The sequence below is a fragment of the Oncorhynchus keta genome, chromosome 10, assembly GCF_023373465.1.
Source record: "Oncorhynchus keta strain PuntledgeMale-10-30-2019 chromosome 10, Oket_V2, whole genome shotgun sequence".
Classification (NCBI taxonomy): domain Eukaryota; kingdom Metazoa; phylum Chordata; class Actinopteri; order Salmoniformes; family Salmonidae; genus Oncorhynchus; species Oncorhynchus keta.
The window spans coordinates 20,583,683-20,872,040 of NC_068430.1; the positions used below are offsets into that span (position 1 = coordinate 20,583,683).

A 288,358-nucleotide genomic window follows, 5' to 3' on the forward strand; every position below is an offset into this window, starting at 1 on the left:
CATGGGAACCGTGCCTGAATGAATATATAAACGACAAACCGCTGTAAATAGGCTACCCGTTGCTGCTTGAATGGAATAGATTAAGAAATGTTTTACACGATAATATTGAAGGAATCCGATTAGGCTATCTATGTATTTATTGCATTTATTTGTTGGGTATGTAGGTTATTGACGCTTAGAGGTGAAGGCTATTTGCACAAACCTTAAGTTACTGATGTCCAAATAAACGGGATGCAACTGAGAAGAGAGGCTTGCATGTCAATGAGGTGAGCCCTATACTTCACATTATTTATTTTGCATGAACAAAGTCAGAATATGTTAAACTGAAGCTGCTTCTTCTGTAGCCTGCTATATCCCCTTTCGAGGTATTGTACAGTGGTATGAGAACAGGTGGATGTGAATGTTATGGAAGCAGGAACTCTGTTGCCGGACACTTACCTCCACAATAAGGTTGTGGCCAGGGGGTCATAGCTAGTAATGCTATCAATTTTTCTGGAAATGTATCATTTTCCCTAACAAAATGATATGTGTTTGCCAACAACCTACCGTTACTGCATCTCTGCAAGGGCTTTCTGTGCATGGGTTGGAGGGACACAAGTGCAATAAGGTGAATGCACCAATTTGTAAGTCGCTCTGGATAAGAGCGTCTGCTAAATGACTTAAATGTAAATGTAAAATTATACGAAGGAATAACTAATAGGCAATCGGTTTCTATAATAATGTCATATTATAGGCTATCTATATAATTAATCAGGAGTAGCCCTACGACTATATTTATATTTATTATTGTGATTTGGCTATATCCCGATCAGAAATATTACATTTTCAATCTCAATGCGTCAAATAACATGCTCGGAAACAAACTTTGATCATCCTGCGGCACCGCTTACCGCTGCAACGTTGCAAAAATGTGCTTTGCATATACATGTGAATGCATGTCGGCAAATGTCTCGATTCTTCCATTATCGGCAGAATAAATCGAACAGGAGACAGGTCTTCAAGAAAAAAAAGTCAAGAGAACGGGGTTGTAAAGGGGGGCAGGGAGTGGGGTAGCCTATTGTCATTTTAAGAAACGCCTCTGCCGTTTTGCAGCTGTTGCTCCTGTGTAATAGCTAAGGTTAACTCAAACTGTTGTCTCACAAGCTTCTTATTCACCCTTTGAATGTCCACCAGTGTTAACAACACTAAGGCTAGCCTATGGTAGTGAAACAGTATCTTTGAATGTCCACCAGTGTTAACAACACTAAGGCTAGCCTATGGTAGTGAAACAGTATCTTTGAATGTCCACCAGTGTTAACAACACTAAGGCTAGCCTATGGTAGTGAAACAGTATGAATGTCCACCAGTGTTAACAACACTAAGGCTAGCCTATGGTAGTGAAACAGTATGAATGTCCAACAGTGTTAACAACACTAAGGCTAGCCTATGGTAGTGAAACAGTATGAATGTCCAACAGTGTTAACAACACTAAGGCTAGCCTATGGTAGTGAAACAGTATGAATGTCCAACAGTGTTAACAACACTAAGGCTAGCCTATGGTAGTGAAACAGTATGAATGTCCAACAGTGTTAACAACACTAAGGCTAGCCTATGGTAGTGAAACAGTATGAATGTCCAACAGTGTTAACAACACTAAGGCTAGCCTATGGTAGTGAAACAGTATGAATGTCCACCAGTGTTAACAACACTAAGGCTAGCCTATGGTAGTGAAACAGTATGAATGTCCAACAGTGTTAACAACACTAAGGCTAGCCTATGGTAGTGAAACAGTATGAATGTCCAACAGTGTTAACAACACTAAGGCTAGCCTATGGTAGTGAAACAGTATGAATGTCCAACAGTGTTAACAACACTAAGGCTAGCCTATGGTAGTGAAACAGTATGAATGTCCACCAGTGTTAACAACACTAAGGCTAGCCTATGGTAGTGAAACAGTATGAATGTCCACCAGTGTTAACAACACTAAGGCTAGCCTATGGTAGTGAAACAGTATGAATGTCCAACAGTGTTAACAACACTAAGGCTAGCCTATGGTAGTGAAACAGTATATGCATGTCCAACAGTGTTAACAACACTAAGGCTAGCCTATGGTAGTGAAACAGTATGAATGTCCAACAGTGTTAACAACACTAAGGCTAGCCTATGGTAGTGAAACAGTATGAATGTCCAACAGTGTTAACAACACTAAGGCTAGCCTATGGTAGTGAAACAGTATGAATGTCCAACAGTGTTAACAACACTAAGGCTAGCCTATGGTAGTGAAACAGTATGAATGTCCAACAGTGTTAACAACACTAAGGCTAGCCTATGGTAGTGAAACAGTATGTATGTCCATCAGTGTTAACAACACTAAGGCTAGCCTATGGTAGTGAAACAGTATGAATGTCCAACAGTGTTAACAACACTAAGGCTAGCCTATGGTAGTGAAACAGTATGAATGTCCAACAGTGTTAACAACACTAAGGCTAGCCTATGGTAGTGAAACAGTATGAATGTCCACCAGTGTTAACAACACTAAGGCCACCAGTAGTGAAACAGTATGAATGTCCAACAGTGTTAACAACACTAAGGCTAGCCTATGGTAGTGAAACAGTATCTTTGAATGTCCAACAGTGTTAACAACACTAAGGCTAGCCTATGGTAGTGAAACAGTATGAATGTCCACCAGTGAAACAGGCTAGCCTATGGTAGTGAAACAGTATGAATGTCCACCAGTGTTAACAACACTAAGGCTAGCCTATGGTAGTGAAACAGTATGAATGTCCAACAGTGTTAACAACACTAAGGCTAGCCTATGGTAGTGAAACAGTATGAATGTCCAACAGTGTTAACAACACTAAGGCTAGCCTATGGTAGTGAAACAGTATGAATGTCCACCAGTGTTAACAACACTAAGGCTAGCCTATGGTAGTGAAACAGTATGAATGTCCACCAGTGTTAACAACACTAAGGCTAGCCTATGGTAGGAAACAGTATGAATGCCTATGGTAGTGAAACAGTATGAATGTCCAACAGTGTTAACAACACTAAGGCTAGCCTATGGTAGTGAAACAGTATGAATGTCCAACAGTGTTAACAACACTAAGGCTAGCCTATGGTAGTGAAACAGTATGAATGTCCACCAGTGTTAACAACACTAAGGCTAGCCTATGGTAGTGAAACAGTATGAATGTCCAACAGTGTTAACAACACTAAGGCTAGCCTATGGTAGTGAAACAGTATGTATGTCCAACAGTGTTAACAACACTAAGGCTAGCCTATGGTAGTGAAACAGTATGAATGTCCAACAGTGTTAACAACACTAAGGCTAGCCTATGGTAGTGAAACAGTATGAATGTCCAACAGTGTTAACAACACTAAGGCTAGCCTATGGTAGTGAAACAGTATGAATGTCCACCAGTGTTAACAACACTAAGGCTAGCCTATGGTAGTGAAACAGTATGAATGTCCACCAGTGTTAACAACACTAAGGCTAGCCTATGGTAGTGAAACAGTATGAATGTCCAACAGTGTTAACAACACTAAGGCTAGCCTATGGTAGTGAAACAGTATGTATGTCCATCAGTGTTAACAACACTAAGGCTAGCCTATGGTAGTGAAACAGTATCTCTGGTACTGTTTTAACCCTCTTGTTGTGTTCGTTTCATGTTTAATTCATTCTGTGTTCCCGGTCCAAAATGACCGCCCCAATTATAGCTGATTATAAATCCATAATAATACATATATTATCACCTAAGGTTATGTTAGATCTTTTTACCAACTTAAGTTCTTGTGAACATTACAAGTTTTGAACTTCTATTTTCTATTCATGGCCTGTAGGCCTCATTGACCTGGGCTCATATAACTTGTTTTTTAGTTTAAAAAAGCATAATACATGGATTCTTTTTTTACTATAACAAATACTCAGATGAAACATATTGTGCTATTTATAAGAGACTACTTTGTGTCAACGTTTACAAGGACTCTCTCCTCCTAACCAGTGTCATGATCAAATATATTACAGTATGTTTCAGGATTCTCACATACAGTAAATCGTTTGGATCACTGTGCTGCCACAGAATGAACTGTGAGCAAGGCCTCAAAAAAGCTTCATAAACCAGAGCTGCAAGAAAAGTTCTATATATTATTGAAACAATGTTGCCATTGTTTGTGAGAATGCCAACAGGTGTGGTTCCTGTGGGGAGAATATTCTATTGGGGAAATGTTCCCGTGGGGGTTGCCATGGAAGCCAAGAAGGGGAGTGAGGTGTGTGCGTGTGTGTGTGTGTATGCTCAAATACACATGCATGCGGGGGTCTGGGAGAGGAAGTGTGAATGGGCATGTGCCTGAACTAAATTTTATACACTAATTGTAGTCTCACCCAATCATTTCTAATGACCGGTCATATTTGACCAGGAAGTTAAATAAAACACCCAAAATTGAATGAAAATCATCAACATGTATTTTGTGTATTCGGATGCTCTGTGTGGACAAAGTCATGGAACTTTATGACAATCAGATTAAATTAACTACATTTTTCAGAGAGAAAACTTGTAAATTGGTCCAATTCGACCGGAACACAGCAGGAGTGTTAAGGAGTTCAGTTGTGTTATCAGTCAGTCTGTTAAAGTTGTAATTCGTTAGTATCACTTAGATACAGAGTTCCATTGTTTTATACCCTGTCATTAATTGGTTGCTATGGTATCAAATTGCCTGTGCTAGAAGTACCAAATCATCACTTTGCCCACTGAGCCTCAATCAGTGTTGGCAATATGACATAGACACTGAAAAAAGAAGAAGGTTTTGGCTTTTTTTTCTTTCGGTAAGCCCTGTGGGCATAACTCCCCCTCCAACAAGCACACACACACACAAAGGCCTGATAATAGGGTGTGTGTGTCTGTCCACCAGGCAGGGTTATTAGGAGACATTGAGAATACTACAATGTCCTCCACCATGGAGAAGAGAGTTCCCTTGGGGCTGGGGAGAGGGGGGGCTGAGAATGGAAAGGGAGGGGAGGGGGGAGTGGAGGGTGTTGAAGCTCATGCTTCTCCCATTATTCTTGTAAAAAGGGTCAACACATTAGTATCTCAGAGGTAAGGCATGGTGCAGGCTAGGCAGCTGTTAAACTAATTATGTTCTCATAATCTGCTGAAGGAATCATTCTGTGCAGAGTGTAACTTTTACAGTGGGCTTATGGGCCCAAACCCCCCAGGCTTAGTAGTTGGACATTGCTGTTGTATTTTGTATTTTTCAGTGCGAAGGGCACAGGCTACAAATACAAGCATACATTTCAGGTAACACTTCCCTTTACAGTGTTCTTATTACTGGAAAGACTCAACACTCCTGTCTCACAGATTATTACCTCTGCAGAGGTGTCAAATGAGGAGTTATCAGTCCTTGGTTTGATGTAGGTGAATTTATCATATTCTAATCTAGACTACAATCAATATGCAGCTTGTCGTGTTAATGCAATGGACATGAAGCAGCTGAACCCTTTTATGCAGGACATAACTTCAGTCTTCAGCCAGCCAGCTGTATCTGCTTGTATTATACTATATTCTGAAACAACACACGTTTTCCCCCTTAACCCTCCTGTATGTAGTAACCTATTACCCCTCTACCACACTTTTAGGGGAATATAGTTATTTGAAGCCTTTCTGAGTTTTTTTTAATCTTCTCTGTGGTAGTTACCAATTATCTTTGTCAATCCCAGCCCACCAGACTGTTTGCCTCTTAAAGTGGTGTAAATGTTCAAGGGCTTTTAGGAATCAGCATGACAGATTCAGCGTTTTTTTAAATCTTGGACTTTATGTTTGCACTACTCAAATGAACCAAAAGAGTGTGTGGAAAATCTCATTTCTAATTTTATATTGCTCCTTGTCACTTAATCATAAAGTCACCATAGGAAGATTTTCTTTGAGTGTGAGTGTCCGTTTAGAAGAGCCATTTGTGATGGTGGAGAATTGACTTATTCAATTTATTTGGTTTTCCCTAAAGGAAGCCTTATCTTGTTTATGTTTATTATGTCAGAATTATGTGATCGGATTGTTTGTCTTCTATTGCTCACATCTCTGGAAGGATTACGCCCTGTGAACACAGGATTGGAAAAGTAAACACCTTTCTCCTGGGGAAAAAAAGGATTTCTCTCCTCAGCACATATCAAAGACCTGGTGTCTGACAGCCAGGGTACAAAGCAAATCATTAACCATCAGCATTCAAAAATAATCCTGTAACTCAAATCTTTATCAATTGTCAGTTTGTATTCATGTATTCTTTGCATAATTCTATTTGATCTGACAACTAGAGGTACTGAAGTGAAGTGAACTATTAGATGTTGCAGGACATTCTCTTCTGTTTGATTATGCAGGTTTTATTGTAATGTATAACTATATAACAAGAGTATAGCTAACAATTTATTCCAAAAAACTCTATGCTGTTAGTATAGTATATGTAGTCTGAGACAGTGTACCAGATATTTATTGTGCTCTTGTCCCCTTAGGGTTTGGTTGAAATACTGTGTATGAATGGATCATTTTTCCTTACATACCTTCCTTTGTTTAGTTTAGCTGAATGTGAATAGACTCACACAATACTGCATCATTAAGGTAAATATGCAGTGACTTCAACCTCACTTCTATTAGACCTATAGTAAACTGAGTACAGTCCTTAAGGAAACCAAAGAGAGCACAATTATTGTCATTACCATCTATTCAAAATGATTACATCGAATGAAAGCCAACATGGAAACTTTTAAATGAAATAGAAAATCATTCTGTAACATTGACCGCAATAGCTTTTTTATTGGTGTTGAAAACACATTTTGTTCGAGACTGTTTTGCAAAAGAAATATGGCCCTCCATGGGACCCATAAGTGGTGGAAGTGGACTTTGTGTTCTTGACAAAGAACAGACAATTTTCTGGATAGAAAAGGTGTCTCACTCAGAATGAATACATTTCATGGTTTTTACATGCCATTTTTGTTGTCACAGCAGGCAAGCTATGACTACTGTACATACCAGGAACCATAGATCCCCAAGAATCATGTCCACCAGGGAGTTTTGCAGTTATATGTCCTGTGCTAAAGTAGCATTGAACCCATATGAATTCATACACATACTCCATCTCAATAGTACTACAGACACCTGTGATCTTCAAATCACTTACCCATAGGATCACATAGTTTACTGTGACTACTGTAAGGTTAAGTAGGTTAAGTACCCAATTGGAAGATACAAAGGCAGTCCTGATTCAAGCTAAAGAGTTTTCTGTTTCCTTCCATGTTGTGTTGTTTTCTTCCCCCTGATGTGTGGATGTGGAGGCCAGTTTTCAAGGCTGGTTTCCTCTGCATGCTGGGTTTCCTCTGGCTCTGTGCCCTCTGTGGGCTCAGAGGGCTCAAGGCTGTGTCAGGGTAGTCTCAACGCAGCTTTACAGCTGTTTATTAATACAGCATCTGCAAAGTTCACAAGCTCTCTTCAACTGTATTGTCATGGTTCCAGACACTAATTGTCACGTTCTGACCATAGTTCTTTTGTGTTTTCTTTGTTTTAGTGTTGGTCAGGACGTGAGCTGAGTGGGCATTCTATGTTTTGTGTTTCTATGTTGGGTTTGTTGTTTGGCCTGATATGGTTCTCAATCAGAGCCAGGTGTTTGTCATTGTCTCTGATTGGGAACTATATTTAGGTAGCCTGTTTTGTGTTGGGTGTTTGTGGGTGGTTGTCTTCTGTCTTTGTGTCTATGCACCAGAAAGGACTTTTTTGGTTTTTCACATTTGTTGTTTGGTATTTTGTAGTGTTCACGTTTATTGTCCTTATTAAACATGTTGAACACTAACCACGCTGCATTTTGGCCCCCCTCTCCTTCAACGGAAGAAAACCGTTACACTAATGAGACTCCCACCCCACTTAGACTTTCATATACTTTTGTTAAATGTCACCCCCCTTGTAAAACTGAAATGTTTCCAAAATAACTATTTTGATACTTGTGATAAATGTCGCTGTTATCTCTGTCCGACATTTCAAAATGGAAACACCAACATTGGTTTTGTGTACACTGGTTTGGATTGTTGTCAAGGGAACCTATGAGAGCATGAAATAAACAAAAATATGGTGGTTGAGTCAATATTGGATTTATGTTATGCAATCTCAAAAGTCCCCATTATTCTATGGGTTTAACCTTTGGCTTAGGCCTTCATTTGAAGCTTAATGACAATATTTAAACTAAAGCCTTTGTTTGGAATACAAAGTCTTAAATTAAATGATGCGCTCGTAAATGTAATCTCTCACACTGAAATGGTCCCTCTAATGTGGTTTGGAGTCATGGACAGAATCTCAGACTAACCTCACTAACCCATAGATATCAGATTTAAACCAATGGTATCACCGGGAATCCTTTATCCAAAGTTTATTAAACATTTTAGGGTCCAGTGAGCATATTTTTAATACTCTAAAACAGAGTTCCCCCAACTGGCGGCCCACGCATGTTTTTGGAACCAAGTATTCCGAGCCAAAAATGAATACATGCTGAAGTTGTCCAGCATTTATGAAGTTGTTTATTTATTTTTTCTTCATTGTTGATATGAAATACTGCAAAAACACCAGGAAATCAGCTCCAAGTTATTTACATTTTTGGAACTCTGTTCCACACACAATAGGAATTGTATACAAATGTAAGCGAGGTTTTAAATTATTATGTTTTAGTCAAATATTATATCTCAACCTAGTTGATGATCCTTGCCCTAAAACCTCAGGATTTAGCAACTTGATTTATTTTACTGCAATTTCCTTTTGGAAGCAAGACATCCTTGCAAGACATTGTCGGTTTGCTGTATTTTTGATGCACTGTTGACTACATCTAAGCCTATTTAAGCTTATCAGTAATGGCTGTTTATAAACAGTGAATAAACATGATGAGGTAGGTTACAGCCATTTGTAGTTAAAGAACACAGTGATCTCTATCTCTCCTGAGGGTTACATTTCCTCAGACTGATTTCTGACTCCGCTAATCCTGATGGGTCAAGTCAATCTTAACCACTCACTCTGCCTTAGCATAAGAAACATGTCTGTATTACAAGTATTTCACCCCTTATTTCACCCTGTCCCAGAAGAAAAATCCCCTGTGCAGGAGGAGCTTGAACTTGTTTCATGTCACCCATGCTCTGTTGCCAGACAGTTTTGCACTCCGATGAATACGCAGCTCTCTTCTTTCAAAGCCTCTTAGCAATATCTTCTTAAGTGAGTGTTGATCACAGATGTTGTTTGGTTGTAAGGCCTATGGCACTGTAGTACTAATGTATGTCTCTTCCATGGAAAGGGATACGCTCTTCAGTAAAATCACCTAATTAGGTTAGGGAATTTCTTAAGTGTTGCTCAGATTATAATGCCATACAGGACTCCGCCACGTTAGAACCAGCTAGCCTGGATATGGTGGCAGACCTTTCTGATTCCCACCTCCGCATTATATACGTTTACTACATATACAGGAAAGGTTGGTACTCATAGCAAAGCACTCATGTAAACCCTCTTCTCAGTTCAAATGGTCCTAATGCTTCAGTAGTTTCAGGGAGGAATCAGTACTTATTGATTTCCACATGCCACTTTCAGAACTCAATTACAGAGCCTTGTAGTTGCTCAAGTGTGCATATGTGCCAGCCTCTCCTCTGGAAAATCACTAACACTCTTTAGTGACGGTAGAAAAAGCTTAGAAACCAACTCAATAGTCAGTGAAATCATTATTCTGAAGAACATTACCACAATAAAAGTATATTTTAATTGATATAACATTCACTTTAGGTTTAAAGGTATTGTGGCCCATTTGTTAGAGTCGGAACTGTAGTGCTATATGGGATGGCAGATGCCTGGTGCTCCTGTTATGAGCTGCTCTTCTCCAGACTAGACCGTCCAGACTAGTCCTTCTCCTAAAATCTCTGTCCTTGGATAAAAATCATTCTGGATTATCACAATTTATTTGAATAAGTGACTGTTGAGGCTGAAGAGAAGTGTGAGGTATGTTCAACAAAATGCTGTGCTTGCAATGCTCACTGAAGGCTTCTCTCAGAAACACCCTAAATATGTTCAAAGAAATCCATCATATTTCTGTACCAAAACTAGGACACAGTGGATCCTTCATTAATAATCTAGGAACTTTTTATTTTTTTATACTTACGTATCTCAGAGTATTTAATGATGTGTGAAGAAGCTAATGATCTATTCCTGATGATGGGCCTATTGGATAGATGAGAGCACTCAATGGAATTTGATCTTTGTCCAAATATACAAGTTCTGATGGGTGTTTTTTGAACTATTGTACATGCATTAAAACGAGCTGATTTCACATTTTTCCTCATAACTGATGATGTTGCATAATTCATATTAACAATCTCTCAGATGAAGATGTAAACAGAAGACATGCTCTCAACATCATCAGGAGCTGTGTAACAATCATGTTTTATTTAACATGACTGACATGTAACTTTCGGTAATATTATGTGACTGGATGTATGATACAGTGTACCCTTACATATACCCCTGACAATAGTTTTCATCAACTCCCTTTGTCTCATACATATAATTTTGTTATGCTATTTGTGCTCCTTTGTGTCCTTGTGTTAAACTGAACTATAGTGACTCAGTCTTTTTTTGTCTTTGTTTTACAGACTCACCTTGCAGTCCTGAGGTATTGATGAAAGAACAACTCTGAACAGTGGGAGACTCACTGTAACACTGTAACTGTTTCATTGGAACCCCCTGGGCATATTTTTCCATCTGGATCATTTTAGAGGGATACACCTACAGGTCAACACCCCCTCTGGTTAATGACAATCACACAGCTCCCTCCAAGTTCATCTACCCCTTCTGGTGTCCAACCCTGTGGGTTTAGACAGGTGAACGCAGACAGACAGCATGGCTAGAGGGAGGTTTATCTACTGTTTACTAGGCCAGTTGTTCACTGGCCTGATTCTGTTTTCCGTTGGACTATCCTCAATCCAGAGAGATAATGATTGTCCCCAGCAGTGTGTATGTGAGATCCGACCCTGGTTCACCCCTCAGTCCACCTACAGAGAAGCCACGACGGTGGACTGCAACGATCTCCGTCTCACACACATCCCAGGCAACCTGTCCAGTGACACGCAGGTGCTCCTCCTGCAGAGCAACTACATCGCCAGGACCAGTGAGGAACTGGAGCAGCTATACAACCTGACAGAGTTGGACCTGTCTCAGAACAACTTCAGCAGCATCCGTGACGTGGGCCTCAGCAACATGTCCCAGCTCACCACCCTGCACCTGGAGGAGAACCAGATCACTGAGATGCCTGACTACTGCCTGCAGGACCTCAGCAACCTGCAAGAGCTCTACATCAACCATAACCAGATCAACATTATCTCCCCCAATGCCCTCTCTGGTCTGCACAACCTGCTCAGGCTCCATCTAAACTCTAACAGGCTCAAGGCCATCAACAGCCGCTGGTTTGAGTCTACTCCCAATCTGGAGATCCTCATGATCGGGGAAAACCCTATAGATGGCATTCTGGAGTTTAACTTCAAGCCTCTTGTAAACCTGAGAAGCTTGGTTCTGGCTGGAATGGATTTAACAGACATTCCTGGAAATGCCTTTGTGGGACTAGATAACCTAGAGAGTCTCTCCTTCTACGACAATAAGCTAGTCAGAGTTCCTCAAAACGCTCTTCAGAAACTACCTAACCTCAAGTTCTTGGACTTGAACAAAAACCCTGTGCACAAAATTCAAGAGGGGGACTTGAAGAACATGCTGAGGCTGAAAGAGCTGGGCATTAACAACATGGGGGAGCTGGCCTGCATTGACCGCTTTGCCCTCGATAACCTCCCTGAGCTCACCAAGCTGGAAGCCACTAACAACCCCAAGTTCTCCTACGTGAACCGCCAGGCCTTCCGTGACCTCCCCGCCTTGGAGAGTCTCATGTTGAACAACAACGCCCTTAACGCCCTCTACCAGTCCACTGTGGACTTCCTGCCCAACCTGCGTGAGATCAGTATCCACAGCAACCCCATGCGATGCGACTGCGTCATCCAGTGGATGAGCTCCAACAAGACCAACATCCGCTTCATGGAGCCCCTCTCCATGCTCTGTGCCATGCCAGCCAAGGTCAGAGGGCAGCATGTGAGGGAGGTGCTCCAGCAGGACTCAGCAGAGCAGTGCCTGCCGATGATCTCCCACGACACATTTCCCAACCACCTGAACCTGGACATCGGCATGACTGTGGATCTGGACTGCCGAGCCATGTCCCAGCCCGAACCGGAGATCTACTGGGTCACGCCCATGGGGAACAAGGTGATGATAGACACCATGTCTGAGAAGTACAGCCTCAGTAGTGAAGGAACGCTGCGCATCTCTCACATCCAGGTAGAGGACTCTGGCAGGTACACCTGTGTGGCACAAAATGTTGAGGGGGCAGACACCCGGGTGACTGCTGTTAGGGTGAATGGTACTCTCTTAGACAGCTCCCAGCTGATGAAGATCTATGTGAAGCAGACTGAGTCCCACTCTATCCTAGTCTCCTGGAAGGTCAACTCCAATGTCATGACCTCCAACCTCAAGTGGTCATCTGCCACCATGAAGATAGACAACCCCCACATCACCTACACAGCCAGGGTCCCGGTGGATGTCCATGAGTATAACCTCACACACCTACAGCCTGCCACCAAGTATGAGGTGTGTCTCACCGTCTCCAACATCCACCAGCAGACGCAGAAGTCCTGTGTCAACGTCACAACGAAGCATGCAGCCTTTGCTGTGGAGATATCCGACCAAGGCACTAACACTGCTCTCGCAGCTGTCATGGGAACCATATTCGGCATCATCAGCCTGGCCTCTATGGCTGTGTACATAGCCAAGCGGTGGAAGAGGAAAAACTACAATCACTCCCTGAAAAAGTACATGCAGAAAACATCCTCCATCCCCCTCAATGAACTCTACCCTCCCCTCATCAACCTGTGGGAGGTAGACAGTGAGAAGGACAAAGAGGTGTCCTCCTCCTCAGAGACCAAACCCAGCCAAGTGGACACTACACAGAGCTACTATATGTGGTGATAGCTACTGGGTCGTTCCACCAATTCGGTGCCTTTTGAGAAGTATAACTTGGTAAAAAACAAATGTTTGATTTCACCTAATATTATCATTCTGTCATAAAGAGCACATGTTGAACTTCATTAAAAACACATTTTCTCATCTCAAAAGGTTAAATACAAAATTACTATGGTAAGTGTCTATTAAGTGCCAAATAAAGTAGCAGGGTTGACGGTAACAGGGTTGACGATTTCATCTAATATCAGCTATAAATCCCCTTGTGACAGGGGGAATGGAAGTGTGTTGTGTACAACAGGGAATGCAAGCTTCACAACAAAATTGAAGTTCTTAAAATATTTCTAGCCTGTCTATTGGTAACATGCTCAGTTTTCAACCCACTCAGTTTTCCACCAGCTCAGTTGTCCACCCCAAAACACCAGAGAATGGCCAAAAAGAGTAGAAACAGCTCACCTGCTTTTACACTTTTTATATATATATATATATAAAAGGAGAGTTCAGTTTACGTTTTAAGGTTAACCTTAAAAATAAGGGACAGATGAAAATGAATCACTAATCACATTAAATAAATAATAATCTTTTGAAATGTCAAAGTAACAATAGCCAAAAAAAAGTATAACTTTACAATGATGGTGAAAACTTGGAGAAATGTTGGAGTGAAGTGGGTTCAAATCTTGCTAGAAGTCAGGTCACCGAGGGGGCACAGAGGGTCATGTAGAAATGCTGAATTTTTTTACCAAGTCTTTATTCATATGGAAAATCAGATTAATTTAATTCTCCATGTGGTCTATATTAATAAAGGGCACTTCATTTAATAAACAGAATTTCAAAATTAAATATTGTTCCACAATTTCTACTTAAAATATTAAAGGGATGCAAAAGGCACTCAATTTGTGGAATGACCCTACTATATGGCGAAAGACACTACATGTGGGGTAAATCAGAAATACTTTTCTTATAGGAGCACAAGGACATTTCTTTCGCTTCTTTGTGTGACAGTAATATGACTTTTTTTCCTTCTGTTTTCTGCTTTGCTCATATGAGGTGAAGGACTGACTAGTATTTCAGACTTTTTAGCATAGCACATTGCCTTTCTTCTCATGCTCCCTTTTTGACACTCAATATGACAACTTTGTTTAGCTCCCAGGACTTGGTAGTCACTGTGCTTTATTTTTAGTACTTGTTTTGATAGCACAGCATGGGTATTGTAAAGGATTCCGTCTGGATCAGCTTGCAGGAGCTGGAATTGGATCCATTTAGATTTCTTTCTCTGGCATTATTCTTAGAGAATGCAATGTTTTTTTTTCTCGTAAAACAGTTTAACTGTTAACTGTTGTGCACTGAAATATATTAACCAATTTGTCTATGGACTCCAATATAAGCTGACAAAGTACGTTTAGACTTGATATACTGTCTATTGAATAACGTTAGCAATCGTTCTGTAATGTTGTATCAACTATAATTTGAACAACTTTTTTGACATTAGTAAACATTATTTTTTTATTTAGAACTTAAGTTTGCAGAGAAAACACTGTAAACCAGCAATATAAATATGAATGTTTATTAACTTGGTAAGTAGACATATGGCTTTTTAAATTCTCAGAATATTTTCTTTCATATTGCTAGAATCTGTCAACGATCACTGATTTTGTTGTGATTTACACACGCAAATATGTTGTATATTGAGGAACAAGCAAAAATAAAATGTATTTTCCTCATATTTTTTATACGATCTCCAGGCCATGTGTCATTATTTGCAGGCTATGCTACGTCAGATATTTAAAACAGGAAAAAATCTACTTTAGAAAATGTATTTATTAGTATGCACTAATTTACCATAATTCCATATGACTATCAAACTTGAATAAAAATGTAAACATCCTCTGCAGGGAGATAAAAATGTGTTTTACAGGATGACATCATGTCAATCAGTTTGAGAGTAGGTGTAGGCACAGTGTAGATTGTGTTAAAGAGAGTGAAGAGATATAACGACAGAGATTGAAATGCTGCTAAAAGCAATTATCAGAGCATAATTCATATCTCCCCGTTTAGTCTCCAAATACTGTTGTAAAAAGCCTACGAGGAGCAAACAACCCTCCGAAGCCACAGAGGAAAAGTCTGAAAACCAGGATGAAGACATGGGGATAAATGTCAAGACAAGCCTCCCAAGCTGATTGACTCCTAGACTTCACTGGACACAGATGACAGATCTTCAGGGTTTACATGCTGCCCACTGCCATTAATGACATGTAGGGCAACAGTGTCCTCCCTTGTCTTGTCCAGTCACCAGGATGAGACGAGATGGGTGTGGGGAGCAGGGAGAGGAGAATATGAAGTGGCCGAGCATAGATCAAAGGAGGAAGTGATTATGGATAATGGGCACAATTAAGCAGCACAGATTGCTGCATTTCTAACAGTCAGCAGCCCTGCCTTAATCAGACAGATGCTAGCAGCTTCCAATTCTCTGCATTCCTAATACAGTATGAGATGGAATTTCACAGGGGTCTAGAGGTGCATAACTGAGCCTTCTGAAGGATTTTGTGTTTATGTGTTAGTTCTCCATTTGGTTTTTACATTAATGTAGATTTCCATGGTAGAGATGGAATCAAACATCAGTCTGTTTCTCATCCACCATAACTGCTCTTTCACCAATAAGCTCACTGGGAGGTGAAGAGGAGGAGGGAAAATGAAGGTTAATGTTGAATGTTAATGATGAATCCTCTGCCACTTCAATGCAGTGACTTTTTCATAGCAGGTTAGGAGAACTTACACAGCAGGCTAGTATAATTAACGTAGCAGGTTAGGAGACTGAGGTTAAGGTTAGGAAAAGGGTTTTAGGGTTAGTGAAAATGTTCTCGTAAGTTGCTACGAAAAGTCACTTCCGGTCGTAGCTGTATCGAAGTGGTGTGAAAAGAGTGTGTGTCCCCTGTCACTCAACAGCTTTCTCACTGAAAATCAAAAAACCCACCTCAGTTCATATCACAATTTCATTGGCTCTGTCTCTAGGAAGTTCTGGGCCTATTGGGAGTTGATCGTGCAGGAAGGCTATGTTGGTGTTTGATGTTGATTGACAGCTCAGAGCTTTGTAGAGCAATCAGACCATCTCAGTCGGTGTTCCCCTGATAATATACATATTCATCCCTCTGTTCTCTCAGTTTCTCTAACTGTCCCTCCCTATCTGTATCATCAGAGACCATCTCATCTAACTCTAAAGTACTACTTCACTGCAGAAAAATAAATAAGCAGGGCAGTAGAAGTAGTATATCTGCTACAGAATCTTTATGAATGTAATGGATGTGAGATTATGTCAATGTGTTTTTTTTGAGAACAAGTATTGGTGTTTTCTATGGGAAGATACAAGTAAAATAACCTTGCCTTGCAAGCACCACCAGGACATATTCATAACAACACTTGATTGTTTCCTGTCAAACCTTTTGAATCCATTTAGGAAATGTTGTTACTCATGTTACATTTTTATTTGTCATTGAATTGCTGCAACAAAACTGGCTAACATTTTTTTTTTCCATGTCATTAAGCCTCTGCACTCTCTCTCTCTCTCTCTCTCTCTCTCTCTCTCTCTCTCTCTCTCTCTCTCTCTCTCTCTCTCTCTCTCTCTCTCTCTCTCTCTCTCTCTCTCTCTCTCTCTCTCTCTCTCTCTCTCTCTCTCTCTCTCTCTCTCTCTCTCTCTCTCTCTCTCTCTCTCTCTCTCTCTCTCTCTCTCTCTCTCTCTCTCTCTCTCTCTCTCTCTCTCTCTCTCTCTCTCTCTCTCTCTCTCTCTCTCTCTCTCTCTCTCTCTCTCTCTCTCTCTCTCTCTCTCTCTCTCCTCTCTGTTTCTCTCTCTCTCTCTTCCCCTATGTTTCTCTGACCCTATGTTTCTCTGACGAGTGAGATGCCAGGAGAAGTTGTGAGGAAATGTCATTAAATGTCACAGACCCTTTGGGGAGACTTATGTCCTGTGTTGTGTTGGGGCTGACAGAGCACAAGGCAAGGCTGTGTTTATGGGCATCTGACGATCGGAATGGAACTGTGATGCCAATCAATGAGTTCTTTTGAAAATGTGTGTGGTAGTCTGCGCCATGTCCCATCCGAAAGGCCTGTTTCCATGACCCCCTCGAACTGAGTACACCTTTTGAAGGAGGGGACCACAAAAACACCATGTACACTTTCACAGGTGTGTAGAGAGAAAAAAAACAGTTGCCTTGGCATTAGAGGGCCTGTATACGTACACTTAAGGCTAGGCATGCTGACCCAATGTGTTAATAACCCATGCTTTTGAAGGAGCGTTGAAAGAACTACATGGATCAAAGTCAAGACAATAATTTACTGAGAGTAGCTGTGATTTCATTGCGTTGGATTATTCTTACAATTCCTGGTGCAACAGATAAATGCCAATGCACAGGTTGGCTGTGTCTGTGTTTCTGCCAATATTGCCTAAATCTTTTTCATTTGTCAAATCTGACAGAATGGGGACACCCCTAAATCTATGGCGACAAATGGAGATCGAATTTAAAGAGATATATTTGGCGAGGCTCTGGAGCAATAACTGAAACCAGATTAAGCGCTCCCTAATGACTGAAATATAAGCCTAATACTGTCTGTTGGCATAGTGTGTGAGAATACAGCTGGAGATTTGTCATATTCATGTTTCAGCCCAGAGCATGTTCTAGGTGGCTGGTGAGTCAGTGCTGGTGTCTGAGTTCTCTTTGCTGCTCTACTGGACTGTGGAGCTGGCAGCAGTGCAGCAGTCCAAAGCTGAGGTGACCTTCTGTCTCTGCCTCGACTCACAGCCCAGCTATCAGCTCTTCCCCAACAGGCCCATGGCCGCCGGCGCTCACTGAGAGAAATTAATCAAAATGTAATCTTTCTGCTCAGCGTGAGGAGGAAGCCGAGGCCTGCGCCAGGACCTGACACTTTCTATTAGACCGGCCCATTTAACAGAGATAGTAGCTCCTTTAAGAGTCAGGAAGTAACTTCCTGTAGGCACATATTTGTTCAGCAGCGTTCAGTAGATATTAAAGGGAAACTGGATATACAGTAGAGCCTAGGTACACCTATATAAATGCTGACTTTGTCCAATTGATGATTATCTGCAAGGGGATAAGGTTCCTTTTTTTCAAAGAAGAGGTTTTCAACTTATGAGAGGTGTCTATAGTGTAAATAATAAGAAGAAAGTTTATCAAATGAAGATCGCAATAGCTGGGTAGAGGAAGTCACAGTGAGCATGAGAAATCACTGAGCAGCAACTGCTGTGGCTTAACTTTCTCTAAAATTGCTTTTCAGCCAACACAAAAGGTTATGCAATTCAAATATAACATTGTATGATTGACAGGAAAGCATTTTCATAAAACACATTTTATGAAACTCTTGGTAACTCGATTTGTTTTCAGAATGCCTCCATAAAGTTACAGATACAAGTGTCAGCTGGAATGAGGGCTGTGCTTTGCCTTAAATGGAATGGTTGTGCCTTATGCTACAACAGATTGACCTTCATGGAATCATGAGTGAAAGAGCAATTACTCATTCATATCTGAAGGCTTTTATGCCTAACAGATATGAATCATGATTTCTGTCATAATCTAAATAATGACAATGATTGTAGGCAAATAACTCGGGACTGTGAATTAATCTTCCTCCAAATCCATTGGAGAAGTGATTTGACATGTTTATTAGCATCCCTGCATTGCTCACTCTGATTAAATTAATGACAGCACATTACAAATTCCTAGACACATAATGTCACTTTTAACAGTGAAGCTGGTAACATTTTCCTCCCTTTAATCGAAAGTTTCTCTTTCTCAAGTGACCTGCCTGTCACCACCAGCACAAGGTGTGGGTGTGGGGGAGTTGTTACCATGGCAACATTGATTTCTTTGTCTCCCCCTGGGATTTGATTTAATAATTATTGTTTAGATAACGAATACAATTACCTTGTTCATATAAAGAGTTTGTGAATGGGCTTTGATTTAATGCTCATCAGATTCATGTCCATGAACATAACCCCATTTTAGACGAGGGATAATTATGGAGTATCATGTATCAGGCCATTAAAATAAGGATTTGGAAGCTTATACTGTTTTGCTGGCAGATTTGTTTCCGATATTTTGGACATTAATAGACTATGTGTATGTGGAGGCTGCTGAGGGGAGGACGGCTCATAATAATGGCTGGAATGGAGTCAATGGAATGGTAGTAACCACATGGAAACTACTTCTTTGATACCATTCCATTTAAGAGTGGCTGACCCAGTGCTTCAGTGGTCTTGAGAGATGTGGAGGTTTAGAACCTTTAGTTGGCTCTCCCTATTTGATTTCTAGAAAAACAATCCTTTATCTGATCTTCCCTGTTGTTGTTTTGCTCCATTATTTTGGTTTGCTTCCTTAACGTCTTAAAGTTTGGTGTGGGTTTTTCTTTTGTTTGCCTCTTAGTGGGCATATTTATTGGGTGCTCATGGGGGGCGTCTTTTAGGTTCTAGTTGTTGTTGCTATGCAACTATCAGTGGACACCTCATGATTGCCTTTTAGAACCCCTCCTAAAACCCCACCTGTTTTGGGTTTTCTTGCTGGGGAACGTAACAAAATGGGGGCTCGTATCTTGTTTCCCATGAGTATGGTAGTCGCTCTAATCACCTACTCTGACGCTTTGCTTTGCCCAGATAGTTGAGTGTTCAAAATACACATTTTGTGGTTGAGTTTCTGTGACTGACATCCACCCCGAGGGGTTATAAGATTGATTGAAACATTTTGAAAGTTGCATAACACAGGCTAATTTTTAAAAAGCTATGGACTTTAACTTGGAAGAATTTCTGGAAACCCTACATGGGAGATACTAGATAAATGTATGAAGGCAAATCTGCTCCTCATTACAAAGCATTATGACATCAGGGTGACATCTGGTGATCCAAAAGCAGTAGTCAAAGAGTTGATCTGTACTGTTTTGGTGGAGGAAGAAATCCTTCTGGAGAGGAAGGATGATGAAAAGGGTCCTACGGGTGGTAGAGTACACCCCATATACGTGCAACTGAGAGAGGTAGAACTAAAGCCAAAATGGGAGCAACAGAAATTAGAGTTGAAGCACAGGAAAAGACAAGATAAGTGTGCAGCCCCCCCAAAAAAAAAAAAAGAAATGTGAACAGCCAGACTAGAACAAGAGCGAGAAGAATGTGTGCATGGCATTTGATCAAAAGAGTTGGAGCTGGAAATAAGACAAAGGGAGATAGATCTGGAAGTACTCAAGTCAGGCCATCCTGCACCCTCAACAGTTTGGTTTTGGTCGGAGCAGTCGGCTTGTACTGCATTTCAACGAAAAGGAGGTGGATGTATATTTTACTTGAGTGGATTGCCACATCCCTAAAATGGCCGCGTGATATTTGGTCACTGCTCCTCCAAAGTGTCCTTGTGGGAAAAGCTCCGAAAGTGTACGGCGCTTTATCTCTTGACCATAGTTCAGATTAAGGCACTGTTAAAGCTGCTATCTTTCGGGCTTACGAGTTGATCCCAGAGGCATTCTGTCTTGTTGAGTTCGCAAGGGAACAAGCTTGTCTTTTTGATCTGTGTTGTGGTTCTCAAGAGGTCAAGGACTTGGAGGATTTAAAGAAAATCATACTTCTCGAGCAGTTCCAGAATTGCCTTCACGAAAGGGTTGCTACCTACATTTATGAGTTGCAGATGAGTTTGTGTTGACACATAAAACTACCTTCGCAAACAAAGCACCCAGTAGTTATCCCTACGCAAAAAGCAATCCAGAGAAGTGACCTCCTACTGTGAGGTTACAATCCTTTTCTACAGCACCCAAAGATAAAAATGGGACAGCTAAATTGACCTTCAAATTGCTATGATATATGAAAACACTCCGGAGTTCTCATGGAAGCATTTAGTGGCCCAAAGTCTGCCTGTGTCTACAGCTGGACATGTAGTGGGCTACTATAATACCTATGTGAGAATGCTGTTCATCGACTACAGCTCGGCATTCAACACCATAGTACCCTCCAAGCTCGTCATCAAGCTCGAGACCCTGGGTCTACCCCGCCCTGTGCAACTGGGTACTGGACTTCCTGACGGGCCACCCCCAGGTGGTGAGGGTAGGCAACAACATCTCCTCCCCGCTGATCCTCAACACGGGGGCCCCACAAGGGTGCGTTCTGAGCCCTCTCCTGTACTCCCTGTTCACCCGCGACTGCGTGGCCACGCACGCCTCCAACTCAATCATCAAGTTTGCGGACGACACAACAGTGGTAGGCTTGATTACCAACAACGACGAGACGGCCTACAGGGAGGAGGTGAGGGCCCTCGGAGTGTGGTGTCAGGAAAATAACCTCACACTCAACGTCAACAAAACTAAGGAGATGATTGTGGACTTCAGGAAACAGCAGAGGGAACACCCCCCTATCCACATCGATGGAACAGTAGTGGAGAGGGTAGCAAGTTTTAAGTTCCTCGGCATACACATCACAGACAAACTGAATTGGTCCACTCACACTGACAGCGTCGTGAAGAAGGCGCAGCAGCGCCTCTTCAACCTCAGGAGGCTGAAGAAATTCGGCACTCACAAACTTCTACAGATGCACAATCGAGAGCATCCTGGCGGGCTGAATCACCGCCTGGTACGGCAACTGCTCCGCCCTCAACCGTAAGGCTCTCCAGAGGGTAGTGAGGTCTGCACAACGCATCACCGGGGGCAAACTACCTGCCCTCCAGGACACCTACACCACCCGATGTTACAGGAAGGCCATAAAGATCATCAAGGACATCAACCACCCGAACCATTGCCTGTTCACCCCGCTATCATCCAGAAGGCGAGGTCAGTACAGGTGCATCAAAGCTGGGACCGAGAGACTGAAAAACAGCTTCTATCTCAAGGCCATCAGACTGTTAAACAGCCACCACTAACATTGAGTGGCTGCTGCCAACACACTGTCATTGACACTGACCCAACTCCAGCCACTTTAATAATGGGAATAGATGGGAAATGATGTAAATATATCACTAGCCACTTTAAACAATGCTACCTTATATAATGTTATTTACCCTACATTATTCATCTCATATGCATACGTATATACTGTACTCTACATCATCGACTGCATCCTTATGTAATACATGTATCACTAGCCACTTTAACTATGCCACTTTGTTTACTTTGTCTACATACTCATCTCATATGTATATACTGTACTCGATACCATCTACTGTATGCTGCTCTGTACCATCACTCATTCATATATCCTTATGTACATATTCTTTATCCCCTTACACTGTGTATAAGAGAGTAGTTTTGGAATTGTTAGTTAGATTACTTGTTGGTTATCACTGCATTGTCGGAACTAGAAGCACAAGCATTTCGCTACACTCGCATTAACATCTGCTAACCATGTGTATGTGACAAATAAAATTTGATTTGATTTATAACAGAGGTGGTTCCAGACTAAAACTGGATTTGCTTGTTTACTTAATTTGTATGTAGGGTTGCACATTTTGGGGAATATTCAGAGGTGGAAACTTTCCGTGCAAATTAACGGGAATATATCTGCAACCCTATTTGTATGACATGATTTCTCCCCCGACACAATCTCCAATCTCTCTCCTCAATCTCTCTCTCTTTTACTCTCTCTCTGTCTCTGTCTCTTTATACTTTGTAATAGATAAAGGAGATAGAAAGTTTTATTTTTTAATTCGATCAGCTAAAACATTAATATAAATGACTACTTTGTTCTATGTTCTCATGGTTGTGTCTGTTGACTGATGTTGTTGTAGTTCTGCCCACAGATTGGTCTCTGTGGTGATGCACTCTTTGTTGTGTTTGGAAGAGTTAATTGGGGGTGAACTAGCTGTACTAGCTCAGTGAAACTACCAAATGTACTTTATTTCAGAATCGTTCATCCTCTGTTAAATTCATAATGAATCGGGTGTACTGATTTTACTGTTGTATTGTATTCTCCCAAGGCCCCATTAAAATAATCAGTTGGCTTGTGGTGCAGTGTGTGCATTGCTGCGGGAAGATGTTTTGGGGTGGGGCTGCTGTAGAGGGGGGAGTGGATATTTTCCTCCACTCATACAGGAGTAATAAAGACCTAGTGCACTAATTTGGTAGGATTTGTTTTTGGTGTGGATATATATACTGTGTATGTTTATAAATATATGTATATCTATTTGTATTTATTTATTTATCAGGGGGTGCTGCAGCTATGGCTATGAGTGTGTATAAATGTCACTGTTTGAGGACCTTTCAATTCATCAACTTTTCATCTGTACACAGTCCTATTGCAAGTTTGGTTGCAACTAATTCCACTCAAAAGAAGTGTGGTGCGGTGCAACTAAACACGTTTAATATGCAACAGTTGAATAAATGTTTTTGTATCAATGGAATAATATAGTAATAAACACCGGAGATGTCCAATAAAACAAAACAGGAGCCTTAAATCCCTGGATGGTCACTGGAATCAATGAGAGTGACTGGGCATCTGTGTTAATACAGGTCTGTCTGTAAAACGGCCACTTCTCAGAGGGAAAAGCTATCAATCCACATCCATACTCTGAACTCCCTCTTCATAGGCTGTCTTCCTCTCCTGCTGCTCCTGCCATATTTATGTGCCCGAGGATACGATGGTTCCACTCCATCACCCTTCTGATGGCCTAATTACTGATAGAAAGGAAACCTATTTATCAGCTCATCAGTGTGTGAGAGTGTGTGCATGCATGTGCATTTGTGTGTGTGTGTGTGTGTGTGTGTGTGTGTGTGTGTGTGTGTGTGTGTGTGTGTGTGTGTGTGTGTGTGTGTGTGTGTGTGTGTACTTACAGGCCCTAGTTTTTGCAACCTCAGCTAATATCCTTACTACAGTCAGCATCTTTTTGACAGTTCTTATGTCACTTCTAAGTTTTCACCTCACTCACTGACCTCGGCAATTAAAAAGCAGGTCACAAAACATCTGCTATAATTTCTAATCCATTCATTTGTATGTAAACCTCCCTATGCAATTAAACTGTTAGATAAAATAAGGCACTTTCTATCTAGAATTATAGCCCAACGCACAACAATTAGGTAATTCAAGAGTGAAGATATACCTGACGGCCAAGAAAAGTATCCACAGACACAAGGCTGCAGTATACGGGCCAGGAAACATGTTGAAGGTTGTGACTCTCTCCCAGAGATATTATTTAATCATATGTGAATCATGTCACCTGTGAGGCTGTGCAGTTTCTCTTTTGTTTCTCTTAAAAAAATAACAGTTCAGCTTAATTACAGATTTGAGCCAAGGGGCCATGATCATTATGTTTTCAATTTGAATATGGAACAAATGTTATTTGCATTGCTTGTGATAAACAGGTCTGAAGTGTTTCTCATTTTACACAAAATGTACTAGAGCTGTACAGTACTGATGTGATGACATTGAGAATGTTCCCCAATGTTTTGATATTGTCTGCTGTAGCAATCATTCTCCTTTTGTAATTGGTGTAAATTGACTTCTCCCAGACAGCCCATTTCATGCCTGTGTGGTTTGTGTGGGCAGTTGACAGGCTGGTGGGAGAAATATGGAGCCACAATGATTGCAAAATCATAATTGAAGAATGAGCAATGCTCAGCATAGACTACAAAATTGTATATCATCACTCATTGCTTAATTTCTACACTTAACAAGTACTATACTGGTACAAAAAGATGAATAATGGAATATGATATCAAACATGGGTTTCTTAACCTCTGTAAGTGCTGGTAGTCCCCTCTGTGGACTGGGGTTAGATATTGATTCAGCTGACAGCGTCTGTGAGTGCTCTTCTTAAGCCAATTGGCTAAGACAGAGCAGTTTTGTGAAATATGTATTATCAGCAGGTCATGACTTGTACAATACAGGGTACAGCAGGGTTGTTTCCCTTTCGACCAAGAGAACTGCTTATAGAATCTTCACCAATATGGTCGCGGAACAATTCCTTTTCTGTTGTATTCAGGAACAAGCATGCAACTCAAGTGATCATCTGTCAATTATCCAACACTTACTGTTGATTGCTCACTGATCTGACAGTCTTTTGTGAATGCCCATTTCTCTACTGAGGGATTCGGCACCAAGCTACAAAATGTGGGAGGGAGAAAGTGAAAGGAAGAGAGACTCTCTCTCTCTCTGTGTTTTCTCTGCAGAGCTCTGAAAGTGGTAAATTACTAAGTAATTGCTGTGCTCAAATAGCAGAGCCCTCTACCAGAGCAGTGATGTGTACCTATTTTGGTGACCGGTTGGAACGTAATATTCCAAAAGCACTGAAAGACACTTTTTATGCCATAAGGCTTTTCAGTACATATACAATGTTGCCATACCAACACAATCATCATTATTAGTGCATGGCTAAATATCTGTTTTTCCTGGTGTTTCAACTCCCAACACAGTAGTAGACTCTCATCACTGAGCTCCTCTGAGCAGGTATCAGTGGAAAAGTAAAAGGCCTCAACAGGACGGGGGGGAAGCAGCTATTGACCCAGTGAGGCTTCTGTGCCATGAAAGTACTTACCAGAAGAAAATCAATCTCCTGAACATCGAAAGGATGTTTTGATAGGAAATCAACACTTCTTCATCTTTACTGCAATATCTGTACATTTATTAATGAGATCACCTTGTTGGAATTAGATCAATCTGACATAAGTGATACAGTACATACATTTTGCCCACACTCAAGGAGAATCTTTAACAATTCTATAAAGCCATCACTTTAGGGGTTGGCTATTCTTAATGTGGGAGATTTTTTTTTTTAAACGGACTTCTTTAGGCAAGGCACTCATGGGGGAGGTTTACTGTAATTCTCCCTAGGTTGAAGATACACAGATGTATATTTTTGATCTAGCTCCCCAGGAGGTGAAGCGTGATAGGTTCAGTAAAATGTTAAATCTGCCTTATACACATTATGTTGTACTACATAGCTGGCCTCTGCCTAGTTATGTCTATCCATGTGGAAAATAGAAACTATTATACACTGATAAATCATAAAGTTCTAGTGTATGAATAGCATTTTGTGAACAGTACAGTATATGGAAGTAATTGCCAAACTGCTTGCTTCTCTCTATCATTAGTCATTTGTTCTAGTTCAGGGTGTCAGGCAACAGCTCTCAGCAACAAATATACCTAACCATGTTTTCTAAAAGAACCTGAAAACATGCTTCCTCTAACTCTTGCCTCCAGTGGTAATGCATTGCCCCATTCCTTGTGCTTTCAATTTTATGTGCATCATATAAACGTTACCTGCAGAAAAAATTAAAAGATCAGTCTGGCTCTGTTTAACTTTGTAAATTACACTTCTCAAAAGGCTTATTTGTTATAGGGAACACCGGTTGTGTTTTTGTTTATATCTTTGTGAAATTGCTGTCAAAATATGTTAAAATCGACATGAATAAATATCAACCCATTATGTTATCCATATTTCTGGGGAAACTGGCTACTATTTTTAGGGTCTCACTCTCTCTCTCTGTCTGTCTCTCTGTCTCTGTCTATCTCTCTCTCTCTCTGTCTCTCTCACCCCCACCTCTCTCTCTCTGTCTGTCTCTCTCTCTCTGTCTCTTCCTATCTCTCTCTCTCTCTCTCTCTCTCTGTCTCTCTCACCCCCACCTCTCTCTCTCTGTCTCTCTCTCTCTGTCTCTTCCTATCTCTCTCTCTCCCTCTCTCTCTGTCTCTCTCACCCCCACCTCTCTCTCTCTGTCTGTCTCTCTGTCTATCTCTCTCTCTCTCTGTCTCTCTCACCCCCACCTCTCTCCCTCTGTCAATTCTCTCTCAGTTTAATTCAATTCAATGTAAGGGCTTTATTGGGAAACACATGTTGACAAAGCAAGTGAACTAGAGAATACACTAAAGTGAAATAAACAATAAAAATGTATTTTATATGCAAATATACACATGTTATATGCAAATAGTTCAAGTACAGAAGGGAAAATAAATAAACATTAATATAAGATTGTATTTACAATGGTGTTTGTTCTTCACTGGTTGCCCTTTTCTTGTGGCAACAGGTCACAAATCTTGCTGCTGTGATTGCACATTGTGGTATTTCATCCACAAGATATGGGAGTTGTATTTGTTTTTGAGTTCTTTGTTGGTCTGTGTAATCTGAGGGAAATATGTGTCCCTAATATGGTCATACATTTGTCAGGAGGTTAGGAAGTGCAGCTCAGTTTCCATCTCATTTTGTGGGCAGTGTGCCCCATTGCCTGTATTCTCTTGTGTGCCAGGTCTGTCTTCGGCAGCCTTTCTCAATAGCAAGGCTATGATCACTGAGTCTGTATATAGTCAAAGATTTCCTTAAGTTTGGGTAAGTCACAGTGGTCAGGCATTCTGCCACAATCTACTCTTTGTTTTTGGCCAAATAGCATTCTAGTTTGCTCTGTTTTTTTGGAAGTTCTTTCCAATGTGTCAAGTAATTATCTTTTTGTTTTCTCATGATTTGGTTGGGTCTAATTGTGTTGTCAGTACAGGTGCATCAAAGCTGGGACCGAGAGACTGAAAAACAGCTTCTATCTCAAGGCCATCAGACTGTTAAACAGCCACCACTAACATTGAGTGGCTGCTGCCAACACACTGTCATTGACACTGACCCAACTCCAGCCACTTTAATAATGGGAATAGATGGGAAATGATGTAAATATATCACTAGCCACTTTAAACAATGCTACCTTATATAATGTTATTTACCCTACATTATTCATCTCATATGCATACGTATATACTGTACTCTACATCATCGACTGCATCCTTGTGTAGTACATGTATCACTAGCCACTAACTATGCCACTTTGTTTACTTTGTCTACATACTCATCTCATATGTATATACTGTACTCGATACCATCTACTGTATACTGAGCGATGGCTCATTCATATATCCTTATGTACATATTCTTTATCCCCTTACACTGTGTATAGGACAGTGGTTTTGGAATTGTTAGTTAGATTACTGTTGGTTATCGCTGCATTGTCGGAACTGGAAGCACAAGCATTTCGCTACACTCGCATTAACATCTGCTAACCATGTGTATGTGACAAATAAAATTGGATTTGATTTGATTTGATCCTCGTCAGGCTAGGTGGGCCATGTTCTTTACCTAATTTAGATTTACGATCTCTTATAGACCAGGTTCCCTCAACACTAAGGCGCTGTCCCGTCTCCATGACACTGAGGACCTGTCCATCGATCCTACAGCCATCTTTCCAGCGGATTCCTTTTTTCTGAACAGTTTCGTCCTGTATGTTGGACTGGGTCTTTATGCGCCCTTGTGTGTGTGGCGTGACCGTCTCTCTGTTTTTTGGAAATAAAAGATCCACATCTTTGAACTACCCTGCTCTCTGCGCCTGACTCCTCCACACACTACCTCTAGAAGCCGTTACAGTTTGTCCCATTTTGTGAATTCTTGGTTGGTGAGCAGACCGCAGACCTCACAACCATAAAGGGCAATGGGTTCTATAACTGATTCAAGTATTTTTAGCTAGATCCTAATTGGTATGTCTAATTTTATGTTCCATTTGATGGCATTGCCTTGTCTCTCAGATCATTCACAGCTTTGTGGAAGTTACCTGTAGCGCTGATGTTTAGGTCGAAGTATGTATAGTTTTTTTGTGTGCTCCACAAGTCTCAAACAAATAAAAAACATTTAAAAAAAGTCGCAGCACAGAATGAAGAATTAAAATAGTACTAAAATGTGTATTGGTTAGTTTCAGCACTGTTGTTAGGTGTCTAGATGGAATTTGTGTTTGTGGTCCCGGCAACTGGACCTTTTTTGGATCACCATTATTTTTGTCTTACTGAGATTTATTGTCAGGGCTCAGTTCCGACAGTATCTGTGCAGAAGATCTAGGTGCTGCTGTAGGCCCTCCTTGGTTGGGGTCAGAAGTACAAGATTATCAGCAAACAGGAAACATTTGACTTCAGATTCTAGTAGGGTGAGGCCGGGTGCTGCAGACTGTTCTAGTGCCCTCGCTAATTCGTTGATATATATGTTGAAGAGGGTGGGGCTTAACCTGCATCCCTGTCTCACCCCCCGGCCCTGTGGAAAGAAATGTGTGTGTCATACCCTTATCTGTTGCCAGTTCGTCTTGTCTTCTCAGGTCTTACCAGCGTGTTTTCCCGTCTCCCTGCTTTCTCAAGTTCTGTTTTCTAGTTTCCCCGGTTCTGACCATTCTGCCTGCCCTGACCCCGAGCCTGTCTGTACCTTCCTGACTCTGACCCCTTTACGAACCTCTGCCTGTCTTGACCCCAAGCCTGCCTGCTGTTCTGTACCTTATTAACTCTGCCTTGGGTTATGTACCTTTGCCTGCCTTTGACCTGTCATTTACCTGCCCCCTGATTGGGTCAGTATACATCTGTGACTCTAGCTGTTCTGATAGTATGTGTTTTTTGGCAATTTTAACCACACACTGTCATGTTTTTCCCCCAACACCACTTTCCTTCAATTTGTATAGCAGGCCCTCGTGCCAAATCGAGTCGAAAGCTTTTCTGAAATCAACAAAGCATGAGAAGAATTTGCCTTTGTTTTGGTTTGTTTGTTTGTCAATTCGTGTGTGCAGGGTGAATACTTGATCTGTCGTTCAGTAATTTGGCTAAAATCCAATTTGACATTTGCTCAGTACATTGTTTTCACTGAGGAAATGTATGATTCTTTTGTTAATGATAATGCAGAAGATTGCCGTTGACGCATGTCCCATGGTAGTTATTGGGGTCAAATTTGTCTGAACTTTTGTGGATTGGGGTGATCAGTCCTTGCTTCCAAATATTGGGGAATATGCCAGAGCTGAGGAGGATGTTAAAGAGTTTAAGCCAATTGGAATTTGTGGTCTGTATATTTTATCATGTCATTTAGGATACTGTAAGGGTTCCGTAACGACAGACGCTGGGAGATGGGAAGCAAGTACAGGGTGAGGATTTAGCAATGAATAGACAGGAAACTAAACAAGAACAGCGTCTGGACAAGAGAAACAAAACAACAGCAATGCAGACACAGGGATGAAACTGAGGAAGTGACAGATATAGGGGAGGCAATCAATGACGTTATGGAGTCCAGGTGAGTCTGATGACTGGTGCACGTAAAGATGGTGACGTGTGTGTAATGATGAGCAGCCAGGCAGCCTCGAGTACAAGAGAGAGGGAGCGGGAGCAGATGTGACAGGATACCATCAACCCCACAGGCCTTTTTGGGTTGGAGGGTTTGTATTTTGTCCTGTAGTTTCTTCAATGTAATTGGAGAATCCAGTAGGTTCTGGTAGTCTTTAATAGTTGATTCTAAGATTTGTATTTGATCATGTATATGTTTTTGCTGTTTGTTCTTTGTCATAGAGCCAAAAAGATTGGAGAAGTGGTTAATCCATACGTCTCCGTTTTGGATAGATAACTCTTTGTGTTGTTGTTTGTTTAGAGTTTTCCAATTTACCAGAAGTGGTAAGATTTTATTGATTCTTCAGTTACATTGAGCTGATTTCTGATGTGACGTTCCTTCTTTTTCCGTAGTGTATTTCTATATTGTTTTAGTAATTCACCATAATGAAGGCGTAGGCTCAGGTTTTCTGGATGTCTATGTGTTTGGTTGGATAGGTTTCTCAATTTCTTTCTTAGGTTTTTGCGTTCTTCATCAAACCATTTGTCATTGTTGTTAATTAGATTTGATAGGGAAGCTGAGAGGTCAAATATACTGTTGAGGTTTTCCACTGCTAAGTAAATTTCCAGGAAATTGTCTAGAAGGGATTGAATATGTCGTAGCCTAATTGTTTTATGGTAGATTTCCATTTATAGCTTTTGTTAATATTATTCAATTCCTTTGGCTTTTATGCCTCATGATTAAGCAAAGCTCTGTTCGAGTAGTGTGTGTGTAACGAATCTCCTCTTCGTCTGAGGAAGAGTAAGAAGGATCGGACTAATATGCAGCGTGGTAAGTGTCCTTCATAATTTATAAACTGAACGCACAAAACAAAATAACAAAGTGAAATGGACAAAATGAAACAGCTCTCTAAGGTGACATACACTAAACAGAAAACAACCACCCACAAACAAGAGTGGGAAAACAGGCTGGTTCTCAATCAGAGACAACGATTGACAGCTGCCTCTGATTGGGACCCATACCAGGTCAAACACATAGAAATACCAAACATAGAACAAAAACATTGAATGCCCACCCCAACTCACGCCCTGACCAACCTAAAATAGAAACATACAAAAGGATGTAACATACAAAAGGTCAGGACGTGACAGTGTGGTTTTGCTGTGATCTGATAGAGAGTTAGTCAGTCCACTGACAACACTAAGAGACTCTGGGTTGAGGTCAGTGTTAAAGTAGTTTACAGTATTACTGCCAAGATATGAGCTATAGGTGTACCTACCACAGGAGTCCCCTCAAAGCCTACCATTGACTATGTATATACCTAGCGTCCGACAGAGCTGCAGGAGTTGACCCGTTTTTGTTGGTTATGTTGTCGTAGTTGTGTCCAGGGGTGCATATAGGGGAGGGAATGCTGTCACCTCCAGGTAGGTGTTTGTCCCCCTGTGTGCTGAGGATGTTGAGTTCTTGTCCAGTTCTGGCATTTAGGTCGCCACAGACTATTACATGTCTCTGAGCCTGGAAATGGTTGGGGATTCTATAGGGGGATATAGGTAGCACACATGAGGATGTTTTTCTCTTTTCAGATAATTTCCTTATTAATTTCTAGCCAGATGTAAAATGTTCCTGTTTTTACTAATTTAATAGAGTGGGTTAGGTCTGCTCTATACCAAATAAGCATACCCCCTGAGTCTCTTCCCTGTTTCACACCTGCTTTTTTGGTGGATGGGACTACCAGCTCTGTGTAACCTAGAGGGCAAACAGTCTCCTTTTTACCATGTTTCTTGCAGGATGACAATGTCTGTTTTTCCAGTTTCTTTGATGAACTCTGGGTTCCTGCAGATTGCAGATTACCTCAGACCTTGTGTATTCCAGGATGAGATAGTAAAAGTTTTGTGTTCCATAGTGTTTAGTGTTGTTTTTGTGTGATTTAGACCTGGACCATCACAGTAGGTGTGAGCAGAGCATGTTGAGCATCTGATACATACCTCTTAGGTCGCAGGATAGGGCTTGGGCGGGTGTAATAGTGGGGGTTGGGCCTGTTGCTCTGCTCATGGCCTGGGCATAATATGTCCTGCTGTCATGTTGAGGTCCTTGCCACATGGGTGGGGGGCATGGGGTGGGCAGAAGGAGCATAGGTATGATATGGGGAGGCCTATATATGGTGTGGCCAGGGTTTGCTTGGGGTGGTCTTAGCTGGTTGGGGTGTGGCTGGTGATGCTGTGGTCTCTCTATCTCTCTCATTTCAATTTCAATGTCAATTTATTGCCATGAAAAACATATGTTTACATTGCCAAAGCAAGTGAAATAGGTAATAAACCCAAAAAATTAACAGGAAACATTACAATCACTGGATCGCGTTGTCCAGAATATGGACCGCTGGGAGAGACAGGGAGTTCTTCCAGTGCCTCCACCAGCCCAACCGGGGTATATCCTGGGCGCTCCTTTACCACCTGAGCCCAGTGGGATCCGTCTACCCATGCCACGGGGGTACGACGGAAGTCCTTCCACCTGCCAGGGTTTCCTCCTCCAATTAAACCTTTATCTGGCCACTGTCCAACCATCTCCATCGGACCATGAGAAGGTTTTCGCCCTCATCTCGTGCCTCACCGGGAAAGCACTGGAGTGGGCCAGCGCCGTGTGTGAAGATGCGGCGTTGGACCATTTTGAGGAGTTCACCCGCCTTTTCCGGGCAGCGTTCGACCACCCACCTGAGGGCAGAGCGGCGGATGAGCGTCTCTATCATCTGAGGCAGGAGACGAGGAGCGCGCAGGAGTTTGCTCTGGAGTTTAGGACCCTGGCTGCTGGCGCGGGATGGAACAACAGGGCCCTGATTGACCATTACCACTGCAGTCTACACGAGGACATCCGTCAGGAGCTGGCCTGCAGAGACACCACCCTCACCTTCCACCAGCTGGTGGACCTGTCCATCCGGCTGGACAACATGCTGGCTACTCGCGGACGTCCAGATTAGGGTCTAGTGGTTCCATCCTCCCGCACCCCCTCTCCGATACCCATGGAGCTGGGAGGGAGGTGCAGGGTTGGTTCCTCTGGGAATCGAGGCAGCAGGCAGGGCGCTCTTGCGTCACCCCAGGTGAGTTGGCACCATTCTCACCCAGAGCCCTTTGTCGCACATATATTTGTTTATGTCACTTTTCCTGATTTCTTTTCCCCTTGTTCCCAGCATAAGGCTCTGGTAGATTCAGGCGCGTCTGGGAATTTATGCCAATTTTACTCTCGCCTTCTGCAAAAAGAAGGTGACTCAATTACCACCTCAATTACCACCTCATCGAGGGATTGTGCGATAGATCTCCTGGTAGACGTTGCACTTCCCAGGAGTCACGTGTATCCCCTGTCACAATTAGAGACGGTGGCTATGGAGACATACAATATGTCTCCAAATCCCTGCGTCAGGGGTACATTCGGGCCTCCACTTCACCCGTCTCCTCGATGGAGGTCTGCACCCGTGCATTGATTATAGAGGTCTAAATCAAATCACGGTGAGGTACAGTTACCCGCTACCTCTTATTGCCACGGCGATTGAGACAATGCACGTGGCACGCTTCTTCACTAAACTGGATCTCAGGAGTGAGTACAACCTGGTGCGTATCCCAGAGGGAGAAGAGTGGAAGACGGCATTTAGTACCACCTCAAGGCATTATGAGAACCTCGTCATGCCGTACGGGTTGATGAATGCTCCATCAGTCTTCCAATCCTTTGTAGACAAGATTTTCAGGGATCTGCACGGGCAGGGTGTAGTGGTGTATATTGATGACATTCTGATATACTCCGCTACACGCGCCGAGCATGTGTCCCTGGTACGCAAGGTGCTTGGTCGCCTGTTGGAGCATGACCTGTATGACAAGGCTGAGAAATGCTTGTTCTTTCAACAGTCCGTCTCCTTCCTAGGGTATCGCATTTCCATGTCAAGAGTGGAGATGGAGAGTGACCGCATTGCAGCCGTGCATGACTGGCCGACTCCCACCACAGTGAAGGAAGTGCAGGGATTCTTAGGGTTTGCCAACTACTACCGGAGGTTTATCTGGGGTTTTGGTCAGGTGGCTGCTCCCATTAACTCAATGCTGAAGGGGAGCCTGGTGCGCTTGCAATGGTCAGTTGGGGCGGACGGGGCTTTTTTTGGCACTTGAAGGCTGTGTTTACCTTGGCTCCTGTGTTGGCTCATCCGGATCCCTCTTTGGTCTTCATAGTGGAGGTGGACGCCTCCGAGGCTGGGATAGGAGCTGTGCTCTCTCAGTGCTCGGGTACACCACTGAAACTCCGCCCCTGTGATTTCTTCTCTAAGAAGCTCAGCCCGGTGGAGTGAAACTATGATGTGGGGGACCTGGAGCTGTTGGCTGTCGTTAAAGCTTTGAAGGTGTGGAGACATTGGCTTGAGGGGGCTAAAAACCCCTTTCTCATCTGTACTAACCACCGCAATCTGGAGTACATCCGGGCAGCGAGGAGACTGAATCCTCGTCAGGCAAGGTGGGCCATGTTTGTCACCCGTTTTGTGTTTACCCTCTCTTACAGACCAGGCTCCCAGAACGTCAAGGCAGACGCACTGTCCCAGCTGTATGACACAGAGGAGCGGTCCATGGATCCCACCCCCATACTCCCAGTCTCTTGCTTCATGGCGTCGGTAGTGTGGGAGCTGGACGCGGACATTGAGCGGGCGCCACGTGCAGAGCCCACTCCCCCTAAGTGTCCAGCTGGGCGTCTGTACGTTCCGTCTGCTGTCTGCGATCGGCTGATCTATTGGGCTCACATGTCATCCTGGGGTCGGTCGGACGGTGCGCTGTCTTGGTGGGAAGTACTGGTGGCCCACTTTAGAAAGAGATGTAAGGGTTTATGTTTCCTCCTGCTCAGTGTGCGCCCAGTGCAAGGTTCCTAGACACCTGCCCAGAGGTAAGTTACAACCCTTACCCGTTCCACAACTGCCGTGGCCGCACCTGTCAGTGGATTTTATTACCGATCTTCCACCTTCACAGGGTAAGACCACGATCCTGGTCGTTGTGGATCGTTTTTCTAAGTCCTGTCGTCTCCTCCCTTTGCCCAGTCTCCCTACAGCCCTACAGATTGCTGAGGCCCTGTTTACACACGTCTTCCGGCACTACGGGGTACCTGAGGATATAGTGTCTAATCGGGGTCCCCAATTTACGTCAGGGGTTTGGACGGCGTTCTTGGAACGTCTGGGGGTCTCGGCAGGCCTTACCTCAGGTTTTCACCCCAAAAGTAACGGGCAGGTAGAGTGAGTTAGAGTGAACCAGGATGGTAGAGCATGGCGCTTGTAACGCCAGGGTAGTGGGTTCGAATCCCGGGACCACCCATACGTAGAATGTATGCACACATGACTGTAAGTCGCTTTGGATAAAAGCGTCTGCTAAATGGCATATATTATTATTATATTATTATTATTATTATATATATTAACCAGGATGTGGGTAGGTTTCTGAGGTTTTATTGCCAGGACCGGCCGGGGGAGTGGGCGGCGTTCGTGCCCTGGCAGAGATGGCCCAGAACTCGCTCCACCACTCCTCCACTAACCTTTCTCCATTTCAGTGTGTATTGGGGTATCAGCCGGTCCTGGCTTCATGTCATCCGAGTCAGACAGAGGCTCCTGCGGTGGATGACTGGTTCCAGCGCGCGGAGGAAACATGGGACGCCGCCCACGTCCACCTTCAGCGCGCTGTTCTACGCCAGAAAGTTGGTGCAGTGAGCACCGGGGGACAGGGTCTGGCTCTCGACCCGAAACCTGCCCCTCCGCCTGCCCTGCCGGAAGCTGGGTCCGCAGTTTGTGGGGCCATTTAAAGTCCTCAGGAGGGTGAACAAGGTATGTTTTAGGTTACAGCTTCCCAACAATTACCGTATTAACCCCTCGTTCCATGTGTCTCTCCTCAGGCCGGTGGTGGCTGGCCCGCTCCAGGAGGCTGAGGTGCGGGAGGTTCCTCTGCCCCCTCTGGATATTGAGGGGGTCCCAGCGGACTCCGTTCGAGCCATCCTGGATTCGAGACGTCGGGCGAGGGACCTTCAGTACCTTGTGGACTGGGAGGGGTACGGTCCGGAGGAGGGGTTCCTGTGGAGGACGTGTTAGATCCTTCCCTGCTACGAGAGTTCCACCGTCTCCATCCGGATCGCCAAGCGCCTCGTCCTCCGGGTCGTCCCCGAGGCCGGTGTCGACGCGTGGCTCCAGCCACGCGTCGGGAGGGGGGTACTGTCACGACTTCTGCCGAAGTCAATGCCTCTCCTTGTTCGGGCGGTGCTCGGCTGTCGACTTCACCGGTCTTCTAGCCATCATTGATCTATGTTTCATTTTCCATTGGTTTTGTCTGGTCTTCTTACACACCTGGTTCCAATCCCATTCATTAAGTGTTGTGTATTTAACCTTCTGTTTCCCCTCATGTCCTTGTCAGAGATTGTTTATTGTTGTGTTTTATGGATTGGTGTGCGGCGGGTTCTTGTACCCACATTTATTTTATTATGGACTTTGGTTTTGGAGTTTGTTTTAAGTTGTTAAAATACTCCAATTATACCAAGTTTAATTCTCCTGTGCTTAATTCTTCCCTGCCACCTACATACACGATGTGACAATCACAAAATGTCCAAAATAATAAAGACATTATGTCTATATACAGCGTTGTAATGATGTGCAAATAGTACAAAAGGGAAAATAAATAAACATAAATATAGGTTGTACATACAATGGTGTTTTATCTTCACTGGTTGCCCTTTTCTTGTGGCAACAGGTCACAAAATATTGCTGCTCTATCTGGTCAATAAAGACATTTCAAATGACATTATGTCTATATACAGTGTTTCTCCCTCTTTTCTCTCTCTCCCTCCCTCCCTTTCCCACTCTCTCACCCCCCTTCCCATCCACCTGTTTACATTACCAAAGCAAATGGAATAGACAATAAACAAACGGGAAATAAACAAGGGAAATAAACCATCAGAAATGAACAGTAAACATTACACTCACAAAAGTTTTATAAGAATATAGACATTTCAACTGTTATGTTATTGGCTATTTACACTGTTGTAACAATGTGCAAGTAGTTGAACTATGAAAGGAAAAATAAATACACTGATAAATATAGGTTGTATTTACAATGTTTGTGCTCCACTAGTTGCTCTACTACTCTCTTCCTCTCTTTCACTCTCTCTCTCCCCATCCCCCTCCCTCCCTCTCCCTCTTCCTCTCTTTCACTCTCTCTCCCCATCCCCCTCCCTCCCTATCCCTCTTCCACTCTCTCTCCCCATCCCCCTCCCTCCCTCTCCCTCTTCCTCTCTTTCACTCTCTCTCTCCCCATCCCCCTCCCTCCCTCTCCCTCTCCCTCTTCCTCTCTTTCACTCTCTCTCTCCCCATCCCCCTCCCCCTCTTCCTCTCTCTCTCCCCATCCCCCCTCCCTCTCCCTCTTCCTCTCTTTCACTCTCTCTCTCTCCCCATCCCCCCCCTCCTCTCCCCTCACTCTCTCTCTCTCCCCATCCCCCTCCCTCTCTCTCTCTCTCTCTCCCCATCCCCCTCTCTCTCTCTCTCTCTCTCCCCATCCCCCTCCCTCTCTCTCTCTCTCTTTCTCTCATGGACACAGAGGTTAAAAAACAATCAGTAAATCAAATGTACATATCTTTAAAGCCCTTTTTACATCACCAGTTGTCACAAAGTTCTTATACAGAAACCGAGCCTAAAACCCCAAAAGCACAAAAAATGCAGATGTAGAAGTACTGTGGTTAGGAAAAAATCCCTAGAAAGGCAGGAACCTAGGAAGAAACCTATAGAGGAACCAGGCTCTGTGGGGTGGCCATTCCTCTTCTAGCTGTGCCAGGCAGATATTATAAGAGTACAGGGCCATTAAGGCCAGATTGTTCTTCAAGCTTCCAAAGGGTCTGAGGTCAGTTAAATTTGCTCCTGGGTCTGTGATTTATTACCAGGGGCTCTCCTTGACATCATCACTGCTCTGTCACCGAGAAATACCTCAGATGACAAATATCACCATTTGTCAGCTACACTTTACATGACTTATTTTGTCAGTGCATCGATCTCGCTTTAAAATATGTCTGGAGCACATCTAAACATCATAATAGCACTCACAGTTATCTTTTCAACTGCCAGTGATTTAGAGATATCAATGTTACTGTAAACAGAAATAAAACTATGGTGAGCAAAACAGTTTCTGTAGGACTCCATGATGGGGGAAACCATAGAATCTCTCCAGGGTATCTAACATCATGTTCAGTTGATAATGATGCTATAGATTACTTTACTCTGAGGATTGACTCCTTTGACATCCCACTGAGCATAGTCCAATATGTCTTTAAAACAATGTTAAGTTCAAACCCCGACAAATGAGCCAATATATTTTTTTGTCTCTCCACAACTTAACAAGGTTTACTATATCCCATCTGTAACATGTATTTTGATCCATAGCAGGGTAAGTGGAAGTTGAAAATGAATCGATTGGATTTAAGGAGTTTCAGGGAGTGGAGACTCTTGAGCTTGGCTGGGCACGCTGCTCGCGAATTGCTCAAGGTCATAGGACGGGAAAATAATTATACTTATTTAGTTTGATATAATAAAAAACTATTCAAGATGTATTTTAGCATGTATTTAATGTGCATTCTCTATCCTCTTCATAGGATAACTGAATGTATATATTATATTGTATTTATATGTTCTATTGATTGTTTATTTTTTGTTATTGTCTGAGCTGTAACGTCAATGCCTGTGCTTCTATTTTCTGCACTCATCCAGACCTATCTTCATCCTTCTAGCCTGAAACGCTGCCACGGCAGCGTAGCCTAGTGGTTAGAGCATCGGACTAGTAACCGGAAGGTTACTAGCAGAATGTGCTCTATTATGACCTCAACCATCCCTCTCCATTACTTCAATTCCAGCCAGATTAAGGATTCAAATAAGCAGAATGTGCTCTATTATGACCTCAACCTTTCTTCTCCATCTTTGTGAGAGACACATCTGTGGAATGGCTCTCTCCTCTCCTCCTTCCCCTGGGCCTCCTCCTCCTGGGCAGGCAGCAGTAACCTGCAGTCAGAAGAGAAGAGAGAAAGAGAAGAGAGGACAAGGGAGCTGAGTAATGGGTGAGACGTCACTTTTGGGTTTTTCTGTGAAGAAATATCATCATGACACCTTCAGAGAGTCTCTCACCAGTGGCTTGTTCAGACTTGCAACACCAGGCATGTGATTCCCTTGGTTCCCCCTGCGTTAACATGAAAGACTCTTGTGTCCTCTATTCCACTACTATATGAACATCTAGTCAGCTGTTTTTTGCTGTTGTAATGTTCATCATCAGTTGTATTTAGCTGGGTAACAATTTAGTCATCAGACTTCACACGACTGTAATAGACAGTTGAGTTTGTGCTCCAACAGTGATGGTTTAAAAACACTGCAAACCTTGGGGGTGACCATGCCTGACTCTACCTAATTGCTTTGTGAAATGTTGTCATGTGAGTAAATCATGCTGCTGTTGCTGTTGCCTAGCAGCAGAGGAAGTCTTCTGACAAGTCTCTGAGGATGCCTGCTCCAGGGCGTGAAAATTCAAGCTGAAGCCATTCTACACACAGACCTACATACAACCTTCATGTCACTTCACTGGAGAGGGAGGAAAAGTTTGTCAACATGTGTCAATGTACATTACCTCCATGTGTGTTAATGTGTTTAATTATTCTATATTTGTTTCTATGTTTTCTTTCTTTCTTACCTTTCACCAATCCTCCTTGTTTGGCAACCTCTGTTGTTTCCAGAAGCTGTGCTCCTCTTTGTTTCATTGTCAGTGGGTTCGTGACCTTTTATGCACTGGGAGAACCGTGATGGGAGGCTCCTTTGAGAAGCACAGGGAAATGGCACAGGAGAGTCCTAGTAATCAAGCCCATTCAGGCTAACAAAGGGAAACGGGGGTAGCCTTTGAAATGTTTTTTTTTCTTTCTCCAAAGTCAAACAAGACAGTGACCAGCATGCCACAGTAACTTTCCCCACAAGCTGAGAGCAGCATCACTGGCAATTTGAAGCCAAGTCAATCAACAGAGAAGCAGAGGACATGGTCTATCATGGTTTTGATTCACTGGCTGTCCAACCACATGTATTATGCCCTTCAAAGTCCAGGTCTTCTGTGATGTTGTATTCTCATTAAACACAAAATAGTTAATTAAAGATCCCCAAAAAGCTGTCAACAGGAGAACAGAAGGTAAGGGATGTACTTCATCCTATTGTCAAGCACTATTGTGAGAGCCAGACAATGTAAAGTCATTTTAATTACATAGAGACCTTAATTAAGAAAAACAAGCTGGTACTTCTGGTACTTTAGCACCATTTTTCAAATGGGAAGTCCACTCAAAACACATTCCCTCTTTCTCAGTGCACATTACCTGCCTCTATTTTATTGGATAGCAAACTCCCATTGGTAAATGTAATGTATTTGTGTGGACTGAGTTTGCAGCACTCGGGGAATCCAGAGAGGTAAACTTCAAGCTGTGCGGGTAGAATGTTATACAGTCTAGCTAAATACTATTTCAACCTGTACTGTTTGCTTATTTTTCAGCAGACAGGGAGGCAGGAGCACACAGTAAGAGGACATACGTGCTGATGGGAGTTTGAAAAAGTTAATATTTTATAGAGATTGGAGGACATAAGAAAAAATATATATACCGCATTTGCTGACTGTACAGACCTGGGCTCATCGATCAGTTAATCATCATGACAGCCATCAATAATCTTAAACGCTCTGTCCATATCTAAAGTCAGTTTCCCTAAAAAGTTAACTACTGTCCTCTTCAATGCCCTAACGGCATTCATTTGGTTTACATTGTATTTCATTCCCAGGAGAAATTCAGTAAAACTCAAAATCACGAATTGAGTTTTTTCACAAGGATATTGTAAATAAGAGAGGATAGCGGGAGTATTCTCAGAGCAAGAGGACAAATGGTCAGTTGTGTGTGCAGCTGAGATGCCAGCCAGCAATGTTGCAATGTGACCTCTCTCCATCTGCTTCCTTCAGCCACTTGAGGCCAAACCTATGCATTTATTATGTATGACAACATGAAAACAACATCATGCCATGGTACGGATATAGCTGAAATCTGCCAAAATGACTCCACCGAAAATAAATAAAAATGTTCTGCATCCTGTCCAACATCTATGCCTTTGTACAAAAAGCGAACTTAAAGGAAATCCTGATGACCGCATTGTTTGTTTTAAGGCCAGACAGTATCTCTCCCAGCAATATCACACCATATTGGACAGGATAGTGACTGAGGAAGAAGGTAAACAGAAGCCTGGAATCACGACTTTCCTTCTTAATTTCCTATCCCCTCCCCATGGGTCTGAGGAACAGATGGAGTGCGGTGCTTCCAAACCCAATCATTACAGGATGGATGATGTCACTCACTGGCAGGACGGCAGGGTTGCTTCCAATGTTGTTCATTTGGTGTGTCATTATCTCCAAGGTAACACTGGTCAACCTGTTGCATCCTGACTGGTTGCATCACTGCCTGGTATGGCAACTGCTCGGCATCCGACCGTAAGGCGCTACAGAGGGTAGTGTGTATGGTCCAGTACATCACTGGAGCCAAGCTTCCTGACATCCAGGACCTATATACTAGGTGGTGTCAGAGGAAGGTCACAAAAATGGTCAAAGAATCCAGTCACCCAAGTCATAGAGTGTTCTCTCTGCTTCCGCACGTCAAGCGGTACCGGAGTGTAAAGTCTAGGTCCAAAAGGCTCCTTAACAGCTTCTACCCCCAAGCCATAAGACTGCTGAACAATTAGTCAAATGGCCACCCGGACTATTTGCATTGACCCCCACTGCTTTGTTTAGTTTTTCTTGCTGTTTATTATCTATGCAGCGGCACTTTTTTTTAACTTAGTTTTTTTAAACTTTACTTTATTTTTAACTTTACTTTATTTAGTAAATATTTTTTTAACTCTATTTTCTCAAAACTGCATTGTTGGTTAAATGCTTGTATGTAAGCATTTCACGGTAATGTATTTGGCTCATGTGACACATAAAATTGATTTGATTTGAGAGGTCCTTGCTCCTCATTCACACATGCGTCAGGTTGTCCCCCTCATTCTCCAGCTGGGTTCAAACTAATTTGTTTGTGCTCATATGATGTGGTAACCACAGTACACTTTTCCCTCCTATGGCCATGTTTTATTAGCTCGATAACAATGGCCTACCGTGATTCATTGCGCGATGACTGTACCTGGGTCTCTTTGTCAAGTCTCACAGCGCCACATACCGAAAAAAATGCATAAATGCATAGTGAGATTGTGCTCCAAGGCCGCTAGGTGGCGACATTGTAAAACATTCACACTAGACTTTCCGGAAGCGTCTCTTTGAGTGTTGTAGTGCCTTTTCTCGGTTGACATGTTTCTCCAGCTTGCTAAATTTGAGAGCTGAACATTTAGCGAGAAAATATGAGTATAATAAAGGTTTTTGATCAGTATTTGTGCAAGGGTCTCGAAAATGTTCCAGTTTTACGAGAGGGTAATGTCAGCAAAGAAGAATATTCTGAATTTCAGGTAAAATGCTTTATTGTAGCTAGTCGTAGCTGACTGGTTAGCCCATGCCAATTACAACGAGCCAGCAATCGAATTTAGAAATTGTTAGGCACCATTATTCCACGTGTGTAATTGTTTATATGGACAAACCATAGTTACTTGGCCTATGCTACACTGTGATAATGAAACTATTGCATCTTCTTGCATTGGTGCTTGTAAACAATGCTCTGATGAGAACCATGTTGAAGTCAATGAAGTAGCAGTTTTCTTTATATTCGGGGGGAAATAAAAGGTACAACAACCTAATTTCTTTGCAATATGAACATTTAGAAATGTTTTCTTAGAATTAGCAACATGTCTGGTCGAGGACCTAAAATCGGTTGCGGTCAGTGCCGTTTAAGATGAGGGAGGACGATTTTTTTTTAATGAGCATGGTCTTCTTTCTATTATAGCATAAGGATGACTGTCATTCATCTTCCATTCACCCAGTTCAATGTAACAGCGATAGGTTTAGGCTACTACATGATACTAACTTTTTCCCTATACCCATCATGAGGTTGCTACAACCTAGCCTATGAAAGTTTATAACATAGGTGACACCCTGACGGTGACATTCAATACCTACCGCCTTGCACACTCTTGCCTGCATGTAGCTGATATAGGGTGTAATCATTAGTCCAAAAGTTGCACACGAGTTTCTATTGGACAAATGTTTATCCCCATTGTGTTCTATTTGCTTCTGTTTAAGAAACATTTTTCAACAGAATCAGCGGAATGAATACACTCCATATCACACGCAAACACAGTTCACGGTATAGTATTACTTCTCGCATGCGCTCTCCTCCTCTCACCTCTTCGCTTCCCTTGTGGACTTCAATACACAACACATCAGCTGTATGTGACCAGGCAAAAACAAAAACATTCCAAGCCAAACCGCTACATACAGCCAACATCGTTGTCACCATATTTGCTAAAGTAACGTCATAGTCAGCATAGCTAATATAATTAACTTGTTACTATACCCGCTACAATCATGCAGTAATGTTAGTGTACAGTCACAGTAAGCAGTTACACCGGTGGGCCCCGGTGGCAATACATTTGTAAAACCAGAAGCTTACCTTGACTTGGAAGAGTTCCAGTGTTGTGTTTGATGTCATAGCCAGCTAGCTAACATAGCATCCCTCTGTTTGAGCAGGGTGTTTCAGTAGGCTGAACTAGCTAGCTGCATCTGCTAGTTAAGTCAATGAAACTGAAAGTGAGAAAAAAAATCTCTATTTCTCTCTTGCTTCTCCTTCATTTTGGAATAAATACATTTTTTCAAAACTGTTAAACTATTGTCTTTATCTCATTGAGAGGCAACTACTCACCACATGTTATGTATGCACTGTAGTGCTAGCTAGCAGTAGCTTATGCTTTCAGTACTAGATTAATTCTCTGATCCTTTTGATTGAGTGGACAACATGTCAGTTCATGCTGCAAGAGCTCTGATAGGTTGGAGGACATCCTCCAGAAGTTCATAATTACTGTGAAAGTCTATGGAAAGGGGTGAGATCCACAAGCCTCCTAAGTTTTGTATTAAAGTCAATGTACAGAGAGGAGGACAGAAGCTAGCTGCACTGGCTACACCATGGTGCTACAGAGTGCTGTGGAGGCTACTGTAGACATTCTTTGCAAAATAGTGTGTTTTAATCAATTATTTGGTGACGTGATTATATAGTATAGTTTCATCTAAAAAGGATCACTTTTTTCATGTTTATTTTATTTGAATGAAATTCACTGAGGAGGATGGTCCTCCACTCCCTCTTCTGAGGATCCTCCACTGTTTAAAATCAATAAAACCCATTGGAAACTGTGTGGTAATGATAATGAGCCTACAATTATACAGTTACTTGACTGTGTCCAGCTCACTAATAATCACCTAAATTGAAATTAGACAGTCAGAGTATTGCAAATTCCAAATACAATGGCTAGAGGACAATCTTTTTCAAATTCTAATGGCAAGGAAATCATTTATAACCAATTTTCAGTGCGGCCCTCCGGACCTCATTGAAGACCAAATGCGGTCCCCAGGGCAAAATTAGTTTGACACCCCTGCTGTAGACACAGGTATAAAGAACGGCTGTAGATCTTCATTCAGGCTGTCTAAACTGTTTTCTGCCAGCGGGTGGCAGCACAATATCATCCCTGGCCACCACTTGGACTGTCTGGGTGAAATAGAGAGAATCTGAAATAGGCTATTGTAACTACTGAACCTTCGGAACTGCATCACTTTACAATCTCCTTACATGTCTTTCTCTTTGAGATTTTCACCACAGCTTGCTTAAAGGAACATAGCTATGCAGGATTGGATGATATTACAGGGAAGAAAAAACATAGCTTCTATTGTCACGGTTTTCATATGGTGAAGGAGAGTCGGACAAAACTGCAGCGTGTATATTGCGATCCATGCTTAATCAAACAACATAAACACTGCAAAACAAAAACCGAAAACAGCCTATACTTGTGTCAACTAACACAGCACAAAGACATCAAGACACTCAGGACAATCACCCACAATACAACCAAAGAATATGGCTGCCTAAATATGGTTCCCAATCAGAGACAACGATAAACACCTGCCTCTGATTGAGAACCACTTCAGACAGCCATAGACTCTCCTAGAACACCCCACTAAGCTACAATCCCACGAAGCTACACACCACATACAAAAACCCATGTCACACCCTGGCCTGACCAAATACATGAAGAAAAACACAAAATACTTCGACCAGGGCGTGACATCTATGTGTGATTGAATAAGCTTTTTCTCTGTAACTATGTCCTCTAAACAAGTGAAATCCCCCAGAGCCTAATATCTGCCTTTGTATCTGATAAAAAAACTTCAGTCCCCTCTCCTCCATCTGTCTCCTTGGTTTCAGTATTCTCCAGAGAACATCCAGGGGCCGGGATGTGACATAGACCCCAGTGAGGTGACTCTTCCTGGATGCTCCTGCAACGCCCACTCCTGCCTTAGAGAGAGCTGCTCCTGCCTGCAGACTTACGGACAGACATGCAGACAAACGTACGACAGCCACGGCCGACTCCAAGACCAGGGGGATACGGAGACTGGTTACTGCAGGCCTGTGTTTGAGTGTAACGCCTTGTGTGGCTGTAGTGAGGCCTGCTGTAACCGGGTGGTCCAGAGAGGCCTGGGGCTCAAGTTGTGTGTCTACCCCACAGAGGACAGAGGCTGGGGCTTGCGAGCGCTGGAGCCCATCCCCTGTGGAACCTTTGTGTGTGAGTATGCCGGAGAGGTGATCGGCTTTGAGGAGGCCAGACGCAGACAGCTTGCTCAGGGGCTTGAGGACAACAACTACATAATAGCAGTGCGGGAGTATGCTGGCCAGGGCCCGGTCAGTGAGACCTTTGTGGACCCAACTGTGGTTGGGAATGTGGGGCGTTTTCTGAACCACTCCTGCCAACCCAACCTGTTCATGGTGCCTGTCCGGGTGCACTCCCTGGTGCCCAGGCTGGCCCTGTTTGCTGGCAGGGACATCACCCCTCAGGAGGAGCTCACATTTGACTACTCAGGGGGCTATAGCAATACACCCTCTGTGGAGAGGTTGGTCCAGAGTGACCCTGGGACAGAGGCCAGTGAGACAGGTACCCTCCAGAGGAAACCATGCCACTGTGGTGCCCAGAACTGTTCCCAATTTCTGCCACTGGATTTATCTGTTCTCAACAATTAGATTAGAGGGATGCATTTATTTGGTAAATGTTTATACATTGATGTTTTGTTTATTTTGAAGTGATCATGTTGTACTGGAAAGTAGAGACACTTTGCACTGAACCCTTTTTTTGTTGTTTCTGTTGAATACAACTCTGTTGAATCACTAACACAGGCTTCTGGGGTATTCATCCTATGCTTACCAGTGTGGCATCCATCTGGCTTAAAGATTAAATCTGGGATTGGTGCCTCCATCTAGAATAAAGGGGAAATCTGGGATCGGTGCATCCATTTTGAATTCATACTGTCATTGATTATAAAGGGCTCATGAGCTTAGTTCAACTGTCTTAACCCATCAGAACCCAAACTATAAGCCTGTTTGTAATTCTAAACAAACTGTAATTCTAAACAAACACGGTATAGTTTCAAAACATGGTTAAAATGTAATTGATGGTCAGTAGCTCTCTATCAATTTTAGAGTGGATACATCCCCAACTCTCAGCTGTTTATCATAACAAGTGCCAGAGTGCCATTTATGATGACCCACTTTTCTGTCACGACTGCCCACTATCTCACTGTCCCCACCCTCTTTCTGTTGGATGGCATCGCTGATCTGATATAAAGATACAGCATTTCTATCACAAAGTATAAACTTCATCTGTGTTGTGCAGACCAGCTAAAAGCTCTCTCTGTCAGAGAGTACTTGTGCTATGTGGGGCATGTCCCACCAGACCAAGCTATCAAAACACTTCAGTCCACAAGTGGCCTATATATAAGCCCTCGCCCCATATCTCACTGACAGGAGATTCATCTAGCAGGTCTTTATATTAACTATGCACTGACTGATATTGACTACAGCAAAAGAGGGGCCTGGCTTTGTAGGGTTTTGTATACGTATAAGCATCATATGTGCTCATCTGCTCATAGATTGGCACAACAATGTTGTATGCAAAGACATTTCTCTCTCAAAAGACATCCATTTAACCTTAAAAGATATATAGCATACACATTGGTGGTATCTTGTCTCCATCCCTCAACGTTACAAATATCTCTGTGGTCTTTAAACACAGTGTCCTCCTGAAGGTATCTTCAGCTCTTCTTTGGAGCCAAGAATCTCCAGAGGTGTGAGCAATTAAGAAGGGCCGGAGGGTATTTTAATATAGTAACGGGTCTTATTCCCCTGCCACGGGAGGGGCCAAGATGTCCTGCTTTACTGTGACCATTCTTAAATCAAGCCCCTCCTTTCAAACTGCCCCACTTTCAGTCTAGACCCGCTTTCATCCCAGCTGCTTATTAATATCCACATCTAGGTTAATTAGCACAGAGACCGTGGTGTGTTCCATCCAGAAATAAGACCAGCACTCCAGTCACGTTGGGGAACGTAGGAGAGCAGCGTGGCTCAACCACTGGGTGGACTCATTTTACTTCACCCAGGACAAAGGGTTGGCGGAATTGGCACATTTTAGACCGTCCTATTGGTCCTGAAGTAAATCTTTGCCCAGCCGAAGCACCATACGAGCTGAAATGAATGCACCCATCCTCTCTACCATGGTTTGGAGATGGAAGGCCTAAGCCAATCAGAGTTAACCACCAGGTGGATTTGTTTTTCTTTGTTAGAGAGAGAGATGAACTTTAATGCATCAACCTAGATTTTTTTCTCAGCTAACGTATGAGGGTTCCCTTTGCTCTATTTGTTTAGTTATGTTTGGTTATGGTCCAAATGTTCCATGACAACCCTTCTGCTGTCATTGCACAGTATATCACAGAAACACCTTTGACCAGTGACATTTTGCTTTAATCAAGGTAGAGGTCTGGTTGGTATGTGTTAGCAGGTGACAGCTATTTTGGACAGGTGATTGGACACCAATGATTATTTATTTATTATGTTTATTTGAGATGGACAATGTACAACAAAACATACGTCTCAGTGTATGAGAAGTGATGTGTTGCACCAGATTGAGCTGACAGCTAATTTACATCTGCAGTCACCGGTTGTAGGCATGGTGCAGGCAGGCAGTGTTCCACACAAACTGTTCAGGACTGGAGCTGGAACTCAGTGCCTCATTCCCAGTCATCTAGCAACCAGCAGTTAACCACATGATATGAACTTCCTCCTGGTGATTAAAGTGGTCAGCTGCTACAGCACAGCCCTGGTGACAGTCACACTAGTCACAACACTTAAGAGGGACAGACATTTATTGTAGACTACAGTGAGGTTATACCCAGCTAGCACATTTGATTCCTTGGAAGTTGTGGGAATGTATGTTTTTGTTTTCCCATTTGTTCTGGTTACGAAGCCATACGTTTCCTGACCTTTAAACTGAACGTTTTCTAAACGTCGCCTGTTCTGGGAATGTTAATTGTTAGGTTGCAGGGAGGTTCTGTGAACGTTTTTCTATGAACGTTTTCCCAGAAAGTTTTCCTGGGAGGCTTTGTTAACGTTCTGAGATCGGAAATTATATTTTATTTGAAGCTAAAAAAATTACGTTATTTGAAATTGTTTCAATAAGAATTTTATTAACACTGCTAGCTTAGGTTAACTGTTTTGAACTCCAAGCACAGAGAAGACACATGGGAATTCATTGGTTTAGTCATTAATCATGCAAACAGATCAAATGTTTTATGACATCAGTGAGATTCAAACCTATGGTCTTCTCCTCTCGATCCAGGGAATTAGTCCACTGCGCCACCAGGATGGAGCTAGTGTACTATGTTTTTTTTAACTCATACAAAACTGTTCATTTTAGTCTATTTAAACAGACTCGATTTCAAAGGAAACAAGCACTCATTAAGATGACACCTGAACACAGAGGATAGAGATAGTTTTGTTGATGCTGAGAACGGAATGTATATGTTTTTAAATAAAAATTTTATAATTTTCTTTGAACATTACTAATGTTTTCTTGTGTTTTTTTTATGGAAAGTTTCCTTAATGTTCTTAGCACATAACTTTAAATAGAACCATGCGGAAACGTGCATAAAACGTTACTCTGAAGTACTGTTTCCACAGAAGAATGTTGTTTTTTAGCGTTCTCTGAATGATCTTGAGAATATGACTTTAAATAGAACCATGCGGAAACCTGCAGAAAACGTTACTCTGAAGTACTGTTTCCACAGAAGAATGTTGTTTTTTAGCGTTCTCTGAATGATCTTGAGAATATGACTTTAAATAGAACCATGCGGAAACCTGCAGAAAACGTTACTCTGAAGTACTGTTTCCACAGAAGAATGTTGTTTTTTAGCATTCTCTGAATGATCTTGAGAATATGACTTTAAATAGAAACATGAGGAAACCTGCAGAAATGTTATGCTGAAATACTGAAATTACTACAGAAGAAAGTTGTTTCTTAATGTTCTCTGAACAATCTGAGAACATTACTTTACATAGAACCATGAGGAAACCTGTAGGAAACATTATGGGCAGGTTGTATGCTAAATAACCATAGGACAACCACACTCTCACCAAGCTCTAAGAAACATATGGTTCTCAGAACATTTGGGGCGGCAGGGTAGCCTAGTGGTTGGAGCGTTGGACTAGTAACCGGAAAGTTGCGAGTTCAAACCCCTGAGCTGACAAGGTACAAATCTGTCGTTCTGCCCCTGAACAGGCAGTTAACCCACTGTTCCCAGGCTGTCATTGAAAATAAGAATGTGTTCTTAACTGACTTGCCTGGTTAAATAAAGGTAAAAAAAATAAAAATACATTAAAAAAAATGGGTACTGTCCTTCTGTCTACAATATACAGTAGGTCATACCTGTACCATTTTAACTTTCTTTGACCTCAAGAAAAATGTATAGTGACCAATGTTTTGCTCAATTCTTCATCTAAAATGAGCATAGCCTAGTAAGAAAATGTATATGTTCAGGGAGAATGTGTTATTGTCCTAGATGCATAGTACTGGTTGATCTAGTAGTTTGTCTTGAAAATAAAAACTTGACTTGCCATAGTGAGCTCCATACATATAATCAGCGCAATATTGAAGCCATTGTTGTGGTGGTACACTTTCTGGACACTTTCTTTTGTGTGAGTGTCCAATGACACAATCTTTCCACATTTTACAGCTCTTAACTGGCCATTGCAGTGCCTTGTTTTCCACTGATGCTAGGTACATAAAGGGCTGCTAATATGACTTTAACGTGATAGAGACAACAAGAAGCGAGTGTAGAGTCTATTTCAGGATGAATCACCAGTGTAGTAATAAGGCCTGGCAGCCTGTCATTTCTGAAGTGGAGCACCTCTTTAATGAGGGAACAGATGTCATTGCCACCAAACTTGGGGCCAATTTTTTTTTTATCGAGTCAACACAGATAAAAATAGATCTGTTGGAGCCACAGCTGGGAGAATAAAAAAATCTAATTTCAAGACAATAGTTAGTAGTGTTTCAGGGCTTTGGAGTTGTTTTGTAGATATTTGTATAGAGAAATTTGACAAAATCGTGTATCATCGAATCATTTGTGTTTTCTCTCTAAGATGTAACAATCCTATTACCAGTGTTCTCTCTCTCACCACAGTCTGTGACAATCTCTGATAATACAACACATTTGGTGTTTGACTGGAACATCTTTGTGTGATGTTTTCACACATTCCTGTGCCTTGAATTGTCCCTGTTTTGGTAGATGGATTGTCTACTGTATATTCATGGAAACATATGTACATTGGGACAGTACAACAGATACTGAACATGTTAGTATGTATAAGCATGACAGTGAAAGCTTGTCAGTGAGGCTGCTCTGTCTGGTTAGTCGGCTGACTGGGTCTAAAGGAATTACCTGCTGTTAAAGGGGGATCTGGTTCTATGGGTTAAATAGGTGAGTTGATCATCACCCCTGCATTGTTTTCTAGATGTTCACCTTGTTCAAAGGAGGGGCTCGTTGATGCAGTCATCACGCTCTTGAAATGTGGAGAATCACACTCTTCCATTTTTAGGTCCACTAATTTAAATGCTGACAATCTGAGGCAAACACCACCTGGTAGACAATATGTTCTAGTTCATCTCTATTATGCTGAAATCAAGAGCATGGGGTGAAGAGACATTAGTATTTTGGTCTACAAAATGCGTATGAGTGGATGGTATGACAATATACTGTACATATGAGCAGAATGAATGTCCCATGATATCAAGCATTTATTCTGTCATCCTTGAAGTGATGGGCTGTGTATTTCCTTTTACCAAAGATGCAAGTCAATTCTAAATGCCTGCAAAGAATAATGTGTAGGAAAATCCATTATGTGAAAATCATTTTTCACACTTTGAGAGCAGCAACAGAAATAATAGCACAAACCAGTAGGCCTAATTAGAATGTCTCTGTAGCTGGTTTAATAAGCATGTTTCCGTAGGGGATAGCGAAGCCATTATACCGGCATAATTGTATTTTATTTTTAGTGAGGATAAACTCTACCCTGTAGGGCACAGCATCAGTTCCTGTTCTTTTGACAACAAGACCCAAGTGAAACTGAACCCTAGACCTGTACTCTGAAGAGAGGAGAGGGCAGTGAAATTCACGAGAACGTGCTGTGTCACTAGACATTTGAAAAGCAACCGCATCTTGAATCTGTTGGGCATAAAAAATATATGTATCCTAAATTGTCATCTGGTCTCAACTCCAATTACAAGGGTTCTTTTTTTCTCCCAACATCCTCATAGCAACTTTTGTCCTGTTTCTGTCACTTGCATCTTCATGCAACCAAACCCAGAACACTGTCTGTCCGCAGGCTGCTGTCCTACGACACATTCTAGCCAATAGCATTTGAAACATCCGATGTTATCAATGGGGGTATTCTACTTAATCTGGCATTTATTTTTACATTTCCGGCTTGGTTGACTTCATGGGATGCAAATGAAGGGAGGACAGGGAGGAAAGGAAGTTGCTTTCAGAGAGCTCAGTACTTATAGTGTAATGTAGAGGGGGGGAGCACTTCTGAGACAGATAAACCAACCAGCCATGTTCTGTCCTCTGTCTCACTGGGATCTGAACCACATGGTTCATAACAGAGGTGTAAGGGCCTGGCTGCTCCAGTCTGGTAAACTCCATTAGCTTTGAACATGCAGCGGCTCCTCTGAAGAAAGAGCTGATTCATAGTCTGCACACCACACGTCATAGATGGAACGAGCTGCATGGGGAAAGCAGCATAGAGACTGTTGACAGTTATGTGTCTCGCCTGTCAGGGGAGCAAAATCAAAGTGGTTCTCTGGTAGAGTGTTAGGGTCAAAAGTACAACACCCTGATGGAATGAATATTTCTGTGTTTGAAGAGCCTTTCCTGGGTCTAACCTGATCTGCTCTGTTACATTCACTGTGTAGTGTAAGCTTCACATCGTCACAAAAACTAACTCATGCCAAGAAGCCCCATCAGTAGAGCAGAACATGGAGAAGACAGGATATAGTGGGTTACTGACCTTGAAACCTGGCACATTCTGAAAAACAGAAGGTTTGACCCAGCGTGCATACACAGAAGCTAGAGAAAGGTAGTGCAATGCTAAATCTGAGGAATGGAGGAGAGAGGAACTGTCTCTGGAGTCATTGCTCCCAGCAGTGTCATGGTTCACTGTACCAGATACAGGAGACGGTGAGAAGCTAACACATCCTTGTGTTAGTGCAGTGCTCCCTCTTCATATCCATTACCATGTCTTTCCATATAGTTGTTTTGTATTTCTCCTATCAAATGCACATCACTTATGGTGTGCTGGCCTCGGCCAAAAAAATATTGTAATCAGAAAGTAGTGCCCATCTAGTTACATGAGAAAACTCAAGAGGGCTTACAGTCGGTCATCCACTACAAATGGAGACAGAATTCACCAGATAATGATACAAAACAAAGGCAGTACGTCTTTATTATGGAATATATCAGAGAGGAAGCTCAAAATGATTTCCTAATAATGAAAGCAATAGCTGCACATAATACCAGAGTTTCTTTGTTGCTTTGATTGTAATTGAGTTTGGCCTCGCTATCATCATTTTGATCAAAACAAGGATTCGATTAGAGACAGGGCCCACACAGAAATAACAACCTTGAGACTCAGACAAGGCTTGTGAATCAAGACAACCATCTATAGGTAACTGCTAAAATAAAGGAAACACCAACATAAAGTGTCTTAATAAGGTGTTGGGCCACCACGAGCCAGAACAGCTTCAATGCACCGTGGCATAGATTCTACAAGTGTTTGGAACCCTATTGGAGGGATGTGACACCTACTTCCACAAGAAATTCCATCATTCTGTGTTTTGTTGATGGTGGTGGAAAACGCAGTCTCATGCGCCGCTCCAGAATCTCCCTTGCTATTCGGGATCCCTACCCCATTGAAGTTGAAATGTAAAATGTTTAATGTTATGGTTAGGGTAAGGATTAGGTTTAAGGTTAGGGTTAGGGTTAGGGTTTAGGGTAGGTATCCCAGATAGCACTAACCCTCCAGAGTCTGCCATAAGTGTTCAATTGGGTTGAGTTCTGGTGACTGAGATGGCCATGGCATATGGTTGACATTATTTTCATGCTCATCAAATCATTCAGTGACCACTCATACAAAGCCATGGTAGCCAAAATAATTGCCTGCCCAGAATTTTTATACATTAACCTAAGGATGTTAATTACTTAATTAACTCAGGAATCACACCTGCGTGTGGAAGCACCTGCTTTCAATACACTTTGTACATTATCCTTCAATTACTTACATTTCTAGTGTTTCCATTATTTTGGCATTTACCTGTACATTTACACCCACACACAACGTTGGCAGAGGAATGGCGTCAGGCAGGATCAGTCAGACACAGTGGTTCTAAAACTGAAAACACTCACACACAAGCATTCGCGTACACACATACTGCACATTCCCTCAAATCTCACATACACCCACACACATGGGGAATGCATTTAGTCATCCCACTCTCTGTTTAACATTCTGTGCATTAAGTAGTTGTTGCAGTCTTTTCTGTGTGAGAACAGAAAGGAACAGAAAATCCTATCAGAAACAGACACATGTCCCAGAGTACTAAAGGCCATATCCACCATAAGCCAGACTGTCAGTGTTTCTGGCTTTGTCATTGTCGCTAAGCTCCCTGTCTATGACCGTTTACTGATAAAATAATCTATCTCGATGTCTGAGCAGTTTGTTGTTTTAGTTTAGCTGTGGGAAGAATAACTCTTTGGATAAAGCAAACACTACCAAATATCCCTATTCCTTTGTATGCTTTTGACCAAATGATTCTTATTAGAAACAGGGCTGACTGCTCTCTTGATAAAAGGCCTTATTTAAGCAATAAGCCTCGAGGGGGTGTGGTATGTGGTCAATATACCACGGCTAAGGGCTGTTCTTAACCACAACGCAACGCGGAGTGCCCCGTAGCCGTGGTATGTTGGCCATGTACCACAAACCCCAGAGGTGCCTTATTGCTGTTATAAACTGCTTACCAACCTAATAGAAGGGTAAAAATACATCTTTAGCCATACCTGTTGTATACTGTCTGATATACCATGGCTTTCAGCCAATCAGCATTCAGGGCTCCCTCATCCAATTTACAATTAACATTATACAACGGGTGGGTCTAATCCTGAATGCTGATTGGTTAAAGCCGCATTCTAGCCGTTGTCTAATCCACAAGTCACCACTGGCTAAATATACAGTATGATGTTAAAATGCCGATTTACTCTATTCCACCTGACTGTGCAATCCACTGTCTCATCAGCCCAGCCAAACAATTTATAAACTTGATCTCTACTATAAAAAGCATCTAGACATTATCTCACATTTCTTTTCGACTAACATTTAGTTTTCAACAGTGGAGATTTGTATACACCTTGCAGTCTGGGTCTTTTTCTCCGACATTTGTGACATCCGACATTGTTTCAATATTCAAATTCGATCTCCAGCTGTCCCATAGTAATGAACGTGTCGGGATGAGAGGGATTGACAGGGAGGCAGCGTTTCTCAACCAGTCGAAATCATGAATCAGCTGGCATAATTTTTATGGATATATACAAAGAAATGTCAATTGAAAAAAGGTAAACCAAAATTAAGTTTGCAGTCTTTCCAGCTAGTTTGCAGTCTTTCCAGCTTCAGTTTGGAGTGTGAGCTGTGTTGTTAGCTAGCTCCTCTGAACAACAGTGTACTGACTAGTGAGCTCATTTTCTATGCCAGGCGAAATCACTCCTCAATAGCTCATTGTTATGGATGTATCCAAATGAAATGTGGAAAACAACTTAAAACAAATGCAAATGCAGCTACTTGGCTGTTATTCTGGCTTCACTTTATGACGTCACTGTCAGTTACCCATAGTTGGCTAGCTAGCAAGCAAGGGATAAGAACGATGATAGCCAGTATGGCAATTGAACATTTAGAATGAACGAATGGGTTGCTTCCACAGATACAGAACAAAAAGACTGAACGGCTGGGTCGCGTCTCTAGCGAACCAATAGAACGAACAACCAGCCGGCTTGAGTACCAACCCTAGATTTGTGTCGGGACTATATCTTGTGGAAGGATGAAATTGTATGAATAAATTAATGAAAATAATGTTTTAAATTAAAATATGTCAATCATTATTTGAATATTTTGGTAACCCGTTGTATAAAAGTGATAATGCCCTCGAAGCTGGTGTTTGGAGGATATATTGACACGGTTTGCCAGCCCTCGCGTTCTTACATTTACATTACATTTAAGTCATTTAGCAGACGCTCTTATCCAGAGCGACTTACAAATTGGTGCATTCACCTTATGACATCCAGTAGAACAGTCACTTTACAATAGTGCATCTAAATCTTTTAAGGGGGGGGGGGGTGAGAAGGATTGCTTTATCCTATCCTAGGTATTCCTTAAAGAGGTGGGGTTTCAGGTGTCTCCGGAAGGTGGTGATTGACTCCGCTGTCCTGGCGTCGTGAGGTAGTTTGTTCCACCATTGGGGAGCCAGAGCAGCGAACAGTTTTGACTGGGCTGAGCGGGAACTGTACTTCCTCAGTGGTAGGAAGGCGAGCAGGCCAGAGGTGGATGAACGCAGTGCCCTTGTTTGGGTGTAGGGCCTGATCAGAGCCTGGAGGTACTGAGGTGCCGTTCCCCTCACAGCTCCGTAGGCAAGCACCATGGTCTTGTAGCGGATGCGAGCTTCAACTGGAAGCCAGTGGAGAGAGCGGAGGAGCGGGGTGACGTGAGAGAACTTGGGAAGGTTGAACACCAGACGGGCTGCGGCGTTCTGGATGAGTTGTAGGGGTTTAATGGCACAGGCAGGGAGCCCAGCCAACAGCGAGTTGCAGTAATCCAGACGGGAGATGACAAGTGCCTGGATTAGGACCTGCGCCGCTTCCTGTGTGAGGCAGGGTCGTACTCTGTGGATGTTGTAGAGCATGAACCTACAGGAACGGGCCACCGCCTTGATGTTAGTTGAGAACGACAGTGTGTTGTCCAGGATCACGCCAAGGTTCTTAGCGCTCTGGGAGGAGGACACAATGGAGTTGTCAACCGTGATGGCGAGATCATGGAACGGGCAGTCCTTCCCCGGGAGGAAGAGCAGCTCCGTCTTGCCGAGGTTCAGCTTGAGGTGGTGATCCGTCATCCACACTGATATGTCTGCCAGACATGCAGAGATGCGATTCGCCACCTGGTCATCAGAAGGGGGAAAGGAGAAGATTAATTGTGTGTCGTCTGCATAGCAATGATAGGAGAGACCATGTGAGGTTATGACAGAGCCAAGTGACTTGGTGTATAACGAGAATAGGAGAGGGCCTAGAACAGAGCCCTGGGGGACACCAGTGGTGAGAGCGCGTGGTGAGGAGACAGATTCTCGCCACTCCACCTGGTAGGAGCGACCTGTCAGGTAGGACGCAATCCAAGCGTGGGCCGCGCCGGAGATGCCCAACTCGGAGAGGGTGGAGAGGAGGATCTGATGGTTCACAGTATCGAAGGCAGCCGATAGGTCTAGAAGGATGAGAGCAGAGGAGAGAGAGTTAGCTTTAGTGGTGCGGAGCGCCTCCGTGATACAGAGAAGAGCAGTCTCAGTTGAATGACTAGTCTTGAAACCTGCCTGATTTGGATCAAGAAGGTCATTCTGAGAGAGATAGCGGGAGAGCTGGCCAAGGACGGCACGTTCAAGAGTTTTGGAGAGAAAAGAAAGAAGGGATACTGGTCTGTAGTTGTTGACATCGGAGGGATCGAGTGTAGGTTTTTTCAGAAGGGGTGCAACTCTCGCTCTCTTGAAGACGGAAGGGACGTAGCCAGCGGTCAGGGATGAGTTGATGAGCGAGGTGAGGTAAGGGAGAAGGTCTCCGGAAATGGTCTGGAGAAGAGAGGAGGGGATAGGGTCAAGCGGGCAGGTTGTTGGGCGGCCGGCCGTCACAAGACGCCAGATTTCATCTGGAGAGAGAGGGGAGAAAGAGGTCAGAGCACAGGGTAGGGCAGTGTGAGCAGAACCAGCGGTGCCGTTTGACTTAGCAAACGAGGATCGGATGTCGTCGACCTTCTTTTCAAAATTGTTGACGAAGTCATCTGCAGAGAGGGAGGAGGGGGGGGAGGGGGAGGAGGATTCAGGAGGGAGGAGAAGGTGGCAAAGAGCTTCCTAGGGTTAGAGGCAGATGCTTGGAATTTAGAGTGGTAGAAAATGGCTTTAGCAGCGGAGACAGAGGAGGAAAATGTAGAGAGGAGGGAGTGAAAGGATGCCAGGTCCGCAGGGAGGCGAGTTTTCCTCCATTGCCGCTCGGCTGCCCGGAGCCCTGTTCTGTGAGCTCGCAATGAGTCGTCGAGCCACGGGGCGGGAGGATAGGGGACATAGAGAGTCAAAGGATGCAGAAAGGGAGGAGAGGAGGGTTGAGGAGGCAGAATCAGGAGATAGGTTGGAGAAGGTTTGAGCAGAGGGAAGAGATGATAGGATGGAAGAGGAGAGAGTAGCGGGGGAGAGAGAGCGAAGGTTGGGACGGCGCGATACCATCCGAGTAGGGGCAGTGTGGGAGGTGTTAGATGAGAGCGAGAGGGAAAAGGATACAAGGTAGTGGTCGGAGACTTGGAGGGGAGTTGCAATGAGGTTAGTGGAAGAACAGCATCTAGTAAAGATGAGGTCGAGCGTATTGCCTGCCTTGTGAGTAGGGGGGTGAAGGTGAGAGGGTGAGGTCAAAAGAGGAGAGGAGTGGAAAGAAGGAGGCAGAGAGGAATGAGTCAAAGGTAGACGTGGGGAGGTTAAAGTCGCCCAGCACTGTGAGAGGTGAGCCGTCCTCAGGAAAGGAGCTTATCAAGGTATCAAGCTCATTGATGAACTCTCCGAGGGAACCTGGAGGGCGATAAATGATAAGGATGTTAAGCTTGAAAGGGCTGGTAACTTTGACAGCATGGAATTCAAAGGAGGCGATAGACAGATGGGTAAAGGGAGAAAGAGAGAATGACCACTTGGGAGAGATGAGGATCCCGGTGCCACCACCCCGCTGACCAGAAGCTCTCGGGGTGTGCGAGAACACGTGGGCGGATGAAGAGAGAGCAGTAGGAGTAGCAGTGTTGTCTGTGGTGATCCATGTTTCCGTCAGTGCCAAGAAGTCGAGGGACTGGAGGGAGGCATAGGCTGAGATGAACTCTGCCTTGTTGGCCGCAGATCGGCAGTTCCAGAGGCTACCTGGAACTCCACGTGGGTCGTGCACGCTGGGACCACCAGATTAGGGTGGCCGCGGCCACGCGGTGTGGAGCGTTTGTATGGTCTGTGCAGAGAGGAGAGAACAGGGATAGACAGACACATAGTTGACAGGCTACAGAAGAGGCTACGCTAATGCAAAGGAGATTCTTCTCGGGCCTAACCACACCCGTGTCAATATATCCTCCAAACACTGGCTTCTCGGGCATTAGCACTTAAATAACACTGCAATTGCACTTCCTTGATATTGGTGCACAAAGGAGACATATTTCCAGGGGAAAGGTAATAGGTGGACCAAGTGTGACCAACTTAAGTATTTTTGTGATGAATAATACATTTTCATTATGCAGCTTAGCAACTCGAGTACACCCTGCAGTGTATCAACTCGAGTACACCCTGTGGTGTATCAACTTGAGTACACCCTGTGGTGTATCAACTCGAGTACACCCTGCAGTGTATCAACTCGAGTACACCCTGCAGTGTATGAACTCGAATACACCCTGCAGTGTAGCAACTCGAGAACACCATGCACTGTAGCAACTTGAGTACACCCTGCAATGTAGCAACTCGAGAACACCCTGCACTGTAGCAACTTGAGTACACCCTGCAGTGTAGCAGTGTAGCAACACTGCAGGGTAGCAACTCAAGAAAACCCTGCAGTGTATCAACTCGAGTACACCCTGCAGTGTAGCAACTCGAGAACACCCTGCAGTGTAGCAACTCGAGTACACCCTGCTGTGTAGCAACTTGAGTACACCCTGCAGTGTAGCAACTCGAGAACACCCTGCAGTGTATCAACTCGAGTACACCCTGCAGTGTAACAGTGCAGGGTAGCAACTCGAGAACACCCTGCAGTGTATCAACTCGAGTACACCCTGCAGTGTAGCAACTCGAGAACACCCTGCAGTGTAGCAACTTGAGTACACCCTGCAGTCTAGCAACTCGAGAACACCCTGCACTGTAGCAACTTGAGTACACCCTGCAGTGTAACAGTGCAGGGTAGCAACTCAAGAACACCCTGCAGTGTATCAACTTGAGTACACCCTGCAATGTAGCAACTCGAGAACACCCTGCAGTGTATCAACTCGAGAAGACTCTGCAGTGTATCAACTGGAGTACACCCTGCAGTGTAGCAACTCGAGTACACCCTGCAGTGTAGCAACTCGAGAACACCATGCACTGTAGCAACTTGAGTACACCCTGCAGTGTAGCAACTCGAGAACACCCTGCACTGTAGCAACTTGAGTACACCCTGCAGTGTAGCAGTGTAGCAACACTGCAGGGTAGCAACTCGAGAACACCCTGCAGAGTATCAACTCGAGTACACCCTGCTGTGTAGCAACTTGAGTATACCCTGCAGTGCAGCAACTCGAGAACACCCTGCAGTGTATCAACTCGAGTACACCCTGCAGTGTAACAGTGCAGGGCAGCAACTCGAGAACACCCTGCAGTGTATCAACTCGAGTACACCCTGTTGTGTAGCAACTCGAGAACACCCTGCAGTGTATCAACTTGAGTACACCCTGCACTGTAGCAACTTGAGTACACCCTGCAGTGTAACAGTGCAGGGCAGCAACTCGAGAACACCCTGCAGTGTATCAACTCGAGTACACCCTGTAGTGTAGCAACTCGAGAACACCCTGCACTGTAGCAACTTGAGTACACCCTGCAGTGTAGCAACTCGAGAACACCCTGCAGTGTAACAACTTGAGTACACCCTGCAGTGTAGCAACTCGAGAACACCCTCTAATGTAGCAACTTGAGTACACCCTGCAGTGTAGCAACTTGAGTACACCCTGCAGTGTGTGAAGAGACAGCAGGTGCCACTTGAGTCCCTTCAGGAGTGTTACTCCCATCATGCTTTCAAATGTGTCAAAGTGATCTGGTGTTACATGACACTCCCAATGCATTTGGGTCACACAGATCAAAGAGATGCTACAGTAAGGTCTACCACACAGCATTTAAATGAACTTCAAAGCATCAACTACTAAATGTATTACAGAGCGATCTGCAACTATTTACATCTCAAAGGCCTCTCAATGGCCTCCTTATTGTGCACTAATCGAAATCAGAGTGTACGGTGGATGTGGAAGGAAGCTCTCATATGTTAATAGATGCACAGAAGCTGAACATTACTCATCATCCCTTTAGAACTTGCAGTTCTCAAAGTAACATGATCTATCAACAAAATGTGAAGAAACTGAGCTGTGTGGCCGTGTCTGTTTCTGTGGCTGTGTGGGTGCTTAAATACATGGTAATAATATAGTATTGAGAATATCACAGACCACATGAGAAAGTGGACCCAGAGCCATATAGAGAATTGGGCAAATCCCAGTGGGCACACACTGGTTGAATCAACGTTGTTTCCACGTAATTTCAATTAAATGATGTTGAACCAATGTGGAAACAGCTATCACTAGCACATCAGAGGCGGCTGCCTATAGACATAGATTAGGAATCACTGGCCACTTTTAGAAATGGATCACTAGCCACTTTAATAATGTCTTCGTATCTTGCATCACTCATCTCATATGTATAAACTGTACTCTATACTGTTCTACGGTATCTTAGTCACTTTAATTGTGTGTAAATATTGCATCACCTATCTCATATGTATATACTGTATTCTATACTATGCCACTGTATTGTAGTCCAATGCCACTCTGACGTATGTGTATATACATTCTTAATCCTTTCCTTACTTATATTTACGTGTATTTTGGGTATATGTTGTGAAACTGCTAGATATTACTTGTTAGATATTACTGCATGTCGGAGCTAGAAGCACAAGCATTTCACTACACCCGCAATAACATCTGCTAAACACGTGTATGTGACCAATACATTTGATTTGATTTGATTTTAATAGACATTGAATTGACATCTGTGCACAGTGGGATGCGGTTTCTGTCTGAATGTTCCTAGAGCACACTTTCTCCTCCCTAGCCGTTGCTAGGTGATAATTGACGCTTCCACATAGTGCTGTTTATTTCTGATAGCTTTCAATATCTATTAAGATGTCCATTGAAAGCAGATATGCAATCTGTGGACACCACTACACAGTACAGACGTATACATTATCCGAATGCTAACCAATAAATAGTCTGTTAAATTCACTATTCTATTTTGTTTGTTTATATGAGGGTCATTTCATAGGGAATTATCGGAGGCGCTCTAGTATTGTTACATCACAAATATTCGGAGAATAAAGACATTAATGACATGATAGCCGTTCTTAAACCGGGCTGAACTCTCTAAACAGTGCCATCAGAAGGTATTTATAGACCTTGACTTTTTCCACATGTTGTGGAAAACAAATTGGTGTCCCTGGCCTACACACAATACCCCATAATGTCAAAGTGGAATTATGTTTTTAGACATTTTTACAAATGTATAAAAAAAGAAAAGCTGAAATGTCTTGTGTCAATATGTGTTCAACTCCTTTGTTATGGCAAGCCTAGATCATTTCAGTAAACATTTGCTTAACATGTCACATAATAAACGTTTTATGGACTCACTACACACACCCTGGTTCGAATCCAGGCTGTATCACATCTGGCCATCATTGGGAATCCCATAGGGCAGCGAACAATTGGCCCAGCGTCGTCTGGGTTTGGCTGGGGTAGGCCATCATTGTAAATACGAATTTGTTCTTAACTGACTTGCCTGATTAAATATAAATAAATTACAAAGCCCTGCTTCTGACTTGCATAACTTTACTGTTAGGATTTATAATGACAAGTTATCAAACCTGTTCACAGGGTTGGTTAACTCTGAAGATTCCTTTGGTGTCTGTGCAATATGTGTTTTATATTGTATTAGATCTTCTATGTATTTTATGAAAAAGTCAAACGTATGGACACACCTACTCATTCCAAGGATTTTATTTATTTGTACTACATTGTGGAATTGTGGAATAATAGTGAAGACATCAAAACTATGAAATTTCACATATGGAATCATGTAGTAACCAAAAGAATGTTAAACCTCTTAAGGATCCACCCCTTTTTTTAAATTACATACCCAAATCTAACTCCCTGTAGCTCAGGCCCTGAAACAAGGATATGCATATTATTGGTACCAATTGAAAGGAAACACTTTAAAGTTTGTGAAAATGTGAAAGGAATGTAGGAGAATATAACACAATAGATCTGGTAAAAGATAATACAAAGAAAAACCAACTGTTCTTTTATACCATCATCTTTGAAATGCAAGAGAAAGGCAATAATGTATTATTCCAGCCCACGTGCAATTTCGATTTTGGCCACTGTGTATTTGCAAAGTTTTAGACTGATCCAATGAACCGTTGCATTTCTTTTCAAGATTGTGCACTCTCCTCAAACAATAGCATGGTATTATTTCACTGTAATAGCTACTGTAAATTGGACAATGCAGTTAAATTAACAATGATTTAAGTGTTCTGCCAATATCAGATATGTCAACATCAACTGTTCAGAGGAGACTGCGTGAATCAGGCCTTCATGGTCAAATTTCTGCAAAGAAACCACTACTAAAGGACATCAATAATAAGAAGAGACTGGCTTGGGCCAAGAAACACGAGCAATGGACATTAGACCGGTGGAAATCTGTCCTTTGGTCTGATGACCATTTTTTTTTTTAATGAGTCCAGATTTTAGATTTTTGGTTCCAACCGCCGTGTCTTTGTGAGAAGCAGAGTAGGTGAACAGATGCTCTCTGCATGTGTGGTTCCCACCATGAAGCATGGAAGATGGTGTGACGGTGTGGGGGTGCTTTACTGGTGACACTGTCTGTGATTTATTTAGAATTCAAGGCATACTTAACCAGCATGGCTACCACAGCATTCTGCAGCGATACGCCATCCCATCTGGTTTGCGCTTAGTGGGACTATCATTTGTTTTTCACCAGGACAATGACCCAATACACATTCAGGCTGTGTAAGGGCTATTTGACTCATCCCAAACCATCTCAATTGGGTTGAGGTCGGGTGATTGTAGAGGCCAGGTCAGTGATGGAGTGCAGCATCAGATGACCTGGCCTCTACAATCACCCGACCTCAACCCAATTGAGATGGTTTGGGATGAGTTGGACACACTTTCTCATTCCAGAGTGAAGGAAAAGCAGCCAACAACTGCTCAGCATATGTGGGAACTCCTTCAAGACTGTTGGAAAAGCATTCCAGGTGAAGCTAGTTGAGAGAATGCCAAGAGTGTGCAAAGCTATCAACAAGGCCAAAGGAGGCATTTTCGAGGGAATCTAAAATCTAAAATATATTTGGATTTGTTTAACTCTGTTTTGGTTACTACATGATTCCATATGTGTTGTTACATAGTTTTTATGTCTTCACTATTATTCTACAATGTGGAAAATAGTAATAGTAAAGAAAAACCCTTGAATGAGTAGGTGTGCCTAAATTTTTGACTGGTACTGTATATGCAGGGCTCCCTTGTAAAAGAGACACTGGTCTCAATGGTGACTCCCTGATTAATAAAGGCAAATAAAATAATCTGTAACCCACACATACACTTCTCTGTAAGGTCCTTCAGTCAAGCAGTGATTTTTAAACACATATTCAACCACAAAGACCAGGAAGGTTTTCCAATGCCTCGCAAAGAAAGGCAACTATTGGTGGATGGGTAAAAATGAAAAAGCAGACATTGAAAATCCCTTTGAGCATGGCAAAGTTATTAATAACACTTTGGATGGTGTATCAATACACCCAGTCACTACGAAGCTACAGGCATCCTTCCTAAGTCAGTTGCCAGAGAGGAAGAAAGCCGCTCAGAGATTTCGCCATGAGGCCAATGGTGACTTTAGAACAGTTACAGAGTTTAATGGCTGTGATAGGAGAAAACTGGGGATGGATCAACAACATTGTAGTTACTCCACAATACTAACCTAAATGACAGAGTGTAAAGAAGTAAGCCTGTACAGAATCAAATATTCTAAAACATGTATCCTGTTTGCAATAAGCATCACTGAGTACCACTCTTCAAGCATGGTGGTGGTTACATCATGTTATGGGTATGCTTGTCATCGGCAATTTTTTTTAAAGATAAAAATACACGGAATAGAGCTAAGCACAGGAAAAATCCTACAGGAATATCTTGTTCAATCAGCTTACCAACAGACACTGGGAGACAAATTCACTTCCAACAGGACAATAACCTAAAACACAAGGCCAACTATACACAGGAGTTACCAAGGCAACATTGAATGTTCCTGAGTGGCCTTGTTACAGTTTTGGCTTAAATCGGCTTGAAAATCTATGGCAAGACTTGAAAATGTCTAGCAATGATCAACAACCAAATTGACAGAGCTTGAAAAAAAATGTATGTGCAAATATTGTACAATCCAGGTGTGCCAAGCTCTTAGAGACTCATCGAGAAAGACTCTCAGCTGTAATCCCTGCCAAAGGCGATTCTAACATATATTGACTCAGGGGTGTGAATACTTACAGTATATAAATAAGATATTTCTGCATTTCATTTTCAATAAATTTGCAATTCTAAAAACATGTTTCCACTTTGTCATTATGGGGTATTGTGTGTAGATGGGTGAGAAAAAAAATCAATTTAATCTAGTTTGAATCCAAGCTGTAACACAACAAAATGTGGAATAAGTCAAAGGGTATGAATACTTTCTGAAGGCGCTGTATTTATGAATCTGAGTGGACGTAAGTGGTGTGATAGTTGATTATGTAAAAATGCTGATAAAAAATGCACCTTATCCTGAAGTCATCGATATTGAAAAACATATGGCAAATGCTACAAGCTTTTCAACTGATCATCTTAGTGCGCCGCTGAATTCCAGTGGTAGGTGAAACAATCTCAAACCGTGCCATTTACTGTTAATTAAAATTATAATCCTTAGTTGCTACATTCATTTTTGGAGTTGTAAATTATTGATATATCCATTGATTCTTGAAGAATATAAATGCCTCGTGAGCTTAGTTCAACTGTCGTACACCATCAGAACCCAAAACATAAGCTTGTTTTACTCCAATGTTTGTAAACAATGTAAATATAAACAAACACTGTATAGATGGATGGTCTGTCCTTGTATCCATTGCTCTGTCTATGAATTTCAGAGTGGTTACATTTCTCCAGGCCAATCCCTCAACTTCCTACCAAAAGAGAAGCGGGGTGTCGCTTTGTTATTGTTTCAACTAAAGATTCTACCTTTAAGTGATCTCAATGTTATTTTTGTTAAACAATCAACAAGTGAATAAGTGGGATCTGGAAACAGCCAGGGGAGCACTTAAATGTATTAAATTCATCTGGGAAGTGTTTTACTGGCTTTAATGTTGCATGGATGCTTTTTAATGTTTTAGACAGAGTACACTGATTAGTCTGTGTTCTAATTCCAGAAGTTAAAAAAATAGAAAGACAAGACTTTAATGGGGCATATTAAACTGAACTAGATCACTCACACTACGTCAGAGTTTCAAAACTTGAAAGCAAAGAGAGAGCTTGCTAGCTGAAAGAGAGAGGACAGAAACTAAATGACCATTATCGTAACCGAATTGTAATTCCTTTCTCTGGTTGTTTGTTCATGTTCATTGTCCACCATAGCTGAAGATTCTTTTCAAAACACATCATGCTCTCTAAGTTGCAGCATGGTTACAATACAGTTGCATTTTTCAGGATATTCCATCAAGGGCAAGGAATTATTATATTTTTCTGTATGAACAACAGCCTAGAGGAAATAGACCATGCAGTTTCAATTCTTGAGGTGTCTGACTGAATCCTTTTCATAAAACACAATTCATTGAACAGTGTTAGTGACAGAGTTGAAGAGTTTGTGTTTTTGGCAGCAGCGTTTCCACACAATGACTGTGTTTCTCTAATTTTCCTTCTAAGACTGGCATATACAGCATGAGGCCTAGCTATAAGGGAGAGTGGATGTTTTTGACGTTTCTGCTTTTGACATGGAAAACATTTCTATTACAAATATATACAGTATATAATAAGGTCAAAACATCACCCAATCAGGGATTTCATCCTCCATCATCATCATCATCATCATCATGTGCATGGTAAATTCCATGTCATGTGACATTCTTTTTTTTCTTTTTTTTCACCTTTATTTAACCAGGGAGGCAAGTTGAGAACAAGTTCTCATTTACAACTGCGACCTGGTCAAGATAAAGCAAAGCAGTTCGACACATACAACAACACAGAGTTACACATGGAGTAAAACAAACATACAGTCAATAATACAATAGAAAAATAAGTTTATATACAATGTGAGCAAATGAGGTGAGATAAGGGAGGTAATGGCAAAAAAAAAGGCCATGGTGGCGAAGTAAATACAATATAGCAAGTAAAACACCGGAATGGTAGATTTGCAGTGGAAGAATGTGCAAAGTAGAAATAGAAATAATGGGGTGCAAAGGAGCAAAATAAATAAATAAATACAGTAGGGGAAGAGGTGGTATTTTGGGCTAAATTATAGATGGGCTATGTACAGGTGCAGTAATCTGTGAGCTGCTCTGACAGCTGGTGCTTAAAGCTAGTGAGGGAGATAAGTGTTTCCAGTTTCAGAGATTTTTGTAGTTCGTTCCAGTCATTGGCAGCAGAGAACTGGAAGGAGAGGCGGCCAAAGGAGGAATTGATTTTGGGGATGACCAGAGAGATATACCTGCTGGAGCACGTGCTACAGGTGGGTGCTGCTATGGTGACCAGCGAGCTGAGATAAGGGGGGACTTTACCTAGCAGGGTCTTGTAGATGACCTGGAGCCAGTGAGTTTGGCGACGAGTATGAAGCGAGGGCCAGCCAACGAGAGCGTACAGGTTGCAGTGGTGGGTAGTATATGAGGCTTTGGTGACAAAACGGATGGCACTGTGATAGACTGCATCCAATTTATTGAGTAGAGTATTGGAGGCTATTTTGTAAATGACATTGCCAAAGTCGAGGATCGGTAGGATGGTCAGTTTTACGAGGGTATGTTTGGCAGCATGAGTGATGGATGCTTTGTTGCGAAATAGGAAGCCAATTCTAGATTTAACTTTGGATTGGAGTCTGGAAGGAGAGTTTACAGTCTAACCATTTTCTAATTCTGCTCCAGTCAATTATGGTGTCACCAACCTCCTGTGGTCAGATGTTTTGGCCTATACTACACTAGCTTAGATCAGGAACAGCTTTAAGCTATTAATCTGTTGCTATTCTGATGCTATTTATTTTGATGCTAGACACCCACATAGGTCCAATTGTCTGTGGACAAATCACTGCCAAAAAGAGACTGCAGTTTTAATAGATTGTTCATTCACAATGACACACTTCAGCCTACACTTTAGTCTAAAGTTATTCATAGTGTCACAGTTTATAATAGAAGGCCTAATACACTTTTAAGCTAAAATAATAATCACAGCAATAGTAAAACAGCTCTACACATAAGTCTATTAATATGTCTATTTTTAAATTGCAGACTTCAGTGTCAATACCATACAATGGATCGCGGCCTACAAGTTAAGCCTACAGTTTTTATCATTGAAATAACATTTCCCAAACACCACTGCTGCAATATATATATATATATATATATATATATATATATATATATATATATATATATATATATATATATATATATATATATATATATATATATATATATATATATATATATATATATATATTGTCCTCAGTGGCAATCCGCTTCTTACCTCCTCCACATGCGCATTGAAGAAACGCCCCTTTTGCTTATATTTATAAATAAATATATAATATAAGCAAAAGGGGCGTTTCTTCAAAGCGCATGTGGAGGAGGTAAGAAGCGGATTGCGACTGAGGACAAATTCAGCTGTCAAAGAATCTTTGTTCTATCTGGAGTTTCATTCGGCGATCATGGATTTAAACAAGGACGGCGCAGTGGAAATTCACGTTTGGTGATCCAGCCCAATTCTATCATTTTTTTCGCCTCATTCTTTCTTTTGTGAAGGTAAAGTCTTATGCAGATTCTCACCCTGTAGCATAGTTTTGAGAGGAGCATCATCCTCTAACGTCATACGTGAATTGTCAAGGAACCCACGCGTTATATAGTCTACCTCGATATAGTAGGCTATGTCTTCTATAGTCTTGTTTTCAAGACCACCAAAATTGGTCTGTATCGTGGAATAAAACCTGGAACTTCAGACGTTAAAATGTCAGATTGTTTTTAGACAAGTGCATTTTGAATGAGCTGTGAGAAATTTCAAGGTGGCCACGGATACATTTTGGTTTATGTGACTCGGTTACATTTGACAGCTTCAGGAAATGAAAGATGTAGCCTAAGCAACAAGCAAAGACTGACAATGTAGCCTAACAATGTAATGATAATGTATCAATTGAATATATATATATATATATATAACTACTAATTTTGTTTCATCTTGATGATTTAGGAGCCTATCCAGGACAATTCGTGTTGCCTACATCAATGATAGAATAGGCCAACAAACCAAGAGTAAAAACAAGCATTGTCAGATGGTTCTGATGGAGTCAGTTAGACATATTTGCTACATTCTAGATGGCTACAATATTCCCTTCTTTTTGGATCATTTTTATATTGGGGATGTTGATGCACAATGGTTTCTCACATTGGGGATTTGGGCAGGATTTTTACTAATGGAAAGGTCTGCAGACATTTCAGTTTGGATACTAGGTAATTAGAGTTGTAGGTTTTTCAGAATATTCCATAAAGAGTGAGGCCTACTTAAAAACATTCAGAAGCTATCTTTTGTTTGAGTGTAGGTTTCATGTACAGGTAACTGCCAAAAATAAAGGATACGCCAACATAGTTTCTTAATAGGACGTTAGGACACCACGAACCAGAACAACTAATGCACCTTGGCATAGATTCTACAAATCTGTTCAACTCTATTATTAGAGGGATGTGACACCATTCTTCTGAGATATTACATCATTTGGCGATTTGTTGATGGAAAATGTTGTCTCAGGTGCCACTTTAGAAACTGCCATACATTTTCAATTGGGTTGAGATCTGGTGATGGCCATGGCATATGGTTTACATTGTTTTCATGCTCATGAAACCATTCAGTGATCACTCGTGCTCTGTGGATAGGGGCATTGTCATCCTATGTGGGCATAGGCATGGTAGCCACAATAATGGCCTGCCCAGCATTTTTATACATGACCCTAAAAATGATGGGATGTTAATTGCTTAATTAACTCAGGAACCACGCCTGTGTGGAAGCGCCTGCTTTCAATATACTTTATGTCCCTAATTTACTGAAGTGTTTCCATTATTTTGGCATTTACTTGTATCCGTAACCCACTACCCAGCATCCTGCATGAGCTGTGTTGAAAATTATAATTTGAAACCATTCATTTCAAGTTCAGTTGACCTAAACCGATATATAAAGGAGGACCTCTGCCCTGTGGCGCAACAGAATTTGAGTGTGTCACTATTTCCAATAAAAGGAATACTGTCATGGACTAACTGCCCATGCAAAAGCCCAGAGATATTTACATGTTGAACTGGGGAATAAACTTTGCCAAATGACCTCAGTTAATTAATGCAAAAACAATTGAGATTAGCTTTAGTTCAAAGGTTACATGGTGTCTTGTAGTGCAAAGTATAAAAGAGCTCACTCAGCTGGTGATTCATTAAAAACAAAAAAAATACATTTTAAGCGAGATTCACATGAGCACCACAATGTATTCCACCCCCCATGCTCTACCAAGGTTTTCCAACACACAGCTTTGACCTATTACCGTAACTATATTGTACTTCCAACTATGTGTAGGTAGGTTGCTTAGGATTCAAACCTTCTCAAACAGCTTTTATAGATGAGGTGCTTCCATAATAATGGGATTTGTACTGTATACAAGGTAAAGCATTGGAATCTTCACACACCACAGTAAGACATTATCTCATTACACTACCTTTTTCATGTTTTTAACATTTTTATTAAATGAAAGCAAGCTTTGCTTTCATACTTACAAGACCAGCAGGCTTGATTGAGCTGTGTTGTCTTGTAGTAGTGTGGTGCATGCCTGTATTTTATTTCAGCATTCCTAATTTCTGTAACTATTAGCTTACCTGTGTAATATTGGCATAAGCTCACAACCACTTGTTTCAAACATGGTCCTATTTGATAAATTGCTGTGCTGATCAATGGACAGTTCATTACCTCTGTCAAAATAATATGTAGCTTAAAGTTATGTTTGTACTTGTATTTCTTTTTGCAATAAATATGGTGTCGCTACAATAATACACATTTACAATAGGCCTATATCTAAAAATGCATACAGCCAAAGGATGGATGAATATAAACTGGTATACATAATTTTAATAGCGGAACACTGTAAAGTCCATTATCCTTATGAAGAGTATAAATTAGACTGTTTGAGAAGCTTTGAATCCTAAAGCAACCTGCCTACACAGAGTTTGAAGTACAATACCAACATAGCTACTGTAGCAGGTCAAAGTTGTGTGCTGGAAAACCTTGGTAGAGCATGGGTGGAATAGGCTTTGTGGTGCTCATGTGAATTTCCTTTTTCGGCTTCAGACGAAGCCTATTCTCACTTAAATTGTAGTTTTGTTTTTAATTTCCATGGTTTTTACACAGGAAGGTGACTATTCTAAAACAGCTTAACACGTGCTCTCCCTGTGAACCCTCACAATGTTGTGCATTTTATATTTTATTTATTGAATATCCCAGCTCATAATCCTACTGATCATTGCTCAAAGCAAATTGGTGAGAGCAAGGAAACAAAGACTGAAGCAAATATTTACTATGCGATTACATAATGTAGCTGGCTAGATGACTACAAGAGCACGAAATATGGATGAGCTGTTCTCATCGGAAGGGTTCTGAAATATTCTTTCTCGCCAAGGCGAGGTGTGACTGAATATATCATAGTCATCTTCCTCGGTGGAAATTACTTGAGACAGCCCTGGTGCGTCAGATGCGAGTTGATTTTGGAGGTAGTCCAGCTGAATTCTCCCCGGGACAATGGTGATCTACTCTGACAGCACACAGTGGAGGAATTAGATGTTCCAGTGCGACGAGGACATCAACAAGCACATAGAGATGTCCAGGTGCTCTGTCAACCAGCTGGTGTTTGCATTTCTCTGTGACAGGTGCATGCCCACAATCCTCCACTCAGACATAAAGCACTGTGTCCCCGGGAAGTACCGTAGGGATGGCGTGCATCTCACGGATGATGGAAATGACCTCTTCCATGAGAGTCTGAGAGCTCGGCCCATATCCACAAAGTGTCTCCGAGTAGACAATTGGTCATAAGTGCTGAGAATAGAGACGTTTTATTCCTACTCTTACGGGTGAAAATAAAAGCTATGCATGAAGCCTCTTCAGTAATAAGGCACACCGAGTCTACAACTATTTAGGACACCTCCATGAGCTGTCCTAACCAATTAATGAAGAGTTACCAGCAGGTGTCTTGATAACAGAAAAAGGCAGAGATTCAGTGCTTCCTGCACCATAGACAGGCAATTGCTTTGGAGTTATAGAAATATCAAAACATTCCTTCATGATCAACCCATAAATAATCTAGACCTACATGCAACAGTACCGCTTGCACTTTTGACAATGATTTCTTATGAGGCCTTATTCTCATGACGTATGCCTAAATACTTACAACCACTAGACTAATAAATAGTCCGCTTTTCTTTCAATTATTTCATTAAGCTGCGTGTTATTTCAAGCAGAATATCACGTTGTTATAAAAGATGCCTATAAGTGGGTAATTGAAAACATTTTAATTGCGTTTGGGTAAAAATGATAGACCTTTCAAATGTTTTATCCCACATTATCGGCAAGTAACTACTGTGCCAAAACAATTGAGTTGGTTAACAGTATTGACAAGTGTGTAGATATTCTGCTTTTAAACCGTTATAAAAAATAAATAAATATGCATGCCAACCTATTTAGAGTAAGCAAAGTGATCGTTTCAGGTGAAAATTATATCAAACTTTTTACCATTGCAACATTTGATGTATAGTCACACTCGTGGTTGTCTGAAACCTGCTATACATTTCACAGCTGGCGACGCCTCATCGCGATTGGTTATTCCCCATAATTTGCTATGAGCCGTCATAACTATCACTTCCTTTGCGGTACCTCAAACTGTCATTACTAAGAGTTGACAGTTGATTTTACTCCTGGCTCAGAGTTTGTCTGAGCAGTGACTGAACATCATCCTAAAACCTACTCTGAGCTTTTTTTGTCTTAACTGGGTTTAACAGGATTCTTAGGACCTTTTCTGAGACGCTTTGTGGAGACGGGCCCTGGTCTCTCCTCCGTTCTAGCAAAATGCATGCAGTAGTACACACCCCACACTGCCATTTGTCTGCCTCTCCAGAAATCCAAAGGCTCTTTTAAGAGCCATATAATGAATTAAAATAAGTGGGTGTGTGTCGGGAGGGGCTGTTAAAACTATTAAAGAAATATTTTTCTAAATACTCCCACACCGATCTCGACAAACTGTTTCTGCATGGATCTCACTTTGTGCATGGGGGCATTGTCATGCTGAAACAGGAAAGGGCCTTCCACAAATTGTTGCCACAAAGTTGTATGCACAGAATCGTTTAGAAAGTCATTGTATGCTGCAGTGTAAAGATTTTCCTTCACTGGAACTCAAGGGCCTAACCCAAACCATGAGAAACTAGCCCCAGACCATTATTCCTCATCCACCAAACTTTACAGTTGGCATTATACATTGGGTCAGGTAGCGTTCTTCTGGCATGTGCCAAACTCAGATTCATCAGTCGGACTGCCAGATGGTGAAACGTTTCCACTTCTTCAGAGTCCAATGGCTGCAAGCCTTACTCTATTACAGCCAACGCTTGGCATTGTGCATGGTGATCTTAGGCTCGGCTGTGGAAACCCATTTCATGAAGCTCCTGACAAACAGTTCTGGTGCTTCCAGAGGCAGTTTGGAGCTCGGTAGTGAGTGTTGCAACCAAGGTCAGATGATTTTAACGCACTACGTGCTTCAGTACTCGGCAGTCCCGTTCTGTGAGCTTGTCGCCTACCATTTCGCAGCTGAGCCGTTGTTTCTCCTAGACGTTTCCACTTCACAATAACCACACTTACAGTTGACCAGGGTAGCTCTATCAAGGCAGAAATTTGACCAACTGACTTGTTGGAAAGGTGGCATCCCATGACGGTGCCATTTTGAATGTACTGAGCTCTTCAGTACTGGCCATTCTACTGCCAATGTTTGCTATGGAGATTTGTCAGCAACAGGTGTGGTTGAAATTGCAGAATCCATTAATTTGGAGTAGTGTCCGCATACTTTTGGCCATGTAGTGCATCTCCTTCAAGAGGGAAACCTGCATTGTTCAATCCACAGGCAGGAACTCTAACCATTTATACTATTAATCCTGATCTTAACACATTCACTTCGACGGACCATTTAAACGTCTGGAAGTGTTTGTTTCTAAATTATTTTCTTCATTCACTCAGTAATAATTGCATGTTTATTTTTCTTGCTTGGTCAATATACAATAGTCTAAAATAGTTGATTTGTTGAAAGCTTCTGCGACCTGATCTCATAGCGTTTCGTATTATTCCTAGACACTCCATTTAGTATGATATGTTATGTCTCGTATGGGTGTATTAATTTGGATGACCATCATCCTTTTTGTATATGTTACAAATAAAAATGTGTATATGTTATGAAATGCACAAATTCCAATTCGTACAGTAAGTTATGAATTTCCAATACGTATGATACGTTACAAATTATAATTTGTTGTGGCTAATGTTAGCTAGGTGGCTAACGTTAGCTAGGTTAGGGTTAGGAGTTAAGTTAAGGGGATGGCTAACATGCTAAGTAGTTGCAAAGTAGCTAAAAAGTAGTAAGTAGTTGCAAGGTTGGTAATTAGCTAAAATGCTAAAGTTGTCCATGATGAAGTTGGAACACTTAACCTTTTGGGTTGCTAGACATTCGTGTTATATGCCCATCCACACCATTATGATCCCCGCCTCCTACAAACAAAGACTGAAGAAGGAAGTTCTGGTAATCAGGTCTGTACAACGCTGGTCTGACCAATCAGAATCCAAGCACCAAGACTGTGGTGATCATGTGGACTGGAGTATGTTCCGGGTCACCTCTGGGTATTTTTTTATTTAACCTATATTTAACTAGGCAAGTCAGTTAAGAACAAGTTCTTATTTACAATGATGGTCTAGGAACAGTGGGTTAACTGCCATGTTCATGGGCAGAATGACAGATTTTTACCTTGTCAGCTCGGGGATTAAGTCTAGCAATCTTTCGATTACTTGCCCAACGCTCTAACCACTAGGCTACCTGCCGCCCTTATAACATCAATGAATACACCAACTCAGACACCAGATTTAGAAAAAATGCATAGATGTGATACCAATGGTTTCTTCCACAACTTACCCAAATCAAAAACTGTGGACCAGACGACATCCCTCGCTGTGCCCTTAGAGTATGTGCAGACCAGCTAGCTGATGTGTTTTTGGACATTTTCAATCTCTCTCTAGCTCAGGCCGTTATCCCCACCTGTTTCAAGATGACCACTATCATCCCTGTGCCCAAGAAAGGGAAAGGAACTGAATGACTACTGACCCTTAGCACTCACTTCCGTCATCATGAAGTGCCTTGAGAGTCAAAGACCACATCACCTCCTTCCTTCCCCACACACTCGACCCTCTCCGAAGAAGATCATCAGGAACCTAAGCCACCGAGCCATGGCCTGTTCTCCCCAATTCCATCACTGAGATCCTGGCAATACAGACATCCTACTCTGCCCCCACCCCAATGGACATTTTATCATGCTGAATAGCCACTATCCCCCCTCCCTGCCTTTCAATGGACAATTACCCTGCCCACACCCCAATGTACATTTTATATTTAAGCAATAAGGCCCAAGGAGGTGTGGTATATGGCAAATATATTCATGGCTAAGGTCTGTTCTTAAGCATGATGCAATGCGGAGTGCCTGGGCACAGCCCTTAGCCGTGGTATACTGGCCATGTACAGTATCACAAACCCCAGAGGTGCCTTATTGCTATTATAAACTGGTTACCAATGTAATTAGAGCAATAAAAATACATTTTTCCTCATACCCGTGGTATAGGGTCTGATATACCACGGCTTTCAACCAATCAGCATCCAGAGCTCGAACCATCATTGTCACATTTGTCACTATAAAGTCCATGGAGAATAAGAGCACCTCCTCCCAGCTGCCCACTGCACTGATGATAGGAAACACTGTCACCACCGATAAATCCATGACCCCAGCCAACATCTCAGCACCCCCTGCAGCAACATCTCAGCACCCTACTCCGGCCAACACTATTCACAGATTCTAAAATCTTCGAAAGCCAAGTTAATAAACAGATCACCGACCATCTCAAATCCCACCGTACCTTCTCCACTATGCAATCTGGTTCCCGAGCTGGTCACGGGTGTACTTCAGCCATGCTCAAGGTCCTAAATGATATCATAACCGCCATCAATAAGAGACAGTACTGTGCAGCCGTCTTCATCGACCTGGTCAAGGCTTTATACATCTGGCCCTTCTTTGGACACTCTGCTAACAAACCTACAAAAGAGCTTCTACGCCATACACCACTTCTTCCGTGGCCTCCAACTGCTTTTAAATGCTAGTAAAACTAAGTGCATGCTCTTCAACCGATGGCTGCCCGCACCCTCCCGCCCGACTAGCATCACTACTCTGGAGGGTTCTGACCTAGAATATGTGGACAACTACAAATACCTAGGTGTCTGGTTAGACTTTATTAGCTTAATTAGTTTTATTAGCTCCGGCGCCGACAGAGATGGCCGCCTCGCTTCGCGTTCCGAGGAAATTATGCAGTTTTTTTTTTTTTTTTAAGTGTTATTTCTTACATTAGTACCCCAGGTCATCTTAGGTTTCATTACATACAGTCGAGAAGAACTACTGAATATAAGATCAGCGTCAACTCACCATCAGTACGACCAAGAATATGATTTTCGCGACGTGGATCTTGTGTTCTGCCTTTCAACCAGGACAACGGAATGGATCCCATGCGGCGACCCAAAAAAACGACTCCATAAAAGAGGGAAACGAGGCGGTCTTCTGGTCAGACTCCGGAGACGGGCACATCGTGCACCACTCCCTAGCATTCTTCTCTCCAATGTCCAGTCTCTTGACAACAAGGTTGATGAAATCCGAGCAAGTGTAGCATTCCGGAGGGACATCAGAGACTGTAACGTTCTTTGCTTCACGGAAACATGGCTCACTGGAGAGACTCTATCGGAGGCGGTGCAGCCAGCGGGTTTCTCTACGCATCGCGCCGACAGAAACAAACATCTTTCTGGTAAGAAGAGGGGCGGGGGCGTATGCCTTATGGCTAACGAGACATGGTGTGATGAAAGAAACATACAGGAACTCAAATCCTTCTGTTCACCTGATTTAGAATTCCTCACAATCAAATGTCGACCGCATTATCTACCAAGAGAATTCTCTTTGATTATAATCACAGCCGTATATATTCCCCCCCAAGCATTCACATCGATGGCTCTGAACAAACTTTATTTGACTCTTTGCAAACTGGAATCCATTTATCCGGAGGCTGCATTCATTGTAGCTGGGGATTTTAACAAGGCTAATCTGAAAACAAGACTCCCTAAATTTTATCAGCGTATCGATTGCGTACCAGGGGTGGAAAAACCTTGGATCATTGTTACTCTAACTTCCGCGACGCATATAAGGCCCTGCCCCGCCCTCTTTTCGGAAAAGCTGACCACGACTCCATTTTGTTGATCCCTGCCTACAGACAGAAACTAAAACAACAAGCTCCCACGGTGAGGTCTGTCCAACGCTGGTCCAACCAAGCTGACTCCACACTCCAAGACTGCTTCCATCACGTGGACTGGGATATGTTTCGTATTGCGTCAGATAACAACATTGACGAATACGCTGATTCGGTGTGCGAGTTCATTAGAACGTGCGTTGAAGATGTCGTTCCCATAGCAACGATTAAAACATTCCCTAACCAGAAACCGTGGATTGATGGCAGCATTCGCGTTAAACTGAAAGCGCGAACCACTGCTTTTAATCAGGGCAAGGTGACTGGTAACATGACCGAATACAAACAGTGCAGCTATTCCCTCCGCAAGGCTATCAAACAAGCTAAGCGTCAGTATAGAGACAAAGTAGAATCTCAATTCAACGGCTCAGACACAAGAGGTATGTGGCAGGGTCTACAGTCAATCACGGACTACAAGAAGAAAACCAGCCCAGTCACGGACCAGGATGTCTTGCTCCCAGGCAGACTAAATAACTATTTTGCCCGCTTTGAGGACAATACAGTGCCACTGACACGGCCTGCAACGAAAACATGCGGACTCTCCTTCACTGCAGCCGAGGTGAGTAAGACATTTAAATGTGTTAACCCTCGCAAGGCTGCAGGCCCAGACGGCATCTCCAGCCGCGCCCTCAGAGCATGCGCAGACCAGCTGGCCGGTGTGTTTACAGACATATTCAATCAATCCCTATACCAGTCTGCTGTTCCCACATGCTTCAAGAGGGCCATCATTGTTCCTGTTCCCAAGAAAGCTAAGGTAACTGAGCTAAATGAAGTGCTTTGAGAGACTAGTCAAGGACCATATCACCTCCACCCTACCTGACACCCTAGACCCACTCCAATTTGCTTACCGACCAAATAGGTCCACAGGCGATGCAATCTCAACCACACTGCACACTGCCCTAACCCATCTGGACAAGAGGAATACCTATGTGAGAACTCGACTACATCGACTACAGCTCGGCATTCAACACCATAGTACCCTCCAAGCTCGTCATCAAGCTCGAGACCCTGGGTCTCGACCCTGCCCTGTGCAACTGGGTACTGGACTTCCTGACGGGCCGCCCCCACGTGGTGAGGGTAGGCAACAACATCTCCACCCCGCTGATCCTCAACACTGGGGCCCCACAAGGGTGCGTTCTGAGCCCTCTCCTGTACTCCCTGTTCACCCACGACTGCGTGGCCACGCACGCCTCCAACTCAATCATCAAGTTTGCGGACGACACAACAGTGGTAGGCTTGATTACCAACAACGACGAGACTGCCTACAGGGAGGAGGTGAGGGCCCTCGGAGTGTGGTGTCAGGAAAATAACCTCACACTCAACGTCAACAAAACTAAGGAGATGATTGTGGACTTCAGGAAACAGCAGAGGGAACACCCCCCTATCCACATCGATGGAACAGTAGTGGAGAAGGTAGTAAGTTTTAAGTTCCTCGGCATACACATCACAGACAAACTGAATTGGTCCACTCACACAGACAGCATCGTGAAGAAGGCGCAGCAGCGCCTCTTCAACCTCAGGAGGCTGAAGAAATTCGACTTGTCACCAAAAGCACTCACAAACTTCTACAGATGCACAATCGAGAGCATCCTGGCGGGCTGTATCACGGCCTGGTACGGCAACTGCTCCGCCCACAACCGTAAGGCTCTCCAGAGGGTAGTGAGGTCGACACAACGCATCACGGGGGGCAAACTACCTGCCCTCCAGGACACCTACACCACCCGATGTTACAGGAAGGCCATAAAGATCATCAAGGACAACAACCACCCGAACCATTGCCTGTTCACCCCGCTATCATCCAGAAGGCGAGGTCAGTACAGGTGCATCAAAGCTGGGACCGAGAGACTGAAAAACAGCTTCTATCTGAAAGGCTATCAGACTGTTAAACAGCCACCACTAACATTGAGTGGCTGCTGCCAACACACTGACACTGACTCAACTCCAGCCACTTTAATAATGGGAATTGATGGGAAATTATGTAAAATATATCACTAGCCACTTTAAACAATGCTACCTAATATAATGTTACATACCCTACATTATTCATCTCATATGCATACGTATATACTGTACATCATCTACTGCATCCTTACGTAATACATGTATCACTAGCCACTTTAACTATGCCACTTTGTTTACATACTCATCTCATATGTATATACTGTACTCGATACCAGCTACTGTATCTTGCCTATGCTGCTCTGTACCATCACTCATTCATATATCTTTATGTACATATTCTTTATCCCCTTACACTGTGTATAAGACAGTAGTTTTGGAATTGTTAGTTGGATTACTTGTTGGTTATTACTGCATTGTCGGAACTAGAAGCACAAGCATTTCGCTACACTCGCATGAACATCTGCTAACCATGTGTATGTGACAAATAAAATTTGATTTGATTTGAGACTGTAAACTCTCCTTCCAGACTCACGTTAAGCATCTCCAATCCAAAATTAAATCTAGAATCGGCTTCCTATTTCTCAACAAAGCTCATGCTGCCAAACATACCCCCGTGAAACTGACTATCCTACTGATCCTTGACTTTGGCGGCGTCATTTACAAAATAGCCCCCAACACTCTACTCAGCAAACTGGCTGTAGTCCATCACAGTGCCATCCGTTTTGTCACCAAAGCCCCATATACTACCCACCACTGCGACCTGTCACCAAAGCCCCATATACTATCCACCACTGCGACCTGTATGCTCTCGTTGGCTGGCCCTCAATGCATATTTGTTGCCAAACCCACTGGCTCCAGGTCATCTGTAAGGGCTTTACCTAGAAAAGACTTATCTCAGCTCACTGGTCACCATAGCAACCCCCACCTGTAGCACGTGCTCCAGCAGGTATATTGCACTGGTCATCCCCAAAGCCAACACTTCCTTTGGCTGCCTTACCTTCCAGTTCTCTGCTGCCAATGACTGGAACGAATTGCAAAAATCTCTGAAGCTGGAGTCTTATATCTCCTTCTCTAACTTTAAGCGACAGCAGTCAGAGCATCTTAACAATCACTGTACATGTACACAGCCAATCTGTAAATAGCACACCTAACTACCTCATCCCAATATTATTACTTACGCTCTGGCTCTTTTGCACCCCAGTATTTCTACTTGTACATCTATCACGCAAATCAAATCAGATTTGATTTGACATCTATCACTCCAGTATTAATGCTAAATTGTCATTTTTATTTTCTATTGTGTTATTGACTATACGTTTGTTTATGTGTAACTCTGTTGTTTTTGTCGCTTTGCTTTCTTGGCCAAGTCACAGTTATAAATGAGGACTTGTTCTCAACTGGCTACCTGGTTAAATAAAGGTGAAATAATAAATAAAAAACAGTTGTAAATGCGTGTGTAATATATTTATTTATTTTTTCATTCACACCTGCACTATTGGAGCTCGGAGCTCAATAATTTTACTGTACACTGCAACTAGGCATGAGTCTAAATAAAAATCTATCTATAGTTACAATGTTATACATAGGAACCGCTATGTAATTACATGGTAATAGCTCTAGGCCTATAGGTTAAATATGCAGTATTTATCAGGGTAAATTACTGTAAATCTGTGTGGTATATTTATCACACCAACTCTTGTCTCTTCCATCTTTTCCAGGCACAGTCCAGGGTGAGGCAACATGTCAGACAAGATGTCCAGTTTCCTCCACATCGGGGACATCTGCTCTCTCTATGCAGAGGGCTCCACCAGTGGATTTATCAGCACTTTAGGGTATGTCTGTCTGCCTACTGTTATATTGCTGCATATGAATCCAATCCCTCTCAACTTGAAAGACGCACATGCTCATAGATTCATGTCTGTCACAGTACACATCCAATGTCAGACACGGGTTGGTGTACATTTACACATAAACATGCACATACACACAGAGCCAGGTACCAGTGAAATAATGAACCTGTTTGGAGCCAGGGAGACAGCTGGAACTGCTGCCAAGGTGATAATGTCAAATAATGTAGGGGTTTATTTAATGGCTTAGTCAGAGTCATGGCTTTATTTCACAAGCTTTAATAATGTTTGCTCCTCTAGTGTTATTAGCAGAATAAACCCTTACTCATTCCATTGTTATTAAAGTAATGCCGTTTCATTCCGGTTTCAGCTGAAGTGGTGGAGCATATAATAATAAAAGCTAGATTGCAGAATGCTTGTCGTTGAGGTGATAATGTTCTATGCCCTTAGAAGACATTTTGAGAAATGGCAAGGGAGAGAGTGTTTGGAGCTGGAGTGTGAGAGGCAGAGGTCACAGAACATTTTTGGAGTCCAGCTGAGGATGTAGAGAGGGAGGACTGAGGACACAGAAGTGAGGGGGTTAAAGGTGAGGGGGAGGAGAAAGTGAAACAGTAGGGACGATGAGTGTCAGGGAAGAGAGGAATGTGTTTGAACAAGTGAAATGTTATATTGAATGGGATAGTGTCAGTGGGATACGGAGCAGGAGATGTGTTGGCTGTTTATAGGATGTGTTGGCTGTCCTTTTTTTCTCTTCCAAGTTGTACCATTAGTAAAACCATGAAATGATGGTCCTAAGTGGCTTAAATTATTATGCTTCCTGTGTTTGAATTTAAATATTGAGAGCTTATGCTGTACACATTTATACAGAAGAGATTGCTCAAATTAAACTGTACATTTTAACCCGTCCTTCCCCTGTGTGATCACACCCATTTAACAGAATTTCACGCCTAAACTTTCATCACGGCTCAGTGAGGGTTGGGAGATCAATGACTGAAGCATGAGCTGAATTCACAACAAGGCTGATGGGCTTGACAACACTTCAGCCTCTAGTTCTCTGGTGTCAGAGCTGCGAAACTGCCTCGTCTCCTTCCTGTTCCTCCCTTCTATTTTCTGCTCCTGCCTGTTTGTTGTTCTTTTCCCTCAGTGAAAATGAACACGGTATCTGTGTTGCCATCTCCACTCTTAGCCTCCTTTTTAGCATTGTCATCCATGCCTCTTAGTCATACATCGTCACGATCTGGCCCTTTGCTGGGCCCCCATTCAAGCCTTGCCCTGCCATCTCTCAAGAAGCCCCTGCTCTTACACAAATTGTGTAACCAGGCCATGGAAACAAATGTGTGCATGGCTTTGAAGAGCAGCACCTTGACCATACTCGGTTGTCAAGTTGCCAGCCTGGTAATCATTTTTTTTCTCTCCCCCTGGTCCCCTCTCTGTTGTGGTTGCCCTCTGTTAGGAGATGAGCTGAAGGGAATGAGCTATATTTAGAAACAGCAGGCAGTGTACAGGAGGCTGTGATACTGTTGGTTGTCTCTGTGTATCATACTGACCATTATAAAGCTTTGTAAGGAGCCACCTGGTCTGCAGCTGGTTTTGAGAGGACAGTTCTGTTCACTACTGTACCAGGGGTCTGGCCTGGGCTGGCTGCTTCCTGGAGCACAGAGCAAGACTGCTGCCCGTTGCTGATTTTACATCGACGTTATTACACCTCTTTACATTATTACACCTCTTTACAGGCTCTGCGCAGAAATTCAGTTGAATGACGTCTAGCATTTTCCTTGTAGTGTGTAGGCTGTATTGTTCTGTAGGACATTATTGTATTGTTTAAATAATGTGTAATTCATACAGATACATTTATCCATGATCAATACAATTCAGGTCATCCATGTGATGCATGGACAAGATATTATTAAATAAAACAAATAGTTTTAGGCAATCGTAACCCAATTCATTTCCCTTGGGGATATGCTTACAGTGTGTTTTTTTTAATGATTTAAACAATATAATAATGTCCTACAATACATAGCCTCCACAGGCTATAAATGGAAAATGCTGACTGGACTGGCTCCAGAACCCCATCGAGGTGTCATATTTATCTTTCCGACTACCTGCCAAGCATCCTGTGTTTTGCAGCCAGGAGTAAATCTGAGGCCTATAATGGACTGAGCTTTTATGAAATGGATTATTCCATGGGTGTTATACCTGTGTAGTAACACTGTAAATACTATAGTAACAGCATTGTAGTTACATATGATTTTAATAAGTGCTTTGGGTGTGCTATATAATGACAAATGAAGGGAGTTGAGTGTTTTGCTACTACACAAGTAGAATAAGGAACGGTCTCTATTCCACTTGTGTAATTACAATAAACATTCAACTCCATAAATGTTATTATTTAACAATACTATGTAACATGTCAATACAACGTTGTGCCTTGTGTAATGTGTTGCTACACAGGTTATAAGAGCAACAACTCTTATCAGACACCAATAGTATTAATGGCTCAGCAGAATGCTCCAAGAATGATGATCCATATTTACATTTACATTTACATTTAAGTCATTTAGCAGACGCTCTTATCCAGAGCGACTTACAAATTGGTGCATGCACCTTATGACATCCAGTGGAACAGCCACTTTACAATAGTGCATCTAAATCTTTTAGGGGGGGGGGGTGAGAAGGATTACTTATCCTATCCTAGGTATTCCTTAAAGAGGTGGGGTTTCAGGTGTCTCCGGAACTTAGTCCCAATCTTGCATGGCTGCACCAAAATAAGAATCAGACAGAGAGTGGTCCTCTGTAGCTCAGATGCTACAGAATGGCGCTTGCAACGCCAATATCGTGGGATTGATTCCCCCGGACCACCTGTACGTAGAAGGTATGCATGCATGACTGTACAGATGTAGGATCTTACACTGAACAAAAAATACATGCAACAATTTCAAAGATTTTACTGAGTTACAGGGTCATATAAGGAAATCAGTCATTTGAAATAAATTCATTAGGTCCAAATATATGGATTTCACGTGACTGGGAGTACAGATATGCATCTGTTGGTCACAGATACCTTAAAAAAAACGTAGGGGTGTGGATCAGAAAACCAGCAGCGCGACACATTTCCTTCGCATACTCTTAGAAAAAAAGGGTTCCAAAAGGCTTCTTTGGGTGTCCCCATAGGAGAACCCGTGTTGGCTCCTCTGTGGAAAGGGTTCTACCTGGAACCAAATAGGGTTCTCCTATGGGGACACCCAAAGAACTCTTTTGGAACCAGCGTGCCACTGGCCATCAAGTGAGCATTTGCACACTGAAGTCGAGTGAGCATTTGCACACTGAAGTCAGGTGAGGTGAGCATTTGCACCCTGGTGAGGATGACGAGCAAGCAGATGAGCTTCCCTGAGACGGTTCCTAACAATCTGTGTGTAACGGCGTTCGTCTGTTGAAGGGGAGTCGGACCAAAATGCAGCGTGGTGGTTACCCAATACGACAACACAATAAACCCATGTCACACCCTGGCCTGAACAAATCATTAAAGAAAACACAAAGTACTAAGACCAAGGCGTGACAGAACCCCCCCCCCCCCAAAACCATAGGGAGGGTTCGGGTGGGCGTCTGTCCATGGTGGCGGCTCCGGTTCGGGACGTGGACCCCACTCCATAAATGTCATAGTTCCTCCCCCTCGCGTCCTGGGATAATCCACTCTCGCAGCCGACCATTGCCTAATAGTCCTCACCCATAACCCCACTGGACTGAGGGGCAGCTCGGGACTGAGGAGCAGCTCGGGACTGAGGGGAAGCTCGGGACTGCGGGGCAGCTCGGGACTGCGGGGCAGCCCGGGACTGAGAGGAAGCCCAGTACTGAGATGAAGCTCAGGCAGGTAGTTGGCTCCGGCAGATCCTGGCTGGCTGGCGGATCTGGAAGAGTCTGGTTGACTGGCAGATCTGGAAGAGTCTGGTTGACTGGCAGATCTGGAAGAGTCTGGTTGACTGGCAGATCTGGAAGAGTCTGGTTGACTGGCAGATCTGGAAGAGTCTGGTTGACTGGCAGATCTGGAAGATCATGGCTGACTGGCGGATCTAGCTGCTCTGGCTGCTCCATGCAGACTGACAGCTCTGGCTGCTCCATGTAGACTGGCAGCTCTGGCTGCTCCATGCAGACTGGCAGCTCTGGCTGCTCCATGCAGACTGGCAGCTCTGGCTGCTCCATGCAGACTGGCATCTCAGGCTGCTCCATGCAGACTGACAGCTCTGGCTGCTCCATGCAGACTGGCAGCTCTGGCTGCTCCATGCAGACTGGCAGCTCAGGCTGCTCCATGCAGACTGGCAGCTCAGGCTGCTCCATGCAGACTGACATCTCTGGCTGCTCCATTTAGACTGGCAGCTCTGGCTGCTCCATGCAGACTGGCAGCTCTGGCTGCTCCATGCAGACTGGCAGCTCTGGCTGCTCCATGCAGTCTGGCAGCTCAGGCTGCTCCGAACAGGCAGGAGGCTCCGGCAGCGCTGTAGAGGAGGAAGGCTCTGGAAGCGCTGAACAGGCGGGAGACTCCGACAGCGCAGGAGAGAAGGATGGCTCTGGCTGTGCTGAACAGGCGAGGCGCACTGAAGGCCTGGTGCGTGGTGCTGGAACTGGTGGTACTGGATCGAGGACACGCCCAGGAAGCCTGGTGCGGGGAGCTGCTACCGGAGGACTGGTGTGTGGAGGTGGCTCTGGATAGACCGGACTGTGCAGGCACACTGGAGCTCTTGAGCACCAAGCCTGACCAACCTTACCTGGCTCGATGCCCACTCTAGCCCGGCCAATACGAAGAGCTGGTATGAACCGCACCGGGCTATGCACCCGCACTGGAAACACTGTGCGCTCCACGGTCTCTCTAGCCCCCCTGTAAGCCCCCCCCCCCCAATACATTTTTGGGGCTGACTCTCAGGCTTCCATCCGCGTTGCCGTGCTGCCTCCTCATACCAGCGCCTCTCTGCTTTCTTCGCCTCCAGTTCTTCCTTGGGGCGGCGATATTCTCCAGGCTGAGCCAGGGTCCTTTTCCGTCCAATATCTCCTCCCAAGCCCAGAAGTCCTTTGATCGCTGCTCCTCACGATTAACAGGGGGAGTTGGCTCAGGTCTGAACCCTGACTCTGCCACACTCTCCCTGAGCCCTCCCCCCCAATACATTTTTGGGGTGACTTTCGGGTTTCCTTCTGCGCCGCCGTTTCTTTCTCTTCGACTCCATTCTCCTATAGCCCTCTTCGCACTGCTCCAGCGAATCCCAGGCGGGCTCCGGCAACTCTCTCTGGGTCGACCGCCCACCTGTCTATTTCCTCCCAAGTCGTATACTCTATACTCCTGCTGTCCATAACGTCCTCCCATGTCCTTTCCTCCTTTCGCTGCTCCTGCTGTCGCTGCCTGTTACCACGCCGCTCGGTCCGGGTGTGGTGGGTGATTCTGTAACGGCGTTCGTCTGTTGAAGGAGAGTCGGACCAAAATGCAGCGTGGTGGTTACTCATGTTCTTTAATGAAGAATAGCAATACATGAAAATACTATATAACAAAAACAACAAACGAAACGCGAAACCTATTACAGCCTATCTGGTGAACACTAACACAGAGACAGGAACAATCACCCACAAAATACACAGTGAAACCCAGGCTACCTAAATATGGTTCCCAATCAGAGACAACGAGAATCACCTGACTCTGAGAACCGCCTCAGGCAGCCAAGCCTATGCTAGACACACCCCTAATCAGCCACAATCCCAATGCCTACAAAAAAAAACAATACGACAACACAATAAACCCATGTCACACCCTGGCCTGAACAAATAATTAAAGAAAACACAAAATACTAAGACCAAGGCGTGACACTGTGCAGAAATTCTTTGGTTGTGCAAACCCACAGTTTTATCAGCTGTCCAGATGGCTAGTCTCAGACCATCCCGCAGGTGAAGAAGGTGGATGTGGAGGTCCTGGGTTGGCGTGGTTAAACATGGTCTGCGGTTGTGAGGCCGGTTGGACTTATTGCCAAATTCTCTACAACAACATTGGAGGCGGCGTATGGTAGAGAAATTAACCTTAAATTCTCTGGCAACAGCTCTGGTGGAAATTTCCGCGGTCAGCATGCCAATTGCAGATTCCTTCAAAACTGGAGATGTCTGTGGCATTGTTGTGTGACAAAACTGCACAGTTTAGAGTTGCCTTTTATGTTCCCCAACACAAGATGTACTACCTGTGTAATTATCATGCTGTTTTAATTGGCTTCTTGATATGCCACACTTGTCAGGTGGATGGATTATCTTAACAAAGGGGAAATGCTCACTAACAGGGATGTAAGCAAACTTGTGTACCAGATTTGAGAGAAATAAGCTTTTTGTGCATATGAAACATTTCTGTGATCTTTTATTTCAACTCGTGAAACATGGGACCAACACTTTAAATGTTGCGTTTATATTTTTGTTCAGTATATTTGAGTCAGTTTGCTACAGCAGGAAAATAATCCTGGAGCAACAGGAAATGGAAATTGTGGATTATAATTACTTGTAACGGTTTTCTTGGTGTGAAGGAGAGTCGGACCAAAATGCAGCGTGTAGATTGCGATCCATGTTTAATCAAACAAACGTAACACGAATCAATACAAAACACTACAAAACAATAAACGTAACGAAAACCGAAAACAGCCTATACTTGTGTCAACTAACACAGCGACAGGAACAAAGACACTAAGGACAATCACCCACGACAAACTCAAAGAATATGGCTGCCTAAATATGGTTCCCAATCAGAGACAACTATAAACACCTGCCTCTGATTGAGAACCACTCCAGACAGCCATTGACTTTGCTAGATCACCCCACTAGCTACAATCCCAATATATACACACCAAAACCCCAAGACAAAACACACCACAATACAAAAACCCCATGCCACACCCTGGCCTGACCCAATACATAAAGATAAACACAAAATACTTTGACCAGGGCGTGACATTACTGGAATAGTTTGTAGGGGGTTGATAATTTTTTTTGTTAGGACAAATCAAATCTGAAATTTCAAAGTGGAAATACTAACTATACTAACTTTTTCAAAACTCATATATACTACAAGTTTTAATTTCACTTTGGACAAAAGCATCTGTTAAATGGCATATATTATTAAATTATTATATATTAGAGTGCTTGATGAATGCCATTCACAGATGTTCAGGAGTTCAAATTCCAAGTGCCTCAATCAAGTCAGCTGTGTTTTCTTAAGTTTAATAAGGCTCAATGGATTTAGATGTTTAAAAGTTAGGCTAAATGTGAATAGCCTTGTAGTACTAAGTATTCGTAATAATAATGCAAACAAATCTAGAGCCCTTGAAACCCAAGAGTTTTAGCCACCTAAAAGCTTTATTTACAGGCACAACCCCAATCCTTTAATACTCCTCATTTCACCAGCTTCTCCCAAACCAAATATTTATTTTTATAAAACCCCCTTAATACACATTTCAGCCAGGAATTCAGAGGAAATTTCAGCGAAAGCTGTTCTTGCTCCGTTTATTTTTTAGCTCAGAATGTTTGGTTTAGTTCTGAGTGAGCAGACTGGCTTAGTATTGCTATGAATGCCCTTACAGCAGGTAGAGGATGAAACATAGTTCATCCACTAATTAGACTGCTTGATTTCAGGCCTTTATGTCCTTTATACTGTAGCTTCTCTCAATGTGTGGCCTCCAGAGAGCACTGTGCCCTGCTTGGCCATAATTAGGCATACTGAGTTTGATGGACAGTTCCCATAGCAATCTGCCCTCTACGCCTCTTGACCAATAATCTTGTCGTTGATACAATGAAGTAGTGCCATTATGCACTGTGATGCTGATTGGTGATGCATGCAGGGTTAACATAGTCTCTCTGCCACCTAACTCCAAGTCCTCCTGACTTCAGAGTCTGGAAAGGCTCTCGATGTTGTCGGCACGATGGGTCGATAAGGATAACACCCTGCTACCAAGGACTGTGGGCTCTCCTTCCCCGTGACCGAAGTGAGTAAGACAGGTAAACGTGTTAACCCTCGCAAGGCTGCCGGCCCAGACGGCATCCCTAGCCACGTCCTCAGAGCATGCGTAAACACGCCAGCCAGCTGGTCTGTTTACAGACATATTCAATCTCTCCCTATCACAGCCTGCATCCCCACATGTTTCAAGATTGCCACCATTCCATTATTGGGTACAGGAACAAAGGTAACTTAACTAAATGACTCCCCCCGTAGCACTCACTTCTGTCATCATGAAGTGCTTTGAGAGACATATCACCTCCACCTTACCTGTCACCATAGACCCACTTCAATTTGCTTACCGTCCTAATAGGTTCACAGACGATGCAATCGCCATCACACTGCACACTGCCCTATCCCATCTAGAGGAATACCTATGTAAGAATCCTGTTCATTGACTATACAGTAGCTCAGCATTCAACACAATAGTAGCCTCCAAGCTGATCATCAAGCTGAACCCCGCCCTGTGCAATTGGGTCCTGGACTTTCTGACGGCCGCCCCCAGGTGGCGAAGGTAGGAAACAACAGTTCCACTTCGCTGATCCTCAACACTGGGGCCCTACAAGGGTGCGTGCTCAGCCCCCTCCCGAACTCCCTGTTCACCCATGACTGCGTTGGCCATGCACACCTCAAACTCAATCATCAAGTTTGTGGACGACATAACCATAGTAGGCTTGATTACCAACAACGACAAGACAGCCTACAGGGAGGAGTTGAGGGCTCTGGGAGTGTGGTGTCAGAAATTATCCTCCCACTCAACATCAACAAAACAAAGGAGATTATTTTGGACGTCAGCAGAGGGAGCACCCCCCCTAGCCACATCGACGGGACAGTAGTGGAGAAGGTGGAAAGTTCCTCAGCGTACATATCACTGACCAACTGAAATGGTCCACCCACACAGGCAGTGTGGTGAAGAAGGCGCAACAACGCATCTTCAACCTCCAGGAGGCTGAAGAATTATGGCTTTGCACCTAAAAAAAACCCTCACAAACTTTTACAGATGCACAATTGAGAGCATCCTGTCGGGTTTCATCACCGCCTGGTATGGCAACTGCACTGCCCGCAACCCCAAGGCTCTCAAGGGCGGTGCGGTCTGCACAGCGCATCACTGAGGACGAACTACCTGCCCTCCAGGACACCTACAGCACCCGATGTCACAGGAAAGCCAAAAATATCATCAAGGACAACCACCCAAGCACTGCCTGTTCACCCCACTATCATACAGAAGGAGAGATCAGTACAGGTGCATAAGAACAGGGACTGACAGACTGGAAAAACAGCTTCTATCTCAAGGCCATCAGACTATTACATAGCCATCACTAGCACAGAGAGGCAGCTGCCTACATACAGACTTGAAATCATTGGTCACTTTTAATAATGTCATTTTAATAATGTTTACATATCTTGCATTACTCATCTCATGTAAATACTGTATTGTATACTATTTACTGTATCTTAGTCTGCCGCTCTGACATTGCTTGTCCATATATTTATATATTCTTAACTCCTTTCCTTTAATTTTTGTCTCTTGTTAGATATTGCTGCACTGTCGGAACTAGAAGCACAAGCATTTCGCTACACCCGCAATAACACGTGTATGTAACCAATAAAATTTGATCATGATTGGTTTTCATTTGTGTCTTTCGCACTCAAACATCCACATGGACAGCCACACAAAGCCCTGAGCACCGCCCCCTTCCAATACAGTTGTTGTGTTTTCAAATCCAATCAACGTGAGGTCTCAACCCCCCCGAAAGAAAGAGAAAACATCTAAGAGAACCAATCAAAGCTCATTAAGAAATAAGCACAAATCTGTGCAAATATTTTATTTCCAACGGCCTCCTGTCCAGACCGGTGTGTCAGCTCTCCCTCGCTGACCATGCGAGTTGCATCAGCCAGGCTAGGAGTAGCATAGATCAAACATAGGTTGTAGTTCTGAGTAAAAGAGAGGTTTTAAATCCGGATGGAGATTACAGTATTGAGCGACTCAACAGCATTCTGTGCTGTGTGTGTACCAGTAGCATTCACTGCTCAGAATGAAACTTGTGGCTGATGTATTGTTTGTCTGTTTCTGCAGGCTAGATGTATGTGTAGTTAGAGGGATGAGTGTTTGATTGACAGCTGTCATTGCTCCTCCTGTTCCCAGGCTTGTGGATGACCGCTGTGTGGTACAGCCAGACACAGGGGACCTCAACAACCCGCCCAAGAAGTTCAGAGGTAATGAGTACACCCCTTCTATCACTCTGTTCAAGCTGCTGTTCAAATGCAAGCGTCCAACCCATACTGTGGGATCAGAGTCGGCAAGGAGTTATGGCATTGACTTCATGTGACCTTTTTTTCACTCTAGTTTCCTCTCTTAGTCCAATCTCTGCTCAGATGTCATTACAATGGATATGATGTCAGCTGGAAAAGGCCTTGTAGAATCTCTTCCAACTCTGAGGCCATTATTGCAAGAGGATTCTAACTAAGTACTGTGGGTTTAACCCAGTGATTTGTGCTCCATGTAAGCATTAGATCAGTAGTTGACACTGAGGGGTTTTTAAAGGTATGTTGAGACATGGATCCATGACCCCTGATCCTTTGTTATGACATGTGAACTGATGTCTGTGGAAATTAAACTCTACTGAAGCTAATTAACCTTGTATTCACCTGCCTCCCCTCACTGAAATGTGGCACTAGACTACACTACAGTACAGGCTACATTACAGTACAGTTAATACACCACATTGTGTCACCTAGTGAGAGGCCTGTGTTGACTGTGGTGGGAGTGGTTAACTCCGATGCCCTTTGTTCTTTCACCGCTAAACTAAAATGTTCCTTATACTTGTATCTGGTAGTGGCAGCATTTTTTTATTTAATTAAAAGTGTTGGCAAATGTATCTAATGTCTTCAGACTATGAAAAGATGGCAGAGTGCCATGTGTCTTTCATTATTGAGGCTGATTCATGCAGTCCATTTCCTGCAAATGTAAGCAGTGTGGCTTATGCCAGAACAGAGTTTAGTGTTTCTGAGACTGTCTGGAACAGGCTTGTGTGTTCTGTGAGTAAGAGATAGTAGGCTATTTACTGACAGTTTCTCAAGGCATTTAGGATTTTAAGGTACTTTTAAGATACTCGTGAGATTTATTTAGGATACTCTTTAAAGAGATAGGCTATCAGACATTTTCAGAAGATGGGCAGGGACTGACATTAGACGGAAGTTTTTTCCACCATTGGAGAGCCAGAACAGAGAAGCGCTTTGATTACAAGACTAAGCTAGTATATAGCCTGGTCATGAGTCGTGCTCAGGGTTCATGCATTAGATCTGATTGATCTACATACAGTACATCTTTCATGGCAGGTCTGACAGGCTTCACTGCTCATATTCAAAGTATTTCTATGAACAGATTAGCATTCCAAATCATATAGATTGATGCAGTAGTGCCGATGATGCATCCTACTGGGTGTTGGACTCCTGTGTGTTGCCAGGGTTTGCCTACAATAATGTTGCCTGTGAAATGTCAAACTATTTTGTTTGTTTTGAGGCCCATTTGTCCCTAAAGCGAGCCCTGGACAATTTCTTGATGTTGATTGCAAACCCTTGTTCCCAGCTTGCGTGTATTGGGGTTTGGATTTGAGCAGGCTGAGGCAGCAACAAAAATAGTTGTTTGATGTGAGATTCTGTTTACTTCGCTTTCACTTTAACTAGAGCTTCATATCTTCAGAGGCATCTTAATCCATAAACAACACTATCCTCCTCCAAAGAAAAAAATCATTCTAAGTGTAACGGTTTTCTATGTGTGGTGAAGGAGAGTCGGACCAAAACGCAGCGTGTAGATTACGATTAATGTTTAATGAAAAAAAACACACTAAACAAACACTACAAAACAATAAACAAAAACCAAACCAGCCTAAATTGGTGCAAACTAACACTAGACAGTTACAAGGACACCAAGGACAATCACCCACAAAACAACCAAAGAATATGGCTGCCTAAATATGGTTCCCAATCAGAGACAACGATAAACACCTGCCTCTGATTGAGAACCACTCCAGACAGCCATAGACTCTGCTAGATCACCCCACTAGCTACAATCCCACTATATACCAAAACCCCAAGACAAACCACACCACAATACAAAAACCCCATTCCACACCCTGGCCTGACCCAATACATAAAGATAAACACAAAATACTTCGACCAGGGCGTGACACTAAGAGTGTATTTTGATGCCACTGCTGTTTCATACTTGGATGTTTTGGAATTCACCTTTATTGCTTCAACACATCTAATGCCATGGGTTTGTTGTATAGTCATTCAACAACACCAAATTGTCGGCCCAATTACTGTGATTAAAGAGGTGATAGTACACTGGGATTCGTGCCTTCACTGGTGTCCGTCATTAATTGCCATGGCTGTCTGTCAGTTTGAACTGGAGCCGGGTCAATCCTATTGCCATAGTAACAACATATTGGCCTTTCCCAGGTGGAGATTTCAATGGTGGATTACGTGTGCTACTGTCTCTTTAGCTCATGTGGAACACATCTGCTTAATTAATGCATAATGCAAATGCTGAATTTCATAATGAACTGTGTTTGGTACAGAATATGATGATGATGATAATAATAGACTACACTCATGTATAGTAGCACTTTGATTGAAACTAGATTAGGTTATTTTGGAGAAAAATCTATCTACCAGCTATGGATTTGTATGATTGGTTGGGGTTTACTGTATATCAAGCTTCTGTGTTTAACTTTATTCTCAGTCTTGGTGACGATATCTAACTTTTTCCCCCACTCAACCATACAACCTAGCCAAGACATTAAGAATTCTAGTCTGATCAGTGATGTGTCAGACAGTAAAACAACCTGAGTGTTGACAGTTTTTACAGTGATTTTACAGTCCTCCCTTTAGCTCAAGGTCAGTGCAGAACTATTCTGATAGCAGCATGGCGGGCCAGCTGGGAGTGATTGTGATGCTCCTGCTGATGGGCACCTGGAAGCTCTGGCTGCATACTGTCTCGGTCTCTAATGGAGCCCTTTTTAAATTAGCACAACACCTTGGCCGGCCTCCAGTGCAGACCTTTGAAAATACATTTTTGAGTGAAATGACGTGATTGCCAATGTGAGTTTCATTTATTCTAATCAAGGTCATGGAAATTATCCCTGAAAATGAAAGCCCTAGTTTACTTTATATAGCACGTCTGTGTCATTGTCACACAAATGACTCCATATTATGTCAAACTTCAGTGACAATGGTGACAAAATGAAGATGTAATGAAACACACCACAACTCCTCTAGTATATTGTACTCTCCTGCACTGTTGCACAGTGCAAGATGATTCAATGTAAGGAGACATGCCTGTTGTTGCTCAGGGAAATGTATTGCTTCTGGTTAGTTGTGTGATTTGCTAAATGGATGGTTTTTGTTTTTGGCGCAGGAGCCCAAGATACAGTAACTCCTTCGTGTCAAGCAGCTGTTCAGTCTCAATCTAGAGGCTCAGTAGACTCAGGAGTCAGCACCATCACTGTCTTTAGGCCTCTAACAAGACTGGCCCAAATATGTCACTGCTTAGTATTGAGAGAAGTGGGATCAATAGCTACTAAAGCAGCAGGGTACCTTATTATCTTTATGTTCCTTTTCATTCTCTTTTTGGACTGAGAAAACAGGCCTACGTAAAATGTATTTAGCCATGATTGTTTCTGCTCAATGGCATGTAATTGTCAAAATGGTGAGCAGGTTTTGTTTGCACGGCTGTTGTTTCAGTTCCCCAAATAGCCACATTAGACATGCACACTACTGGACAAGAATCTATTTAATCATCTAGTATTGTCTGGACTGATGGTTTATTGGGATGTTATAGGTCAGAGGAGTTAAAGAGTTTGTCTGAGGGGTAGGCTTTAAATAGTATTGGTAGACTCCAACTCCTTTTTAAGATGGCGCTGACAGACACGGTTGCCCTATTTCTAGCTCCTAGCCAACTTTGAAGTATTTTTTTATTCATTATTTGTTTTCATTATTTGCTCAATGTTTCTTGTGTCATTACCTACAGCAGAAAATAGCTTTTGGACATTAGATCAGCAGTCACTCAAGCAAAATTTGCACAAAAATGGGTCATTTATTTGAACTTCCCAAGGCAGCTCTATTCATCCTGGGGGTTGCAATAAAAAACGCTAGCGCCGGAGAAGGGGAAGAAGTGGGGCCCTAGTCAGACTCAGATGGCATGCATACCATCCACCGCTTCAGATTATTTTACTCACTAATGTTCAGTCCCTGGACAATAAGGTAGACGATCTCCTTCCTAACAGACACCAGGGACTGTAACATACTCTGTTTTACGGAATCATGGCTCTCTCCGGATATATTGTCCCCGTCCATCCAGCCAGTGGGGTTCTCCGTCCATCACGCAGACAGGAAGAAGGAACTCTCTGGGATAAAGAAAGGTGGAGGGGGTTATTTCATGATTAACAACTCATGGTGTGATTGTGTTAACTTACAGGAACTCAAGTCCTTTTGCTCTCCCGATATGGAATATCTCACCATCAAATGCAGACCGCATTAACTCCCAAGATAATTTTCTTTGGTCATCGTCACTGCCGTGTATATTTCCCCTCCAAGCCTACACTGTGACTTATTTCAAGGAACTACACTAAACTATGTACAAACTGGAAACGGCATATCCTGAAGCCGCAATTATTGTACCTGTGGACTTTAATAAAGGAAATCTGAGGAAAACAAATGTTATTAACACACGCACATCAAGTCCTTTGGATCATTGTTTCTCTCTCTTCCGGGATAGCTACAAGGCCCTCCCCCGCCCTCCCTTCGGCAAATCGGATCATGCCTCCAGTATACTACTCCCCACCTATAGGCAGAAACTTAACAGGAAGCACCCGTGGTAAGGACAGTTCAACATTAGTCTCATAAGAGCTTTGCAGACCTGTATTGTGCAATATTTCCCCATATGTTATTTTACTTCAAGCTTGGTCAGGGAGTTTGGTATTATGGTTAGAGCAATTTTCAAGTCTTGCCATTTTGATTTTCAAGCAGATTTAAGTCAGAACTGTAGCTTGGCCACTCAGGAACACTCATGTTCTTCTTGTATATTTGGCTTTGTGTTTTAGTTTATTATCCTGCTGAAAGATAAATTCCCCTCCCAGTGTCTGGTGTGAAGCAGACTGAAACAGGTTTTCCTCTTGGATTTTGCCTGTACTTAGCCCATCCTGTTTCTTTTCATCCTGAAAAACTCCCCAGTCTTTGCCAATGTTAAGCATACCCATTCCATGATGCAGCCACCACCATGCTTGAAAATGAGGCAGCTACTCCGGGATGTGTTGTTGGATTTTTTTTGCAGTATTACTTCCGTGCCTTGTTGCATACATATTCATGTTTAGGAGTATTTGTATTCTGTACATTTGTATTCTTCTTTTCACTCTGTCACTCAGGCCAGGGTTTCTCAAACTCTGCCATAGGGCCCCCTCTGGATGCACATTTTGGTTTTTGCCCTGGCACTACACGGCTGATTCAAATAACCAACTCATCAAGCATTGATTATTTGAATCAGCTGTGTAGTGCTATTGCAAAATCCAGAATGTGCACCCAGGGAGGGCCCTAGGACAGAATTCAGGAAACCCTCATTTAGGTCATTATTGTAGAGTCCCCACAATGTGGATTTATCCTCAGTTTTGTCCCATCACAGCCACTGAAATCTGTAGCTGTTTCCGTCAGATTCCTTCCTGTCCTGCAGCTCAGTTCAGAATGACGACTGCAACTTTGTCTGGGTGGTTTAATACAAAATCCACAGCATAAATATTAACTTAACCATGCTATATATTCAATGTCTGATTTGTTATTGTTACCCATCTACCAATCACTGCTCTTCTTTATGAGGCTTTTGAAAAGGTCCCGGGTCTTTTGTAGTTGAATCTGTGCTTGAAATTCAATACTTGACTGAGGGACCTTTTTTCATAGATGTTGTATGTTTGGGGGACAGAGGAAGGGGTAGTCATTAAAATGTCAACTCCTATTATTTCAGAGTCCAAATAACATATTATGTGATTTGTCAAATTTTACATTTAGGCTTGCATAAACAAAGGGGGAGAATACTTATCTAACTTTCTTTGAGATATTTAATTTTTATTCATTTGTAAAATTGTGTAGAATTCTTTTCACTTTGACATTATGGATTTTGTGTAGATCAATGAAAATTACTATTAAATCTATTCAATTGCACTTTGTAATGCAACAATGTGAAAGTTCAAGGGGGTGTAGACTTTCTAAAGGCACTGTATGTACATAGTCATTGAACACTGGTCACTTTAATAATGTTTACATACTGTTTTACATGTGTATATACTGTATTCTAGTCATGGCTCATCCTATAGAACTACTGCACATTTTCTATTCATATACTGTCCAGTTGAAGTTAGAAACACAAGCATTTTGCTGCACCTGCGATAACATCTGCGTACACGACCAATAAACTTTGATTTGATTTTCCCACTGACCTCCGTGCCTTATTTGGCCATGCTGTTTAACTGGTGACATATATGCAGAGGAAGAAAATATGTATATTAGTACTGATTCCAGTGTTTTTCTTTATTTTTACTATTTTGTACATTGTAGAATAACTAAGGAATTATGTAGTAACCAAAATATATTTTAGATTATTCAAAGTAGTCACCCTTTTCCTTGAAGAAACTTTCAAAGTTCTTAATTTTATGTTTTAATTATTATTTATCTATCCTTCATTTAGGTTCTTAAAATGTTCTGTATTGACTGACATGTCTTAAAGTAATGATGGACTTTTAACAAGGCACACCTGTTCATTGAAATGTATTCCAGTTGACTTCCTCAAGAAGCTTGTTGAGAGAATGCCAAGAGTGTGCAAAGCTTGTCACAGGCCGGCTCATAGCCTGTGGCAAAAATGAGGGGACACAAACGGGTATAGGCCAATCAAAAATGTTCTTTATTAACTTTAAACAAAGGAATGAGGTGTGAAAGTATCATAATGTAGGGTGTATGTAAAGTGCAGGGATGCGTGAGTCTGTCTGTGTGAATATGACTGAGTGACAGCTACATAAAACTACAAAGGAACAAACAAAACAGGATCATACCTGGAGGAGCAGTACTAACGAGTGGTTAGTGAAGCAGTTTAAATACCCTGAGCCCAGGTGGCTCCAATCACTAACGACCCTCTACCTGCAGGAGGAACCGCCCCTGCAAGGGGAGGGGCCGTGACACTGTCATCGAGGCAAAGGGTGGATGCTTTGAAGAATGTGAAATATATATACAGTGGGGCAAAAAAGTATTTAGTCAGCCACCAATTGTGCAAGTTCTCCCACTTAAAAAGATGAGAGAGGCCTGTAATTTTCATCATAGGTACACGTCAACTATGACAGACAGAAAGATATTTCTTTTCCCAGAAAATCACATTGTAGGATTTTTTATTAATTTATTTGCAAATTATGGTGGAAAATAAGTATTTGGTCACCTACAAACAAGCAAGATTTCTGGCTCTCACAGACCTGTGACTTCTTCTTTAAGAGGCTCCTCTGTCCTCCACTCGTTACCTGTATTAATGGCACCTGATTTAACTTGTTATCAGTTTAAAAGACACCTGTCCACAACCTCAAACATTCACACTCCAAACTCCACTATGGCCAAGACCAAAGAGCTGTCAAAGGACACCAGAAACAAAATTGTAGACCTGCACCAGGCTGGGAAGACTGAATCTGCAATAGGTAAGCAGCTTGGTTTGAAGAAATCAACTGTGGGAGCAATTATTAGGAAATAGAAGACATACAAGACCACTGATAATCTCCCTCGATCTGGGGCTCCACGCAAGATCTCACCCCTTGGGGTCAAAATGATCACAAGAACGGTGAGCAAAAATCCCAGAACCACACGAGGGGACCTAGTGAATGACCTGCAGAGAGCTGGGACCAAAGTAACAAAGCCTACCATCAGCAAGGGCATTGAAGATGAAACATGGCTGGGTCTTTCAGCATGACAATGATCCCAAACACACCGCCCGGGCAACGAAGGAGTAGCTTCGTAAGAAGCATTTCAAGGTCCTGGAGTGGCCTAGCCAGTCTCCAGATCTCAACCCCATAGAAAATCTTTGGAGGGAGTTGAAAGTCCGTGTTGCCCAGCAACAGCCCCAAAACATCACTGCTCTAGAGGAGATCTGCATGGAGGAATGGGCCAAAATACTAGCAACAGTGTGTGAAAACTTACAGAAAATGTTTCACCTCTGTCATTGCCAACAAAGGGTATATAACAAAGTATTGAGATAAACTTTTGTTATTGACCAAATACTTATTTTCCACCATAATTTGCAAATAAATAAAAAGTCCTACAATGTGATTTTCTGGATTTGTTTTCTCATTTTGTCTGTCATAGTTGAAGTGTACCTATGATGAATATTACAGGCCTCTCTCATCTTTTTAAGTGGGAGAACTTGCACAATTGGTGGCTGACTAAATACTTGTTTGCCCCACTGTAATATATTTTCATTTGTTTGGTTACTATGTGATTCCATATGTGTTATTTCATAGTTTTGACTTCACTATTATTCTACAATGTATAAAGGAGTAGAAATATAGAAAAAACCCTTGAATGAGTTGGTGTGTCCAAATGTTTTACCGGTACTGTGTGTTTGTGTGTGTATTTGTGTGTGTATTTTTAGGAAAACGATCCATTCGAAGCTGAATTACAGACTTAGGCTACCTACTTGAACTTTTAATTTTCTAAACATCTCTTCTGAATATAATATACAGTATTTCCCACCTTTCTCAGAAATAGACCACAATGTCTTGCACTGGTAAACTGCTTCCCCTTGAAATCTCTTCCCCCCCAGGCCCTGTCTTGTGCCGTTGTATAATATGTAATATGGTGTTTGATGAGATGCAAGACCAGATGGTTAATTGTATTTTAGCAAGACAAGTTGACAGTGTGTTCATGCAACAGTACAGCAGGAATACACTATGCAGATTTCCTGGAACCAAATCATGCCTAATATCGCTGACATACAGAGAGGCACACTCACTCATGGAGAAGCACTGTGCTTGGCTGGAGATTGATCAATACTCAACTGATTTACTGTGAGACGGATGGCACTAGTGTTTGTGGAGTGAGCTCATCATTCTAGAATCTATCATCATTGCCCAGTGGAATGAGAGAGCCATGTTTATGGAAGCTAACAAGGTGTACCGCATCTCTTTTTGAATGCGCAGAAGAACAGGGGCATAACATTTTCTTGTGAATTTATAACTGACTTGCAAATAATAGGCAAAGCCCTGCTCAAGACTGTGTGACACGTAGCCTATGCGTTGGTTTGAAGACATGTAAGCATAGGAGGCCATAGTGCCTGGTCAAAGTGACTTTGGGGCAAAGTGGGCAGCTGCCACACTCCACTTTCAGATGAGGAAGCAGCGTTCTACCCCTTCAATTACAGATTTTTCACAAATGTGATTATAGAATTGTGAAACCCATTCAAAAGATTAGGGGACATGATCTGGAAGTAAATCAGAAGGGGCAATCACTTCACTTGGTCATTTTTCACGGGCTGCAGCTCATTCTAGCTATTTAATAAGCTAACTAGCTACAGAAATGAACGAACTACCTAGCAAAACAATACAAAAAGATGAAAAGATGGCTAGACATCTTGTTTAAAAAAATCAGATCACCCACAAGTTTCAAACCAAAGGAAGAAAGATGAAGGCTTTATTCAGCAGCCACTAGTTAGCTGTGCGATTCTAGCTAGCGGTAGCTACACCACTTTTTTCACTGAGCTAGCTCCCTCGTATATTGAAGCCAGTCACTAAATAAAATTGGGTGAAAAATCTTTACTCACTGAAGTAAAGTTGTTGCTGGAGTGCTGACGAAAGTTTTTAAGCTGTCATTTCACCATATGAAATAAACTACTTCTGAGCACTTTGTTTACCGCCAGACCAGATCTGGCGCATGCAACTTGCATTGTAGTTCAGATCTGACACATGCAGTTGGACCAGAGCAAAACATCAGCCTATATTTAATCTTGGTTAACCCAGAACTCAAATATTGCGTAAATTGTCGGATGCTATGTTTATGTAGTCTGTCCATGAGAGATTAGCCTACATTGAATCCATGAAGTGAATACTATGCGGGTAGGTAGTGAACTACTTTGTTTTTTCAGTTAATGTCAGCAGTTTCTACTGTTACTGAAGCTCTACCATCTATGGCAGATTCAAGGCACCAGGGTTATTGTGGTTCCGAAGAAAGTACTCTTGAGATTGGTGTAGAACAATCGAGCACTTGTGGTGTTCTGAGAGTCCTAACAAGCCTGGTTACAGTTCACCTGCACAGTGAAAGGATCGCGCTCTCTCTCTGTGTTTGACAGGCATTGCATTTGAAGTATAGGGCGGCCTCCTGAGGAGATGACCTCGAGATGACACATGACTACCCTCCTAGTAGGTGCTGTGATATGAACATGTTTCACCTGCAGGGGCCTCGGTGTCCTCGTGGTGCTCCAAGGTTTGTGTGGGGTGGAGCAGCGTACTTGTGTTCACCCCACCTCTCCAGCCTCTCCCAGGCCTCATCATCACTCCTCCAAGTAGTCACAATAACAGGACTGAGACTTCATGCTACGTCTCAGTGCGCCTGAGCACTGAGCAAAGGGAAGTGTAGCAGACTAAGTCCTAAAATCCCTGTTGAGTATTAATAGCCAGGTTAAGCTGGTTTCTAGGGAGCATATGCCCAGCATTTTAAACCTCACTTTTTTCTCTCTGATCTGGAATTGGTACTATGCGACAGTAATTGCTTTGGTGTCATGTCTGACATTTAGGTGTGTCTCTCGAGGAAATATTACCCTCTGCTAGGACGACTCGTTGCTGTCTGTGATAGTATTTATACACTTCTCAGAGTGCTGTGATCTCCTGGATTGAAGGAGAGAAGGCAATGTTATTTGAAGAATGTGACCTGTTGAATCTTTTAACCTCTGATAATCATGATCATCCAAAGCATGTCGTAGTAATGTGAAAATTCTGAAATAAGTCTTTACAATATTTAGTACAGTGGGCTTCCTGCGTAAACTACAATTTATTTGATCTAAACTAAGCATTTTGATGGCCGCCTGTTTAATGTTGATTCCTGTCTCCGTTCCTCAGTGTATGCCCTCTGGGTTGCGTCCTACTGTACCCTGCCATTTCCTGCACAGTTTGCCAACTGTTCATAAAAAGGAAACTGTTCATTCCCTTCCTTCCCACTGTGTAGCATTTGCATATAACCCTCCCCATTCTGTCCCCCTAACCTGGTCTCCTTCACTCTCTAAACCCACTTCCTCTCCCTCTCTCATATAGCGGGCCCTCTCTTCTACCGCTCTGTTTTCTGTGTCTGGCTCCTCCTCCTGTGCTTACCCATCCAGCTCTTCCCTCTCTTCCTTCATGCGTCCAATGACAGCTAATCCCTGGACGCTGTGGCGTTTGTTGGCCAAGTTTTTGTGGTGTGCTTGGTGCTGGTCTGGAGCAGCTATTTTTACCCCTGTCACAGATAATCAGATCTCCCATCATTGTGCTTTGCAGGTAGCCAGCCTCGGAACCGGAGGAGGAACTAGTGTGTTTTCTGTCAGGACTCACACTGTTCAAGATCTGATCAGCTCTGTGCTATTTCTAAAGAGCTCTACTATCCCCAATTGGATCAGGCCAATGTGTTTACCTACAAGAGAATCAAAATGTCTAAAATCACCATCATCCTGTTATATCTATTTAGCTAGTCATGTCCTTGTTATACTGACAGCCTATTACTCTTCCATGCCCTTTTGGCAACTTTCCACTGCTTTATACGTTGTGTACTGAATGTTATGAACTTGATAATAAATCTTCACCTGTTTTCTCTGTCTTTCCAGACTGCCTTTTCAAGCTGTGCCCCATGAATAGGTACTCTGCACAGAAACAGTTTTGGAAGGCAGCAAAACCAGGTGGAAACAGCACCACTGACACAGTGCTCCTCAATAAACTCCATGTGAGTACCTCATCTCACGGCTCATTATGCCTGCTGGTTCTAAACTGCATGCATTGCCGTGTTGCTGAGGTCGAGCAAATCATTACAAGTGAAACACTCTCCCAGTTTATAACACGACATAAACCCAGATCTATATTCCATAAAGTACGGCTTCTTATTCTTAATGTGTTTTTGGAGCAGTAAATCTAATTGGTGGCCATTATATTCTCTGACATCTCGTTTTATCCCTATATTTCAGCATGCTGCTGATCTGGAGAAGAAGCAGAATGAGTCAGAGAACCGAAAGCTGCTAGGAACTGTTATCCAGTACGGAAATGTCATTCAGGTATGAGCAGGAAGAGTAGGGGTGATAAGTAACAAGGAGATTGAGTTTGGTAAAGCCACAATACAACAGTGTCATTAAGGTTAGTGGAAAGCCTGGAGCAGAGAGGCAATACAGCTCTTCCATAAATGCAGCGAATTATCATCCAGGCCTTGTCACCCCCTGCATGTGACCAGTGATAGTCTCCTATGCAGAAATTAGATCATTAGGCCACAGGGAAATGGATCTAAAGTGTGTCAGTTGATTTCAAGTGACAGACCATCAACCAGAACACCCTGGTAGTTGTGATATCTGTCATCTAAAAACACCAACATATACTGTATCTATTTTAGGGCAGCTGTCTCCTGAACTTTAGTCCTGAACATGCTAACAGATTTGTATTGGCGGAAGTGGTACAGTAAGTGTATTGGGTTTATGTGTTTTAGGGGTGTGAAGACAGGTAAGGTATTGAGGGCAGTAGGGTACAGCTATGCTCCTCTGCCAGTGTTTGATATTTACCACAGGCTTACTGTGGTAAGTGGTTGCAGCACTTGAGAGCATGCATTGTAAACGCATGTATCTGTAATTGTCAGAGACATTTCAAACGACAGTTGTCTTGTTTTTTTCAGTCCCTGCATTCTCCCTCAAAACAAACAACCACAAAGGTTGGTTAAGGTCTAGTCTCCCAGTACCAGACATCACACTGAATACTTGTTTGAGGGGTTGATGCTGGTTGAGTCAACATGGTTGATTTCTTGGGTGAAATTATGGGGCAAAGGAGGTCATGAGAAACATATTTGAACGAGGGCCTTGGAGTATTATAAAAACAATTCCAGGGGGAGAAAAGGGTCCAGAAAGAATTCAAGTGTGATATTTTCAAATGGCAGATTATTTTGTGGATATTCAGGAATGGCCACTGTGCCAGTATTTGACATCTAACTCAATCTCCTCCTGTTGATATACTCCTTAATAGACTCAGACCATGACATTAACAGTATCTGTCTATTAAACCCCAGTATACAAAGTAAGAGACTTCTATAAGCATTACATATTTTAACTTGATAAAACTCTAATTGGAAATGTAAATTATGTTTACATGCACTTGCAACTGTGTCTGTTGTTTGCCACTCTGTTCCAGCTGTTGCACTTGAAAAGCAATAAGTACCTGACGGTGAATAAGCGTCTCCCTGCCCTGTTGGAGAAGAATGCTATGAGGGTGACGCTGGACTCTGCAGGCAACGAGGGCTCCTGGTTTTACATCCAGCCCTTCTACAAGCTGCGCTCCCTGGGAGACAGTGTGAGTGTCCAGCCCAGTGTTGGCTTTAGTGTGGGTCAGATAGGAAGTCTGGTCATGTCTCTGTAGATAAACAACGAAGCCCAGACAACAGCCTTTCCACTCAAGATCAAGATGCGATGCTTGTTTTTGTGATTCTTAGTTATTGGTAATGTTTCAATTTGTTAATTGGTTGTCTAGCATTTAATCATTCAGGCTAGCTGGTTCCAGTTGTATATGTCCATAGACATGTAGGTAGAGAGTGATTAAGAGCATACGTAACGACTGTCTTCGGGTGAAAGAGAGGAGGACCAAAATGCAGTGAGATGATAATCCATAATTTAATGGGATACTTAAACAATGAACAAAACAATAAACGACAGACAAAAATCAACGAAGATGATTACAGTCCCGTAATGTGAACACTAACACATAGGAACACTGGTAACATGAACAATCACCCACAAAATACCAAAAGAATATGGCTGCCCAAATATGGTTCCCTTCCCAATCAGAGACAACGATAGACAGCTGCCTCTAATTGAGAACCAATCTAGGCAACCATAGACTTACAAAAACACCTAGATCGGAAAAAGCCCCATAAACATACAAAACCCCTAGACAAGTCAAACATATACATCACCCATGTCAAACTTTGAACTTACCAAAATAACAAAGAAAACAAAGAAAACTAAGGTCAGGGTGTGACAGTACCCCCCCTCAAAGGTGCGGACTCCCAGCCGCACACCTAAGACTATATGGGAGGGTCTGGGTGGGCATAAATCCGAGGTGGCGGTTCTGGCTCGGGACGTGGTCCCCGCTCCATTTCTGACTCGTCACACTTACTTCATGTCTCTGGAGCGGGAAACCTCACTGCCAACCACGGATTAAAGGACGCCACTGGACTGATGGTCAAGAGTGAGAGTGAGTGGCGCCTCTGGATTGGAGGGAGACTCTGGCGGATCCGGACTGCGGCCCATCGCCTGGCGGATCCGGACTGCGGCCCATCGCCTGGCGGATCCGGACTGCGGCCCGTCGCCGGGAGGTTCCGGACTGCGGCCCGTCGCCGGGAGGTTCCGGTCTGCGGCCCGTCGCCGGGAGGTTCCGGTCTGCGGCCCGTCGCCGGGAGGTTCGGGTCTGCGGCCCGTCGCCGGGAGGTTCCGGTCTGCGGCCCGTCGCCGGACACTCTGGACTGGGCACTGTCGCCGGACACTCTGGACTGGGCACTGTCGCCGGACGCTCTGGACTGGGCACTGTCGCCGGACGCTCTGGACTGGGCACTGTCGCCGGACGTTCTGGACTGGCGAGGCGCACTGTAGGCCTAGTGCGTGGTGCCGGTACTGGTGGTACTGGGCTGGGGACATGCACCTCAGGGCGAGTGCGAGGAGCAGGAACAGGGAGTACTGGACCCAGGAGGCGCACCAGTACTGACACCACGCAGTAGGCCTACAGTGCGCCTCGCCAGTCCAGAGCGTCCGGCGACAGTACCCAGTCCAGAGCGTCCGGCGACAGTACCCAGTCCAGAGCGTCCGGTGACAGTACCCAGTCCAGAGCGTCCGGCGACAGTGCGGAGAGCTGGGATGTAGCGCACCGGGCTAAGCACGCATACTGGGGACACCGTGCGCTCAACCGCATAACATGGTGCCTTACCAGTACGAAGCCCTCTCTCTCCACAGTAACCACAGGGAGTTGGCGCAGGTCTCCTACCTGGCTTTGCCACACTCTCCGTGTGCAAATGGTAACGGGCTGCCTCTCGGGCTTCCAGCCGTGCTGCCGTGCTGCTTCTTCAAACCGCCGCCTCTCCGCTTTGGCTGCCTCCAGCTCTGCCTTGGGGCGGCGATATTACCCCGGCTGCATCCAGGGTCCTTCTCCATCCAGTATCTCCTCCCAAGTCCAAATGAGATTCATTAAAACACCCTGAGATTCATTGAAACACCCTGAGATTCTTAAAGCTCCGTTCGTCAGTGACCACAGCAAAGATCATTAACAAAGGGGTCTCTAGGACAGCACTTCTCTGACGCTTGATGCCGCTGAAGTTTACCTGCTTTACAAATAGAAGCCGTGGTGCAGAGAATTGACAAGTTGATTAAATTAATACATAATTTCCTATTTTGACATTGTGTTGACCTTAGGGTGTGTACCGGTTTAATTGCAAGTAGGCTACTATAGGTCATCATCATTAGCTTTAGTCATTAGGGTTTTTCAGGCTGAATTATTCCTGTGCTGATGAGAGGTCCAGTGTGGCCACCGAGTGCTTGGTAGCCAACATGGTCTGATGGGAACAAGTCGAACAATGTGTTATCATATTTGCCTGGTGTTACATAGCACCAGTAACTAGCTATAACAACATTGAGGACAGAGACTTTAGGGAAACATTAGGATAAAGGATGTTAAAAGGAATTCATTATGCAGGGCTCAGACCAGTTTGGCAGTACATCCTGTGCAGCAGCAGGACTTCACCTTGCTATTATGACACCACAGCTTTTCTCTCATATTATGCAATCAACTGATGCCAAAAGTTGAGAGGTTCTGTTTATCTTGAAGGGCACTCTAAACTGGACTGACCCCTTACTTTCTTTCCCTGTGTGTGTCTCTGGGCTGTCATGCGTAACAGCTCTCCTGGGGCCTCTGTAGATGAGCAGATAGCACGCTCTGGAGGACACTAGTGGTTGTACAAGTGTTACTTGTGGTTTTCTACTGGCTGATGGGTCTGATAAAGACAATCACACTGCCTCTCTGTTTGCTGTGTCTCTGAGGGTTTCTGTACAGTAAGTGTGGACAGCTGTGTGTTTCGTGTGTGTGGTTGTGTGTGAACGTGTGTGGCTGTGTGTGAACGTGTGTAGTTGATCATGGATCTCTGTGTGTATAATAATGCTATTTGATTGCTCCCCTGTATGTCTAGGTGGTGATTGGAGACAAGGTGGTCCTTAACCCTGTGAACGCTGGACAGCCCCTTCATGCCAGCAGCCATCAGCTGGTCGACAACCCAGGATGCAATGAGGTAGAATACATGTTTCATCTTCATTGTCTCCTGGGTGGAGACTGCGTTTGTAACAGAAACCATATTCTCCATTGTTATGTAAACCAAGGTGTGCTTGCACATTTCACTTCCACAAATCACAAGTAGTGCAGGTTTTAACCATGTTGAGAAGTGTGCCTTATTCTTAATTCTCATGTCCTCTCACAGATGAGGAAACATATTCACTGTACAACCTAGCTCTTCTCTTATGCTTGTTTCATATATACTAGTCATCGGCAGTATTATCTTGAGTTCATTAAGTGAGGGTCCTTAATCCACTGTTAAGGCTCAACCGCCATTAAGACAATTGACTCTTCAGTTAAAGACTATATCATTAATGTGCTCCTCCTTACAAACCCAGCAGACTCCCAGGCTCATTTGTTTTTGTCACTTTTTTCAGCCAAACTTAATTGTGTGAATAAATGTCTTTACCTTAGCCTTTCCTGACTCATCCTCTTGGTTTTCAGGTGAACTCCGTGAACTGCAACACAAGTTGGAAAGTAGTTTTGTTTATGAAATGGAGTGACAACAAGGAGATTATTCTTAAAGGGGTAGGTACTCTGATAGTTGATCAAATGTATTAGACACAATAATACATGAAATAGTCCTTCCCCATGATACTGACTGGTGTCTATGTTTGTGTTGCCAGGGTGACGTCGTTCGGCTGTTCCATGCAGAGCAGGAGAAGTTCCTGACATGTGACGACTTCAAAAAGAAGGAGTATGTATTTCTCAGGACTACAGGACGCCAGTCCGCCACCTCCGCCACTAGCAGCAAGGCATTGTGGGAAGTGGAGGTGAGCATAGAACAAGTAGATAGTAGATACATGGTCTGAGTCATGTTACACAATCATGCCACAGGAGGCTGCTGAGGGCAGGATGGCTCATGATAATGGCTAGAATGGCGTGAATGGAATGGTATCAAACACAAGAAAATCATGTTTTTAATGTGTTCGATACCATTCTGTTCCAGCCATTACTATGAGCCCATCCTCCCCAATTAAGGTGCCACCAGCAGCTTGAGAATCACACATACAGTGATATTTATCGACATGGTTACACACAACCTTTGATTGTGGAAGCCTTGCATTGCCATGACATTCTGTAGACTGTTCCAAAGCTTAAGGCCTGGAACAGAGAGAACCAGGTGAAACTATGTGGGTTGTCCTGCATCTTACAATGTGTTTTTACTTGTATGTTATCAGTCCAGATGTTGTCCTCATGCTGTCAGGTGTTGCATTCTTCTGTCAGGTGGTCCACCATGACCCGTGTCGGGGCGGGGCTGGCTACTGGAACAGCCTGTTTAGGTTCAAACACCTTGCCACAGGGTCTTACTTGGCTGCTGAGGTGAGTGCCCTTACAGTGACAGTAGGCATATTACATGGTAGTCTACCAGCCAACCACTTGCAACGATCATTTGATTTATAACTGGGAGTATAATGCACACAATCATCTTGCAGTACTTCATTATGCGATCTGAAAGTCTTAACGACAGGGCTTGATTAAGTTTAAGTTGGATTGACTTTATAGTAATTTATAAGAGGACTATGTATTACCTTTTGCTTCCTCACATGTTGGAGTTAAGTATCCTGTTCTGGTTATGGATCTATTTTCAGGTGAATCCTGACTATGTGGAAGAATGTCCTGAGCCCCGATCCTCAGTAAGTCAACCAGAGACAGCTATCTGTGTTTCATGTCTATGTTGTGTTTGCTGTCTTGCCCTACCTACTGCTGCTGATCTGTGGTGGATCTTGTTTCCTCTCCAGGTGGTGGATTTTGTTCCCTTTAACTTCCAGGTAACTGTGCCTGTCCTTGTGTTTCATCCTCTCAAATACTTCACTGATGAGTTGAGGGACTCTTTAACTATGTTTTAATAATCAACTCACCCTCTTGAAGAGAACTAACTTAGCTAAATTAGTGTCCCCCAATTCAGGCTACTGTTTGTGTGTAGTGTGTTTGAGTGGTTATTATGAAAACAATTCTCTATATTGGGTCGAAAGCTGAGGCCAAAACCTGTCTGTTTGTTCTGACCTCTGCTGCAAAAAAATGTTAAAGTAAAGAATAGTTCAGTGAGTGCAGGCTTTTCCTTTATTCAACATTCTCTATTACCATCTATCATTTTAAGCTATTTCTGTATATTCTAAAAGGAGAGTTTCTTTTTGTAACATTGGCAGTTGTGGTAGTTGTGGGAGAGCACCACAGCATGTAAGCACACCATATATTTAGATGATCTGTATATGGTACTAGAGCTCACATATAGATGGCAGTATAACACCATATTATTGTGGATGAAGTCATTATACAGTGTATATATGGAAGGAATATGCCAAATAATATTATTTTCTGGGGTAGAATCCAGGGTCTGCTTTCCAGTGGCTATTTTAGCATGTAAATCTTGGTGGGGCAAAAAAAAATGAAAGTGGGATGCATGCCAGCAAAGCCACTAAACAACACAATATTAAACAATACATTAATTGCACTATAACAGTGACAAACGGTGCCCACAAACTGTTAGGGCCAACATAAAGCTGTTCAAACAGCAGTCCCAATGCCTTACCACTGCTACACTTGGCTATCAGCGGAGCCTTGTCTGGCAGCGAAACAGTTCATTCAGCCTCATTTACTGCCTTTATAAAAGCATAGCTTATTTGGCTGACTTGTTTAAATAAATGTGGTTTCTAATGACAATTGAGATGTACAAACTATGGCATAAGGGGACGACAAGCGGATAAGAAGCAATCCGTAATTGGATTAAGCCATTAATGACCTAGGACGGATAAAGGGTAAATGGACCAAATTATTAGGGTGAGGCACAAAGGCTACTAACATCAAATCAAATCAAATCAAATGTATTTATATAGCCCTTCGTACATCAGCTGATATCTCAAAGTGCTGTACAGAAACCCAGCCTAAAACCCCAAACAGCAAGCAATGCAGGTGTAGAAACATCTTACTAAACAACATACACATAGTATTATTTTCTTAACTACATTATATATATCCCCCTGGCATATTACATCATTTATGCAGCAGTATACAATAAGTGTTTGGACTCACCCTCTTGTGCTGTGCCCACTTGAACAGGAAGGGGGCAGGACGGTCCTTCGTGGGCAAATTTTGTCATCCAAAGTCTGGCATTCTCTGGATTTATGGTGCTTTCAAAACAACTGGGAACTCTGAAAAAAACAAGGTAGAATCATGATGATGTCATTGAGCTTGTGGTTGAAGCTCTAGAAAGAGTCCGAATTTACAGTTCTGAGTTGGACGACTGTTCATAACATATTTCCCCAGTCGGAGCTCATTCAATCCCGACTTCCCAGCTGTCTTGAACTCACTGAAGTCAAGTTTTCACAGTTCCGAGTTAACAGTTGTTTTGAGCGCGGCACAAATCATGCTTCATTGACAGCATGGCCAATGTTGAAAGTTTATTATTTTAAACTTGGAAAAGAGCCCCTTAATCCCAGATTTGGGACCACACAGCCACTGTCACTGATTCCTTCCAAACCACTCATTGTAGAATTTGCGATTTTCAACTTGTTGTGTAATGTCCAATGGCTGAAACACCTACATATTGGAGCTGCCTTACGCAATAAAACTAAAAAGAGACCATGTTTGTATGCGGCTTTATTAACTCAATAATATTTATATTTATTTTTTTACATTGTTTGCAAACTGATATGTGATATGCTAGAAATGTTGGGCTCAAAACAGGTGGGGCTCTGCCCCTCTCCTCTCCCTGACCTGAATGATGGGTCGCCACTGCTGCTTTCCACAATTTGTTTCCGTCACTGAATTTACAGCTTTCAAAAAAGACTTACAGATGATAAAATATGATCATATGAGGCCAAGTACATCACGAATTGACTTAGCTTTTCGATCCGTAAAGTTGACAGGATGAGTCAACCACACATTATCTCTTCTAAAAGTGGAAAATGTCTCTGAATTGGCATGACTTCAATCTCAATATAACCTCATGCTCAGTCTTCATCTGATTGGTACTGATGAGTACAGCAAAGGAAAGATGTTTGGGTGGGTGTATTTGTCTTGGGGGAAGCTGGATGAAGTTTGGTCAATTATTCCCTATGATGATTTCTCTCTTCTTACTGTACTGTAAAGCTGCAAATTATAAAATGTTTTTAACGACTGTGGTAATCCAAACAATGTTGCAATGCTTTATCATCTTAATGTGATCCACTGATATAGCATTGATTAAGCTATTGTTGCCATGCATAAGTCAGTCACATACAGTAATATCACTGCATTGAAATGATGAACTGAATTGCTGAGTCGGGATTTTAGTATGAAGCTCCATAAACTGACAGCGTCCTCTCCCTACTGTACCTGCAGTTGGACTCGGATCATGAAGCCCTGCGAGCGCGTCTGCGAACCCCTCAAGAGAGAGTCATGTACCAACTGGTGTCTGTCCCTGATGGCATGGACATCTCCTCTATCTTTGAGCTGGACCCAACCACCCTGAGAGGGGGTGACTCCCTGGTGCCCAGGTACATAGACAAATATCACTCCCCTCCATACATGCATTACATTCTATGATCTGCCTTTTGTCGCATCTTCAATCAACCTGGTCAAAATAGCACGGGTGTGATGCTTGATATAAATCTGTCTCGTCAGGGCAAGAGGTGGCCATGTGTGGGGCTCTGCTTCCTCCTGTAGTGTCCATGTTACAGACTGCTGCTGCTGACAGTCACGTTGTGTTGACTGGACGGGGGACCCACCATGACATATGAAACTGCTGTTGATGCGGCTGCTCTTCACACCTTTCCTGTCTGGCAGGGGCTCTGGGCTCAGTCCCTTCGTAGACAGGATTAGGGCATTTCATAGGCTTCAGATTTCTGGTCAGCGACAGAGGAGTGCCTTTGGGGGTGTCTAATCACACAGCCTAGTTAGTCTAAGAAACCCAGGAGCAGCATTTACAATTCAGAGATGATAATTTCAGGGCAATTTTAGGATAGCTAAAGGATGGCCGATTGTTTGCTCTTTGATCTGAATAGTGAGTTTGCAGGACAGCTGAACTCAGTGCAATTTTGTCTCTTTTGTTTTCAAAGTGATTCATATTTTTCTAATGAAAAAATATCTCACCGTCTACCACTGCGTGTGTGTGCACCTGTGTGTGTGCGCCTGTGTGTGTGCGCCTGTGTGTGCGCGCCTGTGTGTGCGCGCCTGTGTGTGCGCGCCTTTGTGTGCATGTGTGTGCTGTAGGAGGTAGCACAGTTTGTTAACACTAGCTAATGATAGTCAGGAAAGTCCCGGTATGGTTTGAAGCAGGAAACCATGGTGATGGGGCAGACTGCAGCGCTACAGACTGGATCAGGATATCCAGAAGATGTTGCAACATGCCGTGATTTAGTCATATCTTCCAGCTGAAAAGAGAAGCCAGATGTTGCATAACCATCCATCCACCCACACACCATAAACACACCATCATCTGGAAGGCATATTTTCCCATGAAGTAATTTGATCTTTCAGAGGGCTACTGCCAACTACGTGGGAATAGTCAGGTCCTGTCCATAGTACTGCATATACTTCTATATTCACATCTGGTGTGTTCCTTCCTTTTCACCTCCTGACTGCATCATGTGTTGGCTAAAATAACAATAGTGTGGTTGTTTCTGTCACCAACGCCACATAAGACGAGGTGTGTGCCCCCTCCCCCTGTAGTGTCAGTGTCATGTTGTGAGGTGCCTGCCTGCTGGCTACCATTGGCAGCACCCTCGCCCTCTGGTCCCCCTCCCTACCTGAAATAACCCATATTCCCCAGGACAAAGGCAGCCAAGCTGGGCTTTAGGTGCCAGTCATTAAGAGTGAGTGTGGTAGAAGTAAGCCTGTTATCCTAACAGGCCATTATGCAACCAGGCCAAGAATACAGCCTTAGAAGGTGGACACACACATAGAGCCCAACCAGTATATTGTTCCATTGAAATACAGGACCTTCAGAAAGTATTCATACCCCTTGACTTATTCCACATTTTGTTGTGTTACAGCCTGAATTCAAAATGGATTAAATTATTTATTTTTCCCACCCATCTACACACAATACCCCATAATGACAAAGTGAAAACATGTTTTAGAGAACTTTGCAAATTTATTTAAAATTAAATAACAAATTTACACAAGTATTCACACCTCTTTGTAGAAGGTCCTTTGGCAGTGATTACAGCTTTGAGTCTTTCTGAGTAAGTCTCTCAGAGCTTTCCAACACCTGGATTGTGCAACATTTGCCCATAATTATTTTCAAAATTCTTCAAGCTCTGTCAAGTTGGTTGTTGATCATTGCTAGACAACCATCTTCAGGCCTTGCCATAGATTTTCAAGTAGATTTAAGTCAAAAATGTAATTTGGCCACTCAGCAACATTCACTGTCTTCGTGGTAAGCAACTCCAGCGTAGATTTGGCCTTGTGTTTTAGGTTATTGTCCTGCTTAAAGGTGAATTCCTCTCCAAGTGACTGGTGGAAAGCAGACTGAACCATGTTTTCCTCTAGGATTTGTCCTGTGCTTAGCTCCATTCCATTTATTTTGTTACCCTGAAAAACTCTCCAGTCCTTAACAGTTACAAGCATACCCATAACATGATGCAGCCACCGCTATGCTTGAAAATATGTAGAGTGGTACTCGTTAATGTATTGGATTTAGCCAAAACATAACACTTTGTATTCAGGACAAAAAATGTATTGCTTGCCAAATGTTTTGCAGTATTTCTTTAATGCCTTGTTGCATACAGGATGCATGTTTCAGAATGTTGTTAATCTATAAAGGCATCCTTCTTTTCACTATGTCATTTACAGGTGAAGTCGGAAGTTTACAAACACTTAGGTTGGAGTCATTAAATCTCGTTTTTCAACCACTCCACAAATGTCTTGTTAACAAACTATAGTTTTGGCAAATCGGTTAGGACATCTACTTTGTGCATGACACAAGTAGTTTTCCAAACAATTGTTTACTGACAGATAATTTAACTTATAATTCACTGTATCACAATTCCAGTAGGTCAGAAGTTTACATTCACTAAGTTGACTGTGCCTTTAAACAGCTTGGAAAATTCCAGAAAATTATGTCATGGCTTTAGAAGGTTTTGATAGGCTAATTGACATCATTTGAGTCAATTGGATGTGTACATGTGGATGTATTTCTAGGCCTACCTTCAAACTCAGTGTCTCTTTGCTTGACATCATGGGAAAATCAAAAGAAATCAGCCAAGAAAAAGAATTGTAGACCTCCACAAGTCTGGTTCTTCCTTGGGAGCAATTTCCAAACACCTGAAGGTACCATGTTCATCTGTACAAACAATAGTATGCAAGTATAAACACCATGGGACCACACAGCCGTCATACTGCTCAAGTAGTAGACGCATTCTGTCACCTAGAGATTAACTCGCTTTGGTGAGAAAGGTGCTAATCAATCCCAGAACAACAGCAAAGGTGAAGATGTTGGAGGAAACGGGCACAAAAGTATCTTTATCCACAGTAAAACGAGTCCTATATCGACATAACCTGAGAGGCCGCTCAGCAAGGAAGAAGCCACTGCTCCAAAACCGTCATAAAGAAGCCGGACTACGGTTTGCAACTACACATGGGGACAAAGATCGTACTTTTTGGAGAAATGTCCTCTGGTCTGATGACACAAAAATAGATTTGTTTGGCCATAATGACCATCGTTATTTTTGGAGGAAAATGCTTGCAAGCCGAAGAACACCAACCCAACCATGAAGCACGGGGGTGGCAGCATCATGTTGTGGGGTTGCTTTGCTGCAGGAGGGAATGGAGCACTTTACAAAAATAGATGGCATCGTGAGGAAGGATTATGTGGATATATTGAAGCAACATCTCAAGACATCAGTCAGGAGGTTAAAGCTTGGTCGCAAATGGGTCTTTCAAATGGACAATGACCCCCAAGCATAATTCCAAAGTTGTGGAAAAATGGCTTAAGGACAACAAAGTCAAGGTATTGGAGTGGCCATCACAACGCCCTGACCTCAATCCTATAGAAAATTTGTGGGCAGAACTGAAAAAGCGTGTGCGAGCAAGGAAGCCTACAAACCTGACTCAGTTACACCAGCACTGTCAGGAGGAAGGGGCCAAAATTCACCCAACTTATTGTGGGTACTTTTCCCTACCATTATTCTGACATTTCACATTCTTAAAATAAAGTGGTAATCCTATCTATCTACCTAAAACAGGGAATGTTTTGTAGAATTAAATGTCAGGAATTGTGAAAAACTGAGTTTAAATATATTTGGCTACAGTGTATGTAAACTTCCGACTTCAATTGTATGTTAGTATTGTAGAGTAACTACAATGTTGTTGATCCCCTCTCAGATTTCTCCTTTCACAGCCATTAAACTCTGTTTTAAAGTCACCATTGACCTCATGGTGAAATCCCTGAGCTGTTTCCTTCCTCTCCGGCAACTGATTTAGGAAAGGCACCTTTGTCTTTGTGGTTGAATCTGTGTTTTGATATTCACTGCTCGACTGAGGGACCTTACAGATAATTTTTTTGTGTGGGGTATAGCTGAGGTAGTCATACAAAAAAAAAACATTTCAAGCAGAGTAAGTCCATGCAACTTATTATGTGACTTGTTTGGCAAATTTTCACATAACAAAAGGGTTGAATACTTATTGACTCAAGACATTTCAGTTGTATTTTATTTTACTTCTTAAAACATAAGTCCACTTTGACATTATGGGGCAGTGGGCCAGTGACAAAACAATCTAAATGTAATCAATATTAAATTCAAGGTGTAACACTACGAATTGTGGAAAAAGTCAAGGGGTGTGAATATTTTGTGAAGTCTCTTTAATCGAACGATATTGGTCTTTTTCCGTTTTATTAGTCATATGTACAGAATAGACATTGTATACACTGTCCAACGAATTGCTTACTTGCCACAACAACAATAAGAAACAACAATAGGAAATAAGAAAATATAAGAAAACAAACAAAGTTAAATGGCTCAGTAGAACAGAATAAACATTTTAGCAAGAGCATAATAGAGGACGATACAATATTTACACATTTTTGTGCAGTATTGTGTAATAATAAGAGTCTGGTAGCAGCTGTTGTGATGTGTGTGTAGCATTAATGTCTATTTGTGTGTGGGTGTTTATGTGAGTTAGTGCATATGTGCTACGGTGTGGAGAGTCAGTCCAAGTGGTCAGTCCAGTTTAAGTGTTCAGCAGTCTGATGGAGGCTGTTGGAATCAGGAAAACCTCCCACAGACCTAGCCTCAGTCCAAATCTGCATGTGCTTCAGGGAAGGGAACATAGCTGTGAAGTAGCACAAAGCCATGAAGGAGTGACTGCTCAACTGCAGTTGTTTCCCGTTAAAACCCAGGAGTTATTATTTGTCATGTTGTGTTTCTACTGTTGTGTGAGAATCTGTTTTTGGGTGTGTGTGTTCATGCGTGTTCAATCATGTGGTGTTCCTAGGTGTGGATTGATGCTGGCCCTCAGATCATCTTCTCCTATGCCATTGGCACCTACTATGCTGCAGCGGCCTCAGGAAAAAAAGAAAAGACATTAGTTTCTTCTCCATTTAGATTTGTTTCATCAAATTGTGAAATAATCCATGTCTGTTGTGAATATAGGTGATTATGATTCTTGGCATCATAACAATGACAGTCAAAGGAGTTGGACTGCAAGTTCCAACACAATCACCTATATTTACAATAGCCCTATTTTCCTGCCATTTTTTGTCTAGACGGAATAGTTGTGCAAGAAAGCAACGCTCGGTACCCTTAGTGTTGGTACACAAAAAAGTGTTTGAATTTTGGAAATGGATGCTCATAGAGTCGTGGCCAAAGGTTTTGAGAATGACACAAATATTAATTTCCAAAAAATGTGCTGCTTCAGTGTCTTTAGATATTTTTTGTCAGATGTTAGTATGGAATACTGAAGTATAATTACAAGCATTTCATTAGTGTTAAAGGCTTTTACTGACAATTACATGAAGTTGATGCAAAGAATCAGTATTTGCAGTGTTGACCCTTATTTTTCAAGACCTCTGCAATCCGCCCTGGAATGCTGTCAATTAACTTCTGGGCCACATCCTGACTGATGGCAGCCCGTTCTTGCATAATCAATACTTGGAGTTTGTCAGAATCTGTGGCTTTTTGATTGTCCACCAGCCTCTTGAGGATTGACCACAAGTTCTCAATGGGATTAAGGTCTGGGGAGTTTCCTGGCCATGGACCCAAAATATTTATGTTTTGTTTCCCCGAGCCACTTATCACGTTTGCCTTATGGCAAGGTGCTCCATCATGCTGGAAAAGGCATTGTTCGTCACCAAACTGTTCCTGGATGGTTGGGAGAAGTTGCTCTCGGAGGATGTGTTGGGACCATTCTTTATTCATGGCTGTGTTCTTAGGCAAAATTGTGAGTGATCCCACTCCCTTGGCTGAGAAGCAACCCCCCACATGAATGGTCTCAGGATGCTTTACTGTTGGCATGACACAGGACTGATGGTAGCGCTCACCTTGTCTCTCCGGACAAGCTTTTTCAGAATGCCCCAAACAATCGGAAAGGGGATTCATCAGAGAAAATGACTTTACCCCAGTCCTCAGCAGTCCAATCCCTGTACCTTTTGCAGAATATCAGTCTGTCCCTGATGTTTTTCCTGGAGAGAAGTGGCTTCTTTGTTGCACTTCTTGACACCAGGCCATCCTCTAAAAGTATTCGCCTCACTGTGCGTGCAGATGCACTCACACCTGCCTGTTGCCATTCCTGAGCAAGCTCTGTACTGGTGGTGCCCCGATCCCACAGCTGAATCAATTTTAGGAGATGGTCCTGGTGCTTGCTGGACTTTCTTGGGCACTCTGAAGCTTTCTATAGAAAAATTTAACCGCTCTCCTTGAAGTTCTTGATGATCCAATAAATGTTTGATTTAGGTGCAATCTTACTGGCAGCAATATCCTTGCCTGTGAAGCCTTTTTTGTGCAAAGCGATGATGATGGCATGTATTTCCTTGCAGGTAAGCATGGTTGACAGAGGAAGAACAAAGATTCCAAGCACCACCCTCCTTTTGAAGCTTCCAGTCTGTTATTCGAACTCAATCAGCATGACAGAGTGATCTCCAGCATTGTCCTCGTCAACACTCACACCTGTGCTAATGAGAGAATCACTGACATGATGTCAACTGGTCCTTTTGTGGCAGGGCTGAAATGCAGTGGAAATGTTTTTGGGGGATTCAGTTCATTTGCATGGCAAAGAGGGACTTTGCAATTAATTGCAATTCATCTGATCACTCTTCATAACATTCTGGAGTATATGCAAATTGCCATCATACAAACTGAGGCAGCAGACTTTGAGAAAATTAATATTTGTGTCATTCTCAAAACTTTTTGCCATGACTGTACACTTGTTTGAGGACATTACAGAATGCCATCACACCCACCAATGGTGAGAGCCCGCTGTAGCTGTTATTACCATCATCTATGCCGTAGTAGGTTTTGGGTGATTTAAACAACACATTGATACACACACAAACACACGCTCAAAGAGCAAGCATCCTGCGAGGGAGAGGAATAACTCACGTTAGAGCAATGACAGTGTTGTTGTTATTGTAGAGGTTACTACTAGGGGGGGATACTACTGACTCGGCCATCTATGACCATGCAGAGTGACCATGCAGACAATGCACTGTTATAGATTGCTGAGCTTGAATCAGGAGCAGAGCATGAGTAATCAATAACATTTTATTTTATTGTATTAGGATCCCCATTAGCTGATGCCATGACGCCAGCTCGTCTTCCTGGAGTGACATGAGTTATTGAGCATCCTGTCCCGTCCTCACAGGGCTTGGTTTACATAACTTGGATGGGCAAATGTTGTTGTCCTGTTAACAGAGCATAGCAACGATGGCAGTAATTCTGTAGCTGGAAGGTGTGATAACAGGGTAAACCCAGCTGGTATTCCCCAGTATTACCACACACTTCTATGAATGTTTAAGCAACGCTCACTTTTCAAAGCTACTGTAAGGTTGACACCTAAGGAATTACAATCCACATACATTATTTTGAGTATACAAGACCTACTATAGTGTTTTTTTTATATTGTTGCTGTCCTCTGAGTTGCTCTGTCTTGATCCCTCAGGAACTCTTTCGTGAGGCTCAGGCACCTCTGCACCAACACATGGGTCCACAGCACCAACAACCCCATTGACAAGGAGGAGGAGAAGCCTGTCATGTTACGGGTGAGTGGCTGGGAAGGATAATAGTGTGTGACCGTTGGTCGGACTTGAAAATCTATTTATTGAAAGTATGTTTTACATGTCCCTGTTTAGATTGGTACATCAGCTGTTAAAGAAGACAAAGAGGCCTTTGCCATAGTGCCTGTCCCCCCAGCAGAAGTCAGAGACTTAGACTTGGCCAACGATGCCAGTAAAGTGTTAGCATCCATCGCTGGCAAGCTGGAGAGGGGCACTATAACCCAGAATGAGAGGAGGTAAAGTGTGTCCCTACCGCACCTCCTTTGACCTACTGTATTACTTTATCGTACATACACTACCGTTCAAAGGTTTGTGGTCACTTAGAAATGTCCTTGTTTTTGAAAGAAAATAAAAAGAATTGTCCATTAAAATAACATAAAATTGATCAGAAATACAGTGGGGACCGTTGTCCTGATTAAAGAAGCAATAAAACTGGCCTTCTTTGGGCTAGCTGAGTATCTGGAGTACCAGCATTTGTGGGCCTGAAACAAAGTACTTTCCTCTACTTTCCTCAGAAACTCATCAGTCTATTCTTGTTCTGAGAAATGAAGGCTATTCCATGTGAGAAATTGCCAAGAAACTGAATATCTCGTACAATGCTGTGTACTACTCCCTACTACAGCACAATCTGTCTAACCAGAATAGAAAGAGGAGTGGGAGGCCCCGGTGCACAACTGAGCAAGTACATTAGAGTGTCTCGTTAGAGAAACAGAATACTCACAAGCCCTCAACTGGCAGCCTCATTAAATAGTACCAGCAAAACACCAGTCTCAACTTCAACAGTGAAGAGGCGACTCCAGGATGCTGGCCTTCTAGGCAGAGTTGCAAAGAAAAAGTAATATCTCAGACTGGCCAATAAAAAGAGAAGATTAAGATGGGCAAAGGAACACAGACACTGACAGAGGAAGTCTGCCTATAATGCCAGCATTAGTTTTCAGTTTTCAGCTCTGCTAACATAATTGCAAAAGGGTTTTCTAATGATCAATTAGCCTTTTAAAATGATAAATTTGGATTAGCTAACACAACGTGACATTGGAACACAGGAGTGATGGTTGCTGATAATGGGCCTCTGTACACCTGTGATAATCCATTAAAGATACAACATGAACTATGTCTACACTGTATTTCTGATCAATTTGATGTTATTTTAATGGACAAAAGTTTTGCTTTTCTTTCAAAAACAAGGACATTTCTAAGTGACGCCAAACTTTTGAACAGTAGTATATCTGGTAGGTTGAAAGTATTTTTAGAAGGCTGCTGTTGGACTTTTGATCTCATGTTGAGATTGTCATCATTTAACACCTACACCAGGTAGTAGGTTTTCTTTAACACCTACACCATAGTTTTTCTCCTTTAGCTGTTGTTCCTAGCTCATCTCTCTGGAGAGGCTGGCTGTAGGAGTTGGTGTTATCTGGTACCTTGGTAGAACCAATCGCCTCCCTGGCCCTGTCACTTTGGTCTCTAGGTTTGTCACTAAGCTTCTAGAGGACCTGGTCTTCTTCGTGTGTGACATCCCCAACACTGGCCAGGATGTGCTGGAGATCATGGTCAACAAGCCCAATCGAGAGAGACAGAAACTCATGAGGGAGCAAAACATTCTTAAACAGGTACACCTCATCGTACAATACAGTAGTAGTATCATCTACATTGGGCTTGGTTGAGTTGACCTCTCTGCATTGTCAGTTTGAGCGTCACAATTAAAAATTACACATGGAATCCATATCCCTCTTTAGATTTTCAAACTTCTCCAAGCCCCGTTCACGGACAGCGGGGATGGTCCCATGCTGCGATTGGAAGAGCTTGGTGACCAGCGCCACGCCCCCTTCAGGCATATCTGCAGGCTCTGCTACAGGGTATTACGGCACTCCCAACAAGACTACAGGAAGAACCAGGTTGGTGTGCATAAATTATTGATTGATTGATGTTGTATCAGACGCAGAGATGCAGAATTTATTTTGTTAAAAGGCACTGACTCACTGACTCCCCCTCTACAGGAGTACATAGCCAAGCAGTTCCGCTTCATGCAGAAACAGATAGGCTACGATGTTCTGGCTGAGGACACGATAACAGCCCTGCTCCACAACAACCGCAAGCTCCTTGAGAAACACATCACAGCTGCTGAGATTGACACCTTCGTCACCTTGGTCAGGAAGAACCGGGAGCCCAGGTGAGACCAAGAGGAGGGGCAATAGGATGGGGGCATGCCATGAGCCTGATTCAGAAGGTTGTTTGGGTGGAGCTTTTTTTGTACAGCACCAGCCAGGGAATGTAGTAGATGTAGATTTATTCAAATGTATGCATGAGGATATCAGAGGAAGGGATTGTGTGGGATCGTGGCACTGGAGGTAATTGCTGTCATTACTGCTGTCAAGCTCCAGTCATGCCTTATGCTACTGGTGATATGAGAAACATGCTGGTCCAATGGCCTGGATAAAGAGGACTTTTACTGGAGTCTTATGGAGCTGGTAGGGGAACTGGGACAGAGCCAGAATAAGCCAACTCTGGGAGCCTGTAGTGTAGCCACTGGCAGTTGGGCCTGTACATTGACAATCATTCCCTTTCTCTTCGTCTCTTATCTTCAGGTTTCTGGACTACCTGTCTGACCTGTGTGTGTCCATGAACAAGTCCATCCCAGTGACTCAGGAGCTAATCTGTAACGCCGTGCTGGACCCTTCCAACGCAGACATCCTCATCGAGACTAAGTATACCCCCCCTAGATATGATGATTTTGTTTTACCCTAGCACTGAAAACATGAGCGTGGGTGTGTGCATGTATTTGAACATTGATCTGATGCTTTCTAATTAGACTGGCTCAATTGCTGTTATTAGTAATGCTGTCGATTTATGGAAACAAAACACAGATGTGTTGTTTCAGTATTCATTATTTTCTGCAGTTTCATTGTTGACTGTCTGTTTTATCTGCCGCCGACCAGGCTAGTGCTGTCGCGCTTTGAGATTGAGGCTGTAACAATTGGGGAGGCTCCCGTGGAAACGGAGGAGGACGAAGAAGAGGTGTGGCTCTTCTGGAGGGACAACCTCAAGGAGATCAGGAGCAAGAGTGTCAGAGAGCTGGCCCAGGACGCCAAGGAGGGCCAGAAGGAGGACCAGGAGGTGGTCAGCTATTACAGGTCAGGGATCAGGGCCTTACAGGGTTCACAATGAGTTTTGGTTGGATAGTTAGTGTTATGACAGTATGTAGAAGCATATGCACCAGTAATTTGATTGTCTATGTGTAGGCCTGCTTTCAGATTAGGGCCCTGACCAGATGTTAAAGTATGTTCCTCTCCGTCCTGCAGGTACCAGCTGAACCTGTTTGCGCGGATGTGTCTGGACCGTCAGTACCTGGCCATCAATAAGATCTCTGGCCAGCTGGACGTGGACCTGATCCTGCGCTGCATGTCTGACGAGGACCTGCCCTATGACCTGCGCGCCTCCTTCTGCCGCATGATGCTGCACATGCACGTGGACCGCGACCCCCAGGAACAGGTCACCCCCGTCAAGTACGCCCGCCTGTGGTCTGAGATTCCCTCCAAGATCGCCATCGGCGAGTGAGTGGGGTTTATGAACGTGCTATTAGAGTCCTTTCAGAGATATTCTACATTACCTGAGCTCATCTACAGGCTACCCTTTACACAAGAATATTCTCTCCCTTTCTAAGCTACGACAATGATGGGACAACCAGAGATGAGATCAAGGAGAGGTTCTGCCTGACCATGGAGTTTGTGGAGAACTACCTGATGTCTGTGGTGTCTCAGAACATCCCCTTCGACGACAGAGAGAAAAACAAGCTCACCTTCGAGGTAGGTTTCCCTGGAAACAGCATGATGTCAACCAGACAACTTTACTTTGAGGTAGGAATGCATAATGTATATGTGGAGAATTTACTCCCCTCCTTTTTCTCTCTTATCTATGAAGGTAGTTAACCTGGCAAGGAACCTCATTTACTTTGGCTTCTACAACTTCAGTGACCTGCTGCGACTGACTAAGATCTTATTGAACATCCTGGACTGTGTTCATGTCAGCACCATATACCCCGTCACCAAGCTGGAGAAAGGAGAGGAAAAACAAGGTGAACAGCACACTGCTGCCTGTCTGTTACCCTTCTGTCAATTGGTATTGGATGTTACAGATGTACTGTATTTGAGGCGCACTATCTCTCTCTCACTCTTTCTCAATACACCTCCCTTCTATGATGAATCATGGTGGAGTTGATAAGGTTTGGTTAATGTGTTGTCGGTGAGTAAGTGCCCCATTTAAATTCTGAGGTGTGTGTGTGTGTGTCCACAGGCAGTAATGTGATGAAGTCTATCCACGGGGTGGGGGAGCTTATGACCCAGGTGGTCCTCAGAGGTGGGGGTTTCCTACCCGTCACCCCCACCCACCAGCCGGAGGAGGGCGTGGTCAAGACCCAGACGGAGCCGGAGAGGGAGGACATCATGGTGATGGACACTAAGCTCAAGATCATCGAGATCCTCCAGGTAAGTCCTGCCCTTTTCATCTTTTCATGTAGATTGTCTGATAATTGTATCCAATTATCATGGCTTTGATTTCCCATAGTATCAAATAAAATGGTATACAAAATCTACAACATATTTTTCTCTGTATGATTATTCTTAGTGGGGAGCTCGAAAGCCTAAATTGTGCGTTCTGTTTCTGTCCACTAGTTCATTCTGAATGTGCGGCTGGACTACAGGATCTCCTGCCTACTCTGTATCTTCAAGCGGGAGTTTGATGAGAGTAACCCTCAGGGTGATGGCGCACCATCTAGTGCTAGTCAGGATGGAAATAATATGACAGGTCAGCATACTGACAGCCAGAGCCGTGTCCTTTGTTGTTACTGCTTTTACCCTCAAGCTACTGACCCTACAGACATCCAGATGTTTATTTTCAGAATGATTAAATGCATGTATGGTGTTGATGGTTTCTGAAGGGAAGTATGGCCTTCAAAGGGCTTCACAATAATGTAAATGCTTAATTTCTTTTTAGGGGCTCTAGATTTTGAGAACATTGAGGAGCAGGCAGAGGCGATCTTTGGAGGAAGGTAAACCCTCTCATTTGAAATCTTGATACAATGGAGTGCAGTGTCCGTTTCCATGATTACACTGTATTAACACTGGCGTCCCCATTGTCTGAGCCTGTTGTGTTGTCCTGCAGTGAGGAGAACACCCCTCTGGACCTGGATGACCATGGAGGGAGAACCTTCCTGAGGGTGCTGCTACACCTCACCATGCATGACTATCCTCCCCTGGTGTCTGGGGCCCTCCACCTGCTCTTCAGACACTTCAGCCAGAGACAAGAGGTCCTCATGGCCTTCAAACAGGTAGACCACTGCCCAATCCCATAGGCTCCACAGCCACAAGAACACACAGGTGCTCTGTATCATTGCTCCTCACACCCATCAATCATCTTATCTTTAGTTAGAAAGTCATTTTATAAATTAGCAGCAGTCATTGGGTTAAAAGGCGCTTGAAGGCCTAGCTTGCTGTGAATATTCAATGCCCAGGGGGCGGGGCACAATTGGCCCAGCGTCATTAGGGTTTGGCCAGGGTAGTACGTCATTGTAAATAAGAATTTGTTCTTAAATGACTTGCCTAGTTAAATTAAGGTTAAATAAAAAATCAATTAAGTCTACATTCAGGTATATGTCTTCCTCTTAGGTCCAGCTCTTGGTAACTAGCCAAGATGTGGACAACTACAAGCAGATCAAGTCAGACCTGGACCAGCTGCGCTCCATTGTAGAAAAGTCTGAGCTGTGGGTTTACAAGAGGCAGGGGGATGATGACGGAGGGGACGGACCCTCAGAGTCCGACCATAAAAATAAGGTATTGTTTCAACTGAACTAATGGTTACTGTACATCTGAAGGCTTTCGCTGAATGCTTCACATGAATATGAACAAGCTCTCATTCTAACTCTGTCCATGTGCAGGGGGATTCAGGCAGCTCAGACAAAAAGAAGACGGAAACCACCAGCAGTTATAATTACAGGGTTATGAAAGAGGTACAATCTTCTTAATTTTCTCTCATTGTTCCATCACACACTGTAAGGAGTCACATCAGATATGTATGAGGTAGTCAGTCTCTGAGCCCCTTCTCTCTTCCCCTCTGTTCAGATCCTGCTGCGGCTCAGTAAGCTGTGTGTCCAGGAGGGAGCGTCAGGGAAGAAGAGTAAGAAGCAGCAACAGAGACTACTGAGGAACATGGGAGCCCACAGTGTGGTGCTGGAGCTACTGCAGATCCCCTATGAGAAGGTACTGAAAGATAGGATGGGCCAGACCTATACTCTCATCACCTCATACTTTAGAGAGACTAAAAAGGCATAAAGGCATGAAGCAAGCACATAGACTTGTACAATTACGAGGTCAACAATGACATTTGTGGAAGGTTTGAATGATAGCTCCAGCTCTTGGGTTGTGTGTCTGTCTGTACTTGTTGTGATGAACACTTTAGGGTGAGGACGTCCGCATGCAAGAGATCATGAAGCTGGCCCATGAGTTCCTCCAGAACTTCTGTGCAGGGAACCAGCAGAACCAGATCCTGCTGCACAAGCACATTAACCTGTTCCTCAACCCAGGGGTGAGTGGACTCCTGGGGTAAGGGTTGGCAGTGGGCTGGGAAGAACCAGTGGTTCTCCATCATTCCAATGCCAATAAAGCAGCTAGTTTAATGCTTATCTTTCTCTTCAGATTCTGGAGGCAGTCACCATGCAACACATCTTCATGAATAACTTCCAGCTGTGCAGTGAAATCAACGAGCGCGTGGTGCAGCACTTTGTCCACTGCACCGAGACGCATGGCCGCCATGTACAGTACCTCAAATTCCTGCAGACCATTGTCAAGGCTGAGAACAAGTTCATCAAGAAGTGTCAGGACACCGTCATGGCTGAGGTGGGGCAGGATAATTGCAGTGCACACATGATTATAATTCAAATGAAACACACTATGCATTTCTGTAATACACACCAGCAATACTACCCAAACAAACTTGCTTTCAAATCTATATGGTGTGTCAGTAGAAGCTGATAAGAACAGTATGTCTGTCTTCCTCCCGCTAAGCTGGTGAACTCAGGCGAGGATGTGCTGGTGTTCTACAACGACCGTGCATCCTTCCAGACTCTGGTCACGATGATGCGGTCGGAACGGGACCGTATGGATGAGAACAGCGCTCTGAGGTACCACATCCACCTGGTAGAGCTGCTGGCCGTCTGCACCGAGGGAAAAAATGTTTACACAGAGATCAAGTGCAACTCTCTGCTGCCTCTGGATGACATAGTGAGGGTGGTCACCCATGAGGACTGCATCCCTGAGGTGAGTGAATGTCGGTTGGGCCAACAGGCAAGCGGGGTAGACCGCTGGAAAGATATGATGAGCCCTATTTGTATATTGTGGAACTCATCTGAACAGATGCTTCTTGAAGCAAGTTAGGCTAAATTATAATTATGTGGCTCTTGAGAATAATGATGTACTGTACCTAGGTAACTCTAAAGTTGTTAAAGGTCAACTGTCTCTTAGAACAAACTTTTCTGGTTTTAAACAGTCTATGTGGCATCAATATAAGTCAGAAACATAAATTCTAGTGTCAAAATTTACTACAAAGTGTAAATAGGATAGTTTTGGTCATAAAGCCAGTCTCGTCCAAAACAGAGTTTTGTAAGTGAGTTAGTCATGACTTAATGGGTGGTTTTGGTATGGAAGCAGCTGTGCTGATTGCGCTCTATCAGCAGTACGCACTCTATCCAATCATAGCAGCCAGAACCTCCAGACAGTGCGACAGACCTGCCCATTATACAGCGCCTCAGACGATTTTACATAAGAAAGCACATCGCCAATATTATATTGAAATAACCCTTGGCCCTAAGCCCTTTATGAAGTGGCCACTTGCTGATGTGTTTGATAGCGTCTATCACTCGAGTGTACCCGTTTTTGGGGGAAAATTTGAATTGAGACGATCAGAGCACACTTGTTTCCCAACTGCAACTTGTCAATATTCCAAAAACCCAGGCATTCGCGAGCATCTTGTGTCTCCCCGCAATCTGTTTTTGTAACATGATTCTCTTTGAGCACTGCCAGACAGACGCGCACTCTGATAATAGATAAAGTTGTAAAAAACTAAATGGCACCGAAACAGACACTTTGCCACTCCCCAGTGACTTGATAAGCTGATTGTGGCCTGATAAGCTGATTGTGGCCTGGCTGCTCAATGTGCCTGTTACAGTAGCTACTACTTGCTAGCTTCATTGACAATCAGAGTTGAAACTTAGCTAGCTACCAAGTGATTTTGGGAACTGATAAACAGTGTGTAGCTTGTGCTTTATTTATCATCGTATGACAGCTTGCAGATAATGTTATAGACTTGTTATTGTTCTCAGAAATCAGTCCTGAGCTCGTAGCTAGACTTTCCCGACTTGATAGACTGTACGGAGTGCACTGACTAATTTTCCATGCTATTTTTTTTACGTGAGAAATGCTGCACCAAACACCTAAATTAGACCTCTGCAAAAAGTCTACATTTAATTTCAGATTTCTTGATTTATCTTAGATTCATTCTGACTATTTTAACAAAGTGACTATTTTGAAGAAGTGGCTATGTTGTTGCTACGGTGACTCAGTAGGGACAAACAACGGTACCTACCAGGGTATGATTAAGCAATAAGGCCCGAGGGGGTGTGGATACAGCCCTTAGCCGTGGTATATTGGCCATATACCACAAATCCCAGAGGTGCCTTATTGCTATTATAAACTGGTTACCAACGTAATTAGAACAGTAAAAATCTATGTTTTGTCATATCCGTGGTATGCATACCCGTGGTATACCACGGCTGTCAGCCAATCAGCATTCAGTGCTCGAACCACCAGTTAATATGCAAACGTTACAGACCCATATCAACCCACACAACCAAGACGGCTCTCATTTGGCTCCTGCTTGGCTTCAGTTCTATAGCATTTCTTAATGAGCAATCTTCAAAACGAGGCCAAATCACAAAGTGCCGTCACCCTTTAATTCCGACCTTCCTCTCTAGGTGAAGATAGCCTACATCAACTTCCTGAATCACTGCTACGTGGACACAGAGGTGGAGATGAAGGAGATCTACACCAGCAACCACATGTGGAAGCTCTTTGAGAACTTCCTGGTGGACATATGCAGGGTAAATAAACACACATTACATCTGTTCCATATCTTATGGCTTGTCAACAGACATGCAGGTGACATGTTACTGATAGCTTGTTGATAGTTTGTTAAGCGTTCTACAGGGAGACTCTCCAAATAAAGTGTTATGGTTTAAAAATTCTGGTAACTTTCCCAAAATTCTCAGGTTTTCCAGAAAACACAAGAGCCTAACCCTACCCTAACCCCGGCTAAACCCTCCCCTAACCCCGGCCAAACCCTCCCCTAACTCGGCCAAACCCTCCCCTAACCCTGGCCAAAGCCTCCCCTAACTCGGACAAGGCTGGACCAATTGTGCGCTGCCCTATGGGACTTCCGATCACAGTCGATTCTGATGCAGTCCGGGATCGATCCCGGGTCTGTAGTGACCCCTCTAGCACTGTGATGCAGTGGCTTAGACCACTGAGGATGCAAATTAAATTGTATTTGTCACATGCGCCGAATACAACAGAATACAACCTTACCGTGAAATGCTTACTTACAAACCCTTAATCAACAATGCAGAGTTTTAAAATTGTAAGAAAAATGTGCTAAATAAACTAAAGGAAAAATAGGAACACAATAAAATAACAATAATGAAGCTACTGGTACCGGTACCAAGTCAATGTATACAGGGGTACAGGGTAGTCAAGGTAACTGAGTTAATATGTACATGTAGGTAAGGGTAAAGTGACTATTCATAGATAATAAACAGAGAGTAGCAGCAGCGTGTGTGAAGGAATGTGCGTGTGTGTGGCGTCCATATGAATATATGTTTGTGTGTGTTGCAGTGCCAGTGTAGTCCGTCGCTCTGGATAAGAGCGTCTGCTAAATGACTTAAATGTAAATGTAATGTATGTCTGACTGTGTGGTTAGAGTCCAATGACTATACATCGAGCCTGTGTAAGACAGTCAGTGCAACAAATAAGAATAAAATAAGCGGGTCAATGCCAATATTCCATTCAGCAGTCTCATGGGTTGGGGGTAGAAGCTGTTAAGCCTTTTGGTCCCAGGCTTGGCGCTCCAGTACTGCTTGCTGTGCAGTAGCAGAGAGAACCGTCTATGACTTGTGTGACTAGAGTCATTGAAGTGTTTTAAGGGAGGAAGTGTGATCCAGTGAATGCTCACCCATTACCCACTGTCTGATGAGTCAACCGTGTATATCTGTGTCTGCTGTCTGTAGGTGTGCAACAACACCAGTGACAGGAAGCATGCAGACACGGTTCTGGAGGGTTACGTGACAGAGACGGTCATGAGCATCGTCACCACATTCTTCAGCTCGCCCTTCTCTGACCAGAGCACCAGTCTGCAGGTAACCATGACTGCAAAACAACACAATTTAAATAACCACCATAACACACAACATGTTACAATCCAAGCAGTTGAATGGTGGATATTCTGAGCTGTCGGATGAAATCTGGTATCAATAATTTTCTGTTGATAGTGATCTGTGTTAACTTGTTGTTTTATAAAGGGCATTCATGAACATTATCCCCAAAGGCCCACACACTTACATTTATCATGTAACATATTACATTTCTTCAAATAGGTGGCGCGTCAAGTGTATGTAAGTATGGGTAAATGTCCAGCTGTGGTTAGTTTCCTGTCCCCTGGGTGTGTTACTTACCAGAAGTCCTAAACTAGCAATAGATTTCATATGGAACTGAGTCAGCACCTTCCAAGAACCCTTTACAGATGCTGGCGTCTTGAGAATCCTCCCCCGAGTTCCTTCCCAGATCTTTGTTTCGCAAGATGCCATCACTGCTGGGATGTGTTTGCAAACAGCAAGTAGAGAATGGTCAATCACTCTGTGGTCTACTGTAGCCTAAAGAGGGTGGGAGGTGTGCCGTGTGAGGGAGTAGCCCATTGCTTTTCTTGGAAGACTTGTCCACTTCACTCTATGGCTTTTTCAACCACTCGTGGTGTAGGCTAGTAATACCAATGCAAGATTAGCTTGTAAGTAATTGCGTTTCCTGTTTTGCAGGAATAGTTTCACTCCCATTAGACTTTATTAGGTTTTGTTTTTCTCATCGTCATTTTCTCACCCTTAAAAACTCCGTCCACCATCCCACATCCCAAGACACTTACAGTAATATGCGTGTACACAATTTATGTGAAGCACCTAATGATGATATTCATTCCCTTCTATCCCATGACAGGCAAGCATTCTGGGAAAGATGACCGAGGTATATGTTGTGCTGTAGGTTTGTGTGCAGCTTGCTTACAGGGTGGTGTTAGGTCCTGATGGTAGTGGTGATACTGTATGTGTTAGACATTGGTACAGCAGAACTGGTTGATACCTGAACTGATTCTGGTAATAACCAACAGGCATACTAGAAGTGATAGACCGTCTTACCTACTGTAGGTGTATAATATAGCACGTCTACAGCACATACGGTTAAAGATTCTAGGATTCTACGGGCAAACAGGAGAAAACGCTTTGAAACAGAAAACATAAATTAGCATTCAGGTAATACCTTGTCAGTTTCAAACTTTTCTCTGGTTTCTCCCTGCAGAACATGACCAATTTGTATCTGAGAGCACCCTATGGTCTGAGATAAACCACAAAAGCCTTTGTTGATCACCACTGGGGATTTTAACTTTGGTTAATGTGTAGCTTCTGACTCATCTTTTGACGTCTTCTCTCCTTTCATATCTCCTCTACTTTCTTCCTGTCTGTTTCTATCGGCTCTCTTTCTCTCTTTCTCTTTTTTTTCTCTCTCCCTCAGACTCGCCAGCCGGTGTTCGTTCAGCTCCTTCAGGGGGTGTTTAGGGTGTTCCACTGTAATTGGCTCACCCCCACACAGAAGGCCTCAGTTGAGGCCTGTATTAAGGTGCTGTCTGATGTGGGTAAGATACCTGCACTTGGCCTCCACCTGTTTCCCAAACACTGTCTTGATAAAGTATATATATATATAATATTTCAACATCTTTTGAAACTTTTGTTAAACGAGCTCTCCTCTTAAGTTTGCATCCTACTGTTTCATTGCACACAGCCAAGAGTAGAGCCATTGCCATCCCTGTGGACCTGGACAGCCAGGTGAACAACCTGTTTGTCAAGTCCAACAATGTGGTCACCAAGTCCATCCTGAGCTGGAGGCTCTCTGCTAAGAATGCCCCCAGGAGGGACTCCAATGCCACCACGTCGGTCAGCTACAGGAACATCATAGAGAGGCTACAGGTGAGACTTCATAATGACCATGTCCATCACCTACAGGAACATCATAGTGAGGCTACAGGTGAGACTTCATACTAACCACGTTTAAGCTACAGGAACATCATAGAGGCTACAGGTGAGACTTCATACTGGCCATGTCCGTCAGCTACAGGAACATCATAGTGAGGCTACAGGTGAGACTTCATACTAACCATGTTTAAGCTACAGGAACATCATAGAGGCTACAGGTGAGACTTCATACTGACCATGTCCGTCAGCTACAGGAACATCATAGAGGGACTACAGGTGAGACTCTGGAATATATTGAGGAGTTAACGTTTGCATCTAACAGTGGGTTCAAGCCTAGTTCTGACAACATTTGATATGGGTAATCAGGGAATCAGTTTCATTATGATTTTGAATTCAATAACATCCTGCTTCTGTTGTTGGGAAAATTAGCCATGACTTCATGTGCTGAGGTTTTGGAACTCCAGGTCAATTGGCCAATCCATTCCCAGAAATGGAATGCATGGAAGTGCAATAGTAAAGGAAAGATTTGTAATTCCCAAGAAGGTTAATACAGAGTTTGTTACAATTTCTTTTCAGCCAACATACTGAGGATACTAGCAGACCATATTGCCACTCCTATTTGCCCTATTTTCAATTTAAGCCTACTAGAAAGTATGTGCCCTCAGGCTTGGTGGAAAGAAAAAGTAATTCGGCTACCTAAGAATAGTAAAGTCCCCTATACTGGCTCAAATAGCCGACCAATTAGCCTGTTACCAACCCTTAGTAAAGTTTTGGAAAAAATGGTCTTTGACCAGATACACAATGCTATTTTAAAGTAAACAAATTGACAACAAACGTTCAGCATGCTTATAGAAAAGGACATTCAACAAGAACAGCACTTACACAAATGACTGATGATTGGCTGAGAGAAATTGACTATAAAAAGATTGTGGGGGCTGTTTTGTTAGACCTCAGTGTTGCTTTTGCCATTATTGATCAGAGTCTGCTGCTGGCAAAACATATGTTATGGCTTTACACCCCCTGCTATATTGTGGATGAAGAGTTACTTGTTCAACAGAACACAGAGGGTGTTCTTTAATGGAAGACTCTCCAACATAATCCTGGTAGAATCAGGAATTCCCCAAGGCAGCTGTCTAGGCAATTTAAGTTTTTCAATCTTTTCTAATGAATTGCCACTGGCTTTGAGTAAAGCCAGAGTGTCTATGTATGCGGATGACTCAACACTATACATGTTAGCTACTACAGCGACTGAAATGACTGCAACACTTAACAAAAAGTTGCAGTTAGTTTCAGAGTGGGTGGCAAGGAATTAGTTAGTCCTAAATATTTCTAAAACTAAAAGCATTGTATTTTTGACAAATCATTCACTAAACCCTAAACCTCAACTAAATCTTGTAGTAAATAATGTGGAAATTGATCAAGTTAAGGTGACTAAACTGCTTGGAGTTACCCTGGATTGTAAACTGGCATGGTGAAACATATTGATTCAACAGTAGCTAAGGTGGAGAGAAGTCTGTCCTTAATAAAGATCTGTTCTACCTTCTTAACGGCACTATTAACAATGCAGGTCCTACAGGCCTTAGTTTTGTCGCACCTGAACTGCTGTTCAGTTGTGCCACAAAAAAGGACTTTGGAAAATGGCAATTGGTTCAGAACAGGGCAAAACGGCTGTTCCTTGGATGTACACAGAGAGCTAATATTAATAACATGCATGGCAATCTCTCCTGGCTGAAAGTGGAGGAGAGAGAGACTTCATCACTACTTTTATTTTTGAGAGGGACATGTTGAATGCACTGAGCTGTATGTTTGAGCTACTGGCACACAGCTTGGACATCCATGCATACCCCACAAGACGTGCCACAAGAGGTCTCTTCACAGTCCCCAAGTCCAGAACAGACTATGGGAGGCACACAGTACTACATAGAGCCATGACTACATGGAACTCTATTCCACATCAAATAACTCATGCAAGCAGTACAATTTGATTAAAACAAACAGATAAATGGAACAGTGGGGGGCTGTGAAGCAACACAAACAGGCACAAACACATGCATACACATACACAACAACATACGCACTATACACACATGTACACAAGGATTTTATTCTGTAAATATGTGGGAGTTGTGGAGTAGGGACCTGAGGGCACACAGTGTGTTGTGAAATCTGTGAATGTATTGTAATGTTTATAAAATTATATAAACTGCCTTAATTTTGCTGGACCCCAGGAAGAGTTGCTGCTGCCTTGGCAGCCATTGTTTTTGGTAAACAATGGTTAACTTCTGCTTTTATATGTTTGTCGAGTGAGCAGTCTGAGACAATAAGGTCACAATGTTGACCAGCATATTTTTCCGTTTTGTCAGCTTCCCTGTTGGGGCAGGACTTCAACAGTAGGGGCTGGCACCCAGGGACCAAACTCATAGATACAGTTAGGTTGGGATCAGACCTACCCCTGATCTAACATTCAGTGTGCCAATGCCCTGAGTTTGCCTGTGCCCTGTCTGTGTCCTATCTCTGTTTCTGCTACGCCTCAAACCGTGCCTGTCCTCTGCTCTGCTTTGTGTTGTAGGACATAGTGTCGGCCCTGGAGGACCGTCTGCATCCCCTGGTCCAGGCTGAGCTGTCTGTCCTGGTGGACGTGCTGCATCGCCCTGAGCTGCTGTTCCCTGAGAACACAGACGCCCGCAGGAAATGTGAGAGCGGCGGCTTCATCTCCAAGTGAGACCCCAGTACCCACAAACCACGGCAAGCCACTCACATCCCTGACAAGTTTACAAACAATCGATGCGCCTCTTTCCACGTCCAGTGATGGACCATAGTCTGCAATTTTCTTTGAAATTCTGCAATTTCGTCCAAAGCATTCGTAAACCAAATAAGGGTTAGTTCACTAGGAAATTACCTAGCTGTGGTTTGACTGAAAAGTCTGTACAGTCTCATGATACTGTCTCAGTGTTCAGGAATGCATGGTGTTAACCTGATCTGAGCTCTTTCATACTGTACCTGTTGTGCTGTAACTAGAGTTGGGACACATTTCCCCTGTAAGTCTACACAGTAACTGAATTCATCATTGAGCAGGGCGTCCCGCTCCAAACAGGCTAAGTACGGAAGTGACCCAGGGCTTTGTTTTCACATGTCCTACCCTGAGCCTACTGGAGCTCTGGCTCCCTCACACAGTCCTCCCTCCCTCCCTCTCTCCCTCCAAGCCTGCCTCCCCCACACAGGCCAGGCCAATCCTGTGTGTGTTGTCCTTGATAAGGGCTGAGATTGGATAACAGGGTGGGAATGTGGATGTCTGTGCTCTTTGAACAGATTCCTGCTCAGGGATTAGCCTACTGTAAAGGGCCGCAGGGAGGGGAAATTCATATGTGGAGGAGCACGTGAGACACCACCAGTTCACACTGATTCAGGAAACTGACTTACGGTACAAAGGCAGTACAGTACAGTACTAGCCTCAATGTGTAGAATACAATGGGACCTTTATGGAAAGCCTGTATGCCAGAAGACATTGGGTCTACTGGTTCATTGAAGCTTCAGCACTTGACTCATATACAGGATTGGTAATTTGGATTTAAAGGCTCATAACCATGAATACAGTAAAATGCAAAACCTGATTGACCGCTCTAAGACCCACGTGAGGTCAAATCTCTACCCAAACATTTACAGCCAATAATAAATTAAGCCAATCAATTAGGATTATGCCAAGAAGACATTTACCCTCATCTCTAAACTACAAGATTAACAGTAATTACTGTAGTAGAATCTCTCTGAAATCAGGGTATTTTTTAGTTGTTGTGGTATGCAATTCTGTACAGTGCAGTATGTGTGATCCACCTGCCCCTGACCTCTGACCTCTGCCCAGGCTCATCAAACACACCAAACAGCTGCTGGAGGAGAACGAGGAGCGGCTGTGTATCAAGGTGCTGCAGACTCTGAGGGAGATGATGACCAAAGACCGTGGCTATGGGGAGAAGGTAGCTACCTACACTAAAATGGCCCTCTTCACCACCTCACAATACTCATCTGGTTCTCTCTACGCTGGGATTTATCATGAGAGGAAACAGAGTTACTAGGAGGCCTGTTATTCTGTAGCTCTTTACAGAGGTCAGTGCAGAGGTCAGGGTTTAAGAGCAAAGATGGAGTTGGAGGTTCAGTTTTCCTCTGCTGACCTGTGCCCTCCCCAAGATACTGGGTGTACTCAGGTCTGTGATTGGATGGGATGAGTCTTTTGGCTTGGTTTATAACCTACAGTAGCAGTTGCCGCCCTTCTGCAGGAATAAGATGCCAAGGGTGTGTGTATATACGGTATCCTCCGTGCTATTCACAATCACACACTAAGACACGCGCTTAAAAACTAATACACCATTTATGTGCCAATGACTCTCTGTACTAATCTCTGATTAATGCACTTTGTTCTCTCTGCTGTTCTGTTGATACTTACAAATCCATTGCTTTGAGATGTAGTAACTTGTGTGTTTTTTACTAACTGACATGGTGTGTTTCTGTCCAACTGTTTGTCTGTTTCCAGCTGCCTCCCCTCCCCTTAACCCAGCTCTACTAACTCTGCCACTATACTCTTCTCTTCCAGCACATTGCCTTTGATGATGAGATGGATGTGGCTGAGGTTGATCATTTTCCTTCTTTCGTTTGATTTCCGTCTCATACTAGTGGTGTAGCTAGATGCACATGTGCTAAAGTTTTGCTGTATTATGTGCTGCTGACCTCCGTGAACTCTTCCCCATGCTCTCTCTGTGTCTGTCAGAGTAGCTGCCAGTTGCCATGTGTTGTACTGTATAACTGTGCCACCACTAGCATGCTAAGAACTGTCTGGTAATGTTGCCAACTTGCCATACTCCTATGTGTCTTTATTGTAGTAATCTGCTTGAAGTTTAGTTGCTGGTCATTGTGTACTTCTTTTGTATGAGTGTGTCAGAAGTTGTGTGTCTTTTCAGAATGGACTTGCATATTGTCAATCTTTTATTTTAGGAAACAGTGCATACAGACTGTAATGATAGACCACAAGGAGCAAAATGAGTCTACACGTCAGTGGATGTAGCCATTTAGTACATAACTGGAACACGGTGATGGCTTTATGGTTCAGTCATATTGATGTACTTTCTAGTCTTAGCAGCTTTGGAATTTCTGTGGTGAAATACTTAATGGTGCCATTCCTTTCTCCATCTGCACATTTGTTTGTGTGCATTTCCTTGATTCATTTATCCCCCCTTGTGTTCAATGCACTGTGTCACTTAAGATGTACAGTAATTTGCAGTGCTACGCCATATAGTATATTTATGTATCCTTTGAATGGGAAAAGTGGAGATATTTATTGTGCAAACTGCAAGCAACTTTGAAACAAGTTCAATTCGGTTTGCAGCTTTATTCACCACTTTCTCCTCACAGAACTGAAGCTAGACAGAACAAATTCCTTTGGGAGATCAAGTGGTAGGCTATCTGAATGGAGGCAGGATATGAAGAGCCAGGGTTTGGCTTGAGGGGGGAGCAGCAAGGGGGAAGGTTGGTGTCGGGGTGTTGATCATACCCAGTCTCTCTTTGGATGGTGGTCAGAGGGACAGGGGCAGGGTGGTTGCCCCTAAGCACCCCATCACCATTACCACAGCAGGTGTGTGAGTATTTATACACATGGAACTATCCCTTAAACGTAGTGGTGGAAACCAGATCATCCCCACATCCATAGAGGGTAACGGGGTGTTTGGGTGCGCAGGTGTTCTTGCTTTGCGTGTGTGTACTGTATATGTACATCAGGGAGTGTGTCTGTGCGTGCCCTAGAGGAAGTGGAAACTGCAGATATCCTCTTTCTTCCCTTTCATCTTGTACTGCGTCTGTCAGGGGACTTTCAGAAAGCCTGAGGCCGGTGCCATATGGGAGGGACTAATGTGGCATCACATTCTCACTGATGTCATAGAACAGAACACCTCTTTTACTCAGAAGCTGTTCTATTATTATTCCCCTTCTCCATGTCAACGCACCAGACTGTACAGGACACCACATTGACCAAAACCTATATTGAGAAGGTATGACATTTAAAAGCACAACCTTCAATCACAGAATATATCGTTTTTTTTTATTTATTTACCTTTAGAAGGTTTTGTTTAGTATTAGTTGCAGTATTACTGTAGTTATCTTTTTGGCCACAATAACATCATCTAGTCAACTTGTATTGTCTAGTAAATGAGCATGTACACGAGATGGTAATGAGTTACAGCAGTAGAGACTAACTTCCTTTCAGGAAAAAAATGAAAGCAAACAATGGAGTGAGAGAGACTGATAAGAAGGAGAGGTAAACACAGATATCAGTTAGACTGACCGTTGGAGAGTCTACGATCTGAGCTGTATGTCTGCCAGGTCACATACTCACATGAGTGTCTTCTCTCTCTTTTTCCTCCCTCCATTCCTCCCCCCAGTGTTATCCAGGGATGGAAATCCCCGGCTACTTCTTTGTTGCCTGAACGGACCCTTCCCATTCGTAGTGTCTGAAGAATGTGTACACCCCACCCACACATCCGGCACGTGCATGGACCCAGGAGGGCCCCCCTATGGGACGCAGTGTCCCATGCTCCATGCTGATCCAAAGCCCACACTTCCCCTCCGCGACAGAAATGGCAGCAGCAGCACTGGGCTGTCTGTCAGTTAGCTTTTAAATTAGCCCTGTGTTCAGCCCGCATTTCTGCTCTGCCCGACATTGCACCTCCTCTGTGGCGTACCCCGCTACAGGCCTGACATATAGTACAGTACTCCCCCTAGTCATCTGGGAAGCACTGGGGACTGTAGGTCTGTTCCTGTGTGTGTGCCGTGTGACTCTTTCACTCCCTTTCCTTGCTGTGTGTGTCCATGCCGGCTGATCGCTATCGTCTCATTATCCCTGGCAATGTCGCTCTTTCTGTCCCCCTCTCTATTTCTCTCTCTATACCAATCTGTTTCTCTCTGTCTCTCCCTCTTCTCTCCCTTCACGGCTATTCTGCATCACTCAGTGCTGGTGTCCTCTCTGCCTCAGTATGTCCCTGCTTGTCCTCAGCTATTCCCAGAGCTTCTGCAGTGTGTGTTAGGCGAGGGGACCCTAGTTGTTTCTCTGATCCCCTCCAACAGGGGGAACTATAGGCATTTCTGCTGGCCGTGCAGCTCTGGCCCAGTTTCCATGTAGCCTGCCTTCATCCTGCACGTTTCTTGGGCTCCCGCCAGCTCGCAGGCAGCGGTTACATAAGAGCTAACGTAATTTTTTTCCCCTGGAATTCAGACTCTCCACTGATGTGTGACCTTCATCAGTAATTGCCAGTAAAAGTGCGGCGGGGCTGTTTACTGAAAGACTGGCAGTGCCTCGTGTTGGGCGGCGCTGGGGCGAGCAAGGGAGCGTGGCAAGGGAGGGCAGGAGTACAGGCCATTTTCACAGCATACACCTGTTAACTGTTTCAGGGTGAGGGGCACTGCACAGCCTACACCTGTTAACTGTTTCAGGACCACCTCTGGTTCACGGAAGACCACTGATGTAATGGTGTCAGACAAGAACAAAGGAAATCATCTCTCTGTCCTCCCCCTTTGATTATCCCCTCTACCTGCCTATTTACTGCACTCTCTAAGCTATAATAATAATGCTAGGGGATATGAGGGGGATCAGCGGGGATGGGGGCCAGGGACAGGTAGTTATTGCTAGGATGACAGTCCTGTCACTAGACGAAAGGTCAGGCAGGTTATATAAAACAGAAAGAAGGGGGTGGTGTTATTCATCTTCACACCTTGAGACAAGTGCAGAATCCTTTCATCTTTCCACTGCTGAAATGTGGCAGTAACTGAAATGTGACAGATGACCTAATGTTTGTAGTGATCCCGCCCATTATACTACTATATACTTATACTATACTACTATATATTCAACGTCATATAGTCTGAGAAAACGTATAAGTGGAACCAATGTTGGCAGTCATGGGTCGAGCTGTGTAGAGAAACTGCATATTTGGTGAGTAACTAATGTATTTTGACATTATAACTCTAGCAGAGCTGTCTAATGCGAGTTTGAATCTGAGCTTCCTGGGCATTAGAGAGGAGACGCATCATACTCATCGTCAACATCTCTAACACAGACACTTGGGCAGGTCGACCTCAGCCTTCAGCTCACTGGAACATGGAAGACAAATCAGGTCCAATGAGGACCGTAATGAATGTCATTCTCCACCACTCAAAATGTGACCAATGGGAAATACACTTGAAAGTAACTCTATGACATTGTGATTGAATTGAAATAGACAAGTGAATCAGGGTTGACACATTTGAGCTTTGTTTGCATGCATCATCCTTTTTCCTGTGGATATTGATGTTTTATGTAAAGAGGGGCCTGATAAGGGGAGATTCTTGTCTAGTCTAACAATTACTCAGTCAGCATGACTGGGCTACTGGGGCAGAGTCAACCCCACTGTGGTCTGTCTATCTGTCTCTCTGCCTTTTCACTTTGCATTTCCATTTCAATGTATCACATCTGTCTACTCCTTCTAAAGGTCCTTTTTAACAAGGTGTTTAAGCAAGCATTTGAGTCTGAGTATGAGTCTGAGTGTCAGCTGAGGTGTTCGTTTTTTTTGTTTGTGATGTTAGTTTTAATGCTTTTTTTCATTTGCATATATTATTATGCACTGTATCACTAATACACTATATATATAAAAGTACGTGGACACCCTTTCAAATTGGTGGATTCGGCTGTTTCAGCCACACCCGTTGTGGGCAGGTGTATGAAATTGAGCACACAGGCATGCAATCTCCATAGACAAACATTGGCAGTAGAATGGCCTTACTGAAAAGCTCAGTGACTTTCGACGTGGCAACCTTTCCAACAAGTTAGTTCCTCAAATGTCAGCCCTGCCAAACCCGGTCACCTGTAAGTGTTGTTATTGTGAAGTGGAAATGTCTAAGAGCAATAACGGCTCAGCCGCGAAGTGGTAGGCCACACAAGATCACAGAACGGGACCGCCGAGTGTTGAAGCGCATAGCGCATACAAATTGTCTGTCCTAGGTTGCAACACTCACTACCGAGTTCCAGTAAGGCCATTCTACTGCCAATGTTTGTCTATGGAGATTTCGTGACTGTGTGCTCAATTTTATACACCTGTCTCAGGCTTTTTTTCATGGTTCGGGCTACCCCCCCCCCCACATACAGAAATGTCTTGTCAAGATTGGTGTGGAAGAACTTGACTGTCCTGCACAGAGTTCTGACCTCAACCCCATCAAACATCTTTGGGATGAATTGGAACGCCGACTGTAAGCCAAGCCTAATCGCCCAACATCAATGCCCAACCTCACTAATGCTCTTGTGGCTGAATGGAAGCAATTCCCCGCAGTAATGTTCCATCATCTAGTGGAAAGCCTTCCCACTACAGTAGCAAAGGGGGACCAACTCCATATTAATGGCCTTGATTTTGGAATGAGATGTTTGACGATCAGGTGTCCTAATACCTTTGTTCATGTAGTGTACTTCTGTCATGCCACTAAAAGCCATATCTGCAAGTCTGATTTGTCCGTCGTAACCCCTTAGTCCTTCATGTTAGGACGTGAAATTTCTAATCCTTTCACGTAAAAAAACTAAACAGTACATTTGTACATGCAAGCAACTGTGTGAAAGCAGTGGCATGTGAACACAAGGAGCGTAGAATAGTGATGACACAGAGTGCTCCAATAACCGCAGAAACTTAGAATACTGTAGATACGTTAGATAAGGGCATGTTTGTTGTGCCCTTGCTTCTCCATGGCTGGCTTTGAGTCATGCGCTTTTATTACTGTTGGGCACATGACAGGCCAACTGATTAACTGTAACCAGCCAGACGGGCAGGGAGCTTCTTTGCAAAGCGGCATGGCCTTGTATCGGTCTGTTTGCACTGTGAGGCAGGTGACCTGAGAGCTGCCTGAGGTTAATTTGCTCAGGGAGAGTTCTGCTCTTTGTAGCAACAGCATGACTAACTGTTGTCTAAGCCACACCTTGACTAACCCAGACCTTTTATTTATCTATCCAATCAGCTGGCCCCTCCGCTGGCTGAGCCAGAAGTTCCTGCTGCAGATGTGAGTTCAACACCCATATTGGCCCTGGGCCTCAGCATATGGGTTGTTGTTGAATATACTGTAGTTGGTAGATTGTCCGTCCTCTACGTTGTGGTGGCCGCATTCCATTACAGTAGTCATCACTCCTCTCCGCTCATCTAGATGGAACAAGTCAAATCCTTCCCCACGTCTTTCCTTTTTCAGGTCCGACTCACCAAAACACACATAACAAACGCCAATGTTTCCAGCTTGTGGACTTTCTATAATACTGTGAACCGGCATATGTTTGTCCATCTCTCCCTCCCTCTGTTCATCACCCCATCCCAGTCCAGTTTCCTGACCTTCTTTCTGCAGGGTTTTGGAACTGCGCGCTAGGTGTTTTTCCACGGCAGATGGGAACATGGGTTTACACTGTGTCCGTGGCCTTACTAGCACACAACACTGACTCCATTATGTAACCTGGATAGGGCTGGGTTTTTTCTCATGGCTTGAGTTGTGTTTCTGCCCCTGGCAGCTTCTTGCTACCTTATGTAATTAACATGGTTTCATTTGTGTGACGACTGCAAAGTAACAAGGGAGATACTCTGACCTGTACAGTTTATCGGTTGAAATGTATCCAATATTAAAGGAGTGAGCAGCAATATTTAAGCCTTGTTTAACATTGTTAACGTAAATGTTTTAAATGAAAATGGTTTTAAATTAATGACCTTTTGTTCCGGCACCAAGCCACCTTATGTTTTTAGTTTTTTTTTTCTCGTCTCTAAGCCTGCATGGTTACGTTCCTACCCCACATCCACCCCAACACACCACCCACCTCCCTCTGTTAACTGCATGATGTCATTTGGCCCAGTTTCCTGCATGTCAGGAAAGTGACTAATGTGCACAGTATTAACACCCCTCTTTTGTTTTGTTTTTGTTTTCCCTAATTTCCTTTTTGGACTTGATTTGCTTTCTGCTAACTCACCTCACCCTCAGGAGCTTGACCCCAACCAGCCCGAGAAGCAACTGGAGGACCAGAGGAGGGTAGGTAGAGTCCATTCTGGTCTGATCCTTTCTGGTCCAGTGTCCCCCAACACTGCTCTCTCTGGCCCACCATTGCTGGGCTGGTTGTCTTAATGCATTGATGCACCACTCTGCCCTCGCCTGCAGCCACTCTGCTTCCACAGCATGCCCACCTACTCACAGGGTTACCCCCCTACTAACTAACTGGCCACTGGGTGTGAGTGTCAATGGGTTTAAAGAGGAATATACAAAACTGATATGTATAAATATGAGTTGGAACATTCCGAGGCTCATGCAATACCAAGTATCGATGGAACTGCAGTTTGGATGCAAGTTACCTAAGTAACAGAAGGTTGGGCTGCAGTAAGAAGTTCATACCAATGATGATTTAGCTATTTTATTTGGAATTTTACGACCCCATGAAATATAAAAAATATATTTAAAAAATGATTTGATGAAATTGTTAATTTGACCTTACTTCTATTAGCCCAAACAAATGCATTGAATAAAAGTTTCACTACATATAACAACAGATAAGAAGTGTCTGTCCTATATCTGTGAGATATAAAAAAGATCAGGATTTGTTTTATTTTTTTATTCGGTTATTTATGTATTCAACCCATTATTTGATGCACTAAACTGTAAATAATTCCATACATTTTTTTCAACGGGTGGCGGTGGACTTCAGACGAGTCTTGTGAGGTATCCTACAGGAAAACAACCGACGTGTTCGTGAGAGTCTCATCTTCCCACAGATGGGTCTTGGTGTGCAGCCCAACTGTTTGGCCTCTAGAGACAGAAGTTGGCAGATCGGCTGTACCGACTTCAGACGAGTCCCAAACGCTTGTGGAGCAAAATGGAGAACACTATTGTGTTCGTGACAGTCTCATCTTTCCATAGAGGGGTCATAATAGTTTGTAGGCCAAACCGTTCGGACCTCTAGCTCTGTCACCTTTCACTGCAGATGGGGGAGTGGTGCGGTGGATTGAGACGCATCCAATGCAAAAAAAACGTGTATATCTCTAGTTTAAACTGACAGATTTTATGGGGATTATTTAGTATTATCCTAATTTGATGTCCTTGGGGGCGCAGACATCGACTCTAGGGTTTATCTCATGATGATGATGTAGGCTTCATCCTCTGACATCACCTCTTTCCACCAGGGTGAAGCCCTGAGGCAGATTCTGGTGAATCGTTACTATGGGAACATCAAGCCTGGGGCCAGAAGGGACAGTGTGACGACGTTCATCAATGGTCCTGTCCCCCCTGGAACAGAAGGGAAACCTCGAGCAGGTACCTGTGTGTCAATGTATCTCTGTGACACTCTGTATCTGTTTGTCTGAACTGGCTGACGTAGAGTATACAGTGGAGTCATTTTGAACACTATATTTTTGAGATGTTATTTTTTACTTGTCACACAAAATATTTTTCTCTGAACAATTGGATTAGTATAAAATAATATATATATATATATATATATATATATATATATATATATATATATATATATATATATTGTGTGTGTATGTATACATATACAGTTGAAGTCGGAAGTTTACATACATCTTAGCCAAATACATTTAAACTTAGTTTTTCACAATTCCTGACTAAATTCTAGTCAAAATTCCCTGTCTTAGGTCAGTTAGGATCACCACTTTATTTTAAGAACGTGAAATGTCAGAATAATAGTAGAGTGATTTATTTCATATTTTATTTCTTTCATCACATTCCCAATTGGTCCTTCTGTGGCTCAGTTGGTAGAGCATGGCGCTTGTAACGCCAGGGTAGTGGGTTCGATTCCCGGGACCACCCATACGTAGAATGTATGCAGCACACATGACTGCTTCTACGGATGAACCACACTTTTGGAGGTGTACAATTTATTTTCTGAGGTCTTGGCTGATTTATTTTGATTTTCGCTTTGGATAAAAGCGTCAGCTAAATGGCATATATTATTATTATTATTTTTTAAAAGCTGTTTATATATATATAAATATCCATATATATATATATATATATATATAAAATTATCATGCACAAAATATATATATACATATATATAGTGGTTATATATATATAGCATTTGGACACATCTACTCATTCAAGGGTTTTTCTTTATTTTTACTATTTTCTCAGCTGTAGAATAATAGTGAAGACATCAAAACTATGAAATAACACATATGGAATCAGGTAGTAACCAAAAAAGTGTTAAACAAATCAAAAAATATTTTATATTTGAGATTCTTCAATGACAGCTTTGCACACTCTTGGCATTCTCTCAACCAACATCAGGATGTTGTCACCTGGAATGCATTTCAATGAATGCATAATTAACAGGTGTGCCTTAAAAGTTCATTTGTGTCAATTATTTCATTCTTAATGCATTTGAGCCAATCAGTTGTGTTGGACAAGGTAGGGGTGGTGTACAGAAGATAGCCCTATTTGGTAAAAGACCAAGTCCATATTATGGCAAGAACAGCTCAAATAAGCAAAGAGAAATACAGTCCATCACTACTTTAAATTAAGACATGAAGGTAAATCAAGCCGGAAAATCTTAAGAACTTTAAAAGTTCCTTCAATTTCAGATGCAAAAACCATCAAGTGCTATGAAGAAACTGGCTCTCATGAGGTCCGCCAGACGCAGAGGTCCGGAAGACGCAGAGTTACCTCTGCTGCAGAGGATAAGTTCATTAGAGTTACCAGCCTCAGATATTACAATAAATGCTTCACAGAGTTCAAGTAACAGACACATCTCAACATCAACTGTTCAGAGGAGACTTCGTGAATCAGGCCTTCATGGTCGATTTGCTGGAAAATAAACTCTACTAAAGGACACCAATAATAAGAAGAGACTTCCTTGGGCCAAGAAACATGAGCAATGGACATTAGACTGATGGAAATCTGTCCTTTGGTCTGATGACTCCAAATTTGAGATTTGTGAGACCCAGAGTTGGTGAAAGGATGATCTTTGCATGTTTGGTTCCCACCGTGAAGCATGGAGGGGGTGTGATAATGTGGGCTTTACAGGTGACATTGTCAGTGATTTATTTAGAATTCAAGGCACACTTTTAAAGTTTCCTGAAGTGCAGTCGCAAAAACCATAAAGTGCTATGATGAAACTGGCTCTCATGAGGACCGCCACATGAATGGAAGACCCAGAGTTACCTCTGCTGCAGAGGTTAAGTTCATTAGAGTTACAATTCTCAGAAATTGCAGCCCAAATAAATGCTTCACAGAGTTCAAGTAACAGAGACATCTCAACAACAATTCAAGGCACGCTTCATCAGCAGGGCTACAACAGCATTCTGCAGCAATACACCATCCCAACTGGTTTGGGCTTAGTGGGACTATCATTTGTTTTTCAACAGGATAATGACCCAACACATCTCCAGGCTGTGTAAGGCTATTTGACCAAGAAGGAGAGTGATGAAGTCCTGCATCAGATGACCTGGCCTCCACAATCCCCTGACCTCAACCAAATTGAGATCGTTTGGGATGAGTCGGACTTCAGAGTGAAGGAAAAGCAGCCAACAAGTGCTCAGCATATGTGGGAAATCCTTCAAGACTGTTGGAAAAGCATTCCAGGTGAAGCTGGTTGAGAGAAAGCCAAGAGTGTGCAACGTTGTCATCATGGCAAAGGGTGGCTATTTGAAGAATCTCAAATATAAAATCTATTTTGATTTGTTTAACACTTGTTTTGGTTACTACATGATTGCATATGTGTTATTTCATAGTTTTGATGTCTTCACTATTATTCTACAATGTAGAAAATAGTACAAATAAAGAAAAACCCTTGAATGAGTAGGTGTTCTAAAACTTTTGACCGGTAGCTTGTGTGTATATATATATTTGTTTCGTATACAATATAGCTCATCTTTATCAAGGGACCCAACTGTACATCTCAATACCTCAGAGTATTAAAGCTTGTTGACGTGTTCCAGACTCTAATCAGGATGATGAGTCATGGTTAGTCTCTTCTCCACGCCTGGAGAATAGGAATGAGTTCCTTCCTGTTCACGCTTGTGTCTGCATGCCTGCCTGCCCCCACCATGTCCGCCATTAAGACTTTGGACCCAGGCTCTGTCCCTCAGCATTTGAGCACTCTCCTCTGACTGAGCCAAGCCGTGCTGTTGCCAGGCGACCAGAGAGACGAGCTCTTGATTAGAATATTTCGTGGAGTGTGGACACCTGCTCCCACAGCCAGAGAGTGGCCCTCTGGGTAACATTATCACACATCTGCGTCCTTGTGTGGCTGGAGCAGGTGTCATCACTGGACAAGGCTAGCTAGTCTTAGCTAAGAAATACAGCTATTTTCAAGACATGGAATGATCATCATTATATTTTTGGCATCCGGTTTTTGGTTTAGTTTAGAGATCATATCCATCAAGATTCATCTCATTAAATGATATAATAAGCTAATTATGCAGTGAATCAATGAACAGGAAAGAGACAGACTGACCTCTTTAATCTGCCCGTCAAGCAATCCTCTTGATTGAGGAAATCCCTGTGAGATGATGCAATTGTACTTTTACTCTCATTTACAGTGACAGGTTCACATGTCTGTCTGTCTCTCTGTCTCTATCTCTCCTTCCTTCCTTCCTTCCTTCCTTCCTTCCTTCCTTCCTTCCTTCCTTCCTTCCTTCCTTCCTTCCTTCCTTCCTTCCTTCCTTCCTTCCTTCGTTTGTTTGTTCTGGCTCTTGATGACTATCTGCCTGTCCCGCTCTCCCCGTCTCTCTCTCCCTGTCCCTCCCCAGTGGTGAGTTCAGGGGCGGCCGCCGCCCGAGGGGAGCTGACCCTGCATGAGGTCCAGTGCCGTCTGGATAAAGAGGGTGCATCCGACCTGGTAATTGACCTCATCATGAACGCCACGAGCGACCGTATCTTCCAGGAGAGCATCCTATTGGCCATCGCCCTGCTGGAGGGCGGGAACACGGTCATCCAGGTGAGAATTAACCCGTGCCAGGGGCACAATGTGATATGAGTAGAACATGTTAGAGAAGAGGTAGAGTGGGAGAGACTGGGCCCAGAGGAGGAGAGCAAGAAGTGGAGGCAGAGCAGGAACTAATGGTCTATCTGCTGGGAGAGGTCCAAGCTCTAAGCTCTGAGTAGCTCCCCAATGCATCACTACCTCCCCTCCTCTCAGCCAGCCAGAAGGGGTTGCTATGGCAACAAAACCAATTACTTCTCTGACCGCACAGCAAGGTTAAGAGAGGAACATGGGGATAGTGGTGGGGAGCGGGGTGGGTGATTGTTAGGCAGTTGCATTTTCTTACTTTGAACCTGTGTTTTTTGAGAGTGTGTGTATCTCTGTGTGAGTTAATGCGTTAACAGGCCTGTTACATAATAGGGCTTGTATTTGTATAGTGGTTTTACCTGATGAACCCTGGCTTGGCTTCCCACTGCACAGGCAGTTTACTCAAAGGAACTCACATATGACTCCTGTTATATAACCACAGCATGTCACTGGCTGAATAATGCAGAGACCACAGAGCCTTATTAACTGCGTCTCACTGTGCTGTCAGAACAAGGGGAGGAGGAGCAGCCCTGGGAGCCAAATGTTCTAGAAAGAGCAGACACCTGTTGAAAACCACACCCTAGTTTGTAGTCCTCCATCCCACTGTCTCACCTCACATAGATCCACATATCACACACATACACACCCAGGGCAGCTGTTTATATGTAGATCTGTTGAGTGTTTTGGTCAGGTTGGGTTCAAAAGGCTATATGTCTTCCTCTTTTGCTGATAGTAGATAACAGTGGGTGTGTGCCATGAGTGTGTATTTCTTTTGGCATTGTGGTGATGCGCCCTGTGAAGTTTGGGTTAATATTTGCAAAGTTGTGTGTGTGTGTGTGTGTGTGTTTGGTTGGTGGTTATCAACCTCATGCAAGAGTGTTCATTCTGAAGAGTTTCTCACTGCAGTGTGGGTGTGTGAGAGAGTTGAGCTGGGGAATTACTGCCATTACTCATTGAGACTTCTATTGTAAGGGGATCGCTGATCCTCATGCCTTTTTTTAGTTGAAGCATAATTTACTCCCACTCTTAAACACCATTATGCTATCCTGCACACGCACTGGGGCCTTGGAAAGGACCTCCCTGCAGGAAAACATTACAGGTAGTAGTCAGGGAAAGAGATTGGCAGGATAATGTATTATTTGGAGGGGGTGGAGGTGGGGTTCTCTCATTGTAGCCAATGAGCCTGCACAACTACACACAGGGCTTCTTTCTTTCATAATCCCAGATTGTTTTTTCACTCACAATTTGCAGGGGACAAGTCAGCTTTGTTGCGGGATCACGTATGGTGCTGAGTGAATCATATCAGCAGTCGCATCACATTTCTGTCTCTTAGAAAATGCTGGACCTCTCTTCAATGACAAAAAGGCTCTTGATGTCAATTTTTTTGTGGTAATCTGGGGCAGTTGCCGGGCCAACGGGAAAGCGGTAGGGAAGGAGGGAGTAGTATGAAGGGCCAGTAGTATAAAGGGCCAGTAGTATGAAGGGCCAGTAGTATAAAGGGCCAGTAGTATAAAGGGCCAGTAGTATGAACGGCCAGTAGTATGAAGGGCCAGTAGTATGAAGGGCCAGTAGTATAAAGGGCCAGTAGTATGAAGGGCCAGTAGTATGAAGGGCCAGTAGTATGAAGGGCCAGTAGTATGAAGGGCCAGTAGTATGAAGGGCCAGTTGTATGAAGGGCCAGTAGTATAAAGGGCCAGTAGTATGAAGGGCCAGTAGTATGAAGGGTGAAAGGGAAAGAGCTGAGGTGAGGTATATTTGCACACAAGAACATACAAAACAATATGATAAGAGTTTAAAAGGCAAAAGAAAGGACCTCCTGAGTGGCACAGCGGTCTAATGCACTGCATCGCAGTGCCAGAGGCGTCACTACAGATCCGGGAGACCCATGAGGCAGCGCACAATTGGCCCAGCGTCGTCCGGGTTAGGACAGGGTTTGGCCAGCCGGGATATCCAATCGTGCTCTAGCTACTACTCTGGTGGGCCTGGTGCATGCATGCTGACACGGTCGCCAGTTGGACGGTGTTTCCTCCGACACATTGGTGCGGCTGGATTCCGGGTTAAGTGAGCATTGTGTCAAGAAGCAATGTGGCTTGGCAGGGTCGTGTTTCAGAGGACGCATGGGTCTCGACCTTCGCCTCTCCCGAGTCCGTACGGGAGTTGCAGCGATGGGACAAGACTGTAACTACCAATTGGATGTCCCGAAATTGTGGAGAAAAAGGGGTAAAATGATTTTTTTAAAAAGGCAAATGAAAAGAGCATGTGCAGGAGAGGTAGAAAGCACAGAGGTGTGTCAGGCCCCTCCCTGTTTCAAAATATTCTATATTAAAAACAAACAGAAAAGGTATCCAGATTTTTAAAACTAAGAATATTATTTTGCAACCCAGGCAGGCTAAGGCTGTAGTATTGAGCCAACCAACCCACAGGAGCAAGGGATCAGAGGCTTGTACTGTACATTGGCTACTGGTGGTCACCTGTATGGAGATATCTATCACCTGTGGCTACTCCCGTTCAGAGCCTTAATGTCAATGTAAGGCTCTGCTCCAGCGTAGACATCCAGATAGGTCAGACAGTAGTGACTACTGCCAATTGGATTGTGACGCTCCTTGCTCTGTTTGGAAGGCTCTCTGACCCACACTGGAAGTTGATGCCCACACTATTAGCTATTACAGCACTGACAGTGGGCAGAACAGCCTGCAGGCTGTGGTGAGGTCATTGTGCTGTTTCAAGGGATAACTAACTTGATTCCTCCTCTGTAGAAACTCAAATTAGGTCATTGTTCAGTTTTTTACTTGTTTTAATTGAGTCTGAATTGATTGTCCTTTGCATGATGGAACACTGTCTTGAACAAGCTTTCTGGTCCACTATTGGTTATTATCAGTGCTCAAAGGCAAAACCGGCTTATTTTCTCATTTCTTCTTTGTCTTGTGAGAGTGATATAAAAAACAGAACTTCTTAGAAAACCAATCCCTTCAGGCCTGTAGGTTCGAGAGAAAAGTATAAATAGAATTGTCAGAGGGAGAGGGGGTGTTGGACGGGAGGCTGGAACCTGACATCCCATTTTGATGATAATGATCAACTCTGCCTTCTGACTGACCTGTCATTTCACAGAGGAAGCTCATGCTGCTGGTGTTTTGGCACATGTGCAGATCAAATACACCGCTGGAACTCTGATTAAGGTGTTCCTAATACTTCAAAATATTTCTTAGAAATCCAGGTATTTTAATCTGCGTATGATGATTATGACCTTGTGGCAATTGAGAGGAGAGTAAGGTGACTAATGCCATACTCGGCCTACTGCCGTAATCAGTTTAATATTGTGTTGTTAGTGTGCATGCAAACATACTCACTGTTCCAAACTCTCCTGAACTCCCCCCTACAATTCCACCATCCTGATGGAAGTGGCTGGTAGGGGTTGTGATTGGATGTAGGTGGTTTATTTGTTTGTTTTTCTATCCTCTTATACTGTATGTGACCGGGCCTTGTGTGAGAGCGGGTCTCCTTGGTTACCGACTGGTGGGCATGGTACGGTGCAGGAGCCCTCCAATGATTACAGCCACAGCTCTGTCGCTCACTGAGGAAGGGAGGGAGGGAGCGGGAGCCTGCGATATAAATAGACCTTACATAACTGCCCCTTGTTGATGCCAAGAGCCAGCATAGCAGTGAAGGGAGAACAATAAAAAAGAGAAAGAGAGGAATGCAGAATTACCTTGTTTTTTTTTATGGAGGAGGCCCCTTTGCCAAACATTGGGGAGAGACAGAGACCATAGTGCACCCAGTGGGGTGCACCCAGTAGGGTCTAGTCTCCTGCAGAGAAGAGGATAAGCTGGTGGTTTCCTAGAAGAAGGAATCAGCAGGTTGATGGTGCATATCAAGGGCCCAGGGATAAATAAGCCATGCTGGTGTAAATTACACTTAGCAATGCCCAAGTACTATTGAGTATCACCTAGTAACTACACCTTAATGCCTAGTCTACACTCTTAGGAAAAAGGGTTCCAAAAGGGTTTTTCAGCTGTCCCCATAGGGGAACTGTTTTGGTTCCAGATAGAACAATTGTTGGTTCCATGTAGAACCCTCTGTAGAAAGGGTTCTACCTGGAACCAAAAGTGTTCAACCTGCAACCAAAATGGGTTCTTCAAAGGGTTATGCTATGGGGACAGCTGAAGAGCCCTAAGGTTCTAGATGGCACCTTTTTTTCTGAGTGTATAATAAAACCCCTCAATTTTCCCATAGAGAAAAATGTCAATCTTCCTTCCGTGTTGTGCTATTGTTGCAGACTATGACATGTTGTTATGTACCCGAGATATAGATTTTAAACCTGTTTCAGATAATTGGAAACTGATCACAAGTAAGTCAGCAAACTGACAAGTTCCTTGATATGTGTAGATGGAACAACAGGCAAATTGCCCTGACAGGGTTTTCCTTAGCAGGCTCTGTTCCTGCTTGTGCTGCTGCTGCTGCTGCTGCTCTTGTTGACTTGAACATAAGGTGACAGTCAGGTGTTGGCATAATGATGGTCATCCAAGTGATCCGAGATGGAAGTACTTGTTTATGGTCACAGTCATGAAGGCTTCCCATTCAAACTAGGTAATGTTTTAAAAAAGTTGCTTTCTGGCAGTTTTCCCCTCTGTGTGGCAATGTGGGTGTTTGCCTGGTTACACAGCCACTGTTGATTTCTGATCCTAATCACCATCAATGAATGAGCCTGGTGTTGTAAACAAGGTTGACTTAACCTTGTTGAAAGAGGGACAAACTACAGTACTTTGATTAACTTAATGGTGGACCTCCCCCACTCTCTTCCCTCTCACTCACCTGCCTTTGGTCTCGCCTCCCCTCCTCTCTCCCCCTTTTCCCTCTCACCCACCTGCCTCTGCAGGGAAAATGGGACAGGATATACCAGCCTGTAGCACATGGAATAAAAAGTTGTCAATTAGTTTGCATACTTTCATTTAAAGTTTTGTTTTGGTTATATTATTGCTAAAATACTTGCTGAATATGCTGTGTGTCAACACACACTTCCTGTGAATGTTGTGTACCTGGCTGGGATTGTTGTGTAACTGGCTGGGATTTCTGTGTACCTGGCTGGGATGGCTTTGTACCTGGCTATGTTCTCTGTGTAAATATGTGTACAGTGCAGCCTGCCCTACACGGTACCAGTAGAGTTGTGCCCCTGGGGCAGAGAACAGATGGTATGATTTCAGGTGAGCACAAGGAGGGTTATGTAACAGAGCTGCAGAGAGAGAGCCTCTGGCTGCATAACAGACAGGCAGGCAGGCAGGCAGGCTGGCAGGCTGGCAGGCTGTCTGTCAGGGTAGATGTGGTCAAACGGAACAACAAACATGCTAGACCTTTAGGCTGTTTACCTTGTATTTGTTAAATGGGAAATGTGCATATGTAGATAATCTGACAACATAATCATAATACGTCACTATGAAAACCTCTAGCTACCAATTCCTTTATTAACACAGAATTATCTGAAACAAAACCTCTTAAATCTGCAACATTGACTTGTTCTTCTTGTCCAATTCCAGAAATCCTTCTTCATGCGCCTGACGGGAGAAAACAAGTCAGAGATGTTCTTCAAGGTGTTCTATGAGAGGATGAAGCTAGCCCAGCAGGAGATCAAGGCCACTGTGACTGTCAACACCAGCGACCTGGGCAGCAAGAAGAAGGACGAGGAGCCCCCAGACAAGGACACGCCCACCGCTAAAGGAAAGAAAGGTCAGGGGTCAGGGCAGCAGGGCTGGTGTGAACAGCATCCTGGTCCTGTCAAGTGGGACAGTTAATACAGTGAATTTACTACACTCGGAAGATGGTAGAAATCATAAATCAGTCATTCACAAATACCTAGCTGTTTGACACTGCAGTGCAAGCTGGGGCCAGATAATGAAGTTCAAGGTCTGTGACAGCTCCAGCTCTGCTCCTGTGTACACTGTACAGTGAGACTATCCTCTATGTTACTCTGGTGTCCCCTTCGTTGTGAGTGTCTCTTATTCCTCATGTTCTTCTTTTACCAGGGAAGGTGGTGGCTACGGTGGCGGTTGCTGCGGTGACGGAGGAGGTCAAGGAGCAGCTGGTGGAAGCGTCCATGGTCACTAAAAAGGCGTTCACCACGTACCGCCGTGAGGCCGAGGCCGAGGAGCACCTGGCCACCGCCGAGTGTCAGGGCCCCGCCAGCACGCCTGATGACCAAGAGGGGGAGATGAGTGTCATCATTACCATCATGCAGCCCATCCTGCGCCTCATGCAGCTGCTGTGTGAGAACCACAACAGGGAGTTGCAGGTTGGTCAGCCACACCACCAGGGGGCACTACTGTGGTTTAAGATGCACCAGTTAGTTATAAAGGGGGGCTGCAATGTTTGCTCAGGCCCTATGGCACACTTACAGTTTCAGTATTGGTACATTTCCATCACCAGATCATTATACAGAAATGAAACCAGATGGTGAAAATAGACATTATTTGTTGGAACAACGTGATGCAACTGTTTCCGTATCTGAAAGTGGTTGGTCTGGTTTCACTACGAGGACAAGTGTGGTTGTGTTTTTAAATGGGGAGGTTCAATATCTCAGACAGACATTGAACTTCCCCCACTAACATACTCTGTGGAGTAAGGTCAAGACTCCACATCATTGACAGATAGCTGGATGCTGAATCACCATGGCTCACCATCAGTTTTGTGCACTGTATTTGGCCTGTTTGGATTGATCCTGAGGCAAACACAGCGGGCTAAGCTAATCATGGTTTAATGGTTGCGTCTCATCCCTAAATAATCCAGCCATTGATTTAAACTTGAATAAAATGTCATTTGATTCGTCACATGCTTCGTAAACAACCAGTGGTGTGTATTCATGGATGCCAAGGGAAGCCAGGCTTCCAAAAAAATCAACAAAAAAATGAAATAAAAAACTAGAATATTTAGTGTCTCTTTTTTTCATAATTTGTTTGTACAGATGAACGTGGTACCTTCAGGCTTTGGAAATTGCTCCCAAGAATGAACCAGACTTGTGGAGGTGTACAATTGTTTTTTCTGAGGTTTTGGCTGATTTAATTTTTTATTTTCCCATGATGTCAAGTAAAGAGGCACTGAGTTTGAACATAGGCCTTGATATACATCCCAGATACACCTCCAATTGACTCAAATTATGTCAATTAGCCTATCAGAAGCTTCTAAAGCCACAACATCATTTTCTGGAATATTCCAAGCTGTTTAAAGGCACAGTCAACTTAGTGTATGTACATTTCTGACCCATTGAAATTGTGATACGGTGAATTATAAGTGAAATAATCTGTCTGTAACAATTGTTGGTAAAATGACTTGTGTCATGCACAAAATAGATGTCCTAACCGACTTGCCAAAACTACAGTTTGTTAACAAGAAATGTGCTGAGTGGTTAAAAAACTAGTTTAAATGACTCCAACCTAAGTGTATGTAAACTTCCGACTTCAACTATATTTCATTGACTATTTAACTAACTATTTAGCAGTCTTATGGCTTTGGGCTAGAAGCTGTTCAGGGTCCTGTTGGTTGCAGACTTGTTGCATTGGTCCTGGATGGCAGGGAGCTCGGCTCTGCTGATGTACTGGGCCTTACGCAAATGCACCGCCTCTTAGGCAGTGGGCAACTATAACAGGCAGCCTTTTTAACATAGCACATTAATCATTTATATTTTCTGATAATATTATACTCAAAGCCAGTACTTGTGTAGTTTTTCAGTGGAATAACCCATTTGTTCATAGAGGGATCTAAGGTTATTGTTCATAATGTTTAGAGTGAATGTATGAATTAGTGTGTCTCTAATTTATAAGTTGTGTGTCTCTTTCCGCTCCAGAACTTCCTGAGGTGTCAGAACAACAAGAACAACTATAACCTGGTGTGTGAGACGCTGCAGTTCCTGGACTGTATCTGTGGCAGCACCACGGGAGGCCTGGGGTTGCTGGGACTCTACATCAATGAGAAGAACGTAGGCCTCATCAACCAGACAGTAGAGAGCCTCACAGAGTACTGCCAGGGACCCTGCCATGAGAACCAGGTGGGCACACACACTCACACCTCCTGCTACCTAGATCAAAAGTTGTGTTTTTTCTGTGTGGATGGAGTATCATGAAACGTTGTAGTCAAATGACCCAGTGTTTGCGTATAACTGCTGTCTCCATTTCAGTAATTGCAGCGTTGGTCTTATTTGGCAGTGCTTTAATTAAGCTTTTAAATTCTCTTTACAAGCCCAGATAGGTCCCAGTACACACCTCCATACAAATGTGTTCCTTGCATGGCTTTTTCTTGCAGGATCATGTCAGACTAAACAAAGGCCTTTGTAATATTGTTTTCCGGTTAATCTGGAGATATTTTGACTCAATCATAAACACAACGTCAAAAAGTTTCCTGTTTGTCTGTTTCTCTGTCAGAACTGCATCGCCACTCATGAATGCAACGGTATCGACATCATCATCGCTTTGATCCTCAATGACATCAACCCCCTGGGCAAGAAGAGGATGGACCTGGTGCTGGAGCTCAAGGTTGTCTTGGTTTAGTAGTGATGTTGCACCCTGTTTGTTTTCCTTTATTATCCATTTGACATATTTCTTTGTTCTGTCTTGGTTTAATGCATTTTTTAACCAACAGCAGTTATGACAACCTGAATGTTATTCATCCTCCTGATGTTCTGTATCCCTTGTAGGGTTGCAAAGGGTCTGAAATGTTCTCAGGAAATTTTCCATGGGAAGTTAAGCCCGGGAAATTTGGGAATTTTGCTTAACCTCTTGGTCCTACCTGGCACGCAGGCGTCCCATCTAGAGCTCTGGAAATGCAAATGCGCTACGCTAAATGCTAATAGTATTAGTTAAAACTCAAACGTTCATTAAAATACACATGCAGGGTATTGAATTAAAGCTACACTCGTTGTGAATCCAGGCAACAAGTCAGATTTTTAAAATGCTTTTCGGCAAAAGCATGAGAAGCTATTATCTGATAGCATGTAACACCCCAAAAGACCCGCAGGGGACGTAAACAAAATAATTAGCATAGTCGTCGCTACACAAACCGCACAAATAAAATATAAAACATTCATTACCTTTGACCATCTTCTTTGTTGGCACTCATAGATGTCCCATAATCACTATTGGGTCTTTTTTTCCGATTAAATCGGTCCATATATAGCCTAGATATTGATCTATGAAGACTGTGTGATAAACGGAAAAAAATAGCGTTTCATAACGTAACGTCATTTTTTAAAATTCTAAAAGTCGACGATAAACTTTCACAAAACACTTTGAAATACTTTTGTAATGCAACTTTAGGTATTAGTACACGTTAATAAGCAATAAAATTCATCAGGAGGCGATGTCAATTCTATAGGTGTCTGTTTCGAAAAAATGTCTTGGAGAGAGCTCGACCAAAACATCCGGTCGGAGACCGGAGGGAATCGATTCCCTTGATTCGGTTAGACCAAGAATCAATTGCGAATCAAATGACAAGACTCTAGACAACGTGTGGAAGCTGTAGGCACTGCAACCTCTGCCTCATTTAATTCGATTCACTTTGAACAATTCCTTGAAGTCGCGGATGGATATTTTTTTCCATTTTCAGTGATCAGATATTCCTGCACTTTTCGATGAAACGCACGTTCTGTTATAGTCACAGCCGTGATTTAACCAGTTTTATAAACGTCTGAGTGTTTTCTATCCACACATACTAATCATATGCATATACTATATTCCTGGCCTGAGTAGCAGGGCGCTGAAATGTTGCGCGATTTTTAACAGAATGTTCGAAAAAGTAGAGGGTCGACTTAACAGGTTAAATTCATCAATAAAGTTAGCTTATAACAGTGAACCTTTTTTGTTGGATACACATAAGGTGATTCTAGGTCTTGTGGCATATTTTGGTTAAACTATCCCCAATTCTATGGAATTGCAAACCTCTGCAAGGCACAGTGCATTCTTCCATCACATGTGCAGTGAACTCTTCCATCACATGTACAGCTGATTCTCAAGATCTTGCACACTAATGAGATGCTATTGAGGCCACACTACTACACTGTCTGAGCCAAGGACTACATGCTTTCTGGTAAGTTTAGATTACAATACAGGGTGAGGGTGAATACACTGCTCAAAAAAATAAAGGGAACACTTAAACAACACAATGTAACTCCAAGTCAATCACACTTCTGTGAAATCAAACTGTTCACTTAGGAAGCAACACTGATTGACAATACATTTCACATGCTGTTGTGCAAATGGGATAGACAACAGGTGGAAATTATAGGCAAGTAGCAAGACACCCCCAATAAAGGAGTGGTTCTGCAGGTGATGACCACTTCTCAGTTCCTATGCTTCCTGGCTGATGTGTTGGTCACTTTTGAATGCTGGCGGTGCTTTCACTCTAGTGGTAGCATGAGATGGAGTCTACAACCCACACAAGTGGCTCAGGTAGTGCAGCTCATCCAGGATGGCACATCAATGCGAGCTGTGGCAAGAAGGTTTGCTGTTTCTGTCAGTGTAGTGTCCAGAGCATGGAGGCGCTACAAGGAGACAGGCCAGTATATCAGGAGACGTGGAGGAGGCCGTAGGAGGGCAACAACCCAGCAGCAGGACCGCTACCTCCGCCTTTGTGCAAGCAGGAGCACTGCCAGAGCCCTGCAAAATGACCTCCAGCAGGCCACAAATGTGCGTGTGTCTGCTCAAACGGTCAGAAACAGACTCCATGAGGGTGGTATGAGGGCCCAACGGCCACAGGTGGGGGTTGTGTTTACAGCCCAACACCGTGCAGGACGTTTGGCATTTGCCAGAGAACACCAAGATTGGCAAATTTGCCACTGGCGCCCTGTGCTCTTCACAGATGAAAGCAGGTTCACACTGAGCACATGTGACAGTCTGGAGACGCCGTGGAGAACGTTCTGCTGCCTGCAACATCCTCCAGCATGACTGGTTTGGCAGTAGGTCGGTCATAGTGTGGGGTGGCATTTCTTTGGGGGGCCGCACAGCCCTCCATGTGCTCGCCAGAGGTAGCCTGATTGCCATTAGGTACCGAGATGAGATCCTCAGACCCCTTGTGAGACCATATGCTGGTGCGGTTGGCCCTGGGTTCCTCCTATTGCAAGACCATGCTAGACCTCATGTGGCTGGAGTGTGTCAGCAGTTCCTGCAAGAGGAAGGCATTGATGCTGTGGACTGGCCCGCCCATTCCCCAGACCTGAATCCAATTGAGCACATCTGGGACATCATGTCTCGCTCCGGATGCTTTAGTCCAGGTCTGGGAGGAGATCCCTCAGGAGACCATCCGCCACCTCATCAGGAGCATGCCCAGGCGTGGCCTCACACACTACTGAGCCACACACACTACTGAGCCTCATTTTGACTTGTTTTAAGGACATTACATCAAAGTTGGATCAGCCTTGTAGTGTGGTTTTCCACTTTAATTTTGAGTGTGACTCCAAATCCAGACCTCCATGGGCTGATAAATTTGATTTCCATTAATAATTTTTGCGTGATTTTGTTGACAGCACATTCAACTATGTAAAGAAAAAAATAGTTAACAATAGTATTTCATTCATTCAGATCTAGGATGTGTTATTTTAGTGTTCCCTTTATTTTTTTGAGCAGTGTATTTTATATGACATAGATAATTTCCTTTGTTAGTAAATAGTAGCCTACAGTAAAGTGTGTTTAAATCATTTCGAACTAGTTAACAAATTCTGCTCGTTAGTTTTTGCTACCATGTGGGTTTTAGCTTGCTTGAGTGTTAATTTACCTGTTTCCATACATGTTTAATTATCAAACATTTATCTTACAAATGAGTTGTTTAATCTAACTGCACAACTATTTATCTGTACATGGAATTATATTTGTTGTTTTCTTACTCTTTTTATGATCTTTACAGGAAAATGCCTCGGGCACTATCTGATGTGTCGAGATATTTCCCTGCAGCTAATGTAGAAGGAAAAGCTGTGTACATTTTCAAATACTGTGCCAAATCATATGTGAAGAATACAACAAAGATGCAGAATCATTTGGCCAAGTGCATAAAGTTCCCTCTGCACTCAGAACTAGCAACCTCTGACAAAAGTCCCTCTATTTCTATTCAAGGTGAAAATTATGAATCAGACACCTTATCGATAGCAGCAGCTCATGGTCCTCATTGAGTTTTTTGACTCAATGAAGGAATGTAGTCAAAGACATGCTGATGAATGTCTTGCTGTGTATGCAAATGGTTCACCTCTGATGCTCACAGGCAAGGTGTATTGGAAGAGATTTCTGAATGTTCTTCACCCAGCATACACCCCTCCAACCAGACATGCTTTATCTAATCTGCTGGATGCAGAGTTCAACAGAGTTCAAGTGAAGGTCAAGCGTCAACAGTGAAGAGGCGACACCGGGATGCTGGCCTTCCAGGCAAAGGTCCTCTGTCCAGTGTCTGTGTTCTTTTGCCCATCTTAATCTTTTCTGTTTATTGGGCAGTCTGAGATATGGCTTTTTCTTTGCAACTCTTCCTAGAAGACCAGCATCCCGGAGTCGCCTCTTCATTGTTGACATTGAGACTGTGTTTTGCAGGTACTATTTAATGAAGCTGCCAGTTGAGGACTTGAGGCATCTCAAGTCAAATCAAATGTTATTTGTCACATACACATGGTTAGCAGATGTTAATGCGAGTGTAGCGAAATGCTTTGACAATGCAGTAATAACCAACGAGTAATCTAACCTAACAATTCCACAACTACTACCTTATACACACAAGTGTAAAGGGATAAACAATATGTACATAAAGATCTATGAATGAGAGATGGTACAGAAGGGCATAGGCAAGATGCAGTAGATGGTATCGAGTACAGTATGAGATGAGAAATGTAGGGTATGTAAACATAAAAGTGGCCAGGTTTAATGTGGCTAGTGATACATGTATTACATAAAGATGGCAAGATGCAGTAGATGATAGAGTACAGTGGCTCGGGTGGTTGTTGTCCTTGATGATCTTAATGGCCTTCCTGTGACATTGGGTGGTGTAGGTGTCCTGGAGGGCAGGTAGTTTGCCCCCGGTGATACGTTGTGCAGACCTCACTACCCTCTGGAGAGCCTTACGGTTGTGGGCGGAGCAGTTGCCGTACCAGGCGATGATACAGCCCGACAGGATGCTCTCGATTGTGCATCTGTAGAAGTTTGTGAGTGCTTTTGGTGACAAGCCTAATTTCTTGAGCCTCCTGAGGTGCTGCTGCACCTTCTTCGCAATGCTGTCTTTGTGGGTGGACAAATTCAGTTTGTCCGTGATGTATACGCCGAGGAACTTAAAACTTACTACCCTCTCCACTACTGTCCTGTCGATGTGGATAGGGGGGTGCTCCCTCTGCTGTTTCCTGAAGTCCATTATCATCTCCTTTGGTTTGTTGACGTTGAGTGTGAGGTTATTTTCCTGACACCCCACTCCGAGGTCCCTCACCTCCTCCATGTAGGCCGTCTCATCGTTGTTGGTAATCAAGCCTACCAGTGTAGTGTCGTCTGCAAACTTGATGATTGAGTTGGAGGCGTGCATGGCCACGCAGTCATGTGTGAACAGGGAGTACAGGAGAGGACTCAGAACGCACCCTTGTGGGGCCCCAGTGTTGAGGATCAAAGGGGGTGGAGATGTTGTTACCTACCCTCACCACCTGGGGGCGGCCCGTTAGGAAGTCCAGTACCCAGTTGCACAGGGCGGGGTCGAGACCCAGGGTCTCGAGCTTGATGACAAGCTTGATGACAAGTTTGGAGGGTACTATGGTGTTAAATGCTGAGCTGTAGTCGATGAACAGCATTCTCACATAGGTATTCCTCTTGTCCAGATGGGCTAGGGCAGTGTGCAGTGTGGTTGCGATTGCGTCATCTGTGGACCTATTGGAGCGGTAAGCAAATTGGAGTGGGTCTAGGTTGACAGGTAGGGTGGAGGTGATATGGTCCTTGATTAGTCTCTCAAAGCACTTCATGATGACGGAAGTGAGTGCTACGGGGCAGTGATTGTTCAGCTAAGTTACCTTAGCTTTCTTGGGTACAGGAACAATGGTGGCCCTCTTGCAGCATGTGGGAACAACAGACTGGGATAAGGGTTGATTGAATATGTCCGTAAACACACCTGCCAGCTGGTCTGCGCATGCTCTGAGGACGCGGCTGGAGATGCCGTCTGGGCCTGCAGCCTTGCGAGGGTTAACAAGTTTAAATGTTTTACTCAAGTCGGCTGCAGTGAAGGATAGTCCGCAGGTTTTGTTAGCGGGCCGTGTCAGTGGCACTGTATTGTCCTCAAAGCGAGCAAAAAAAGTTATTTCGTCTGTCTGGGAGCAAGACAACCTAGTCCGCGACGGGGTTGGTTTTCTTTTTGTAAAACGTGATTGACTGTAGACCCTGCCATATACCTCCTGTGTCTGAGCCGTTGAATTGCAACTCTACTTTGTCTCTATACTGCCGCTTAGCTTGTTTGATTGCCTTGCGGAGGGAATAGCTACACTGTTTGTATTCGGTCATTTTTCCAGTCACCTTGCCCTGGTTAAAAGCAGTGGTTTGCGCTTTCAGTTTCGCGCGAATGCTGCCATCAATCCATGTTTTCTGGTTTGGGAATGTTTTTATAGACACTGTGGGTACGACAACGCCGATGCACTTTCCAATGAACTTGCTCACCAAATCAGCGTATTCGTCAATGTTGTTGTTGGACGCAATGCGGAACATATCCCAAACCACGTGATCGAAGCAGTCTTGAAGCGTGGAATCAGATTTGTCGGATGAGCATTGAACAGACCTGAGCGCGGGAGCTTCTTGTTTTAGTTTCTGTCTGTAGGCTGGAAGCAACAAAATGGAGTCGTGGTCAGCTTTTCCGAAAGGAGGACGGGGGAGGGCCTTCTATGCGTAGCGGAAGTTAGAATAACAATGATCCAAGGTTTTACCAGCCCTGGTTGCACAATCGATATGCTGATATAATTTAGGGAGTCTTGTTTTCAGATTAGCCTTGTTAAAATCCCCAGCTACAATGAATGCAGCCTCAGGATATGTGGTTTCCAGTTTACATAGAGTCTTATAAAGTTTGTTCAGGGCCATTGATGTGTCTGCTTGGAGGGGAATATATACGACTGTGATTATAATCGAAGAGAATTCTCTTGGTAGATAATGCGGTCGACATTTGATTGTGAGGAATTCTAAGTCAGGTGAACAGAAGGACTTGAGTTCCTGTATGTTGTTATGATCACACCACGTCTCGTTAATCATAAGGCATACCCCCCCCCGCCCCTCTTCTTACCAGAAAGATGCTTGTTTCTGTCGGCGTGATGCATGAAGAAACCAGCTGGCTGCACCGACTCCGATAGCGCCTCTCTAGTGAGCCATGTTTCCGTGAAGCAAAGAATGTTACAGTCTCTGATGTCTCTCTGGAATGCTACCCTTGCTGTTTCTCTCTGTTTCTCAAACTAGACACTCTAATGTACTTCTCTTCTTGCTCAGTTGTGCACCGGGGCCTCCCACTCCTCTTTCTATTCTGGTTAGGGTCAGTTTGTGCTGTTCTGTGAAGGGAGTAGTACACAGCGTTGTACAAGATCTTCAGTTTCTTGGCAATTTCTCGCATGGAATAGACTTAATTTCTCAAAACAAGAATAGACTGATGAGTTTCTGAAGAAAGTCTTTGTTTCTGGACATTTTGACCCTGTAATCGAACCCACAAATGCTGATGCTCCAGATACTCAACTAGTCTAAAGAAGGCCAGTTTTATTGCTTTTTTAATTGGTACAACAGTTTTCAGCTGTGCTAACATAATTGCAAAAGGGTTTTCGAATGATCAATTAGCCTTTTAAAATGATCAACTTTAACAATGTCTACACTGCATTTCTGATCAATTTGATGTTATTTTAATGGACAAAATGTGTGCTTTTCTTTAAAAAAAATGAAATTTCAAACTTTTGAACGGTGGTGTATGTTAACCTTTTTGGGAGATGCGATGGATCGTTGAGGATCATTCAATATTCCCTTTTGTTTTTCATTAAAATCATGTGAAGAGTCAACTAAGGTTAAATTCTTAACTACATTTATTTAATTTTTTTCTATTGGAAGTTATTTAATCATTTGCAATAATGTCTACTTATGGTGAGGTAAAATGTTTCTGTTTCTGTTTCCATATGATGTGGTAAATATATCCAATGCAAAACACATCTACATTTAAATGGTATTAATATTAATTTACATATATTTACATATATTCCTGTTAATTCCCATATATTCCCGTTTCCACCTCTGAATATTCCCCAAGATGTGCAACCCTAACCCCTTGCCCCTCTCTCTCCTCTCGGTTCCAGAATAACGCCTCCAAGCTCCTCTTGGCCATCATGGAGAGTCGCCATGACAATGAGAATGCAGAGAGGATACTGTACAACATGAGGCCTAAAGAACTGGTGAGTGCCATGTATTGGTAGTCAGATATACCTGCAGCATGGCATGGCACAGGGGACATTTTTAAGGGGAAGTTACCTGACGGTCTGGTTTGTGACGTTCATATGCAGGTGGAGGTGATAAAGAAGGCCTACATGCAGGGAGAGGTGGAGCCGGAGGAGCCTGCTGAGGAAGATGAAGATGGTGAGGAAGAGCATGCTGCCTCTCCACGAAACGTGGGCCACAACATCTACATCCTGGCTCATCAGGTACTGTAGAACGCTGACTGACTGCATGCAGCTTTATACACCTCCTGTAACAGCTCCTATACAACCTATAAACGTATTACATCAGAGCTCTTCCACTCTAACCCCCTTTAGGTGCAATTCAGCTCTATTCTATTAGTCTATTCAAGTAGTTATGTGGGTGAACAACACAGACAGTTTCATTTATGTAAATAAAAATGTTGATCCCAAGGTATGATGCCCAGCATGCTAGTGTGTGAAAACTGAATAGTCCACATATTGTACACAAACAGTGGCATGTACTGTCAGATGCGTCTGGTGTTGCAGTGATCTGGTGTCAGTGTCAGTTCCCTGTCCCCACAGGCAGCTAGAGGAAGTTCCAGAACACACCTACTGTAACACATTTCATGCCACCTATCAGATACAATGAGGAAAAATAGACCCCAAAAAATGAAGTTGGTGACTTAGAAGACGCTGATTGTAAATTTTGACCAATGACAGTACAATAAAAAATCATAAGTATAATGTGATACATCACCTGATTGCATTGGTGCATTCATGCAATGCATTGGTGCGTTCATCCAGTTGGCCCGCCACAACAAGGAGCTGCAGGCCATGTTGAAGATCTATGGGGAGGGGGATGATGCCTTGGAGTTCTATGCAAAGCACACAGCTCAAATTGAGGTCAGTCATTTTATCCATCTGTTTTCACCATGTCGTTTTCTGTTTTATTACCCCTGTACTAACTTTGGTGGATTGCAACATGTATTTTGGCAATATGTTTTGACTTTTTGTTATCGTAGGCATGTGACAGTCATATTGTCTTTGTTTGCCTGCTGTCAGTATTTTGTATGTTATTAGGGAAAGAATGCTGTCATGGAAGAGCTTATCAAATGAGTGTTCAAGGTGTTGTTCTTTGCTTTTATGCACACAAACAATCACCTTCTTTACTCCTCTTCACTTGTATTACAGTCTATTATAGCCAGATCATGTCTTAGCCAGTTTTCCAAGATGAAGAACAGACAACAACATGCCACTGTCAAACCATAAAGTTTTGGGCCTACCCAGTCCAGGGCCTAGAGTTGCCCATCCTCCCCCTGAGAGAGAGGGTTTGTGATGGGCAGCACTGGCTGCATGTGGTTGTGCCCAGATTGTGCGGCTGGATCGCACCATGGAGCAGATAGTCTTCCCCGTGCCCAACATCTGTGAGTTCCTCACCAACGAGTCCAAGCTGCGGGTGTACTACACCACAGAGCGTGACGAGCAGGGCAGCAAGATCAACGACTTCTTCCTGCGCTCCGAGGACCTCTTCAACGAGATGAACTGGCAGAAGAAGCTGCGAGGTACTCAAGAGCCAACCACTGGTAACGCAAACACGGTTCCCTGTGCGTCTCTCTCCTTACCTCTCTATACTAGGTACCTGCTTTACATGCCCTCACCCCTCCCTGACCCCTCAGGGCCCCTCAGGAGACTCCCCAGGCTGGGTCAGGTCCTCCATGTATGGGCCAGAGACCCACCCTGAACCCTGGAGGAGAGAGGGCATGTAAAGGTTATATGTTAAGTTAAAGTACATAACATAAGGTGGATAAATGTTAAGATATTTACAATGTAAGGTTGCAGGGCTCCAGACTAACATCTCCCTGGTGTCACTGGTCCCACTAGCTTTTTCAATTGGTGGCACTAGCCAATGATTTGGTGGCACCCAAAAACACATTTCTGCAGCGTCCCACAATAGAATACATTTGAATCATAATCTTATACAGTATTTTATATAATCTCATTATAGAGTCATTCACAATGCTTTATTAAAAACTGAGATGGTATTTCATCTATACATTGTTACATCTAACCTCCCTTTAAAAAAAGGATGATAATTCTTCCATGGGGAGAGAAATATTTGCTGTATTGTAGCTTATCTCATGCTATTTTACACATTTTGCCATGAGCCTGACATTATTTTTTACTGTTTTAAATTTCAGGGATTCTTGAAAGACGGGACAAACAACTTTTTTCCACAAAACAATTTGAAATATATATTTTGATACAACAAAGTATCAGCTATCACAAATCAAATCAAATTGTATTGGTCACATACACATATTTGGCATGTAAAGGAACAACTTAATAAAAATAAAACATATCAGAAAATGCAACTAACTGGATTTATGTCTCCATCAGACAGCATAAAAAGCATTACATTTTTTAGTTGATTGTCCAACAAGTATATAATGGCCTTGATTGTTTCATTCTAACATTAGATTATTCAAATACAGTATGTAATACAAATCTCCAAACTTCTTTTTGTTTTGTTTTATAGCACTATTAAACGGTCCAGGGCAAATTTGATTAGCATTTTGGCATGTTTTTCTAGATTTAGAACATAAAACAACATTTATAAAGCAAACATTATCCCTTAGGTCTAGCACAGCTAATTCTTCAGTTGATTAAACATACTGTATGTTACAGAACAGTGATTTTAAATATTTTTTCAGAATATTAACAGTAAATATGCTACATCAGTGACTGAGTTGAAAAACCACTGACAGAGAGTTGACAACAGACACTCAAACTAGACATACAGTGCATGCAACTCAATATTAGGAAGGTGTTCTTAGTGTTTGGTACACTTAGTGTATCTTGATTGGATAAGTATTCAACCCCTGAGTCAATACATGTTTGAATCACCTTTGGCAGCAATTACAGCTGTGAGTCTTTCTCTGTCTAAGAGCTTTGCACACCTGGATTGTACAATATTTGCCCATTATTCTTAAAAAAAAATATTCAAGCTCTGTCAAATTGGTTGTTGATCATTTCTAGACAACCAATTTCAAGTCTTGCCAAAGGTTTCAAGACGATTTTTAAGTCTAACTGTAACTAAGCCACTTGGGAAGATTCAATGTTGTCCTGGTAAGCAACTTAAGTCGCCTTGTGTTTTAGGTTATTATCTTGCAGAGCGGTGTATTTTTCTCCCAGTGTCATTTGGAAAGCAGATTGAACCAAGTTATGGGCTACCGAGTGGCCTTGTGTTTGACGTTATTGTCTTGCAGAAAGGTGCATTTGTCTCCCAGTGTCCGTTGGAAGCAGATTGAATCAAGTTACAGGCGCCCGTGATTGGGAGTCCCATAGGGCGGCGCACAATTGATCCAGCGTAGTCTGGGATAGTGTTTGGCAAGGGTTGGCCGTCATTGTAAATAAGAATTTGTTCATAACTGACTTGCCTGGTTAAATGAAGGTTAAATAAAAATATGTCAATTTTTCAGTTAATATCCATTATCATTTTTTCCCCTCTAGGATTTTACCTGTGATTAGCTCTGTTACATTTTTTATATCCTAAGAACTCCCTAATCCTTGCCGATAACAAGCATGCCAATAACACGAGGCAGCCACCACCATGCTTGAAAATATGAAGAGTGGTACTCAGTGACATGTTGTGTTGGATTTGCCCCGAACATAACAGTTTCTATTCAGCATGAAAGTTACATTTCTTTGCAGTTTTACTTCAGTGCAGTGGTCAACAACCGGTATTCCTAGTTGACCAAACATTTCTGTAAAAAACAACAACGATAAAGCATTGTTTTCGCGCTGTTGGTGGTGGGTGCACTTGATTTTGCAGCCCTAGTGCCGGGAAGGCAAAGTGTTCCCATTTTGAACCATTTCATGTGTCTGAAGGTAGAACCCCGCCTACCCAACAGGCCCAGAAAGCAAAGCAAGTGCACTTGTAAGCCTACCACTTGCCAATCAGATAGCACTGATCACCGTGTCTGCACTGTTTCCTCATGCCATAGACTGTAAAAAGAAGCCTCTAACACACTGCAATGTTACTTTGAGATTTCCAAACTTTTTAAACCATGACTGAAGAGAAAATTAACAAATACAGCAAAGGCCTGCTGTTGTGATGAGTAAGTTCATGTTTAAGTTGTTATTCAGCCCTGTCAACAGTTTGTTCAACACTTTTATAAGCCATACAAATTGCGTTCCCGTTGGTTACACTCACGCTATAACCAGTACTGCAGCTGCAATGAATGAGTATAGCAAAGTGCTTTGATTATTAGTGGCTTGTGTCTTTTTTAATATCTTGGAATATTTAACTGTCTCTGGTCATAGGAATAACAACATGAATTGGTGCATAATGCAGTGCGACTTGAGTTTCGCCACATGCTGGAAGACTGTCCCCTTTTCTTAGTGGAGAAATGCTTTTAATTGGTTAATGTTGCATAGGCATACGTTTTTTGAAGTCATGTTTTGAGCGGTAGATCTCGGCTTGCATTTTGACTCAGTGATCTTGATTCAGAAAAGGTTGGTGACCACTGCCTTAGTGACAAATTGAAAACATAATGCATGTTTTGAAATATTTGTAGTCTGTACAGGCTTCCTTCTTTTCACTCTGTCATTTATGTTTGTATTGTGGAGTAACTACAAAATTGTTGATCCCCCCTCAGTTTTCTCCTATCACAGCCATTAAACTCTGTTTTAAAATCACCATTGACCTCGTGGTGAAATTCCTGAGCAGTTTCCTTCCTCTCCGGCAACTGAGTTAGGAAGGACGTCTGTATCTTTGTAGTGACTGGGTGTATTGACACACCATCCAAAGTGTAATTAATAACTGCACCATGCTCAAAGGGATATTCAATGTCCGTTTTTATTTTTGTACATTTTTTTACACCAATCTACCAGTAGATGCCCTTCTTTGCGAACCATTGGAGAAACTCCCTGGTCTTTGTGGTTGTATCTGTGCTTAAAATTCACTGCTCAAAATAGGAACTTTACAATTATTTCTATGTGTGGGATACAGAGATCATTTAAAAATTATGTTACACACGATTATTGAAAACAGATTGAGACCTTGCAACTTATTATTTTACTCCTGAAATTATTAAGGCTTGCCATAACAAATGGGTTGAATACTTATTGACTCAAGACATTTCAGCATTTCATTTTTAATTATTTCGTAAAAACTTCTCAAAACATTATTCCACTTTGACATTATTGGGTAAGGTGTGTACATCAGCGACACAAAATCTAAATTAAATACATTTCAAATTCAGGCTGTAACACAACACAGCTTTCTGAAGGCACTGTATTTTTGTTTAATACAAACATTCGTAAAATATGGAAAATTATTAATTTGAAGATCTCTTATAAAAACATAACCATTCTATCAGATCTTTCAGCACTCTGACGGAGTTGACAAAATGCCATTTTTCTTCTTCTTTCAAGTGGTATACACAGTAGCAATTTTGTTTTCCATAGTTGATTTATTACTCTAAAACCAAATTAAATGTAATAGAATATTCATTTTGGTTCAAATATATCAGGCAGATAGAGTTGACAGTTTATGGTTGTAACCATGGTGAATCCAATATTGTTTGTTTAAATCTATCAAAAGTAGAGCACTTTCCAGATTATGAGTGGTATTGTTGCACTACATGTAATCAGGACATGAATAAGGGGTCCTTATGGTATAGCTGACCCTGACGGAGTTGACCAAATGTCCGGGGACATCTTTTAGGAATCACAGTTTTGAGAGAAATATTCTTTAAAGTTACAGAGGGCTATTGTAAGAAACTGCATAAGAGTGCTAGAGGCGTCACTACAGACCCTGGTTCGATTCCAGGCTGTACCACAACCGGCCGTGATTGGGAGTCCCGTAGGGCGGCGCACAATTGGCCCTCCATCGTCCGGGTTTTGCCGGGGTAGGCCGACATTGTAAGTAAGAATTTGTTCTTAACTGACTTGCCTAGTTAAATAAAGGTTAAATAAAAAATATGTAAAGATAATTTTTCAGTTAATATCCATTTATTAACAGTAAAAAAAAACGATTTAAACACTTTTTCCGCTATTTTGGGGGGGGATTCTTTGCTCATGCATGACAAGGGGATTTCCAGGCATAGAGCCGAAATGGAAATTAATAATATTGAAAGTATTTAGAAATTTCCCAAAACAAACCTTTCCCCCATAGAATTCCCCTAAATGTACATTTTAAACTCAAATAATGCAACAAAATATATTTTTTAGTTTTACAAAAAAAAAAAACTTTACCTGCCGAACAAGGATTGTCCCAACTTCAAGAATCTCTGAGCTAATTTCCTGCTATTTTCCACTTTTCCATAAGGCTGAGAGAAAATTATGCAATTTCTTTCAGATGTGTTCATATGCTATCCACAACCCCCAAAAATGGGGGCTGCCTCACCTTGCTGGGGCTGTTGGGATATGTGCTACGCCAGTAATACACACACAAATAATCATATGGGATATATTCTGATTGTTTACTTCACCGAGTACATGTGGTAAAGGAGGGAGAGTATAGATAGCTAGGCAAGAGGCTGAGCTTCTCTGAGAATATGGAATGATCCTCTCCCAGGGTGTAATGAGATTGAAGGTCAGTCTGAGTGGGTATCTTCCAGAGAGAGTCAGTCCAGAATCCAGCAGACAGTCAGTACAGGAGCAGTCCAGGACCGCAAGGGTTGAGGCAGAACAGACTGAGAGAGTAGGTAGTCTGCAGACATGAGCGATCTATAGGACTGCTCCCTGGTGTAGGAAATGACCAGACTAGGCCTAACTACTGAAGAATGGGATCCAGACACCATTAGAGTGACTGGGGGAGAGAGTGATTCAAGAGAGCTAGAGAGGAAAGGAGTTTCTGAGGAGGTAGAGGATGAGACGCTTTGAAAATGAGATGTCTCTCAGAATCTGTTTGCAGACACTAAGCCTGTGACGGAAGAGTCATTATCTGAATAAGCATTGTCCTACAATAGTAACTCATGGTGCAATTGTTGGAGCTCTCATCACCAAGTCTACCCACCCAACGTACCCCATGTTGCACATCTAGTAGGGCGTCTTCTTATTGACGCCTAGCATCTGATCCCTTCATCCCCCTTCAGGCTGCGGTCATTGTATGACTGCACTCTTTGTTTCCTCAATGGGAGCGTGTTTCTGCCTGTCTGTCCCTCTGTGAGCCCTGTACTGCAAGAGGGGACTGTACTCTGACACACATGGCGCACTTGTCTTATCTGAATGAATCAGCAGCACAGCGACTGAGAGAGCATGTTGTTTCATTGGTGCATGAGTGCGGTTGCTGCTGTTTATAAAAGTCCCCACCCTTAGTTCCTCTTTTCAAATGAAAAATGGGTTGACTGTTGAGATTACGAGTTGAAGTTCAAATCCCCAGGTTTGAACAGTACTGAACACGCTCCAAAATCACCCAATAGGTTTAATATACACCAAATAAGCATGCTAATTGGCTTTGCACCCTTTTGATGTTTGGGAAACACTGCCCTACTGTGTATCATGCTTCAGCTGGCACAAACAAGGCAACAACTTCAGTCATTTCCTGCATCATTTGCAGGATAGTCACAAGACATCCCACTTGCTGCAAGGAAAAACTGATAAGTGAATCACCCAATCACCCCATGATGTTTGGGTACCAGTTAACAATAACCTTACTACAACTAACCAACTGATACAACATTGTCACTCCTTCCCCCTTTCAAAATAAACATACTTGACATACAGTACCAGTCAAAAGTTTGGACACACCTACTCATTCCAGGGTTTTTCTTTGTTTCTACTATTTTCTACATTGACGATGATAATAGTGAAGACTTCAAAACTATGAAATAACACATATGGAATCATGTAGTAACCAAAAAAGTGTTAAACAAATCTAAATATATTTTATATATTGTTCAAAGTAGCCACCCTTTGCCTTGATGAAAGCTTTGCACAGTCTTGGCATTCTCTCAACCAGCTTCATGAGGTAGTCACCTGGAATGCATTTAAATTAACAGGTGTGTCTTGTTAAAAAAATAATTTGTGGAATGTCTTTCCTTCTTAAGGCGTTTGAGCCAATCAGTTGTGTTGTGATGAGGAAGGGGTGGTATACAGAAAATAGCCCTATTTGATAAAAGACCAAGTCCATATTATGGCAAGAACAGCTGAAATAAGCAAAGAGAAATGACAGTCCATTACTACTTTTAGACATGAAGGTCAGTCATTCTGGAAAATGTCAAGAACTTTGAAAGATTCTTCAAGTGCAGTCGCAAAAACCATCAAGCGCTATGAAGAAACTGGAGCTCATGAGGACCGCCGCAGGAAAGGAAGACTCAGAGTTACCTATGCTGCAGAGGATAAGTTCATTAGAGTTAACTGCACCTCAGATTGCAGCCCAAATAAATGCTTCACTGAGTTCAAGTAATAGACACATCTTAACATCAACTGTTTAGAGGAGACTGCACGAATCAGGGCTTCAAGGTCGATTTGCTGCAAAGGAACCACCACTAAAGGACACCAATAATAAGAAGAGACTTACTTGGGCCAAGAAACATGAGCAATGGACATTAGACCGGTGGAAATCTGTCCTTTGGTCTGATGAGTCAAAATTTGAGATTTTTGTTTCCAACTGCCGTGTCTTTGTGAAACGCAGAGTAGGTGAACAGATGATCTCTGCATGTGTGGTCCCCACCATGAAGCAAGGAGGAGTAGGTGTGATGGTGTGAGGGTGCTTTGCTGGTGACACTGTCTGTGATTTATTTAGAATTCATGGCAAACTTAACCAGCATGGCTACCACAATATTCTTCAGCGATATGCTGTCCCCTCTGGTTAGCGCTTAGTGGGACAATAATTTGTTTTACAACAGGAAAATTACCCAAAACACACCTCCAGGCAGTGTAAGGGCTATTTGACCAAGAAGGAGATGGAGTGCTGCATCAGATGACCTGGCCTCCACAATTGCCAGACCTCAACTCAATTGAGAAGGTTTGGGATGAGTTGGACCGCAGAGTGAAGGAAAAGCAGCCTACAAGTGCTCAGCATATGTGGCAACTCCTTCAAGACTGTTGGAAAAGCATTCCTCATGAAGCCGATTGAGAGAAGGCCAAGACTGTTGGAAAAGCATTCCTCATGAAGCCGATTGAGAGAAGGCCAAGACTGTTGGAAAAGCATTCCTCATGAAGCCGATTGAGAGAAGGCCAAGACTGTTGGAAAAGCATTCCTCATGAAGCCGATTGAGAGAAGGCCAAGACTGTTGGAAAAGCATTCCTCATGAAGCCGATTGAGAGAAGGCCAAGACTGTTGGAAAAGCATTCCTCATGAAGCCGATTGAGAGAAGGCCAAGAGTGTTGGAAAAGCATTCCTCATGAAGCCGATTGAGAGAAGGCCAAGACTGTTGGAAAAGCATTCCTCATGAAGCCGATTGAGAGAAGGCCAAGACTGTTGGAAAAGCATTCCTCATGAAGCCGATTGAGAGAAGGCCAAGACGGTTGGAAAAGCATTCCTCATGAAGCCGATTGAGAGAAGGCCAAGACTGTTGGAAAAGCATTCCTCATGAAGCCGATTGAGAGAAGGCCAAGACTGTTGGAAAAGCATTCCTCATGAAGCCGATTGAGAGAAGGCCAAGACTGTTGGAAAAGCATTCCTCATGAAGCCGATTGAGAGAAGGCCAAGAGTGTTGGAAAAGCATTCCTCATGAAGCCGATTGAGAGAAGGCCAAGACTGTTGGAAAAGCATTCCTCATGAAGCCGATTGAGAGAAGGCCAAGACTGTTGGAAAAGCATTCCTCATGAAGCCAATTGAGAGAAGGCCAAGACTGTTGGAAAAGCATTCCTCATGAAGCCGATTGAGAGAAGGCCAAGACTGTTGGAAAAGCATTCCTCATGAAGCCGATTGAGAGAAGGCCAAGACTGTTGGAAAAGCATTCCTCATGAAGCCGATTGAGAGAAGGCCAAGAGTGTGAAAAGCTGTCATCAAAGAAAAAGGTGGCTACTTTGAATAATGTCACATATAAAATATACACTACCGTTCGGGTTTGGGGTCACTTAGAAATGTCCTTGTTTTGAAAGAAAAGCACATTTCTTGTCAATTAAAATAACATCAAATTGATCAGACATACAGTGTAGACATTGTTAATGCTGTAAATGACTATTGTAGCTGGAAACAGCTGATTTTCTTTTAATGGAATATCAATCAATCAGTCAAATGTATTTATAAAGCCAGCTGATCAGCTGATATCATCTGTCACAAAGTGCTGTACAGAAACCCAGCCTAAAACCCCAAACTGCAAGCAATGCAGGTGTAGAAGCACGGTGGCTAGCAAAAACTCCCTAGGAAGAAACCAGGCTATGAGGGGTGGCCAGTCCTCTTCTCGTTGTGCCGGGTGGAGATGTATCTACATAGGCGTACAGAGGCACATTATCAGCAGCCATCACTCCTTTGTTCCAATGGCATGTTGTTAGCTAATACAAGTTTATAATTTAAAAAGGCTAGTTGATCATTAGAAAACCCTTTTGCAATTATGTTAGCACAGCTGAAAACTGTTGTACAGATTAATGAAACAATAAAACTGTCCTTTAAACTAATTGAGTATCTGGAGCATCAGCATTTGTGGGTTCGATTACAGCCTCAAAATGTCCAGAAACAAAGACTTTCTTCTGATACTCATCAGTCTATTCTTGTTCTGAGAAAGGAAGGCGAGAAATTGGCAAGAAACATAAGATCTTGTGCAACGCTGTATACTACTCCCTTCACAGAACAGCGCAAACTGGCCCTAACCAAAATAGAAAGAGGAGTGACAGGCCCCGGTGCACAACTGAGCAAGAGGACAAGTAAATTAGAGTGTCTAGTTTGAGAAACAGATGCTTCACAAGTCCTCAACTGGCAGCTTCATTAAATTGTTCCCACAAAACACCAGTCTCAATGTCAACAGTGAAGAGGCGACTCTGGGATGCTGGCCTTCTAGGCAGAGTTGCAAAAAAAAGTAATATCTCAGACTGGCCAATAAAAAAGAAAAGATTAAGATGGAGAAAAGAACACAGACATTGGACAGAGGGACTCTGCCTAGAAGGCTGAATGTGTTTACATGTGCAATAGATACTGTATGTGTATTTGCATCTCCTTTGAATCGTGACTTAGTTTGATGAGTGCAGCAGTATTGTGATGGTGGTGTAGTTGTAGTAGTGAATGCACTGTGTGGTTGTCTGGTGTAGAAGTGATACTGTTGACTGTCTATTGACTGTGTGTGTTGGCACTCCTCGTTCCCTCTCCAGCCCAGCCCATTCTATACTGGTGCTCTCGCAACATGTCCTTCTGGAGCAGCATCTCCTTCAACCTGGCTGTACTCATGAACTTGCTGGTGGCCTTCTTCTACCCTCTGGAAGGAATCCGCAGAGGTCAGTGAGTTCTGTCCTCCACCTCCCCTTCCTCCTTATCCTCCCCATCTGCTGTCTCTTAATCATCTGAGTAATTTGCAGGGTGTCTGTGCCAATCAATGGCTGATCTCTGTATGTGTAATATTAAATCAATCACATTTTATTGGTCACATACACGTGATTAGCAGATGTTATTGTGGGTGTAGCGAAATGATTTTGCTTCTAGCTATACGAGTGCAGTAATATCTAACAAGTAATATCGAACAAATTAAACAACATATACCCAATACACACAAATCTTAGTAGGAATGAATTAAGACTATATACATATGGACGAGCGATGTCAGAGCAGAACGGACAAAGATACAGTAGAATAGTATAGAAGAACAGTATATACATTTGAAGTTGGAAATTTACATACACCTTGGCCAAATATATTTAAACTCAGTTTTTCACAATTCCTGAGATTTAGTCCTACTAAAAATTGCCTGTTTTAGGTAGATAGATAGGATTAACACTTTATTTTAAGTCAGAAATGTCAGAATAATGGTAGAGAAAAGTACTTATTTCAACTTTTATTTCTTTCATCACATTCCCAGTGGGTCAGACGTTTACATACACTCAGTTAGTATTTGCTAGCATTGCCTTTAAGTTGTTTAACTTGGGTCAAACGTTTTGGGTAGCCTTCCTCAAGCTTCCCACAATAAGTTGGGTGAATTTTGGCCCATTCCTCCTGACAGAACTATTGTAACTGAGTCGGGTTTGTAGGCCTCCTTGCTCGCGCACACTTTTTCAGTTCTGCCAACAAATTTTCTATAGGATTGAGGTAAGGGCTTTGTGATGGCCACTCCAATACCTTGACTTTGTTGTCCTTAGGACATTTTGCCACAACTTTGGAAGTATGCTTGGGGCCATTGTCCATTTGGAAGACCCATTAGCAACCAAGCTTTAACTTCCTGACTGATGTCTTGAGATGTTGCTTCAATGTATCCACATAATTTTCCACCCTCATGATGCCATCTATTTTGGGAAGTGTGCCAGTCCCTCCTGCAGCAAAGCTCCCATCCAACATGATGCTTCCACCCCCGAGCTTCATGGTTAGGATGGCGTTCTTCAGCATGCAAGCTTCTACCCTTTTCCTCCAAACATAATGATGGTAAATATGGCAAAACAGTTCTATATTTGTTTCATCAGACCAGAGGAAAAAGTACAATCTTTGTCCCCATGTGCAGTTGCAAACCATAGTCTGGCTTTTTTTATGGCGGTTTTGGAGCAGTGGCTTCCTCCTTGCTGAGTGGCCTTTCAGGTTATGTCGATATAGGACTCGTTTTACTGTGGATATAGATACTTTTGGTCCTGTTTCCTCCAGCATCTTCACAAGGTCCTTTGCTGTTGTTCTGGGATTGATTTGCAATTTTTGACACCAAAGTACGTTCATCTAATGGAGACAGAACGCATCTCCTTCCTGAGCGGTATGACGGCTGCGTGGTCCCATGGTGTATATACTTACGTACTATTGTTTGTACAGATGAACATTCAGGCATTTGGAAATTGTTCCCAAGGATGAACAAGACTTGTGGAGGTCTACATATTTTTTTTCTAAGTTCGTGACTGATTTCTTTGGATTTTCCCATGATGTCAAGTTAAGAGGCACTGAGTTTGAAGTTAGGCCTTGAAATACATCCACAGGTACACCTCCAATTGACTCAAATGATGTCAATTAGCCTATCAGAAGCTTCTAAAGCCATGACATAATTTTCTGGAATTTTCCAAGCTGTTTAAAGGCACAGTCAACTTAGTGTATGTGAACTTCTGACCCACTGGAATTATAAGTTAAATAATCTGTCTGTAAACAATTGTTGGAAAAATTACTTGTGTCATGCACAAAGTAGATGTCCTAACCGACTTGCCAAGACTACTATGTTAACAAGAAATTTGTGGAGTGGTTGAAAAACGAGTTTTAATGACTCCAACCTAAGTGTATGTAAACTTCCGACTTCAACTGAACATATGAGATGAGTATTGCAAGATATGTCAGCATTATTATGTGAAAGAGATGCCGTAGAATAGTATAGAACACAGTATATACACATGAGATAAGTAAGGCCAGGTATGTAAACATTAAGTGACTAAGACAGTATAGAATACAGTGTATATATGAGATGAGTAATGCCAGATATGTAGACATTAAAGTGACTAGTGTTCCATTCCTTAAAGTGGACAGTGATTCCTAGTCTATGCCTATAGGCAGCAGCCTCTAATGTGCTAGTGATGGCTGTTTAACAGTCTGATGGCCTTGAGATAGAAGCTGTTTTTCAGTCTCTCAGTCCCAGCATTGATGCACCTGTACTGACTTCACCTTCTGGATGATAGTGGGGTGAACAGGCAGTGGCTCGGGTGGTTGATGTCCTTGATGATATTTTTGGCCTTCCTGTGACATCGGGTGCTGTAGGTGTCCTGGAGGGTGGGTAGTTTGCCCCCGGTAATGCGTTGGGAAGACCGCACCACCCTCTGGAGAGCCTTGCATTTGTGGGCAGTGCAGTTGCCGTACCAGGAGGTTATACAGCCCGACAGGATGCTTTCAATTGTGCATCTGTAAAAATGTGTGAGGGTTTTAGGTGACAAGACATATTTCTTTAGCCTCCTGAGATTGAAGAGGCTCTTTTGCACCAGGTTCTCTGTTTATTCTATATGTGTGACTGTTACAAAACAGGATATTTGAACGAATGACACACAGCGACCATTATGTGATGGGAGCTGCATTACAATGCATAATACACAGAACCACAAGCTGTTTGGGAAGGTGAATGGAGCGAAAACTGGTTCACCCCTTTTCTTTTAGTATTTTCTGAAGTTATTGTGATTCTACTTTGCCATACTTTACATGTTAACAGTAATTTACAATACACATTTACAATACACATGCTTATTTAGACATTTAGTGACTTGCCTACTTTGCCTACTGTGCCAAAGTGATTTAGAGTTGTTAAATGGGAGTGACCAGTGTGTTGCTATTAGGGTGGCTATAGCCTTCATGGCAGAGAAAAGTTTTAAAGAAGGTTTTCTGCAGTCCTACACATTTTGCCATTGGCTGAGATAAAATGTTGCATTTTCAGCCATGATTAGCAAAAGTTTAGATAACTGACAAATTTAAAATCTAATAATTATTAGCCTACATGGTTAATTGTGACTGTCAGTGACTGACAAAACAAGAGAAAAACTGCTGATGCACAACCAAATGTCAAATTCTTCTATTCTGACTCTAACAGGAAGTTGAAACCCTGAGTGTAATCACAATTTTTCCTTTGCGGTAAAAATAAAATAAAATAAAAAGTTTTATTGTCACATACACCTGATAGGTGCAGTGAATATGTTGTTTTACAGGGTCAGCCATAGTAGTACAGTACCCTTGGAGCAAATTATGGCTAAGTGCTTTGCTCAAGAGCACATCAACATATTTTCACCGTGTTGACTTGGGTATTCAAACCAGCAACCATTTGGTTAGTGGCCCAACTCCTCAAACTGCTAGGCTACCTAGTACCTAGTACCTGTCTGGGCAGTGTCTTAAAATCATCCTAAAATCTGCTCTGAGCTGGGAGTTTATTTAGTCTTATAACAGGTTTTAACAGGATTACTAGGACCTTTTCTGAGATGCTTTGTGGATACAGGCCATGAGCTGATTATTGATACAGGGTTTGAGCTTAAGTTAACACACACACACCCACTTAATGAACCTGTCACCAGATTCCTGTCTTCACGCTGACACTGATGAGCCTAAAGTCAGGATCCACTGCCATGTACAGTATCTGTCTCTATTGTTTGTAAATTGGGCTGTGTGTGTGTACTATGTGTTGCCTCCGTGTGGTCTGGTTACCCTGAGCCTGGCAGGAACCATAATGCCCAGAACGCAGACTGCAGTGTTTGGTCTACCTTGAAAAGTGACATCTAACCGATAAGGACTGGGGTGGATCCCTCTCAGCTCTTAGATCATTCCCAACAGTCTCGTCAAATAATTCATGTCCGATAAGCAGCAACAAAGTAGAAGAAATTAGAATGTGCTTGGAAATCTATATTTCTGTGGACATAAAGAAAAAGATGAATACACAATACAAGTAGTACTCATTTTTTATCTTGCTCTCTCTCTCTCTCGCCTGTCCTCTCCATGCCTGAGGGCAGTGTTAGTCTGTGGTGGTGTGTAAACCACAACCCCAGTCATTAAGGCCTCTATTGTTCCAAGGCAGTTGCAGAGAGAAGACCCACATTGTGACTCACATAAACTTTACATTGTTCAGTCTAACTGGGGTCAAGCAGTGCAGTCCCTTTTGTGTGTGTCTGTGTGTCTGTGTGTGCGTGCGTGCGAGCTAGCGATCGAGCATAGCATCAGAATCAAACTGTAGGGCTCAGGGCACGTCTGCTGGTGTGCAATGGGGGAAATTATGTCAGCTTAACAATGTAGCCAGCCATCATGGCTTGCATATCATTATTGCTCATATTAAATCTTAAACGCCCATACAACTGATTGGTCCATAATGATGTATGTCTGGATGTATGCCAGCTCTAATGCTGCTCGTTGTTAATGTTCAATCCAGCTGCTTGTAAAATAGAAGTGAACTTCAGTGGCCTGGTAGACTTTTACAACTTTTTTAGCAATACTTCCTAAGTATATTGTGTGGAAGTGTGACATTTAGATAATAAACTAAGTTTTTATTGAAATATATTTTTGAGAGCAGGAGAAATGCAAAGACTTGTGCTTACATTATGCAGGTGTAGAGATAGGTGAACAAAAAGTAGGAATAATAGGATTAGATTAGTGAGAAATAACACCTGTAATACTGTGTCTCTGAAAGGTGGTTTCTCTAAAGGTCCTGTGAGTTAACAGAATTGAGCTTTGCCCAGAGCTCGGCAGATGCACTCTCCTATAAAACATTCCTGGGCTTGGCTGTGGAGTCCAGCTCCCTGGCGGGCTGTCAGCCGGCAGACCTGGGATCACTCCCAGACCATCCCTCATGAATTTCTCAGGAGCCAGGTGTATTTTTAGCTGCCCCAGTAATGTAACATGCACCTGTCATGTGATCTCTGCACGGAGAGGAGAAGAGGGGGAAAAACTGGCTTCTGGCTGGGGCTTAGAAGTGAATACGGCAAAACCGACGATATTGTTTTCGTCTTAACACACATGCACGAACACAGTTATCCGACTGACTTTGTCCTTGTTTTGCACAGACAGAGCTGGGACTTAGCCACCAAGTTAGTGCCAGTTAAGCTCATGTTAAAGCTTCACTGAACCACAACATTCTGATGTGTCACACTTTCACCTCTGTTGTAACCGGCAGCATTGTGAAGTTCTAGAGCTCTGCCTCGTCTCCCGAGGAGATATTTTGCCTGAGCATGTCCAACAGGTGAAATGACTGCAGAGGGATGTCAGGCACTGCAGGTCTAGAACAGATTGTTTGCTTGTTAATACGACCCAATGCGTTGCCATCTATCATTACAGCAGTTGGATGACGCTTGTAGTGTTGGCTGCTTTTGTCTTTTGATTCAACATTCAATATAAACATATCTTTAACTGTATCTACCGTAGGCCTATGTGTCACTGTATGAATATTCCATGTAGGTATCTTGTATGGACAACACTATCCACGCCCCATCTCTACCTTTACCCCCCTCACCTCTCTCCTCTCCCCCTCCTTCTTCCAGGTACTCTGGATGGTCACCTGTCAGCCCTGCTGTGGATCGCCATGCTGGTGTCCCTGGCGATCGTCATCATCCTGCCCCAGCCCCACGGCGTCCGGGTCCTCATCGCCTCCACCATCCTCCGCCTCATCTTCTCTGTGGGCCTGGAGCCCACCCTCTTCCTGCTAGGGGCCTTTAACGTGAGTGTGTGTGTGTGTGTGTGTGTGTGTGTGTGTGTGTGTGTGTGTGTGTGTGTGTGTGTGTGTGTGTGTGTGTGTGTGTGTGTGTGTGTGTGTGTGTGTGTGTCTGTGACTGGGAAGGTTTGTGGTCACATGGTCCTGTCACAGTAGCTCTTGTGCCCTCAAATGCCTTATCCAGTGTCCTTGCCTGGCCTGTATGTGAGGTGAAGTGTGTAGTATGTCACTGTGGGATTCCATAGAGCTGTGGCGCTCTTGTGTCAACCAGACCAAATGAACACTCACTGTACCTATCCAGTGTATGTGACAATTAAAACATTATTATTTGTTGTTGTTGTTGTTGGATGGATGCTTGACCAATGCTTCTTGCACATCATGTTTTTTGGAGTGATGTCAACTTTTCCAGGAGCAATTTTTCACGTATATGCCAGTCTCTGTAAAATAACAAAAGTTTGTTGAGTCTTAGTCTGCTGTGCTTTATTGGTTCTGAATATCTTTACTTAGTTGTTAAAGATGCCAGTATGTACTTTTAAATGAACATGGTAAAGGTTTTGCTCTTTGACTCAATCCTTCAATGTTTTCCACTGTTCCTCAGGTGGGCAATAAGATGATCTTCTTGATGAGTTTTGTGGGGAACAGGGGGACGTTCACGCGGGGATACAAGGCCATGATCATGGATGTAGAGTTTCTCTACCACCTCCTCTACCTGATCATCTGTAGTCTGGGTGTCTTCGTCCATGTTTTCTTCTACAGTCTGCTGGTAAAAACTGTACTCTCACTCACTCGCCTTCTCGCTCGCTCACTCTCTCAAATCAAATCAATTCAAATTTGATTGGTTGCATACACATATTTAGCAGATGTTATTAATTAAGGGTGTAGCAAAATGCTTGTGTTCCTAGCTCCAACAGTGAAGAAATATCTAACAATACACACAAATGTAAAATAATAGAATTAAGAAATATAAAAATATTTGGACGAGCAATGTCGGAGTACGGAGTATGTGTGCTTACACAGTTGAAGTCGGACGTTTAAATACATTTAAACTTCGTTTTTCACAATTCCTGACTAAATCCTAGTAAAAAAATCCCTGTCTTAGGCCAGTTAGGATCACCACTTTATTTTAAGAATGTGAAATGTCAGAATAATAGTAGGGAGAATGATTTATTTAAGCTTTTATTTCTTTCATTACATTCCCAATATGTCAGAAATTTACATACACTCAATTAGTGTTGGATAGCATTGCCTTTAAATTGTTTAACTTGGGTCAAACAAGCCTTCCACAAGCTTCCCAAAATAAGTTGGGTGAATTTTGGCCCATTCCTCCTGACAGAGCTGGTGTAACTGAGTCAGGTTTGTAGGCCTCCTTGTTCGCACATGCTTTTTCAGTTCTGCTCACAAATTTTCTATAGGATTGAGGTCATGGCTTTGTGGTCACTCGAATACCTAGACTTTGTTGTCCTTTAGACATTTTGCCACAACTTTGGAAGTATGCTTGGGGTCATTGTCCATTTTGAAGACCCATTTGCGACCAAGCTTTAACTGATGTCTTGAGATGTTGCTTCAAAATATCCACGTAATTTTCCACCCTCATGATGCGATCTAGTTTGTGAAGTACACCAGTCTCTCCTGCAGCAAAGCACCCCCACACGGTTGGGATGGTGTTCTTTAGCTTGCAAACCTCCCCCTTTTTCCTCCAAACATAACGATGGTCATTATGGACAACAGTTCTATTTTTGTTTTTCAGACCAGAGGACATTTCTCCAAAAAGTAGGATCTTTGTCCCCATGTGCAGTTGCAAACCGTTTTTTTTAATGGCGGTTTTTGAGCAGTGGCTTCTTCCTTGCTGAGTGGCCTTTCAGGTTATGTTGATATAGGACTCATTTTACTGTGGATATAGATAATTTTGTACCTGTTTCCTCCAGCATCTTCACAAGGTCCTTTGTTGTTGTTCTGGGATTGATTTACACTTTTCGCACCAAAGTACATTCGTCTCTAGGAGACAGAACGCATCTCCTTCCTGAGCGTTATGACGGCTGTGTGGTCCCATGGTGTTTATACTTGCCTACTATTGTTTTCACAGATGAACATGGTACCTTCAGGCGTTTGGAAGTTGATGAACCAGACTTGTAGAGCTCTACAATTTTTTTCTGAGGTCTTGACTGATTTCTTTTGATTTTCCCATGATGTCAAGCAGAGGCACAGAGTTTGAAGTTAGGCCTTGAAATACATCCACAGGTACTCCTCCAATTGACTCAAATGATGTCAATTAGCCCATCAGAAGCTTCTAAAGTCATGACATAATTTTCTGGAATTTTCCAAGCTGTTTAAAGGCACAGTCAACTTAGTGTATGTGAACTTCTGACCCACTGGATTTATAAGTGAAATAATCTGTCTGTAAATAATTGTTGGAAAAATTCCTTGTGTCATGCACAACATTGATGTCCTAATCAACTTGCAAAACTACAGTTTGTTAACAAGAAATTTGTGGAGTGGTTTAAAAACGTGTTTCAATGACTCCAATTTAAGTGTATGTAAACTTCCGACTTCAACTGTAGGGCAGCAGCCTCTAAGGTGCAGGGTTTAGTAACCAGGTGGTAGCCGGCTAGGGACTAAGTTCAGGGCAAGGTACTGGGTGGAGGCCGGCTAGTGATGGCTATTTAACAGTCTGATGGCCTTGGGATAGAAGCTATTTTTCAGTCTCTCGCCCCAGCTTTGATGCACCTGTACTGACCTTGCCTTCTGGATGATAGTGGGGTAAACAGGACGTTGCTTGTTTGGCTGAGATCTTTCATGATCTTTTTGGCCTTCCTGTGACACCAGGTGCTGTATGTGTCCTGGGGGCCTGGCAGTGTGCCCCCGGTGATATGTTGGGCAGACCGCACCACCCTCTGGAGAGCCCTACGGTTACGGACAGTGCAATTGCCGTACCAGGTGGTGATACATCCCGACAAGATGCTCTCCATGGTGCTTCTGTAAAATTTTCTGGGGGTCTTAGTGTAACCGGTGTGAAATGGCTAGCTAGTTAGCTGGGTGCGCACCAGTCGGTGACGTCACTCGCTCTGAGACTTGAAGTAGTTGTTTCACTTGGCTTTTGTGGCGCGATGGGTAACGGATGCTTCATGGGAGGCAGTTGTTGATGTGTGCAGAGGGTCCCTGGTTCGAGCCCTGTTAGAGGCGAGGAGGGGGACGAAAGCAATACGGTTACGTTGATGCTGTTGACCTGGATCACTGGTTGCTGCGGAAAAGGAGGAGGCCAAAAGGGGGGTGAGTGTAACCGGTGTGAAATGGCTAGCTAGTTAGGGGTGTGCGCTAATAATGTTTCAATGGGTAATGTTTCAATGGGTGATGTCACTCGCTCTGAGACTTGAAGTAGTTGTTTCCCTTGCTGTGCAAGGGCCTCGGCTTTTGTGGCAGGATGGGTAACGCCGCTTCGAAGGTGACTGTTGTCTATGTGTGCAGAGGGTCCCTGGTTTGAGCCTAGGTAGGGGCGAGGAGAGGGACAGAAGCAAATGCTGTTACATTAGGGCCAAGCAACATTTCTTAAACCGGAGTATGCATACCATCTCAAAACATCCTCCTGAGGTTGCAATCCATTTCAGCACACTGTCTGTGTAGGTGGACTGTTTCAGATTGTCAATGATGTGTATGCTGAGAAACTTCTCCACTGCGGGCCTGTCGATGTGGATGGGGGCATGCTCCTTCTGCTGTCTCCTGAAGTCCACAATCAGCTCCTTCGTTTTGTTGGCGACTCTCCACCATGGCCCCCATGTCCTCCCTGTAGGCTGTCTCGTCATTGTTGGTAATCAAACCTACCTCTGTTGTGTCGTCTGCAAACTTGATGATTGAGTTGGAAGCGTGCACGGCCACGCAGTCATGGGTGAACAGGGAGTTCAGGAGGTGGCTGAGGCCGCACCCTTATGGGGCCCCTGTGTTGAGAATCAGCATAGTGGAGGTTTTGTTACCTACCTTTACCATCTGGGGGCGACCGGTTAGGAAGTCCATGACCCAGTTGCACAGGGCGGGGCTCAGACACAGGGCCCAGAGCATAATGATGAACTTGGAGGGTACTATGGTGTTGAAGGCTGAGCTCTAGTTAATGAACAGCATTCTTACATTCTTACAAGTATTCCTCTTGTCCAAATGGGATAGGGCAGTGCGATGGCAATTGCGTCATCTGTGGATGTTTTGAGGTGGTATTAAAATTGCAGTGGTTCTAGGGTGTCAGGTAAGGTGTAGGTGATATGATTCTTAACTAGCCTGTCCAAACATTACATGATGTCAGTTGTGAGTACTACGGGGCGATAACAATGTATTTTAGTTACCTTCTCTTTCTTGGGTACAGGAAACAATGGTAGACATCTTGATGCAAGTGGGGGCAGCAGACTGGGATTGGGAGAGATTGAATATATCCGTAAACAGCCAACTGGTCTGCGCATGTTCTGAGGACGCGTCTAAGGATGCCTTCTGGGCCGGCAGCCTTGCGAGTGTTAACATGTTTAAATGTCTTACTTTAGCCACGGAGAATAAGAGTTCTCGGGAATGGCCCGCGTCAGTAGCACTGTGTTATCCTCAAAGCAGGTGAAGAATGTGTTTCGCTTGTCCAGGAGCAAGATGTTGGTGTCCGCGACCTTGCTGGTTTTCCCTTTGTATCCCTGCCACATATGTCTCGTGTCTGAGCCGTTGATTGCAACTCCACTTTGTGTCTGTACTGATGTTTTGCCTGTTTTATTGCCTTACACAGGGCATAACTGAACTGGGCCTTGTAGCCATCCCGGAAGGGAGAACAATGTCCCAAAGTTGTTGAACCGCGAGTACTGCAGGCAATGTGTTCGTAGAACTACAGATTTGCTTTATTGAAGTCCCCAGCTTCAATAATTGCGGCCTCAGGATATACACATAATCCAGTGTACCTCCTTGCGATCCGTCGTGGTATCGGATTGAGGGGGAATATACACCCTTTGACGATGACCGAACAGAATTCTCTCGGGAGGTAATGCGGTCTGCATTTGATTGTGAGGTATTCTAGGTCGGGTGAACAAAAGGACTTGAGTTCCTGTACATTACCACAATCACACCATGAGTAGTCAATCATTAAATATACACCTCTGCCTTTCTTCCCAGAGAGTTCTTTATTCCTATCTGCACAATGTACTGCGAACCCAACTGGTTGTATGGGACTGGGACAGTGTATCTCACTCACTCACTCACTCACTCACTCACTCACTCACTCACTCACTCACTCACTCACTCACTCACTCACTCACTCACTCACCCTCCCCTGTCTCCCACTAACCTGTGTTTGTTTCTCCTGTAGCTCTTTGACCTGGTGTACAGGGAGGAGACGCTGCTGAACGTGATCAAGAGTGTAACCCGTAATGGCCGCTCCATCCTGCTGACTGCCGTGCTGGCTCTCATCCTGGTCTACCTCTTCTCCATCGTTGGCTACATCTTCTTCCAAGATGACTTCCTCCTCAATATTGACAGGATACCTAATAAAACACTAGGTAAGGTCAAAGAGCAGGCACTATGACACTTAGGGGTTCCCAAACAGAACAACTTCTTCTGTCTATCCTCCCCATTCTGATTGTCACATTTTAAAATTACTTACACCAGATTTCCTGCTGTGAAATAACTCTGCAAGGCCAAATAGGGTCCCTCCGTTACAATAGACAATATTGAGCCAACAAAGGCACGAGTGTTCCTCCTGACCTTTTGTTTTCCTGTTTGGCAGAGAGTGGAGCCAGTATGGTGGGAGATTTTCTGTCAGCAGGAGTGTGTCGGAAGGACAGCGGGGAGAACTGCTCCACAGAAGCTGTTATGGATGGTATGTGCTCCAGGAAAAGTGTGGGTATATGTGTGTGCGCGCAGCCTTGCATGTGTGTCAAGGGGTTCTCCTGTGTCCTCACAGACCACCTGAGTCAATCCTCCCCCAGAGAAGACGCTTCCCAAAATTCCACTCAGACGGAAATCTGTACTATGAAGCAGTCATGGGATTAGGCCTTGGTTGGGCCTGGCTGGGTTTGTCTGGGCTGGGAGAGGCTATACCGACACTCCTGGTGCCCAAATTGATGACATATGTTGTGTAGCGGAGAGTCGATGGATTCTGTTCAGTCAGTCGTCCTGATAAGCCTTTTGTTCCCAGGTAGCTAGTTTATGCTGGCTACAACAGCATGGCACAACTTAAAACTTGTCAAAGAAAATGTGATGTTTATTTCAATGGGAAAAGGAGAAATAACTTGTAGTATTGGTCACCCTATGGAATCTGGATCTCTCCGTGACATGCCAATTAGCTAACATTACGACAAGCCGGTGTGAATGACCAATGCAATGGTGTTGTGAGGTGCTTCCCACTGGGCAGCAATTGCTTCACCAGGCAGCTGTATAACGTCGCTGGCGGTAGTTGACGTTGCCAATTTCTTCCATACTCCATTATATTTTGAGCAGCCTACACAATAAATAACTTGTAATGGTAGTAAACATCTTGATGGCACGGTGATGCAGTCTACTGCTGCTCAATGGCAAGAGTTTGCACTGCAAACCTGCAACTTAACACCTGGTACAGTGTCCTTGCTCCCGAGTCCCGCGTGCCGAGCACTGCTGTCTTGAGGTAACTTAGAGGGAAGGATAGATAGTGGAGCTAATTTCAGGCCAGGGTGATGGGCAGCTGAAGCACATTTGTTGATTTTGTAGTCTGATAAAGACTGAATGATTCTCAACTCCCAAGTTCCAACTTCCTTCAAGTTTCAAATTCACGCTGAGATTTCTAGCAACGAGCATAAACTAGCTTGCTAGGGAGGGCTCATTAGGAAAAGACAACTGACAGACCCAGGGGTTTTGGCCTGGCTGGGTTTGGCTGGGCTAGGGAAAGAATAGAGGTTTATGCCTGGCTGGGTTTGGCTGGGCTGGGGGAAGCACACAGGGGATTAGGCCTGGTTGGGCTAGGGAAAGTGAACAGGGGTTTAGGCCTGGCTGGGTTAGGGAAAGAATAGGGGTTTATGCCTGGCTGGGTTTGGCTGGGCTGGGGGAAGCTCACAGGGGTTTTGGCCTTGCCGTGTGTGTCTGCTACTGGAGGACCAGGATCCAGAGGGAGGTTGGAGGAGAGGTTAGGGATTAATTGCCATCAGGCACAGGACGGGTTCGCTCTGAGAGGGTGCCGGGGGCAGCTCATTGGGATCCTGGCATTCTAACAGACACTGTTGACTTCTTTAGAAAAATCTCCCAAATTAAAGATGACCTCAATGCTGCCTTAATGTGCTGAGCCAACCTTTTCTGGACCTTGTCAGGCCTGACGGTGTCTGGGTTCAAACCTCATGTAGGCTTCCACCACCATCACCACCACCCAAATTAATGACACTAGTCTGGTGACCTGTTGTTTTGTGAGAACTGTTTTCGGAGGGTTACATTGGTATTTTCAGTGGTTCCTGTGCTGGGAAGAAGCAGGCTGTGTTAGGGTTGATTTGCAGGTTTATTTGGAGTGAGATGTTAAGCTTTTGTTTGCACAACATTGTCCTCAAGACAATACCATGAGGTATTGTATATGAGAAATGTAGATGTGAGTTAGAGGATTGGATTTGTTGTGGATATACACAATGTCCCTGATGTCCCTCTGTAGCTGCCATAGCCACCCAGCCGTCGGCGGTGGTGATTGAGGACAAGGAGCGGTCGTGTGACTCCCTCCTCATGTGTATCGTCACTGTCCTGAGTCACGGCCTGAGGAGTGGAGGTGGTGTGGGGGATGTTCTGCGGAAGCCATCCAAAGAGGTATGCAAATGCCCATGTCGAACACCATCAACCATTTACATTTCCCACAGGTCCAGAAAGAGGAAGAAACCAACACAGTTTAGCTTCACCTCAATCTCAATTATTGCTAATCAAAAGGGAACAATTTTGCTGCAGTTATGTTTCATAGCTGCAGTTGTCTTTTGATAGTTGACTTAGTTGAAATGTACAGGTGTATGTTGTCAAATTCCTGTTCCTTTCTCTCATGTATTTGCTAGGAGCCTCTATTTGCTGGCAGGGTGATATATGACCTACTTTTCTTCTTCCTCGTCATCATCATCGTCCTCAACCTCATCTTCGGAGTCATCATCGACACCTTTGCTGACCTCAGGAGTGAGAAACAGAAAAAGGAGGAAGTCCTGAAGACAACATGCTTCATCTGTGGTGAGTGGCCCTACCTGGGTCTGACTGGGCTCTTCTGGCCTGTGTCCACCGCGAGTGTTCAGTGAGCTGATGCTGAGCTATCATGATGGTAGCTGCAATTTGAGCTGGGGTTGGAATGACTAGTGGATTTGGTCTGTAGAATATATGAAAAGTAGTGCTATTTAACACTAGGCTTGTGGTGCAGTCCAGCAAGTGTTGGATGAGGATGAAAATATGAGTGGTCTAACCTGAGACTGCACTGTAAGTCTGTCTGAGGCTGTTACTTAAGCAATAAGGCCCGAGGAGGTGTGTTATATATGGCCAATATACCACGGCAAAGGCCTGTTCTTTTGCATGACGCAGAGCAGATTGCCTGGATAAAGCCCTTAGCCGTGGTATATTGGCCATATATCCCACACCCCCGAAGTGCCTTATTTCTATTATGAACTGGTTACCAACGTATTAGAGCAGTAAAAATAAATGTTTTGTCATACCCGTAGTATACGGTCTGATATACCACGGCTGTCAGCCAATCAGCATTCAGGGTTCAAACCACCTAGTTTATACTGTTGCATGCCTCACAGCTGGCCCGTGGTAGAATGGGGGCTGTTTTGCTCCGCTCAGCAGCATAGGCATCACAACACCTCCTCTTCCCAGAACCAGAGTGGTTAGTCATGGATGATGCGATGCGGAGGAGTAACTTCCTCCTGTTACCATGCAGGTTCTTGACCATGTTAGTGTGATACACTCACTCAGCCATGAAAATGAACGGTATCACATCGGCATACACAAGCTATTAGTTAATGTAGCCTTAGTTACTTTAGCCTATACATTTTTTTTCATGCATTTTACGTATGGCTGGCCCTGTGGGATGAAGTAGGATAAATGGGCAAGTAAAATACAAATGTAAGACATTAAGAACCAGCTTTAAGACCCTATTCTATTCTCCCTCTGAAGTGTATTGTATCCTTCTCTCCAATGACAGAACTTCCCCATGCTATAGTTGTCATGACTAAAGTCATCACAGACAATCACCAGACTGATAATGAATGGCTCATTATTGCCACACATGCATTTGTTTGTTTACAGATTAAGTAACTGCCATGCATTTATGTTCCGGCATGTGTTTGACAATTTGTTTTTGTGTGTCCCTTCGTGTGCAGGCCTAGAAAGGGACAAGTTTGACAACAAGACGGTGACATTTGAAGAGCACATCAAGGTGGAGCACAACATGTGGCACTACCTGTTTTTCATAGTGCTGGTCAAGGTGAAGGACTCCACAGAGTACACAGGACCAGAGAGCTACGTCGCTGAGATGATCAGGGTACGACTAGACTACTACGCGTATTATGACCTAGATATCTTAAAACTTGTAAAGCACCAGCCAAATCAGCTTATTATGAAGGAGATTATTGATGATACACATCAAGATAGGCAGGTATGTGGTCATAAATAGATCTCTGACAGGGAGTTGGCAGTTCTGCATGACTTCATCAGAAGCACTCACATATCTGAGCTTTGATCAAATGTGTCTCCTCAGAATGAGGGTCAGCTCCTTTACTAGATAGAGAGATTTTGGCATGCAGTAAGATATCTCTGTTCCATGGCGAGAATAAATCTAAAAACATGTTCAGAAACAGAAAACCACATAAGCGCCAAGACATTGTAGACTTTTTAAAGGTCCTCCTCCACTGCTTTGCTGCAGATGGCCCAGTCCACCATCTACTAATCTAAATTAACTCAACCTAGGGATATGTGGGTCCTGAGTCGAGGAGAGTTGATTGCTATGGCTGGCCAGGTTTTTCTACCATTAATTGGCAGCTGGCCCAAAGCAGTGGCATTGTGTTTTGTAATCCCTGCCTTCGTGACCATTGAATCCCTCCAAAGTATTATCACATCTGTAAGCTTTGTGAATAGAGAATTAAGATCCAGACAATGTTCCATTGGCATGGAGAATTAAGATCCAGACAATGTTCCGTTGGCATGAAATGTATTAATCCCCGAAAGCAGCCATCCCAGCAAACCAAAACTGGTTCTGGGATAGTTCCTAGAACATTTATTCGGTTGTGGTAAATGTTCTCATAACACAAAACTGTCCAGTCGTGCTGATGTTGCAAGAAAGGTTCCGAATACCCATTTCACCTGTTCTTTAAAGGTTCACAGAATGTTTCATTAGGTTGTGGGAACAGTCTGGTGGGAACATTGTGGGGAGATCACAAAACATGTGTTCCAAAACAATAAAACTATACAGTTTTTTGGATAATTCAACCATGTTTATTTTATAAGACTGTTCCCAGAACACATTTCTTCTGTTCTTCAAAGGCTCCCAAAACATTTCTTAAGGTTGTGGGAACATTATGGGTATATGACAAGGGATAGTTTCCTAAAACGCTAAAACTGTCCAGTTGTATTGTATTTGTATTTATTATGGATCCCCATTAGTTGCTGCCAAAGCAGCAGCTACTCTTCATGGGGTCCAGCAAAATTAAGGCAGTTCATACAGTACAATACATTCACAGATTTCACAACACAAGGTGTGCCCTCAGGCCCATACTCCACCACTACCACATATCTACAGTACTAAATCCATGTGTATGTATAGTGCGTATGTTATCGTGTGTGTGTGTGTGTATGCATGTGTCTGTGCCAATGTTTGTGTTGCTTCACAGTCCCTACTGTTCCATGAGGTGATTTTGATCTGTTTAAAAAAAATCTAATTTTACTGCTTGCGTCAGTTACTTGATGTGGAATAGAGTTCCATGTAGTCATGTAGTACTGTGTGCCTCCCATAGTCTGTTCTGGACTTGGGGACTGTGAAGAGACCTCTTGTGGCATGTCTTGTGGGCTTTGCATGTAGTTTAGACAGACAGCTCGGTGCATTCAACATGTCAATAACTCTCATAAATAAAAGTAGTGATGAAGTCAATCTCCCCTCCACTTTGAGCCAGGAGAGATTGACATGCATGTTATTAATATTATCTCTCTGTGTACACCCAAGGGCCAGCCGTGCTGCCCTGTTCTGAGCCAATTGCAATTTGCCAAAGTACTTTTTTTTGGCACCTGACCACACGACTGAACAGTAGTCCAGGTGCGACAAAACTAGGGCCTGTAGGACCTGCTTTGCTGATAGTGTTGTTAAGAAGGCAGAGTATCACTTTATTATAGATTGACTTATCCCCATCTTAGCTACTACTGCATCAATATGTTTTGACCATGACAGTTTACAATCTAGTGTTACTCCAAGCAGTTTAGTAATCTCAACTTGCTCAATTTCCACATGATTTATTACAAGATTTAGTTGAGGTTTAGGGTTTAGTGAGTGTTTTGTTCCAAATACAATGCTTTTAGTTTTAGAAATGTTTAGGGCTAACTTATTCCTTGCCACCCACTCTGAAACTAACTGCAGGTCTTTGTTGAGTGTTGCAGTCATTTCAGTCACTGTATTAGCTGGCGTGTATAGTGTTGAGTCATCCACATACACAGAAACTCTGGCTTTACTCAAAGTCAGTGGCATGTTGTTAGTAAAAATTGAAAAGAGCAAGGGGCCTAAACAGCTACCCTGGGGAATTCCTGATTTCAACTGGATTATATTTTAAAGGCTTCCATTAAAGAACACCGTCTGTGTTCTGTTAGACAAGTAAGTCTTAAAACACATTATAGCAGGGGGTGTAAAGCCATAAAACATACATTTTTCCAGCAGCAGACTATGAGCAATAATTTCAAACGCTGCACTGAAGTCTAACAAGACAGCCCCCACAATCATTTTATCATCAATTTCTCTCAGCCAATCATCAGTCATTTGTGTAAGTGCTGTGCTTGTTGAGTGTCCTTTCCTATAAGCATGTTGAAATTCTGTTATCAATTTTTTTACTGTAAAATAGCATTGTATCTGGTCAAACACAATTTTTTCCAGAAATTTACTAAGGGTTGGTAACAGGCTGATTGGTCGGCTACTTGAGCCAGTGAAGGGGCTTTACTATTCTTGGGTAGCGGAATGACTTTAGCTTCCCTCCAGGCCTGAGGGCACATGTTCTCTAGTAGGCTTAAATTGAAGATGTGGCAATATCGTCTGCTATTATCCTCAGTAATTTTCCATCTAGATTTTCAGACCCCGATGGCTTGTCATTGTTGATGGAAAACAAAAAATGTTTCACCTCTTCCACACTGACTTTACGGAATTCAAAAGTACAATTGTTGTCTTTCATAATTTGGTCCAATATACTTGGATGTATCGTGTCAGCGTTTGTTTCTGGCTTGATATCTCTAAGTTTGCTTATCTTGCCAATGAAAAAGTAATTAAAGTAGTTTGCAATATCAGTGGGCTTTGTGATGAATGAGCCACCTGATTCAATGAATGAAGGAGCCGAGTTGGCTTTTTTTCCCCAAAATTGTATTTAAAGTGCCCCAAAGCTTTTTACTATCATTTGTCGTGTCTTTGGCTATGCCGGATTAAGTGATATGACATGCTATTCTATAAAATTATTTCTCTGTAATTAATATTACCTGAATGAGCTGATCATGTAAATGTAATTAACTAGAGAGTCGGGCACCACAAAATAATATTTATAGAGCTGTTATCTTCTGAATAAACTCTTAAAGACCTAGTAATATTTTACATCAATAGCAGTCAATATCAATCGTCATCTTAATTCAGTCTCATCTGAAAGATGTACATTCTTGGTTTTCTGCATGAACCCTGGCTAACAATTTGAGTCAGGAATACAAAATTGTGTTTAATTATTTATTTACTAAATACCTAACTAATCACACAGAATTACACATACACATAATTAAATCATAACTTGATTACAAATTACATCATAAAGGAAACGGCCCATTCGCAACCAAAGCTCATGCTGATGTTGGCTTTGTTCTGTAGTTATTATCTGAACCATTCTGATATCGGACCGTCGTCCTACATCCTCGGAACAGGAGGTTATATTGTCGTCAAGGGCTTTTTTAGGAAGGGAGAGGAGGGCGTGTTTGAAATGTTTTATAGCCCATGTCCCTTCACAGGGGTGGGCCACTGATTGAGCAGAGCCCTGTCTTATGAAAACCCAAATCTCACATTTTAGAAGCTAAAATCACATTTCATGCCATCACAAATAATTTCATATTCAAACATTTAAATTGAACAACAATTCAATGTGAATCCGATAACTCTGATGTGTAAACTTTCCACTGTAGAGTTTATGTCATCTTATCATTGATGAGAATGTCTCAAATGACAACCGAACTGACATTATATTCATTAAGTACCTCCGCATATGTTAAATTGGTCGCATTATCAGAATATAGTTAATTTACCCCCACCTTCTGATGTTCCCAGAATCTCTATGTTAACCAAGGGTTTTGCAAATGCAAAGGAAAAAGGGGGAAAGAGGTATTCATGACTGTCATAAATCTATCCCCCAGGCCAACGTCATGACACAATCTTTATATAATTTATCTTTGTTTCATAGTGTAGTTGATTTTTATTTTTATTTAGTTTAGTCACATGAATTCTTAATTTGCATTATGTTTGCTAAATCAGTTGGGCTGCCAGACTCATTTGACATACCTTTTGCCTCATTCCTCTCAACCATACCATTTTTAAATTCCTCATCAATCCAAGGGGAATCAGCAGTTTTTACCTTCATTTTCTTAATGGGTGCGTGCTTATTAGTAACTGGAATAAGTAGTTTCATAAATGCGTTAAGTGCAGCGTCTGGTTGCTCCCCTATTTATTAAACCTGTTGCGACGAGCAATCCCGTATACGGGATCCTATTTATAGCCTCGAGCTCATTACCGTAACGCAACGTTAACTATTCATAAAAATCGCAAATGAAATGAAAATACATATATTTGCTCTCAAGCATAGCCTTTTGTTAACAACACTGTCATCTCAAATTTTCAAAATATGCTTTTGAACCATAGCTAAACAAGCATTTGTGTAAGAGTATTGATAGCCCAGCATAGCATTAAGCCTAGCATTCAGCATGCAACATTTTCACAAAAACAAGAAAAGCATTCAAATAAAATCATTTACCTTTGAAGAACTTCAGATGTTTTCAATGAGGAGACTCTCAGTTAGAGAGCAAATGTTCAGTTTTTCCAAAAAGATTATTTGTGTAGGACAAATCGCTCCATTTTGTTCATCACGTTTGGGTAAGAAAAACCCTGAAAATTAAGTCATTACTACGCAAACTTTTTTCCAAATTAAATCCATAATATCGACAGAAACATGGCAAACGTTGTTTAGAATCAATCCTGAAGGTGTTTTTCACATATCTATCGACGATAAATCATTCGTGGCAGTTTGGTTTCTCTTCTGAAGAAAATGGAACGCGCATGGACCTGGAGATTACGCAATAATTTCGACGGAGGACACCGGGCGGACACCTGGTAAATGTAGTCTCTTATGGTCAATCTTCCAATGATATGCCTACAAATACGTCACAATGGTGCAGACACCTTGGGGAAACGACAGAAAGTGCAGGCTCATTCCTGGCGCATTCACAGCCATATAAGGAGACATTGGAACACAGGGCATTCAAAATCTGGACCATTTCCTGTATGAAATTTCATATTGGTTTCACCTGTAGCATTAGTTCTGGGGCACTCACAGATAATATCTTTGCAGTTTTGGAAACGTCAGAGTTTTTTCTTTCCAAACCTGTCAATTACATACATAGTCGAGCATCTTTTCGTGACAAAATATCTTGTTTAAAACGGGAAAGTTTTTTATCCCAAAATTAAAAGAGCGCCCCCTATCTCGAAGAAGTTAACGAGGCAAGTCAGTTAGGAACATATTCTTATTTACAATGACAGCCTAGGAACAGTGGGTTAGCTGCCTTGTTCAGGGTCAAAAGGACAGATTCTTGTCAGCTCGGGATTCGATCGAGCTTTCGGTTACTGGTCCAATTCCCTAACCACTAGACTACCTGCCGCCGCTTACACACCACAGACCAGCAAATATTATTTACATCATCAATATATGAATCGCTACAAAACTTCTTGTATGACCTCTTATACACTATATTAGACCCTAGATATGACTATTATATTGTGATGAAAACATCCTATGGATTTGGATACTGCTTTAAAGCAAATGTCTGCAGCGTTAGTAAAAATGTGATTAATACATGTTGATGATTTAATTCCTGTGCTGTTTGTAACTACCCTGGTAGGTTGACTGACAACCTGAACTAGGTTGCAGGCACAGGTTACAGTTTGGAGTTTTACCGGAGCTTTACCTAGAAAAACCCACTGGCTCCAGATGACCTGGAGCCAGTGGGTTTGGAATACCTATATGTAGCGAGGACCAGCCAACAAGAGCGTACAGGTCACAATGGTGGGTAGTATATGGGGCTTTGGTGACAAAACAGATGGCACTGTGATAGACAACATCCAATTTGCTGAGTAGGGTGTTGGAGGCTATTTTGTAATTGACATCGCCAAAGTCAAGGATCGGCAGGATAGTCAGTATTATGAGGGTATGTTTGGCAGCATGAGTGAAGGAGGCTTTGTTGCGAAATAGGAAGCCGATTTTGGATTTCAGATGCTTAATATGAGTCTGGAAGGAGAGTTTACAGTCTAGCCAGACACCTAGGTATTTATAGTTGTCCACATATTCTAAGTCAGAACCGTCCAGAGTAGTGATGCTAGGCGGGCGGGCTCGTGCGTACAGCAATCGGTTGAAGAGCATGCATTTAGTTTTAATAGCATTTAAGAGCAGTTGGAGGCCACGGAAGGAGTGTTGTATGGCATTGAAGCTCATTTGGAGGTTTGTTACCACAGTGTCCAAAGAAGGGCCAGATGTATACAGAATGGTGTCGTCTGCGTAGAGGTGAATCAAAGAATCACCCGAAGCAAGAGCCACATCATTGATATATACAGAGAAAAGAGTCAACCCGAGAATTGAACCCTGTGGCACTTCCATAGAGACTGCCAGAGGTCCGGACAACAGGCCCTCTGATTTCACACTTAACTCTAGCTGAAAAGCATTTAGTTAACCAGGCGTGGCAGTCATTAGAGAAACCAAGGCTGTTGAGTCTGCCGATAAGAATACGGTGATTGACAGAGTTGAGTTGAAAGCCTTGGTCAGGTTGGTGAAGACTTCTGCACAGTACTGTTTTTTTATCGATGGTGGTTATGATATTGTTTAGGACCTTGAGCATGGATGAGGTTCACCCGTGAACAGCTCGGAAACCGGAATACATAGCGGAGAAGGTACGGTGGGATTCGAGATGGTCGGTGATCTGTTTGTTCACTTGGCTTTTGAAGACTATAGAAAGGCAGGGCAGGATGGATATAGGTCTGTAACAGTTTGGGTCTAGAGTGTCTCCCCCTTTGAAGAGGGGGATGACCGCGGCCACTACCAAATCTTTAGGAATCTCAGATGATATGAAAGAGAGGTTGAACAGACTAGTATTAGGGGTTTGGACAATGGCGGTGGATAATTTTAGGAAGAGAGGGTCCAGATTCTCTAGCCCAGCTGAATTGTTGGGATCCAGATTCTGCTGCTCTTTCGGGACATCATCTGTCTGGATTTGGGGGAAGGAGAAGTGGGGGAGGGGGGCTTTGGCCAGTTGCTGCGGGGGGTGCAGAGCTGTTGTCCGGTGTTGGGGTAGCCAGGTGGAAAGCGTAGTATACTGTAGAGAAATGCTTATTGAAATTCTCGATTATCGTGGATTTATCGGTGGTGACAGTGTTTCCTAGCCTCAGTACAGTGGGCAGCTGAGAGGAGGTGCTCTTATTCTCCATGGACTTTACAGTGTCCCAAAACGTTTGGGAATTAGTGCTGCAGGATGCAAATTTCTGTTTGAAAAAGCTAGCCTTTGCTTTCCTAACTGATTGTGTATATTGGTTCCTGACTTCCCTGAAAAGTTGCATATCGCGGGGACTATTCGAAGCTAGTGCAGTGCGCCACATGATGTTTTTGTGCTGGTCTAGGGCAGTCAAGTCTGGAGTGAACCAAAGGCTATATCTGTTGTTAGTTCTACATTTTTTGAAAGGGGCATGCTTATTTAAGATGGTGAGGAAAGCACTTTTAAAGAGCAACCAGGCGTCCTCTACCTACAGGATTAGGTCAATATCCCTCCAGGATACCCAGGCCAGGTCGATTAGAAAGGCCTGCTCGCAGAAATGTTTTAGGGAGCGTTTGACAGTGATGAGGTGTGGTCGTTTGACAGGGGACACATAACAGACGCAGGCAATGAGGCAGTGATCGCTGAGATCCTGGTTGAAAACAGCAGAGGTGTATTTAGAGGGCAAGTTGGTCAGGAAGATATCTATGATGTTGCCCATGTTTATGGATTTGGGGTTGTACCTGGTAGGTTCCTTGTTAGATTGAGGGAATCTAGCTTAGCTTGTAGGATGGCCGGTGTGTTAAGCATATCCCAATTTAGGTCACCTAGCAGTACAAACTCTGATGATAAATCAATTCACATATGGTGTCCAGGGCACAGCTGGGAGCTGAGGGGGGTCTATAACAAGCGGCAACAGTGAGAGACTTATTTCTGGAGAGATGGATTTTTAAAAGTTGTAGCTCGAACAGTTTGGGCATAGACCTGGATTGTAGGACAGAACTCTGCAGGCTATCTCTCCAGTAGATTGTAACTCCGCCCCCTTCAGCAGTTCTGTCTTGACGGAAAATGTTGTAATTGGGGATGGAAATTTCTGACTTTTTTGGTGGCCTTCCTAAGCCAGGATTCAGACATGGCTAGGACATCAAGGTTGGCGGAGGGTGCTAAAGCAGTGAATAAAGCAAACTTATGGAGGAGGCTTCTGATGTTAACATGCATGAACCCAAGGCTTTTCCGGTTATAGAAGTCAACAAATGAGAGTGCCTGGGGACACACAGGGCCTGCTTTAACCTCTACATCACCAGAGGAACAGAGAAGGAGTAGGATAAGGGTACGGATAAAGGCTAAACGAACTGGTCGTCTAATGCGTTCGGAACAGAGTCTAAATGGAGCAGACTTCTGGGTGTGGTAGGATAGATTCAGGGCATAATGCACAGACAAGGGCATGGTAGGGTGCGAGTACAGTGGAGGTAAACCGAGGCATTGAGGGACGATGAGAGAGGCTGCATCTCTGTAAGTGCCAGTTAAGCTAGGTGCGGTCTCCGCATGTGTAGGGGGTGGGGCAAGGGAGCTAACCGAGGCATGTAGAGCGGGACTAGGGGCTCCGCTGTAAAACAAAACAATGAAAGCTACCCTAAACAACAGTATACAAGGCATATTGACATTAGAAGGAGGTATAAAACAATCACAGGTGTTGATTGGGAGGGCTAAGACAACAACGGGTAAACAGCTAAGACAACATGGGTAAATGGTTAAATAGTGATGAATGGGCAGAGAGGGTCAGTTAGCTACACACAGAGCCTGAGTTCGAGGCTGGGGCAAACAGATAAACAGACTGAAGTGCCGTGTTAATGAACAGTCCAGTAGGCATTAGCTGTGTAGCCGAGTGATCATAGGGTCCAATAAGCAGCAATAAACAAAACCGGTAGCCGCTTGGCAGTCGGCACTATGCTAGCCCATTGGGAGACACGGTGCTCAGAGTGTTAGCAGGCTATTAGCTGGGTCCTCACCGACATCAACAACTCAGAGGCCGGTTGAGAGCACATCGGCCGAATTACGTCAGCAGACCAGTCGTTTTGGATCGGCAGGGCTTCTTGTCGACAAAGGGTCCAGGCCAATTGATAAGAGAGTTATTGTAGTTGGTGTACTACGTTTCCTATCTGGGGGAATGGGAATGGGCCCAGCTTGAGGCTAACTGGTGCTTGCTTCTGGACAAGAACTTTAGCCACGGCAGCCACATGGTAGCAGCAAGCTAGCTGCGATGATCCGGTGTAATGGCCCAGGGTATGCGGCAGGAATCCGGTGATGTAGTGGGGGAAAAAAGCAGTCCAATATGCTCAAGGCTGACATCACACTGTGCAGACAGACCAATATTATCCGGGCTAAAGCAGCTGGTGACTGTGCGAAAGGTAAAGACTGCTAGCAGTGACTAACAATGACTAAATAGATAGTAGCTAATTAGCTGGATAGCCTCTGAAGGCTAGCTTCTGTTGGAGGGTCCAGTTATAAGGTCAACAACAAAACAATTGCAGATCCAAACCACGTTGGGTGAGGCGGGTTGCAGGAAAGTATATTTAATTTGAAAATGAAAAAAGAGATTGAAATATATGTATATAGAAAAGCAAAAAATGCTGAATATTTACACGGGACAAAAACGGGACAAAAACAAACATGTCTTGCTGCTATGCCATCTTGGACAAGGAAAAACTTTATCTTGTCCTTGGCCTATATCCTAATCTGACTTTGGTGCAGGTCATGTTGTTCTTCACATTGCTGTCTCTGGTAAACACACACTATATCAAAAATATAAAGTGTCCAGATACATATACTGTATAATTTATTAGATGATGCTTACCCAGAGACACTTGTCTAAATTGATGGGTCATGTTAAAGAATGAGTCACTATTATCTAGATATGTACAATAGATTGCTGTAATCCTCCCCAGACACACCTGGCTAACTTGATGGATCATGTAGTCATCTGTTTTAGTGGAGTCTTTTAGCTAGCTAGCTAAACAATGAATCCATAATCCCAACCCATACGACTAGCAGTAGCAACACTTTTGCCGTTCTCCATGGCTAATGTTATATCTTTCAAAAAAGTAACAGTAGCAAGGATTATCTACACATACTGAGCAACTCATGTTATAAACAGAAGCATGCTACATTGCAGACCAATCCGAACTCATCTCTCGGCATGTCCGACCCATCCATTATCTCAGCCAATCATGGCTAGCGGGAAGTCTTTTTCTGAGTCTAAACCAACTAGGCTCGTAATTTAACAATTTAACCATTTAATTCATATTTACAGATGGCATACAAGCTTGTTATTAAGGCATATGAAAGTTCACCTGTTCCAGAAGGCATTTCTGCCAAAAAACAACAACCTTTTGACAAATGCCTCTCATGTGACATACACTTCAAAATCAAATCAAATCAAATGTATTTATATAGCCCTTCGTACATCAGCTGATATCTCAAAGTGCTGTACAGAAACCCAGCCTAAAACCCCAAACAGCAAGCAATGCAGGTGTAGAAGCACGGTGGCTAGGAAAAACTCCCTAGAAAGGCCAAAACCTAGGAAGAAACCTAGAGAGGAACCAGGCTATGTGGGGTGGCCAGTCCTCTTCTGGCTGTGCCAGGTAGAGATTATAACAGAACATGGCCAAGATGTTCAAATGTTCATAAATGACCAGCATGGTCGAATAATAATAAGACAGAACAGTTGAAACTGGAGCAGCAGCACAGTCAGGTGGACTGGGGACAGCAAGGAGTCATCATGTCAGGTAGTCCTGGGGCATGGTCCTAGGGCTCAGGTCCTCCGAGAGAGAGAGAGAAAGAAAGAGAGAAGGAGAGAATTAGAGAACGCACACTTAGATTCACACAGGACACCGAATAGGACAGGAGAAGTACTCCAGATACAACTAACTGACCCTAGCCCCTCGACACATAAACTACTGCAGCATAAATACTGGCGGCTGAGACAGGAGGGGTCAGGAGACACTGTGGCCCCATCCGAGGACACCCCCGGACAGGGCCAAACAGGAAGGATATAACCCCACCCACTTTGCCAAAGCACAGCCCCCACACCGCTAGAGGGATATCTTCAAACACCAACTTACCATCCTGAGACAATTCTGAGTATAGCCCACAAAGATCTCCGCCATGGCACAACCCAAGGGGGGGGGGGGGCGCCAACCCAGACAGGATGACCACATCAGTGAATCAACCCACTCAGGTGACGCACCCCTTCCAGGGACGGCATGAGAGAGCCCCAGTAAGCCAGTGACTCAGCCCCTGTAATAGGGTTAGAGGCAGAGAATCCCAGTGGAAAGAGGGGAACCGGCCAGGCAGAGACAGCAAGGGCGGTTCATTTATTACTGCATTGTCGGAACTAGAAGCACAAGCATTTCGCTACACTCGCATTAACATCTGCTAACCATGTGTATGTGACAAATAACATTTGATTTGATTTGATTGCTCCAGAGCCTTTCTGTTCACCTTCCCACTCCTGGCCCAGACTACACTCAAGCATATGACCCACTGAAGAGATGAGTCTTCAGTAAAGACTTAAAGGTTGAGACCGAGTTTGCGTCTCTGACATGGGTAGGCAGACCATTCCATAAAAATTGAGCTCTATAGGAGAAAGCCCTGCCTCCAGCTGTTTGCTTAGACATTCTAGGGACAATTAGGAGGCCTGCGTCTTGTGACTGTAGCGTGCGTGTAGGTATGTACGGCAGGACCAAATCAGAGAGGTAGGTAGGAGCAAGCCCAAGTAATGCTTTGTAGGTTAGCAGTAAAACCTTGAAATCAGCCCTTGCTTTGACAGGAAGCCAGTGTAGAGAGGCTAGCACTGGAGTAATATGATCAAATTTGTTGGTTCTAGTCAGGATTCTAGCAGCCGTATTTAGCACTAACTGAAGTTTATTTAGTGCTTTATCCGGGTAGCCGGATAGTAGAGCATTGCTGTAGTCTAACCTAGAAGTGACAAAAGCATGGATTAATTTTTCTGCATCATTTTTGGACAGAACGTTTCTGATTTTTGCAATGTTACGTAGAAGGAAAAAAGCTGTCCTTGAAATGGTCTTGATATCTTCTTCAAAAGAGAGATCAGGGTCCAGAGTAACGCCGAGGTCCTTCACAGTTTTATTTGAGACGACTGTACAACCATTAAGATTAATTGTCAGATTCAACAGAAGATCTCTTTGTTTCTTGGGACCTAGAACAAGCATCTCTGTTTTGTCCGAGTTTAAAAGTAGAAGGTTTGCAGCCATCCACTTCCTTATGTCTGAAACACATGCTTCTAGCAAGGGCAATTTTGGGGCTTCACCATGTTTCATTGAAATGTACAACTGTGAGTCATCCGCCTAGCAGTGAAAGTTAACATTATGTTTTCGAATAACATCTCCAAGAGGTAAAATATATAGTGAAAACAATAGTGGTCCTAAAACGGAACCTTGAGGAACACCGAAATTTACAGTTGATTTGTCAGAGGACAAACCATTCACAGAGACAAACTGAAATCTTTCTGACAGATAAGATCTAAACCAGGCCAGAACTTGTCCGTGTCGACCAATTTGGGTTTCCAATCTCTCCAAAAGAATGTGGTGATCGATGGTATCAAAAGCAGCACTAAGGTCTAGGAGCACGAGGACAGATGCAGAGCCTCGGTCCGATGCCATTAAAATGTAATTTACCACCTTCACAAGTGCCGTCTCAGTGCTATGATGGGGTCTAAAACCAGACTGAAGCATTTCGTATACATTGTTTGTCTTCAGGAAGGCAGTGAGTTGCTGCGCAACAGCCTTTTCTAAAATTTTTGAGAGGAATGGAAGATTCGATATAGGCCGATTTAGTTTTTTATATTTTCTGGGTCAAGGTTTGGCTTTTTCAAGAGAGGCTTTATTACTGACACTTTTAGTGAGTTTGGTACACATCCGGTGGATAGAGAGCCGTTTATTATGTTCAACATAGGAGGGCCAAGCACAGGAAGCAGCTCTTTCAGTAGTTTAGTTGGAATAGGGTCCAGTATGCAGCTTGAAGGTTTAGAGGCCACGATTATTTTCATCATTGTGTCAAGAGATATAGTACTAAAACACTTGAGTGTCTCTCTTGATCCTAGGTCCTGGCTGAGTTGTGCAGACTCAGGACAACTGAGTTTTGAAGGAATACGCAGATTTAAAGAGGAGTCTGTAATTTGCTTTCTAATAATCATAATCTTTTCCTCAAAGAAGTTCATGAATTTATCACTGCTGAAGTGAAAGTCATCCTTTCTTGGGGAATGCTGCTTTTTAGTTAGCTTTGCGACAGTATCAAAAAGGAATTTCGGATTGTTCTTATTTTCCTCAATTAAGTTAGAAAAATAGGATGATCGAGCAGCAGTAAGGGCTCTTCGGTACTGCACAGTACTGTCTTTCCAAGCTAGTCGGAAGACTTCCAGTTTGGTGTGGCGAGACTTCCAGTTTGGTGTGAAAATATGTTAATTTATTTTTTATTTAACTTTTATTTAACTAGGCAAGACCGTTAAGAACAAATTCTTATTTACAATGATGGCCTAGGAACACTGCCTTGTTCAGGGGCAGAACGACAGATTTTTTACCTTTGTCAGCTCAGGGATTTGATCTAGCAACCTTTCGGTTACTGGCCCAACGCTCTAACCACTAGGCTGCCTTCTGCCCAAAGTTAGTGCAGGGCTCTCTAACCCTGTTCCTGGAGAGCTACTCTCTTATAGGTTTTCAATCCAACTCCAGTTGTAACTAACCTGATTCATCTAATCAACTAGCTAATTATTAGAATCAGATGCGCTAGATTATGGTTGTAGCGAAAACCTGGAGAGGTAGCTCTCCAGGAACAGGGTTGGAGAGCCCTGTGTTCTAGTGTTAATAGGTGTATAATAGGCTAATTCTATTCATCCATTTTCCCTTCTTACTCTAGTGGTTACCCTAACAAGCATAACAGTGTCGAATTCTGCTTGTTGTTGTGAAGATGCCTCAGATTCACAGTGGGGATTGAAGAGATCAGGGGGTGTAAAAGAAGTCAGACAACTCTGACAATGACTGGGACTGACGTCAATGGCAGAAGGATTTAGCTGAAATGTCGGATTGAAGGTGTAAATTGATGATGCTTGACTCCGGTCCACCAGAATCTGTTTCCCTCATTATTTTTGAGGCCCACGCTCACTGCTCCAAGATGCATCCGCATCTTGATTTAAACTTTGAATCGCATTGATAAGAAAATGCATTAGAGTCATTTCAGAAGAAGGGAGAGTGATGAGTTTTTTGTTGTGTTTTGCACGCTGTTACTATTTGTTTGTTAGCTCTAGTTTGAAATGTGAACTGTGTCTTTAATTTGCATAGAGGAATAGTAGATGTAGTGGCTTGCCTGTGACGTTTCTGTTGCTGTCAAAACCACACAGCTTCCTGTTTCTCTGTCATGGCCCTTGTGGTTTTAATAATGAAAAATGCAATTCTTTCATTTCCATTGAACCAATTTGAAGATTAACTTAATGTCAGCGTTGACCGCACGCAGTCTGAGACTTACTGGAAGTGTTTTCACTTGTAAACACCCAGCCCCCCAAACACACTAGTTTGGGGAGCTGGGCTGTTAAACTGACTCTTGACACAGATGGCAAAGGGCATAATTAAGCAATCTTGCTGTACGTTACGTCTCTGCTCCCCTCTCGTCCAAGATTAGCCTGGCACTTTTGATTGAAATTGATTGCAGACAAACAAGGGTCTAATTCTACATTCAGCTGTATGCTAGCATAGGAAACTAGTATACTGTGTCTTATTGGGGGTGCGTGTCTAGTATATTATAGTATGCAGACATCCAATACAGAATGTACTTGATAACATACGGGACAGCAGCACTGTGTGATTTTGGATGTTCAGGAAGTGCAGCACGCACACAGCACTCCTTTCCTCCTTTCAGAATGAGTACATGTCTCTGTGTGATTCCCCTGTCCTGCTGTTTGTCTGATCCAGGACCAACCTGTGGCCCACTGCAGTCGCCACTCTCACCCCCCACTTCTCAGACTACACCACTGAAACCAAGGGACTTTTCCATCCATGCAGCTGTACTCACAACAGACACAGGCTACAGTGCAGGTGCTCAGCACCCTCCTGTTCAGGCAACACTGTGCTTCTGTTTACTGTTGGGTCTGTAGTAAGGCTAATTGATAGCGTAATGCTATTTTGTAAGGTGAGAGAGTGCATATGCATGTAGCTAAAGGAGTGACTGTTTTGTATGGTGTGTGTGTGTGTGTCTACGCACTTGTGTTTTTGTTGAAGGAAACTCCAGACAGACCCATTCACACGGCCTTGGCTTGTTTGAGGTCAGGTTCAGACAGTGCACAATAACATTGGTATGTCGTGGCCTAGTGCTGGAGGAGATGGAGGGGTGAAAGAATGCGTTTGGAGTGACCCTTGGCTGCTCGCCTAGATGATTGCAGCAACCCTTTCACTGTCTCAAGGCTCTAGTGACTGGCTGACACTCATACTCTCCACGTGTAAAACTGTATGTACACTGTGTGCACTAGGCAGACCTTGTGCAGTCGAGCAATTCCACGGTAACAGAATGACGCTGAGACTCACTTCACTTTAAACGTATGCCAAACAAAAACTATTGATTGCCAAGTTAAACCATACAACACTATGCACAAGGACTACTTCGAACAATTTCCACCAACATTTTTACAGAAATACATTTACTGGAACAACCGTGCAGTTTGGTAACAGAATGACAGTCAAATCTCCCTCAGTTTTTTATGTGACCACATTTTCCAAAAACAGCTATGATATGACACCTTGAGTTTGAAAAAATCTATTTTGATTATTGAAGTGAAGTGGATCAACACCCGGTAACATATGGATGGTAACAGAATGACATCATGGGTCAAAGGTAAAAAGAGGCATTGTCCTCCTTTGCACATTATTATTATTATTCTAATTAGCTCTCCCCCAAACAAGACAAAATTTGGTTGGTCCGGATCAAATCTGTACCAATCATAGACGTCTATGTTTCATAAGTTTGGACCTCACAGTAGAGCAGAGTAGAGTAGAGTACAGCAGAGTATTTTATTTGATTTATTTTACCTTTATTTAACCAGGCAAGTCAGTTAAGAACAAATTCTTATTTTCAATGACAGCCTAGGAACAGTGGGTTAACTGCCTGTTCAGGGGCAGAACGACCGATTTTTACCATGTCAGCTCAGGGGTTTGAACTTGCAACCTTCCGGTTACTAGTCCAAACGCTCTAACCACTAGGCTACCCTGCCGCCCCAGAGCAGAGTAGAGTAGAGTAGAGTACAGCACAGCACAGCACAGTACAGTAAAATACAGTTCAATAGAGTATAGTTCAGTACAGTAAGAGTAGAGTTCAGTACAGTAAATTATACTGTAATCTACTCTAGTGTGCTCTGCTGTATTAAACTCTTTACTGTACATTACAGTACCTTACTGTATTGCACTGACCCATACTCAAGTTTACTGTACTGTACTGTGCTCTACTGTACTGTGCTGTCCAAACTTGTGAAACAGATGTCTATGATTGGTATACATTTGGACTGACCACATTTCATCTACTTTTCAGCGTCCATAGACTTCCGTTGTCGGTCGGTGCTCAGTGGGTGAGAGGGCTGGTTACAGTAAATGGAAAGAGAGGGGACTCATGGGTAGGGGTCTGTAAGAGCCGGGAGAGGTGACATTAAATGGAGAGAGAGAGAGGGAGAAGTTGTCTCAACTGTTTTCACACTCTTGCTTTGACCACCATGTGACAGAAAGAGAGATAAACAGTTATGAGCTGAACGTAACAGTATGCCAAGGGAGGACAGTAAGCAGGTATTCTAACTTTTTGGTAACAGAATGACAAGACATTAGGCAATATTTCTTAAACTTACAGAAGGCGAATAATTTCTGTAAAACTACATATAAATGTTGATAATACCTTTTAAGACTTTTTTCTGCTAGATTTCTTCTAAGACGTCTTTTCCAGCTATTTGGCCAGAAATCAAAGCCTTTGCTTATTCCTAATTTTTAGGATGCCTTAATAAACACTGGTTGTACAAAACATTAAGGACACCTGCTCTATCCATGACAAAAGGGTGTGGGGGGTGCAACTCAATATTAGGAAGGTGTCTTTAATGTTTATATACACTTAGGTTTCATTTGACTCCAAACTGTGCTCCTACGAACTTCATATGTTTGTGCTCATGGGGGTTTTTACACGGAAAAGCCCAGTACATTTTCTCTTTTATGCACAGATAGAGCCCAACACTCTTAGACAAAAAGGGTTTCAAAAGGGTTCTTTGGCTGTCCACACAGGAGAACCCTTTTTGGTTCCATGTAGAAGCCTCGTTGGAAAGGGTTCTACATTGAACCCAAAACGGTTCTACCTAGAACCAAAAAGGGTTCTTCAAATGGTTCTCCTATGGGGACTGCCAAATAACCCTTTTAGGTTCTAGATAGCACCTTTTTTTCTAAGAGCATAGGGGTGCTGAAGAACCTGCCCTTTTGCCCTCTTGATGATTTGATTGGTGGCATAAAAAAAATGTGTTATTCTATTTTTTGTCTATTTTCTCTATTGTAACTTTAAATACAATGAATTGTCTATCAAAGTAGATAGCTTTGCATGAACTCATGAATCTTAAAAAATATTAAATAGTTCAAATCACAATGCGGATGCACCTCGGAGAAGCGATTGGTGGGCCGCAATAATAATAAGGGCCACAGATACTTGCAGACTTGAGTCAAGCACCATCAATTTACACCTTCAACCCGACATGTCAGCTAAATCCTTCTGCCATTGACGTCAGTACCAGTCATTGTCAGAGTTGTCTGACTTCTTTTACACCCCCTGATCTCGCCAATCCTCTCTGTGCATCTGAGGCATCTTCACTACAACAAGCAGCATCTGACACTGTTATGCTTGTTAGGGTAAAAAGCAGAGTAAAAAGGGAAAAGGGATCAATAGAATTAGCCTATTATACAGTATTAAACCTATTACACTAACACAGGGATCTCCAACCCTGTTCCTGGAGAGCTACCATCCTGTAGGTTTTCTCTCCAACCCTAATCTAGTACATCTAATTCTAATAATTAGCTGGATTAAATTCAGATTTTTGGTCACTGGCCTACATACAATATCCCATAATGTGAAAGTGGAATTTGTTTCTTTTTTAAATTTTACAAATCAATTAAAAATGAAAAGCTGAAATGTCTTCAGTCAATAAGTATTTAACCCCTTTGTGATGGCAAGCCTAAATAACTTAAATAAACGTTTTTAACAAGTCACATAATAAGTGCAATAATAGTGTTTAACATGATTTTTGAATGACTACCTCATCTCTGTACCCCACACATACAATTATCTGGAGGTCCCTCAGTCGAGCAGTGCATTTCAAACACAGATTTATCCACAAAGACCAGGGAGGTTTTCCAATGCCTTAGAAAAAAGGACACCTATTGCTGAATGGATATATTTTCAAGCATAGTGGCAGCTGCATTATGTTATGGGTATGCTTGCAATTGTTAAGGACTGGGGAGTTTTTCAGGATAAAAAAGAAAGGGAATGGAGCTAAGCACAGGCAAAACCCTAGAGGAAAACATGGTCCAGTCGGCTTTCCACCAGACACTGTGAGATGAATTCACCTTTCAACAGGACAATAACCTAAAACACAAGGCCAAATCTATACTGGAGCTGCTTACCAAGAAGACAGTGAATGTTCCTGAGTAGCCGAGTTACACACCCAAGCTAACTGGCTAACTTTGGCTAGCTTGCTGAGAGAACAGCTCACTGACCATTTATTCACACTAGGAGGGCTGGTTAGGCTGTTTTTATGTTATCCAGAGCGTTGGTGACTGCAACTGTGCTGCTGTCAACAATTTAATTACAATTTTTTGCCATCGTTTACTGACACAGGCCATATTCAACGGGTGTTGAGCATTCATAAATTTGTCAGTTATTCTGCGCTCTGGCACACTCAGACGAGAGTGCTGTGAAATCGGAGTAGATTGCCAGAGCGAATTTACCAGCTACGTCTATCAACATCTGTCGCAGTGAAATCATAAACATTCTATTGAAATGGATACTTGCATAGTGGAGTCTTTTGTTAAGACATGTAGCTAGCAAGCTAAACAATGAACCATAATTTAAACTCATGACGTTACTACCCTGCATGAATCTGCTGGTATCTATCAAACCAGGATCAATATTAGCTCGCTAACATTAGGCTATAACTACCAAAGCAAATTACTCTGAGATATGAATAATATTACTACACAAATCATACACGTAACGTTAGCAAGCGAGCCAGCCAGCTAACGTTAGCTAGCTAGCTAACAGTACATTTTAACTTGAAATGAAAACGACTTTCTGACTGAATTTGAAACGTGTAATATCTGAAAATGGAGCTAGCTAGACTATCTTACCCATATACATGGATGGATGCTTCTCCCTCTCTGTCACGGATTCCATGGTTGCCCTTAGTTTGAAGATGTAATTCGGAGACAGGTGTTTTCTTCATCTCCTTAGCTATCATACTCTAATTCCACTGATTTCAAAACTCGGTCATCCAGAAAGTGGAGAGCAGCACTTATGCTGTTCTACTATGCAATATATATTTTTTAAAGCCATGTTAGACAGGATTACCAACAGTACACATACTGACCAGCTCAAATAGACAGAAGCAAGCTACATGGCAGACCAATCCGAACTCATCTCTTGGCATGTCCAGCCCACTCATTATTTCAGCCAATCAGGGCTAGCAGGAAGGTTGCTAACTTTTTCTGTGGCTAAACCAACTAGGCTCATAATTGAACAATTGTATTCGTATTTAACGATGGCATACATATTTGTTATTAAGACACATGAAAGTTTACCTGTTCCAGAAGGCATTTTGATCAAATAAAATAAAAATTCTCCTGTGACGTGTGACATATGCCCAGTTTCCTGAAACGAGCAGAGATGTAAATAACCTAATTAAGTAAAAAATACTTTAAAGTACTACTTTAATCGTTTTTGGGGGTATCTGTACTTTACAATACTATTAATATTTTTGACTAACACCCAAAAGTACTTGTTACACTTTGAATGCTCAGCAGGACAAGAAAATGGTCTAATTCACACTTACCAAGAGAACATCCCTGGTCATCCCTATTGCCTCTGATCTGGCGGACTCACTTAACACATGCTTCATTTGTACATTTTGTCAGAGTTGGAGCGTGCCTCTGGCTCTCCGGAAAGAAAGAAAAACTAGAAAATATGGCCGTCTGCTTTGCTTAATATAGGGAATATGAAATTATGTATACTTGTACTTTTGATATTTAAGTACACATTAGCAATTGCATTTACTTTTGACATTTAAGTATATTTAAAACCAAATAATTTTAGACTTTTACTCAAGTAGTTTTTTACTGGGTGACTTTCATTTTCTATTAAGGCATTTTTACTTTTACTCAAGTATGACAATTGGGTACTTTTTCCACCACTGGAAAAGATCCACATTTATGGTCAGTTTACATATATATTAGAGGGTATTTATGTCAAGAAGTTGTATAATACCCGTATAAACTGTAAACTAATAATTCTATTACATAATTTCTGATATCACATGACTTACTTTTATATTCCTGCATAAGTAAAATCAGGATTATGCCTGTACTGCCATTCATTCCAATTAGACTGGTTTGGATTACTCCCTGACCAATATGGGTGCCATTTTAAACCCATTCTGGAACTTTGAGGGTTCTAGTAATTTAATAGGATCTCTATTGTTAATTCTAAGTAAATGATGTGTTCTCTGTTTGGCCCTCACACATTCAACAAGGCAACTGGTAGACCTGACTGTGTTTTTAAGGAAGTTAAATTGGAACTCCCTGGCATGGAAAGTCCCCAAATGTAATTCTATTACATTGTATTATAGACTTGATTTGTGCACACAGAGAGTGAAACAAAGAGTTGCTTATTTGAGAGAAACACAAGTCAAAGCAGCATATGTATACCAAGTGAAGCCATAGCTAGCTAATACATTTGATGTCATTTGAGTTGCATTAATGTGTAAGGCTTTGTCCCCCCCAAAATCAAAGGGTATTAGCATGTTAGTGGTGAAATAAAATAAAATAAGTGTATATCAGAAATTGTACTGCATTAAATGAATGACAACATGTATGAAAATATTTTTTTTCCCTGAGCAAGCAATTGTAAAGATCTGATTGATGTTTAAATTGTAGCTTATTTGATCAATTATGAACATTGATAGGGTTGTACAGCTACCTGTAATTTACCAGTAAGTTACCGGAATCTTCTGTAATTCTGGTCATTTTAATTTTTATAAAAATGTGTTTATATATAGTATTTTTTTCATTAAAAATAAAATCTGTGTCCATATTGTCAATGACTTTCTAGTGGATAGACCATATAGTTCAAAAGAAAATGGCCTAATTAATGAAAAAAAAGCATCTAATCAACAATAGCATTTTCTTTTATTAACTCTGCCAACTATAGATTTTTTTTTAAACTGCCACATGTTTGGTGCCAAAACATTTACAACAAAGACATTTTGACATAGTAAAATGAATAAATGTGTAAAAAAAAATCCTGCTGAATCCTTCATATGGGATTTACTAAGTTAATGGTTAATATTTAGGATAATGTTTTAATTATATTTTAAAATCATCTTATTTTATATATTTTACATCTGTTAAGGCCACACAGAGGGCCAAATATAATTAGACTTGTGATAATCTGAAGTAATCTGATAGAAATTCCCAAAGCTCTTTGAAAGTTAATAAAATTATTGTAATTTACAAGTAAACTTAAAAGTTTCCAGTAATTTACCCTCTCTTTGCAACCCTAGATATACAATATAAAATTAGTATACAAAAGATTAGGAATGTCTGCTCTTTCCATTACATAGACTGACCAGGTGAATCCAGGTAAATGCTGTGGTCCTTTATTGATATCACCTGTTAAGTCCACTTCAATTAGTGTAGATTAAGGCAAGGAGTCAGTTTGAAGAAAGATTTTTAAGCCTTGAGACAATTGAGACATAGATTGTGTATGTGTGCCATTCAGAATGTGAATGGGCAAGACAAAATATTTACAGTTGAAGTCAGAATTTTACATACACTTAGGTTGGAGTCATTAAAACTTGTTTTTCAACCACTCCACACATTTCTTGTTAACAAACTATAGTTTTGGCAAGTCAGTTAGGACATCTACTTTGTGCACGACACAAGTCATTTTTCCAACAATCGTTTACAGACAGATTATTTCAATTATAATTCACTGTATCACCATTCCAGTGGGTCAGAAGTATACATACACTAAGTTGACTGTGCCCTTAAACAGCTTGGAAAATTCCAGAAAATGATGTCATGGCTTTAGAAGCTTCTGATAGGCTAATCAGTTGAGTCAATTGTAGGTGTACCTGTTGATGTCTTTCATGCCCTACTTTCAAACTCCGGGCCTCTTTGCTTGACCTCATGGGAAAATCAAAATAAATCAGCCAAGACCTCAGAAATTAAATTGTAGACCTCCACATGTCTGGTTCATACTTGGGAGCCATTTCCAAATGCCTGAATGTACCACATCTCCTAGAGATTAACATACTTTGGTGTGAAAAGTGCAAATCAATCCCAGAACGGCAGCAAAGGACCTTGTGAAGATGCTGGAGGAAACAGGTACCAAATTAACTATATCCACAGTAAAACGAGTCCTGTATCGACATAACTTGAAAGGCCGCTCAGCAAGGAAGATGCCACTGCTCCAAAACCGCCATAAAAAAGCCAGACTACGGTTTGCAACTGCACATGGAGACAAAGATCGTACTTTTTGGTTGGCCATAATGACCATCGTTATGTTTGGAGGAAAAAGGGGGAGGCTTGCAAGCCAAAGAGTACCATCCCAACTGTGAAGCATTGGGGTGGCAGCATCATGTTGTGGGAGTGCTTTGCTGCAGGGGGGACTGGTGAACTTCACAAAATAGATTACTTCATGAGGGAGGAAAATTGTGCATATATTGAAGCAACATCTCAGGACATCAGTCAGGAAGTTAAAGCTTGGTCGCAAATGAGTCTTCCAAATGGAGAATGAGCATACTTCCAAAGTTGTGGCAAAATGGCTTAAGGACTACAAAGTCAAGGTATTGGAGTTGCCATCACAAAGCCCTGACCTCAATCCCATAGAAGAACTGCAGAACTGAAAAAGTGTGTGCGAGCAAGGATGCCTACAAGCCTGACTCAGTTACACCAACTCTGTCAGGAGGAATGGGACAAAATTCACCCAATTTATTGTGGGAAGCATGTGGAAAGCTACCCGAAACGTTTGACCCAAGTTAAAACAGTTTAAAGGCAATGATACCAAATACTAATTGAGTGTATGTAAACTTCTGACCCACTGGGAATGTGATGAAAGAAATAAAAGCTGAAATAAATAATTCTCTCTACTATTATTCTGACATTTCACGTTCTTAAAATAAAGTAGTGATCCTAACTGACCTAAGTCAAGGAATTTTTAATAGGATTAAATGTCAGGAATTGTGAAAATCTGAGTTTAAATGTATTTGGCTAAGGTGTATGTAAACTTCCGACTTCAACTGTAAGTGCCTTTGATCAGGGTATGGTAGTCGGTGGTTTGAGTGTGTCAAGAACTCCAGTGCTGGCGCATTTTCATGCTCAACAATTTTCTATGTGTATCAAGAATGGTCCACCACCCAAAGGACATCCAGCCACTTGACACAACTGTTTTGTACACTCAGTATTTTTTTGGAAACATTTTTACAATATGTACTTATTACAGTGTAAGGCATAGTAATGTGAAGTGTTACCAAATATTTTCTATAACTTTTATAATTATGATGAGAGACCGGAATTAAAATGTATTGCCCTTATTTACAGTGTTTCAACAAATGTTCTAGTCATGCTTGAATAACATATCTCCTCCCTCTGTTCACCAGGAGCACAACCTGGACTGGTTTCCACGGATGCGGGCCATGTCCCTGGTATGTAGCGATGCGGACGGGGAGCAGAATGAGATCAGGAGCCTGCAGGAGAAACTGGAGTCCACCATGAAGCTAGTCTCCAACCTATCTGGACAACTGACCGAGCTCAAGGAGCAGGTGAGGGGGCCATCTAGCCTCGTAAAGTGAACTGTATAGATATTGATATGAAAATAAAAATACATTTCCATATATTTTGTGTAGCATTTGGTGTGTTTAATGGTAACTTGCCTTGTTCAGTTCAATAACATTTTTCATAAATAATTTCATCAAACCCAGCACACTGTTTCTTGTAAATAAAATAGTATTTTGGTCTTTCAATGAAATGAGAAGTGTTTGAGGATACGGGTGGTATCTAGACCCAGACAGGAGGAAATGGTTGTTGTATGGCTAATGGTTTAGATGAGGACACAACTACCCTTTCCCCTTGATTTTTCAGGATTAAATATCTCCATAAATGAATCTTTGTTTGGTTGATGTCTACTTAGTTTTTCAAAATTCTTTCACATGTACACTGACATAGACCAAATTGAAAATGTTACTTTAGGAGTTTAGTTGACTGACAAATTCAGACTTAACTGTGCTTTTACATTTAGATTGTTTCAGTCTTATTTTCCCAGAAGTCAGCGCAGTGCCCCCCCCCCTTACCCGGAAGGTTCGTGAGTATGCTCCATGGCACTCAAAAGTGGCACACAAACAAGAACATCGTCTCACAAACAACAGACCCAAACAAGAGCTCCCTCTGTTACATCATTCCAATGAAAATTGACTTAATTAGTTTGCTGTGGCACAAAGAAAGAGTCACATTCTACTATAACTGAGTTTAGCCAGTGGCCACCCCTATGGCTCTCTATCGTAAAACTATAATGCTGCTCTTTCTAGCACTTCCCGACATCTAATAATGATTTCCTTTATAATGCTCAACTCATGATGACCAACAGCATTGTTATGAGGGTATTTGTATTGCCGTTGCAATATTAAGATGACAAAGAAAACGTTTTTTTTGTTAAACTTATTTTGTTTCTTTTAGAACTTTAATTGATTTAAAATGGTTGTTGTCCCTATTGCCATAAAGGCCAACATCTTTCATTATTACTCATGCGCCTGGCTTGAAAGTTTCACTATTGGTCTTTTCTTTTGGTCTTTTGGTCTTTTCTTTTGTTTCCTGTGGTTTACTTGTTGTTAGAGGAGATGACATTCTGAAAGGATAGAGGATACGTTTCAAATGAAACCCTGAAACCCTCCCGTCAAATCCAAAAGCTCTCAGCACATTGCTGTGCAGAATTTGCAGGCACGGGCAGTTTATACTTTTGTTTCTCTGAACAAGAAACGTAGTAACAGCTTATTTGGAGGTACTGTAAGTGTCAGACACAGACAACCTATATCCCACCCATAGAAGTTACAAAAGCAGCAGATGTACAGATACAGGAAATGAGTAAATAACCTAGCATCTGTCCTGTGTGTTGTCCTCTAGATGACAGAGCAGAGGAAGCAGAAACAGAGGATCGGACTGTTGGGTCATCCTCAGCATCCTCAACACGCCAACCCCCAGCAAACTGCGTGAGGCTGAGGCAAGGATGCCCCCCCCCTACCCAGCCACAAGACCCAGGGAGAGCTACTTCTACTGCTTTGTGTTTGAATAGGGAACAGATTGCAGAGTCTTCACTTAGTGCTCCCTCACGTCCTGCATATATACTGTAGCTACCAAATGTGTTTGTGAAGCGTAGCACATTGAATTAGCTAGTCATATAATTGTAATATGTAGGTTAGCCTACAAAGGTATAACTCAAACAAAATCACTCACCACGCCCAGGCAACCCATCCTTTTTCCAGTCCAGTTGGGATCGGTGCCAAATGTTTTCTATGTAAAAATGTAAGTGAATTCTCATTACATGGCCTTTACTGGGTGAACTTGAAATACAGCAGAGCAGGGCCGGCGTTATGGGCGGGCTGTAGGGGGCCTGGTCTGCCCTACCGTACCTCCTTGAAATATTGATAATTTATTTGACTGAGAAGTCAAAGACGCATCAATCTCAGATAAAGCATGCGAGCGAAACAGCGCCCCTCTGTCTCTGTATGTGTAGACCATGTATCTGATGCTGTTTGAACAAAAGGAGTATGTCATGTCATACTTTATCTGGCCAGACAGCATCAGATACATGGGCTACACGTAGTAATACAGAGTGGTGCTGTTTCGCTCCATGGTTTCAGCAGAGAGGCAGAGGTGAAGCAAGAGGGCTCACTCTCGCCATAAATCTGTCCTGAATGCGTTTCTATGGGCATAATATGCAGACCTAAGCTTGTTGCCTGCATTCCCACAGTGACTCGCACTGTTAGGGCGGAGACATGAGCATCTCGTCATTATATACAGACATCTGGTTTCAGCCACTTGCGAATTACAAAGAAAAGTTGGTGGGTAAACAGTGTACTGTTCGAATAGTAGCTTCCCCTAAAGTAAATTGATGTTTTGCCAAAATTATATAATGACTTCTGTCTAAATAAAATAATAGTAAATACTTTACCAGAGATCATGACTTAGCCACAGAGGATCATTCGTTTTTTTTTTTTTTTTTTTTTTAAATAGCTGTGGATTATTTCAAATCACAAGTGCATAGGCCTATGCCTATTTGGAAAGCCAGAAATTTTGGCAATAAGCCTAACTAATTATTGAATTGTGGCTGTCAGCGGAAAACATCTAAAATGTGTGAAGATGATGTGTCTTGAGTAGAATTTAAAATGTTGAGACAAGAAGCGGAGGGGTGTGGCGAAGATATGGGCGTCTCTCTCCAGAGTGCATGCACTCAGCTCTCCAGAATATGTCCCGCTGTCTCCCGTGAATTCTTGCACATTCATTGTGTGAATGGTTTTCCCTTTGATAATTTATTTTGATAAATTCCCCATTACACATGTAACCAGTAGGCCTAGTAAATGTACCGTTAATCTCTGTTATTTGGTTACATTAATTTCTGCAGTCATTTACTGTTCTCATTCTCAGAGTGGAAACATTGTTTACAGAGTTCACAACCTGCTACACTTGTGAGAACCAAGTTTTGGTTTATTTCATAACCATCATTTTAGGATTTTTGTCCTTGTATTTTGTTTGGCGTGCTCCTTGTTAGCAATGAGCATGTGAGTGGTTTCTCTGCCCTAATAACATTGAGGGAGCGCCTGAGCATGCCAACCTGCTGAGTTGATACAATGTTGCACTAGCAAGTCAAGACAGATAGATAGAAAGACAGGCAGGCAGGTACAGTAGAGCGATGAATGTGATTGAAAGAACCTGAATTTTCTTCAGGATATTTTCTATAGTTTTTATTTGTCGCTTTAGGCCTATGTATTTTACTTAGTTGACGATGGAAGTTGTTGGTCTAGGTGCTGCATTGGCCGATAGGCGATCTCTGAACTCTGTGTTAATTTCTTTAGCCTATAAACCTTAAAAAATAAAGGGAGTCGCACACTCCATATATAAACTCTCAGTAATTTATTGGGTAAATCACCAACATTTCGGCGTGACTATCTTTATTTGTATAGTTTATTCGCCATTAGTCAGCACCTCCACACAAAATAAGTTTTCTGGATGTGCGCCAGCTCATGTTTATTTTATACATTTCTTTAGCCGCCAATGGATCACGGTGTATCAATGTGTCCATTTGGCAGAGGTTGGTGCTCTTGCATTGGTTGAATTTTAACTTTTAGATTTGTGTCATTTTAATTCAGATTTTTATGATTAACCACGTAACAATAATTTTGAGAAACAAAAACATTATTATGGAAATGAAACTGTTCCACAAAATGTGCATATACAAATAATCATAACTGATTCGCAGATAGGTAGAAATGGCGGGATAAACTGTAAGCTTCTCCAAACTTGAAACTCACGAGCTGCCTATGGCCTTTATTATAACACCCATCACCAAAATTTGTGCAAGCGCATGCACGCAAGAGGTCCCGTGAAAAAAATGGGTCCGCCTATAGAAATGAAATGCCTGTCCAACTGATTCGTTCTGGCGCCGGCCCTGCAGCAGAGCTGTACCGGACACAGGAAGATGTAGTCCGACGTGAAATGGCACTGGGATACATGGAAATAAACATCTTTTTGTATTTACTACTGGTATAGCAAGCAGTATTTAATGTCTTATTTTTGTATACTGTGCAATATCACTACTTTAATATGCAAACTCCTTGGTGTGTGAATTTAAGTTGTTCCTAAAGTAATGTCTTATTTAATAGGGACAGAACTTTTTTCCACATGGGAGCTTTATTTTGTATTATTTTGCTTTTAAATGAAATAGGGACCTGTTGGACTTCACATATGAACATGACTGCATGTAGAATAGCAGTTGGTCAGACAGATTAAGCATTGTTCTGGCCTTTCTGATTTTACTTGTTTTATTTCTTTCAGAAGTTTGCATAAAAAGTCTTAAATGCACTTCATATAGATAGTATATTGTCTGAGAGCAAGTATAGGTCTTGTTTTCGGTTTCATTTCTGCAAATAAGATTGTGTCCTATCTTGTACTATTTTATGGTATTTGCTTTCTTATATAAAACTGCCATTTAAAGCTTTTAGGATACTTGCTTTTCTTCATCCAAACAAATGTATTATGTAAAAATGTCATCATGCTGTTATGTGTTTATTAATCATATTTCCACATTGTCTTGTACTACATATTATTAGCATCTGTCATAGAGGTTTATCCTCTTGTAATTATAACACCTGTCATGTGTGCCATTTTGTCCCTTTAAGACGTTTTTTTGTTCTGATTTACTACTTGTGACAAAGCCACTTTCTTTTTCCTTTGTTTTATCATTCACCGCAGATTTCTGTTCTCAATTCTGCTGTTTATTTGATATATTATTATTTATTGATTTGTATTGTTGTACTTATGTCGCTTAAGCACTATGTCGCTTAAGCCATTGTTTTTTTTGTATAGGGACCCATGTTTTAACAGAAAAGTAATGTGGAATTTAAAATCAGTGTTACTGAAAATGAATGTGCAGAGGACTAATTTTAAAGATTTAAGCACTGTTAGAATTGTAAAATAATGTAGTATTGTCTAATAAAATATATGTAATTCTCCTTTACATCCACCACAGAATTTTGTCACTACACTGTATGCTACTGGGCTACCATATGAAGGGAAGCTGTAGTCCAGTCTTCTCCTTTCCCTCTGCTCACTGTGTAAATGGACAGTCTTGTAGTCCATTGTAAAATCTAGCTGAAAAGGTCAGAGGTAAACTTCCCCACATTTTTCACCTACAGTGCCTTACGAAAGTATTCGGCCCCCTTGAACTTTGCGACCTTTTGCCACATTTCAGGCTTCAAACATAAAGATATAAAACTGTATTTTTTTGTGAAGAATCAACAAGTGGGACACAATCATGAAGTGGAACGACATTTATTGGATATTTCAAACTTTTTTAACAAATCAAAAACTGAAAAATCGGGCGTGCAAAATTATTCAGCCCCCTTAAGTTAATACTTTGTAGCGCCACCTTTTGCTGCGATTACAGCTGTAAGTCGCTTGGGGTATGTCTCTATCAAATCAAATCAAATCAAATTTATTTATATAGCCCTTCGTACATCAGCTGATATCTCAAAGTGCTGTACAGAAACCCAGCCTAAAACCCCAAACAGCAAACAATGCAGGTGTAAAAGCACGGTCAGTTTTGCACATCGAGAGACTGACATTTATTCCCAATCCTCCTTGCAAAACAGCTCGAGCTCAGTGAGGTTGGATGGGGAGCATTTGTGAACAGCAGTTTTCAGTTCTTTCCACAGATTCTCGATTGGATTCAGGTCTGGACTTTGACTTGGCCATTCTAACACCTGGATATGTTTATTTTTGAACCATTCCATTGTAGATTTTGCTTTATGTTTTGGATCATTGTCTTGTTGGAAGACAAATCTCCATCCCAGCCTCAGGTCTTTTGCAGACTCCATCAGGTTTTCTTCCAGAATCGTCCTGTATTTGGCTCCATCCATCTTCCCATCAATTTTAACCATCTTCCCTGTCCCTGCTGATGAAAAGCAGGCCCAAACCATGATGCTGCCACCACCATGTTTGACAGTGGGGATAGGTGTGTTCAGGGTGATGAGCTGTGTTGCTTTTACGCCAAACATAACGTTTTGCATTGTTGCCAAAAAGTTCAATTTTGGTTTCATCTGACCAGAGCACCTTCTTCCACATGTTTGGTGTGTCTCCCAGGTGGCTTGTGGCAAACTTTAAACGACACTTTTTATGGATATCTTTAAGAAATGGCTTTCTTCTTGCCACTCTTCCATAAAGGCCAGATTTGTGCAATATACGACTGATTGTTGTCCTATGGACAGAGTGTCCCACCTCAGCTGTAGATCTCTGCAGTTCATCCAGAGTGATCATGGGCCTCTTGGCTGCATCTCTGATCAGTCTTCTCCTTGTATGAGCTGAAAGTTTAGAGGGACGGCCAGGTCTTGGTAGATTTGCAGTGGTCTGATACTTCTTCCATTTCAATATTCTCGCTTGCACAATGCTCCTTGGGATGTTTAAAGCTTGGGAAATCTTTTTGTATCCAAATCCGACTTTCAACTTCTTCACAACAGTATCTCGGACCTGCCTGGTGTGTTCCTTGTTCTTCATGATGCTCTCTGCGCTTTTAACGGACCTCTGAGACTATCACAGTGCAGGTGCATTTATACGGTGACTTGATCACACACGTGGATTGTATTTATCATCATTAGTCATTTAGGTCAACATTGGATCATTCAGAGATCCTCACTGAACTTCTGGCGAGAGTTTGCTGCACTGAAAGTAAAGGGGCTGAATAATTTTGCACGCCCAATTTTTCAGTTTTTGATTTGTTAAAAAAGTTTGAAATATCCAATAAATGTTGTTCCACTTCATGACTGTGTCCCACTTGTTGTTGATTCTTCACAAAAAAATAAAATTGTATATCTTTATGTTTGAAGCCTGAAATGTGGCAAAAGGTCGCAAAGTTCAAGGGGGCCGAATACTTTCGCAAGGCACTGTACTTATGCAGTGTCTGCTTCTGTTAAAGAAATATTACTTTATTTGTAGTCAACTCTTTGTAAGTATTGTCACAAATATTGAAGAATTTATTCACAGTATATAGTATATGCGGATATGCTGGTGCACAGAAGTGTTGGAGATTGAGATCCTCTTAGGGTGACAATTTAGTTATTCAGAGAAACGGAGCATGTTAATAAAATATGAATAGACTTGTGCGTGTCTGTAGACTTGAGAACATCAGCAAGTTTACAGAGTAACCAAACGCAAAGGCACAAAAGGAGCTTTTAATTGTCCAGCTTCATCGGTGGACTTTCCTGCAGTATTTTCCACATACCTAAGGTTTATTAAACAGCAGTGGTGGAAAAAGTACCCATTTTATCATACTTGATTAAAAGTGAATATACCTTAATAGAAAATTATTCAAGTTAAAGACACCCAGTAAAATATTACTTGAGTTAAAGTCTTTGGTTTTAAATAGATTTAAGTATCGAAAGTAAATGTTATTGCTAAAATATGCTTCAGAATCAAAAGTAAAAGTATAAATCCTTTAACATTCCTTATGTTAAGCAAACCAGATGTCACCATTTTATTGTTTGTTTTTTATTTACAGACAGCCAGGGGCTCACTCCAACACTCAGACATCATTTACAGACAAAGCATTTGTGTTTGGGGAGTCTGCCAGATCGGAGGCAGTAGGGATGACCAGGGATGTTCTCTTGATGAGTGTGTGAATTTGACCATTTTCCTGTCCTGCTAAGCATTCAAAATGTAACGACTACATTTGGGTGTCAGGAAAAATGTATGTCGTAAAAAGTATATTATTTTCTAAGGGAATGTAGTGAAGTAATAGTTGTTAATAGTAAAGTACAGATACCCCAAAAAACAACTTAAGTAGTACTTTACACCTCTGCCAAGCACTGACAAATGAATATGGAGTGAATGCTTGTAATCTGTGCAAAGGAAATATAGTATGAATATGGTTGTGACTAAATATAGTCACCTCAAATTATTGGCACCCTTGATAAAAATGAACAAAATATGATGTATACAATAAATAATACAAATACTGAGCTACAGTGCCTTCAGAAAGTATTCACACCAATTTACTTTTTTCTACATTTTGTTGTTACAGCCTGAATTTAAAATGTCACTGGCCTACACACAATGTTTTTCCAAGGTGCACCTGTGTAATGATCATGCTGTTTAATCAGTTTCTTGATATTCCACCACTGTCAAGTGGATGGACTACTTGGCAAAGCAGAAATCCTCACAAACAGGGATGTAAACCAATTTTTGCCCAATATTTGAGATAAATAAGCTTTTTGTGCATATGGAAAACTTTAGGATCTTTTTTTTTAAACTCATGAAACATGGGACCAACACTTTACATGCTGTGTTTATATTTTTGTTCAATGTAAGCTCAGGGGTAAAAATGTTGTTAACAAGTCACATAAGTTGCATGGACTCAATCTGTGTGCAATAATAGTGTTTAAAACAGTTGTATAATACTGACTCATCTCTGCACCCCACTCATACAATTATCTGTAAGGTCCCTCAGTCGAGCAGTGAATTTCAAACACAGATACAAAGACCAGGGGGAATTTCCAATGCCTCGCAAAGAAGGGCACCTATTGGTAAATGGGGGGAAAAAACATTGAATATCCCTTTGAACATGGTGAAGTTATTAATTACATTTTGGATGGCGTATCATTACACCCAGTCACTACAAACACATAAGTGTCCTTCCTAACTCAGTTGCCGGAGAGGAAGAAAACCACTAAGGGATTTCACCATGAGGCCAATGGTGACTTTAAAACAGTTACAGAGTTAAATGGCTGTGATAGGAGAAAACTGAGGATGGATCAAGAACATTGTAGTTACTCCACAATACTAACCTAATTGACAGAGTGAAAAGAAGGAAGCCAGTATAGAATATTAATATTCCAAAACATGCATCCTGTTTGCAACAATGCACTAAAGTAGTACAAAAAATGTGGCAAAGCAATTAACTTTTTTTCCTGAATGCACATTACTGAGTACCACTCTCCATATTTTCAAGCATAGTGGTAGCTGCATCAAGTTGTGTATGATTGTGATTGTTTTGGACTGGGGAGTTTTTCAGGTTAAAAAAGAAACAGAGTAGAGCTAATCACAGGCAAAATCCTAGAGGAAAACCTGCTTCAATGTGCTTTTCACCAAACAGCTTTCGTCAAGGCAATAACGTATAACACAAGGACAAATATATACTGGAGTTGCTTACTAAGAAAACAGTGAATGTTCCTGAGTGGCCGAGTTACAGTTTTGACTTAAATCTACTTGAAAATCCATGGCAGGACTTGGAAATGGTTGTCTAGCATTGATCAACAACCAATTTGACAGAGCTTTGAATTTTGAAAAGAATAAAGAATATTTTCTCCAGAAAGGTGCTTCTACAAATTATTGACTCTGGTGTGATTACTTATGTAAATGATATATTTCTGTAGTTCATTTCAATACATTTGCAAACATTTCTAAATACATGTGTTCACTTTGTCATTACTCACCCATCTACACTTTGTGTAGATGGGTGAGGGGGAAAAAACAATTTAATCCATTTTGGATTCAGGCTGTAGCACAACAAAATGTGGAATAAGTCAAGGGGTATAAATACTTTCTGAAGGCACTGTTTTTTGGTAATAAAATTACACAGAGAAATAGATTTTGCTCTCAAAAAGATAGGTGTGATAAAATGACAAGTTATATATTTTTGCTCTCAAAAAGATAGGTGTGATAAAATGATTGACCCTCACAAACCTCTACAAATGCACAATTGAGAGCATCCTGTCAGGCTGTATCATCGCCTGGTATGGCAATTGCACCGTCCGCAACTGCAGGGCTCTCCAGAGAGTGGTGCAGTCAGCCCAATGTATCACCAGGGGCACACTGCCTGCCCTCCAGGACATCTACAGCACCCAGTGTCACAGGAAGGCAAGGAAGATCATCAAGGACATCAGCCACCCGAGCCACAGCCTGTTCACCCCACTACCATATACAAGGCAGAGACAGTAAATGTGCATCAAAGCTGGGACAGAGAGACTGAGAAACAGCTTCTATCTCCAGGCCATCAGACTGTTAAACAGTCACTAGTAGTCTTAGTCACTGTTCTACCCAGCTACCACCTGATACTCTACCCTGCCCCTTAGAGACTGGTCACTTAAATAATGTTTTCAAACTGTTTCACCTACTTCATGTTTATCAAATAGAATAAAATATGAAAAGGTATTATATAAACGTTATGTACTGTACTCTAGTCATTGCTCATCCTATATACTGCTGTACACAAATGTTCTATTCATATTCTGTCCATACTGTCAATAGACACCATTATTTGTATGTACAGTGCCTTTGGAATGTTTTCAGACCCCTTGACTTTTACCACACTTTGTTACATTTTGTTTTTCCCTCATCAATCTACACACAATAACCCATAATGACAAAGCAAAAACAGGTTTTGAGAACTTATTCATTTATAAAAATGAAAAACTGAAACATTACTTTTACATAAGTATTCACCCTTTGCTCAGTACTTTGTTGAAGCACCTTTCTACTCAACAAATTGGATGCAGTCTATCACAGTGCCATACATTTTGTCACCGAAGCCCCATGTACTACCCACCACTGCGACCTGTATGCTCTTGTTGGCTGGCCCTTGCTTCATACTCGTCGCCAAATACACTGGCTCCAGGTAATCTACAAGCCTCTGCTAGGTAAAGCCCCGCCTTATCTCAGCTCACTGGTCACCATAGCAGCACCCACCCGTAGCACGCACTCCAGCAGGTATATCTCACTGGTCACCCCCAAAGCCAATTCTTCCTTTGGCTGCCTCTCCTTCCAGTTCTCTGCTGCCAATGACTGGAACAAACTGCAAAAATCTTCTGCACATCTTACCATTCCAGTGTTTAATTGCTATATTGTAATTACCTTTCCACCATGGCCTATTTATTGCCTTACCTCTCTTATCCTACCTCATTTGCACATGCTGTATATAGATTTTTCTACTGTATTATTGATTGTATGTTTGTTTATTCCACGTGTAACTCTGCGGTGTTGTATGTGTCGAACTGCTTTTCTTTATCTTGGCTAGGTTGCAGTTGCAAATGAGAACTTGTTCTCAACTAGCCTACCTGGTTAAATAATGGTGAAATAAATAAATAAAAACTTGGCAGCCATTACAGCGTAAAGTCTTCTTGGGTATAACGCTACAAGCTTGGCACACCTGTATTGGGGGAGTTTCGCCCATTCTTCTCTGCAGATCCTTTCAAGCTCTGTCAGGTTGGAGAGGGAGCGTTGCTTCACAGCTATTTTCAGGTCTCTCCAGAGATCTTAGATTGGGTTCAAGTCTGGCCTCTGACTGGGCCACTCAAGGACATGTCCCGAAGCCACTCCTGCATTGTCTTGGCTGTGTGCTTAGGGTTTTGTCCTGTTCGAAGGTGAACCTTCACCCCCAGTCTAAGGACCTGAGTGCTCGAGCAGGTTTTCATCAATGAGCTCTCTCTACTTTTCTCCGTTCATCTTTCCGTCAATCCTGACTTGTCTCCCAGTCCCTGCCGCTGAAAACCATCCCCACAGCACGATGCTGCCACCATCATGCTTCACCGTAGAGATGGTGCCAGCTTTCCTGCAGACGTGACATTTGGCATTCAGCCCAAAGAGTTAAATCTTGATTTCATCAGACCAGAGAATCTTGTTTCTCATGGTCTGAGAGTCCTTTAGGTGCCTTTTGTCAAACTCCAAACGGGCTGTCATGTGCCTTTTTACTGAGGAGTTGCTGCCGACTGGCCACTCTACCATAAATGCCTGATTGGTGGAGTGCTGCAAGGTTTCATCATCTCCACAGAAGAACTCTAGAGCTCTGCCAGAGTGGCCATTGGGTTCTTGGTTCTTGGTCACCTCCCTGACCAAGGCCCGATTGCTCAGTTTGGCCGAGCGGCCAGCTTTAGGAAGAGTCTTGGTGGTTCCAAACTTCTTCTATTAAATAATGATGGAGGCCACTGTGTTCTTGGGGACCTTCAAGCTGCAGAAATGTTGTGGACCCTTCCCCAGATCTGTGCACAATCCTGTCTTTGAGCTCTACAGACAATTCCTTCAACCTCATTTTTTTTATTTTACCTTTATTTAAGTCAGTTAAGTCAGGCAAGTCAGTTAAGAACAAATTCTTATTTTCAATGACGGCCTAGGAACAGTGGGTTAACTGCCTGTTCAGGGGCAGAACGACAGATTTGTACCTTGTCAGCTTGGGGGTTTGAACTTGCAACCTTCCGGTTACTAGTCCAACGCTCTAACCACTAGGCTACCCTGCCGCCCCTCATTGCTTGGTTTTTGCTCTGACATGCACTGTCGACTGTGGGACCTTATATAGACAGGTGGGTGCCTTTCCAAATCATGTCCAATCAATTGATTTCACCACAGGTCTAGTCTAATCAAGTTGAAGAAACATCTCAAGGGTGATCAATGGAAACAGATTCTCCTGCGCTCAATTTTGAGTCTCATAGCAAAGGGTCATGATATTTATGTAAATCAGGTATTTCTGTTTAATATTTGTATTAAATTTGCTACATTTCTGTTTTCACTTTGTCAATATGGGACATTGTGTGTAGATTGATTAGTTTAAAATATATACATATTAATACTTTCCGAATGCACCATAAACATATTGTAATAAACAATGGAATATTTTGAATAGGCTAATGGCTTCCAAATTAGAGACCTGGTCTGTTCCATATTTATCTACAGTGGTGGACTGGGACCAAAAAAAATCAACCCTGGCATGGGACCAAAAAAAATCAACCTGGCATTTCTAATATTGAGGCCCTCCCCCCATTATTATCCAGATAATGATCGGTTTGAGCAACAACAACAACAAAAGTTAGACAGGCCCACTGGGCTAAAAATGGACCAGCCCATCTGGTATTTGCCCAAAATGTCAGATGGCCAGTCCTCCCCTATTTATCAACCTTCTAATCTAGGTATATTGTCCAGACATATCATACTACAGTGTAAGCCTACTATGCTATTTGTAATTATCTGCCATGAAAATATCTGTTGTTCTTGCTGGGAACATACATGTGTGTGGTGTGTGGCCACTAGGTAGACCTGCACACTCAGCTCTAAAGTGTATGACGTCAGTGGCAGGGAGCTGGTTTCGGTTCGCGTGGCCATGTTGGAGCTCAACGTGACAGCTCAGTGCAGCAGGTAACACACCGATCAACAAAATCATCCATCTGCAGGTGCACGTGTAGACTCAAATTATTAATGTGTGGAAACCGTGTCCACTCTGAGCCTATTCGCACATGCGAGAATACAGAGCAGCGTGGGGAAAATAAAACATTAGGCTATGCACCACACCAAATAATTATTCCCACGGGGCATTACAGTTTTATATAATAGTTTATTGACTGTAGTCTACTCTTAGGTTAGGTGGATTGGTTTATTAGGAATTATTGTCATGGACACAGGCAGGCCTATATAGGCTTTATCTAAACCTAAAATTTAAAACCTACTAAAGATAATACTTAAAAGAGAAATATATGAAATACAATTTTCTCATCATGAAGGTAAAAACACATTCACAAACATTTTTATTTTAAATGGGCAATTTGCATTTGCTACATCCATTTTTGGACGTATACATTAATATACATTACATTTGCATTAATATACTTATACATATGTAGGCCTACCCATTGATTTTTGAAGAATACAACTTATAAATACCTGATGAGCTTAGTTCAACTATGGAATACCCCATCACAACCCAAACGATAAGCTTGTTTTACTCCATGTTTGCAAACAATGTAAATGTAAACAAACACTATATAGCCTCAAAACATGGTTAAAACTGTAATGTTATAATAGATAGTTCTTGCATCAGTTCTTGCATCAATAGCTCTGTCTATGAATTTGAGATTGGTTACATTTCTCCAGCCCCATCTCTCGGTTTTCCCATCTCTCGGTTTTTTACCGAAACAGGGGCGAGTACACGCGTTGTTATTGCTTCTACCGATACCTGCAGCTTTAACCCTCACACTGACACAAGTTGAATATGTGAGGCTACACGCGAAAGAAAAGTTATATGTTCTGTGGATATATTCTGAATTGTAATACAATTAAGCCATAGAAGGGGTAGCTTACCTTCTCTCCCCTATAAACCACTATTCTGCATATGACTATAGAATAACAGGAATGTGATAATGCATTTATTGTATCTTAATTCTGACACTTTCCTGTAATAACTTTATATATGCCATGTCACTATTATGCATATGAATACTGTACATGGAACAGAAGCCGGAATGTAGAACATACAGTAATAACAAACGGTAGTCTATAAGGCTAAGTGTGTAAGGAATTCTGCCCTACTTGCTATATAGTAAACATATACTTGCACGTTCTGCCTAGAGTTGTCTTATGTTCTCGTAGCATAGCTGTAGCATGGTGGTACACGGGACACAGCCCGCTAGAATAAGAGGGAGGGCCATTCTCGTGCAGATCCTCTTTAACTATAGAAATGGGTTGTACTCTAGATGGCTTGAAAGCACCGTCCAACACGTGAGGCTCATGTGACGGAGGTAGATCAGCTCTCCAACGGAGAGACGTGTCTAGTCACAGGGTTTATTTAACACGTAGACCAAACCACCCCTCTATCACACATTTACCCGGGAGTAGAGCATCTGAACTATTGCTGTGCTTGGATCTCAGAGTGACAACATCACATTGACAGTCTCTGCAAAGCAATAGCCTGATGAAATAATATTCTTTATAGAAAAAGTGTTCACTATTGAATAGAATAACATAAGAATAATTTTAGAAATAAGAACAAACTTGTTTCTCTCTCAGATGACAGTATTAGCTGAATATTGAAAGACAACTGAAGCCTAGTTTTAAGATTGAATTGTTTGGATACCAATATTTGGATTTCATAAAGACGCAAAATGGAGAGGATTGCAAGTGCGCAACCTCCTCCTTGTATGGCAAAACACCAGTCGCAGGAGATGGCAGACATGCAAGGGTAAGCCCCCAGAAACAGCTTACAATGTATGCATTACAAAACTGCAAAACAAGATAGTATTCTTATGTAAATTATAATTTTTTAAAAACAATATAAGCATGACTTATCAATACTTTCTATTATTTTTGTCCTATAGAAAAGATTTCCCAAAGTACGTGTGCAAACACCGAAAGGGAATGAAGCGCGTGGAAGACAGTAAGGTATGCTTATCTTCTTTACTTAAAACATTTTGTACATCTCAGGTTTACTTTTGTCGGCAATTTGTTATTTCTTATACCCTATTGAATACATTTTACACATCTACTAACAAATGTACTTTTTTTTCTCCCACAGGAGACATGCAAGTTACCCCACCGATTGATTGAGAAGAAAAGACGTGACAGAATCAATGAATGCATTGCTCAACTGAAGGATTTATTGCCAGAACATCTCAAACTCACAGTGAGTACTAATTTAACGTGTAGCCTACTACTACTGACTGTGTAATAGGAATGCAAAAGCGCCACCTGGTTGTTCATGATTCATTTGTTGTCCAAATCAATGCCTTGATTAGTCTGATTCCTTAAATCCAAAAATGTTGCCTGTTATGACAAAGGCAACATATTATTAATTTTTTTCATAATGTAAATAACTTGTTTATTATTATTATTATTACAACAATAGTATTTCATATTATCCGATTGAAACGTTTGGTTAATTATAATAATTTAATGAACTGCCTATGCATATTGCCTCAAACCCTTTCAAAACAATTTACATAAACAATATGTTGATAAACTATGTCTTAAATGTACTGTGTTGTGTTGGTGTGGTGTGCAGATTGCCTGCCTCCCTACCCTGTGGCAGTTTGTCTTCTGTTCAGCTGCTAAAAGTGTTATATAAGAAAGATCAACATGCTTATCAAGGTCTTCCTGTTTTAGACTCTAGGCCATTTGGAGAAAGCTGTGGTGTTGGAACTCACCCTGAAGCATGTGAAAGCCCTGAGCACTCTCCTGGAACAGCAGCAGCAGAAAATCATTGCATTGCAAATCAGTAAGTTTGATACCTTGAGTTACACTGTTTCATTTTATTATAGGCTACACTCTTTCCTCCTAATCAATAATATTACTTATTATTGACAGGCCATACCATCGAGACGATGCTGCTCAATCAAAACTAAAATTGTATCTTTCCCATTAAAAAAAGAAATAAAACAAGTAACCTGTTTCATTGCCAAAACTGTAGCATTATTAAATATGAACCTAATACCTGATATTACTTTGTTTCTCTCAGGGGATCAGAGCAGTGTTAGCTCAGAGAACAGTGAAGAGATGTTCCACTCTGGCTTCCATGTCTGTGCTAAGGAGGTCCTCCAGTACCTGGCTAACCAGGGGAGCAGCAGAGACCCCCTGACCCCCTCTGAAATGACCAGCCACCTCCACAAAGTAGCATCAGAGGTGCTCCAGGGTCCATTCAGTCCCCGGTCCGAAGAGCCCACCCACAAAGCCATCGATAGCATGGAGAAGCCTGCTGGTCAGATGCCTAAGGGCAAGGAGGGTCACCCCAAGAACTTTGTGTCTGTCATTCAAAGGACATACCCCCACGGACATGGAGAGCAGAGTGGCAATGACACAGACACTGACAGCGGCTATGGAGGGGAACACGAGAAACGGGACCTCAAAGCCCAACGCTCAAGCTACTACAGCAAGGAGGGGGAGCTCAAATATGCTCTGGCTGAGAGGATGGCAGGAGGTGGCGTCAAGCAGGAGGGTGCTGAGCCCCAGGCCAAGAGGTTCAAATCTGACTACTCAGAGGACGAGTCTTCCTCTGGGCAGGTGGTTAGCAGCCATCACAGCTACATGAGCTTCTCCCAACACCAGACCCCCCTCTGCGTGCCCTTCTACCTCATCCCCCAAGCAGCTGCATCGTGGCCCATGATGGAGAAGTGCTGGTTCCCACGGGGCATGCCCATTTTGTACCCGGGCATGAATGTCTCAGCAGCCAGCTTGTCTCCAGAGAAAATACCTCAAAACTTAGTAATGTCTCCCAGGGCAGGTTCCCCGACACTCTACCAAGCACCCATGGACTCACCAGCCCTCCTTCAAGCTTTAAAACAAGCCCCCCCATGAACTTGGAATCCAAAGACTGATACACTTTTGTGTTTGCACCCTGCTCTATGAATGTTTGGGGTTGAACGGATCGCTTGCTGGAAGGCGTCCAGGTTAGCAAGGACAAACACGAGAGCACCAGTTGGTCTCCCTCAGCAACAGCAGCCCACACTCTCCCTTTGAGAGCAAACAACAACTGTCACGCACAAACCTAGTGGCCACAACCCTCCAAACCAGCCCACAGATCAACCTTGGAGCCAGTTAGCACTGAAGCTCTGACGCTATGGAGGATCACAGATGACCTGTTGCAAAGCTCTGAGTCACTGTGAAGAGCTGGTCAACACAAGGACATGACAAAAGTGGTTAAGAGAAGGACTTACTGTGGGGATGGCTTCCCTGCACTTGTGTTGAATGTCAGAGTTAAACCCTGACTGTGATGAGCAGACAGCACAGCCCCCAGCCATTCAGACCTGCCCTTTGCACACACACCGGTCTGTATTGATTGTAAGAATTTAACAAAACCCCTGTAGATGCTGCTTGAGGTTCTATGTGTTTTAGACGTGCGACCGTAGGATCCACATTTTCTGCATCTGTAACTGCTGAAACTGCAACGAACCCGCCTTTGGACCAGAACGCTACCAAATACGTCTCTGGTTTATGTTGTCCAGGGTTGTCACAAAATCCATTGCTCCCTCTTCACCCACCAAGTGTACGCTACATTGCAGCTAAATGGACTCAGGATGGTGTCACCGGACCTGATATGTGTCACTCATGTAAATAGAGGAGTGATGCATTCAGTTATGCATTTTAGTTTTGAGTTTGTAAGTCACTACCATTCGTGCAAGTAGTTCTTGTGAGGTAATGTCTTGTAATTATTTTGTTTATACTACTTGTACATCTTTATTTTTGATACATGACATATAGAGTGTATTTGCATTGTAACTAGAGGGAGGGAATTTTAGATGGGCATTTTGCTGTTTGCCAAGAGAACATGTACATAGCATTGTGCTAAACCTGATTTGCATCATGCTCATTATTAATTTCGGGTCTGGTCAATTTCTGGCCTGATCGTAGTTCATGCCTGATTTTGCTTAAAGCAGACAAATTATGGCAGATGCCTAAATGTATTTGTGTCAATTATTGAGGCTGTGGCAAAGAGAAGAGAATGAATGTAATGCTACAGCAAAATGTTAGTTTTGTATAGGATGAGGTACTTGGGATTTTCAATTTGGGACATAACAGAAGGTTGCTTGTTGTACATATTTTGTCTATAAAGTATTGTTTACATAAAGTTTTTTTCTGTGGAAATAAGAGTTTGGGTCTGAATCTTGGTAGAACACTAGCATGTTGCACAGCAATGTAACCCAACCTTGCTTCTCATCATAACATCACATGCTTACATAACATTAACACTCACATAATCCATAAAGCAGCAGTCAGGGGCAGACTGGGACTAGAAATCGGCTCTGGCATTTCTGACAAACCGGCCTAATTTTTCCTAGAGGCCCCCACAACAGCCCATTTTTTTCCTCGAGGCCCCCATTATTAGATAGATAATTTTCATTTTGTGCAACAACAAAACAATCAAAGTTAGACAGGCCCACTAGGATAGAAATGGACCAGCATATATGGCATTTGCCATTGTAGACCTAAATCAAGAAGACATGAAAAAAAGAAGACTTGGATTTAAGCAGGTTGCTGTAGGTAACTATACATTTACAATATCATGTTCCACACGACACAACTTGATAGGGATTCTATAACAGACTGATAGGATATTATAGTATGACTACCTGACAGTTTTGGAACTAGTGGATTGATTGATATAAACAATTGATTAGTCTTCATCATATTAAGGATAGCCTAGTCAAGCATATATTCAATATTATTTTGAGTGATTGTAAGTTTTATCAGTTAGAGGAAAAGTTCTGTGAAAACGTTTTATATAGGCATATGCCTATTCATCAGAAAATAAGAACTAACCAACATAACCAATATAGGCCTACCTGCTTTAGGCCTATAGCTTTTTTTCCTACAGCATGTGGGCCTATTACTAAAGCAAAAAGATAGCTAGCATAGCCTCCGTCAAATAACGCCAGAGAAACATAATCTTCCAGCACCAAACTGGACAGGATCAGGACAATGTGCATAACAAGTGATATGGAGACATTATAGGCTGCTATACTTGTTGAAGTCGAATTGCAGTTCCCATTGCTAATGCTGGTCAATCTGAATAGTGCAATAGGCTACCAGTTTATCATATCTGTTTACCTGTCCCACCGTTAATGCATTAACTGTATTTTCAGTGCAGTACAGTTGACTGTTAAAGAATAACAATGGAAGACACAGCCAAAATCTCATACTGGCACAAAGCATAGCCTGTCTTCCAGCACCAAACTGAACAAATGTGCATAACAAGTGTGATGGATCTAGCTATATTAATGTATTCTATATATATTTTTTTACATTATAGGCTGCTAAAGGCTACTTGTTGTTGCATAGGCAGCGGGACCTTACAGCACACACAGTTAATTCATTGCAAATGCTGGTTGACATATCATTAATGGCTGCCCCATCATAAAATGACTGACGGGCGCTCTTTTAAACCATTTTTGGAAGCTATAGAAATGCATTTATTAATGTCTACATTTGTTTTTGCCATTTTTTATGCGAGCCAAACATATTTTTTTTAGAATTAAAAACAAACAAAAACAAACAAAATTAATCTAGTCCCTATAAGGGTTTTAAAATAATAGAAGCAAGTTACAAAAATCAAAATAGAAAAAAATTGTGAAAAACAAATGACAAAAAAAACAAATAGTAGAACAGCAACAAAAAAGGTTAATAAGTGGCTATATTAAACTAGTATAGGCCTAGGTGCATATTGCCTAAATAGGTATAGATGTAGGATCTTAGTTTGAGCTCATCTCCTACAGAAAGAAAATAATCTTGCCACAACAGGAATTCTGAATTATTATGTGGATTATAGTTAATGGACATTTTTGTAGCAGTTGATACATTTTCCAGAAAAGGAAAATCAAGTCTGAAATTTCTAAGTGGAAATTGGGAACTTTATAGAAGCCTTTTTAAATCTCAAATACACTACAAGTTATCCTGCAACAGTTGTATAGGACCAAATAAAATAATTGAAAAGTGACAATACAATCTATAATAATTTAAATGCAGAAATGTCAGGACTCATTTTCCTTTATTTTTTTATTTCACCTTTATTTAACCAGGTAGGCCAGTTGAGAACAAGTTCTCATTACCAACTGCGACCTGGCCAAGATAAAGCAAAGCAGTGTGACACAGACAACAACACAGAGTTACACATGGAGTAAACAATAAACATGCCAATAACACAATAAACAAGTCAATGACACAGTAGAAAAAATAAAGTCTATATACAGTGTGTGCAAAAGGCATGAGAAGGTAGGCAATAAATAGGCCATGGGAGCAAATAATTACAATTTAGCAGATTAACAATGGAGTGATAAATGAGCAGATGATTATGTGCAAGTAGAGATACTGGTGTGCAAAAGAGCAGAAAAGTAAATCAAATAAAAACAGTATGGGGATGAGGTAGGTAGATTGGATGGGCTATTTACAGATGGACTATGTACAGCTGCAGCGATCGGTTAGCTGCTCAGATAGTTTATGTTTAAAGTTGGTGAGGGAAATAAAAGTCTCCAACTTCAGCGATCTTTACAATTCGTTCCAGTCACTGGCAGCAGAGACCTGGAAGGAAATGCGTCCAAATTAGGTGTTGGCTTTGGGGATGATCAGTGAGATATACCTGTTGGAATGTGTGCTACGGGTGGGTGTTGTTATCGTGACCAGTGATCTGAGATAAGGCGGAGCTTTACCTAGCATAGACTTATAGATGACCTGGAGACAGTGGGTCTGGCGACGAATATGTAGCGAGGGCCAGCCAACTAGAGCATACAGGTCGCAGTGGTGGGTGGTACAAGGTGATTTGGTAACAAAACGGATGGCACTGTGATAGACTGCATCCAGTTTGCTGAGTAGAGTGTTGGAAGCTATTTTGTAGATGACATCGCCAAAGTTGAGGATTGGTAGGATAGTCAGTTTTACTAGGGTACGTGTGTCAGGGTTTGTGAAGGAGGCTTTGTTGCGAAATAGAAAGATGATTCTAGATTTGATTTTTGATTGGAGATGTTTAATATGAGTATGGAAGCAGAGTTTACAGTCTAACCAGACACCTAGGTATTTATAGTTGTCCACATATTCTAGGTCGGAACCGTCCAGAGTGGTGATGCTAGTCGGGTGGGCGGGTGCGGGCAGCGAAAGGTTGAAAAGCATGCATTTGGTTTTACTAGCGTTTAAGAGCAGTTGGAGGCCACGGAAGGAGTGTTGTATGGCATTGAAGCTCGTTTGGAGGTTAGTTAGCACAGTGTCCAAGGAAGGGCCAGAAGTATATAGAATGGTGTCGTCTAAGTAGAGGTGGATCAGGGAATCGCCCGCAGCAAGAGCGACATCATTGATATATACCGAGAATTGAAGCCCGTGGTACCCCCATAGAGACTGCCAGAGGTCCGGACAGGACAACATGCCCTCCGATTTGACACACTGAACTCTGTCTGCAAAGTAGTTGGTGAACCAGGCGAGGCAGTCATTAGAAAAACCAAGGCTATTGACTCTGCCGATAAGAATACGGTGATTGACAAAGTCGAAAGCTTTGGCCAGGTCAATGAAGACGGCTGCACAGTACTGTCTTTTATCGATGGCGGTTATGATATTGTTTAGTATTTTGAGCGTGGCTGAGGTGCACCCGTGACTAGGTATTTAATCAGGGATTCACCATTGAGACGCGTCTCTTTATTACAAGGGAGCTCTGCATACACAATTTCATAAAATACATAAGAAGACAGTAGCCTATCCTCTGAGAATGAATAATTAAACGAGACACTCAATCATGATCACCACAGTGACCCTTGATGTCAGATTTTCTAAATAACAATACTAACTCGCCATCTTGTGGTGAAAAATAAGACCTACACGTAATGTTGATTGAGTCTCGACACAGCCGTCATGGTCATATGACAGCGGGTATGCTACTTCCTGTAGACATACTTTTGTTTGGCCGAACGGAACAGCTGTCTGGAGGCGGATAGAACCATATCATTAGGAATTAATAGGATCTCTATGAATAGAAGTTACTGGTCTTGCTGTACTACTTTTGTGTTCAGTGGCACTCATCAAGATGCTGGCGCTAATTAACAGACTTTTGGACTGGTTTAGGTCTCTCTTCTGGAAAGAAGAGATGGAGCTCACGTTAGTTGGACTTCAGTACTCCGGGAAAACCACCTTTGTCAATGTGATATCAGTAAGTAATAAGGATTTAATTACCACACCACATTAATAAAAAATGTTCGTATTGACATGCTGGTGTTGGATAGGAAGAGACCACGAGCAGCTGGACTGTCTAGCCCAGCTAGCTGGTATGTAAGGAACCTGTGTGCTTAGTTGAGTTGGTTAGCTACCATCTGAGCTGATACACTGTTTGCTAACATAATGCTATGCTAGCATAGCAGTAAGTACAGGTGCTCTGCAGTGTCATCAGCTAGCTAGCTAGCAAGTAGCCGACTCAACTCAACGATTTAGGATGGAGTTGAGTGGCGACTACTGTGAGCGGACTGTAACTCCGAAGTAAAATACAAGTACGTTTTATATATGTTTTTGCAGATTTCTGCGACCAAAGAATGTGTAATTAGGCTATTTTTGTGCTGAAATTAGTAGTCTTTGATGTGACGTTGGAGTTCCGTTTAATCGGTTACAGTTATAACGTTAGTAGTTAGTAAGCATCATGACTGGCTAACTTTAGCCATAAATAAGGCTACTTTATCATGTAACTAACGTTAGCTATGTCACACGTATTCTAAAGTCAAATCCGTTAGATAAATTAATTAACTCTCATAATGGCAACGCTGGAGTTAATATGTAACGTTAGCAAGATGAGGGGCATCACTTTCTTTTGTTTCTGCAGTCAGCTAATGTTGGCTAGTTAGCATGGCTAAAGCATAACAAACCGTTAATCTGTCTTTGTCAACACATTAAATGGACAGTCAACATCACTCAAGTTGTAACGAAGTGTGACCATTTGAAATTATTAAACCCACAGTCCTTTGTTTTGGCCTAAACCACAAAGTAGCCAGCTAGCTATAGGCTAGGCCCTACTTCTGAGAGCTGAATCACGAGGCTAGCAAAAAAATAATAACTGCAAACTGTACAATCCAACTTTAGTTTTTTTTTCTGGCAGCCTGCTGTTATTACATCATCCAAGTGAGATGAAGAGTCAGGTTTCATTCATATCAAGGGGCGTGACTGCCTCCCTGCACTGATACAAGACACATGGAAACATAACATCAACAGTTTGGCCTATAAGAATTGCACAGTTTACAACGAGAACTCCGAGACCAGATTAACATCCTATCTGGGCTACTGTTTTAGAAGTGCACACTACATAGTACTTAAGGGTATTTAAGAACGTGGAGTTCACTTTCTCAGATCATGGCTGTGTTCAGCTGACCTACTGCTGATTAGGCTACATTTCCCTCTCCACAAGCCTTATCAAATGTGTCCCAATGTCCATATTTGCTCTTTGGCAATATACTTGTAGACAGGCAGGCATGTAGAATTTTGGGCCTGATTTGCCAAGTCATTTAGAAGGACTAATAGTGTTGCACAAGGAAAGCAGGTCTTTTGTTTTCCCTGGTTGTTCCACAATGTTGGCGTTCTACCCCATGCAGAGCACACTTGGTACAGTTACAGCCCCCCAAAAATAAATTTAGCCAATCCATATACATACATGCATACATGCATGCATGCATGCATGCATACATACATACATACAGTGGGGAGAACAAGTATTTGATACACTGCCGATTTTGCAGGTTTTCTTGCTTACAAAGCATGTAGAGGTCTGTAATTTTGATCATAAGTACACTTCAACTGTGAGAGACAGAATCTAAAACAAAAATCCAGAAAATCACATTGTATGATTTTTAAGTAATTAATTAGCATTTTATTGCATGACATAACTATTTGATCACCTACCAACCAGTAAGAATTCCAGCTCTCACAGACCTGTTAGTTTTTCTTTAAGAAGTCCTCCTGTACTCCACTCATTACCTGTATTAACTGCACCTGTTTGAACTTGTTACCTGTATAAAAGAAACCTGTCCACACACTCAATCAAACACTCCAACCTCTCCACAATGGCCAAGACCAGAGAGCTGTATAAGGACATCAGGGATAAAATTGTAGACCTGCACAAGGCTGGGATGGGCTACAGGACAATAGGTAAGCAGCTTGGTGAGAAGGCAACAACTGTTGGTGCAATTATTAGAAAATGGAAGAAGTTCAAGATGATGGTCAATCACCCTCGGTCTGGGGCTCCATGCAAGATCTCACCTCGTGGGGCATCAATGATCATGAGGAAGGTGAGGGATCAGCCCAGAACTACACGGCAGGACCTGGTCAATGACCTGAAGAGAGCTTGGACCACAGTCTCAAAGAAAACCATTCATAACACAGTACGCCGTCATGGATTAAAATCCTGTAGCGCACGCAAGGTCCCCCTGCTCAAGCCAGCGCATGTCCAGGCCCGTCTGAAGTTTTCCAATGACCGTCTGGATGATCCAGAGGAGGAATGGGAGGTCATGTGGTCTGATGTGACACAAATAGAGCTTTTTGGTCTAAACTCCATTTGCTGTGTTTGGAGGAAGAAGAAGGATGAGTACAACCCCAAGAACACCATCCCAACCGTGAAGCATGGAGGTGGAAACATCATTCTTTGGGGATGCTTTTCTGCAAAGGGAACAGGACGACTGCACCGTATTGAGGGGAGGATGGATGGGGCCATGTATCGTGAGATCTTGGCCAACAACCTCCTTCCCTCAGTAAGAGTATTGAAGATGGGTCATGGCTGTGACTTCCAGCATGACAACGACCCGAAACACACAGCCAGGGCAATTAAGAAGCATCTCAAGGTCCTGGAGTGGCCTAGCCAGTCTCCAGACCTGAACCCAATAGAACATCTTTGGAGGAAGCTGAAAGTCCGTATTGCACAGCGACAGCCCCGAAACCTGAAGTATCTGGAGAAGGTCTCTATGGAGGAGTGAGCCAAAATCCCTGCTGCAGTGTGTGCAAACCTGGTCAAGAACTACAGGAAACGTATATCTCTGGAATTGCAAACAAAGGTTTCTGTACCAAATATTAAGTTCTGCTTTTCTGATGTATCAAATACTTATGTCATGCAATAAAATGCTAATTAATTACTTAAATCATACAACATGATTTTCTGGATTTGTTTTCGATTCCGTCTCTCACAGTTGAAGTGTACATATGATAAAAATTACAGACCTTTACATGGTTTGTAAGTAGGAAACACCGATTTTGCAGGTTATCAAATACCTCCCCACTGTGTGTATACATGCATGCATACAAAAGTATGTGGACACCCCTTCAAATTAGTGGATTTGGCCATTTCAGCCACACCCATTGCTGACGGGTGTATAAAATCAAGCACAACACCATGCAATCTCCATAGACAAACATTGGTAGAACAGCCTTATTTAAGAGCTCAATGATTTTCAACAGGGCACTGTCATAGGATGCCACCTTTCCAATAAGTCAGTTTGTCAAATTTCTGCCCTGCTGTAGTTGCCCTGGTTAAATGTAAGTGTCATTGTGAAGTGGAAACGTCTAAGAGCAACAACGGCTCAGCCGCAAAGTGGTAGGACACACAAGCTCACAGAACGGGAGTGCTGAAGCACATAGTGCGTAAAAATCCTCTGACCTTGGTTGCAACACTCACTACCGAGTTCCAAACTGCCTCTGGGAAGCAACGTCAGCACAATAACTGATTGTTGTGAGCTTCATGAAAAGGGTTCAGCTCGAGTGGTGTAAAGCTTGCTGACATTGGACTCTGGAGCAGTGGAAACGCGTTGTCTTGAGTGATGAATCACACCTCGCCATCTGGTGGTCGGACAGATGAATCAAGGTTTGGCGAATACCAGGAGGATGCTACTTGCCAGACTGCATAGTGACAACAGTAAAGTTTGGTGGAGTAGGAATAATAGTCTGGCCCCTTAGTTTCAGTGAAGGGAAATCTAAAGCATACAATGACATTCTAGACGATTCTGTGCTTCAAACTTCGTGGCAACAGTTTGGGGAAGGCCCTTTTTTTTTCAGCATGTCAATGCCGCTGTGCACAAAGTGAGGTCCATACAGAAAGGGTTTGTCGAGATCTGTGTGGAAGAACTTCACTGGCCTGCACAGAGCCCTGACCACCGGACACCTTTAAATCAATTGGAATGCCAACTGCGAGCCAGGCCTAATTGCCCAACATCAGTGCCCAACCTCACCTTACCAGAAGAGTGGCGGCTGTTATAGCAGCAAAGGGTGGACCAACTCTATGTTGGAATGAGATGTTCAATGAGCATGTGTCCACATACTTTTGGTAATGTAGTTTGTGTGTGTCCATCACAGGTTGGTGACACCTTAGATGGGAAGGACAGGCTTGTGGTAATGACTGGAGCGGAAAGATTGGGATGGTGTCAAATGTATCAAACATATTATTATTATTGTGAGCCGTCCTCTTCTAAGCAGCCTCCACTGGTGTCCATTATCAAATCAAATTTATTTATAAAGCCCTTCTTACATCAGCTGATGTCACAAAGTGCTGTACAGAAACCCAGCCTAAAACCCCAAACAGCAAGCAATGCAGGTGTAGAAGCACAGTGGCTAGGAAAAACTCCCTAGAAAGGCCAAAACCTAGGAAGAAACCTAGAGAGGAACCAGGGCATGAGGGGTGGCCAGTCCTCTTCTGGCTGTGCTGGGTGGAGATTATAACAGAACATGGCCAAGATGTTCATAGATGACCAGCAGGGTCAAATAATAATAATCACAGTGGTTGTCGAGGGTGCAACAGGTCAACACCTCAGGAGTAAATGTCAGTTGGCTTTTCATAGCCGATCATTCAAAGTATCTCTACCGCTCCTGCTGTTTCTAGAGAGTTGAAAACAGCAGGTCTGTTCCATAGCCGCAGGCAGAACAGTTGAAACTGGAACAGCAACACGACCAGGTTGACTGGGGGCAGCAAGGAGTCATCAGGCTAGGTAGTCCTAAGGAATGGTCCTAGGGCTCAGGTCCTCTGAGAGAAAGAAAGAAAGAAAGAGGGAGACAATTGGAGAGTAGAGGTCAACCGATACCGATTTATTGGAGGACCAAAAACAGCCGATACCGATTAATCGGCCAATTTTTAAAATGTTATTTGTAATAATGGCAATTACAACAATACTAAATGAATGCTTATTTTAACTTTTTTTTAAATGTATTTTATTTTAACTTTATTTAACTAGGCAAGTCAGTTAAGAGCAAATTCTTATTTTCAATGACTGCCTAGGAACAGTGGGTTAACTGCCTGTTCGGTCGGGGGTTTGAACTTGTAACCTTCCAGTTACTAGTCTAACGCTCTAACCACTAGGTTACCCTGCCGACGCAACTTAATATAATACATCAATAAAAATCAATTTAGCCTCAAATAAATAATGAAACATGTTCAATTTAGTTTAAATAATGTAAAAACAAAGTGTTGGAGAAGAAAGTAAAAGTGCAATATGTGCCATGTAAAAAAAGTTAACGTTTAAGTTCCTTGCTCCGAACATGAACGTGTGATAGTTGGTGGTTCCTTTTAACATGAGACTTCAATATTCCAAGGTAAGAGGTTTTAAGTTGTAGTTAATATGGTATTTATAGGACTATTTCTCTCTGTACTGTAGCGACCCGCACAGACAACTGTGTGTTATGTGTTAGGCTAGTAGGTGGTTGTGTTGTACTTACCAGTACCCAGTTTTCGTGGGGTCTGACATACTAATCAACCTGCTATCTGCCAATCACGGGAATGTTCTGATGCCGGGCATGTTGGCGGAGTGGCGTGGAGGGGGGTTGGGCAGGGGGATGGAGCATTGGAAGTTAAGACCAGGTTTAGCCTTTGTTCTCTCTATGTCTGGCCTTCACAAGAGAAGGTCACGGTTGGCTTGTGGGTTATCTTTCATTTATTTGGTGTGGGCTACGGCCAAACAGTAGCCTGTGTAAAGTTGGGTTAACCTGTTACTCCTACCCCCTACTTTTTCGAACATTCTGTTAAAAATCGCGCAACATTTCAGCACCCTGCTACTCATGCCAGGAATATAGTATATGCATATGATTAGTATGTGTGGATAGAAAACACGTTTACAAAACTGGTTAAATCACGGCTGTGACTATAACAGAACGTGCGTTTCATCGAAAAGCGCAGGAAAATCTGATCACTGAAAATGCGAAAATATATATCCATGCGCCACTAGAACCCATTGTTGAATGTGAACCACATTAAATGGGGCCGAGGTTGCAATACCTACAGCTTCCACACGATGTCAACAGTCTTGTCATTTGCCTACGATTTGTTTCTTGGTCAAACGGGCACAAGGTAGCGCCTTTCTTCCGGTCTCCGACCGGATATTTTGGTTGAGATTTACACGGACATTATTTCCAGACGTACAGCTATAGAATATACATCGCCTCGTGATCGATTTGATCGCTTATTAACGTTTACTAATACCTAAAGTTGCATTACAAAAGTATTTCGAAGTGTTTTGTGAAAGTTTATTGGCAAATTTTTTAATTTAAAAAAATAACGTTACGTTATTAGATCGATATCTAGGCTATATATGGACCGATTTAATCGAAAAAAAGACCCAATAGTGATGTTTATGGGACATCTAGGAGTGCCAACAAAGAAGATGGTCAAAGGTAATGAATGTTTTATATTTTATTTGTGCGTTTTGTGTAGCGCCGACTATGCTAATTATTTTGTTTACGTCCCCTGCGGGTCTTTTGGGGTGTTACATGCTATCAGTTCCCGGCTGCGTCTGTATCTGACCCTGAAGTATTCCGGTAAGGCGGATTGGGAAGCTTTTCGTGCCCAGTTTGAACTGTTAGCTCATTTTAGTGGTTGGTCTAATGAAGAAAGGGCACTGCAGTTGGCTTTACGCCTCATGGATGATGCTCTGGCCTGTTTGATATTGATTCGCCCCGAGGACAGACGTGATTATGGTGCTTTAGTAGGAGCACTGAGGAGGCGCTATGGACAGTGTGTACAGCCCGGGTTGAGTAATAGACGCAGGCAACCTGAAGAGCCTCTACGGGTGCCAGCTAATGACATTGAGAGCCTCTCTCTGCGGGGCTAATCTCGGCGGGGCTCTCTCCTATGGAGCTGTGCATACTGACCCAGCTGGCTCATCCTGAGTCATTGCAGATAGCCTTGGAGATGGCTTTGGAGAGGGAGCTAGTGTGGGCTGGGGCTTCAGCCGGAAATGTTTCAGTGGCTGAAACGACAGAACTCATTCGTGCTGTGTCGTTACAGGCGTCACGAAACACACGCCCTGGTCCCAGGGTCTGCTGGGGTTGTGGCCAGCCAGGCCATCTGCGCCAGGCTTGCACCATGTCCCCCAAAGCTCAGGGAAACGGCTCGGGGTCCGCATAGACCGGGTAGTGTGGACCCCTTGCTTTCTATCACAACCACCATCTTCAGGAGGAGCCCACCGGCACAGACGGGGAAGCAAGGTTCCACTTCCCCCAGAAACAGACGAGGACAAGCGAATGGAGCCTGTTGTTGTGGTGGGCCGGACCTGTGTTGGGGCTTTTGTCATGTCACTGTGGAGGGGGTACCCTGCTCCGCCCTGGTGGACACTGGGTCCACAGTAACCCTGGTGTGGCCAGCTATTGTGTCAGGTTGGACTCAGTGTGAGCCCACAACCGTGCAATTCCGCACGGTAATGACTCTGACAGTAGGGGGCAGGACTGTGTGTCATCCTGTGTGGGTGGCGGCTAGAGGTCGACCGATTATAATTTTTCAACGCCGATACCGATTATTGGAGGACCAAAAAGGCCGATACCGATTTTAAGTGGACAATTTTTAAAAAATGTGTAATTTTTTTAACGTGTATTTGTAGTAATGACAATTACAACAATACTGAGTTAACACTTATTTTAACTTGATATAATACATAAATAAAATCAATTTAGCCTCAAGTAGATAATGAAATGTGTTCAATTTGGTTAAATCATGCAAAAACAAAGTGTTGGAGAAGAACGTAAAAGTGCAATATGTGCTATGTAAGAAAGCTAACGTTTCAGTTCCTTGCTCAGAACATTTGAAAGCTGGTGGTTCCTTTTAACACGAGTCTTCAAGAAAGAAAAGTTTGGTTGTAGTTATTATAGGACTATTTCCCTTTATACCATTTGAAATTTCATTAACCTTTGACTATTGAATGTTCTTAAAGGCACTTTAGTATTGCAAGTGTAACAGTATAGCTTCCGTCCCTCTCCTTGCTCCTCCCTGGGATCGAACCAGCAACACAATGACAACAGCCACCATATAGAAGCAGCGTTACCCATGCTGAGCAAGGGAATCAACCACCCCAAAGCTCAGAGCGAGTGAAGTTTGAAACGCTATTAGCGTGCGCTAACTAGCCAGCCATTTCACTTCGGTCACACCAGCCTCATCTCAGGAGTTGATAGGTTTGAATTCAAACAGCGCAATGCTTGACGCACAATGAAGAGCTGCTGAATGAATGTTTACGCGCCTGCTTCTGCCTACCACCGCTCAGTCAGATACCATCGCTCAGTTAGATACTTAGGCACCCCCCTAATGTCACATTCACTCAACCCAACAAACCCTTTACTCCAACAGTTAAAGCAGCAGAGACTCATGGTTGCCCCCCCCCTCCCCCACATCTGTGTGGCTTTTCCCCAGCCCCCACTATCACCTAAAGCTGTGTGTTACATTCCCCCAGCTACCTCCACGACACAGCCCTCTGTGAGCCCGGGCCGCACCCCCCCCAGCCCAGCTACCCCGGAGAGGAGAGGACACTGTCTGCAGTGAGGGAGATATGTGGGAGGAACTGTGTTGGTCTTGACCCCGAGCAGCAGAAATGGTTGTGGCAGTTGCTGTTTGAATTCAGAGACAGCTTTGCACTGAGTGAGGAAAAAATGGGTCAGACTCATCTGGTGCAGCATGAGATCGTCACAGGTGATGCTCGACCCATCAAGATGTGTCCCCGCCGTATCCCGCTGGCACGCCAGGAGGCGGTAGACTCCACTATGTTGGAGATGCAGTGGGCAGATTTCATCAAGCCCTCAGACAGCCCCTGGGTGGCGCCAGTCGTCATGGTTCTGAAGAAGGGGGGCGAGCGGAGGTTCTGTGTGGACTACAGGTGGCTGAATGAGGTAACCAGGAAGGACTCCTACCCTATATCGATGAGTCGCTGGACATGGTTAGGGGGTCCTCCAGGTTCTCCTCACTAGACCTCCGCAGTGGCTACTGGCAGGTGCCAGAGCCAAAACTGCATTCTCCACCAACAGAGGACACTGGCAGTTCAAGGTCCTGTGCTTCGGCCTGTGCAACGCTCCAGCTACTTTTGAGCGTTTGATGGACAGGGTGCTGGATGGCATCCCCCGACAGCAGTGTCTGGTATACCTCAATGACATCCTGGCCCATGGCAGGCCCTTCCAGTCAACCCTGGGGGCGCTATGGCGTGTGCTGGAGAGGGTGGCTGCCGCAGGTCTGAAGCTCCACCCCGAGAAGTGCCACTTCATGAGGAGAGAGGTGTCCTTCTTGGGCCACCGTGTGGGGAAGGAGGGGATCAGCACCATGGAGGACAAGGTGGGGGCTGTCAGACTGGCCCACCCCCGACTAGCGTCAACTGAAGAGCTTCCTGGGCCTGGCCTCGTACTACAGGAGGTTTTTATGGGGCTTCTCAAGCGTCGCTGCTTCCCTGAACCGCCTGCTGCCGAAGGACAAGGATTTCACTTGGACAGTGGAGTGTGATGAGGCATTCAACACCCTCAAGCGTGCACTGATCGAGGCCCCCGTGCTCGCCCTTTGTCCTGGACACAGACGCGTGCAATGTGGGCATGGGTGGGGTGCTGGCCCAGGTGGGGCCAGAGGTGGGGAGAGTGGTGGCGTACTTCAGCAAAACATTTGACAAACATGAGCGCCGCTACTGTGTCACCCGGCGGGAGCTCTTGGCTGTTGTGGCTTCCGTCAAACACTTCAAGTACTACCTGGGTGGCTTGCCCTTTACTGTAAGGACTGACCACTCTGCTCTCCAGTGGCTCATGTCTTTCAGAAAGCCCGAGGGGCAGGTGGCACGCTGGTTGGAGGAGCTTCAGCCGTATTACTTCACAGTGGTGCACAGGGCAGGGGCAACGCCGACGCCATGTCCTGTCGACCCTGTACTGCAGACTGCTGCCGCCACTGTGATTGGAGAGAGAGCTGTGTGCAGAGGGGGTCTGTGCCACAGTGTGTCGGGCGCTGGGACCTGTCTGCTGTGAGCTGCAGACTGTCGACGTGGCTGAATGGGGGCAGGGACGGGACGGGACACAGACCTCTACAGCCAGTGCTACAGTGGGTAGAGGCGCAGGTGAGGCCATCATGGGAAGAGGTGACAGCACTCTCACTCGCGACCAAAGGGTTGTGGTCAATGTTTGAGAGACTGCTGATGGCGGGCATGGAAGTAGTTAGCCTGTTAGTCGTGCAACGATTGTGCTTTTTTGCGAATGCACTTTTGTTAAATCATCCCCCCCCGCAGGACACACTAGTAATATCATCAACCATGTGTAGTTAACTAGTGATTATGATTGATTGAGTTTTTTTTTATAAGATAAGTTTAATGCTAGTTAGCAACTTACCTTGGCCTCTACAGCATTCGCGTAACCGGCAATGTGCAATGTGAGGCTGGTGGTTAGAGCGTTGGACTAATTAACCGTAAGGTTGCAAGATTGAGTCCTGGAGCTGACAAGGTAAAAATCTGTCGTTCTGCCCCTGAACAAGGCAGTTAACCCACCGTTCCAAGGCCGTCATTGAAAATAAGAATGTGTTCTTAACTGACTTGCCTAGTTAAATAAAGGTTTTTTTTTTTAAATGGCCAAATCGGTGTCCAAAAATACCGATTTCTGATTGTTATGAAAACTTGAAATCGGCCCTAATTAATCGGTCATTCCGATTAATCGGTCGGCCTCTATTCGAGAGCATACTTAAATTAACACAGGAGACTGGATAAGACAGGAGAAATACTCTATAATAGACTGACCCTAGCCCCCTGACACAAACTACTGCAGCATAAATACTGGAGGCTGAGACGGGAGGGTTCGGGAGACACTGTGGCCCCATCCGACGATACCCCCGGATAGGGCCAAATAGGCAGGATATAACCCCACTCACTTTGCCAAAGTACAGCCCCCACACCACGAGTGGGATATCTTTAACCACCAACTTACCATCCTGAGACGAGGCCGAGTATAACCCACAAAGATCTCCGCCACGGCACAACCCAAGAGGGGGCGCCAACCCGGACAGGAAGATCACGTCAGTGACTCACCCCTCCTAGGGACGGCATGGAAGAGCACCAGTAAGCCAGTGACTCAGCCCCTGTATTAGGGTTAGAGGCAGACAATCCCAGTGGACCCACAACCTGCTTAACCTCTAGCGACGAGCAATCCCGTATCCGGGAGCGTAACCATAGCCTCAAGCGCATTACCATAACGCAACGTTTCCTGTTTATTCGCTAATGAAATAAATATATTCAAACAAGCGTAGCCTTTTGTTAACAACACTGTCATCTCAGATTTTCAAAATATGCGTTACAGCCAACGCTGGACACGCATTTGTGTAAGTTTAGCATGGCATAATGCTATGCTATGCTAGGCTTGTGCTGGCAGCAGGCAACATTTTCACAAAAATAAGAAAAGCAACCAAATTAAATCATTTACCTTTGAAGAACTTCAGATGCTTTCACTCAGGAGACTCCCAGTTAGATAGCAAATGTTCCTTTTTCCCAAAAATAATATTTTTGTAGGCGAAAAACCTCACGTTTGTTCATCCTGCTTGGCTGAGAACTATAATGCATTAGCATAATGCAACTTTTTCTATTCATGAAAATCGCAAATGAAATAAATATATTGAAACATAAGCTTAGCCTTTTAACACTGTCATCTCAGATTTTCAAAATATGCTTTTCAACCAAAGCTACACAAGCATTTGTGTAAGAGTATTGATAGCATTCAGCAGGCAACATTTTCACAAAAACAAGAAAAGCATTCAAATAAAATAATTTACCTTTGAAGAACTTCAGATGTTTTCAATGAGGGGACTCAGTTAGATAGCAAATTAGCATTTTTTCCAAAAAGATTATTTTGTGTAGGAGAAATCGCTCCGTTTTGTTCATCACTTTTTGGCTAAGAAAAAAAAAAACAAACGCCAAACTTTTTTTCCAAATTAACTCCATAATATCGACAGAAACATGGCAAACGTTGTTTAGAATCATCCTCAAGGTGTTTTTCACATATCTATTCGATGATAAATCCTTCGTGGCAGTTGGGTTTCTCCTCAGTAGAAAACAGAAAAGTTCTGCAGCTGGAGATTACGCAATAATTGCAACAGAGGACACCAAGCGACCACCTGGTAAATGTAGTCTCTTAGGGTCAATCTTCCAATGATATGCCTACAAATACGTCAGAATTCTGCAGACACCTTGGGGAAAACGTGGAAACGGTAGTTGACTCCTAGCTCCTCCGCAGCCATATAAGGAGTCATTGCCATGAGGCGGTTTTAAAAAATGTGGCACTTCCTGATTGTATTTTTACCTGTTTTTTTTCTGTAACATCAGTTCTGTGGCACTCACAGACAATGTCTTTGCAGTTTTGGAAACGTCAGAGTTTTCTTTCCAAAGCTGTCAATTATATGCATAGTCGAGCATCTTTTCGTGACAAAATATCTTGTTTAAAACGGGAACGTTTTTCATCCAAAAATTAAGAGCGCCCCCTATATCGAAGAAGTTAATTCATGACCCCAAATACAAAGACCATTTGAAGTCTAGGCATATGTATTGGCTTGACTTAAGAATGTCCTTTACAGTAATTGTTGGATACTCTAGTCTGAGTAGAAGAGGATAATTACCAAAGAGGCCTTGCAATATCAGATTGGAATAGTTTCTCCATGCTTGTATTCATCACAAGAATGCAGCACTTTTTCACTTCGTTATGGTCAGGTGACCTGGATGTGGTCTGGAGCTGGACAGAGCTGCGCTCTCACCCACCCCGTAGTCACCAGCCACACAACTAATGCAGTTTTTTGTGTATTTTCTTGAAATCCCTCTGCTTGCCTTGCTACTCAAGTGTTTGTATAAAACTATACCAATGGCAATGGTGGCTGTCATTGGACTTTTGCTTTTCTAGAGCTCATTCCTACAATCTCATTTGGAGCAAACATGGGATACCCCTTTCAATCTGTTTGTGTTACATTTTTGCAAGATGGTGCTTGTGAACTCCCTCCTGCACTAAAAGGGAACTGTGAAGTGAATGTGTCATTTGACCAGCTGGCCAGGAAGGCACCATAATAGAACCAGATGTTATGGGCCTCATTTTGGGGGGGGAACTTGGTTGAACCTGTCTCACTTTCTTCCTGTTTTAGTTCTCACATCTGAAAGTCCGAACCCTTCAGCAATTTTGATAAGCTTTCCCAGAATATGTTTTCAATTTTAAGTGTGATTTTGTGTGTTTTAAAATGTTACATTTTCAGTATCTGGAATATTTTAAATTCTAGGCATAGCCAAAGTTGTTTTTAAGAGGGCATTTTGGAAAAATGGTCATGCAACTGACAATGACATTTATATAGAGCATCCCAAAAAATTGTTGTAATCTTTTTAATTTCTTTCGCCTTATAATAGCTTCAATGTAGAGACAATATCGTAGACAATCATACCCCTTTACATTTCTGTGACCTTTAACTGACCATACCTACATTTTATGGAGTCTTTGATACCATAATCGGTAGTGAATTTTGTTGGCAAATGTCCTTCAAATGTTCCAGGCTCGAGCCTGGCCACCAACTATCCCCCAAATCTGCAATAATACATTTTGGTACTTTTCAAATTGCTGCTCAATGTGTATCCAAATGCTTGTGTCTAGCTTTGTGTGCTAAATGTCCATATAGCCGATAAAGCATTCCTCATGTCCTTAACTTTTCCTTGTTTTGGTTTCTCACAGTCTGGTCAGTTTAGTGAAGACATGATTCCCACAGTCGGCTTCAACATGCGGAAGGTTACCAAAGGCAACGTGACGATTAAGGTAAAGGTTTGCCATTAAACTCTGCTCTAATTGCTGTCTGTGCTGTGCATCTCCCCGGGAACGGTAGGGAAAGATGAGTGTCTGTGCAGTGTCCACATTGACCTACTGTCTGTCTGTCTGTCTACTGTGCAGATCTGGGACATAGGTGGACAGCCTCGCTTCAGAAGCATGTGGGAGAGGTACTGCCGAGGAGTCAATGCCATTGTGTAAGTATCTGGACCAGAGTAAGCCACCTTGCGGCTCCACTCTAACCATAACATGCTCTGTATCAACGTTTGCTGTGGTCAGTGTGTGTCAATGCCAGGACTGTTACCTCTCACCAATGTCTCTACCCGGTCTCATTATATGCCCTTGGCTCTGAAATGCAGGCTCCTACCCTCTCAAACGCTGTGGTTCCTGTCCTAATTTGAACCAAAAACACTTAGAGCTGCATAAAGATATGCTCTTTCATGGTCTACTTTAGCAATCACGTTGGGTTCAGGAGATAACTATTATCTTTTCAGGATGCATTTAGTTTAGAACGCGGTCGTCTGACTGTTCTCCACCATTTTCCTTGCCGCAGCAATACGAGATGGCATTTTCATGTTTTTTGTCATTTTTGTGCTTTTCTAAGTCTTCACTCCATGTGACTAATATTTTAGAAGTAGTTTTCAAAAATATTTGCAAAATGGCATTGGATATTTATAAAGTGGGGCAAAAATGTTTAGTCAGCCACCAATTGTGCAAGTTCTCCCACTTAAAGATGAGAGGCCTGTAATTTTCATCATAGGTACACTTCAACTATGACAGACAAAATGAAAAAATAAATCCAGAAAATCACATTGTAGGATTTTTTTTATTTATTTGCAAATTATGGTGGAAAATAAGTATTTGGTCAAAACAAAAGTTTCTCAATACTTTGTTATATACCCTTTGTTGGCAATGACAGAGGTCAAACGTTTTCTGTAAGTCTTCACAAGGTTTTCACACACTGTTGCTGGTATTTTGGCCCATTCCTCCATGCAGATCTCCTCTAGAGCAGTGATGTTTTGGGGCTGTTGCTGGCAACACGCACTTTCAACTCCCTCCTAAGAATTTCTAGCATACTTGAAATGCTTCTTACGAAGCCACTCCTTCGTTGCCCTGGCGGTGTGTTTGGGATCATTGTCATGCTGAAAGACCCAGCCACGTTTCATCTTCAATGCCCTTGCTGATGGAAGGAGATTTTCACTCAAAATCTCACGATACAAGGCCCCATTCATTCTTTCCTTTACACGGATCAGTCATCCTGGTCCCTTTGCAGAAAAACAGCCCCAAAGCATGATGTTTCCACCCCCATGCTTCACAGTAGGTATGGATGCAACTCGGCAATCTTTGTCCTCCAAACACGACGAGTTGAGTATTTACCAAAAAGTTATATTTTGGTTTCATCTGACCATATGAAATTCTCCCAATCTTCTTCTGGATCATCCAATGCTCTCTAGCAAACGGGCCTGAACATGTACTGGCTTAAGCAAGGGGACACGTCTGGCACTGCAAGATTTGAGTCCCTGGCGGCGTAGTGTGTTACTGATGGTAGGCTTTGTTACTTTGGTCCCAGCTCTCTGCAGGTCATTCACTAGGTCCCCCTGTGTGGTTCTGGGATTTTTGCTCACCGTTCTTGTGATAATTTTGACCCCACGGGGTGAGATCTTGCGTGGAGCCCCAGATCGAGGGAGATTATCAGTGGTCTTGTATGTCTTCCATTGCCTAATAATTGCTCCCACAGTAGATTTATTCAAACCAAGCTGCTTACCTATTGCAGATTCAGTCTTCCCAGCCTGGTGCATGTCTACAATTTTGTTTCTGGTGTCCTTTGACAGCTCTTTGGTCTTGGCCATAGTGGAGTTTGGAGTGTGACTGTTTGAGGTTGTGGACAGGTCTTTTATACTGATAACAAGTTCAAACAGGTGCCATTAATACAGGTAACGAGTGGAGGACAGAGGAGCCTCTTAAAGAAGAAGTCACAGTTCTGTTGAGAGCCAGAAATCTTGCTTGTTTGTAGGTGACCAAATACTTATTTTCCACCATAATTTGCAAATAAATTCATCAAATCCTACAATGTGATTTTTCTGGATTTTTTTCTTCTAATTTTGTCTGTCATAGTTTAAGTGTACCTATGATGAAAATTACAGGCCTCATATTTTTAAGTGGGAGAACTTGCACAATTAGTGGCTGACTAAATAGTTTTTTGCCCCACTGTACTTAATAAAAAATATAAATGCAACATGTAAAGTGTTTGTCCCGTGTTTCGTTTCATGAGCTGAAATAAAATAAATTTCCCATAAATTTCCCATATGCACAAAAAGCTTATTTCTCCCAGATTTTGGACACATTTGCTTACATCCATCCCTCTGACAGGTGTAGCATATCAAGAAGCTGATTAAACATTATTACACAGGTGCACCTTGTGCTGGGGACAAGAAAAGGCAACTCTAAAATGTGCAGTTTTGTCACACAATGCCACAGATGTTTTGAGGGAGCATGCAATTGACATTCTGACTGGAGGGATGTCCATCGGAGATGTTGCCAAAGAACGTACATGTTGATTTTTCAACCATAAGTCGCCACAATGTCGTTTTAGAGAATTTGGCAGTACGTCCAACCGGCCTCACAACCGCAGACCACGTGTCGCCATGGTAGCCCAGGACCTCCAAATCGTCCTCACCTGCGGGATCATCTGAGGCCAGCCACCAAGACAGCTGATGCAACTGAGGAGTATTTGTCTGTAATAAAGTCCTTTTTATGGGGGGAAAAAAATATTCTGATTGAGTTGGCCTGGCTCCCAGGTGGGTAGGCCTATGCCCTCCCTGGACCGCCCGTGGTTGCGCCCCTGCCCAGTCATGTGAATTCCATAGATTAGGGCCTAATGAATTTATTTCAATTGACTGATTTTTAAAAAAAAAATTATATGAACTGTAACTCAGTAAAATCATTGCATGTTGCGTTTATATTTTTGTTTAGTTCAAATCTAGTCTAGTTGAAGCTTCAGCCTCTTTTTCGCTGGAAGTCTGGATTCATTCCCTATGACGATGGTGATCAGTGAGAAAATGCAATGCTACTGAATGCCTTTGAACATTTGATTTTTATATATGTTTTGTGACCATTTGCATATGGATCTACTAGACCGAATGTTTTGAAAAACCTGCATCTGAGCATTGTCTTTTTCTCCAGTTACATGGTGGATGCAGCAGACCGTGAGAAGGTAGAGGCTTCCAGGAACGAGCTCCACAACCTGTTAGACAAGCCTCAGCTACAAGGCATCCCTGTAAGTCAGTTATTCAGTCAAATCTAATGCTATATCAGTCCCAATGAGTGGCCAGTCAGTGACACTTATCTTCCTTGAGTTCTTCAGACCCAATGTTCAGCACATCTTTGTTGACCTTGACCCATGCCATACATCCCCAGGAGCGTCCAATGACTCCAATCAGATGCATTTGATCATCACTCCTAATTGGCAATTACGGCCACTAATGGTTTAAGTTACTCAGGCTAAGTGGCATTGGAAGTGCTCAATTTTGTACCCAGCCAAGATTTTTTATTAGATTTCAGATTCCAGCCCAGCAGCTTGCCAACTGACAGGACAATGTTTGTCATACTGACTCTGTTGCCTTCCAGCTTGCCATATAGGGGTTGTCTTTTTCCACCAACAGAGAAGGTTCTGTAATAGCAAAAGAGGTAATGCAAGACGTATAGATTATCAGTCCAGAAGGTGTGATGTATCTGCAGTAACGGGGAAGGGCAGCCCAGTGGGATTGGCTCTGCTGAGAAATCTGAGTCACAGAAAGAGAGAGCAGGCTTTATGACCATGTCTCCATACACCCACTGACCGCTCTTCTCTCCTCAGGTTCTAGTGCTTGGTAACAAGAGAGATCTTCCCAGTGCGCTTGACGAGAAGCAACTCATCGAAAAGTTGTAAGATACTCTGTTTCTCCCTGTTCCTTGAATGATCCATTTGTAATATTGGTCAAAATGAGCACAGACATGTTAACCTATATATCCTTCATTTGTATGTGATCTTGACAGTGTAATCTTCCCAGGGGTAATGAAATGGCCATGACTCCAATGCACATTTGAACTTTTGAAGCCCATTTCTTGCTAACCATTTATCTTGAGTACGTTTTTTACGGATGGCTGGTTGAAGAGAGAAATACCCTGCCAGATCCCTTAATGCCTTTTTATCTTGGCATGGTTTAGAAGGACTATTACTTACATACTCTACATCATTGGATGGTGATAAAAGGACATTTACTGTATATTTAATTCACATAGAAGACACTTTTATCCTGTATACAATCAAGGGGGGGGGGTGTACAACAACAACAACAACAAAAGAACCCCAAAAGTAGAAGGAACCAAAGCACTTACTGATTTAACTCTCTACAGGAATTTGTCAGCCATCCAGGACAGAGAAATCTGTTGTTACTCTGTTTCCTGCAAAGAGAAGGACAACATAGGTGAGTAGTAGTATGAGGGAGGCAATTCACACAGCCACTACCAATGATCAGTTTCTGCATTTCTAATTAAATTAAGATGGAGTGCTGTGCTTATGCTCATTCTTTTAATGTTTTTGCCCCCTCTTTGTAATACATGGTGTCTTCTATTTTGCAATAGTTTTGTGATTTTTAAATATCTCCGCAATAATGTGACAGTTTTATCCCATCTTCAGATATCACTCTGCAGTGGTTAATCCAGCATTCCAAGTCTTGAAGAGTGTAGGTCCAGCCTGCTTCTGTGTCCTCCTTGCTGCCTCTGAAGTGGTTCTCTACCGCCCTGTCTACTCTCAACCCACCGCCACATTCTGCACCGTTTGTGTAGTCTTCAATTCACCACCACAACACCAACCACTGCTTACACTGCTTAGTCTTTCAGTTGTCACAATACAGTGATGAAGGACAGCGGAGAGTACCTACTCATCATACCTGTTTTCAGTGGAGAAGTTCTACGGGTTTGTGTCCATCCTTTGGTTTTAACGCTACTAACTGGGTTCAGAGAGTCTCATGACCTCCCAGCCCACCGGCATTATATCAGTTTGACTCTGTATTTAGGTGGTGGAATCCAGTCTCTTCATTCAGTATCTACTCCAGTTCAATGTCCCCATTTGGTGTCAATGTAATATTGTTTGATTATAATTAAGGTTTTTGCCAAAACACATCGCATGTGTGAATGCCTTTATATCCTGACACTGTGATATATATATTGTACGTTAATTGATTTGCTGGTCAATGGACATATTTAATTATGTATTTTATGAAGTGGTTTACATGACATGGAAAGTAAGACTGTATGGAATGCTGTAGTCTTGAGCTCAATCCCAAAAGGGGTCTGCAGAGTTTAAAGTGCCTTCTGCAAAATCTCTTTGATTCCTGGAGCAAATTAGCTATTCATGCAAGAAGATGATCATCACACCATACAGATATGCTGTACATAATGAATGTTTTGACTTTTGACCCACGTCATTTACTTAGTTGTCTCGGGACATGTTCATTCAACTCTGTAGAATCCCACGTTATTTAATGCACTTGTGTAAATATGCTTCAATAATGAAAAGTGATTGATGTAAATAGGATGAAATGTAGCTTGATTTGAAGGGGAAGCAGAAAAACTGGAAGTTCGCCACATTTAGTGAAAGATGAATAATAATGATACTTTTCAGATTGTAACTTCTTTTTGAGTGTCTGTCTCATTGGTTACTCTTGAATATCAAGCCCACAGAGGGTCATATAATTAAATTGATCAGAAAGCCAGCCAGTGTTACTCATGGAGGTTATGGCAGATGATGTCACTCAATTCCTCACAATGATGATCTGTCTCCCTCATCTGTTGTCTGAGACAGTTTTACATGGATGCTTTGTCATCTCTAAGCTTTTGCTTGAATAATGATGTATTTTGTGAAGCCTTACTGATCCAAGGAAAATGCTGCAAGCCACAAGATGTCACCTGTCTTAGTTTCACATGTTATATTAAAGAGTCATTGTCAGTTCTACAGTGAGTAGACAATTATTTCTTGAAATGTTCTCCAATGGTGACCTTCTGACACACTAGATTTCAAAGTTATTTTCTGAATAGAAAGGTCTTGTGCTGGCCGCCTAAATGTTTTATGGACATTTATTTACGTGTAAACAAACTAAAACTAGATACAAAGTGTATATATAAAAGATAATGGACCTATAGATTTAATAAGTTCATCTTTGAGAACTAACAACATTTCAGGAAATTTGCTTTAGAGGGCCTCAATGTCAGTGCTACTGTACATTTGGCCATGGCCCACCACCAGATTCTATTGTCCCTTGACAGTAAATTGTTCACTGCACTCAAATGTGAAGTGCTTTCAATACTAAAATATCCCTGCTTTTTTGCTTGTACTGTACTAGCTATTCTGCACCTCATCTAGTTTGCTTGAGGATGTCCTCAGTATAGTACCTCACATTCTGTTGTTTTGTATTGGGGCATCTCTCTTTGTATACTTGTAATGATAGTGGTCTAGTAGATATACTGAAAGTGGGGGCCAGGTAAACAATGTGCTTTTGCAGAATTGGGTGGTTAAAGCGTGTTACCTCTAATCCTATGTTTGCTGTCCCAGACGTTTTATGGAAGAATGACACCATATGGAATGAAAGACATCGCTGTTCCCTCCACCCCGATGTGAATTTGTATCTGTGTGCAAAACCGATAGATTCAGCTGCAGAAAAATAAGAAATTAAGATTTGTATTCAGGTAAATGCTCTTATGTGTTTATTGCATTTTTTTCTGTGACTGCTTAATAAAATGCTCTTAATTTTTTAAGGTTCTATTTACTTACGCTATTTAGCACTGGGAATGCATTCCCAGATAAATGCCTTGCTGATGTTGGTAGTCATTAGATTTCTGTCCACAAGAGGGAAGCAAAGTACTGTGAAAGCTGAAAGCAGAGGTAGCCAGTCATGGGACCATAGTCCAGGTTTTCCCAAACACGATCCTGCCCCCCCCCCCCCCCTTGGGTGCACATTTTGCCCTAACACCACCCAGCTCATTCAAATAATCAAAGCTTGATGAGTTGGTCATTTGAATCAGCTGTGTAGTGCTCGGGCAAAAAAAACTAAACTTGCACCGGAGTTTGAGAAACCCTGCCACAGCCTAAACTTGTAAGCTACTTCCTTCTCTTGAACTATTATTGACGCCTTCTAAGCCTGCAGCAACAGGATTTGGAAGTTTAGTCCATTATGTTAGCTTAGGGCGGTAGGTAGCCTAGCGGTTAGAGTGTTGGGCCAGTAACTGAAAGGTTGCTAAATCGAATCCCCGAGCTGACAAGGAAAAAATCTGCCCCTGACCAAGGCAGTTAACCAATTGTTCCTAGGGTGTCATTGTAAATAAGAATTTGTTGTTGACTGACTTGCCTGGTTTAATAAAACATTTTTAAAATGTTGCTTGAACAGTGTTAAGGCTAGGTCGGTGGTTAGATGGATAAATCTGTAGTTAGGCAGTTATTAGCTGGTCAAAAGGAGGCTACATGAAAAGTGGAATACTCTGGATACAATTGTGTGTTAGTGCAGGTAATTCAGTAAATGTATGTATATCACAAAGCTCATCTGCATTTCCTGCGGTGCAGGTGTGATCAAATTGAGATCCCACATCTGTATTTGTGGGTCAAAAAAACTTTACAGTCGCTCTGTGGTGAATTGATCTATGTACATTACCAGTCAAAAGTTTGGACACCTACTCATTCAAGGGTTTTTCTTTATTTTTACTATTTTCTACATTGGAGAATAATAGTGAAGACATCAAAACTATGAAATAACATAGGGAATCATGTAGTAAATGGAAAAAAAAGTGTTAAACAAACCAAAATATATGTTAAATTCTTCAAAGTAGCCTTGATGACAGCTTTGCTGTCCGACAGTCTTTTCCAACAGTCTTGAAGGGTTTCCCACATATGCTGAGCACTTGCTGGTTGCTTTTCCTTCACTCTGCTGTCCAACTCATCCCAAACCATCTCAGTTGGGTTGAGGTTGGGTGATTGTGAAGGTCGGGTGATTGTGAAGGCCAGGTCAAATAGCCCCTACACAGCCTGGAGGTGTGTTTTGGGTCATTGTCCTGTTGAAAATCAAATGATAGTCCCACTAAGGGCAAACCAGATGGGATGGCGTATCGTTGCAGAATGCTGTGGTAGCCATGCAGGTTAAGTGTGCCTTGCATTTGAAATAAATCACAGACAGTGTCACCAGCTATGCACCCGCACACCATCATACCTCTACTTCCATGCTTCACGGTGGGAACCACACATGAGGAGATCATCTGTTCATCTAGTCTGCGTCTCAAAAAGACATGGCAGTTGGAACCAAAAATCGCACATTTGGACTCATCAGACCAAAGGTAACGAGTTCAAACAGGTGCAGTTAATACAGGTAATGAGTGGAGAACAGGAGGGCTTCTTAAAGAAAAACTAACAGGTCTGTGAGAGCCAGAATTCTTACTGGTTGGTAGGTGATCAAATACTTATGTCATGCAATAAAATGCAAATGAATTACTTAAAATCATACAATGTGATTTTCTGGATTCTGTCTCTCACAGTTGAAGTGTACCTATGATAAAAATGACAGACCTCTACATACTTTGTAAGTAGGAAAACCTGCAAAATCGGCAGTGCATCAAATACTTGTTCCCCCCCCCCACTGTATCTGGTGTACAGTATCTCCATCTCCAGTGAACTTGTTGGAAAATGTACCAAAAAAGGTTTATCTACCATAAATGTGAAGCAATCTTACATATTGGCTTGACACAACCTAAACATCCTGCCTTATCTGATCATTACATTACTGCATATTTCAATAAAAGGCTACGACAAATTGTGGAGTCCACAATGCACTCTCAGTTTTTTGGTGTGTAAATTCACTGTCATATACAATATTGAAATAAAACTCCTACCATAATAATTGGAATAAGTGTAGGGGGAAACGAAGTGATTCCTGTTCTCACAGCTGTAAGGTACAGACCCTTTAGAGAAAAGCCCAGAGTAGTTCAAAGACCAGACTTAACTTAATCTAATTTCTTAAACACGGCTTTTAAATGAACAGCTGCTGGGTTTTATTGTACGCATAAGCAGTAGTTAATGTGTGGATGGATTTAGGTGTTTAGTGACAAGGTCCATGAGCGTTGTAGAGAGTGTGTGTGTAGTTTATGATTATAAGGAACACAGTGGATTAAGTGGTGGTTATGGCCTTGCCTCAGGGGTTTATGAACATAAGGTCATGGACTTGACCTGTAGGTGTAACATGTCTTCATGTATGAAAAATTACTTCACTCAGTCTCCAGACTGAGTGAAGTAATTTTTCATACATGAAGACATACATACATACATCATTATTATTACACAACCAGCCACAACACTTACTGTATGTCATGTGACACAGCATGTTCTGTTCCAATCACCTGATGTCACAAACCCACAATGGTTAGTAGTTTATTTTCTTACATATTTCAAAATCGCAGTTTAGTGTCTTCAGCCAAATTACCATTATTTTCTTAAATTACAGGGATCCTCCTTAGAGAAATTATTCTAGCACAGCCTGCTTCTCCAAACTTGTTTCAACTCTTCATGATGTCCAGTGGTCCAGTTGAAAATGATGCAGCCCTTATTGACAGCAAAGGCACCCATGCCACCTGAACTGCAGGGAACCATTGTTAAAAGTTGCTAGGTTAGGAGGATTAGAAATGGGCTGAACCAGACGGAGTTTACAAATGCTTTATCACAGGTGATGTGTTCCAATAAAGAAATAGTAGCTAGTCATATTGGGCTGGGGCCTTATTTATAAAACAGATTTATGATCAGTTTTGATCTTAAGTATGACTTACGCAGAAAACCACATATAAGTAGTTATTTATAAAACCTTACTTTGACGTGAACATGATTTTATCTCTATGCAAAGTCTAGACTTGACGTAAGTGATTTGCCTGCTGGTTATGTAGGGGTATTGCAGTTTGGGACGCATTTGCGTCCAAGCCTGTTGTAAACTTTGCATTAGCTTTATGAACAATTTTTTTAGGAATGATCAATTAAACGTGTGATGAATTAATTACCAGACGCATGGAGTTGTGAATTAAAAACAGGATGTGATGTTCTATAAATAGCGTTCTGTTCTTAAGTTATTGGAAGACATTGAAAACAGTGCTGTTAGAAGGGAGCGAGTTTTCAGAGACCGGAATTACTGATGATGATGCTATCGCCTCCCAAGAAATGTTCTGTTAGATTTGTGCGTGAATTTAGCCCCTAATCTGGAAAGGAAGACACGCTGTAATCATGCCATACCTGTATCCAGCGGAGGATTTAGGTAAAGGCCATATGGGCAGACGTCATCTTGCCGGGACCCGCACCAGAAAATAAATAAAATCAAATCAAATCGGAATGGTGACATTTGCGCGATCGGTTTTCTATCCCTCATTTGCACATCACGTCAATGATATCATGTCACCGGTCAATGATATCATGTCACCGTGTGGTACTGTGGGGTGTGGTACTGTGGGGTGTGGTACTGTGGGGTGTGGTACTGTGGGTCAATTAACCTTATCGGATTGGGAGCCCTGATTCTAGTTCCTGAGCAAGGTCTCCCACTCGGAAGTACGAGATGGGGAGGCGTGCAGGGGTAGGTTGCAGATGCAGTGCATCTCCTCCTCATGGACTGCACCAGATTTGCCAGTTCTTGCCGTAAGTTCCTGGACATTTCAAAACGAGCAGTATGGCTGGTGGCATTGTCATCCTGGAGGGTCATGTAAGGATGAGCCTGCAGGAAGGGTACCACATGGGGGAGGAGGATGTCTTCCCTGTTACACACAGTGTTGAGATTGCCTGCAATGACAACAAGCTCAGTCCGATGATGCTGTGACACACCACCCCAGATCATGGCGGACCCTCCACCTCCAAATCGATCCCCCTCCAGAGTACAGGCCTGGGTGTAACGCTCATTCCTTCGACAATAAACGCAAGTCCGACCATCACCCCTGGTGAGACAAAACCGCGACTCGTGAGTGAAGAGTACTTTCTGCCAGTCCTGTCTGGTCCAGCAACAGTGGGTTTGTTGCCATAGGCGACGTTGTTGACGGTGATGTCTGGTGAGGTCCTGCCTTACAACAGGCCTACAAGCCCACAGTCCAGCCTCTCTCAGCCTATTGCGGACAGTCTGAGCACTGATGGAGGGATTGTGCGTTCCTGGTGTAACTCGGGCAGTTGTTTTTGCCATCCTGTAACTGTCCCGCAGGTGTGATGTTCGGATGTACCGATCCTGTGCAGGCATTGTTACACGTGGTCTGCCACTGCGAGGATGGTCAGCTGTCTTTCCTTTCTCCCCGTAGCACTGTTTTAGGCGACTCACAGTACGGACATTGCAATTTATTGCCCTGGCCACATCTGCAGTCCTCATGCCTCCTTGCAGCATATCTAAGGCACGTTCACACAGATGAGCAGGGACCCTGGGCATCTTTCTTTTGGTATTTTTCAGTAGAAAGGCCTCTTTAGTGTTCTAAGTTTTCATAACTGTGACCTTTATTGCCTACCGTCTGAAGTTAGTGTCTAAATGAATGTTCCACAGGTGCATGTTCATTAATTGTTTGTGATTCATGGAACAAGCATGGGAAACCGTGTTTATACCCTTTACATTGAAGATCTGTGAAGTTATTTGGATTTTTACAAATTATCTTTGAAAGACAGGGTCTTGAAAAAGGAACATAATTTTTTTTGCTGAGTTTATATACTACAAATTGTTTATATTTGCCTTTGTTACTTATTTTTGATATTTGAGTCTTATATTTGTATTTATTTAGTTACAAATGTTATGCTTATTTATTTGTGTTGGGGGTGCTGAAGGGGGGGTTCGCCTAGTGAGCCATACAAGCTAGAACCGCCACTGCCCATATCTGTCCAAGTAGCCTACTGTCCACTCTGGTATTCCTCGCTATTAGGACATTCCAGAGCGAAATTAGTGACAGGTTGGGTATATCTCAGCCACATCCTGCCACAAGTAATCGAGGCAATTTGACATGTATTGTCCACAAGATACATTAGTTTCCCATTTACAGCCGAGGAACAGGTGAGTTTGTCCGCTCATTTAATTTCCCAGGGGTCATAGGTGCAGTTGAATGCACACATATTGCCTTAAGTGCACCGTCTGTAGATGAACATGAATATGTTAACAGGATGAATTTCCATTCATTGAATGTTCATATCATCTGCGATGCCTGTATGCAACTACTCAATGTATGCTCCAAGTGGCCAGGGTCTAAGCACGATTTATTCATTCTGCGCCACGGAAGAGTAGGCCTGCGTTTTGAAGCTGCTGAGAGTGAAGGCGGGTGGCTTCTCTGCAAAATAATGTAACATAACGGTTTTACCCTATTAGGTGACATGGGCTATCCACTGAAAACGTGGCTTCTCACTCCCTTTGCCGATCCCAGAACAGCAGAGGAAATGCACTACTATTTGGCACACGGCAGAACAAGGTCGGTTGTGGAGCGCACCAATGGACTGCTGAAGTGCAGGTGACGTAAATGTTAACTTCATTTGAGATTTATAGATCACAGGTGCGTAAGTTACAAATAATCTTCTTAGAACTTGCATAAGCAAGGTGTTTTATTCTCAGTATCTTTTAGGAATTGAACTTAAAAACTTCTAATGGCTGGGAGGCAGTATTGAGTAGCTTGGATGAATAAGTTTCCCAAAGTAAATGGCCTGCTCCTCAGTCTCAGTTGCTAATATATGCATATTACTATTAGTATTGGATAGAAAACACTCTGAAGTTTCTAAAGCTGTTTGAATTATGTCTGTGAGTATAACATAACTCATATGGCAGGCAAAATCCAGAGGAGAAATCAAAACAGGAAGTGAGAAATCTGAGCTTTGTATGTATTCACCAGAGTCCCCAATGAAATCCCCTTGAGAAATTAATGATATTGCACTGCCTAGGGGTTCCACTAGATGTCACCCATCAATATAACTTTTAATGAGACTCCTATAGTGTTGTGGGAGTGAATGATAGCAGAATCTATCAGGTGTCTGGCAGTTAGCCATTTTCTGATCACGATTATTCCTCATGGTACCCACATTGCTAATGAAGAAAAGAAGGACTACTCCGGTTGGAACTTTATTGAAGCTATATGTTTAAAACATCCTAATGATTGATTCTGTACTTAGTTTGAAATGTTTCTTCGACCTGTAATATAACTTTTAGAAGTTTTTGTCCGATGTAACGCTGACCAGAATGAGCGCTTGGATATGTATACCAAACGCGCTAACAAAAGAAGGTATTTGGTCATAAATAACAGACATTATCGAACAAAATAAACATTTATTGTGGACCTGGGATTCCTGGAGTGCTTTCTGATGTAGATCATCAAAGGGAATATTTATCATGTAATTTCTTGTTTATGTTGACGCCATCATTGCGGCTATTGTCACGTTTACTTCTGAGCGCTGTCTCAGATTATTGCATGGGTTTCTTTTTCCGTATTAAAAAATATATATATGACACAGCGGTTGCATTAAGGAGAGGTATATCTATAATTCCATGTGTATAACTTATATTATCATCTACATTTATGATGAGTATTTCTGTTGAATGATGTGGCTATGCAAAATCACTGGATGTTTTTGGAACTAGTGAATGTAATGCGTCAATGTAAACTCATATTTTGATACATATGAACTTTATCAAACAAAACACACATGTATTGTGTAACATTAAGTCCTATGAGTGTCATCTGATGAAGATGATCAAAGGTTAGTGATTCATTTGATCTCTATTTGTGGGTTTTGTGACTCTGGCTGGAAAATCTTGTGCTGGAAAAAATGGCTGTGTTTTTCTGTGGCTATTTGGTGACCTAACATAATCGTTTGCGGTGCTTTCGCCGTAAATCCTATTTGAAATCGGACACTGGTGGGATTAACAACAAGACTACCTTGAAGACGATATGAGACATGTATGTTTGAGGAATTTGAATTATGAGATTTCTGTTCTTTTGAATTTGGCGCCCTGCACTTTCACTGGCTGATGTCATATCGCTCCCGTTAACGGGATTGCAGCCATAAGAAGCACACCGTCGGAAAATATCTTACGACTAAGTTCAAGTATAAATCCAAGAACATTTTTATAATTGAGGCCCCTGGACAGGAGCAATTCATCATGCAATGCTTCTGAATGAGGAGATACTCAGAGGGCTTATCACTAAACCCTATCCTTAAAGACATGGGAATCTTTGTTTAAGTACACAGGTTTCTGTGTATCATGTTTTGGATAAGAAGAAAGTCACTCACATTTCCTGACCTACATGGCTGCGTGAACCTGACCTCCAGGCAGTGTAACAAAATATATTTATTTTGCCTTGTGATCCATTTCACTCCTAGTCTATGAAAAGGAGAGGTCACAGTCTCACAACTCTAATCTTGGTGCTTAACATCCCTGCCAACTCTCTCCACATCTAGAGGGGGGTTTTCAGCAAGAACAGCTTTTAATTTTGTACCTCCACATCTACAGTTTAGTTTTTTTCAGTAAGAAAGGCTTACATTTTTTTGTCTGTCGTGTTAAAGCAGACTGGGATCCACTCAGGTGTATTTTATACAGGTAACGAGTTCAAACAGGTGCAGTTAATACAGGTAATGAGTGGAGAACAGGAGGGCTTCTTAAAGGAAAACTAACAGGTCTGTGAGAGCCGGAATTCTTATTGTTTGGTAGGTGATCAAATACTTATGTCATGCAATAAAATACAAATTAATTACTTAAAAATGATTTTCTGGAATTTTGTTTTAGATTCAGTCTCTCACAGTTGAAGTGTACCTATGATAAAAATTACAGACCTCTACATGCTTTGTAAGTAGGAAAACCTGCAAAATCGGCAGTGCATCAAATACTTGTTCTCCCCATCTTGCCTATGCCGCTCTGTCATTGCTCATCCATATATTTGTATGTATATATTCGTATTCTATTCCTTTCCTTAGATTTATGTGTATTAGGTAGTTGCGGAATTGTTAGATTACAGTACATGTTAGATATTGCTGCACTGCCGGAACTAGAAGCACAAGCATTTCGCTACACTCGCAATAACATCTGCTAACCGTGTGTATGTGACCAATAAAATGTGATTTGATGTGTATGTCTTCATTCACTTGTAGCCTACTTCTTCGCTGAAATGCCTGTGAGATGGACCAATCACGTGACCGGCATTGACTACATCTGAAGGAGCCATGTGAGTGAGAGGTGCTTCGGAGCGAGGTAAGCCGGGAGAAGGGATTTATAATTATTATATTCAACCCAAGGGCACAACAGCCACGTTGGCTGCAAAAGGCATAAATTATTTTCGGGGGCATTACAACCACACAAGGGAGATGCTGCTGGGAAATTTGAAGCCTGTTTAGAATATTATCAAGTGCTTGTCAAATTGTGAATGAGAGACAGATGAAGTGTGTGCAGCTTGCAACTTTTTTCAAATCATCATTAAAGTCCCATCATGCAGCCATAGAATGTATTAAAATATATATATTGCCCAATGTTTGTATCACAACTAAAGTTGAATAAATAACTCTAAATTAAGCTTAAAGGAGGACCAGTTTCTTTGTTTACCGCTCAACACAGAATAGCCGCATGTGAGCACTTCCTTTGAAATCATTTGGAGAAAATATTCTTTCTATGTTAAGCTATGTTCAGTTGTATTCTTCATACTATAAAATAATTTCAAAAATTATGTCACCGAATTCTAAGCAAATCTTGTCTAATAAATGAACAAGTGTAGCCCACAGCCATAGCCATATCAGGGCCTAACATAAGGACAACTCCGAGTATGCTATTCTGAAATAGACCATATGTTATTTAGTTTCTTTAAAACTGTCTGAAATTAAATTTGGATTTATTAAGATGTGTAGGCTGTATTAAATTGATTTATTTAATACAGCATACATATTAACATTTTAAAATGTATATGTTCCAAAGGTCTGATTCAGTGGCTTGTACGCTATGTGTGGAAGCCAGGAGATGCTCAACATGTTTGTAAATTAACGGTCCAATACCGTGAGACTGGCAGTTATTTGCATGACGCTCGCCAGTGGACATAATATTAGAGAGAGGGAGAATTGATTGCGAGATCACACACGATGACAGAAAGATGAAATGATATGCTCTCAACAGAAAGTACGATCAGATTATTTGCTAATTTAAGAGGGGACTGACTTTGAACTACAGAGGAAAAGCAGAGATTTAACTATTAACCATCATTATAAATAATCAAAAGTGACATGCAGCTTAACGTACAGGTAATTGACTCTTTGGTAATAAATAACACACCTACTATACAGGAAATCCTCCCATGGCCTCCCAAATCAGTTTTCTAAATATGCATTACTTACTAATATAGTTATAATTAGCTGCTATACATAACAAGAGAGACAGATGAACACATGAGTTCATTAACTTTTGTTTTTAAGTAAATTAAATCATGTAGCTTTGAAATCCTCTGGCTATTCATTATAATGCCACTAAGATGACTGTGAGAGTCCTGGAGGCTGGGGATGCAGAGCCACGGCGGTGGCCAGGGACAGACAGTGATTATAGGCCATAAGTAACAGGTGGTGGTGGCAGTAATCAGACCCCATGTGGCACACTGTCAGTGTGTCCAGTGGGCATGGTGTTAACACATTTACAGCTCCCCTGGGCAACATTTGGCCCATTAGGCCTGCGTAAAAGCCTGTGGTGACAGGTCACCTTGGTAGAGGGTGGCACTGCGGCAGCAGCAGGGCATTCTGCCAGGTCACATGGGACTGTTTGTGGACAGACACATCAAGACACTGCCTTAGTCTCAAGATGCTGTGGAAGAGAGAATGGTGAAAGGTGGCAGCATGGAGGTGTTACATTATCATGACTTCTTCATTACCAATAAAGAACAGTTGATGCACACAGAGCGTTGAATTATACTAAATATGTGACTTTGAAAAAATACAAGTTTGAGTTCAACTTTGATCATTATGATCATAGCACAAAGCTACGAAAAAGATGATATATGCAGAGAACATAAAAGGCTCTAATCTTGGCTCATTGACATCAAGATTAAAACAGTATCTCTGAAATGGGAGACAAATGAAAGCAGACACCTTAAAGTTCAAACACATAACAGAGCCTCGGGCAAATGAATGAACCCTTTGATCCCTTCTCATCTTAATAAAGCAAATACTTGGCCTGCTTAGAACCTTGTTTCCCTGGCAATACTTGCCTGGCTACCCAAACGCCATGCCACGTCATCGGACATTAGTTTCTTCTCTGCAATGAGTCTGGATCTGAGTACATCCCCTACGATTTACTGAATGGAAATATGTTCTAGACCATCTGATTGGTGCCAGAAACAGATGGGTTGGTCCAGAGACAAAACACACGTGGGTAAAGTAACATTTAGAAAATGTGTCCATGGCTTTGATACTCTGATTGGTTAGAGATTATTTAATTACTTATCACTTTGTTTTGTACAACACCCTTATTTTGACCACCACAAACGACGTCAATTGCAAAACTGTATCTTAGAATAGATGTGTATGTAACCTACAGTCCTTTCTAAATCCTAATACCTACAAACATATTAGTTTCTAAGATGACTAAATGAACTCCTCTCACCTTACTGAATTTCAATGAGTACAGTCTTTTGTCTCTGGAAAGTCACTTGGTCCTGACGATGATGATGACGATGATGAAGGAGCAAGTTGAAAGATACACTTCTGTGGCAGAGGTTTTTACAAGGTCAAATCAAATCAAATCAAATTGTATTTGTCACATACACATGGTCAGCAGATGTTAATGCGAGTGTAGCGAAATGCTTGTGCTTCTAGTTCCGACAATGCAGTGATAACCAACAAGTAATCTAACTAACAATTCCAAAACTACTGTCTTATACACAGTGTAAGGGGATAAAGAATATGTACATAAGGATATATGAATGAGTGATGGTACAGGGCAGCATACAGTAGATGGTATCGAGTGCAGTATATACATATGAGATGAGTATGTAGACAAAATAAACAAAGTGGCATAGTTAAAGTGGATGGTGATACATGTATTACATAAGGATGCAGTCGATGATATAGAGTACAGTATATACGTATGCATATGAGATGAATAATGTAGGGTAAGTAACATTATATAAGGTAGCATTGTTTAAAGTGGCTAGTGATATATTTACATCATTTCCCATCTATTCCCATTATTAAAGTGGCTGGAGTTGGGTCAGTGTCAATGACAGTGTGTTGGCAGCAGCCACTCAATGTTAGTGGTGGCTGTTTAACAGTCTGATGGCCTTGAGATAGAAGCTGTTTTTCAGTCTCTCGGTCCCAGCTTTGATGCACCTGTACTGACCTCGCCTTCTGGATGATAGCGGGGTGAACAGGCAGTGACTCGGGTGATTGATGTCCTTGATGATCTTTATGGCCTTCCTGTAACATCGGGTGGTGTAGGTGTCCTGGAGGGCAGGTAGTTTGCCCCCGGTGATGCGTTGTGCAGACCTCACTACCCTCTGGAGAGCCTTACGGTTGAGGGCGGAGCAGTTGCCTTACCAGGAGGTGATACAGCCCGCCAGGATGCTCTCAATTGTGCATCTGTAGAAGTTTGTGAGTGCTTTTGGTGACAAGCCAAATTTTCTTCAGCCTCCTGAGGTTGAAGAGGCGCTGCTGCGCCTTCTTCACGACGCTGTCAGTGTGAGTGGACCAATTCAGTTTGTCTTTGATGTGTATGCCGAGGAACTTAAAACTTTCTACCCTCTCCACTACTGTTCCATCGATGTGGATAGGGGGGTGTTCCCTCTGCTGTTTCCTGAAGTCCACAGTCATCTCCTTAGTTTTGTTGACGTTGAGTGTGAGGTTATTTTCCTGACACCACACTCCGAGGGCCCTCACCTCCTCTCTGTTGTTTGTTTGGCCTTTGATGTCTTGTCTTATGCTACATGAAGAAAGATCATTTGTCATATTAATGTGATGAGTTTATTTCGCCTGAACTGGCTGGAATTCCTGAGTGGCGCAGTGGTCTTAGACACAGCATCTCAGTGCAAGAGGGGTCACAGTCCCATAGGGAGTCCCATAGGGCGGCGCACAATTGGCCCAGTTTGGCCGGGGTAGGCCGTCATTTTAAATAAGAATTTGTTATTTTAACTGACTTGCCTAGTTAAAAAAGGTTAAATTAATAGAATTCATGGTTATATAACCACCAGGCACATGACCAACTGTCCACATCTGTTTTGGGTTTTCACCTCTACAAAGAATCGCCCAGCAAACGATTCCATAAATACACAGCACACTCAGAAATTAGAGCATAGTAAATGGAATAGTGTGTCTAGATGTTAATGTATTAAAGTGTATACAGAAGTGTATATAGCAAAGTTATCATTACTCATTGTGTATTTATTCCTCATGTTATTATTTAGCTATTATTTCTGGGGGGTCTCTGCATTGTTGGGAAAAGACCCGCAAGTAAGCATTTCACTGTTAGTCTACACCTGTTGTTTACGAATCATGTGACAAATAAAATGTGATTTGACTATATTAAAATAGGTTTAGCTAAATGTCATCAGGACTTTGTGCTGTAGAAAGACTTCATGTCCCTGTTCAGCTCCAAATCTATCATTAGGAGCAGCAAGCAGAGGAGCACCTCTCAACTCTCAGTTAAATGAAAACAACTATTCCATTTTTTTTATTATCATAAACGACCCAATGAAATGAACAAGACACAATTTCACTCTTCATACTGTACAGTAATAATCAACTCTGCCTGGAAACACAAAGCACATTTAAACTATGAGCAGCCCTATCCCTCCCAGTGTACCTCTGCCCCATATACTTACACTCTGTCGTATCCTCAATCCTTCCATCTTCACCTCCACCCTGACATAAAGTACAGTACATTTTCTGCCAAAGCAGAGGTGGAAGTTACAGTACCAATGTATGGAACAGATTTAGTCCTCATGATGTATTGTGTAACATCTCCACATTCCCCCTTGTGATGATCACAGGAAGAGGATCATTCCTTTTCTCTGCATCTCCCAGTGGCCCCAGATCTAGAGGGAGGGGGCATAAATCTCTCTCCTTCAGAGAGTGCACACTATTGAAAGCATACTATCCAAATCAGGTTAGATAGAGAACTGAGCCACAAAGGAGGCAATAGCGCAGGCGCAAACTCAATCTCGCTCACACACTGGCCCTCCCTGTAAGGCAGATACAGAACGTCAGAATGTATGGGAGATAGGGTTTTGGAGCAGTTACCAGGATCTGTTTTTTGATGTCCCAGGAGTACTGTACTGTATCCTCACCATACGGTTCTGTATCTGGCAGAGAGCAGACACCACTCTGAATAGGACTTGTCAGTAAATCTAACGGAGTCGGACTAACTCAAGTGTAACCATGCTTTCATAATGATTTAGGGGATTTCAGTGGAAGATGCCGTGGAAATAAATAAGGAAGCATTTAAAGTAACTGTCCAGTGAAAATCTCTCTTCTTCAAACACCCCACCTCAAACTTGTATCTCAAATAGACAGTTTCAAAATTGCTCGCTATTTTCTCAGAGAGGATGATCAAATCAAATTTTATTAGTCACATGGGCCAAAACAAACAGGTGTAGACCCTTACAGTTAAATGCTTACTTATAAGGCCCTAACCAACAATGCAGTTAAAAAAATATATGGATAAGAATAAGAGATAAAAGTAACAAGTAATTAAAGAGCATCAGTAAAATAGCAATAGCGAGACTATATACAGGGGGGTACCGATACAGACTCAATGTGCAGTGGCACCGGTTAGTTGAGGTAGCATGCACATGTAGGTAGGGTTATTAAAGTGACTATGCATAGATGACAACAGAGAGCCGCACAGCAAGCGGTACCGGAGCGCCAAGTCAAGGTCCAAGAGGCTTCTAAAACAGCTTCTACTCCTGAACATCTAGTCAAATGGCTACCCAGACTATGTGCAGTGTCTCCCCCCCTCCTTACACCACTGCTACTCGGTAGCAGAGAGAACAATCTATGACTAGGGTGGCTGGAGTCTGACAATTTTTATGGCCTTCCTCTGACACCGCCTCGTATAGAGGTCCTGGATGGCAGGAAGCTTGGCTCTAGTGATGTACTATGCCGTTCGCACTACCCTCTGTAGTGCCTTGCGGTCGGGGGCCGAGCAGTTGCCATACCAGGCAGTGATGCAACCAGTCAGGATGCTCTCGATGGTGCAGCTGTAGAACATTTTGAGGATCTGAGGACCCATGCCAAATCTTTTCAGTCTCCGGAGGGGGAATAGGTTTTGTCGTGCCCTCTTCACGACTGTCTTGGTGTGCATGGACCATGTTAGTTTTTTAGTGATGTGGACACCAAGGAACTTGAAGCTCTCAACCTGCTCCACTGCAGCCCAGTCTATGAGAATGGAGGCGTGTTCAGTCCTCTTTTTAATAATGTCATCCTCCTGAGGATTATGAGCTGGCCAATCAGCGGTTTACTCTCATTAATATATTGTTATTACCGGTAAACGCCCACACCTTCCATATGCACTTATTTACATGTGAGAAAAATAGATACTAGTTTGCAAACACACTGATTTACTGATTGTACATCTGGATTTGGAATGTGTTGGGCTACAAAGGAGTCCCTCTTGTCTCTGTTCATATAATTACAATCATCATTAGTGTTAGCCATTGCTGCACACTCAACAACTATCTCAACAACTGACAGAAAAGACAGCTGTTAATTAAAATGTATTCCAGGTGACTACCTCATGAAGCAGGTTGAGATAATGCCAATAGCGTGCAAACCTGTCATCAAGGCAAAGGGTTGCTACTTAAAAAATATATAAAATATATTTTCATTTGTTTAACACTTTCTTGGTTACTACATGATTCCATATGTGCTATTTCATAGTTTTGATTTCTTCACTATTATACTACAACGTAGAAAATAGTAAAAATAAAGAAAAACCCTTGAATGAGTAGGTGTGTTCAAACTTATGACTGGTACTGTATCTCAGCTGGTGAAATGGGCACTTCAATGGGAGGTGGGAACCTCCAGATAGGGCAACCTCTCCATCTGTCTCTGGCCTCACTCTGTTCCACAGAGGCCAAGAACTTGTCTGGTCTGAGAAACCATTCCAAGAGAAATACAACTGCTCTAAGAAGAACAAGGAATCATTTATTTATCTTGGTTTACTTTTGAGGTGTACCTGACAATAATACTTTTTTATGTGATCCACCTCTGGCTAGCTGGAGAAAGACGTTCAGAGAAGAGAGGGGTGAATCATTTCCCTCTGTTAGAGGGAGCAGTAGAATTCAATCAGTAATATATCTAAAGGGGGTAAATAAAACGGTTGGTTTGTAAAATGTCACTATGCTTCACATATTACTTATTGAAACATAGTCCTTCAGTATGGCATTTTAAACAATTTCTAATGGGAAATTAATCATTGTTTGTCTTTACGTAATGCTGTAATCAGATGCATATGTTTACAGTGCCTGTTTAATGTTTCTGATACTGTACAAGGCGGTGTGTTGAGAGCTGCTTGAAATAGATTTTTTTTTATTGTATATTAATGAAATGAAAGATTCTTGTTCTTGCTGTCTTTTTCTTTATGCGGATGACTCTACATTTCTGGTGTCTCACAAAAGTAAAACTATGTCGGAGAGCATACCTAGCACAGAGCCTTCTAACATTAGCAAATGGCTAGGAGATAATAAGCTATCTCTGCACTTAGGGAAAACTGAAGCAATTATTTTTGGATCCAGACCTAAATTGTATAGGTTGTCTGAAATCAGAGTGGAGTTGGGGGGTGAGGTGCTGAATACTAAAACCTCTGTTAGGGACTTGGGATGTATCCTTGATGGAAGCTTGGGAGGTGTGAGCATGGCCAATAAGGTGCTAGGGAAGGTTAATGCCAGGATTAAGTTTTTGGCTAGAAAGTCCAAGTTGCTTGATAAGGACTCCATGAGAGTGCTAGCTACTGCCCTCATTCAATGTCATTTTGACTATGCTAGTACTTCCTGGTTTGGGGGCTTATCTAAACTTATGAAGAGGAAGCTCCAGATAGCCCAGAACAAGTTGATCAGGGTGGTATTGAAGGTGAGTCCACGTACTCACATAGGCAGGAGCTGCTTTCAGGAACTAAACTGGCTGCCTGTTGAGGCTAGGGTGTCCCAGATTAGACTAGGTTTGGTTTACAGGAGTATTTATGGTCATGCGCCCAGATATTTAAGTGATAACTTTCCTTGTGTTAGGGATGCACACAATCACAGCACCAGATCAGCACCAGAACAGGTGCTGTGATTGTGCTGTGTACATACAGTTTCAGAAGTAATGCTGTGAAAGGTACTTTCTTGTATACTGGAGCCTCAGAATGGAATGAGTTGCTTCTGCCTATAAAAACAACGTCCTCTCTGGACAGCTTAAAAAATAAAGTAAACATATGTTTGATGTCCTCTGTGCCCATATGAATAACCCCTATGATGTAACTGGAATGATGAGATAGATGTTCTTCTTCATTTTTGTTTTATTATTTCACTGCCATACCTTGTTCGATCTTGTATAGCCATCTTGTCTCAAGAGGACCACAATGGAAATAAGTACCAGACTTTATTGTGTGTTGTCCTCTATGATTTTATTAATGTGCATGTATGGCTTTTAAGTTTTGTGTGCTTGTTTTTTTTTTAAATGGTCGAATTAATAAACGAAAGTAAACTGCTGATGCGTACAGTAATACTGTCTTTCAGAGGTCCTGTAGCTGGCATCTGCTCTGTGTCATCAGAGGACAGCATATTATTTATCCATGATGCACTAACTAGCACCTGGGGCTGCGGATAGAGAGCTGTGCCCTGTGTGGCCTCAGGTTCACGTTCCTCCACAGAAATAGATGTGTTACCCTCAGGCTGTGTGTGCTTTATGCCTAGACAATAGCATTCTAGTCATGGTTAATCACTGTTACTATATCCCTATCTGTTGAAAGACACGCAGGCCGTAGACACACTCACCCCATAAACAACGACCTCACAGCCCAGCACTCACCATGGCAACCACTGGACAGGTCATATGGCAATCTTCACAGGTACACAGCAACACACACCTTGTCCTTTGGGAAGTAACCCATCCGTAAAAATGATTTAGATTGTGTGTACAGCACACTTTTCATGTCGTAGAATACAGTACACTATATACTTTCCTTGGTCAAATCTTGTTGAAGTTGTACTCTAATTATACATGAACTGATGGAGGCAGTTGAATAGACAATCCTTCATGCAACACTGCCACAGAATGAATGACTGGAAAGTGTGCTTGAGAAAAGCATCAACTTGAACCTGCCAAAGAAAAACTGCAGCTTGGAAACCTCTGCCACCAATTTGGTGAAACTTAAATGAACGGACCATTTACCTCTCACCCAATACACAATTTAAAGCATGAATATGAGTATGAGGTGAGGGGAAAAGAGCACACTCAATGAAACTCAATATCTATGTGTTTAGAATAGCTATGAGTTCACTGCCACTGAGCACACCTCTGTTCCTTTTGGCAGAGCCAGACACAATATGACAGATTAAACGACTGGCTTCCGGGTTAAGTGGGCGGGTGTTAATTAAGAAGGGTGGGTGTCTTTTAGGTTCCAGTTGTTGTTGCTAGTCAACATTCAGTGGACACCCCCATGAGTGTCTTTCAGAACCCCTCCTAAAACCTGCTAAAAACTGCTTCGTTTTGGATGTTGGTCAGTAACGCTTTGTAAGTTCCCCTTCTATTTGAGCGACACTATTTGGTTTTTATTATTTTTATCTCACCTTTATTTAACCAGGTAGGCTAGTTGAGAACAAGTTCTCATTTGCAACTGCGACCTGGCCAAGATAAAGCATAGCAGTGTGAACAGACAACACAGAGTTACACATGGAGTAAACAATTAGCAAGTCAATAACACAGTAGAAAAAAATGGGCAGTCTATATACAATGTGTGCAAAAGGCATGAGGAGGTAGGCGAATAATACAATTTTGCAGATTAACACTGGAGTGATAAATGATCAGATGGGCATGTACAGGAGTGTACATACATATTGGTGTGCAAAAGAGCAGAAAAGTAAATAAATAAAAACAGTATAAAAACAGTATGGGAATGAGGTAGGTGAAAAAGGGTGAGCTATTTACCTATAGACTATGTACAGCTGCAGCGATCGGTTAGCTGCTCGGATAGCTGATGTTTGAAGTTGGTGAGGGAGATAAAAGTCTCCAACTTCAGCGATTTTTGCAATTCGTTCCAGTCACAGGCAGCAGAGTACTGGAACGAAAGGCGGCCAAATGAGGTGTTGGCTTTAGGGATGATCAGTGAGATACACCTGCTGGAGCGCGTGCTACGGATGGGTGTTGCCATCGTGACCAGTGAACTGAGATAAGGCGGAGCTTTACCTAGCATGGACTTGTAAATTACCTGGAGCCAGTGGGTCTGGCGACGAATATGTAGTGAGGGCCAGCCGACTAGAGCATACAAGTCGCAGTGGTGGGTGGTATAAGGTGCTTTAGTGACAAAACGGATGGCACTGTGATAGACTGCATCCAGTTTGCTGAGTAGAGTGTTGGAAGCCATTTTGTAGATGACATCGCGAAGTCGAGGATCGGTAGGATAGTCAGTTTTACTAGGGTAAGCTTGGCAGCGTGAGTGAAGGAGGCTTTGTTGCGGAATAGAAAGCCGACTCTGGATTTGATTTTTGATTGGAGATGTTTGATGTGAGTCTGGAAGGAGAGTCTGCAGTCTAGCCAGACACCTAGGTACTTATAGATGTCCACATATTCAAGGTTGGAACCATCCAGGGTGGTGATGCTAGTCGGGCATGCGGGTGCAGGCAGCGATCGGTTGAAAAGCATGCATTTGGTTTTACTCGCGTTTAAGAGCAGTTGGAGGCCACGGAAGGAGTGCTGTATGGCATTGAAGCTCGTTTGGAGGTTTGATAGCACAGTGTCCAATGACGGGCCGAAAGTATATAGAATGGTGTCGTCTGCGTAGAGGTGGATCAGGGAATCGCCCGCAGCAAGAGCAACATCATTGATATATACAGAGAAAAGAGTCGGCCCGAGAATTGAACCCTGTGGCACCCCCATAGAGACTGCCAGAGGACCGGACAGCATGCCCTCTGATTTGACACACTGAACTCTGTCTGCAAAGTAATTGGTGAACCAGGCAAGGCAGTCATCCGAAAAACCGAGGCTGTTGAGTCTGCCGATAAGAATTTGGTGATTGACAGAGTCGAAAGCCTTGGCGAGGTCGATGAAGACGGCTGCACAGTACTGTCTTTTATCGATGGCGGTTATGATATCATTTAGTACCTTGAGTGTGGCTGAGGTGCACCCGTGACCGGCTCGGAAACCAGATTGCACAGTGGAGAAGGTACGGTGGGATTCGAGATGGTCAGTGACCTGTTTGTTGACTTGGCTTTCGAAGACCTTAGATAGGCAGGGCAGGATGGATATAGGTCTATAGCAGTTTGGGTCCAGGGTGTCTCCCCCTTTGAAGAGGGGGATGACTGCGGCAGCTTTCCTTGACTTGGCTTTCGAAGACCTTAGATAGGCAGGGCAGGATGGATATAGGTCTATAGCAGTTTGGGTCCAGGGTGTCTCCCCTTTGAAGAGGGGGATGACTGCGGCAGCTTTCAATCCTTAGGGATCTCAGACGATATGAAAGAGAGGTTGAACAGGCTGGTAATAGGGGTTGCGACAATGGCGGCAGATAGTTTCAGAAATAGCGGGTCCAGATTGTCAAGCCCAGCTGATTTGTACGGGTCCAGGTTTTGCAGCTCTTTCAGAACATCTGCTATCTGGATTTGGGTAAAGGAGAACCTGGAGAGGCTTGGGTGAGGAACTACGGGGGGCGGAGCTGTTGGCCGAGGTTGGAGTAGCCAGGCGGAAGGCATGGCCATCTGTTGAGAAGTGCTTATTGAAGTTTTCGATAATCATGGATTTATCGGTGGAGACCGTGTTTCCTAGCCTCAGTGCAGCGGGCAGCTGGGAGGAGGTGCTCTTGTTCTCCATGGACTTCACAGTGTCCCAGAACTTTTTTGGAGTTGGAGCTACAGGATGCAAACTTCTGCCTGAAGAAGCTGGCCTTAGCTTTCCTGACTGACTGCGTGTATTGGTTCCTGACTTCCCTGAACAGTTGCATATCACGGGGCTATTCGATGCTATTGCAGTCCGCCACAGGATGTTTTTGTGCTGGTCGAGGGCAGTCAGGTCTGGAGTGAACCAAGGGCTGTATCTGTTCTTGGTTCTGCATTTTTTGAACGGAGCATGCTTATCCAAAATGGTGAGGAAGTTACTTTTAAAGAATGACCAGGCATCCTCAACTGACGGGATGAGGTCAATGTCCTTCCAGGATACACGGGCCAGGTCGATTAGAAAGGCCTGCTCACAGAAGTGTTTTAGGGAGCGTTTGACAGTGATGAGGGTGGTCGTTTGACTGCGGCTCCGTGGCGGATACAGGCGATGAGGCAGTGATCGCTGAGATCCTGGTTGAAGACAGCGGAGGTATATTTGGAGGGCCAGTTGGTCAGGATGACGTCTATGAGGGTGCCCTTGTTTACAGAGTTAGGGTTGTACCTGGTGGGTTCCTTGATGATTTGCGTGAGATTGAGGGCATCTAGCTTAGATTGTAGGACTGCCGGGGTGTTAAGCATATCCCAGTTTAGGTCACCTAACAGAACAAACTCTGAAGCTAGATGGGGGCGATCAATTCACAAATGGTGTCCAGGGCACAGCTGGGAGCTGACGGGGGTCGGTAGCAGGCGGCAACAGTGAGAGACTTGTTTCTGGAGAGAGTAATTTTCAAAATTAGTAGTTCAAACTGTTTGGGTATGGACCTGGAAAGTATGACATTACTTTGCAGGCTATCTCTGCAGTAGACTGCGACTCCGCCCCCTTTGGCAGTTCTATCTTGACGGAAGATGTTATAGTTGGGTATGGAAATCTCTGAATTTTTGGTGGCCTTCCTGAGCCAGGATTCAGACACGGCAAGGACATCAGGGTTAGCAGAGTGTGCTAAAGCAGTGAGTAAAACAAACTTAGGGAGGAGGCTTCTGATGTTGACATGCATAAAACCAAGACTTTTCGATCACAGAAGTCAACAAATGAGGGATAACTGGGGACATGCAGGGCCTGGGTTTTACCTCCACATCACCCGCGGAACAGAGAAGGAGTAGTATGAGGGTGCGGCTAAAGGCTATCAAAACTGGTCGCCTAGAGCGTTGGGGGCAGAGGATAAGAGGAGCAGGTTTCTGGGCATGGTAGAATATATTCAGGGCATAATGCGCAGACAGGGTATGGTGGGGTGCGGGTACAGCGGGAGGTAAGCCCAGGCACTGGGTGATGATGAGAGAGGTTGTATCTCTGGACATGCTGGTTGTAATGGGTGAGGTCACCGCATGTGTGGGGGGTGGGACAAAGGAGGTAACAGGGGTATGCAGAGTGGATCTAGGGCTCCATTGTGAACTAAAACAATGATAACTAACCTGAACAACAGTATACAAGGCATATTGACATTTGGGAGAGACATACAGCGAGGCATACAGTAATCACAGGTGTTGAATTGGGAAAGCTAGCTAAAAACAGTAGGCGAGGCTAATCAGCTAGCACAACAAACAGCAGGTAAAATGGCGTTGACTAGGCAACTGGGCCGACAGATAAAACAAACAAGCAGAATGGAGTACCGTGATTAATGGACAGTCCAGCGTGCGTCAGCTATGTAGCCAAGAGATCAGTGTCCAGGGGCAGCGGTGGATGGGCAGGGAAGCTGGGCTGGCGAGTGTTATCCAGGTTTAAAAAAAAAAACTAACAATGACTAAATAGCTTGTAGCTAGTTAGCTGGTTAGCGTCTGGAGGTTCTTGAGTGTGTCATAAAAATAAAATAAAATTAAAGGTGATAGCGAATCACAGTGGGTGAGGCAGGTTTCCGGAAGGTATAAACAAAATAAAAATCAAAGAGAGATAGAAAGTAAATGGGTTAAATGGGTTAACTTGCTGGGGAACTTACAAGACTAACAGTGAAATTATTACATATGGGCCTTTCCCAACAATGCAGAGAAAAAAAAATATTATAATAATAACACAAGGAATAAAAACACAATGAGAAATGATAACTTGGCTATATACTCAGGGTACCAGTACCACGTCGATGTGCAGGGGTACGAGGTAATTGAGGTAGATATGTACATAGGTAGGGGTAAATGACTAGGCAACGGGATAGATAAACAGTAGCAGCAGCGAATGTAATGAGTCAAAATCGTTAGTGCAAAAAGGGTCAGTGCAGATAGTTCGGGTAGCTATTAGTTAACTATACTGAACAAAAATATAAACGCAGCATAGAACGATTTTAATGATTTTGCTGAGTTCATATAAGGAAATCAGTGAATTAAAATAAATTCATTAGGCCCTAATCTATGGATTTCACATGACTGGGTGGGCCTGGGGGCATAGGCCCACCCACTTGGGAGTCAGGCCCAGCCAACAAGAAGGAGTTTTACAGACATAAATACTCATCAGTTTCATCAGCTTTCAGGGTGGCTGGTCTGGTGATTCCACAGGTGAAGAAGTTAGATGTGGAGGTCGTGGGCTGGTGTGGTTACACGTGGTCTGTGGTCGTGAGGCCAGTTGGACGTAGAATTCTCTAAAACGACATTGGAAGTGGCTTATGGTAGAGAAATTAACATTTCATTTTCTGGCAACTGCTCTGGTGGACATTCCTGCAGTCAGCATGCCAATTGCATGCTCCCTCAACTTGAGTAATACGCTTTTTGTGTGTATGGAACATTTCTGGGATCTTTTATTTCAGCTTATAAAAGATGGCACCAACACTTTACATGTTGCATTTATATTCTTGTTCAGTATATTTAGTAGTCTTATGGACTTGGTGCATTGGTATCACTTGCCGCACGGAAGCGGAGAAAACAGTCTGTGACTTGGGTGGCTGGAGTCTTTGACAAGGGTTACCTTGGCGTTCTTGGGCACAGGGACGATGGTGGTCTGCTTAAAATCTCTAGTTATTACAGACTCGGTCAAGGGGAGGTTGAAAATGCCAGTGAAAACAACCGGCAGCTGGTTGTCTGGCACCGAGGCCTTGTGAATGTCAACCTGTTTAAAGGGCTTACTCAAATCAGCTACGGAAAGTCAGATAACACAGTCGTCTGGAACTGCTAGTGCTCTCACACATGGTTCAGTGATGCTTGCCTCAAAGTGAGCGTAGAAGGCATTTAACTCGTCTGTTAGTCTCGGAGCATTCGGCAACTCGAGGCTGGATTCGATCTTAGTCCTGTATTGACGCTTTGCATGTTTGATGGCTCATCAGAGGTCATAGCGGCATTTAATGTAAGTGTCCGGATTAGTGTCCCGCTCCTTGAAAGCGGCAGCTCTAGCCTTTAGCTCAGTGCGGATGTTGCCTGTAAACCATGGCTTTTGGTTGGGATACAGTGCATTCGAAAAATATTGAGCAAATTTATTTAAAAAAATAACTACTGAAATATCACACAATGCATTCGGAAAGTATTCAGACCCATTCACTTTTTCCACATTTTGTTACGTTACAGCCTTATTCCAATTTTATTTTTATTTTTATTCCTTATCAATCTACACACAATTCAACATAATGACAATGCGATAACAGGTTTTAGGAATTTTTGCAAATGTATTAAAAATAAACAACGGAAATACCTTATTTACATAAATATTCAGACCCTTTGCTATGAGACTCAAAATTGAGCTCAGGTGCATCTTGTTTCTATTCATCATCCTTGAGATGTTTCTACAACTTGATTGAAGTCCAACTGTGGTAAATTCTATTGATTGGACATGATCTGGAAAGGCACACCCATGTCTATATAAGGTCTCACAGTTGTCAGCACAAAAACCAAGCCATGAGGACAAAGGAATTGTCGGTAGAGCTCCAAGACAGGATTGTGTCGAGGCACAGATCTGGGGAAAGGTACCAAAAAATGTCTGCAGCATTGAAGGTCCCAAAGAACACAGTGTTCTGCATCATTCTTAAATGGAAGAAGTTTGGAACCACCAACACTCTTCCTAGAGCTAGCTGCCTTGCCAAACTGAGCAATAGGGGGAGATTATCTGGTCTGATCTAACCAAGATTGAACTCTTTGTCCTGATCAGTGTGTACAACAAAAAAATGGCTGAGTGAAATCAGGGAAACCTAAAACTGGTGGGTGAAGCAAACACTCAATCAGCTGTTCAAGTGCCTGTTGATGCTGGTCAGTCCACAGGATTGGCTTGTTTGAGGGCACCACATGACTTACTTTCTTTGTTTTTGTTTTCCGTGGGTGGTCAGGTAATTTCTCTGAATCTGCTTTCAGGAGATCATACAGGCAGCTGGCACTCCTAGAAAAGTCTTTGATGTACTGTCTGTAGTAAGTGAGTAAACCAAGCATTTTTCTGAGCTGGCCCACAGTCTCTGGTCTGATTTCTTTCAATGCTCTTACTGCTTCAAAATCGGCTGAGTCAACTCGGCTGCCCTCTGCAGACATTATTCTGCCCAAATAACGGACCTGAGGTTTAAAGAGATCACACTTACTTGGTTTGAGTTTAATGCCATACTCTCTGAGACGCTGCAAAACTTTTCGCACATCATTCACATGGCTGTTGAATGTTGTACTGAAAACTAGCGTGTCGTCCAGATAAGGAATGCAGATGTTATCCCGGAGCCCTTCCAAACACTCCTCCGTACACCGCTGAAAAGCTGCAGGAGCGTTCATGAGGCCGAATGGCATACGTATCCACTCATAGAGTCCCCACGGTGTCACAAATGCTGTCAGTGGTCTGCTTTCTTCAGAGATGAACCCTGGTGATACACTTTCCCCTGCTCTAAGAGGGAGAACCAGGAATTACCACCTAAACTGTCCATGATGTCTTGGACCCGAGGGATGGGCTGGCGGTCGGGATGTGTCTTTCTGTTCAGGTCTCTGTAATCTATACACAACCGGAGGGTCCCGTCCTTCTTACGAACGCACACGACAGGTGAAGAATATGAAGAGTTTGACTTCCTAACCCAGCCCTGGACTATGAGGTCATAAATGTAACCCTTCGTCTCCTGATACAGTGGACTGGGCACTGACATGTATGTGCGCTTTACTGGTTCAGAGTCCTTTAGAAAAATAGTCATTTTCAATCGTTCAATGCAGCCAAAGTCATTGTCTGATCTGGAGAAGGAGTGACACTCTTCTCTAAGCATTTGCCTAACAACCTCTCTGCTCTTCGGTTAGGTGAGTTAAACCTACTGGTGGATCCCACTGTTCAGTAGCAGTACATGGGTTCGAACGCTGGTGTGATTCACTGTGGCTGAGGTGACAGTTTTTTTCAAAGACTTGGGCAGGTAACACAGTCATAATGGTTTGTACTGTACCGATTATTGTGCGTCCTAGCAGGGCAATGTCGTGGTCAGTGGGATTAGAGACATCAAGCAGCATAACTGGAAAAACACCTTTCCTGACTCTGACTAGTGTGTCAAAGAACTCAAGGTCGTCTGGCCACTGCGGGTTCAGGTCTGGCTGGAAAAGCATTGTCATGTCATCTTTGAAAGGTTGGGAAGCTACACGGCACTCAATCTGAATGCTACTGTGTTTTGGTACAGCAACCTTCTCTTTCTTGGTTTTCACTGCGTATGCATCTGTCTGTTCTGCGCTAACAGCCTGTATCGAGGCTCTCACCTTGTTCCTTTTGAGGCTTGGGAAAGCTGTTTTTACTGTACTGTATCGTTTAGTCTTTTCGGTCATTGTCAGGATGTGCTCGATAACATTGAAACCTATGATGGGATGAGATAGGTGACAGCCTTTCATTACCAGCACCGGGATGATCAGTTCCTTTGTTTGGTCAGTTTCAGAGGCTAGCCGAAAAGTTGTTTCAATCCATCCCAGGTACGGCATTTCAGTCCCATTTGCTGCAGTCAACCTTAGATCATCAGGTGAGTCCAGGATTTCTGAAACATCTGTCAGCCTCACGTTTGGGAGAGATTCCTCTTTCCATCGTTCATCAATGACCGATACCTGAGATCCTGTGTCCCATAGATCTTGGAGGTGGTGGCGATTCAGGTGACACTCAATAAGGCACTGTCTGCCGACTAGCGAGGTAACCTTACGGGGGTGGCAACCTTGAGCTAGGGATGGTAAGGAGTGGGCATTTTCCTCTGTGCAGGAAAACCTTTCACTGGTAGAGTCAATTTTCAGGTGAGTGCATTTTTTCTTATATTTAGTCCAATGTTGGTTTTGACATACTTTGGAACAGTACAGTGTCTCTTTACATGATGAACATTGTTTCAGGTTCTCAAATGACTCTTCTCTGGCACAATTTGCAAATTTCTGGGACTTTTTGGTAGCTAAGGTTAACACTTGTCCCTCATCGGTAACCCGTTTCCGTTTAAAGGGGCCTCCCTTGATGGTCTGGCTCCCCGGATTTTACATCCAGCTTGAAAATGTTCTCCACTCCCACATCGGAAGCAGTGTGTGCAGCGTGCATCTGTTCTGGCCTGCTGGCAGACAAAACACCTCCTTGGAGCTTGAGCAGAGTGGTTGGTATACTGGTTAGGTGCATATTGATGCTGTGCAGGGTCAAGTGCTTGGGACTGACTGTAGTTGCTGTAATACTGCTGCTGGGAAACAGGAGGCTGGGGGTCCCTATCTGGCCTCCTAACTGGGGGTGGGGCATAGGCACAAGGCGGTGACTGAAACATAGGCTGCTGTAGTGTCTCCTTCATCTGAGCAATCTCTGCACTGAGACCTTTTAGAGAAGCTACACCTGTCTTAAGTTCAGCTAACTCTGTTAACAGTTCTGCGGGTATCGTAGTTTTGGCTTCCATCACAGGACATTTTGCAGATGGCGTATCTTCTAACTGGACTACACTTACAGTTGTTGCAGGCTGTGGGGCATTAAACCGCTTTTTGTTTCGTCTTTCTATCTCATTAGCACAAGCAATGTTAAGCTTCTCTAACAAAACCTCATCTGATGTTTCGCTCTCTAGCAGGAGAGGCTGCATGTCTATCCTGATACTGTCACTCTGGAGACCCGTAAGGACTGTGTGAAAACACATGCTCTGGACTAGTGCAGGGTCATACTTAAGCCCTGATTTTGACTCCTGGGATGCAAACAGTACTTTTTGCCTCAAATCTAAAACGCGCATCAGGAAGCTTTGAGGGGTCTCCTTGCTATGCTGTGCTTCTGAAGCTAGCTGTTTGTAAAGCTCTGTTGCACTCTTCTCTTGGAAGTGGGAACGCTGGATACATCTAAGTGTGGGAAGAGTTAGCTGGGGTTTACCTTCCAAGTAGCTGCGTAGCTGTGAGCCTGGAGAAATAGCCCTGACTACTGCGTCTACTATTTCTACCTCAGGATAGCCTCTGTTAAGTCCATTTTCAATCTGATGGGCAAGGCTGGAAAAAATCTGTTTTTCTTTCTGGCCCGGTTAACCTATCTGACCAGAAAGTTTAAACTCTTTGCGCCAGTATGAGCTGGGCTGTGCATTGGGTGAGAGCGGCACGCTCCCCTGAAGATTGGCATGGTGTTGGGGCTGACGCAGAGAATCACTGACTTTGGCTGCAGTAATCTGCTCAGTTCCCACCTCTTGTTGTGGGGTTACAGTTCTCAGTTCCTCTATTCTGTGATGTGTTCCGGCTGGTTCAATATCATGGTCAATTTGCCCTGTTTTGTTATCTCTGCCACTGATCATCTCTGTCATTTCGTCTTTAAGCAGCAACAATTCCGACATGCCGCCATCTTCTAACTCTGCGACTACCTCTTTTCCAAGGAACATCATAATGCGAGTCATTAATGATATGCAGGATTTATCTTTAACATCTCTTCTCTGTTCGCCTGATATTTCAAGGAAATCACATATCTCTAGTAATTTGTCTTTAGTCAGGGTGTGCAATTCTCCTACTACCTCTTCCTGGAGTTCTTCCAAGGCGCTTGTCATGTTGACAGAACAGGAGGAACTTTTACTGTGCAGGAGTTGACTCTGAATTAGATGGTCCTTACTGTCTCTGATGGTCGATCAATGGCCTCAGTTGACACGTACTTAACCACTAACTTCCAACTTCCCTCGAACAGCAACACTTTCCTCACTGCAGCCTGCCTGAGTTATGTGGAGATTTAGCTGGCTCGGAATTCAGCGACCAGGGTGTGGAAACTGGACATCTGAGCAGCTATCTCAGCGGAGCCTCAAAAAATGTTACGCCCCTGAAAACAGGGGAGAAATAATCACGAGAGTGATACGGTGTTGTATTCCCAAGTCAACGTTTAGTTCAATCATTTCACAAAAGTAACACATTACAAAACAACAGAAAACCCATTATACAAATAACACAGCAAAATATCTTATTAACAACGCGCATGTTCATTCACAATCGACATAAAATGGCAGCTACTCTCAGTATGATGCTATTCTTCACTTCAACCGAGCAGGGCTAATATTACTCTCTTCAAACTTAACTTAAAACACACCTTAAACACTCTTGACGTGTTGTATTCTCAATTCAACGTTTAGTTCAATGAGAAAAGACCGCGATTTTCCCCAGGAATATGGGTGGAGACCAGAGCAATCGATCTCCGGCTCATAGATTAAGAGCATTTCGTAGATCACAGATTAACACTTTTAGGCACTACAAAATAAAGTAATCAATATAACGTTTACATATTACTCTCACAATTCGTACCCTTTGACAGATTTTAACTTTAACACAATTATATGAATGTTATCAATCTCTATCAACTAATACTGAATGCATCTTTTTAACCTTAGATGTTTTAAGATCCTCACATACTATGAACTTACTAATACTTTTTCATGTATAACAGGCTATGAATATTTCCTTTAACCTGTCACACCCATCCAGCATCACTACTCTGGACGGTTCTGACTTAGAATATGTGGACAACTACAAATATCTAGGTGTCTGGTTAGACTGTAAACTCTTATACATCTCCAATCCGAAATTAAATCTAGAATCGGCTTCCTATTTCGCAAAACAAAGCATCCTTCACTCATGCTGCCAAAAATACCCTCGTAAAACTGACCATCCTACCAATCCTCAACTTCGGCGATGTCATTTACAAAATAGCCTCCAACACTCTACTCAACAAATTG

The 288,358-nt window shown here is 42.8% G+C and overlaps 5 protein-coding genes and 2 long non-coding RNA genes across 23 annotated transcripts in view; 5 read left to right on the forward strand and 2 right to left on the reverse strand.

Moving 5' to 3' along the window:
- Positions 1-14,766, forward strand: part of LOC118388345 (leucine-rich repeat neuronal protein 1-like) — a 14,989-nt gene extending 223 nt beyond the window's left edge. Inside the window, exons 1-2 of one of the 2 annotated variants that reach the window (XM_052526644.1) lie at positions 1-266; positions 10,631-14,766. The exon at positions 1-266 is cut by the window's left edge and continues 223 nt beyond it. In XM_052526644.1, coding sequence (XP_052382604.1) covers positions 10,878-13,040 — 2,163 coding nt within the window. In that variant the 5' untranslated portion in view covers positions 1-266; positions 10,631-10,877 and the 3' untranslated portion in view covers positions 13,041-14,766. The remainder of the gene's footprint in view (positions 267-10,630) is intronic. The other variant, XM_035777303.2, reaches the window with a different exon arrangement.
- A 27,668-nt stretch (positions 14,767-42,434) lies between these two features.
- LOC118388346 (histone-lysine N-methyltransferase SETMAR-like) lies at positions 42,435-49,185 on the forward strand. 2 transcript variants are annotated; one of them, XM_035777305.1, is made up of 3 exons: positions 42,435-42,608; positions 43,352-43,399; positions 45,506-49,185. In XM_035777305.1, the coding sequence occupies exons 1-3, from the start codon at positions 42,504-42,506 to the stop codon at positions 46,313-46,315; spliced, it is 963 nt and encodes a 320-aa protein (XP_035633198.1). In that variant the 5' UTR covers positions 42,435-42,503; the 3' UTR covers positions 46,316-49,185. The 2 variants fall into 2 exon arrangements, with proteins under 2 accessions (XP_035633198.1, XP_035633199.1); XM_035777306.1 differs by lacking the exon at positions 43,352-43,399.
- Positions 49,186-68,624: 19,439 nt separating this feature from the next.
- On the forward strand, positions 68,625-220,981 carry LOC118388347 (inositol 1,4,5-trisphosphate receptor type 1-like). 13 transcript variants are annotated; one of them, XM_052526645.1, is made up of 62 exons: positions 68,625-68,808; positions 81,283-81,396; positions 91,563-91,633; positions 103,284-103,399; positions 103,638-103,724; positions 104,839-104,997; positions 107,876-107,974; positions 108,460-108,543; positions 108,642-108,788; positions 109,243-109,338; positions 109,608-109,652; positions 109,758-109,787; positions 112,339-112,493; positions 120,094-120,193; positions 120,284-120,444; positions 121,674-121,815; positions 121,942-122,100; positions 122,203-122,375; positions 122,791-122,910; positions 123,142-123,336; positions 123,505-123,756; positions 123,867-124,008; positions 124,124-124,277; positions 124,496-124,686; positions 124,873-125,005; positions 125,195-125,249; positions 125,363-125,528; positions 125,866-126,030; positions 126,135-126,206; positions 126,319-126,456; positions 126,656-126,781; positions 126,892-127,092; positions 127,261-127,512; positions 129,225-129,350; positions 130,533-130,661; positions 132,079-132,199; positions 132,346-132,530; positions 135,106-135,254; positions 136,396-136,507; positions 137,122-137,157; positions 142,548-142,589; positions 143,544-143,591; positions 144,734-144,863; positions 148,325-148,512; positions 154,113-154,302; positions 154,599-154,864; positions 156,413-156,613; positions 156,987-157,097; positions 164,873-164,968; positions 165,077-165,214; positions 165,776-165,874; positions 166,341-166,575; positions 176,231-176,353; positions 182,027-182,202; positions 182,795-182,959; positions 187,514-187,703; positions 187,931-188,023; positions 189,812-189,960; positions 190,197-190,362; positions 191,505-191,665; positions 215,861-216,022; positions 217,377-220,981. In XM_052526645.1, the coding sequence occupies exons 2-62, from the start codon at positions 81,305-81,307 to the stop codon at positions 217,464-217,466; spliced, it is 8,355 nt and encodes a 2,784-aa protein (XP_052382605.1). In that variant the 5' UTR covers positions 68,625-68,808; positions 81,283-81,304; the 3' UTR covers positions 217,467-220,981. The 13 variants fall into 13 exon arrangements, with proteins under 13 accessions (XP_052382605.1, XP_052382606.1, XP_052382609.1 ...); XM_052526646.1 differs by having other exon boundaries at positions 166,341-166,554; XM_052526649.1 differs by having other exon boundaries at positions 166,341-166,533.
- On the reverse strand, positions 106,536-111,316 carry LOC127932164 (uncharacterized). 2 transcript variants are annotated; one of them, XR_008144406.1, is made up of 3 exons: positions 111,049-111,316; positions 108,425-108,473; positions 106,536-107,245 (listed from the first exon to the last, which is right to left on the reverse strand). It is a non-coding gene; the product is annotated as an uncharacterized LOC127932164 (long non-coding RNA). The 2 variants fall into 2 exon arrangements; XR_008144405.1 differs by lacking the exon at positions 111,049-111,316 and adding an exon at positions 108,618-108,741.
- Positions 220,982-230,577: 9,596 nt separating the features above from the next.
- On the forward strand, positions 230,578-234,356 carry LOC118388348 (class E basic helix-loop-helix protein 40-like). Its single transcript, XM_035777316.2, is given in 6 exon segments — positions 230,578-230,958; positions 231,095-231,158; positions 231,292-231,399; positions 231,879-231,990; positions 232,231-233,052; positions 233,055-234,356. Coding segments are annotated over 6 exon segments (1,215 nt in total). The 5' UTR covers positions 230,578-230,881; the 3' UTR covers positions 233,087-234,356.
- A 3,761-nt stretch (positions 234,357-238,117) lies between these two features.
- LOC118388349 (ADP-ribosylation factor-like protein 8B-A) lies at positions 238,118-258,240 on the forward strand. 2 transcript variants are annotated; one of them, XM_052526658.1, is made up of 7 exons: positions 238,118-238,392; positions 252,159-252,239; positions 252,372-252,445; positions 255,432-255,525; positions 256,105-256,172; positions 256,644-256,714; positions 256,910-258,240. In XM_052526658.1, the coding sequence occupies exons 1-7, from the start codon at positions 238,270-238,272 to the stop codon at positions 256,945-256,947; spliced, it is 549 nt and encodes a 182-aa protein (XP_052382618.1). In that variant the 5' UTR covers positions 238,118-238,269; the 3' UTR covers positions 256,948-258,240. The 2 variants fall into 2 exon arrangements, with proteins under 2 accessions (XP_052382618.1, XP_035633210.1); XM_035777317.2 differs by having other exon boundaries at positions 238,120-238,392; positions 256,927-258,240.
- Positions 258,241-259,956: 1,716 nt separating this feature from the next.
- Positions 259,957-260,748, reverse strand: LOC127932683 (uncharacterized). Its single transcript, XR_008146349.1, has 2 exons — positions 260,486-260,748; positions 259,957-260,330 (listed from the first exon to the last, which is right to left on the reverse strand). It is a non-coding gene; the product is annotated as an uncharacterized LOC127932683 (long non-coding RNA).
- Between the last annotated feature and the right edge of the window lie 27,610 nt (positions 260,749-288,358).

What these genes read in the sequence shown, in the direction of transcription:
- LOC118388346 (XM_035777305.1), top strand. Translation starts at nt 42,504, where the DNA reads ATGAGTATAATAAAGGTTTTTGATCAGTATTTGTGCAAGGGTCTCGAA. An exon ending in AAGAATATTCTGAATTTCAG is followed by an intron (nt 42,609 to 43,351) that starts GTAAAATGCTTT and finishes ATTTTTCAACAG; the next exon opens with AATCAGCGGAATGAATACAC. An exon ending in ACACGCAAACACAGTTCACG is followed by an intron (nt 43,400 to 45,505) that starts GTATAGTATTAC and finishes CCTTGGTTTCAG; the next exon opens with TATTCTCCAGAGAACATCCA.
- LOC118388347 (XM_052526645.1), top strand. Translation starts at nt 81,305, where the DNA reads ATGTCAGACAAGATGTCCAGTTTCCTCCACATCGGGGACATCTGCTCT. An exon ending in TCCTCATGGCCTTCAAACAG is followed by an intron (nt 125,529 to 125,865) that starts GTAGACCACTGC and finishes TCTTCCTCTTAG; the next exon opens with GTCCAGCTCTTGGTAACTAG. An exon ending in ATTACAGGGTTATGAAAGAG is followed by an intron (nt 126,207 to 126,318) that starts GTACAATCTTCT and finishes CCCTCTGTTCAG; the next exon opens with ATCCTGCTGCGGCTCAGTAA.
- LOC118388349 (XM_035777317.2), top strand. Translation starts at nt 238,270, where the DNA reads ATGCTGGCGCTAATTAACAGACTTTTGGACTGGTTTAGGTCTCTCTTC. An exon ending in CGAGGAGTCAATGCCATTGT is followed by an intron (nt 252,446 to 255,431) that starts GTAAGTATCTGG and finishes CTTTTTCTCCAG; the next exon opens with TTACATGGTGGATGCAGCAG. An exon ending in CTCAGCTACAAGGCATCCCT is followed by an intron (nt 255,526 to 256,104) that starts GTAAGTCAGTTA and finishes TTCTCTCCTCAG; the next exon opens with GTTCTAGTGCTTGGTAACAA.